The sequence below is a fragment of the Schistocerca cancellata genome, chromosome 1 (genome assembly GCF_023864275.1).
Source record: "Schistocerca cancellata isolate TAMUIC-IGC-003103 chromosome 1, iqSchCanc2.1, whole genome shotgun sequence".
Taxonomy (NCBI): Eukaryota; Metazoa; Arthropoda; class Insecta; order Orthoptera; family Acrididae; genus Schistocerca; species Schistocerca cancellata.
Window position 1 is genome coordinate 565,587,717 of NC_064626.1, and position 288,358 is coordinate 565,876,074.

General features: G+C 44.4%; 1 protein-coding gene and 1 pseudogene across 1 annotated transcript; both read left to right on the forward strand.

Annotated features, from left to right (window-relative positions):
* Positions 1-59,056: 59,056 nt before the first annotated feature.
* Positions 59,057-220,617, forward strand: LOC126191262 (uncharacterized). Its single transcript, XM_049932111.1, has 8 exons — positions 59,057-59,107; positions 69,665-70,042; positions 99,823-100,040; positions 108,555-108,954; positions 126,890-127,138; positions 189,411-189,701; positions 220,243-220,344; positions 220,375-220,617. Exons 1-8 carry the CDS (start codon positions 59,057-59,059, stop codon positions 220,615-220,617), a joined length of 1,932 nt encoding a protein of 643 aa, XP_049788068.1.
* LOC126102873 (5S ribosomal RNA) lies at positions 209,040-209,157 on the forward strand (annotated as a pseudogene).
* Positions 220,618-288,358: the final 67,741 nt, after the last annotated feature.

The window sequence follows — 288,358 nt, forward strand, 5'->3', positions numbered from 1 at the left end:
GGGCGATAGGGGATGAAAGGTTTTATGAATACATGTCGCAATAAAGGCAATTTTGAAGCCAGACCTACGAAAATCGGTATTCGGTTTCTCGCTCAGATGTAAAGAAATACGTGTTTCGGATTTTTTTTGAAATTTAGCCCCTATGGGGCTAAATAGCGGGTGAAAGTTTTTTTGACAATAAATATTTACTAAGCAACTACTAAAGTATTTTTAAAGCTATATCAATGAAAACTGGTATTTGGCTTCTCAGTTAGAAATAAAAAAGTACGTGTTTCAATGTTTATGGAAATTCAATGCCTAAGGGGGTGTTTTATTTTTAAAGCTAAATCCATGAAAATTTGAATTTCGCTTCTTGGTTAGATATTAAAAAATACATGTTTCAATGTTTTTGGAAACTGAGCCCCTTTGGCGATGAAAGAGGGGATGAAAGCTTTTATGGAAATATTTCATTATGGAAGAATTTTTGAAGATACATCTATAAAAATTTGCATTTTTCTTTTCTGTTAGAAGTAAAAAAATACACATTTCACTCTTTTTGGATATTCAACGTCTGCGGGTCTGAAACAAGGGGCTGAAATTTTTCATGAAAACATTTCATAATTCAGCCTTTAAGTGGGTGGAATAGGATGAGACTGATTTATTGACTCATCATCGCCAGTCCAAACCGCTAAGGGTAGAAACTTGAAATTTGGAGAGGGTGTGGATCTTGTACTATAGACATCGTTTAAGAAGGGAATGTTCGAAATTCCACTCCTAAGGGTATGAAGCAGGAGGTGGAAGGCCTTTTTGAAAATATTAAGGCAATTTTGAAAGTAGAACTACGAAAAATGGTATTCGGTTTCTCAGTTAGAAATAAAAAAATAGGTGTTTCAGAAATTTTGGGAATTCAGACACTAAAGGGGTGAAATAGGGCATGCAAATTTTGAAGAAAATCTTCGCTTTGTTGAAAAAAATTAAAGGTAAATCTATGAAACTTGGTTGTTCACTTCTCTCTCGGTTATGAATGAAGTTTCTATGGAAACACCACCACAAGAACGCAAAAGGAATGATTAACAAAAGCCTTGGTCTCCAGGTACCAGAATCGCTTTTTGGTCAGAAATACATTCGGCAAAAACCATGCTTCTATGACATCATTTAACATGAAAAGTTTAGAAGGTGTTGCAGTTTGTGAGCAACATAAAAATTCGATTAAAGAAATTTAAAAAAATCTGTACTGACCATATTGTCTACGCAAGCGGTGCAGCGGGCTCTAAGCTATTGTAAAATAAATGTATGGAGGCAGGATTCCAACCGGTATTACCAGTGTGGCTGCCGTGACCTTAGACGCGACACTGCACTCGCTTGTTCGAAACACGACTAACGTTACAGTTACAGAAGCTACGCATAAAAATTAAAGGCGATTTTCTCCGAAGCTAGGGGCCGTCGCATAAAAAATCTCTATCCTGGTACTGAGGACAGATCCCTCTACAGCATTCCAAAGACTCATCGAAATCTATGATTAACTGGTCTGATCATCTCCTCGTTAGTACTGCCAGTGCGAAGTCGGGGGGGCGGTAGTTATTAATATTTACAATGATAAAAAGTGGTTAGTTTAGACATATATTTCAGATCCTTTTTATAGCTCTAGAAAAACAAATTGTTTTTTAAGCGTCTTTATCCTGCAGATTAATAACTCAGTAACGAGCTATATGAATACAGATATGATGAAGATTCCCAGTGGTGTTTCCAGTAGCAAGAAGAAAGTCTGTTGGTCCTCGAGAAAAGTTTCCTAACGACGGTGAAGCTGAGTGCATCTGAATGCTGATTAACTGGTCACTCTTCCTTTCGTTCTCTGGTAATGGCGTTGTCGTGTGCCAGTGCTTTACAGGTTACGAAAGGTGGTCTACGGAGAATCCAGTGCTTGCGGCCAACGAGTTGTGTCGCCTCGAATCTTCCGTCGTTCACTTTTACTTTGCTCCAGCTCTTCCGTTTGAAAACCGTTCGTTCCATTGGATCCACTTTTATGAACAGCTTTCTCTGCTACCTGTTAGGTAACGCTTTTTTGCGCATCTGCAACTTAGAAGTGGTCATACCCATTACCATTTCCACTTGGGTCAACGCTGCTGTTTGTACAGTTAAGGCACTGTGTTCTTATTCTGACGGAGTAGAGCTTAGGCCTCAGTCCAAGAATTCCACGGTCTTGCTGAACTATTTCTGGTGAAAACTTGAATGGAGCCTGCCATCGATGATGGGCTCATTAGACACGGACTGAGCGAGGTGGCTCGGTGGTAGGATAGTGGCTCACATTCAGGAACACAGCAGGGCAAATTTTCGTGTGGTCAGCCAGATTTCGGTTTTCCCTGAATCGCTCCAGGAGAACGCTAGGATGGATCCTTTGAAAAGGGCATGCTGATTTCCTTCCTCATCCTTTCGTAACCCGACTTTATGCACTGTTGACGTGACACTACTCTTTCTTCCGTATACTTTTGACGCGTCCTCTTTCCCACTCTGTGTCCACCTCTTCCTCCGCTATCTCTCTGTCCACCTCATCTTCCCACCTCTTTCTGTCCGTCACCTCCTCTTTTACTCTCTGTCTGCCCATCTCCTTCTCGCCCTTCTCTCAGTCTATCTCGTCCTTCCCACTCTGTCTCTCCATATCCTCTCTCCTGTTCTTCTCTTTGTGCAACCTGTGGTGTCACCGCCAGACACCACACTTGCTAGGTGGTAGCTATAAATCGGCCGCGGTCCATTAGTACATGTCGGACCCGCGTGTCGCCACTGTCAGTAATTGCAGACCGAGCGCCACCACACGGAAGGTCTAGAGAGACGTACTAGGACTCGTCCCAGTTGTACGACGACTTTGCTAGCGACTACACTGACGAAGCCTTTCTCTCATTTGCCGAGAGATAGTTAGAATAGCCTTCAGCTAAGTCCATGGCTACGACCTAGCAAGGCGCCATTAACCAATTCTAGAGAGAGTCTCACTTGTATCATCAAGAATGCTGTATACAAATGATGGATTAAAGTTAAGTATTCCAGAAGCTACGTACTTTTCTTTATAGCATTCATTACGTATCCTGTTCCAGACCTCACGCCCATCTGCGTGAGCTTAACGCGTGCCTTTCGGCTACTTCCGAGTGGCGTGGCTGTCTTGCTACGCCACAACACAACCCCTATGTCCCCACTCTCTCCGTGTGCTACTCCTTGTGCTCCCACCACTCTGTCCATTTCCTCTTGCCCTCTCTCCCTACCAACTGTTCCTTTCCCACTCTATACTCACCTTGTGCTTCACACTCTCTCTGTACACCTCCTCCTCCCTATCTCTGTTTGTCCCCGTGTCTCATCTCCCTCTGCATCCTCTGCCCTTCTTCATTTTCTCATTGTTGGTCACTCCATTACTTCAAAGTCCAGGCTTCACAAGGATCCCTGCTGACGCCCGCCACAAAGGCCGTGGTATTAGAATGAATTCAGCACCGCAACCGTATGCAGCGGCCACCACATGGTGCAACAAGATCTGTTCAGTGTACTGCGTGGCGGTAAGGCGACTATGGTCAATGACAAGACCCGTATGGCTTTCAACACTGAAGCCTCCCCACAATATCACAGAACCTTGGAAATCTGTCGATTTCAGGGATAACATTTCGCAGGTTTCTGTACACGAAAACGGCCGCCACCTTCCATAGGGTATATGAACTGCTTTGTGACGAAGTTCCCAGTTGACTTGGAAACGGCAGAACTGAAGGCGATCTGCAAGATGTTGTGTCATGCGGGATAATAGAACATGATGTCTGGGTCGCAAGTTCCTTTCTCGTACCCTTTTTATTAAAGTCCGACCCGACACAGAGGTTTCACTGGCGCTTCTGATATCGTATTGCAGTGCTGTGGAGTACAGGTAACGCAGAGATGGTCAGATGTAATGCGTCGGCGACCTTGTCTAACTTTCCTTGTGTACTGACCGGTTACCCTAAAGCGTGTCCGCAACCTGCTGATGAAACGTGGAGAAGCATTGGCATCTGCAGTAACACGACCGCAAGTCCGTCCTCTTTGGATCAAACAGACCGCCCTTGCAACTTGCACTGCATCAGGATGTCGCATTGCAGTGCGTAGTCGAATACAACGTCCACAAATGACAACTGCCATCTGTGTTACTACCGCTATCGCTTGAGCCTTGTCCCGCAGTTATGCAGGGTCAGCCATCGTTAATCGGAGTTGGCATATTAATGTTTAAGGGGTGGCCGGATGCCCTTCCTGCCGCCACCCCGTACCCCCCGGGACATAATAAGTGTACCCCACTGTCTGCATGGAGTGTAATCCATGGAATAGTGCGAAAGTGTTCAGATGTCTGCGAGCTGTCTAACTGAGGCGGAACATGGGGACCAGCCCGATATTCACCTAGCAGGATGTGGAAAACCGCCTAAAAACCACATCCAGGCTAGCCGGCACATCGGCCCTCGTCGTTAATCCTCCGGGCGGATTCGATCCGGGGCTGGCGCGCCTACCCGAGTCCAGGAAGCAGCACGTTAGCGCTCTTGGATACCCTGCCGGGTCAACTTCCATCTGTGTATCTCACTAGAAAAAGCTGGGGCAAATGTATTCACTTCCTTCTGAGGGATCAGCCGACACTGTAATCCATAACACAGATAATAGGGGTAATGATTTTAATTGCTGCCTACATTTTAAGCAAAGATCGTAAACTATGCAATTAAAAAAAACGATTTAACAAAGGGACGTTGATACACATCTTCAAAAAAAATGGTTCAAATGGCTCTGAGCACTATGGGACTTAACATCTGAGGTCATCAGTCCCCTAGAACTTAGAACTACTTAAATCTAACTTACCTAAGGACATCACACACATCCATGTCCGAGGCAGGATTCGAACCTGCGACTGTAGCGGTCTCGCGGTTCCAGACTGGAGCGCCTAGAACCGCTCGGCCATACCGGCCGGCTACATATCTTCTCCTAATTCTTTGGAACAATGAAGTTTCTTGTGCTTGATTACATAGACATTATGTGCAAGTTTTAGTGCTGGAGACGTTCCTCTGTACATTATCATTTTTTTAAATCGATTTTTTCCCTATCATATATTCACGTTTTTGTAAGCGTGCAGTCACTTGTAATTTGCAATCGTTGTATTCATGAGTAGCATTAATGTGTCATCCTCAGCAATGGAGGGATGCGGTATGGAGGGAGTCAGTACACTGCTCTCCCGGCGGATTTCGACTTTTTCCTGTAATAGCTAACGATTGTTCATAAACTGACGAGATAGATTGTGCAGTTCAGTTTTGTAAAGTTTTGTTTGTTGTGATTATGGAAATGAAGCAAGTAAAAATCCCTATTTCACTCTCATACGGTCAAGCAGTGGTTCTCGTTCGGATTAGTCACTTAGATCACTTCTCACAACATTCGCAATGTTAACTTTCACAACCCTTACCACTAATGAATATACTAAAGTCCTGAAAACCACTTCAAGGTCCTCAACACTTAAAATAATTCACTGAAAGCATTCCTGTCCGCTAATTACTATCGTGGCGCACACACACGATAAATGGTTGCCCTCATCAAGGTCCCACGTTGTGCGAAATCCGGGCGAAGTTTCGAACACCCTGGTAATCGACCGCGGTAATCGCTTTCGTTAGCACTAACTGCAATTGTCCCGAATTTTCTAGAATAGTGGTCACCAAATCGTTGATAGCGAGCTACTAGTATCTCGCGGGACATCTTCGGTAGATTGCGGTACCGCTCAGGTCGGCTAACCTTGATTGCTCCAATCAGCTCAAACCGCGGCCGCGCTTACAACTGCTTGTTTTTTTTTTTTTTCGCCTAATTGCCACTGTCAGTCAACAGTACTACGTTGTCACCCCCATAATTGATTGTATACACGTGAGAATTGAAAATAATTTACAACTCGATTCTGCTTTAAGGAAAGAAAAGGTAGGGCAGGTAAATCTAAACTTAATTCTCAACAATCAACGTTTTTAAAACTTTTATACAAGAATAAAGCAATCACTGAGTAGTCATTTAGAGATTCAAACAATATTGCACATAATAAGAAGTTGTACGAGGACGGTGAATTAACCAAATTACACTTATAGAAGCTGCAGTCTCATAATTTGATAGGTTCAAAAATAATCTGTACAGCTTTCTGCAAATACTGTAATGAGAAGGGTTAGGGTTGAGGTTATGGACTCTGACGTTACTACTGAACTTAAGACTGCCTTAGATCGCTGCAGCTATTTTCCCTACTGAAGAATTGACTGATGTAGTTTGATAAAGCACAGTTGACGGTTTTTGATAGAATGGTTCTGATAATGTGGAAATAAGAGAAGAGCTGGTACAGTGATGTAGCAAAGGGAGGGGGGAGGGTCAGAACCCCCTATCACCTAAATGAAGTTAGATATTACCTGATTACTGTGTAGTGAAATTGAAAGATACTTTTATTTTCAATCATATGCCGGGAAAGGGATACGCACTATCGAGAGTCAACAAGGTCATTGATGAATTTAAACTATCGATTTATCGACAGTACTATCGCCTTTCGTACATCCGTACTTCAGCCAAGAGCAACATCCGTACATTGTTGGCCTTACTTGAGCTCGGTTGTTTTGTTAATCAATTCTTACTTGCAGTTGTATTTAATGTCAGTTCTGCCGTTTATTGCTTTTATGGTATGTTGTGCACGGTTGTGATAGTTTTTAATTATGGATAAATATGTAACAATAAAGCAGAAGATTTTGATTCGTCCACTAGCGTTATCGTAAGTTAAAAATACGTACGCGCTACTGCAATGTCCTGATTTCCTGTCTACATCAGCTCAATATTAGCATTGGAGTCGTTATTTGGAGTCTGAGAGAACTTTAGGGTTGCAGTATTTCAGTATGTCACAAATCATCTGAGCAGTAAACATCATTACAAATAAAATTAAATTAAAATCAGTGCATAAAAATACACTTGAATTTGCGTGTTCCGCCGAAATAACGCACTGATCAATAAAAATGTAAGTTAAATGGCGATGGTTGCATTTCTTTAAAAAAACTCTACAAAATTCCATCATTAGTAGCCAAACTGGCAAAATATCGCCCAATCTGGTCTTTCACACGGTACTTAATAATGAAAACCAGTCTCGACACGGAACATTGGGGAGGGATTTCTGGAGAGCGGAAGGGGCGTGTGATGACAGCACATCCTATAGTTCGTTCGTTTTTAAAATATATTTTCAGAGGGTTACTTGAATTCGTCCACAGTTATTAATTTCTCGAATAGACGGTATTTGATTTCAATGTTGGTTTGTGTAAGATTTCGACAATATGCTTACTTCAGCGATATTTACACTGCAAGGCGGCTAGCGATTGCTGTTTTGTTCTATGTCTCTGTGCGTCAAGATGGCTCACTTGTGGAACGGCAATAGAGCATATCTGGAACTTTTACAAGGGCGATGTTCCACTGTGAATAATCTTATTCGTAATAACCTTGGAACAGTGAGTCAGCCGCGCGGTTAGAGGCGCCAAGTCACGGATTGCGAGGCCCCTCCCACTGGAGGTTTGAGTCCTCCCTCGGGCATGGGTGTTCGTGTTGTTCTTAGCATAAGATGGTGTGAGTAGTGTGCAAGTCTAGGGACCGATGACCTCAGCAGTTTAGTCCCTTAGGAATTCACACACGTTTGAACAGTGAGTCCAGCCATCGCAACTCTAACGTTTTTGTAAGTAGATGTCATAAACTACGTTCTATGTTGTACATCTTAGAGGAGTTTATTAACATCAAAGACTGTATAACCATATTATCACGGGTAAATACAAAATCATTTTTGAGGTCGCATACATTAGACGTCTAGCTGTAATCAACGTGTAAATCAATTTACATTCCCAAAACTGTAGCTGATAGTATTTGTGTATTCCGTTTTGTTTTATAAATATATTTGGTTGCTATAGTTTCAAGTTGGTTGTTGAAATAATAATTTAAAAAGAAGTTCTTGATCATTTAAGAAAGCTGAAGAAATTTAATGAAATGACAGTTACTTTAATGAAGGTTGAGACTGAATTGAGGAACTTGTGATGATTTGATGTGCTAAAGACATTCTGATTTGGTTTCAAATAAGTCATAAATTTAATTATAATGTTGTTGTAGGAGAATGATGGCTATTGTCATAGGAGGTTCGAAGCCATTTGACTTTATAAGTTATTCACCCTGCAAGAACCAGGTGGTGGTTATATTCCCAACCCACTGAAACTAATTGCCTACAGGTAACTCCCATAAGATCTACACTTTAACTTTCAATTGTGTGCAAACTTAAGAGGATAACGCAAAATTACAGCCTTCGCCATAGATCTTAAAGTGGGGAATTTGCATAAATATGAATGTGATCGACGCTATCTGAGTGGAATAAATTATTTGCATATGATCTACATCTAAATAGATGCTCCACAAGCCGCCGTACTTGAGAGTACCTTGTACCACTGCTAGTCATTTCCATTCCTGTTCCACTCGTGAATAGAACGAAGGAAAAACGACTATCTATATTCCTCTGTGTGAGACCTAATTTCTCACCGAGCGGGGTGGCGCAGTGGTTCGACACTGGACTCGCATTCGGAAGGACGACGGTTCAATCCCGCGTCCGGCCGTCCTGATTTAGATTTTCCGTGATTTCCCTAAATCGCTCCAGGCAAATGCCGGGATGGTTCCTCTGAAAGGGCACGGCCGACTTCCTTCCCAATCCTTCCCTAATCCGATGAGACCGATGACCACGCTGTCTGGTCTCCTTCCCCAAACCAACCAACCAACCTAATTTCTCGAATATTACTTTCGTGGTTCTTACACGCAATGTATGTTGGCGGCAGTAGAATTGTTCGGCAGTCAGTTTCAAACGCCGGTTGTTTAAATTTTCTCAATCTCAAACATTCGAGCACCATTCAAGAAGAGGTCGCACCAGCGTCTTGTACGTTGTCTCCTTTACAGATGAACCATTTTTTCCTAAAACTGTCCCAATAAACCGAAGTCGACCATTTGCCTTACCTAACACAGTTCTCACATGCTCTTTCCATTTCATATCGCTTTCAACGTTACGCCCAGATATTTAAACGACTTGACTGCGTCAAGCGAGACACTAGTAATACTGTAACTCAACGTTACATTGCTCTTCCTACCCATCCGCATTAACTTACATTTAGAACTAGCTGCCATTCATCACACAAACAAGAAGTTTTACCCAAGTCGTCTTATATCTTCCTATAGTCACTCAGTTTCGACACTGTACCATACACAACAGCATAATCAGCAAACAACCTGTCCGCCAAATCCTTTATGTACACTACTGGCCATTAAAATTGCTACACCACGAAGATGACGTGCTACAGACACGAAATTTAACCGACAGGGATGCAAATGATTAGCTTTTCAGAGCATTCACAAAAGGTTGGCGCCGGTGGCGACACCTACAACATGCTGACATGAAAGTTTCCAACCGATTTCTCATACACAAACAACCGTTGACCGGCGTTGCCTGGTGAAATGTTGTTGTGATGCCTCCTGTAAGGAGGACAAATGCGTACCATCACGTTTCCGACTTTGATAAAGGTCGGATTGTAGCCTATCGCGATAGCGGTTTATCTGTATCGCGACATTGCTGCTCGCGTTGGTCGAGATCCAATGACTGTCAGCAGAATATGGAATCGGTGGGTTCAGGAGGGCAATACGGAACGCCGTGCTGGATCCCAACGGCCTCGTATCACTAGCAGCCGAGATGACAGGCATCTTATTCCGCATGCCTTTAACGGATCGTGCAGCCACGTCTCGATCCCTGAGTCAACAGATGGGGACCTTTGCAAGAGGACAACCATCTGCACGAACAGTTCGACGACGTTTGCAGCAGCGTGGACTATCAGCTCGGAGACCATGGCTGCGGTTACCTTTGACGCTCCATCACAGACAGGAGCGCCTGCGATGGTGTACTCAACGACGAACCTGGGTGCACGAATGGCAAAACATCATTTCTTCGGATGTATCCAGCTTCTGTCTACAGCATCATGATCGTCGCAACCGTGTTTGGCGACATCGCGGTGAACGCACATTGGAAGCGTGTATTCGTCATCGCCATACTGGCGTATCACCCGGCGTGATGATATGGGGTGGCATTGGTTACACGTCTCGGTCACCCCTTGTTCGCATTGACGGCACTTTGAACAGTGGACGTTACATTTCAGATGTGTTACGACCTGTGGCTCTACCCTACGTTCGATCCCTGCGAAACCCTACATTTCAGTAGGATAATGCACGACCGTATGTTGCAGGTCCTATATGGGCCTTTCTGGATACAGAAAATGTTCGACTGTTGCCCTGGCCAGCACATTCTCCAGATCTCTCACCAACTGAAAACGTCTGGTCAATAGTGGCCGAGCAACTGGCTCGTCACAATACGCCAGTCACTACTCTTGATGAACTGTGGTATCGTGTTGAAGCTGCATGGGCAGCTGTACCTGTACACGCCAAGCAAACTCTGTTTGACTCAATGCCCAGGCGTATCAAGGCAGTTATTATGGCCAGAGGCGGTTGTTCTGGGTACTGATTTCTCAGGATCTATGCACCCAAATTGCGTGAAAATGTAATCACATGTCAGTTCTAGTATAATATATTTGTCCAATGAATACCCGTTTATCATCTGCATTTCTTCTTGGTGTAGTAATTTTAAGGGCCAGTAGTGTATATAGTGAACAACAGTGGTCCTATCACACTTCTCTGGAGCACTCCTGACGATATCCTTGTCTCTGACGAACACCCTCCACTGAGGACAACATACTGGATTCTATTACTTAAGAAGTTTTCGAGCCACTCACATATCTGCAGACTTATTCCATATGTTTGTGCCTTCGTTAACGCTCTGCAATGAGGCACCAAGTCAAATGCTTTTCGGATATACGGAAAATGGCATCTGCCTGTTGCCCTTCATCCATAGATCGCTGTGTATCATGTAAGAAAATGGCAAGCTGAGTTTTGCACGCAGTGCTTTCTAAAACCACGCTGATTCGTGGACATAAGCTTCTTATTCTGAAGATTGTTTATTATGTTCGAACCGAGAATATGTTCAAGGATTCTGCAGTAAACAATTTACTGTGACTGAAAGTATCTCTCTGAGTGTTTCAAATGGCTCTGAGTACTATGGGATTTAACTTCTGAGGTCATCAGTCCCCTAGAACTTAGAACTGCTTAACTCTAACTAACCTAAGGACATCACACACATCCATGTCCGAGGCACGATTCGAACCTGCGACCGTAGCGGTCACGCGATTCCAGACTGTAGCGCCTAGAACCGCTCGGCCAACCCGGCCGGAGTATCTCTCTGAACACTAGTTACTTTCATCTAGCTTGATATAACGAAAGTAACAAACAAAAATACTGATTAGTTGTCTACTCAATTTTGTTCACAAATTCATCAGTTAATGACATAAAGTCTACTATGAAAATCGTAACAATTCTTTTTCCAAAGTCAGGTGTAAATTTAAGTGGCTAGCAGTGTTACCTGCCCATCTATGAAATTACTCCTAGCTCATTTCGGAATTTACAATCACAGTACACCGGTAATTCCTGACTGAAACAGTGACTGGAAGTAGGTGTCTATCCCCAAAAGTCCAAACATCCATTCAAATTCGATGTACTTGAGACAGGCGATCGTCCTGGGTTCTGTAAGTGTGAAATCGAATTGAACTATTCTGCTGCTGCTGCAAATCATGTTCACCATGAGATGGCTGTGTTGCGCCATGCTGCACGATTTAGAAGTCCTTGCCCTTTATAAAGACGAGGTCGTCAGCACCTTCTCGCAACAGGAAGATGATGCACCCCCTACCACGATGCAATGAAGTCAATCCATTCTCTATAGTTACCGTTCACTGTTCAATCCGGGCTTCTCCATGGCCAAAGCACAAGATAACACGGATACCTCCATGACCCAACGCCTAGCCCATGTCGACTCTTCCACACCTAAATGCATAGTCAAAGCGGACTCCTGCATGTCTAAACGCAAAGTCGATACGGACTCCTCCAATTTCAAATGCCTAGTCAATGCGGACTCCTCCAGATCCAGACCATAGTCGATGTGGACTCCACCACCTCCAAATGCCCAATAGATGCGACTTCTCCATGTCCAAATGCATAGCCAATGCAGACTCCTCCATGGCCAGATGCCTAGTCGATGTGGGCTCCTCCACATCGAAATGCATAGGCAATGCGGACTGCTCCATGTCCAAATACCTACTAGATGGGGATACCTCCGTGTCCAAACGCCCAGTGCCTTCTCTCGTGGCACTCACTTATGCCCTCGTAATTCCTTGCAATCAAAACCGTGTTAACTGTGAATATCAAAACAGTGTCTGCTGCGAACTGTAAAATTAAGAAGCACTGCTGACCAGTTCCCAGGATTCTCTCCAACTAGAGAATCCCGCCAAAATAGGATATCTCCTTCAGATGGCAATAACAATAAGAACATCTCCCCTACTGCCAAAAAACGTTGACCTCAGAACTGCGCTCCTGACATCATACAATATTGCGCAATCACGATTTAGTATGTCGAAAGGAACTTTGCATCGTAATTCAGAATAACACAGGCACTGCTATGTTATATTTTTCCGCCGACACTAGGCATTTGACTTTCAGGTAAAATGTCTCGCCTGTGCTGGAATATACATAATGGATGTACGAGTACAGGTTCCAGACGCGTGGTGGACGACATACGGGAGGTTGGGTCTGGCCGTGAGTCCTGCACGGAAAGCCAAGTGCTAAGGCGACCGCTAGCGATAAGCGGTAAATCTGGGTGAGTCCGCATCCGACACAACTGGTCGTTGTCGTCATTTCATTCTACAGCTGATGGTTGTCCACATTCGAAATTGCGAATACTTTTAATGTATTTCTTAATGGCTGTAGTCGCCGCGGTGCCTGTTCGTTTGTCCAAAGAAACTTTGCATCATAATTCAGAATACGACAGCACTGCAGTATTCTATTGATTGCAGAATTAGCTGCGGCATTTCAATACATCGTTAAGATTCTTATGTTCTGCAGTAGTGGACCTTACATTAGAAGACTGAACTGTGCTTTGTTACCAAAGAGGCAATACATTATATTAGGATTTTAAATCGTTTGGCAGTTGAGTGAAATTATCATATTGCCAAATAAAGAAATATTTAATTGAGAATATATGTTATAATTTACAAGAAAATATTTTCTTGCCTAATTTTATAGATCAAATACTATTTGTATGAAGGCCTCCCTAAAGCAAATTATCTACAAAAAATAGAAACAGTTAATATGTTACCAGAATTAATGAAAAACATAAGCCTTGTAACCTCCACACAAAATTTAAATAAATAATATGAATAATGTTCACGTTTAGTGTAACATCCCCACAAAATTCATTATCTAGTGTAACCTCAAAACAGATAAATTGCTAAACCTCTCAACAGTAATAATTATAATTATGTCGTTCACATTCAGTGTAACGTCCCAACAAAATAATTTCCGTAACCTGATAATAATACAATGTAACAAACCTCTCAATTAAATTGTCGCTCACTTATAATTTTTCAATAATTGACTGTGAATATAACCTGGTAAATTTTGGACGTCATTCTGAATAAAAAGAGAAAAATTCTTACCTCAATGAAGTCGCCGGATAACGCATATATATCTGCTCTTACAATAAATTTTTTTCTGGCACAGCCCTGTGCAATACTGGCCGATAGATTTGTCATTTATGAAAGGGAAACAACTGATTTTTCTTTTGCAATAATCGGGATGATCATGGATTGGAGAAATTAGTAAATTCTTCAAATTGAAATGAATGGTTTTTAAAATTACTTTATATGAGAAAGATTATTATTATGACATTTTTAAAACATTTACATGGGACTTCAGATAACATTAGTACATATGCGCAAGGCTGTTTTTTACCTTATACAATACTGCTCAGGCTCCGGCATCGCTGCACCGCGACCGGCCCAGCCAACACGATACACCAGACCAGACCAGAGCAGACTGCAGACTAGCAACAACTTACTGCTACAGCTACACAGTTCCTACTGCAGTCAACACTGCTCTCTGGTCAGCGATTCTCTTATACCTTGCATATCGCGTGAGCAATACATCGAAATTACATCTGCTCGGACCTCTTACAGCCTTTTTAAGATTCTCTTTATAAATCAGACCCTATCTTTGGTAAAACCCTGGTTACGTCCATGGCTGGTGAAGATTATGCCACAAACTGGACGCACTACAGGACAGGACATATTTTTAGCAGTTGCAGATCTCATCAGCTCTGAAAAAATTCCTGTAAAGAAGTTAATGGGCCTAGCAACTGCTGGAACTCTAGCAATGGTAGGCGGAGAGAAGAGATTTATAGCCTTGTGTCGTAAAAACAATAAATTTCTGAAATTTCTGCCTTACCATTGTGTAATGCAATAGTAGTTATTGTGTGAAAAGTTTTTGAGGGTGAGCAATGTAATGAAAGATATCATAAAAGCAATGAACAAAAATAGAGTATTTACCATTCAGACATGTTTGTTCAGAGCACCGACTGATAAACTAGATTGTGAGTATGGTGATCTATTGTTTCATACAGAACTTCGTTGTCTTTGTACAGGCAGAGTTTTAGAACGTTTTAAGCAGTTGCTTCCTGCATTAGAAGGGCTTTTGAAAGAACGGCGCGAATCCTTCCGTGAACTACACTACTGGTCATTAAAATTGCTACACCACAAAGATGACGTGCCACAGACGCGAAATTTAACCGACAGGAAGAACATGCTGTGATATGCAAATGATTAGCTTTTCAGAGCATTCACACAAGGTTGCCGCCGGTGGCGACACCTACAACGTGCTGACATGAGGAAAGTTTGCAACCGATTTCTCATACACAAACAGCAGTTGACCGGCGTTGCCTGGTGAAACGTTGTTGTGATGCCTCGTGTAAGGAGGACAAATGCGTACCATCACGTTTCCGACTTTAATAAAGGTCGGATTGTAGCCTATCGCGATTGCGGTTTATCGTATCGCGACATGGCTGCTCGCGTTGATCGAGATCCAGTGACTGTTAGCAGAAGTGGAATCGCTGGGTTCAGGAGGGTAATACGGAGCGCCGTACTGGATCCCAACCTCCTCGTATCAATAGCAGTCGAGATGACAGGCATCTTATCCGCATGGCTGTAACGGATCGTGCAGCCACGTCTCGATCCCCGAGTCAACAGATGGGGACCTGTACAAGACAACAACCATTTGCACGAACAGTTCGGCGACGTTTGCAGCAGCATGGACTATCAGCTCGGAGACCATGGCTGCGGTTACCCTTGACGCTGCATCACAGACAGGAGCGCCTGCGATAGTGTACTCAACGACGAACCTGGATGCACGAATGGCAAAACGTCATTTTTTCGGATGAATCCAGGATCTGTTTACAGCATCATGATGGTAGCATCCGTGTTTGGCGACATCGCGGTGAACGCACATTGGAAGCGTGTATTCGTCATCGCCATACTGGCGTATCACCCGGCGTGATGATATAGGGTGTCATTGGTTACACGTCTCGGTCACCCCTTGTTCGCATTGACGGCACTTTGAACAGTGGACGTTACATTTCAGATGTGTTACGACCTGTGGCTCTACCGTACGTTCGATCCCTGAGAAACCCTACATTTCAGTAGGATAGTGCACGCCGGCCGAAGTGGCCGTGCGGTTAAAGGGGCTGCAGCCTGGAACCGCAAGACCGCTACGGTCGCAGGTTCGAATCCTGCCTCGGGCATGGATGTTTGTGATGTCACTAGGTTAGTTAGGTTTAACTAGTTCTAAGTTCTAGGGGACTAATGACCTCAGCAGTTGAGTCCCATAGTGCTCAGAACCATTTGAACCATTTTTTGATAATGCACGACCGTATGTTGCAGGTCCTATATGGGCCTTTCTGGATACAGAATATGTTCCGCTGCTGCCCTGGCCAGCACATTCTCCAGATCTCTCACCAACTGAAAACGTCTGTTCTATCGTGGCCGAGCAATTGGCTCGTCACAATACGCCAGTCACTACCCCAATTGCGTGAAAATGTAATCACATGTCAGTTCTAATATAATATATTCGTCCAATGAATACCCGTTTATCATCTGCATTTCTTCTTGGTGTAGCAATTTTAATGGCCAGTAGTATAGTAGATCAGATTTGGCTGCAGGATGTTGCTTTTTTCACAGACATCACCGAAAGATTATATATATTGGACTTGCAGCTTCAATCTAGAATTTTGCAGAGCAAGTTCATGTGTTGCTTCATTCTCAAAAAGGTGAAAGTGTGGGGAAAATATTTCATCCAAGGTGAACACAAACACAAGAAACGTGTTCGGTACTGCGAATGTGATTGGATTACAGCTGCACAATGTACAGGTAACAATAAAATTTTGTGTTGGACCAGGACCCGAACCCGTATCTCCTCGTCAGTCCGAGGACGACCCCAAGACCGACCCAGACTTTGATATGCCCCCTTGTGTCCATGTCATGTACTCCCACAACTGTTGGGATCTTCACACAGAGAGAGAGACTTACGGTTACTGCCGCGGCCTTGTCTTGGCATGAAATACTCTTATTGCACGCCTGTGATTTTACTGTGCAGTCGGCAACGTCCTTCAGACATGGATACATCGTAAAAACACACGGACTGCAATGTAGTGAACACAAACACTTTGCCTCTTTTAAACAGGACAAGTAAGACTTTTGAAAGTCTTCTTACAACAGGAAACAATACATTGAAATTCTTTCAGATTTGAGAGGTTAATTCAACAAATACTTCCAACATTTCAAGATTATTTCAGTTGTTCCGCAATTTGCTAAATCAGCCTTTATAGAGATTGATGCTGCAGTTTCTGAGGTATCCCGTCGCTGTATTAACCGCAATGTTGTACTCCACCGACCGCGTACCTCTCGCTTAATATAAAGTGGATATTTGAATGCAGAGTCCTATGTATTCTAGACATGATGAGATTTTGTATTCTTTATTCATATGTGTTATAAATTAATGTATATTCTTCAGATGGCTTCTTCCATTGGTATAAATGACCGTGTTAATCGGTGAGCCTACATCTCAGACGAATATTTCTTCGTAATCAGTTTACATTTTTCTCAGCGGAAAATGGAATTCAATTTCTGTTTATACATATCGGGAACGTTTAGCCTGCCCAGTTGAAAAGGGACTGTCTTTTAAATTTCAAATAAATCGTCGTCGTCCTGTACGAACTGCTATTTCCGTTTCACAAAACAGTTACACATGGCTTCGTTAAATCGCACAGATACTATTTGAGAGCACTGCCACGTAACATCAAAATATATACTTTAAACTATTTTATCTTTAAATTCCAGTTCCTAGCTATGCTTAACTGATAAAAAGCATCATCAATGATGAATGTCCGTTGATGATGGTTTTTATCAATTGAGGAAGTCTGAGAAATCTGCCTGGCGACATTTAGTAACAACTCCCCATACCATATGACACAGCATTTATAATCACCAGAAGATGCACCTTTCAAGTTGCGAAACCGGTTATTTTGGTGTCTAATTGGTGTAAATAAGTACAGTTAAAGCGGACTATTGGAATTTTCATTCAGTGTTGTATTTTAATAGTTTTAACATCTGTATGTATAAACACCTGTTATACTGTATGTACTGGCCAGTCAGTAATGTACATCTATGTCCACTTTATTGTCAAACACACCTCTAAGTTGAAACTATTAGTAAGTAAACTTCACAGATTCTATTTCTGGAAGTAAAGTTTGTATAACCGTATTATTCTGTGATTAATCCCGAATCATCACCAGGACCAAATTTATACTCAAGCAACAAAATGAAACCATTTCGCTATATTGTTCAAAAGTTAGTCACTTTAAAGAAATTAAATTTAAATCAATTTCAATGGTTCAAAATCCAATTTCAAACACTTTTTCTTAAATAGAGAAGACTTCAGTATATATTACGACGTGACATAAGTTTCCAAAAATTACTTGCTCACAAATAACTTTCGAAGTAGAGTTCAGTCAGCAGGAAAAAGTTAGTGTTGAAGTCCTTTCCCTCAGTTATATACGAGGGGGTGGGGGGGTTCAATAAGTAATGCAACACGTTTATTGGCTTCATCCCATACACCATATTATTCCCCACTCTTTTGGCTACAAAAAGTAATCTCCACTCAATGCGACGGCCTTACGCCACCTTAGTGGAAGGGTCTGTGGGCCCCCATGGTACCACTTTACTGTCGACGTTTGAGCCAACGTCTTGCTGCATCAATACCCTTCTCATCGTCCTCGTATTACTTCTCGCGAAGTGCATCCTTTGTTAGACCAAATAGATGGAATTCCAAAGGTGCGAGATCTGGACTGTAGGGTGGACGAGGAAGGACAATTCTATGAAGTTTTTGGGCTCTTCTCGAGTGCCAAAACTTGTGTGAGGCCTTGAATTGTCATGGAGAAGGAAAAGTTCGTTTCCATTTTTGAGGTGACGAACACTATGAAGACGTTTCTTCAGTTTTCTGTTGGTAGCACAATACACTTGAGAGTTGGTCATCGCACCGCGAGGGACGACATCGACGGAATAATTCCGCCTGAGTCCCAGAAGTCCAGCTGAGAAGAGAGGTGTTTGATTTTGATCCGTCGATCACCACGAATGAGAGGGTCCACACGTTCTAACACTGCAGGAGTCACAGTTGTCTTCGGCCGGCCGGCACACTAGAGGTCGGACAGGTTTGCACGAGCTTGTAGCGATGATGAAGTCGCCTTGCCCAACGACTCACCGTGCTTCTGTTCACTGCCAGATCTCCACAGACATTCTGCAAGCATAATATGTCCCACATTTGCAACCGAAATTGACCGAGAAAGAAACTGTTGCATTACTTATTGAACGCCCCTCGTACATCAATCATAATCCTTTCAATGTTTTCCGAAGTAAGTAGAACTGAAATAATTTCTGTCGCACGTTGGTACAGTCACTACGCTTCTCAATCATCATAGATACCACAAATTTAAAACAACATTCTTTTTATTTACAAGACGTTGAAATAACATACAGCGGTCATAATTAGCTCGAAACCTTTTGTTTAGTGATGCATTATCAGGATTATACTCGTATACTGTCGCTATCACTTGGAGTACACAAGGTGTACGTTCTGCGAGTTAGTTGTCTAATTCAATTGCTCTCAGGGGTACAGTGTATAGGGTGAGTATTTTCTTCTGTGTCAATTCTAAAATAATTCTAGATCTTGAAAGAAAAGAAAGTAGCGGTCTGTTAAATACACTACTGGCCATTACAATTGCTACACCAAGAAGAAATGTAGATGATAAATGGGTATTCATTGGACAAATATATTATACTAGAACTGACATGTGATTACATTTTCACGCAATTTGGGTGCATAGATCCTGAGAAATCAGTACCCAAAACAACCACCTCTGGCCGTAATAACGGCCTTGATACGCCTGGGCATTGAGTCAAACAGAGTTTGCTTGGCGTGTACAGGTACAGCTGCCCATGCAGCTTCAACACAATACCACAGTTAATCAAGAGTAGTGACTGGCGTATTGTGACGAGCCAGTTGCTAGGCCACCATTTCCCAGACGTTTTCAATTGGTGAGAGATCTGGAGAATGTGCTGGCCAGGGCAGCATTCGAACATTTTCTGTATCTAGAAAGGCCCGTACAGGACCTGCAACAAGCAGTCGTGCATTATCCTGCTGAAATGTAGGGTTTCGCAGGGATCGAATGAAGAGCAGAGCCACGGGTCGTAACACATCTGAAATGTAACGTCCACTGTGCAAAGTGCCGTCAATGCGAACAAGAGGTGACCGAGACGTGTAACCAATGGCACCCCAAACCATCACGCCGGGTGATACGCCAGTATGGCGATGACAAATAAATGCTTCCAATGTGAGTTCACCGCGATGTCACCAAACACGGATGCGACCATCATGATGCTGTAAACAGAACCTAGATTCATCCGAAAAAATGACGTTTTGCCATTCGTGCACTCAGGTTCGTCGTTGAGTACACCATCGCAGGCGCTCCTGTCTGTGATGGAGCGTCAAGGGTAACCGCAGCCATGGTCTCCGAGCTGATAGTCCATGCTGCTGCAAACGTCGTCGAACTGTTCGTGCAGATGGTTGTTGTCTTGCAAACGTCCCAATCTGTTGACTCAGGGATCGAGACGTTGCTGCACGATCCGCTCCAGCCATGCGGATAAGATGCCTGTCATCTCGACTGCTAGTGATACGAGGCCGTTGGGATCCAGCATGGCGTTCCTTATTACCCTCCTGAACCCACCGATTTCATATTCATTGGATCTCGACCAACGCGAGCAGCCATGTCGCGATACGATAAACCCCAATCGCGATAGGCTACAATCCGACGTTTATCAAACTCGGAAACGTGATGGTACGCATTTCTCCTCCTTACGCGTGGCATCACAACAACGTTTCACCAGGCAACGCCGGTCAACTGCTGTTTGTGTATGAGAAATCGGTTGGAAACTTTCCTCATGTCAGCACGTTCTAGGTGTCGCCACCGGCGCTAACCTAGTGTGAATGCTCTGAAAAGCTAATCATTTGCATATCACAGCATGTTCTTCCTGTCGATTAAATTTCGCGTCTGTAGCACGTCAACTTCGTGGTGTAGGAATTTTAATGGCTAGTAGTATATTTCCTTGAATCATTGATATGAGATACCTTCAGCATTATCATCTTCTAAAGGCTATGTCTTGACCACTGTTTTTTTTACTGTCTTCATTTTTAACAGTTTTGGCATTTTGTAACCTCCAATCGATTTAGAACTTTCTTTTTTGGCCTTATCGAGATTTCTTCTGTCAATATTGTATTAGAAACGTATTGTGAATAAATAAATCCTCATTTTTAGAGCTGCAGTGAGGTTTCTTTTATCATTGATTTCTTTCAGAACATCATTTTAGGTTTTATTTTTGTCCTGATGTTCGTCGTTAGCCTTCTCCAAAGTCCCACTTCCGTCGCTTCTAGGCGATTTCTGTAATTTCCCACGGTGTCCACCTTTCACAACCATGCAGGGGCATCTTCCAGGTGAACGTGTTGACAAATTGCTTTGTTGACAAATTGCTTTTTCTATTCTAGATTGAACTACTTCTTCACTGGCAGTTGCCCTTTTGAATTGCAAGCGTGTTATGCTATTGCAATTGGTTTTTTGTTTTCCATACAGAATCGATTGAGTCCTATAGTTAAGGTAACTAAGTAAAAAACTTTATCAATTCTTTTCTGTTTTGTTTCATAAAATTTTGATAGCATATGTCCGTTTCGTCGTTTCCAGAATTTTTGCAAATTTGAAAAGGTACGAGTATGAAATATACGTATTTTTCACTATCCCTTATTACGGTAATATCTTTCAAAAATACAATGCAATGAATGAGAATTCTGTTCACTTTACATCCTGACGTTTTTCTTCTGAGTTTCATAGCTTTATCGATGAGAAGTTCAAGAAAGTACTGTGATGAATAGGAACGTTACCTATTCCATTTTTTAATTTTAACTTTAAGTTGTTCTGCATTAATCTCTGTCATACTTTCGTCTTTGCGTATCAGACACAAATATTGTTGGAAAGCAATGCATCTTAGTGACTGAAAAGTTTGTTGATAAGTAGTATTGCAAATGGCTCAAATGGCTCTGAGCAGTATGGGACTTAACTTCTGAGGTCATCAGTTGCCTAGAACTTAGAACTAATTAAACCTAACTAACCTGAGCACACCACAAACATCCATGTCCGAGGCAGGATTCGAACCTGCGACCGTAGCAGTCGTGCGGTTCCAGACTGTAGCGCCTAGAACCGCTCGGCCACCCCGGCCGGGAAGTAGTATTGCAGATGAACGAGAAAGTGTGTAGTTTTGAGGTGATTCTTCTTCTTTGGCTCTACTGCCCTTGATTTACCTTGGGATTCTGAACAGTCTGCCTCCGTACATCTCTTTTCTCTGCCTTTCTCTTCCGTCCTGTGATCTCCATCTTCTTATCCAGACATCTTGCTCTTTGTCGGCCCTTGCTTCTTATTTTCATTATTTTGTTATGCATCTTGTAGCCTACTATCCTCTCCATATACCTCTTGAGATGGCGCAATGGTTAGCACACAGGACTCGCATTCGGGAGGACGACGGTTCAAATCCAACGTCTGGCCATCCAGATTTAGGTTTTCCGTGATGTCCCTAAACTGCTCAGGAAAGTGCCGGGATGGTACCTTTGCAAGGACACGGCCTACTTCCTGCCCCATCCTTGACACAATCCCAGCTTATCCAATCTTCGTTCTTCCTTCCATATGTCCTAACGAACGTATTATCTGTGATTTGATACATTTACTTATATATTTCACTTGTACAATTTTCTGCAGTTCATTGTTATAAATTATTGTCTAGTTTTATGCTTTTCTCACAGGCTCATAGATTTTTCGCAGACTTTTCCACTCAAATGCTTTTAGGTTGTTTAGATCTGCATGTATTATTGTCTATTTTTCTGACCATTTGCAACAAGATTTGTATAGGAACTTAATTGTTGTAACTATAGAGTTCTTAAGTAACTAAAAATTTGCAAAGGAGGGTCTATTTACTTCTTGTGTTCTTTCTCTAGTAAACTATCTCATATTATTATCAGTCGTTAAAAGAATAGCTAGACAGTTGAAGCAGGTGACACCAGTAAAACATTTGTCAGGCACTTGAGGTAACGTAGTGTTCTTCTGGCTTTAGAATTGGGCACTTTCATATTGTGATTCACCTGCCGCTACCAAGAGATTTTGTGCCACCCACAATGGGTTCAAAAACCACGCATGAGGTTTTCGTATTCTCTCCTCGCTATGTGCAAACTGTTAGTCCTACAGGAAAAGTGAACTCGAATTTTTTGTCTTAAATTTAATATAATTAAACTTTTACTAGGTTACGTTTCCGCTGGAGGCCGTTGTTTTCGAGTTGCTAAAGAAAAACGCATTTTAAGGTCACTTTTGTATGTTTTTCTTGAATAAAACTGCCGCCTCTAGCGAAAACGTATTCAAGTACAAAATGTAGCTACATCAAATTTTCTACAAAAAGATGTTGTTCATTTTTTCTGTAGAACTAATGGTTTGAGTGTAACAAGCGAGAGACTATGAAAACATTGCACGTGGTTTTGAAGGTGTTGCAGGTTGCGTACAACCCATGTGTCGGGGCACCTTAACCACCCAGCCAGTACACGTTGGTCTTATTTTAATTCACAACGAATATATTCTTTGCTCATTCTGCTACCATAACTTCACATACAGGATGACTCAAACAGAGTACTCTGGTTTCACAACACTTTATCTCCTACACGAATGAGGATAGAAACCTGGAGTAAATTTTAACTTATGTATAGGACAAAGTTTTGCATTTCAAAAGAACCACCCGATTTTACAAGGTTACATCTTTTACATGAAAACATATTCAGCTTTGGGCTACTTTATACAATGCCGTTGGGCACTAAAGATTTCATTTACCTTCCACAAATTTTCAATGTGCCCACCACTGTATGCATGATAAACATCCACACAATAGTCACACTCGTCCCATACTTTTGCGAGAACATCTGGAGCCACTGCATTCGTTGTTGCTGCTACGCGGCGTCGCAGACACTCCAGACTTACGTACCAAGACACCAGTCGACGGTGCAGTCCAACGATGCAATGCAAGACCCGTACATCCCTTTGGCCAGGGAAGCAGTGATGAAAATGAGACCACACAGTTGTAATCGAACTGCACCCGCTAAAACGGAGAACGCAAAACGCTTCTGGTTGCTATTTTACATCTACATTTATATATACTCTTCAAGCTATCGTACGATGCATTGCGGAGGCTACCCTGTATCACTACTAGTCCTTCGCTTTTCTGTTCGGCTCGCAAATGGAGCAGTGGTAAAACGACTAACTATATTCTTCCGTACAAGTCCAAATTACTCTTTTCTTATTTTCGCGGTCCTTATGCGAGTTCTACGTTGGTGCCAGTAGAATCCTTCTGCAGTTATTGTTTCACGAAAACGATGTCTTCTTGGAGAATGAATTTCCACTCTGCAGCAGAGTGTGCGCTGATATGAAACTTCCTGACAGATATAAACTATACGTCGGACCGGGACTCGAACCTGGGATTTCCGTTTGAGTTCACGGAAAGTTTCCGTAATACTTGCATGTTCATCGGATCTAACGGAAACAAGTCTAGCAGCGAGCACCACCTCCCGCCTCCCCCTTTACCGATAACCACATGAACCACCAACTTAAAACGGGCGTGAAATGAAACTGTTGGTTTCGGTGAATCAGTTAAAATTCTAGGAGATGTAGCCTGTGGTGCGTGTTCGGAAGTTTTCCCGGCGAATATGCTGCTTGCAAGACTCTAGGTCATACAGCCGGATTGGCCAAATATCTCACGAAATAAGCATCAAACGAAAAAACTACGAAGAACGAAACTCGTCTATCTTGAATGGGGAAACCAGATGGCGCTATTATTGGCCCGCTAGATTGTGGTGCCATAGGTAAAACGGACATCAACTGCGTTTTTTAAAAATAGGAACCCCCATTTTTATTACATGTTCGTGTAGTACGTAAAGAAATAATAATTATTTAGTTGGACCACTTTTTTCGCATTGTGGTAGATGGCGGTGTAATAGTCACAAACGTATAAGTACGTGGTATCACGTAACATTCCGCCAGTGCGGACGGTATTTGCTTCGTAATACATTACCCGTGTTAAAATGGACCGTTTACCAATTGCGGAGAAGGTCGATATCGTGTGATGTAATGGCTATTGTCATCAAAATGCCCAACGGGCGTGTGCCATGTATGCCGCTCGGTATCCTGGACGACATCATCCAAGTGTCCGGACCCTTTGCCAGATAGTTACATTATTTAAGGAAACAGGAAGTGTTCAGCCACAGGTGAAATGTCAACCACTACCTGCAACAAATGATGATGCCCAAGTAGGTGTTTTAGCTGCTGTCGCGGCTAATCTGCACATCAGTAGCAGACAAATTGCGCGAGAATCGGGAATCTCAGAGAATGCTACATCAACATCGATTGCACCCGTACCATATTTCTATGCACCAGGAATTGCATGGCGACGACTTTGAACTTCGTGTACAGTTCTGCCACTGGGCACAAGAGAAATTACGGGACGATGACAGATTTTTTTCACGCGTTCTATTTAGTGGCGAAGCGTCAGTCACCAACAGCGGTAACGTAAACCGGCATAACATGCACTATTGGGCAACGTAAAATCCACGATGGCTGCGACAAGTAGAACATCAACGACCTTGGCGGGTTAAAGTATGGTGCGGCATTATGGGAGGAAGGATGATTGGCCCCCATTTTATCAATGGGAATCTAAATGGTGCAATGTATGCTGATTTCCTAGGTAATCTTCAACCGATGTTACTACAAGATGTTTCACTGAATGACAGAATGGCGATGTACTTCCAACATGATGGATGTCCGCCACATAGCTCGCGTGCGGCTGAAGCACCGGAACTTTTCGACTCCGTGAATGTAGAAGAGGGTATCAGTGATCATAAGTCAGTGGTTGCATCAATGACTACAAGTGTAATAAGAAATGCCAAGAAAGGAAGGAAAATATATTTGCTTAACAATAGTGATAGGGCACAAATCGCAGAATATCTGAGTGACCACCATCAAACGTTCATTTCTGAGGAAGAGGATGTGGAACAAAAATGGAAAAAATTCAGAAACATCGTCCAGTACGCCTTTGATAAGTTCGTACCGACTAAGGTCCAAAGCGAGGGGAAAGATCCACCGTGGTATAACAATCATGTACGAAAGGTACTACGGAAACAAAGAAAGCTTCATCATAGGTTTAAGAGTAGTCGAATCATAGCTGATAAGGACAAGCTGAACGAAGCGAAAAAGAGCGTAAAGAGAGCAATGAGAGAAGCATTCAACGAATTCGAACATAAAACATTGGCAAACAATCTAAACAAGAACCCTAAAAAGTTTTGGTCATATGTAAAATCGGTAAGCGGATCTAAATCCCCTATTCAGTCACTCGTTGACCACGATGGCACCGAAACAGAGGACGACCGAAGAAAGGCAGAAATACTGAATTCAGTGTTCCGAAACTGTTTCACTGCGGAAAATCGTAACACGGTCCCTGACTTCAGCCGTCGCACGGACGCCAAAATGGAAAATATTGAAATAAACGATATCGGAATTGAAAAACAACTGCTATCACTTAGTAGCGGAAAAGCATCCGGACCAGACGAGATACCCTTAAGATTCTACAGTGATTATGCTAAAGAACTTGCCCCCTTTCTATCAGCAATTTATCGTAGATCGCTGGAAGAACGTAAAGTACCTAGCGACTGGAAGAAAGCGCAGGTCGTTCCCATTTTCAAGAAGGGTCATAAATCAGATGCGAATAATTATAGGCCTATTTCGCTTACGTCAATCTGTTGTAGAATAATGGAACATGTTTTGTGTTCTCGTATTATGACGTTCTTAGATAATACAAATCTCCTTCATCATAACCAACATGGATTCCGCAAACAGAGATCATGTGAAACTCAGCTCGCCCTATTTGCCCAAGAAATTCACAGTGCCGTAGACACTGGCGAGCAGATTGATGCCGTATTCCTGGACTTCAGGGAGGCATTTGATACGGTTCCGCACTTACGTTTAGTGAAAAAAATACGAGCTTACGGAATATCGGACCAGGTTTGTGATTGGATTCAGGATTTCCTAGAAGAAAGAACACAACATGTCATTCTTAACGGTTCAAAATCTGCAGATGTAGAGATAATTTCGGGAGTACCGCAAGGAAGCGTGATAGGACCTTTATTGTTTACAATATACATAAATGACTTAGTTGACAACATCGGTAGCTCCGTGAGGCTATTTGCAGATGACACGGTTGTCTACAAGAAAGTAGCAACATCAGAAGACTCGTACGTACTCCAGGAAGACCTGCAGAGGATTAATGCATGGTGCGACAGCTGGCAGCTTTCCCTAAACGTAGATAAATGTAATATAATGCGCATACATAGGGGCAGAAATCCATTCCAGTACGATTATGCCATAGGTGGTAAATCATTGGAAGCGGTAACGACCGTAAAATACTTAGGAGTTACTATCCGGAGCGATCTGAAGTGGAATGATCACATAAAACAAATAGTGGGAAAAGCAGGCGCCAGGTTGAGATTCATAGGAAGAATTCTAAGAAAATGTGACTCATCGACGAAAGAAGTAGCTTACAAAACGCTTGTTCGTCCGATTCTTGAGTATTGCTCATCAGTATGGGACCCTTACCAGGTTGGATTAATCGAAGAGATAGACATGATCCAACGAAAAGCAGCGCGATTCGTCATGGGGACATTTAGTCAGCGCGAGAGCGTTACGGAGATGCTGAACAAGCTCCAGTGGCGGACACTTCAAGAAAGGCGTTACGCAATACGGAGAGGTTTATTATCGAAATTACGAGAGAGCACATTCCGGGAAGAGATGGGCAACATATTACTACCGCCCACATATATCTCGCGTAATGATCACAACGAAAAGATCCGAGAAATTAGAGCAAATACGGAGACTTACAAGCAGTCGTTCTTCCCACGCACAATTCGTGAATGGAACAGGGAAGGGGGGATCAGATAGTGGTACAATAAGTACCCTCCGCCACACACCGTAAGGTGGCTCGCGGAGTATAGATGTAGATGTAGATGTAGATGTAGAAGCGGTACTGAATAGGATTTTTCAAGACAGGTGGATGGGTCGTCGAAGCACCATACCATGGCCCGCACATTCACCGGATATTACGTCCCCAGTTTCCTTCTGTGGGAAAAATTGAGGGATATTGTTACCGTGAACCATCGACAACGCCTGACAACATGCATCAACGCATTGTCAATGCATGTGTAAACATTACGGAAGGCGAACTACTCGCTGTTGAGAGGAATGTCGTTACACGTATTGCCAAATGCATTGAGGTTGACGGACATCATTTTCAGCATTTATTGCATTAATGTGGTATTTACAGGTAATCACATTGTAACAGCATGCGTTCTCAGAAATGATAAGTTCACAAAGTTCCATGTATCACATTCGAACAACCGAAATAAAATGTTCAAACGTACCTACAGTCTGTATTTTAATTTAAAAAACCTACCTGTTACCAACTGTTCGTCTAAAATTGTGAGCGATATGTTTGTGACTATTACAGCGCCAACTATCACAAAGCGAAAAATTGGCCCAACTACAACATTCTTATTTCTTTACGTACTATACGCACATGTAATAAAAAATGGGGGTTCGTATTTCAAAAAACGCAGTTGATACCCGTTTGACCTATGGCAACGCCATCTAGCGGGCCAACCATAGCGCCATCTGGTTTCCCCCTTCAAGCTAGACGAGTTTCGTTCTTCGTAGTTTTTTCGTTTGACACTTATTTCGTGAGATATTTGTCCCGGCCACGATCAATAGGCCACCCTGTATATATACACTCCTGGAAATTGAAATAAGAACACCGTGAATTCATTGTCCCAGGAAGGGGAAACTTTATTGACACATTCCTGGGGTCAGATACATCACATGATCACACTGACAGAACCACAGGCACATAGACACAGGCAACAGAGCATGCACAATGTCGGCACTAGTACAGTGTATATCCACCTTTCGCAGCAATGCAGGCTGCTATTCTCCCATGGAGACGATCGTAGAGATGCTGGATGTAGTCCTGTGGAACGGCTTGCCATGCCATTTCCACCTGGCGCCTCAGTTGGACCAGCGTTCGTGCTGGACGTGCAGACCGCGTGAGACGACGCTTCATCCAGTCCCAAACATGCTCAATGGGGGACAGATCCGGAGATCTTGCTGGCCAGGGTAGTTGACTTACACCTTCTAGAGCACGATGGGTGGCACGGGATACATGCGGACGTGCATTGTCCTGTTGGAACAGCAAGTTCCCTTGCCGGTCTAGGAATGGTAGAACGATGGGTTCGATGACGGTTTGGATGTACCGTGCACTATTCAGTGTCCCCTCGACGATCACCAGTGGTGTACGGCCAGTGTAGGAGATCGCTCCCCACACCATGATGCCGGGTGTTGGCCCTGTGTGCCTCGGTCGTATGCAGTCCTGATTGTGGCGCTCACCTGCACGGCGCCAAACACGCATACGACCATCATTGGCACCAAGGCAGAAGCGACTCTCATCGCTAAAGACGACACGTCTCCATTCGTCCCTCCATTCACGCCTGTCGCGACACCACTGGAGGCGGGCTGCACGATGTTGGGGCGTGAGCGGAAGACGGCCTAACGGTGTGCGGGACCGTAGCCCAGCTTCATGGAGACGGTTGCGAATGGTCCTCGCCGATACCCCAGGAGCAACAGTGTCCCTAATTTGCTGGGAAGTGGCGGTGCGGTCCCCTACGGCACTGCGTAGGATCCTACGGTCTTGGCGTGCATCCGTGCGTCGCTGCGGTCCGGTCCCAGGTCGACGGGCACGTGCACCTTCCGCCGACCACTGGCGACAACATCGATGTACTGTGGAGACCTCACGCCCCACGTGTTGAGCAATTCGGCGGTACGTCCACCCGGCCTCCCGCATGCCCACTATACGCCCTCGCTTAAAGTCCGTCAACTGCACATACGGTTCACGTCCACGCTGTCGCGGCATGCTACCAGTGTTAAAGACTGCGATGGATCTCCGTATGCCACGGCAAACTGGCTGACACTGACGGCGGCGTTGCACAAATGCTGCGCAGCTAGCGCCATTCGACGGCCAACACCGCGGTTCCTGGTGTGTCCGCTGTGCCGTGCGTGTGATCATTGCTTGTACAGCCCTCTCGCAGTGTCCGGAGCAAGTATGGTGCGTCTGACACACCGGTGTCAATGTGTTCTTTTTTCCATTTCCAGGAGTGTATATACAGGGTTATTACAAATGATTGAAGCGATTTCACAGCTCTACAACAACTTTATTATTTGAGATATTTTCACAATGCTTTGCACACACATACAAAAACTCAAAAAGTCTTTTTAGGCATTCACAAATGTTCTATATGTGCAGCCTTAGTGATTCGGCAGACATCAAGCCGATAATCAACACTCGGCGCAGCATGTCCCCATCAATGAGTTCGAAAGCATCGTTGATGCGAGCTCGCAGTTCTGGCATGTTTCTTGGTAGAGGAGGTTTAAACACTGAATCTTTCACATAACCCCACAGAAAGAAATCGCATTGGGTTAAGTTGGGAGAGCGTGGAGACCATGACATGAATTGCTGATCATGATCTCCACCACGACCGATCCATCGGTTTTCCAATCTCCTGTTTAGGAAATGCCGAACATCATGATGGAAGTGCGGTGGAGCACGATCCTGTTGAAAGATGAAGTCGGTGCTGTCGGTCTCCAGTTGTGGGATGAGCCAATTTTCCATCATGTCCAGATACACGTATCCTGTAACGTTTTTTTCGCAGAAGAAAAACCGTGAGATTGCACAAAACACGTTAACTTTTGGTGAATTGCGAATTTGCTGCACGAATGCGTAAGGATTCTCTACCGCCCAGATTCGCACAATGTGTCTGTTTACTTCACCATTAAGAAAAAATGTTGCTTCATCACTGAAAACAAGTTTCGCACTGAACGCATCCTCTTCCATGAGCTGTTGCAACCGCGCCGAAAATTCAAAGCGTTTGACTTTGTCATCGGGTGTCAGGGCTTGTAGCAGTTGTAAACGGTAAGGCTTCTACTTTAGCCTTTTCCGTAAGATTTTCCAAACCGTCGGCTGTGGTACGTTTAGCTCCCTGCTTGCTTTATTCGTCGACTTCCGCGGGCTACGCGTGAAATTTGCCCGCACGCGTTCAACCGTTTCTTCGCTCACTGCAGGCCGACCCGTTGATTTCCCCTTACAGAGGCATCCAGAAGCTTTAAACTGCGCATACCATCGCCGAATGGAGTTAGCAGTTGGTGGATCTTTGTTGAACTTCGTCCTGAAGTGTCGTTGCACTGTTATGACTGACTGATGTGAGTGCATTTCAAGCACGACATACGCTTTCTCGGCTCTTGTCGCCATTTTGTCTCACTGCGCTCTCGAGCGCTCTGGCGGAAGAAACCTAAAGTGCGGCTTCAGACGAACAAAACTTTATGAGTTTTTTTACGTATCTGTAGTGTGTCGTGACCATATGTCAATGAATGGAGCTACAGTGAATTTATGAAATCGCTTCAATCATTTGTAATAGCCCTATATATATATATATATATATATATATATATATATATATATATATATATATATATATATATATATATATATATATATATATCGTCTCCGCCCCTCCACGGACTCCGTGCGGTGACTGCAGGAAGTGCCGGCGGGCCGCGGTGATGGTCGTAGCTCGCGTTCGGGATTCGAGTGGCGGTCCTCAGTCTGTGCTCCGCCTTCGTCGTGCTCGGTGTTCGGTTTTCGCTGCGTCCGGAGAATTTTCAGTGCCGGAGCCCATGTTTGACTACGTTGAAATGCATTGTCCTTGTTCATGATGTTCTCATGTAGCCGTATTTCATTTTGTGGTTGTTTGAAGGCAACGTTCAGTAACTGTTGCTTTCTTTGGCTGCCAGAGGTCGGTGCATCGTTTTTATTCTGTGCACCTTTTCTCAGTTGTGCAAATGGTTTGTCTGACATATGCATTCCCCCACTAGCATAATATGTAATACACTCCGTATTTCCAGAGTCCCTGGTCGTCTTTTTCGGTCCCTAAGTGGGGTTTGGTCATTACAGGTGGGCGGTACAGACATTTGATATTTTGTCTTCGTAAAATTATATAATTTTTTTCCAGATACGTTGACCTCACATGGAATGTACAGTATCTTTTTCAGTTGGTCTTCATCGCGCGTTGGCTGTAGTGTGGTCTTTTGCTTGAGGGAGATACGAATTTGGCTCTCGCTATAGCCGTTTTTCTGGAACACGTCCCTGAGGTGGTCCAGCTGGCTTTCTTCGTTGAAGATCATACGAGCTCTGTGGACCAGCCTGTTTAGCACTTCTTCCCTTTGTGGCGTGTGATAACAGCTAGAGGTGTGAGATACTCGTTTGTGCGGGTTTCTTCCGATAGACACTGAGGTCTAGTGTTCCGTCCGGTTTTCTCAAAAATTTCAGCTGACCTTGTAAGGCTTCTATGAAATATTTCAATTATGAGAGGAAACTGAATACAATGATTTCAAACACTTTCTCTTCATGTTGCTCGTACTTTAGGTATCGTATTCAGTTGCTGAACAAAACTGTCTGTTGCTTGGCCCTGTGTTGCGATGTGAGCAATGTAGTCAAATAAAACTTTAAACTTCATGAAATGCAAAATCAAAAATAAAGAAAATGAATCTATCTAAATGCCAAGGGTTACTAATTGCGTGCTCAGTGAAAACTGTTTAATTAAAATTCAGTACCGAGGTACGTTATCACCGTGGTGTTATTTGAAGTGCGATATTGACTAACAATACCCGCAAAGAAAAGTTACTGCTTAACTCGTAAGACAATAACTGTTGAAATTACCAGTACCGTTCACTGCAAATGAATGTGCTTGCTTTCACGACACTCGACAATCCTTACTACACACCGTTTGCTGAAGAATGCAAGATGAGATCTTCCCTGGAATAGAAATGACTTACCTCTTGCTCAGCATGCTGTTTCTTGTGTCTGGAGTACTGACGATTTCTAAAGCAAATACAAACCAGCAGATGCAGCAGCTAAAAGTAAATAATGTACTCTAAATGTGTTTTTGCTTGTCAGAAACAATCCATTGCTGCGTATGCCGTAAGATGCAAATGCATACAGGACGGAATGTTTATAACTTTACTATGAATAAGGGTGATGGGTTTTATTTTAAAGAAAATTGTTTCTAAGAAATCAGACTATGATTATTGACAAAAATACTGCACACATAAGAAGACTGTAGCACTTAAAAAATTCTCCCTAATGCTTAAAAAATTCTCTCGTTACGAAGGAACTACAGACATAGCTTTCAAATTGCTTCAAAATCTTCTCCATCAGTATAAAGAACAACAAAGTATTATAAGTAAGTTTTCATCTCCGTAATAAAATGTTCTAGACAGCTTCTCCCACATTTACTGAAAACATATCCTATTCTCAAATAACAATGTCCCGGTGCTGCTCAGCAGACTGACTAGCAAGCCACCCACAGATAAAACTAAAGACAGAGTGGAGGACCTTATTCTCAATTCATGGAGCGTACTCATTCATCTTTGTTCCAGTAAAAGTGTAGATGAAATTTACAGTAGATGAAAACATATGAGAACGTTACAATCGTTTTGCTCCACCTCCAGGTGAACTGAATTTGGTTGTGGATAAAGTTCAAGTGTTCCAAGAAAACGTGAAGCTCAACTTTCTCGCGAGGCCAAATGACGAACTTATCGTAAACATATCTGTGAGATTTTTTTGTATTTGTGGGTGTCCATAGCCTCCAGATGTTTAAAAAACGTAAACAGTAATGTTTTATCTTAATGTGTGGTGTGAAAAGTATTATTTATACATGGCAATGTATCCAGACTATGTAGCGCTGTTCCCCGTTGGTTTCACAGCTGTTTTGCAATGACAAATAGTCGAAATTATCTAATCCCACGATTAAATAAAAAGCTCATTACAGACTACTACGGAGCATGTTTACGTTTATTATACAGGGCGAGTCACGAAGATATGCAAATATTTTAATAAGTAAAACTGAAGAAAAAAGTTCATATAAACATAGGTCCGCAAATGTTTAGTTACGGAGTTACGGCTAACAAAAGATTCTGCCTGAAATTTACCAACTTCGCTAATATCAAGCCATCGCAAAACTGTGCGAGGTTAAAGTAAAGCATGATTTCCATTTATTTTGTTGTTACTGATGTGGTGAATCTAATGAAACATGTCCCAGACGTGTATCTGCAGTAGTTTCCCAGAACATCTAGAAAAGGAAAGATTATAATACAAGTAAAACTGTTTATTTTCCATTAAGAATGTAGAAACGTTTATGTCATTGTTGGCAACTGTTAGTGAGTTGCTTCAGTAGTTTCCTAACCTTTAAACGAGTTAGTTTTCTGTATTGCTCAGTGGAGGAACATAATAACAACAGTTTATTTAAGTGAAACCACATAGTATCTGTTGTAATTTGTAGAATATTTATGTAATAGGGATGCCTTTCAAACTTACGACAGAAGAATACGCAGAGATGGTTTTTATTTATGGTAATGCTACATCTGCAGTTAACGAATATCGTGTAAGTTATCCAGCTCGGAGAATTCCGAATGCACGATCCATTATTGGAGTACTTCGAATGTTACGGGAGACAGGTTCTCTACCTAGCGTTCATAATCAGTTCGAGCGCTCGATACGTGAAGACGATGATGAGAATATTATCGATAGATCTAAGCCGCTGCAGTCATGGACTGTGCGGCTGGTCCCGGCGGAGGTTCGAGTCCTCCCTCGGGCGTGGGTGTGTGTGTTTGTCCTTAGGATAATATAGGTTAAGTAGTGTGTAAGCTTAGGGACTGATGACCTTAGCAGTTAAGTCCCATAAGATTTCACACACATTTGAACATTTTTTGAGGATATTATGGATGCTGTTCAACATAGCCCGGGTATCAATACACGACGTGTCTCTCAACGATTAGGCATCTAAGGTATGACTGTGTCGTTACACTAAACAAAAAGTGCATCGTTCACATCGAGGAGATCCTGCCCTTCGCTTGAAGTTGTGCTACTGGATAAATACTAATAGGCAGTTAAACAAATACATTTTATTTGCTGATGAGACACAGTTTACTCGAGATAGTATAAACAGTTTACATAACGAGCACGTATGGTCGGAAGTAAACCCACATGAAACAGCGCAACGCAATTTCCAGCAGCGATTTAGCTTAAATCTGTGATGTGGTGTAATTGACACACACGTTATTCGATAATTCATTTTCTCAGGACTTCTAACTGGCGAGACGTACTTATAATTCCTTCAAGAAGAAATGCCCCGCTTGCTCCAAGATGTTCCACTTCTTACGCGATTGCAAATGTATTTTCAAAACGACAGCGCGCCTCCACATTTCACCGACGCCGTTACTGCACATGTGAACGAACATTTTCCTCAGAAATGGATTGGTCGTGGTGGTAAACGTCTGTGGCTACCCAGATTGCCCGATTAAACACCAATGGATTTTTGTTCTTGGGGATGGATGAAAGACATAATTTATGAGGACAAAGCCAATACATGTGAGGCATTACTTGCTCGCATTATGAATGCAATAGACGAAATTATGAACAACCCTGTGAAACTGAAACGAGCAACAAAATCTGTTCATATGCCTGCAGCTAAATGCACTGAACTCGGTGGAGACGTTTTTGAACATTTATTCTGAATGTATTGTGAAATTGTGTGTACACTGTACAACTTCCTTAACACAGAGCTTTGTTTTTCCGGTTTAACATAAATTCATGTGTGCTATGTTATTAATAAAAGCGGATTATCTGACACATTCATACAGTTTCTGTTAACGTTATTACTATCATTTTTCCAAAATTAAATTCTCTACAACTTCTGTTGAAAACTTCGTGCAATTGTCTGGAATTAAAAAAAAAGGCAAATTGGGCCAAGTAGTTAACAAATTAAAAATTTAAAAAAATTACTTCTTTGCTTGTCTGGATGTTCCGGAAAACTACTGCAGATACAGGTCTGGACCATGTTTTATTGGATTCAACAGATCAATAAGAACAAAATAAATGGAAATCTTGCTTTACTTTAACCTCGTACAGTTTTGCTATGGCTTCATATTAGCGAAGTTGCTAAGTTTCAGGCAAAATCTTTTAGTAGCCGTAACTCCGTAACTAAATATTTGCAGACCTATGTTTATACACTACTGCCCATTAAAATTGCTACACCACGAAGATATCGTGCTACAGATGCGAAATTTAACCGAGAGAAAGAACATGCTGTGATATGCAAATGATTAGTTTTTCAGAGCAATCACGTAAGGTTGGCGCCGGTGGCGACACCTACAACGTGCTGACGTGAGGAAAGATTCCAACCGATTTCTCATACACAAACAGCAGTTGACCGGCGTTGCCTGGTGAAACGTTGTTGTGGTGCCTCGTGTAAGGAGGAGAAATGTGTACCATCACGTTTCCGACTTTGATAAAGGTCGTATTGTAGCCTATCGCGATTGCGGTTTATCGTATTGCGACATTACTGCTCGCGTTGGTCGAGATCCAATGACTGTTAGCAGAATATGGAATCGGTGGATTCAGGAGGGTAATACGGAACGCCGTGCTGGATCCCAACGGCCTCGTATCAATAGCAGTCGAGATGACAGGCATCTTATCCGCATGGCTGTAACAGATCGTGCAGCCACGTCTCAATCCCTGAGTCAACAGATAGGGACGTTTGCAAGACATCCACCCTCTGCACTAACAGTTCGACGACGTTTCCAGCAGCATGGACTATCAGGTCGGAGACCATGGCTGCGGTTACCCTTGACGGTACATCGCAGACAGGAGCGCCTGCGATGGTGTACTCAACGACGAACCTGAGTGCACGAATGGCAAAACGTCATTTTTTCGGATGAATCTAGGTTCTGTTTACAGCATCATGATGGTCGCATCCGTGTTTGACGACATCGCGGTGAACGCACATTGGAAACGTGTATTCGTCATCGCCATACTGGCGTATCACCCGGCGTGATGGTATGGGGTGCCATTGGTTACACGTCTCGGTCACCTCTTGTTCGCATTGACGGCACTTTGAACAGTGGACGTTACATTTCAGATGTGTTATGACCCGTGGCGCTACCCTTCATTCGATCCCTGCGAAACCCTACATTTCAGTAGGATAATGCACGACCGCATGTTGCAGGTCCTGCACGGGCCTTTCTGGATACAGAAAATGTTCGACTGCTGCCCTGGCCAGCACATTCTCCAGATCTCTCACCAATTGAAAACGTCTGGTCAATGGTGGCCGAGCAACTGGCTCGTCACAATACGCCAGTCACTACTCTTGATGAACTGTGGTATCGTGTTGAAGCTGCATGGGCAGCTGTACCTGTACACGCCATCTAAGCTCTGTTTGACTCAATGCCCAGGCGTATTAAGGCAGTTATTACGGCCAGAAGCGGTTGTTCTGGGTACTGATTTCTCAGGATCTATGCACCCAAATTGCGTGAAATTGTAATCACACGTCAGTTCTAGCATAATATATTTGTCCAATGAATACCCGTTTATCATCCGCATTTCTTCTTGGTGTAGCTATTTTAATGGCCAGTAGTGTATGAACTTCTTTTTTAGTTTTGCTTGTAGAATAACGTGTCTCGTCTTGAGTGTGCGGGATGTCAGTCAGCAGGAATAACCTCATGATGATGACACGTTATGCCGTTGAAAATTCGTTCTACAACGGTCAACGAATCCGGCTGCATGCCCGAGATAGTTTGAAATAGTCTTACGGTATCATATCAATATTTTCTATCTCTTGTCAGAATCGCAGTGTCCCCGAGCTGTTCGGTGGGTGCAGAAGCGGTTCGGTTGCAGGATCTCGCGCCGGCGCACGGGGTACGGCATCGACCCGTACGTGCAGCGGGTGATGGCGGCGCCGCCGCGGCGAACGCTGCTGAGGAACCGCAAGGAGGAGGGCCGCACCGCCGCCATGCTGGGCGCGCTGCCCGAGCTGCTGCACCAGCCCCAGGGGCTCTCCAAGCAGGACCTGCTCACGCTGCTCGACGAGGCGGTGGACAAGCTGCGCCGCTACACGAACGCCGCTGTCTCCAGGGTGTACCTCGTAGAGGGCAACGAGCTGCAGCTGCACAGCCACGTGTACGGCCACACCCACCATCCGCTTACACTAGTAAATATGCATCATCCTCAAGGAGAAGGTTATTTTACTGAAAAGTGACGTGACTGGTGGTTCATCAATGTGAGAGCATGTGAGGTGTGTCAACAAAGTAATGAGACTGATTATTTTACGTAGCAAAATGTTTATTTTTTCAAATAACAATATTGTCACAAAGGAATTACAGACATCGACTGCAAACGGTCAGTGATAGAAATCGATGGGGAAAGTTGAAAATTTGTGCCAGGCTGAGATTCGAACCAACATCTACTCACTAGTCATATGCTCTGACACTGAGCCATCCAGACGTAGTGGGTATTGGAACTGCACGGAATATCGTAGCACACTTCCCATCGCTCCCAAATGCTCAACTTATCCACCTACTACATATGTATTCTCATCACACGCAGCGTTTCGCCAGTGCTCGTAAAGGCTCAAGCCTGGTGTTCAGATGGCTCAGTAACCAGAACATCTTCCAAGTAAGCAGGAGACCCGCGTTCGATTTCCAGTTTGGCATATGTTTTCAACTTAACCCATTGATTTCTATCAACAACCCGCTCACAGTCAATGTCTGGAATTCCTTTGTGTCTTAATTCATCATTGCTGCTGGATCAAAATGGTGTCTAACAGTCACCATGCACACACACACACACACACACACACACACACACACACACACACACACACACACATATATATATATATATATATATATATATATATATATATATGTGTGTGTGTGTGTGTGTGTGTGTGTGTGGTGACTATATATATATAGGGTGTTTCACTAAATGGGTTTGCCTCTGTAAGTTATGAAGTAATAGGCGACAGAAATATTTATTGCGGTAGGTCACCTTAAGAAACGTTACACTGTCTGTGGAGCTATGAACATAGTTTATTGTGTTATTATTCAAAGAGTTACAGCAAAAAGATGCAATTTTTTAAATGGAACAATAGTTGTTTCTATCATGCACTGGAATCAGTAACACCAGCTGTGTGTACATCTATTTAAATTACATTCCTATCACTTTTAGTTTGGGAGCTACAACCCTTCAGAGCTTCAGGGGCAGACACCACGCATGCTGCGCATAACGCAATGTGCCTTCTAAATGTGGTGCGGCCAAGTTGTAACGTCGTCAGTGTCACGGAGCGAGTAGCTTCCTCGATGTGCTGTTAGACTGTCGACTGTCGCCGCACACGGTTCTATACCCGACAGTTCGAGCCATACAAACAAACGGGGCTCAATATACCACAGTTACTGACATCGGATGAAGATGGCATACACGAACAACGAGTATGTTGACATGTTGCTGATGTTCGGCGAGTGCCGACACGATGCCACTGAAGCAGCCATGGCATACGCCGTGAGATATCCTAGACGAAGAGCTCTGGCAGCCATTACGTCCTTAAGTGCCGAACAACGACTTCAGGAAACAGGCAGCTTGGTAATGTGCCGCAGTAACAGACGATGAAGTGCAAGAAGTGAAGAGATGGAGGTGTTTGTTCTAGCTGCAGTACACCACGATCATTATGTCAGCTTACGAGCCATTGCGCAGTCGCTGGTGTCACTCTCATATCTGTGTGGCGTATAGTACACGGCCACAGTTTTCACCCGTACCGCCTGTCACTGACGCAGGAGCTGCATGGGAACGATTTCAATGTGAGAGTTACATTCTGTGAATGGGCCATGCGTAATTTCACGCTGGAGTCTTTACAAGGTGTTCTGTTCTCTGATGAGTCCACGTTCACAAATTATGGTGCAGTGAAACCCCATAACGTGCACTACTGAGCCGCAGACAATCCTCGGTGGGTACAACCTGTCGACCGTCAACGTAGGTGGTGTATTAATGTATGGTGTGGAATCCTTGGGGATGAAATTATCGGTCCACAGTACTTCACAGGTACACTGACAGCTGAGTTATATCTTGCGTTTATAGTCGACAGTTTGGGTGGTCAACTTGAACATGTGTGTCTGCACATGAGAGTTCATATGTGGATGCATCACAATAGTCACCCAGCCCATTCTGTGTGTGCTGTTGTGGAAGAACTAAACAGGTTGGCAGGAAGGTGGTTGGGGCGCCATGGTCCTCATTCATGGTCCGCAAGGTCGCCTGATTTAATACCATTAAATTTCCTTTTGTTGGGATACCTAAAGGATCGTGTTTATGTCACTGAGCCCACATCCCCAGATGATCTAAATCAGCACATCGAGGATGCATGTAGCTCCGTGACACCAGCGATGTTAGAGCGTTCGCAGATCCTTTAGAAGGTGCATTGCATTGTGCATTCAGGAGCATGGGCACACATTTGAACATCTCATTTAAATCAGCTTCCCACCGCCAGAACATCCATCACCCACCACACAGCCATGTATTATGTACAGCGTGTGGCATCTGCCTTGAAACTTTGAAGCGTTGTAGCTCCCAAACTAAAAGTGATAGGAATGTAATTTAAATTGATGTATACACATCTGGTGTTACTGATTCCAGTGCATGATAGAAACAACTATTTTTCCATTTAAAAAATTGTATCTTTTTGCTGTAACTCTTTGGATAATAACACAAGAAACTATTTTCATAGCCCTGCAGACAATGGTGACCTACCGCAATAAATATTTCCGTTGACTATTACTTCGTAACTTACAGAGGCAAACACATTTAGTGAAACACCCTGTATATATACAACAAAGAAAGTTTTGCATCACCCCAGTTCCCAGAACTCCTGTAGAAAGACGTTGACTGTGGATATTGTATCACAGACACAGTCCCTATGACTTTTCAGAGATGTCACTAAACCCGCCCAAAGTTATAAACAACCATTCATGAGTAGCGCCTATTAGACGGAGGGGGTCCGACAGCTGATCAGTTCCAGTCATTCCACCAGGAAGGAGGTACAAGGCTCGTTTTGGCTGTAGTTCAACCATGCCTAGACGGTCAGTACCGCGGTTAGATCGCGTCCGCATTGTTACTTTGTGCCAGGAAGGGCTCTCAGCATGGGAAGTGTCCAGGCGTCTCGAAATGAACCAAAGCGATTTTGTTTGGACGTGGAGAAGATACAGAGAGACAGGAACTGTTGATGACATCCCTCGCTCAGGCCGCCCAAGGTCTACTACTGCAGTGGATGACCACTACCAACGGATTATGGCTCGGAGGAACCCTGACAACAACGCCACCATGTTGAATAATGCTTTTCGTGCAGTCAGAGGACGTTGTGTTACAACTAAAACTGTGCGCATGATGCGCAACTTCACTCCCGACGTCCGTGGCGAGATCCATCTTTGCAACCACGACACCACGCAGCGTTGTGCACATGGGTCCAACAACATGCAGAATGGACCGCTCAAGATTGGCATCACGTTCTCTTCACAGATGAGTGCCGCATATGCCTTCAAAAATGTTTCAAATGGCTCTGAGCACTATGGGACTCAATATCTGAGGTTGAAAGGTCTCTGTTGGATTCCTTTCATGTTAATTTCTTAAATCTGTTGTCATTTACGGCATAAATTCCTCTTCTAAATTTACTGTGGCGTTTCTGACTATCTGGGAGGAGACTGAGTAGTGGAACGTGTTACTTTTACACACAAACAAGAACGATCTGTCACACTACTACACTTTAAAACACAGTTTATATGTAATTCATGTCACACAGTCTCATACGGAACCTACATCAGCTTTCTTTTATATACTGTATATGATAAGATACTGTCATCCCCCTTCCCTTCTGTGTGAGAGGATGAATGAGCAAATGTATTTCTAGTTGCATGCTTGAGGGTAGCAGACAAGCCTGTCTGCTAGAGAACAGTAGGACCAACGTCGGAACAGGTAGCTACGCTTTCTAAAAGCAAAGAGGTTTCTATCCAGTAGTATGGTCCTGTCTGTCCCTTGTCATGTTGGTATAGGGAGCTGCCCCTCTGGCCACTCCCGTTTTATATTTGTGAGCCACCCTCAGGAAGGGACCAGTCAGTCTGTCCGTGGCGAGCGTCTGAAGTGGTAAGATCTCCGGCTAAGCGCGTGTCTGCTAAGTCCGTAGGACAATGGATTTCTTAAGTTCAGCCTAACTGAAAATTTAATCACCTTTATTTCAGGTTTAGCTCTAAAATATCTAATGTTATCTTAAATTGCAGCGCAGTGTAATTCTCGTGTGAAGTTCAGATTATTTACCGGTAGTTGCTTTGTCACTACTTTGTGAGTAAAGTGGAACCACGTGTTGATCAGTAACTCTAACTAGGATCAATCTTAAATGCGAATGCTTGTGTGATTATAACGTCTCGTCTTGACAATATTTTTCAATATAGCAACTTTTCTTTATGTTCAACCCACGTGGGGTGTACTTTGCGAGACCAGTACCACGTGCTTATACAATTATTTGACCCATCAGGTTAATAGTAAGACGATAGTAACCAGTTCGAGGTTTTTCTTTTGTAAATTGCTTTTCGATCTAATTTATTTTAATTATCAAAATTATTGTGGAGTTACACTCTTTGTGTAAACCAAGTTGACCACGTGAAGCATGTGGTGTAATCATCAAAGTAGCCCTCAGCTATTCTTTTCGGGAAGATTTCACAAAGAGTTAATATGAATTTAGTATACCAGTGTGTGGTAATGACATGATGGACAGAATTGTGCTACGAACGTAACTTCTTTGGGTGAAAATTGAATCGTTTGGTAGTGGTTAATTTTCTCTTGCATATGTTTCAACGTTCTTTGTGTGTTGTTTTATGAATGCAGTGTTGTATGCAGTCTCCCAATCTTGGCTCCATATTTGATGTGTTCCGTAAGATTACAATCTCACATTTTCACAATCCTAAATAAGGCACCAGTTTTTTTATGAATCAAATTTAATATGCTGAAATTTCAATGATCAATGTTAAAATAAATTTCCAAATATAAACTGATTTATTTCTTTTTACTTAAATTCTCTTTATATATATATATATATCACCGGTTGTCGTATGACTATCAAAAGATTATAATTAATGTTAGTCTGGTTGGGAATTTGGTAAGCTGGACAAGATACCTGGTGAAACAGTTGCGCAGTAATGCAAGGTTAACTTCCCCAGACAGCTCACAGCTTTTAACCCGCTTTTATTGTCGATCAGCACCGCTTTCATAGCAAATTAAAGCAACAACGTTATAAGGTCATCAGGCCCCTACACTTAGAACTACTTAAACCTAACTAACCTAACGACAACACACAGATTCATGCCCGAGGCAGGATTCGAACCTGCGATCGTAGCAGCAGCACGGTTCCGGACTGAAGCGCCTAGATCCGCTCTGCCACAGCGGCCGGCGCATATGCCTTCAACCAGACAATCGTCGGAGATACGTTTGGAGGCAACCCGGTCAGGCTGAACACTTTAGACACACTGTCCAGCGAGTGCAGCAAGGTGGAGGTACCCTGAAGTTTTGGGGTGGCATTATGTGGTACCGACGACGCCGCTGGTGGTCATGGAAGGCGCCGTAGCGGCTGTACGTGCCTTGATGAACTTGTGGATAGTATGCCACAACGAATACAGTCAAAAATTACGTGGCGAGAGTAGCCATGTGGCATGGGGGGTTGTCATGATGCAGAATCAACTTGTCTGAAGTGTCTGCTCCCACTCGGTTCACCCATTTCCTGAGCCTGTCGAGGACATATCTGTAAAACACTGCGTTGATAGTTCGACCTGGAGGAGCAAATTCTTTGTGCACGGTACACCTACTTTCAAAAACAAATCAGCACTCTTTTGATATTTCATTTGGTCATTCGAGCTTTTTTCGGTCAGAGAGATGTCTCAGGCTGCCACTCCTCACTTTGCTTGTCTCAGGATAGTGCTCAAAAGTCCAGGATTTATCAACTGTGAACACAGGATTCAACCATTCGTGGTGATTGGCAGTCTTCTCAAGAAGATAAATGCACACATTTCTTCGATTGTCACGCTCAGTGGTGAGATTTTCTGGCATCATTTTGGCACAAACCTTTGGCATGTGCAAAACGTCGGTCAGAATTTGATGTGCAGTAAAAGCATTTAACATATCACTTATCATCGATATTGTTAAATGTCGATCTGATCTCACAGGAGCATGTACTCGTTCGACATTTAGTCTATTTTTGATGTTGAAGGTCTCCCTTAGCGAGCCTCATCTTCAACGTCTTCTCGGACCTCCAGAAATGATTTGTGGCAGGGAAAAACATGTGTTCTTGATAAGGAATGTTCCCCATAGGCCAGTTTCAACTTCTTAATGGTCACACTCGCGGATTCCTCAAGTTTAACATAATATTTGATGGCATAACGTTGCTCAAAATTCAGCTTTTCCATTTCCGCAACACACGGCAAAAACGCAACTTCACTCTCGCTCTCAAAAGTTGCGTTATGGCTGTACCGAACTGTAATACGGACTGGGCATCTGGAAGGGAAGAACTGCCTACACAAGTAAAACAACGCACTGTTGCCAAATCGCTCACTATGTTGGCAGTCTCATCACTTTTCTCAGACACCTCGTATGATAAGAAATTCAGACCAAATGAATCACATACGTCATAGTAAAGGGTGCTGAATCAGTCTACCTGCCTTTGGAGGCAGTGCAGTCGCGTAATCTTGCATGCAACCGATAATAAAGGCTCCTAATGGCATCCTGCGATAGACTGTCCCAAGCATCTTGCGCCGTTTGTTGCAATTCGACAGTGTTTCTTAGAGGCCCTGGAGAACGAGTAAGTTCCCCTTCATCGTGTCCCATATGTGCCACACGAGGTGGCACAGTGGGTAGTGAACTGGACTCGCTTGAGAGGACGACGATTCCATCCACGTCTGACCATCCAAATTTAAATTTTCCAGGGTTTCACTAAAACGCTCCAGGCAAATACCAGGATGGTTGCTTTGAACTTCCTCGTCTGTGACACAGTCTGAGCTTGTGCTCAATCTCTAATAACCTTGATGTTCAAGGGGCATCAAACCCTAATCTTCCTTCCTTTTCTAATGTCCCATACGTGTTCAGTTGGCGAGAGATCTGTTGATCCTGCAGGCGAGGCCAGTTGTACACCACAAAGGGAAAGTTGCGTCGCAGTAGCCGTATGTGGTCGAACAATGACCTGCTGAAACAATACACCACCGTTTTGTCAATTAACTGGCAGTAGCGAGGTCATAACAGCCTGTGCAATGTAATGGGCACTTGTTACCTTAACCTGCAGACACACCAAATGTGACGGAGTGTTTCAAATGATTCTCTTTCACCTTGAAGCTTAGGATGATACCTGTGTGTTTTGAGCGAATACACTATGGAATTGGTAGCTCACCACGTCTACACCATACACCTCAACGTCCATCACTCACCTACAGACAGAACCCACTCTCATTACAGAAGACAACAGTTCGCTATTCCACTCTCCAGCCAATTCTTTTATGATTCCAGAGTAGTAACGACAGCAGGAAGCAGTGATAGCCTGGTCAGAAGCACATGTAGTCTAAATCCTACCGCAGGCAAATGGTTACCAATAGCCTGAGACACAACTTGTCCAACATGTGCCCAAATTTCGTCCTTGAATGACGTTTGGTCAGACACCGCTGCCTGCACAGGACATCGATCTTGACGTGTATTTGTAATGCACAAACGTCCATAACCTGAAATGTTCCACAGGCCACTATCGAAAGCAGCAACACACCACTGATACATTGTGTCCAGCATGTGCAGCAATCCGTCGACACGTCCATGCAGCTTCCATTAGGGCCATAACATGACCCTGTTCAAATGTCTGAAGCTTTTCAACAGGACTATATATTTGTACACGCTAGTAGGGCAAGGATGTTCCCTAGAATGAATGTTGCAAACCCTGTTCACTTCTAAACTCACCCTGTTACTCTCTGCAGAGCCAAACAAGAAAGAGAGTGTACAAACAGGCCTCCTCAGAGCTATTTGATCGCCGATGGCTGTGACAAATCTATTACTAATAATGTACTGAAGCGCCAAAGAAACTGGTGTGGTCATGCGTGTCCAAACAGAGAGATATGTGAACAGGCTGAATACGGTGTTGCGGTCAGCAAAGCTTATATAAGACAGCAAGTATCTGGCGCAGTTGTTAGATCGGTTACTGCTGCTCCAGTGGCAGGTTATCAAGATTTAAGTAAGTTTAAACATGGTGTAATAGTCGGTTCACGACCGATGGGATGCAGTACATCTCTAGGTCCACTCTTTCCGATGTGATACTGAAATGGAAACGTAAAGGGACACGTACAGCACAAAAGCGTACAGACCAACTTCGTCCTCGTCTGTTGACTAACAGAGACCGCCGACAGTTGAAGAGGAATTCCAAACTGCATCAGGATCCACTGCAAGTACTAGACGGTTAGGTGGGAGGTGAGAAAACTTGAATTTCACTGTCGAGCGGCTGCTCATAAGCTACACATCACTCAGGGAAATGCCAAATGATCCCTCGTTTGGTGTAAGGAGCGTAAACATTGGACGATTGAACAGTGGAAAAATGTTGTGCGTACTGACGAATCACGGTACACAATGTGGCGATGTCATCTGTCAGCGAATGTAGTGCCACCAGCAAAATTCGGAGGCGGTGGTGTTGTGGTGTGGTCGTGTTTTTCATGGAGGGGGCTTGCACCTCTTGTTGTTTTCCGTGGCACTATCATAGCACAGGCCTACATTGATTTTTTAAGGACCTTCTTGCTTCCCACTGTTGAAGAGCAGTTAGGGGATGGCGATTGCTTCTTGTAACACGACCGAACACCTGTTCATAATGCACGGCCTGTTGCGGAGAAGGGAATGCCAGTGAGCCATACGAGGTATAAAATTAATTATAATCTTACGAAGTAATAATTTCTGTCTCTACAAATACTTAAAAATAATCTTTGAAAAACAAAATAATACTATATTCTATGCTGAAGGTAGTGGACCTATACAGACTCTTTGGTTCATAGGTACTAAACCACTGATAACTGTACTTGTATGAGTACAAAAGACTAAATTATTAAAGACTTTATATCAAGTTGACAAAAACAAGTAAATCAAGCAACAACAGTTACAGAGAAAATTGAAAGAATAAGTGTAGTTCAGCTGTAAGAAAGAAGTAGCTTTCAATACACAGAGAAGTGTCCTAACTTCAATAAGATCTCAGTAAGAATGACTTTACCAGAAATTTAACCTTCTATCACATTCTTAAGAAGTAGAAGATGAACCACAATTGTGTGCATTTCTAGTACACATCAAAAAGCTTTAGATATGAAATATAAACTAATAAAAATCAAAATCAAATTAAAAAGAAAGTGAAGGGTATCAGCAAAATCACGAGTATTAAATAAAACTCATAACAAAGATAAACTTAAAACCAAAGTATAAAAATTAAATATATACCAGCCTGAAGACTCTCAGGTTAATAACACCAACCTAAAATTAAAAGCAGAACTAATAGCAATCTGATCTCAAAAAAATTAAGGAGGTAAAAAATACAGTATACAATTCATATAATATAATCATCAAAATTAAAGCCATAAAAACAGACCTAGTAAAGAAGTAAAAATAAGAAATATGAATATTTGTTTTTGCGATTTAAAAACTAATAACTGCCAGTCATCCAGTAGTCTCAAATTGAGGTAAGAATTTGTAGCTTACACAAAGGTCACTTGTAATAAAGTAGAGCTGCGTTATTAGTGCAAATGAAAGAGATAAACCAAACTCAAAGTAAGCAACTTGTATAGTGGTGCCTGAGGTCCAGTTAGAAAATTAGTCATTAGTAAACATATCAATAATGCTGTATATCACTGTAAACGTACTCTTAACATTGCCAGGAAATGAAACCAGAGAAACAAGTGAGCACTGTTGGTGGGAGTTTAGGTTGAAGAGTTAAGTGGCCGTTGCTGATGTCAACACCAAGTACTGTGGTCGAAAAATATAAGTTGCTGGCCAAGCAAGAGACACAGTGCATACCATTGATATTTGTTCTGTAGTGCAGATATTTTCAGTGCAATATGTACTGTGTAAGAAATCAAATGAAATGCAATTACATAGAAGTAGAACAGTTTACTGGATGAGTCACTAGTTTATTTTCCCATTACACTTATCGATGGTTCACAAAATCGTCTTCAGTTGGAGAATTGTGTTGTCACATCGCTGGTGTTCGTGTCGACCAGACGTCTTTTCACAGCAGCAGACCAAGTGGAAGGCAGGTTATGTTTAGTATTTCTGGGGTGATGAAACTGGTTTCTCAGAATAGGCGCTGCTACTGTTAAAAACATGATTTTGTGAGACTGAAGAATGCTTACAAAGAAATTTGATTCGAAAAGACAGTTACTTGTTGCATGTGGTTTTAACTGTACATTATGTTTACACCGTCACTTCCCACAAAGTTGTTACACATGTCAGAGATATGATTGCTTAGAATGAATACAAAGATGATTGCGCCAGAAACCAGGTGTGCTGTGAACACAAAATCTTGCTTATCATGTGCTCCATGGGTATGCAGATTAAACCGATGCTGAATCCATAAGCTCAGATCACATAAAATAATAGATTGCCCTCATGAAACTAACAGGCTACTTGAAAAATCAATTGCCGCTCACCAGGGGAGACGTTATTTGGCAAGTTCATAAATTTATCAGGGACCTCGCTTATAGCTTATGGAAGGAGGACCCGGGCGTTCCACATGAATAATTTGCTTTAATGGTAAGTGAATGATAGAATTTGATCTGGTAAAACTATATTTATTCAGTGTGTAAAAATTACTCATGACAGATAAGCGTTGAGGTTATAAAACTATTTGAGAAAGAATGTACATAACTAAAATAGAACAATGATAAGAAAATGAATGGTTGCTACTTTCGCCACCGGCCTAGACACATAAAGGTCACGAGTTCCGCTTTCAACTGTGATCGCAAAACTTTAAAATTACACAAATAATGCTATGAGTTCGAATAGAATATACAACAGACCATAACTAGATAGCGAAACAAACGTGAATGGTTACGAGACAAATCCCCTTTGATGCAAGAACTAAATTGCAGAAAATGTTACATACCAGAGCGTGAAGCGCGTAGATCAAGTTAGGAAGACTAAAAATAGAAATCGGGAATGAACTCCTCTTCCCCCACTATATCGCGATTGCCGAAGGTGGGAGTGTGCATTGCAGATGGGAACTTACCATGAATGCCATTGAGGTGGATGCCGACAAACCGGAGTTCGCCGAACAGTGACGACTGCCAACTGTTGCTAGGCTGAGCCCACGTGATGTGATTGCAAATGGCTGATCTCATCATACACCTAATTAGCCGCTGCGGATGCGCGTAAGTTTAAAGAGAAACTTCGAAAACTTGGCAAAGGGCCAAAGTCAAGGAAAAAGACATACGAGTGAAGAGTCAAGAATAGCCTCACGAAGTAGAAGTTCGATTTCGAATATCCATACGAATCCCAAAACGACTCCGAATGCGTCTCTCAATTTTTGGTTGCCTTTGTTCAGACCTGGGAAAGGTCTTCTCTAGCCGATCCTAGAAAAGGCCTAAGTGCTCTTCAAATCAGGGATCTGCAAGTCCGTTTCCTACGTTAAGGACGTATCTGCCAAAGAGATACGAGTGGGAAACGAGTGTCGCCCCATTCCCACGTACAGACTTGTTTGTCAGAAATTCTGGGAACTTCGTTGGGCTTTGCTCAGCGTTCCCAGATGCACGAATGGCTAGTCATTTTCCTTGAGGGAAAATTTCCATAGGCCACATACAGCAGGCGAACGGCAAGTGGACAGCTGAGGAGTCCACCCAAATGTTACTAAGAAGCAAAGTTCTCATCCCTTCCACCAGTGGCTTCCTGTTCTGTTGTAGGGGACACCACTCGTTGTATGCGGAGTCTGAGCCAGGAGGATTTCCCTGAGAAGCTCGCCTTACTGTCCATGAATCCAGAATTCATAACTTGTGAACACATGACTGAACCATTCGTGGTCATTGGCAGTCCTCTCAAGAAGATCAATGCACACGTTTCTCCGATTGCTCTTCTGCTCAGTTGCAAGGTTTTCAAGCACTATTTTGGCTCAGATCTTTTGGACGTGCAAAACTTTGGTCAAAATTTCAAAAATGTTCAAATGTGTGTGAAATCTTATCGGACTTAACTGCTAAGGTCATCAGTCCCTAAGCTTACACACTACTTAACCTAAATTATCCTAAGGACAAACACACACACCGATGCCCGAGGGAGAACTCGAACCTCCGCCGGGACAAGCCGCACAGTCCATGACTACAGCGACTTAGGTAAAATTTGATGTATGGTTAAAGAGTTTAACATGTTGCCCATCACCCTTGTTGGTAAACATGTTTCTGATCTCACAAGAGCACGCACATGTTCTACATTTTCGTCGGTTTTTCAAATGGTTCAAATGGATCTGAGCACTATGGGACTTAACATCTGCGGTCATCAGTCCCCTAGAACTTAGAACTACTTAAACCTAACTAACCTAAGGACATCACACACATCCATGCCCGAGGCAGGATTCGAACCTGCGACCGTAGCGGTCACGCGGCTCCAGACTGAAGCGCCTAGAACCGCACGGCCACACCGGCCGGCTTCGATTTTTCATCTCGGCCTTCCAAAAATAATTTGAGGGACCGATGTGCTCAGCAGTTTGGTCCCATAGGAACTTTTACCACCAATAATAATTTGTGCCAGCTAAAAAAAAAAAAAATGGTTCAAATGGCTCTGAGCACTATGGGGCTTAACTGCTGTGGTCATTTGTCCCCTAGAACTTAGAACTACTTAAACCTTAACTAACCTAAGGACATCATACACATCCATGCCCGAGGCAGGATTCGAACCTGCGACCGTAGCGGTCGCGCGGTTCCGGACTGTAGCGCCTAGAACCACTCGGCCACTTCGGCCGGCTTGTGCCAGCTAGAAACTTGTGCTCTTTATAAGGAATGTTCCCCACAGGCCGGTTTCAACGTTTTAGTGGTCACATCGCCGACTCCTCAAGTTCAACACAAAACCCGATGACATAACGTTGCTCTGGATTCCGCTGCTCCATTTCCGTAACACAGGACACAAACTCAGCTGCACTGATGGCGCTCGGAAAAATCGTGTGACGGCTGTACAGTTCTGAAACTCGGGATGAGCGTCTGGAATGGAAGAGCACACTGGTCTATACACAGCGTTGCCAGATTGCTCGCAGAGTTGTCAGTCTTACATTTGTCGCACACCTCGTACATCCCTGAGCAATCTCAGGTCTTTTGTAGTTGCAGTTCGGGCTCACCGTGTACAGGAGACTGGAGAAACCTACAGTATACCGTTGTGGCGGCGCGCAGGGGTGACGTGGAGCAGCTGACGGAGCCGCGCCTGCCGGTGCTGGTGGGGGACACGATGGCGGGCTACGTGGCGGCCAGCGGCGACCTGGCGCTGCTGGAGGAGGTGGCGAAGGCGCAGCAGGACCGCCGCTACCCGCGCGGCCTGCCGTGGGCGCCGCCCGGCGCGCTGCACTCGGCGTGCGCCGTGCCGCTCTGCGACGACGCCGTCCAGAGGCACTGCCGCGCCGTCGTCGTGCTCGCCCAGACCCCCGACGCCAGGATCCAGCTCGAGTGCGTGCGCTGCGTTCGTATTTACTGCACGACTCTCTCTTTCACTCCGAATTTCTCTTATTTTGCAGCTGTGGCTTTTACGGGGAACACAAGAAATATTGAATTTAATCGATGAAAGGAGAAAATATAAAAATGCAGTAAATGAAGCATGCAAAAAGGAATACAAACGTCTCAAAAATGAGATCGACAGGATAAATGACCTGGGTGACAATCTGAGCAGTTCTCTTAGGTTGTTCGCAGATGATGCTGTAATTTACCGTCTAGTAAGGTCATCCGAAGACCAGTATCAGTTGCAAAGCGATTTAGAAAAGATTGGTGAATGGTGTGGCAGGTGGCAGTTGACGATAAATAACTAAAAGTGTGAGGTGATCCACACGAGTTCCAAAAGAAATCCGTTGGAATTCGATTACTCGATAAATAGTACAATTCTCAAGGCTGTCAATTCAACTAAGTACCTGGGTGTTAAAATTACGAACAATTTCAGTTGGAAAGACCACATTGATAATATTGTGGGGAAGGCGAGCCAAAGGTTGCGTTTCATTGGCAGGACACTTGGAAAATGCAACAAGTCCACTAAAAAGAGACAGCTTACACTACACTCGTTCGTCCTCTGTTAGAATATTGCTGTCGGTGTGGGATCCTTACCAGGTGGGATTGACGGAGGACATCGAAAGGGTGCAAAAATGGGCAGCTCGTTTTGTATTATCGCGTAATAGGGGAGAGAGTGTGGCAGATATGATACGCGAGTTGGGATGGAAGTCATTAAAGCAAAGACGTTTTTCCTCGCGGCGAGATCTATTTACGAAATTTCAGTCACCAACTTTCTCTTCCGAATGCGAAAATATTTTGTTGAGCCCAACCTACACAGGTAGGAATGATCATCAAAATAAAATAAGAGAAATCAGAGCTCGAGCAGAAAGGTTTAGGTGTTCGTTTTTCCCGCGCGCTTTTCGGGATTGGAATGGTAGAGAGATAGTATGATTGTGGTTCGAAGAAGCCTCTGCCAAGCACTTAAATGTGAATTGCAGAGTAATCATGTAGATGTACATGCAGATGTACATGTAGATGAAGTGCAAAATAGCTAAGCCGGGATGGCTACAGGACAAATGTAAGGATGTAGAGGCTTATCTCACCAGGGTAAGATAGATACTGCCTACAGGAAAATTAAAGAGACCTTTGGAGAAAAGAGAACCACTTGTATGAATATCAAGAGCTCAGATGGAAACCCAGTTCTAAGAAAAGAAGGGAAAGCAGAAAGGTGGAAGGAGTATATAGAGGGTCTATACAGGGGCGATGTTCTTGAGGACAATATTATGGAAATGGAAGAGGATGTAGATGAAGATGAAATGGTAGATATAATACTGCGTGAAGAGTTCGACAGAGCAGTGAAAGACCTGAGTCGAAACAAGGCCCTGGGAGTAGACAACATTCCATTAGAACTACTGACGGCCTTGGGAGAGCCAGTCCTGACAAAACTCTACCATCTGGTGAGCACGATGTATGAAACAGGCGAAATACCCTCAGACTTCAAAAAGAATATAATAATTCCAATCCCAAAGAAAGCAGGTGTTGACAGATGTGAAAATTACCGAACTATCAGTTTAATAAGTAGCGGCTGCAAAATACTAATGCGAATTCTTTACAGACAAATGGAAAAACTCGTAGAAGCCGACATCGGGGAAGATCAGTTTGGATTCCGTAGAAATGTTCGAACACGTGAGGCAGTACTGACCCTACGACTTATCTTAGAAAATAGATTAAGGAAAGGCAAACATACGTTTCTAGCACTTGCAGACTTAGAGAAAGCGTTTGACAATGGTGACTGGAATACTCTCTTTCAAATTCTAAAGGTGGCAGGGGTAAAATACCGTGAACGAAAGGCTATTTACAATTTGTACAAAAACCAGATGGCAGTTATAAAAGTCGAGGGACATGAAAGGGAAGCAGTGATTGGGAAGGGAGTGAGACAGGGTTGTAGCCTATCCCCGATGTTATTCAATCTGTATATTGAGCAAGCAGTAAAGGAAATAAAAAAAAACATTTGGAGTAGGAATCAAACTCCATGGAGAAGAAATAAAAACTTTGAGGTTCGCCGATGACATTGTAATTCTGTCAGAGACACCAAAGGACTTGGAAGAGCAGTTGAACGGAATGGACAGTGTCTTGAAACGACGATATAAAATGAACATCAACAAAAGCAAAACGAGGACAATGGAATGTAGTCGAATTAAGTCTGGTGATGCTGAGGGAATTCGATTAGGAAATGAGACACTTAAAGTAGTAAAGGAGTTTTGCTATTTTGGGAGCAAACTAACTGATGATGGTCGAAGTAGAGAGGATATAAAATGTAGACTGGCAATGGGAAGGATAGCGTTTCTGAAGAAGAGAAATTTGTTAACATCGAGTATAGCTTTAAGTGTCAGGAAGTCGTTTCTGAAAGTATTTGTGTGGAGTGTAGCCATGTATGGAAGTGAAACATGGACGATAAATAGTTTGAACAAGAAGAGAATAGAAGCTTTCGAAATGTGGTTCTACAGAAGAATGCTGAAGATTAGATGGGTAGATCACATAACTTACGAGGAGGTATCGAATAGAATTGGAGGGAAGCGAAATTTGTGGCACAACTTGACTAGAAAAAGGGATCGGTTGGTAGGGCATATTCTGAGGCATCAAGGGATCACCAATTTAGTATTGGAGGGCAGCGTGGAGGGTAAAAATCGTAGAGGGAGACCAACAGACGAATACACTAAGCAGATTCTGAAGGATGTAGGCTGCAGTAGGTTCTGGGAAATGAAGAAGCTTGCACAGGATAGAGTAGCATGGAGAGCTGCATCAAACCAGTCTCAGGACCGAAGACCACAACAACAACAGGCTTCCTAGTCGAAAAATTAGCCAACTCCAGGCTACATGACGCAAATACGAGGCTCGTTTGAAAAGTTCTCGGAATCACCACGAGAGGTGAGAGCTAGCGCAACGAGTTGTTCATGTGGTATTCATTGGACTGTTGCCTGTAAACACGTGCTACATCAGAGCTCTTGGAAGAGACCTGTGGTGGTGACGCGGCTCTGTTGTTGTTCCCGTGTAGTGACTTGCGGAGATGGAAACAAATCGAGATTCGAGCAGTGATTAAGTAATTCGTAAAGAAAGGTATAAAAGCAAAGGAGATTCGTGCCAATTTCGAGAATACGCTATGGGACTCTGCTCCTTCAAATTCAACTGTTGCCAAGTGGAGAAATGAATTTAAATTTGGTCGGGAGAGCTTAGATTACGATGAGCGCGGTGGTCGGCCAAGATGTGTCACTACTCCAGAAATCATTGTAAAAGTGCACAAAATGGTCACGAAGAGTCGCCGATTGAAAATGCTTGAAACTGACGAAATAAATCTCGGGTGAACAGCCTGGTATGAGTGTGCATAGGACACAATATTTCGGCAATCGACCACGTTGCCATCATCAGGTACGCTGATGTACTGACTGGTGGTGGGCCAGCGCCATGTATATATAGGACAATACCCCTCCCGCTCCTCCCTCAGGCGCTTCCTATGAGTCGGTGCGGTCCGCGTCCCGCGCGCTCTAGGTACAGCATCCGTTCTCCCGCCGTCTGGGGGCTGCGTCCTAGGTCTTCTCGTTCAGGAGGGTCTGCCGGCGCCGCTCTCGTTATTCTTCCCTCCTCCCCCGAAGCCGGTACACTCTGGGAAATACCCTTTTTCTTCTTGATCCGGGTGATCGCGGGTTCCCACGCCTTGCTAAGGATGTAACCTCTGTCACTATTTAGTTGTGACTCCCATACTCTGATCTCTATGGCTTCTTTGATGACACAGTCCCAGTATTTGGAAGTCTGTGTCAGGACCTCGGTTTGGTCATAATCTATGCTGTGGAGTTCCAACAGGCAATGCTCAGCGATTGCCGACTTACTGGGCTGTTGCAGTCCAGTGTGCCGTTGATGTTCTGGGCATCGGTCCTCAATGGTACGAATGGTCTGCCCTATGTATACACTACCGCATTATCAAGGTATCTGATAAACCCCTGATTTACGTAGACCAAGGTTGTCCTTGGCTCTGAGCACTATGGGACTTAACATCTGAGGTCATCAGTCCCCTAGAACTTAGAACTACTTAAACCTAACTAACCTAAGTACATCACACACATCCATGCCCGAGGCAGGCTTCCAACCTGCGACCGTAGCGGTTGCGCGGTACCAGACTGAAGCGCCTAGAACCGCATGGCCACACCGGCCGGCGGTTGTCCTTGACACTACCAAGAAGGCTCTTGGTTTTGCTTGGAGGACGAAAGATTGTTTTCACTTGGTGTTTACGTAAAATGAGTCAATTTTTTTCGGATAAGGCTCCACAAAACGGAATAATAGCCAAGGCCGCCTCCTCCTGAGGTTCATCCTCTGTTTCCGCCGGTGCTGCAGGTGTGGGATGTAGAGCCTTCCGAATTTGCCCTTCCTTGTAACCGTTCCTCCGAAACACGGTCTTCACATGGTCCAATTCTTGCTGGAGACTGTCCCTGTCGGAGATGGTGTGATCTCTGTGTACAAGAGTTTTGAGCACGCCATTCTTTTGTGCCGGGTGGTGGCAGCTATCCGCACGTAGGTACAAATCGGTGTGCGTCTTCTTCCTATACACGCTGTGGCCCAGAGTGCCGTCAGCTCGTCTTCTAATCAAAACATCTAGGAAAGGGAGCATCCCATCCGTTTCGATCTCCATGATGAACTTAATATTCTCGTGTCTGGAGTTGAGATGTGTGAGGAAGTCTGCCAGTTTATCTCTTGCTTGAAATTGCTCACGCTTGCCAGATGTCACCTGAAAGGGTATATCACACTTTAATTGAAGAATTAGAAATGAAAAAATTATCTTCAATATGGGTTCCGCTACTCTTGATGCACGCCAGTACGCATGTGCCATTGCCATGGCAAAATTACAAGAACTAAGGTATGAATTGTTGCCACACCCGCCTTATTCACCTGGTATGGCTCTGTCAGACTTCCATCTCTTCCCAAAACTGAAAATTTTTCTTGGTGGACGAAGGTTCAACCCAACCGACGAATTGATAGCCGGAGTTGACAACTATTCTGCAGGCCTCGAGGAAACTCATTTTCGAGATGGGATCAAGGCACTGGAACATCATTGGACCAAGTGCATTAACCTACAAGGAGACTATATTGAAAAATAAAAATAGTTTCAGTGATGTAAGTACTTTTTTTATTGCGTTCCGAGAACATTTCTAACCACCCTCGTACACTGTAAAATCGCCCTTTTTCTTCATAATGGCTGCTGTAGCTAAAGACTCATTACATGAACACTCCAAGTGCCCTTATTCGATTTTCCCGAAACTTCTTTCAGTAGAAGAGAGGTCAAAACAGGTAAACACATGTCTAGGCTTGTCCGTAGCTACTCGACCGTTTCTGAGAAAACGACTATCAAAACTATCGAGGTAATTTGTGTACCTTTTAGTGAGTAAACAGTACAACAGAAGTGATAGCACAATGGCGAGCGTCCAGGCTTCACACTTATGCACCCCGCATTCGGAACTCGAGAACTTTTTAACTGTCTATACTTGTCCGTCCCCCCATGAACCATGGACCTTGCCGTTGGTGGGGAGGCTTGCGTGCCTCATCGATACAGATAGCCGTACCGTAGGTGCAACCACAACGGAGGGGTATCTGTTGAGAGGCCAGACAAACGTGTGGTTCCTGAAGAGGGGCAGCAGCCTTTTCAATAGTTTCAAGGGCAACAGTCTGGATGACTGACTGATCTGGCCTTGTAACAATAACCAAAACGGCCTTGCTGTGCTGGTACTGCGAACGGCTGAAAGCAAGGTGAAACTACGGCCGTAATTTTTCCCGAGGGCATGCAGCTTTACTGTATGATTAAATGATGATGGCGTCCTCTTGGGTAAAATATTCCGGAGGTAAAATAGTCCCCCATTCGGATCTCCGGGCGGGGACTACTCAAGAGGATGTCGTTATCAGGAGAAAGAAAACTGGCGTTCTACGGATCGGAGCGTGGAATGTCAGATCCCTTAGTCGGGCAGGTAGGTTAGAAAATTTAAAAAGGGAAATGGATAGGTTAAAGTTAGATATAGTGGGAATTAGTGAAGTTCGGTGGCAGGAGGAACAAGACTTCTGGTCAGGTGACTACAGGGTTATAAACACAAAATCAGATAGGGGTAATGCAGGAGTAGGTTTAATAATGAATAGGAAAATAGGAATGCGGGTAAGCTACTACAAACAGCATAGTGAACGCATTATTGTGGCCAAGATAGATACGAAGCCCACACCTACTACAGTAGTACAAGTTTATATGCCAACTAGCTCTGCAGATGACGAAGAAATTGAAGAAATGTATGATGAAATAAAAGAAATTATTCAGATAGTGAAGGGAGACGAAAATTTAATAGTCATGGGTGACTGGAATTCGAGTGTAGGAAAAGGGAGAGAAGGAAACGTAGTAGGTGAATATGGATTGGGGCTAAGAAATGAAAGAGGAAGCCGCCTGGTAGAATTTTGCACAGAGCACAACTTAATCATAGCTAACACTTGGTTTAAGAATCATGATTGAAGGTTGTATACATGGAAGAACCCTGGAGATACTAAAAGGTATCAGATAGATTATATAATGGTAAGACAGAGATTTAGGAACCAGGTTTTAAATTGTAAGACATTTCCAGGGGCAGATGTGGACTCTGACCACAATCTATTGGTTATGACCTGTAGATTAAAACTGGAGAAACTGCAAAAAAGGTGGGAATTTAAGGAGATGGGACCTGGATAAACTGACTAAACCAGAGGTAGTACAGAGTTTCAGGGAGAGCATAAGGGAACAATTGACAGGAATGGGGGAAAGAAATACAGTAGAAGAAGAATGGGTAGCTTTGAGGGATGAAGTAGTGAAGGCAGCAGAGGATCAAGTAGGTAGAAGATCAGCTTGGATTCCGTGGAAATACTGGAACACGTGAGGCAATACTGACCATACGACTTATCTTAGAAGAAAGATTAAGGAAAGGCAAACCTACGTTTCTAGCATTTGTAGACTTAGAGAAAGCTTTTGACAATGGTGACTGGAATACTCTCTTTCAAATTCTAAAGGTGGCAGGGGTAAAATACAGGGAGCGAAAGGCTATTCATAATTTGTACAGAAACCAGATGGCAGTTGTTAAGAGTCGAGGGACATGAAAGGGAAGCAGTGGTTGGGAAGGGAGTGAGACAGGGTTGTAGTCTCTCCCCGATGTTATTCAATCTGTATATTGAGCAAGCAGTAAAGGAAAGAAGAAAAACATTTGGAGTAGGAATCAAACTGCATGGAGAAGAAATAAAAACTTTGAGGTTCGCCGATGACATTGTAATTCTGTCAGAGACACCAAAGGACTTGGAAGAGCAGTTGAACGGAATGGACAGTGTCTTGAAACGACGATATAAAATGAACATCAACAAAAGCAAAACGAGGATAATGGAACGTAGTCGAATTAAGTCGGGTGATGCTGAAGGAATTAGATTAGGAAATGAGACACTTAAAGTAGTAAAGGAGTTTTGCTATTTGGGGAGCAAAATAACTGATGATGGTCGAAGTAGAGAGGATATAAAATGTAGACTGGCAATGGCAAGGAAAGCGTTTCTGAAGTAGAGAAATTTGTTAACATCGAGTATAGATTTAAGTGTCAGGAAGTCATTTATGAAAGTATTTGTATGGAGTGTAGCCATGTATGGAAGTGAAACATGGACGGTAAATATACACCTGGAAATGGAAAAAAGAACACATTGACACCGGTGTGTCAGACCCACCATACTTGCTCCGGACACTGCGAGAGGGCTGTACAAGCAATGATCACACGCATGGCACAGCGGACACACCAGGAACCGCGGTGTTGGCCGTCGAATGGCGCTAGCTGCGCAGCATTTGTGCACCGCCGCCGTCAGTGTCAGCCAGTTTGCCGTGGCATACGGAGCTCCATCGCAGTCTTTAACACTGGTAGCATGCCGCGACAGCGTGGACGTGAACCGTATGTGCAGTTGACGGACTTTGAGCGAGGGCGTATAGTGGGCATGCTGGAGGCCGGGTGGACGTACCGCCGAATTGCTCAACACGTGGGGCGTGAGGTCTCCACAGTACATCGATGTTGTCGCCAGTGGTCGGCGGAAGGTGCACGTGCCCGTCGACCTGGGACCGGACCGCAGCGACGCACGGATGCACGCCAAGACCGTAGGATCCTACGCAGTGCCGTAGGGGACCGCACCGCCACTTCCCAGCAAATTAGGGACACTGTTGCTCCTGGGGTATCGGCGAGGACCATTCGCAACCGTCTCCATGAAGCTGGGCTACGGTCCCGCACACCGTTAGGCCGTCTTCCGCTCACGCCCCAACATCGTGCAGCCCGCCTCCAGTGGTGTCGCGACAGGCGTGAATGGAGGGACGAATGGAGACGTGTCGTCTTCAGCGATGAGAGTCGCTTCTGCCTTGGTGCCAATGAGGGTCGTATGCGTGTTTGGCGCCGTGCAGGTGAGCGCCACAATCAGGACTGCATACGACCGAGGCACACAGGGCCAACACCCGGCATCATGGTGTGGGGAGCGATCTCCTACACTGGCCGTACACCACTGGTGATCGTCGAGGGGACACTGAATAGTGCACGGTACATCCAAACCGTCATCGAACCCATCGTTCTACCATTCCTAGACCGGCAAGGGAACTTGCTGTTCCAACAGGACAATGCACGTCCGCATGTATCCCGTGCCACCCAACGTACTCTAGAAGGTCAACTACCCTGGCCAGCAAGATCTCCGGATCTGTCCCCCATTGAGTATGTTTGGGACTGGATGAAGCGTCGTCTCACGCGGTCTGCACGTCCAGCACGAACGCTGGTCCAACTGAGGCGCCAGGTGGAAATGGCATGGCAAGCCGTTCCACAGCCTACATCCAGCATCTCTACGATCGTCTCCATGGGAGAATAGCAGCCTGCATTGCTGCGAAAGGTGGATATACACTGTACTAGTGCCGACATTGTGCATGCTCTGTTGCCTGTGTCTATGTGCCTGTGGTTCTGTCAGTGTGATCATGTGATGTATCTGACCCCAGGAATGTGTCAATAAAGTTTCCCCTTCCTGGGACAATGAATTCACGGTGTTCTTATTTCAATTTCCAGGAGTGTAGTTTGGATAAGAAGAGAATAGAAGCTTTCGAAATGTGGTGCTACAGAAGAATGCTGAAGATTAGATGGGTAGATCACATAACTAATGAGGAAGTATTGAATAGGATTGGGGAGAAGAGAAGTTTGTGGCACAACTTGACCAGAAGAAGGGATCGGTTGGTAGGACATGTCCTGAGGCATCAAGGGATCACCAATTTAGTATTGGAGGGCAGCGTGGAGGGTAAAAATCGTAGGAGGGGACCAAGAGATGAATACACTAAGCAGATTCAGTAGGATGTAGGTTGCAGTAGGTACTGGGAGATGAAGAAGCTTGCACAGGATAGAGTAGCATGGAGAGCTGCATCAAACCGGTCTCAGGACTGAAGACCAAAACAACACAACAACAACATACTTGTCCGTAGAATATAACAAGACGAATGTTTTCCAATGAAATAACGTTGTCTTTATTTATCTGCTAACTGTATGTCTGTGTTTCGAATGGTTCTACGATCGGTATCATCCAAGGGAATACACCAAATCTTCCTGAAAAATAAACATAAGAATAAAATACAAGAATTGAAATTGTAAGAATTATGAATAAAATATTCGTATAAGAAAATGAGAAAAAACTGTAGCCTTCGAAAATACCATACTTACATATCTTATACAATAAATGGATGACACTTATTGTGAAACCCAGTCGCACTTTTACAACTGATAAAACACTTTCATGTAGTAACCTTCTACTGATATAGGTAGGTAAATGAACAAAATTAAATAAATAAAAAGCAATACAGTTTTTAACACGGGACGTAAATGTAAGAAACTGTGAGGATAGCCACTATGCCACTAGGTGGGCTGACCTGGTCGCGTGCTAAAAAGTATATAAATTACGTCGAAAACTTTGATGGTCGTTTTCTCAGAAATGGTCGAGTATCTACGAATAACCTGAGACACGAGTTCACCTATTTTGGCTCTTCCACGAACGGAAGATTCTGGGAAATCGGATTTTGGTTCTTGCCGTGTTATCCTCGTCAGACAACGTCAATATAGTTGTGCCGCGACGTATTCTGGGATAATGAAATGCCAAGCGTCTATTCAACGGAAGGACATCACAGGTGGTGGAGGGCGGGGGGTGCCGTAATCTTGCTGATCAGGTATTATGGAGTAAGAAGATACATTAAGACTACAAGAGCACTCATTCAATACGCCATTGCTGTAGAATATGTCTGACACCGCTTCTGGAAGCTGAAGTCGCGACATCTTATAGCACAGGCAGGGAGTCCAGAGAAGCTAACAAGATGAAAAAACCAGGCTGTTTGAATTCACGGCTTCCTAACAGTGGTGGCCAAGCTCAACTTGTTATGGCTTTTGGGCTAAAGTGCTGCCAAGATGAAAATACACTACTGGCCATTAAAATTGCTACACCAAGAAGAAATGCAGATGATAAACGGGTATTCATTGGACAAATATGTTATACTAGAACTGACATGTGATTACATTATCGAATCCTGCCTCGAGCATGGATGTGTGTGATGTCCTTAGGTTAGTTAGGTTTGAATAGTTCTATGTTCTAGGGGACTGATGACCTCAGATGTTAAATCCCATAGTGCTCAGAGCCATTTGAGCCATTTGATTACATGAAGAGTAGAGCCACGGGTCGGAACACATCTGAAATGTAACGTCTACTGTTCAAAGTGCCGTCAATGCGAACAAGAGGTGACCGAGACGTGTAACCAATGGCACCCTATATCATCACGCCGGGTGATACGTCCGTATGGCAATGACTAATACACGCTTCCAATGTGCATTCACCGCGATGTCGCCAAACACGGATGCGACCATCGTGATGCTGTAAACAGAACCTGGATTCATCCGAAAAATTGACGTTTTGCCATTCCTGCACCCAGGTTCGTCGTTGAGTACACAGTCGCAGGCGCTCCTGTCTGTGATGCAGCGTCAAGGGTATCCGCAGCCACGGTCTCCGAGCTGGTAGTCCATGCTGCTGCAAACGTCGTCGAACTGTTCGTGCAGATGGTTGCTGTCTTGCAAACGTCCCCATCTGTTGACTCAGGGATCGAGACGTGGCTGCACGATCCGTTACAGCCATGCGAATAAGATGCCTGTCATCTCGACTGCTAGTGATACGAGGCAGTTGGAATCCAGCACGGCGTTCCGTATTACCCTCCTGAACCCACCGACTCCATATTCTGCTAACAGTCATTGGATGTCGACCAACGCGGGCAGCAATGTCACGATACGATAAACCGCAATCGCGATACGCTACAATCCGACCTTTATCAGAGTCGGAAACGTGATGGTACGCATTTCTCTTCCTTACACGAGGCATCACAACAACGTTTCACCAGGCAACGCCGGTCAACTGCTGTTTGTGTATGAGAAATCGGTTGGAAACTTTCCTCATGTCAGCACGTTGTAGGTGTCGCCACCGGCGCCAACGTTGTGTGTATGCTCTGAAAAGCTAATCATTTGCATATCACAGCATGTTCTTCCTGTCGGTTAAATTTCGCGTCTGTAGCACGTCATCTTCGTGGTGTAGCAATTTTAATGGCCAGTAGTGTACTTGCCGTCCTGGCACACACATTAAATCAGGCCCTTTCCCTCAGATGTTCTCAGCTAGTATTTAGGCATGTACGTGATGCCAAACAACACAATCTACACCAGCCACTAACTTTGAGACAGAGACCACTTATAGAACATCACGATGCAGTCAGCCACCTACTCTGGACTTTGAATACAGAAGCTATAGGTGTCCGCCAGAGCGGAGGACTGTATGTGCACCACTTGGCGTCTTCGCTCCTCCAGATCACTCGCTGGGTGACTGTTTCTTGTGGGCGACCACCTCCCTAGTGTGCCACATGTCCGAGTGTGGGCTGATAGGTGCTCTTCACGTGCAGCGTGCACCCATTATCATCTTTCCACAATCTCGCTAACGTCAGCAGCCGTTGGTACTTTCACACACTGCTCCCAGGCAGTTAGTCACGAACATCAGCACTAGCACACCCGCGACCAGTATTTCATCAGGGGGAGGGGTGGGGGTGGGGGTGGGGGGTGGGGGGGAGTGAGCAACAGCTTGCACTCCAGCGTCGATCTTACCTTTGCACCTAACATGAATAAAGGATTATTACATTTATAGATGTTTCACTAGAATTCCACTACACGTTTCCAGTCACCACTACCTCTCACAACACAAATCCCAACATAGGAAGTGGCTCCCCATCATGACCTACTGACAGCTGATTCCGCTGACACTGTCGGGGTCAACTTCCAGCCACAACAATAGTTTTTCGCTACAACAACCAGTGGTACCACATACTCACAGCAAGCAGCGAGGACACCCTCAATGGGCCCAAGACACATTCTCTTACACCAAGTCCCGTCATGCGGCGTGATCGAATGGTCTCTAAATCACGATAAACCTGCCCAAACAGTGACAACTAGCCAGTGTTCTATTCAGTCTATACGTTTACGACATAGGCACCAGCTGCTCTGTTATTGACGAATTCGCCGGAAGCTGAGACGTCTTTGGAGTTTCAATCTGGCTGGATTTCTCATAGCAGTTCAATGAACGTAGGTTTTATACACGGATCTGCAATATGTCATCGAATGCATTCTCTACTTAACTGCAGCCAGCCAGAAGTTCCTGTTTTGCACCAAACTGTCAACCCGTGCCAAACCAAGTGCTCGTAAAATTAGGAATGTATGCATACAGAACTGTTAACAAGGTTGTTGGTATTTGTAAGATGGGAATGTTCACAGCATACTCATCATTAAGCTATAGAAGAAAGGGTCACACTTTGTCTACTAGGATGATGAAATAAACACAAAGGGTCATGTTCATGGTAACCTGAATGAATGGGTCCAAGTCGTGGCAAGAAAAACATCAGCCTTAATTATACTCTCCACTCACTGTGGGTTAAATGTCTCTTTGGACCATCCATGCATCCAACGTCCTGAATCATTTGAAGAGGCGAAATTGCGACTCATTGGACTACACTATACTCCTTTTTCATTCGGCTACGTTTTTTTTTTCGCACTGAAGGCGTACAGTTTCGTGTGACACGAGTATTGGTCTTTTGTGAGATACCTGACTCCAATTGTGCACCGCACGCAGGTGCCTTCTCAGCGTATGGCCAGAAAGTGGTTTAGCTGCGTCTCTATACGCTGAGGGCAGCTATTCCTTTTGTGTTTGAAACTTTTTTTCATTAACAATGTGCGAGAGTGATCCTTGGTACCTGTCAATAAGGATCCTGTTTTTACGCTGTTTTACGTGGCAGTAGAGGGTACATCATTCTTTGTAGACACGCTGGACTGTTCGCATTGATGCACCAACGTGCTAGGCAGATTGATTCATGGTGTGGTCATGAGCATGACGAAACGCGTCCGACACCGTGTCACGTCTCCATGTCGTCCCACCTTATTGCGAGGGCTCAAGGAAACCAACTGGCAGATACACACCATTTCATTTTTAGCTATTACGTCTGCGTTGGGGGGTGGTATAATTTTTTGGTACCATTTATGCACTATCTACAGCACTCCGAACCTACCAGTTTACTCTTTTAAGGGAGTTACTGACGTTTCATCCAGTGGGCCTATTACTCAGCCATCAGTTGAGTAGCTCATAACTGTAAAATACTAACACAAGTTATTTACTGGTAATACTGCGAAGTGAATAATAAAATGTAATCTCTTTGTTTATTTTACAGTCATATCCACCCATAGTAAATCATATATTATCGTACTTATAATGGTCACTAAATGTGTATCAAGAATGTACACAGGTGTGCAAAACTTAAGGACTAAAGTAACTTCCGCATAACATCTCACCATCAAGTAATATAGCTTGATGAAACTTGGACCATACAAAGAAAGAACTGCTGCAGCGTAATACGGAAGGTAACCGAAAGAAATATGCAATGAGATGAGCAGAAATGACAATAAATGATAATTTTATTCAAAAACAATGATTACACAGAAGTCACGGTAATCTCCGGTAGTCCCCTGTACTTCGCAAAGGGGAGGACGTTATTTTTAATAGGGCGTGTGATCATCATGGACACAATGAATGTTCTGCAGCGTGTTCACATGCTGTCCACAGGGTTGGTGTGGAATTCTTGTGGTAGGCGTTCCATTGCTTCAACAGCGTGGTTGATAGCTGCTGGATATATGTAGGTGCTGTATGTCTCCCCAACGCATCCCATTCAAGTTCGACACTATTCAAGTTGGAGGGGACGGGCGGACCAATCATTCACCGAATATCCTCTCGTTCCAAGAGCTCCTCCACCAGCGCATTTCGATGTGGTCGCCATTGCCATTCATAAAAAAGAATTCAGGGCAAAATGCACTCATGAATGACGCCGATGGGGAAGGAGTACAGTGTCAGAATCACGCTGACCAGATAGTATGCTGAGTTCATAAATTTGGAAGTCAGTTTGCCCATCTAACACTACGCATCCCCTCACTATGACAGCTACACCACAAAAACGATCATGTTCGACAATGTTCCCTGGTGCATTACATGTTCCCAACTCTCAGCATATGAGTGACTACTCATCTTGAATCTGCTCTCATTGTAGAAGATCTCGTGACCCCATTCCTCGTTAGTCCAGTCCCTACAGGGTGGTCCATTGATCGTGACCGGGCCAAATATCTCACGAAATAAGCCTCAAACGAAAAAACTACAAAGAACGAAACTTGTCTAACTTGAAGGGAGAAACCAGATGGCGCTATGGTTGGCCCGCTAGATGGCGCTGCCATAGGTCAAACGGATATCAACTGCGTTTTTAAAAATAGGAACCCCCATTTTTTATTGCATATTCGTGTAGTACGAAAGAAATATGAATGTTTTAGTTGGATCACTTTATTCGATTTGCGATAGATGGTGCTGTAATAGTCACAAACGTATAAGTACGTGGTATCACGTAACACTCCGCCAGTGCAGACGGTATTTGCTTTGTGATACATTACCCGTGTTAAAATGGACCGTTTACCAATCGCGGAAAAGTTCGATATCTTGTTGATGTATGGCTATTGTGATCAAAATGCCCAACGGGCGTGTGCTGTGTATGCTGCTCGGTATCCTGGACGACATCATCCAAGTGTCAGGACCGTTAGCCGGATAGTTATGTTATTTAAGGAAACAGGAAGTGTTCAGCCACATGTGAAACGTCAACCACGACCTGCAACAAATGATGATGCCCAAGTGGGTGTTTTAGCTGCTGTTGCGGCTAATCCACACATCAGTAGCAGACAAATTGCACGAGAATCGGGAATCTCAAAAACATCGGTGTTGAGAATACTACATCGACATCGATTGCACCCATACCATATTTCTATGCACCAGGAATTGCATGGTGACCACTTTGAACGTCGTGTACAGTTCTGCCACTGGGCACAAGAGAAATTACGGTACGATGACAGATTTTTTGCACGCGTTCTATTTAGCGACTAAGCGTCATTCACCAACAGCGGTAACGTAAACCTGCATAATATGCACTATTGGGCAACGGAAAATCCACGATGGATGCGACAAGTGGAACATCAGCGACCATGGCGGGTTAATGTATGGTCTGGCATTATGGCAGGAAGGATAATTGGCCACCATTTTATCGATGACAATCTAAATGGTGCAATGTATGCTGATTTCCTACGTAATGATCTACCGATGTTACTACAAGATGTTTCACTGTATGACAGAACGGCGATGTACTTCCAACATGATGAATGTCCGGCACATAGCTCGCGTGCGGTTGAAGGGGTATTGAACAGCATATTTCATGGCAGGTGGATTGGTCGTCGAAGCAACATACCATGGCCCGCACGTACATCGGATCTGACGTCCCCGGGTTTCTTTTTGTGGGGAAAATTGAAGGATATTTGCTATCGTGATCCACCGACAACGCCTGACAACATGCGTCAGCGCATTGTCAATTCATGTGCGAACATTACGGAAGGGGAACTACTTGTTGTTGAGAGGAATGTATTTCCAAATGCACTGAAGTTGACGGACATCATTTTGAGCATTTATTGCATTAATGTGGTATTTACAGGTAATCACGCTGTAACAGCATGCTTTCTCAGAAATGATAAGTTCACAAATGTAATGTATCACATTCGAACAACCGAAATAAAATGTTCAAACGTGCCTACGTTCTGTATTTTAATTTAAAAAACCTACCTGTTACCAACTGTTCGTCAAAAATTGTGAGCCATATGTTTGTGAATATTACAGCACGATCTATCACAAATCGAAAAAAGTGGTCCAACTAAAACATTCATATTTCTTTACGTACTACATGAATATGTAATAAAAAATGGGGGTTCCTATTTTAAAAAACCCAGTTGGTATCCGTTTGACCTATGGCAGCGCCATCTGGCGGGCCAACCATAGCGCCATCTGGTTTCCCTCTTCAAGTTAGACGAGTTTGGTTCTTTGTAGTTTTTTCGTTTGACGCTTACTTCGTGAGATATTTGGCCCGGTCACGATCAATGGACCACCCTGTATACTCTTGGCACCATCGTGTATGTTGCTGCTGACACGTCAATGGAACACAGCGTAGTGGTCGTCTGGAAAAGAGACCACCCCAATGCAGTCGCTGTACCATTGGGATGCGTGAGAATGTGTGCTTCACAGTCCTATTAAATGTGGTTGTAATTTCGCCTGGTGTCTGACATGGTTTCCCTCTTGTCTGTTGAACAACGTACTGGTCATCTGCTGTTGTAGTTGACGACCTCCACTCCTTTGGGCAGCAGTCCTGTGGTTAAAAATGCTCCACATGCTCATAAAACGATGCTGTGAGCAATATCAGCTCATGGGCAATGCTTGTCACATTTTGTTCCTCTCCCAGTCTCCTTATGATTCTTTCGCATGTGAAGTCAGCTAAATGTTGTCTGTGTGCCGTGGTGTAATGAAGAATGCTACCACAGAGCAGCACAACTGCTCGTGGGTTGACACACAAGCATGTGCGCACGCACGAGCGCTCGCTGGCGCGCACACACACATGCACACACACACACACACACACACACACACACACACACACAGTTTTCCTGTTTCTTCAAGTGCCTCGTGTAGTGGGGCCCACCATTTGGCACTATGGTGATGGTGACCTCATGTCAGGTGATTCCCAACTCTCTGGAACGTCTGGGAGGTCTCTGCTCCCACACTTTCATTCATTTTGACTGAGTACTTAATATGTTATGCTGTTTTCCTCCTTGAGTGTTCGTTTATGCTGCCACCTCGCCACTTGCCGGCATGGCACTGCATTGACGAATCAAACCCACTACGTCTTACCGGTCCATTAAACTTGCGCCATCATTGCTCGCCCCATAACTCGCTGCGATTGTCACCAGGGGGCGATATCAAACTGATTTGTGATTCGTGACGTGACCGTTGCCTTATGTCTTGAAACGTGAGCCTTGCTTGGCTGCTTCAAAGTCATTCCAGCAATGCCACATTTGACTCTGCTCGATATGTGAGGAGCTGGTGGGCAGCGAGCACCAGGCTTCAGCGTAAATCCAACAACACTAGCCGTTGTCAGCGAGGTGCGATGTGCCAGCAGCGAGCTGCGAGGTGCCAGCAACGAGCATGCAGAATAAACGTTTTGCAGAGCAGTGTACAATAATGTGACTCACAAAAAATAACCGCTTGCTGAACATATCACGCAGTAGAATGAGATTTTCACTCTTCGGCGAGTGTGCGCTGATATGAAACTTCATGGCAGATTAAAACTGTGTGCCGGTCCGAGACTTGAACTCGGGACCTTTGCGTTTCGCGGGCAAGTGCACTACCAACTGAGCTACCCAAGCACGACTCACACCCGGTCCACACAGCATTACTTCTGCCAGTATCTCGTCTCCTACCTTCCAAACTTTACAGAAGCTGTCCTGCAAACCCTGCAGAACTAGCACTCCTGAAAGAAAGGATATGGCGGAGACATGGCTTAGCCACAGCCTGAGGGATGTTTCCAGAATGAGATTTTCGCTCTGGAGCGGAGTGTGTGTTGATATGAAACTTATGGCCGATTAAAACTGTGTCGACGGGCCGTGAGTCGTGCTTGGGTAGCTCAGTTGGTAGAGCACTTGCCCGGGAAAGGGGAAGGTCCCGAGTACAAGTCTCGGTCCGGCACACAGTTTTAATCTGCCAGGAAGTTTCATATCACACATTGATTTCACGCAGGTGGCTTCACTTAGCCCAAAACGAGGAAGACAGTTTGCTCCTGGGACACGTTTGCCTGGTGGCGACAGGTGGCGGGACGTGACGGCGGCGGTGTGCTTGATGAGCTGCCTGGGCAGCGTCGTGGGGATGTGCGGTGCGCGCACCGTGGCGCAGGCCATCGCCGACCAGCAGGACGACCTGTTCGAGCTGGTGCTGCGCTTCTTCGCCAAGAAGGTGACCGTTCCCGCCGCGCTGGCGCGCCTGCTGCGCCTCCTCAAGCGCGAGTTGGGCGCCTCGCGTGGCATGATCTTCCTACTCGACGACGAGGACCCCAGCAAGGCGCACCTTTTCCGTGAGCCGCTGCAGCCCGGCCCGGATCTCATCAAGCGCGACACTAAGGTACTGTGCTGAACCGCCAGATTTCCTCTGCCGAAAGGGCGAGGGGCACGGTGGACGGAACATGTCCTGTGCGCATGCGCAGTGGGAGTAGCCGAGTTCCGACACCAGCCGTCTAGTTGTTAGCGAAGTGAGTGTGTCAATGTTGGCAGCTGTAGTGCCGACGTCAGCTGACATGCCCATGTGCTGCTACGATTTCACCTGTAGCCTCTCACCGGCGAGCTGGCGAGCGCCTGTCACTCGTTATGAAGACAATTTTATCTGACAAAGCTGCTTAAAACTTTATTGTGATGCAACTATTAGGAGGTTACAATTAACGTGCAGCTACTCACTGAGATCCAGTGTCAGATACACTACTGGCCATTAAAATAGCTACACCAAGAAGAAATGCTTATGGTAAACTGGTATTCGTTGGACAAATATATTATACTACAACTGACATGTGATTACAATGTCACGCAATTTGGGTGCATAGATCCTGAGAAATAAGTACCCAGAACAACCACCTCTGGCCGTAATAACGGCCTTGATACGCCTGGGCATTGAGTTAAACAGAGCTAGGATGGCGTGTACAGGTACAGCTGCCCATGCAGCTTCAACACGATACCACAGTACATCAAGAGTAGTGACTGGCGTATTGTGACGAGCCAGTTGCTCGCCCAACATTGACCAGACGTTTTAAATTGGTGAAATATCTGGAGAATGTGCTGACCAGGGCAGCAGTCGAACATTTTCTGTATCCAGATAGGCTAGTACAGGACATGCACCACGTGTTCGTGCATTATCCTGCTGAAATGTAGGGTTTCGCAGGGATCGAATGAAGGTTAGAGCCACGGGTCGTAACACATCTGAAATGTAACATCCACTGTTCAAAGTGCCGTCAATGCGAACAGGAGGTGACCGAGACGTGTAACCAATGGCACCCCATACCATCACGTCTGGTGATACGCCAGTATGGAAATGACGAATACACGCGTTCACCACGATGTCGCCAAACACGGATGCGACCATCACGATTCTGTAAACAGAACTTGAAATCACCCGAAAAAATGACGTTTTGCCATTCCTGCACCCAGGTTCCTCATTGAGTACACAGTCGCAGGCCCTCCTGTCTGTGATGCAGCGTCAAGGGTAACCGCAGCCATGGTCTCCGAGCTGATGGTCCATGCTGCTGCAAACGTCGTCGAACTGTTCGTGCATATGATTGTTGTCTTGCAAACGTCCCCATCTGTTGACTCAGGGATCGAGACGTGGCTGCACGATCCGTTACAGCCATTCGAATAAGATGCCTGTCATCTCGACTGCTAGTGATACGAGGCAGTTGGAATCCAGTACGGCGTTCCGTATTACCCTCCTGAACCCACCGATTCCATATTCTGCCAACAGTCGTTGGATCTCGACCAACTCGAGCAGCAATGTCGCGATACGATAAACTGCAATCGCAATAGGCTACAATCCTACCTTTATCAAAGTCGGAAACGTGATGGCACGCATTTCTCCTCCTTACACGAGGCATCACAACAACGTTTCACCAGGCAACGCTGGTCAGCTGCTGTTTGTGTATGAGAAATCGGTTGGAAACTTTGCTCATGTCAGCACGTTGTAGGTGTCGCCACCGGCGCCAACCTTGTGTGAATGCTCTGAAAAGCTAATCATTTGCATATCACAGCATCTTCTTCCTGTCGGTTAAATTTCGCGTATGTAGCTTGTCATCTTCGTGGTGTAGCAATTTTAATGGCCAGTAGTGTAGTTACCGTATTACAGCAAAACTTGGTAGATATTCTCATGCGTTAATGCAGAAGTGATTTATGCTGGAAGAAAACTGGTTCCAATTTTGGTCACCTGGTGTAAATTTGTCGCTCTCAATGTAACATATACGTATAGAAATGTTTCCATATGTTATGGATTAGGTTGATTGGTTGACTTGGAGGAGGGGACCAAACAGTGAGGTCCTCGGCCCCATCGGATTAGGGAAAAATGGTGAAGAAAGTCGGCCGTGGCCTTTCAAAGGAACCATCCCTGCATTCGCCTGAAGCGTTTTAGGAAAACCATGGGAAACCTAAATCACGATGGCTGGACGCAGGTTTGTACCGTCGTCCTCCCGAATGCAAGTTCGATGTGCTACCCATGACGCCCTCTCGCTCGTTAATGGATTAGGATTGGGACGTGGGCAGAAAAGATGAAACACGTGAGGAACCGATAATGTTGTTATTATCAACTGTCGCTTACACATTTCGTTCACTATGGGCACCGGAGACATCGGCGAGATGCTGTACAACGCGAGATTTTCACCTGGTGGCCAAAATTGGATCTAATTTTTTCCTGTTTGAATCGGTTATGCTTTAGTGCATTGGAATATGTACCAAGGTTTGCTGCCATATGATAGTGACAGCCCACACTGCACCTCTGTGAGTAGCTGTACTTTAATGACAACCAACCACTACACTACTAGTCATTAAAAATGTTACACCACAAGGGGTAACAAATAATGAAATTTGAATGATTTTGTGTCAACAGTGTAGTAGGAAGGTTACGCGATTAAATTAGTAGATCACTTGGGGCTACACCGTGTGCAACATTTAGAAACAGGTCTGCCATTGTGACATATCTGGCTATAGAAACCATCATAGTCTACCCCAAGCTTCAGTTCATGGTTTGGTTGAGATTGCTTTGGCTAATTAGGGGTTCCTCGTGTGACGTAGGAAGTGGAGTGAGAGGTGCACAACAGTTGGTACAGTGGGTACCTATTCCATGGGAAACTGCACCAGTTTTGTAGGAGTATAATCTATTTGGCTGCCACCACAAAAACCAGTGTGCCATTCCTCTAATTTTATTTATCAATATTTTATAAAGCATAGCTCAAATCTGTCTACCAAGTTAAAATCCCTTTCAATAATAAGCTATCGTCCAGTCACTTCAGACTGCATTTTACTCGGTCCAATCACATTAATGTGAGCACCGCCTATCTTCGGCTTCAACGTGCAATACTCATTCACAGATGACAGATGGCAGCACTAGCAGTGGAGGGTACATAAAGCGTGTTGAGGGAATATGGAAAACAGAGCAGTCGTTTCATTGCGGAAACGGAGCGAATTATCTGACGTCCAAAAGCTCTTGATCGTTGTCTTTCAGGCCAAGGGTGGAAGCATTTCCGAAATGGATAAGACTGTAAACTGTTCGCTTGCCGCCTTGCTTAAAGCAGACTGTGCATCGAAAAATGTCGCTATCCAAAACCGTCACCGACGCAACTGTGGACGACAATGGATGAAAGGAAATGAGTATTGCTCATCAGTGTGGGATCCGTACCAGATCGGGTTGACGGAGGAGATAGAGAAGATCCAAAGAAGAGCAGCGCGTTTCGTCACAGGGTTATTTGGTAAGCGTGATAGCGTTAAGGAGATGTTTAGCAAATTCAAGTGGCAGACTCTGCAAGAGAGGCGCTCTGCATCGCAGTGTAGCTTGCTGTCCAGGTTTCGAGAGGGTGCGTTTCTGGATGAGGTATCGAATGTATTCCTTCCCTCTGCTTATACCTCCTGAGGAGATCACGAATGTAAAATTAGAGAGATTCGAGCGCGCACGGAGGCTTTCCGGCAGTTGTTCTTCCCGCGAACCGTACGCGACTGGAACAGAAAAGGGAGGTAATGACAGTGGCACGTAAAGTGCCTTCCGCCACACACCGTTGGGTGGCTTGCGGAGTATAAATGTAGATGTAGATATAAATGTAGAAATGAAATGAGCGTTAGGCGTCATTGGCCGGGAGGCCCCTGACGGGGCAGGTCCGGCCGACTTGGTGCAGGTCTTATTACATTCGACGCCACATTGGGCGACCTGCGCGTCGGATGGGGATGAAATGATGATGAAGACAACACAACACCCACTCCCTGAGCGGAGAAAATCCCCGTCGCAGCCGGGAATCGAACACGGGTCCCTTAGGACGGCAGTCCGTCACGCTGACAATTTTTTTTTGTTCCTTGTTAATCGTTGTGTTTGGTCGCTGCGGACGTCACATGACATCCGTTCAAGTTCGTTTGTTGATCCTTCCACTCAGTTTTTTTATTACAGAGGCCAACTGGTTCTCTGACCGAACACGCTGAGCTACCGTGCCGGCATTTTTTTCGACGATTACCACTTGTTTTATTTTTTATTTTTTTATTCATTTTGTATATTGAGCAAGCAGTAAAGGAAACAAAAGAAAAATTCGGAGTAGGTATTAAAATCCATGGAGAAGAAATAAAAACTTTGAGGTTCGCCGATGACATTGTAATTCTGTCAGAGACAGCAAAGGACTTGGAAGAACAGTTGAACGGAATGGATGGTGTCTTGAAGGGAGGATATAAGATGAACATCAACAAAAGAAGAACGAGGATAATGGAATGTAGTCGAATTAAGTCGGGTGATGTTGAGGGTATTAGATTAGGAAATGAGGCGCTTAAAGTAGTAAAGGAGTTTTGCTATTTGGGGAGCAAAATAACTGATGATGGTCGAAGTAGAGAGGATATAAAATGTAGACTGGCAATGGGAAGGAGAGCGTTTCTGAAGAAGAGAAATTTGTTAACATCGAGTATAGATTTAAGTGTCAGGAAGTCGTTTCTGAAAGTATTTGTATGGAGTGTAGCCATGTATGGAAGTGAAACATGGACGAAAAATAGTTTGGACAAGAAGAGAATAGAAGCTTTCGAAATGTGGTGCTACAGAAGAGTGCTGAAGATTAGATGGGTAGATCACATAACTTATGAGGAGGTATCGAATAGAATTGGAGGGAAGCGAAATTTGTGGCACAACTTGACTAGAAAAAGGGATCGGTGGGTAGGGAATATTCTGAGGCATCAAGGGATCACCAATTTAGTATTGGAGGGCAGCATGGAGGGTAAAAATCGTAGAGGGAGACCAACAGATGAATACACTAAGCAGATTCAGAAGGATGTAGGCTGCAGTAGATTCTGGGAAATGAAGAAGCTTGCACAGGATAGAGTAGCATGGAGAGCTGCATCAAACCAGTCTCGGGACTGAAGACCACAACAACAACATTCATTTTGTTCGCTTTCGTTCGATGCATCTGCTCGGGGATGACGTCGTAAGACACCCGTTTAAGTTCGTCCTTGATCGATTAACTCAGTTTCTTTTATTACAGAGGGCAGGTAACCCTCTGACCGAACACGCTGAACTGCCGTGCCGGCACCACTCAGCTATCGGGGCGGACAAATGGAATGGATGAATGATGGCTGCAGAAATGTGCACGGGCGAATAGACCTGCAACTGTTCAGCAAGAAACTGCCCAGATGAGCCAAAAGGCTACCAATATTCATCCCCTCGACAACTTTTACACAAATGTTGCTGCGTGTGATCCTCGACAGCAGGCACCTGGTTTCTGCACCCGTGCTGACTGTTGTCCATCAGCGACGAAGGCTAGAATTTGCCCGCCAGTACCGCAAACTAGATGTCCACTGAGTGGCGACAGGTGGCTTTTCCAGATGAACCACGTTTCTTGACAGACGGTCATCGGCGAGTACGGAGTGAAACGTCTGAAAACTAAAAAAAATCTGGAGGAGGTGGCGTTACTGTCTTAGGAATGTTCTTGTGTCATTCCCTGGGTAATCTTGTTATTCTGGAAGGCACAATGGACCGACACAAGTATGAATGTATCCTTGGGGACCATATCCACCCCAACATACAGTTAGTTTTTCCGCAGCACGACGGCATCTTCGAATAGGGCAATACAAAACGTGACACAGCTCGCTTTGCACGTGCGGGTTCGAAGAGCACCAGAATGACTTTACCGTACTCACCTGGGTACCAAACCCACCGCAATTTAGAGCCAATAGAGAATCTGTGGAGCCATCTCGATCGCGTTGTGCGCGCCATGCATCATCAACCGAGAGATCCAGCGCAATTGGCCGAGGAAGTAGAGTAGCCTTTACTCCACATCGCTGTCGGTACGTTTCAGAGCGTCTATGACTCTCTTTCTGCGCGTGTCGCGTTGGTTCAAATGGATCTGAGCACTATGGGATTTAACATCTGAGGTCATCAGTCCCCTAGAGAACTTAGAACTACTTAAACGTAACTAACCTAAGGACATCACACAACACCCAGTCATCACGAGGCAGAGAAAATCCCTGACCCCGCCGGGAATCGAACCCGGGAACCCGGGCGCGGGAAGCGAGAACGTGTAGCGGTGCAAACGATGGTTATTCAGGCTTTTTGTAAGTAATCACATTAATGTGAGTGGACAGTGTAATAACGGATTTAATTAACATTAGAATAACGATATTGAGACAAAGAGCTTCGTGCATCTTCAGCTCCCGCCAGAGAAAGACGACCCCAGCGTAGTAATTCGTACTGACTACCTCAGTCTGATGCAGGAGCTTGAGAGTGGCAACCGGGTGGGGCACAATGACTGTACAGTTTAATTTGCGCTACTGGCTACACGATGACCACCTGCACTGTGACCGTATAGAACATCTTAAAGAATCGCGTCTATGTGTGCGAGGCAGAGAATGTCAGAAAACGAAATGTACACAGGGTGTTACAAAAAGGTACGGCCAAACTTTCAGGAAACATTCCTCACACACAACGAAAGAAAATATGTTATGTGGACATGTGTCCAGAAACGCTTACTTTCCATGTTAGACCTCATTTTATTACTTCTCTTCAAATCACATTAATCATGGAATGGAAAAACACAGCAACAGAACGTACTAGCGTGACTTCAAACACTTTGTCACAGGAAATGTTATCCCTGACGCGCTGATGCAGCCCTGGGGAATGGCGTATTGTATCACAGCCGTGCACAATACGAGCACGAAGAGTCTCTACATTTGGTACCGGGGTTGCGTAGACAAGAGCTTTCAAATGCCCCCATAAATGAAAGTCAAGAGGGTTGAGGTCAGGAGAGCGTGGAGGCCATGGAATTGGTCCGCCTCTACCAATCCATCGGTCACCGAATCTGTTGTTGAGAAGCGTACGAACACTTCGACTGAAATGTGCAGGAGCTCCATAGTGCATGAACCACATGTTGTGTCGTACTTGTAAAGGCACATGTTCTAGCAACACAGGTAGAGTATCCCGTATGAAATCATGATAACGTGCTCCATTGAGCATCCAAACTAAAATGAGCTCTAACATGGAAATTAAGCGTTTCGGGACACTTGTCCACATAACATCTTTTCTTTATTTGTGTGTGAGGAATGTTTCCTGAAAGTTTGGCCGTACCTTTTTGTAACACCCTGTATATTGTTTTTATGAACTTAATTCCTACAATGCATCTAATGTACAAAGGCTCATCTAGTGTTTTAAAAATGAAGTGTGATAGTATCACATTGTGGGTATAAGTTTCTAAGGTATTCTGGTAGCAGTCTGAGGTTTTGTCTGCTGTGTGATTCGTGTGGTGATTTAAGACAAACCTCTGGCGTACCTAATTTAAATTTGACTGGTTATTTCGTCGTATTCGGGGCCTTAGCTATCTCAGTAGTTTCTTAAAACCTTACGTAAAAAACAGCAGACTCGCCACCTGAGTGCTGCAGCTGCGCAGGGACAATGACAGCTTTAGGACACATCAGGTGAGTGAATCATTAAAGAATCTTAGCGTTCTGCCTCGATGCGACAGGGCACATACAGGCCCCGCGCATATCCTGGATTTCCACTACAAATGGAATAGTTCATATTACCTGCGGTATCACAGAACAGGAGCAGGGAACGTATGAGTGAATGAATGAACGAGTGTGATGGGCTCGGGTTGCTCTGGACACTGACTGTACCCGTCACATTCGGGAGCTAGAAGTGATCCAGTAATTCCGACAGCCTCTTATTTCATTTCTCTTGATTTCATTTCATGTAACTGCCGTACCATCTTTGGAGGTGCAATGCCTTAACGTGGCTGGTCATCTAATCGGACTGAACTTGGATGACGGATGAGGGTATGCTACTACTAGTGGTTGATGAATGGTGGCCTGCCTGTCTCTTGTCAGCATCTCACTAGATGTTTGAATAAGACATCTACAGAACGAGAGGATCAGGACAACTCTCAAACACCCTTTGGATCAAGGCAGGTCAGGACAGCCCAGGCAACATGCTCTCTTGCGTTATGCAATGGGATACCATAGGCATAGGGTAAGGACAGGCATCGGTTAAACGTGAAGTTTGGCTTGGATACAGAGATCTTTGAGCAGTAAGCTAGCCGCGCGGGATCAGCCGAGCGGTCGAGGCGCTGCAGTCATGGACTGTGTGGCTGGTCCCAGCGGAGGTTCGAGTCCTCCCTCGGGCACGGGTGTGTGTGTTTGTCCTTAGGATAATTTAGGTTAAGTAGTGTGTAAGCTTAGGGACTGATGACCTTAGCAGTTAAGTCCCATAAGACTTCACACTCATTTGAACATTTTTTGCAGTAAGCTACTGGCCCTTTTTATCAAGCATTTATCTCGGCAAACACACATTGTTAATTTTTTCTTTGCATACAGTGGTACCAGAACAGCCGTCCCACTGGACATTAATAAATTCAAAACACACCCTGGAACAGGGTAACGGGTATAGGACCTTAAACAATAAATAAATAGTTGTACGCAACCTTTAAAACAAATTTTAGAGAGGGACACCAGGTTTTTGACAGCTGTCGAAATTCTTAACTATTAAGAATTAACAGTTAAGAATTTCGACAGCTGGCATAATTTATTTGTTAAAAAAACTCAACACTTCAGGCGTGCAATCAAAAGGCTCTTAGACAGATTAAATAAAGTTGAATAATTTAAATAGCATGTCAAGCGGCACTGAGTTATTTGTAATCAAAGCACCAGTTTTAAATTAACACGCCGCTCAACAGGAAACTTAGAACAATAGTACAAAGTCCACGGCCAAGCTTTGCTTTACACTATTTTTGTAAGTCCTGCCAGTTATAAGATTAAGGTTCAAATGGCTCTGAGCACCATCGGACTGAACGTCTGAGGTCACCAGTCCCCTAGACTTAGAACTACTTAAACCTTACTAACCTAAGGACATCACTCACATCCATGCCCGAGGCAGGATTCGAACCTACGACCGTAGCAGCAGCGCGGTTCCGGACCGAACCGCCTAGAACCGCTCGGCCACAACGACCGGCATCAGATTAAGTATCGCCTCAAAGTTCATGTAATTAACTGCATTAATACGGAATACAATACACAGAATGATAACTATAGTTGTAAATACAACCTATTGCTGACTTGACACCCATCACGGTGTTTACCCCAGTTGTACAAACAGTCATTCAGGGGCACAGGCTCAGGAAACTGGCATCTGCTCTGCCACGTCTGGACGAAGTACAACTTCCGACAACCACTTGTGTCGTCTGCTGATATGTCACAATTATTATAGCCCTTCTACAAAAGAGCGAGAGGCACAATCAATCCACACATACCACAGCATGTTAATTACCCGAGGATTAGCACTACCACCCCTCCAAGCCGAGCAAATAGCTCCAACTGACGGTATGAATAATTGAGAGTTAAACAAATCATGACCACATTGGTCAACAGCACAACAAGGTGAAATACAGTTTAACGCTGAAAAGCGCAACCTGCAACATAAGTATTTGCCGAGTGTAATTTGAAAGACCGTGCTTTATTCAAAGGTTCAAAATAACGGCCTGTCGTTCATCGCTGATACCCAGCCGAGTGACTTGAAGAAAATGAACTTATTGTAGTGTCCAGCAAGCTACTTCTGTCGTTCAGGCGTTGGGGAAGAGAGCGAATCAGTCAGCTTCTATCAACCCTTCAGCAAGAAACGTTATAAATCCTCTGCATCTTCTGCAAGAGCTTGTCTGTGTGAGACGATTAGTTTCACTCAGCAGATTCTTGTCATATAGTGAACACAGTACCACTAAATTTTGATTCTAAACGATATTCAGAAGGCTGATTTTGTACAACCTGTTACTGTTCACTTCTTTACTCGTTGCATATACACTCCAGGAAATGGAAAAAAGAACACATTGACACCGGTGTGTCAGACCCACCATACTTGCTCCGGACACTGCGAGAGGGCTGTACAAGCAATGATCACACGCACGGCACAGCGGACACACCAGGAACCGCGGTGTTGGCCGTCGAATGGCGCTAGCTCCGCAGCATTTGTGCACCGCCGCCGTCAGTGTCAGCCAGTTTGCCGTGGCATACGGAGCTCCATCGCAGTCTTTAACACCGGTAGCATGCCGCGACAGCGTGGACGTGAACCGTATGTGCAGTTGACGGACTTTGAGCGAGGGCGTATAGTGGGCATGCGGGAGGCCGGGTGGACGTACCGCCGAATTGCTCAACACGTGGGGCGTGAGGTCTCCACAGTACATCGATGTTGTCGCCAGTGGTCGGCGGAAGGTGCACGTGCCCGTCGACCTGGGACCGGACCGCAGCGACGCACGGATGCACGCCAAGACCGTAGGATCCTACGCAGTGCCGTAGGGGACTGCACCGCCACTTCCCAGCAAATTAGGGACACTGTTGCTCCTGGGGTATCGGCGAGGACCATTCGCAACCGTCTCCATGAAGCTGGGCTACGGTCCCGCACACCGTTAGGCCGTCTTCCGCTCACGCCCCAACATCGTGCAGCTCGCCTCCAGTGGTGTCGCGACAGGCGTGAATGGAGGGACGAATGGAGACGTGTCGTCTTCAGCGATGAGAGTCGCTTCTGCCTTGGTGCCAATGATGGTCGTATGCGTGTTTGGCGCCGTGCAGGTGAGCGCCACAATCAGGACTGCATACGACCGAGGCACACAGGGCCAACACCCGGCATCATGGTGTGGGGAGCGATCTCCTACACTGGCCGTACACCACTGGTGATCGTCGAGGGGACACTGAATAGTGCACGGTACATCAAAACCGTCATCGAACCCATCGTTCTACCATTCCTAGACCGGCAAGGGAACTTGCTGTTCCAACAGGACAATGCACGTCCGCATGTATCCCGTGCCACCCAACGTGCTCTAGAAGGTGTAAGTCAACTACCCTGGCCAGCAAGATCTCCGGATCTGTCCCCCCATTGAGCATGTTTGGGACTGGATGAAGCGTCGTCTCACGCGGTCTGCACGTCCAGCACGAACGCTGGTCCAACTGAGGCGCCAGGTGGAAATGGCATGGCAAGCCGTTCCACAGGACTACATCCAGCATCTCTACGATCGTCTCCATGGGAGAATAGCAGCCTGCATTGCTGCGAAAGGTGGATATACACTGTACTAGTGCCGACATTGTGCATGCTCTGTTGCCTGTGTCTATGTGCCTGTGGTTCTGTCAGTGTGATCATGTGATGTATCTGACCCCAGGAATGTGTTAATAAAGTTTCCCCTTCCTGGGACAATGAATTCACGGTGTTCTTATTTCAATTTCCAGGAGTGTATTTTAGAGTTTATATTGATGAGTACCACAGGAGTATTACTAGATGTGCAGGGGCACAGGTGAAATGTCTGATGTAGTTTGATGCCATCAAAGGTAGATGAGAGTCTATCTGATTGATTAGCCCAAGAGTACTTCGCCTAGCTACAAAGTAGGTATTTGCTCCCTTGATATGAAATACGGAGACAAGTGAGTCAAGGTTACACAACGACGTTGCGGCATAGTTGGATATTTATATTTATCTATATGCTGGTCAGTTTACTGGACGTAGCAGAAGCATCTTGTGGTTTGAGTTCGAATTTGGATTCTGTTTGTGTTGTTGCAGGTAATGGAAGTAATGGGTCGATGGCGGCTGGACATTAAGGGATTGCACAGAAAATGTAGATTGTACTGTGATTGCTATGCATGGTGCCCGGGTTTTCTAATGTAAGCTTGGAGTGGGCTTGGCACAGGACAGCAAATACCATTTTAATCTCTTCTAGTCCTTAAGTGAGGCTACCTCTCACCATATCCATTGCGTTTCAGTAAGACCACAGATACTCACCTGGTAGCTTACAATGGTGATCACGTCACAGGATTCAGTCAGTATTGTGTTTGATTGCGGCACATTCATGGTTCCCAAGCTAAGAGCTAGACAACTCGTTTTCACACGAGTCTTTCTTTTAGTCTAGTACTATAAACAATGGGAAAGTTTGAGTGACCACCGTTGAATATCATCATAGTCCCTTGTATGTTTTGGGAAATGGGCATCTTCACTTAGTTACCCTTATAATTACGACGGGACGAACTTCAATAAGAAATCTTTTAACCTCTAGGTTTGATGCTCTCCAATGGAGGGGACGACTGATGAAGGAAAACAGCTATTACGGGGCAGGCTTTGCGACACCTAAAACCACATCTGTATCAGTGTTGTCCTCGTATCGGCGGGCTCTGTCAGAATGACTATATTTTCCCTAGCTGCTCATCAAACATACGTGCCGTTTCTTAGTTCTCACAAAAGGTTAGATTGTGGTCTGAGTAGGTCATTGGTAAGCAGTCACACCCAGTGTCCTAAAAGTACCATGCTGTGTGGCTTATTCTCCCAATGGAGTTTCATCTGATGAAATGACGTTAATAATAACAAACTGCATTCAATGGAAGATAATATAAATTTTCGCTATATGAAGAGAGGAGAGGTATTTTAACATAGTATTCGCCTTTTACGTTCCAAAAGCACAGGGACAAATAGCAGGTCTCATAAATTCATCAGACGTCCTCTCTGTGGAATACGTGTTGTGGAGACATCAGCAATGCGTCAACTTCGTTATTGTGTGAAGCGCCTGGCGACTGTTCTGTGGCAGTTGAATTGCATAGCTGCCCCAATTTCTGTAAGGGTGTTTGTATCATGCAGTGACTTAAAATCACTTGTTCTCAGATTTAAATTGAGAAAAAGTGCACTTGTAAGATATCAGCCCCACCAATCGATTCCGCGTGATAATTTGGGCCGTAATTATGATACTATGCAATTATGACCTGAGTATAACTCATAACTTCGTTATTGTGTGAAGCGCCTGGCGACTTTTCTGTGGCAGTTGAATTGCGTAGCTGCCCCAATTTCTGTAAGGGTGTTTGTATCATGCAGTGACTTAAAATCACTTGTTCTCAGATTTAAATGGAGAAAAAAGTGCACTTGTAAGATATCAGCCCCACCAATCGATTCCGCATGATAATTTGGGCCGTAATTCTGATACTATGCAATTATGACCTGAGTATACAGATTTTAAACTTCCACGCGCACTTCTTCTTTTTCACTCGCTCCGCCGCTTAATGCTCGAGCTCGAAGTGCTTTTGCAGTGGAGTGACAACCAGAGCTCTCCTCATGACGGGATCTTAAAGGAGAGGGAAGAGAGGGAGTTGGGAGGAGGGGGAAGGGTGGATGGAGTTGGACACGTCTGCTCATGTGTATTGAAATATTGTTCGAGAACAGGTATTATTGGTTCAAATGGCTCTGAGCACTATGGAACTTAAGTTCTGGGGTCATCAGTCCCCTAGAACTTTATTCAATCCATTACATTATACATGATAACCCACTACCTAACTACATTAGTGGGTCCTAATAATGATACAGATAAGATGCAGCTATCTAATTCTACACTACAGGTAACTAACCTACGGACATCACACACATCCATGTCCGAGGCAGGATTCGAACCTGCGACCGTAGCGGTCGCGCGGTTCCAGACTGTAGCGCCTAGAACCGCTCGGCCACACCGGCCGGCAACCGGTATTATTCTCCGCAAAAAATAGGCAAGTAATATGAGTAGTTAATATGTCAAACTCACATACATATACGTTCAATATAATTTTAACAATATTCTTGTACGATATGCCACAAAATCGAAATGAATAAACCTAAGAAAACTGAAAAACTATTATGAAATAAAATTCATGATTTTTGATTCACTATTCAGTCTTGCCAAACTCTTTGAGTACTAGTGCAACTCCTGGAAATGTACTTCACATTAACAGTATCAGCATTAAACCCAAAGAAACAACGCATAACAGCGAGGTTAATAATTAAATTACGCTATGCTACTTCTTCAGTGACACAATCATTCTTTCCATTCATTTACAGTGCTTCTGTCAATCGGAATATAAAAATGTTCAAAGCGTAGAGGTCTCGGGCAACGTGTACAGACTAGAAACCATGCCCTTTGACACAATGAACAAGGTATGTTATCAACAAACAATCGCGAAAGTTTAAAAGCTGTACATTCAGAAGCTCATAACTGCGTTCCGTCAGAATTATGACCCAAATTTTCCAGCGGGATTGATTTACTGGGGCTGACATCGTGCAACTATGTTCTTTTCTCCTTAGAATATGAGGTCATGTTGGTGATATTACTTATTGGAACAGGTTCAAGATGGTTCAAATGGCTCAGTGCACTATGGGACTTAACTTGTAAGGTCATCAGTCCCCTAGAACTTAGAACTACTAAAACCTAACTAACCTAAGGACATCACACACATCCGTGCCCGAGGCAGGATTCGAACCTGCGATCGTAGCGGTCGCCGGTTCCAGACTGTAGTGCCTAGAACCGCTCGGCCACCCCGGCCGGCATTAAAATAGGAATAAATGGAATTGTTGCAAGAGAACTAATGCTAAAATTGAGAACAGTTAATCCTTCATCTCCAATTTCATTTACGTTTGTGGATTACATCAAGGCTTAATCACAACATATACTTAAAATGCTATTTTAAATGCGACACTACAACAAATTTAGACCACATTCCCAATGAATACGATGGGCCAACATGAAGAAAATACAGTTTGCAGATTTGAAGCAATAAATGAATTTATTGACCTACACGTAGTCTAGAAACGTGACTGCCTAGTGTTCACGGACGTAGAAAGAACGGACAAGATAAAGGTAACAAAGCATATAGAGGGTGCTTCACATTTCTTTTTTGAAGAGTTTATCTTTAGAACCAGTTGGTTACGTCAGGATGTAAACAGGTTAAGGTGGAACTGGAGAACCATTGAACCTCTGGAGTGAGGGGTATGAAGGGCAGAGAGCTAAAAAATCTGTCTTATTAGCGTAATGAAGAAGGTGAACAGGACGTAGTGGTTTAGGCACACCGTAAACGGCAGAGATATAAAGGACAGAAGGTCACCTTGGAGCACACCTGCAGTAAGATGCAGTGTATGGGATTCGGGATTGGGATTCGGGATGGGTAAGAGATGCGTAGGATGAGCGATTAGGTAGAAGACATGAAGTAAGCTTGGTTCAGTGACTTGCAAATGCATACTTCTGGAGTTTGAAAGGGAGACCACAACCCCGTAGATGCTCATAGGATTTCTTGACATCAAGGAACAAAATGTTGTAGATGTATAGGTTTTAAACCGTTGGGGAAGGAGACGGCTGAGGTACAGAAGATGGTCGTCAGAGAAGCAGTTGGGACACATGGCATACTACTTAATAGAAAGGTGATGGTGCTGGTCCAGATATTTGTGGTACAATACCTTGTGAAGAAAGTACACAGATGAGTGAAAAGATTATGAGCACTACCCATCGTGAAGTTGGATGCTGCCTGCTGGCATCATAGGTACATGATATAGTGAGGAAACTGTACAGCATATCCCAGAAATACTGCGACACACTTCGAGGTGTTGCAGAGGACGCCTTGTCGAACAACTAGAGGTTAGAAAACTGTGCCTGTCAACGTTGTATGATAATAAAACATTCTCTGGTTTCAAGCCGCGTCAAGTAGTTTACTGCCCACGAGCTTTCGGCAGAGATCTCCTCTGCCATTGTCAATTGGATGACTGTCGTGTGGTTGTCATTGCCGCGCTTATATAGCCGCGCCGTCGCTTGTGACGTCACTGGTGCTCGGTCCCGCACCACATATGGTAATGTTTTTGCCCCGCGACCGCCGGGCCTGTTTCAACTCCTCAACTCCGAATCCCATGCTGTACTCAGCTGCAATCCACCGTCTCTATTGAAGGTGTTGTCGAAAATTCTAATCTACGGCCTAGTTTATCACTCTATCCCAGAAGCCATTAGTCCGTTTAATAATAGACACCTCATCGAATACAATTCGGCGTCCGTTTTCCAGAGCATATTCTGCTACAGCTGACTTTTCCGGGATAACGCAGACGATAACACCTTTTATGTTCTATGCGGCGCTGTTCAATAGTGCGAACAGTCTGGCCGACATAGAACTGCCCACATCCACACGGTATCTTGTAAATTCCTGGCGTTCTGAGGCCTACATCGTCTTTCACAGATTTCATTAGTTGCCGGATCTTTGCCGGAGGCCTGAAGATTGTGTCTATTTTATGCCTCTTCACAGTCTGATATTCGTGTGAGTGTGTCGACATCTCGCCTACAGACAGCGTGTTTATTTTGCTTGTTTCCGTGTACGAGTGGACGTTGTTGATTCGTGAGGTTTTCGCTTGTGACCCCGTTGCTTCTTGCGTGTTGTTTGAAGGGCCTTGCTCGGTCGTCAGTCGTTGTTCGTGTCTGTCCTTTCCCGTTCGTCCATTTTGTTTGTTCGTGGGCGGCTCCCATTCGTTCCTGCCGGGCTTTCGTTCTCGGCAACGCCGCGACCGGAACGGTCGAGCTTACAACATTTTGGCGATGAAGTAAACGGTTTGTTAGAATGGAGGCTAAGTTGGTCTGTCTTTTGGAGAAACAGCAGCAGCTCATGCAGCAGCAGCAGCTCCAGTTAGACATCTTACAGCAGTCGCTGCGGCGGTTGCTAACGGACAAAATTGATGCAAGGGACGCACTGCCACAACAGCTTCCGAGTCCTCAGGTGTCCAATGCTTTCCCACGTCCGCCGTCGTTCCCCCCATTTAATGACGCTAAAGAAGACTGGGAAACATACTTACATCAGCTGAAACAACATTTCACGGCTTATCCAGTCACGGGTGACTCCTTGCAGCGGTTGATGTTTTTGTCTCGGGCCTCCCCAGACACGTTCTTTCTTGGCACCGTTGTCCGATCCTGTGGCTCTCTCTTTCCAGGTGATATGTCTTTTACTGACAAACTATTATTCCCACCGCTACCACGTGGTCACCTCTCAGCTAAAGTTCCACCAGTACCATAAACAGCCTGGTCAATCATATCGTTCCTGGGTCACGGACTTGCAGGGTCTCAGCCGTTGATGCGATTTTACGTGCACCAATCAGCAGTGTAAGGCTTCGTATGCGGACTCCCTGATCCGGTATGTGGTGGTTCAGCTGGCTCCCGATCCTGAGGTCCGTACTGCGGCGATGAAACTCCATAACCCCTCCTGGGAAGAGATTCTCCGCATTGCCCACTCCTTTGAAATTGCTCAGGCAGCTAACGAGCGTCTTAATGGCGCGGCCGCAAGTGGCGGCGATCGATGCGTCTTGGAGGGTTCCACCCTCGCGACATCGAGTGGCCCAGCCGACAGAGGCCAGCGCCGTCGGGACTCGTCTTTGTCCGACGTCTCTATGGCATCGGCGCCTCCAGTCGCCCTTCATCACTGGTCGCACGGCCCACTTCCATCTTGTCCACAGTGCTTTACCGCACATTCTCGAGCTGACTGTCCCCACTGCTGGAAAACGTGCACGCTGTATAACAAGGAGGGCCACATCCGATCGGTTTGCCGTAGTCGCTCGACTCGCCTCACTCCTGCCCCTCCTGGGCCTGAAGATATCGTACATCTCTGCAGTCGGTCGTCCCACAGGATTACCCATCAGCGCGGAAGCTTTTCCTCACACTCCACCTTTTCACTGGGGATGTCAGTTTTCAGGTCGACACTGGGGCCACCGTCATCCTGATTAATATGGTGACATATACCCACCTGGGCTCTCCTGAGTTGTCACCTCCCTCTCGCCGTTTGGTCGCCTACGGAGACGGTTCCATTCCCCTTCGTGTACAGTTCGTCGTCCAGGCGACGTACAAACGTGTTTCCTGGCTTCTTACCCTATTCATCGTCGATCATCCGCCGGCTTTGAATATTTTTGGTCTGGATGTGTTTCAACTGTTTGGCTTTTTAATTTCCGATGAAGTTAAGATCGTTTCCATGCCTGTTCCTTTTCAGGACTTGGACGATGTTTGCTCCGTTTTTGCGTCGTTGTTTGCAGCAGTCCTCGGATGCGCTTCAGATTTTCAGGCGCACATCACACTTCGACTGTGTGCGCAGCCTCGCTTTTTCTAGGCCCAACCCCTTCTGGTGGCCTTACGGCTGGCAGTGAAGCAGGAACTTGATCGGCTCCAGGCTGCTGGTATTCTGGAGCCTGTGACATACAGTGCCTGGGCGACACCATTGGTGGTCATACAGAAACCCAATAGGTCCCTTCGGCTGTGTGGGGACTTCGGCGCTACTGTTAAGCTCAGTCCCTCGTTGACACTTGCCCCAGTCCCCGACAGGAAGACCTTCTCGTCAAGATTTCCGGGGCAGAGTACTTTTCAAAGATCGACCTGGCTGAGGCATACCATCAGTTACCCTTGGATGCTGATTCCCAGAAAATCTTAGTTATCAATACACCTTAAGGATTGTACAAGTGCAAGCGCCTTCCATTTGGTGTCTCTTTGGTGCTGGCCATTTTCCAGCAGTTCCTGGAGCAGCTTATGCAGCCTATCCTCGCCTGCATGAATTATCTGGATGTCATCTTGGTCACTGGGCGTTCCCGCCAGGAACTTTGCAAAACCTCAGCGTCTTATTTCACGCTCTGCAATCTGCAGGTTTATGCTGTCGGCTACACAAGTGTTGTTTATTTCAAGCGGAAGCGGAATACTTACGCCACTGGCTTAGCAAATATGGTCTTCGCCCTTCGGGCCATAATGTCACGGCCATTGAGGTCCTTACTCGCTCCAAGGTCTTATCTGAACTCTAGGTGTTTTTGGACATGGTTACTTATTACTTAAAGTTCTTACCCCAGGCTGTCTCCATTGCTCAAGCCTCAATCTCTTGCATTGCAAAGGGGTACCTTTTGACTGGACTCCTGCCTGTGACCAGGCTTTTCTCTGTTTAAAGGCGGTGCTGAAGTCCACCCCTTGCCCTACTCCCTTCTCTCCAGACTGCCCCTTGCTTGTGGTGGCTGATGCGTTGGCATACGACATTAGGACCATCATTGCACATCAGAATGACGATGGCTCAGAACAGCCCATCGCTTATGCATCTAAGACGTTGACCCCAGCAGAACGGAACTAATCTCAGATTGAAAAGGAGACCCTGGCGATCGTGTTCGACGTCCAAAAATTTCACACCTATCTCTCTGGGGAAAAGTTCACCCTTCTGACGGACCATAAACCCTTAGTTACGCTCCACCTCTCCAGCGCTGGGCGTTATTTTTACGAAATTACGGTTACACCATCCGGTATAAGCCCACCACCCACCATGCTAAGGCGGACACTTTGTCACGTCTCCCAGCAGGCCCCGATCCTGCGTGTGACCAACACTGCTTTCACAATGATTCCGCCTGCCAGGTTGCTCTGGACAGTCTGCCTCTTATGGCTGCTCACGTTGCCACAGCTACACGCCACAACCCTATCTTGCAGCAGGTTCTCCACTATGTGATCCACGGATGGCCCTCCTATGTTACTCATTGGATGCGGACCGACTTCAGCCCCTAGCGTCACCTGTACCACAGGCTCTCCGTGATGTCCTTCTGTTGTCCATGGAGTCAGATGCCCATCGGGTGGTCATCCCTCCAGATGTGCGGCATCAAGTGCTCAGTTCGTTACACAGTGAGCACTGGGGTATGTCCTGCAGGAAAGTTTTTGCTCGCCAGCACATGTATTGGCCCAGCATCGATGGCAATATTGACCTCCTGCTCCATGGGTGCACTGTGTGTGTGCATCACCAGGCAAGCCCCCTTAGTCGTTCGCACCCTGTCCTGTGCCTCGCCAGCCCTTGTATCTCATCCATCTTGATTTTGCGGGCCCTATTATGGAGTCCATGTGATTACTTACCGTTGATGCCTACTCCAAATTCCCATATGTCATCCTCATGGCATCCGCCACCATGGAGGCCATTCTCACAGCCCTGGCCTAGGTTCTCGCCTTTGAGGGCCTGCCTCACACATTGGTCTCCAATAATGGCCCCCAATTCATGGCATCCTCCTTCCACGGCTTCTGTCAGGCCAACGGTAACAAACATATCCGTAGCCTGTCTTTCCACCCTTCCTCCAATGGCATGGCAGAGAGGCTTCACCACACATTAAAACAACAGTTGATGAAGGCGGTCGAAATGTCTCCAACCACGTCGGCCCCCACCCTGTTTCTGAACACCTATTGCACCATGCTAATTATGGATGTAAACTGGTGGAGCTCCTCCACTGGCGACAGCTGCAGACCCTGCTCCATTTGCTTATGTCGTCCCCCTCCCACCCCCACTCCCAGCCCTCTGAGCATTACGCCCCTGGCGCGGCCTTGTGGGCCCGCATGTATGGGAGCTAGGCAGTTTAGACTCCCGCCACAGTCGTCATGGCCCATGGGCGGTGTGTGACGTCGGTGCAAAAAAATGGTTCAAATGGCTCTGAGCACTATGGGACTTAACTTCTAAGGTCATCAGTCCCCTAGAACTTAGAACTACTTAATCCTAATTAACCTAAGGACATCACACACATCCAGGATTCGAATCTGCGACTGTAGTGGTCGCCCGGTTTCAGACTGTAGCGCCTAGAACCGCTCGGCCACCCCGGCCGGCTGACGTCTTTGCAGACGTCTAAAGGGTTGGCGCACCGCCGTCATAACCAGCTCCACCCCCATACCGCCGCAGGTCTCCCACCGCTGCCTCCTCCTCCGCTACCTCCTTCAGGTACAGACATGGTCCTCGAGTCGCCGCCACTGCTCCTGGTTGCTGCATCCCCACGGGCCGGCCGCCGGTCCCCCCCACCCCCCAGGTGAATCGGTGGCTCCCTCCACCGTCCCTGGCCTCTGGGTCGGCCATCATGTATACATTGGACGTCCGTTTCTCCCCGCCAACGGCGGTTGGCAAGCCCGGGTCTTCTCCCATCTGCCGACCACCGCGGCACTGTCCTGGACGTTTCCGCCCCTACGCGCAAGTTTCAGGAGGGAGGGATCTGGTACTGAGCACTGCGGGTTTAGAATCCACGCCAGACGGCATGGACCTCGACTACCACTATAGAGGTCCCTGCAGCCGTCGCGCCATAAGCCGTGGCTGCGCGCGCTCCTGACCTGCGTATAATGTGAGGGCGCCACGGTGGAGCACGTGGTCCCAGCGGCCAATAGCGACGTACCCTATCATGTATTTAAACGGCTGCCTCTCGTTCAGCGAGGCAGTCTGATATTTGCGTGAGTCTATTGACATCTCGCCTACAGACAGTGTATTTACTTTGCTTGTTTCCGCGTACAAGTGGTTGTCGTTGATTCGTGAGGTTTTCGCTTGTGACTCCGTTGCTTCTTGCGTGTTGTTGTTCGAAGGGTCTTGCTCGGTCGTCAGTCCTTTCCCGTTCGTACATTTTGTTTGTTCGCGGACTGCTCCTGTTCGGTCCCGCCGCACTGTCGTTATCGTCAACCCCGCGACCGTTCCGGGCACGATTACATTGTAGTAAGTTTCAGGAGAGAAATAAACTGTGAATGGAAACCCGTGCCTGAAAGCATCAGGCACCAAGGCAACAGAGCAGCGCATTCGTAGGACTCAAGTACTTTCAATACAGCAGCTAGCTCCATCTTTTCCACTGGCGATCGTGGCAATCAGTCGCATTCACCGAATAACAAACAACATTGCAAGACGTTCCAACCATGGTCCATCATTGTATAAAGTCACGTTTGCTGCCAAATGGGTGGCCTGGTGGCAGACGCTGGCCCCTATAACTTCAAAGCTCTTTAGCGTCATTGGATTACGTTTCGGGACACAGGTTCCTATCCTCTCTACAACCGCTCAAACTTACCCATAGTGTAAGTGACCCTATGCCGAACTATTGTAACCTCCCCACAGAAATATTTAAAAAGAACCAAGTGTAACCTCCCCACAAAAATAATAATAAAATGAATTTTAAATATTGTAACCTCTGAACAAAATTTTGTTCCCATTCATAAACTCTGTGCAGAAATGCATTCACATTTAATGTACCCACAAAATTCTTTTCTCATTTAATGTTAAGTTCGAAACAGAAAAATTCCTAAACCACAAAATAAAAAAATTCAGTAACGTGGTAAATTTTATGACGACAGCAGCGCTGCGCCTCGGCCCTGTATTCTGAATAAAAAAAGCGAAAATTCTTACCTCAATAAAAACTGTGAATATATCTGCTACCACATAAAAAATTTTCGGCACAGCTCCGTGCAATGCTGGCCTATGCTTTGTGATTCATGAAAGGAAAGATAATCCACTGAATAAAATCTTCAAATTGAAATGAACGCTTTTTTTAAAAAAAATTACTTTATATTATAAAAATTAGTATTGGGGCATTTTTTTAAAGAAATTGGATAACAGTTAACATACATTACTAGATGGGCGCAAGGCTGCTTCTTTACCTTCTACAATAATATTCATCCTCCAGAGTCCCGACCAGAGCAGACTGCGGACACGCGCCGACTACCGCCGACTACTGCCGACTCACACAGACTACTGCCGACTACAGAAGACTAACGCAGACTACTGCATACTAATGCCGACTAGCGACAAGCAACAACTAACTACATACTGCTCTCTGGTCAGAGACTCTCCTATGCCTTGCCTATTGCAGGCAGCGCATATAGCGCATACCTCTTACACTATGACAGATATGACGAAAGATTGCAATGTTTTGCAGCGTCTAGTGTTTTGGAGCACGCCGATTAGCGCACTTGAGTAACAACAGGCTCAACAGTAGATGACAGCCTACATGTTCCTCCTGGTGTCCTTACATCATTGCAATTATGATTGCACTGGGCATGGGATCACCTGTATTGGACTATGGATCACCAGAAACGTGTTGCCTGGTAGGGTCAATCATGTTTCTCGTTTCACTAGGTCAACACCCATGTCTTGATACGCCGTCTTGCAGGTGCACACTTTCTCGTACCATGGGCTGTCCCACCGACGCAGCCCGCTGGGGACAGTATTATGCTTTGGGTATTACCTTAGAGCGCGTATCAATGGGATCTATACTAGTAATCGAAGGCAGGATGACTGTTTACGATTTCGTAAATACTGTTGCATGCTACCTGCATCTCTTCTTGTGCGAAGTCGTCCCCGACGACTATGGCGTTTTTTTTTTTTTTTTTTTTAATTTCTTTATTCCATAAAACATATAATTATACAAAGTAGCCCACTGCCTTACATGATTAGTGGGCCGAAAGTACTTATACATTTATATAGGTTGCAGCTATTCTACGTGTGATTAGTAACTAGTTAATGGCAAACTATGTGAATACTACAATGGGCAAATTAAGTGTTAAGTATGTTAAATGAGTACCAATTAGTAACCTAACTAATTAACTGTAAACTAGTCACTATGCCTGCAGCTTACAAATGTGTCAGCTGGAAATATAAACCTACTGTAGGCCTTGCTCATTGAGCTAACCCCAATGAGCGTGCCCCTGACACTGGGCAGGCCATGGAGTTGGTCGCTGCAGGTTCCTAAGGTTAGTATCTATATCTAGGTCCTACAACTAACTTATCCTAAGGTCAAGTTGGGTGCGTTTGTCTAGTCCGTGAGATTTCTCCCCACTCCCCCTATCCCGAGTCGCGGCGGATTCCAGACTACGAGGTCGGCCTTTCCGCGCCCAGGCGGTTTGGGAATAGGGTGCTTGACGTTATCGGTATTTAATTGGGTCTCGGATGAATGCTAATTTGGTTCTCGCAGGTAGTCCTTTAAGACTTTCTGTGATACCGCGTTAGCCAGGTTGTTAATAGTCTGAAACGTGTCTTGTTGTCTCAGCAGTCTGTACGTGTCTGTATGAGGTAGTTGGTCTCGTAGGTCTGAGGCCACATCATTGAAAAGGGGGCACTCGTAGACTACATGGTCAGGAGTACCCTCCGGAGCACCACAGTCACACGCAGGTATCGCCTTTATCCCAAATCGACATAGGTATGTCGAGTAGGGTCCATGTCCAGTGAGAAAGTGAATCAGTCCCCTAGTTGGTTCAAAATATGGCATTTTCATTCTTTCCCTAACATCTGGTAATAACTCATAAGTTCTACGCCCTGTTTCCTCACCTTCCCATGACTGTTGCCACAGCTGATCCCCTCTTAGCCTAATCTCAATTTTGTTTTCTGTTCTGCTTCCTAAAATTTCCTCTATTTTCTGCAAGTTCCCCTTTTTTGCCCAGTACCACGCGGCTTGCTCACGAATTTTAATATCTAATGGGCAGAGCCCCATTATTACTAACAGGGCTCCTCCCGATGTGGTCCTGTATGCCCCCATAGATCTCATGATCATATTCCTCTGCACTCTTCTCACTGTCATGGCGGGCACCACCCTCGTGAGCCTGTGTGCCCAGATTCCCGAACCGTAACCCACTATGGAGGTGAGTATACTATTATGATATAATCTGATGAGGTGAGGTGGAAGATGGAAACGTTTATGTCCGATGGAGATGAGGTTGTTGAGTACTTGTAAGGCTCTTTGGGTTACAGTTTCAATGTGCCTTCCAAATGACCACCTTTCATCAATGATGATGCCTAAGTATTGGGTCTCACGTCGCCTGAGGACTGGTGAGCCCTCTATTCTGACTGTTGGATTGCGAACAAGTTGTCCCTTGAGGAGGAGATATGTGGATTTGGCTGGTGAAATCGTCATTTTTGTGTTCCGGCACCAAAGTTGCAGTGTCTCTATTGTTCGTTCGATCTTAGGCTCTAAGTCTTCTCGGCTCCGGCCGCCGACCAGTAGGAGGAGGTCGTCCGCGTAGGCTATCACCTCTAGCACTTCATCACTTTGCTGTAATTTGTCTAGTAATGGTTCCATGTGGATGTCCCAAAACAGGGGACCTAGCACGGAGCCCTGGGGACATCCCTTTGTGATTGTTTTCCTAACCCTTGTGCTAGGAGATGACAGCCAGACCTCCCGATCCTCACAATAGCTCCTCAGACACCCATATAGCGGCCCTGGGCACTCCTTCTCCCGTAAACAGGAGAAGAGCGAAGGCCACCACAGGTTGTCGAAGGCGCCACTTATGTCCACCATGATGCCGACAACGTACTTGTACGGGGTAGAGCCACAGACCTCGGCCGCCAGGGCAATTGCATCGGATGCCGATCGCCCAGGCCTAAAGCCGAACTGCCTGCTGCTCATCCCGCACAGCACTCGGTGTGCAGCCAGTCTGTTAGCCAGCAGTCTCTCTAGAACCTTCCCAAGCAGATCAAGCAGGCAGATTGGTCGGTAGGATTTTGTTTCTACCGGGTCTTTATCCGCTCCTTTCTTTATGATTACTACGTTTGCCCTCTTCCAGATTCTGGGGAACTTTTGCTGTCTGAGACACTCATTGTATAGATGAGTCAGAGGGGCTACTATCTGGGGGGCCAGAAACTGCACCACCTCCGCCACAATGCCGTCTGGCCCGGGAGCTTTCCCTATCTTCAGGGATTTTATGTGGGCAGCTACCTCCTCTTCAGAGAAGGGGTAGACTGCCGTATCGTTTCCATATTCATTGCTGTTATAATTCTCTCGCAGCTGCTGTTGTTCTATTGTCTCTCCATCCGCTGTGTCGTCAGGCAGCAGGGACTGGAGAAGGACCTCAGCAGTTTCCTGCCAAGACTCCGTCATCCCGTCCCCCCGCCTGACGGTTGAGAGCTCCATCGGAGAGCGGATTTTTTCCCGGAAAAGCTTATAGGGGACTCCCCAGGGGTCTAGAGTGAGTTGGTTTAGAACAAATTGTTCCCAACTTTTAGTTCTTACTTCACGTAAATGCTTGTGAAAAGTATCTTTCGCTTCCCGGTATAGCTGCAGCCATCGCTGTCTTTCCAGCCAGACGACACTGCGCTGGTAGTGCCTCCTGAGCCTTCTAACAGACCGGCGCATCTCCTCCAGTTCAGCTGACCATGGTGACTGAGAGGCCGCCACGGCCTTTCTCCTAGTAGGTACAGCAGCCTTAACCGCTCGAGTTAATGCTGTCATCAGTTCCTCAGCTCTGTTGTCAACGTCAATGTCCATGTGTCCGTCACCTTCTGGTAATGCAGGAATGTCGCATTCCCTAGCAAGTTTCTCCCAGTCGGCTCTTTTATAGTTATATTGCACCTTCCACCCCATGGCCCAGCGGCTCTCCTCGTCTCCCACTCTAAAAGTGATTAGATTGTGGTCACTTGTGGTGGCGTTTTGTACCACTTCCCACTGATGTATTAAATGCGCGGTATTTGGCGTAGCCAAGGTCACGTCAATGTTAGTGCCTTGGCCTCCTCCCGCCACGTAGGTCGGAGGGTTGCCAGGCATGTTTAACACCACCAGCTGCAAGGCCATAATGGCCTCTTCTGCCTTTTCTCCATTTGGGTCCTTGGTGCCACTGTACCATAGGGGGGATTTTGCGTTTATGTCCGCAGTTATAATCACTTTTCGCCCCCGCAACGCCGTGACAACTGTGGTGAGATGTGCTAGATGTCTTTCAATGTCATCACCATATTGGAAGTACATGTTAATGAGAATAATGGTTCCAGATGGAGACTGCAGCTCCACGACGTTGCAGTGGCTGGTAGTGAACTGTGTTAGAACTATGGCTCTTAGTAATTTGTTTGTTATAACTATTGCCGATCTTGGGTCTTCTCCTTTGCTTATGACTTGCCAAGTTGCAGCTGTGAAAGCTAATTTTCCGTTTAGGGAGTACGGCTCTTGCAGACAGACCAGATCCAGTCTCCTCTCCTCCACTTCCTTACGTAGCTCCTGCATCACAAGTCTGCTGTTATGGGCGTTTAGTTGGCCAATGGTGATTTTCGTCATTTAGTTTTTAAGGAAAGTAAGTATGAACTCTGTCGTGAGGCCAAGTCTTGTTCCAGTCGAATGTGATGCGTCCATTAGCCAAAACTGCTTGTTCATAGATGTCATTCAGGTCAAATTTTTCGCCACGTCTTTCGAAGACTTTCTTAAGTAAGTTCCGCAGGGCTCCGAAGTCGGTGGGGAGATTCACTGACTTGAGTTGGATCCTGTCTACAGCCTCCATTACCGAGAAGGTGACTGTCCTACCATTTTCATGTCCCACCCGGACCACGTGTCTTAAGGCAGTGGTCAGGGTAGTCGGCTGCTCCAGTCTTGCAAGTTGCATGGTATATTCCAGGTTTGGATAGACTCTGACTGGGTCGATGGGTGGCAACCTCACAACAGGATTAGTTGTGGCTGGTTCACTAGAACTAGTTATCTTGTTTTCCTGAATTGGTTCGTTTATGCTTTTGTTCTCCTTTGTTGAGATTGCCACAGTCTCTACTACAGGATGCCATTGCCATTGATCTTTGGTCGGCCTTGTCTCCCGGCTTTGGGAGGAGGGAGACTTAACTGCGAGAGGCACCGTTTGAGTTCCTCTATCAGTTGTAGTAGAATATGTTTGAGTACACACATCCTTTGTATTAATTTTGGGGTCAGTAAGTGACTTCAGGAACAACTTAAAAGCACTTGCCCTTATGGCATCCCTCCTCCTTTTGCTCGGGGATTTTCTTTTGGGCATCCTGTTCACTTTGACCTGTTCAGCCATAATGTATCCTTGAAATTAGTCTCTGTTCTAGGAGTCTGTAAGTGGGGCAGTTTCGCCCAGTGGCGCCACAAGGTTTCTTGCCCCTTCTCTTACAAGGGATGCAGACTGCTGCAGCCCTGCAGTCCTTCCGTACGTGTCCGTCCTCACCACATTTTGAGCAAGCCGACCCCCTGGTACAGTGCCTCAGAACGTGGTCGAGATCTCCGCAGTTGTGGCAACGCGGTACCACAAGATAATCTCGTGCATTTACAGCATGGAAGCCTATGTATAGTTTGCCCATTGTAGTAATTTTCCTCCACATTTGAGCGGAGACCTCAGCGACGTGGTGAACCACATCACGGTCCCGAGGCCCCGTTTTGAATCTCAGCTTAAAGTTTTCTTTGAAATCGTCCTCTGACATTTCCTCAAAGTTTTGTGCTCTTATGGTGCTGTGTATCTCCTCATTGGTCATGACTGTTGGTACATCGTACAAGATGACCATCGGGTTTCTTTTCCTCGGTGGCTCACATTTGACCACCGAGTTTAGTTTAGGGTTGTTTAGTAATTTTACTTTGTCTTATGGCGTTTCCCTGAACATTAATTATCCGTGTTAGGAGACGAGAATCTTGCTACTGTAGTTTAAGGAGCATGATAGAGGACTCACGGTGATGTCGCGGCCGACAAGTTCGCCTCGTGTTACCCTGCTGGAACACGTCTGGGACGCTACTGGGCGCCAGCTCGACGCTCACAGATCAGTGGCTTGCGTGATAGCTGCGTAGACATTCGGTGCCACATACCTCTCGAAACATACCGAGGACGGTGTAAGCCAAGCAGAACGGCTGCCGTACAGTGTTCCAAAGGTGGTCAGGAAGCTACGCTACTGGCGATTAAAATTGTTACACCACGAAGATGACGTCCTCCAGACGCGAAATTTAACCCACAGGAAGAAGATGCTGTGATATGCAAATGATTAGCTTTTCAGAGCATTCGCACAAGGTTGGCGCCGGTGGCGACACCTACAAGGTGCTGACATGAGGAAAGTTTCCAATCGATTTCTCATACGCAAACAGCAGTTGACCGGCGTTGCCTGGTGAAACGTTGTTGTGATGCCTCGTGTAAGGAGGAAAAATGCGTACCATCACGTTTCCGACTTTGATAAAGGTAGGATTGTAGCCTATTGCGATTGCGGTTTATCGTATCGCGACTTTGATGCTCGCGTTGGTCGAGATCCACTGACTGTTAGCAGAATATGGAATCGGTGGGTTCAGAAGGGTAATATGGAACGCCGTGCTGGATCCCAACGGCCTCGTATCACTAGCAGTCGAGATGACAGGCATCTTATCCGCATGGCTGTAACGGACCGTGCAGCCACTTCTCGATCCCTGAGTCAAGAGATGCGGCCGTTTGCAAGACAACAACCATCTGCACGAACAGTTCGACGACGTTTGCAGCAGCATGGACTATCAGCTCGGAGACCAGGGCGGCGGTTACCCTTGACGCTGCATCACAGACAGGAGCGCCTGCGATGGTGTACTCAACGACGAACCTGGGTGCACGAATGGCAAAACGTCATTTATTCAGATGAATCCCGGTTCTGTTTACAGCATCATGATGGTCGCATCCGTGTTTGGCGACATCGCGGTGAACGCACATTGGAAGCGTGTATTCGTCAACGCCGTACTGGCCTATCACCCGGCGTGATGGTATGGGGTGCCATTGGTTACACGTCTTGCTCACCTCCTGTTCGCATTGACGGCACTTTGAACAGTGGACGTTACATTTCATATGTGTTACGACCCGTGGCTCTAACCTTCGATCCCTGCGAAACCCTACATTTCAGCAGGATAATGCACGACCGCATGTTGCAGGTCCTGTACGGGCCTTTTTGGATACAGAAAATGTTCGACTGCTGCCCTGGCCAGCATATTCTCCAGATCTCTCACCAATTGACAACGTCTAGTCAATGGTGGCCGAGCAACTGGCTCGTCACAATACGCCAGTCACTACTCTTGATGGACTGTGGTATCGTGTTGAAGCTGCACGTGCAGCTGTACCTGTACACGCCATCCAAGCTCTGTTTGACTCAATGCCCAGGCGTATCAAGGTCGTTATTACGGCCAGAGGTGGTTGTTCTGTGTACTGATTTCTCAGGATCTATGCACCCAAAATGCGTGAAAATGTAATCACGTGTCAGTTCTAGTATAATATATTTGTCCAATGAATACCCGTTTATCATCGGCATTTCTTCTTGGTGTAGCTATTTTAATGTCCGATAGTGTATTTACCAGGTTCCGCAGTGTTTGCGGATGTAGAACAGTGTGTTAGGCCATGTCCTTTGTGACCGGGAGGAAGGGAGGAGGTGAGGAGTGTGGTGGGGCAGGTATCACTGCCGGAGGAGGCGGGCGCGGTGCTGGAGGCTGCCCAGCGCGTGGAGCCGGTGGTGCTGGGCCCCAATCAGCTGCGCGACTCCCGCCAGCTGTCGCGCCACCTGCTGCTGAGGGGCCGCATCCGCGCCGGCGCGCTCTGCCTGCCCCTCTCCGCGCAGCCCGGACACAACGCCTTCGCCGTCGTGCTGCTCGGCGACAAGCTCGTCTCCAGGCAAGTTCCTCTTCCTTCCAACTACTAGCAGTCCTCATTTCAAAGCCTACTCTAATGAACCTCTCCCTGACACCACAAGTAAAGCCAATCTTTTCTCGTGCTGCTGCTCAGATGCATTCAGCACTTCTGTTAATCCCAACTTCGACCTTGTACATGTATATAAGCAGATGGTTAAACTGAGATCTACCAATAGTTTATTGTTTAGTTTACAAAAGGCTGCTCTCTCCAACAGATTCTCAACTACAGAATTCCTTTCGGTATACTCAGTTTGTGGTTGCTGGCTATCCAGTGTTGATGCTTTAAGGTCCCATTATTAAAACCGGAAAACTGCAGAGACCGATTCTTGACTTTAAATGGAGGAAAACAGGTCCCATGAACGTGTGTCCAGAAATGAACGGCGTACGTATAGTGACAACAGATCGACCTGGAATACAGGAAAAAATTGCATCTCATCCATCTCACAACAGATTTTCAAAGTGGCCTCCGTGGGGATAGTAGCGGTTGTCATGCAAGGTACAAATATTCGTACTTTGGGTTACACCATGTTGGCAGGCCACTTGCCTGGAGCTTGAACTAGGGTTCGTCCGAATATCCTGTAGAACATGGTTCTCCAATTGTGGTGTACACACAGACTGCCGCCTCCCTGCACGTTCGTCTGTCTGAAAGGGCTCATCATTACTCGCCGGCCGGAGTGGCCATGCGGTTCTAGGCGCTACAGTCTGGAGCCGAACGACCGCTGTGCTGTGTCCAATCTTGCAATTTGAACAATATCCATTCTCTCACAATTCGGCTCTGAATTGAACTTTTGGGAACGGGCGCTGATAACCTCGCTGTTGTGCGCCCTAAAACACTAATAATCATCATCATCATCATCGAATCCTGCCTCGGGCATGGATGTGTGTGATGTCCTTAGGTTAGTTAGGTTTAATTACTTCTAAGTTCTAGGCGACTGATGACCTCAGAAGTTAAGTCGCATAGTGCTCAGAGCCATTTCTCATCATTACACGAACGCCCAAAAGGGGTTTGTAATGTTGTGGAATATGGTTGGTGTCTGTGAGGGTACTTACTTTGGCATAGCCGTGCTGCCTCTCCACTCTCAGCTTGTTCCTGACATGAATACCGGACCATTCTGCTGCTTATAGTGTGCTGTGTCAATCACACAGCCTGCAACATATAAGGAATACAGGGCTCATGCTCAGAGCAACTGTCATTCGTCGGTGCCATCTACTGTGGTAACAATACATTTACAGGCACATGTTCATAGGACCTTTTTCCCTCTACTTCCAGTCAGGGAACCTCCCTGCAGTTTGCCGGTTTTATTAATGTTCTCTGGATGTATGTCTGTGTTCGTATGTATGTTCCACATCTACAATTAAACCAATAGACAGATTTTTACCAAACTTGGTACACATACTACTCAGTAAAGATGTACTGTGGGGTAAAACCCACTAGCTCTAAGTGGGGTGAGGGGGGCATACGAGGTGGTCAGAGAGGAGGAGGAGGAGATGGACTGAGAGTCAGGTAGGAGGAAGAGAAGAAAAAGATAGATGAGGAGGAGAAGATGGACAGAGACAAGAGGTATAGGGAGATGAACAGAGAGAGGGAGGATGAGGAGTGGGACTGAGAGTCGGGGGGATGGGATGGACAAAGAGGGGGAGGAGATGTATAGAGAAGGGAGAGGAGGAGAGGGAAAGAAAGAGATGGAGGATGGTCATAAAATATCGATCAGTTTTAATAAATTATGGTTGCAGTTATAAAATACACATGTATGTTTATTATGTTTCTATTTATACATTGTCATCGCACTTCAACATGGCCTCTGTCCATTTCAAAATTTTTCTTTCATTGTTCAAGTGAATATCTGAATACATACTGAAGCATATCTTGTGAAATGACCGACGCTGCATCCCGGATTCGAGCTCTTAGATCCAGGACATCCCATACCTTTGTTTCGTAGACCTTGATTTTATGTACCCCCACGTGAAGAATCCAAGCGTGTAAATTCTGGCGATAACGATGGCCACAGTGTCGCTGAACCTCTACCTATCCGTTTGTCGGCAAATTTTCAAATTAAGTACTCCCCTACCTTGAGAACAAAATGAGAGCTTGTTCCACTCTGTTGGAACGCAACAGTGTCGGCAATGTCTTTTTTCCGAAACTGTGGTTCCAGGAATTACTCCAGTGTATCAAGAGGAAGTACGAGTATATCCTATAAGTGTCTCCTCTGCAAAAATGAAGGAATCATTAACTGTAAGCTTTTTGAATCCAAGCCACATATTCACTTTTGGTGCTACGGTGAAAAATGTGTGTTTGCAGTGACATGCTTCAGCTGCTGTCTGCGCCTGGTCCGTTTTCACCGAGTCGGATCTGTCAGTTACCTGTTATAAATCTTGCTGATGAACCGTCGCCTTCAGAAACTGTTCCTGTGGTCCATCTACTCCTCCCACCACCGCGTACGAACTTGCTTTTCATCTGGACTTCGATCGTCGCTGGGTGATGGCTGAAATGCTGCATCACGACGGCTACTTCGTGCTACTAAATAAACTCCGGACTCTCATTTGCACGTCTATCGATTTAAAATCTTCAGGTCTCACAATGACAGTTCCCAATGATTGTAACTCAAAATACACACATAAAAAAAGTTTTGCATCACCCCAGTTCCCAGAACTCCTGAAGATAGACGCTGACTGTGGATACTGTATCACAGACACAATCCTTTTGACTGTTGAGAGATATCACTAAACCCCCCCCCCCCCCCCCCAAAGATGTAAACAACCATTCATGAGCAGCGCCTATTAGACCGAGGGGGTCCGACAGCCGATCAGTTCCAGTCATTCCACCAGGAAGGAGGTACACGGCTCGTGTTGTCTGTACTTCAACCATGCCTAGATGATCAATACCGCGGTTCGTTCGCGTCCCCGTTGTTATTTGGTGCCAGGAAGAGCTCTTAACAAGGGAAGTGTTCAGGCGTCTCGGAGTGAACCAAAGCAATGTTGATCGGACATGGAGGATATACAGAGAGACCGGAACTGTCGATGACATCCCTCGCTCAGGCCGCCCAAGAGCTACTACTGCAGTGGATGACCGCTACCTACAGATTATGGCTCGGAGGAGTCCTGACAGCAACGCCACCATGTTGAATAATGCTTCTCGTGCATGCAGCCACAGGACGTCGTGTTACGACTCAAACTGTGCGCAATAGGCTGCATGATGTGCAACTTCACTCCCGACGTCCATTGCGAGGTCCATCTTTGCAACCACGACCCCAAGCAGCGCGGTATATACGAGCCCGACAACATGCCGAATGGACCGCCCAGGACTGGCATCATTTTCTCTTCACCAATGAGTGTCACATACGCCTTCAACCAGACAATCATCGTAGACGTGTTTGGAGGCAAACCGGTCAGGCTGAACGCCTTAGACACACTGTCCAGCGAGTGCAGCAAGGTGATGCAGTGATTAAGGCTACATGAATGGGCCTTCAGCTCCGAAAGACCATACTGATGAAGTTTCATTGAATGGTTCACATACTGACACTTGTTGATGGCCCAGCACTGAAATCTGCAGCAATCTGTAATAGGGTTGCACTTCTGTCACGCTGAACGATTCTCTTCAGTCGTAGTTGGTTCTGTTCCTGCAGGATCTTTTTCCAGCTGTAGCGATGTCGGAGATATGTTGTTTTACTGGATTCCTGATTTCACGTACGCTCGTGAAATGGCCGTACGGGAGAATCCCCACTTCATGTCTACCTCAGGTATGCCGTGTTCCATCGCTCGTGTACCGACTATAACACCATGTCCAAATTCACTTAAATCTTATAACTTGCCATTGTAACAGCAGTAAGCGATCTGAGAACTGCGCCAAACACTTGCTGTCTTATATAGACGTCGCTGCGCCGTGTTCTGGCTGTTCACATATCTCTGTATTTGAATAGGCATGCCTATAACAGTCTTTTTGGCGCTTCAATGTATTCCAACAAAGTGCATGACCTGTACATGCCAGTTTAAACATGCTCTCGAAGATTAACCAATAATTAAAATCAGTGACACCATAATGGAATTAAAAAAAAATTTTTTTTTGATAACTTAAAAAATACCAAACTGTCTCAGCCCTTAAAGCTTTCTGTAACTTTACAGTTAATTTTTAATGACAGTTAGATAAAAGATTTCTGTAACGCATATTTCCAAAGCCATCAACAGACAATCTTGGCATTAAGGTAAGTAGACACAAATAACCTTAACAAAAGATCTAAATCTGGATAACTGGAGCAATACAGAAATTTTCTTCAAAAATGAAAAAAATATTTACATGACACAAGGTGATGTTATGTTAAAACGTTAATTACTAAAAATCAGGACTTTTAAAACACCTTCAGACACAGGGAAAATATGTAAAGTATTGTATGCAAGACACTGCCCTAGGACTATACTAAGACTCACTAGCAATCAGATGGAAAAAAGCATGAATAACTAAATTTAAGGATCATACCAACCGAAAACATGTCATCTTCATTTACGGGCAGGTGTTAAAAGAATAATCGTTAGGCGCTAAAGAGAAAGGCTGACAAAACTCAACTTAATCTGTAGAGAGCCGACATAAGCAAACTTGAGCACCGTGATGCAGCGCCGCCCCAGATACCAGCAGCTACCACAAACACTGCGGTGTTACACCAACAGACCTTCCGCTCGCGCCAAATACGCTACAATCACGCAACAGCCTGAACTTCGGGAACACAATTAGCAATAGCTGTCAACAAGAATACCACAGTCTGAGTACAAATCTCTTCTAATGTCACGCGCCAAAAGCCTCCTTTTAGAAGCTAATGCTAAGAAGCCAGAAAATTATACAGTCAGCTACGCATCTAGAAATACCATTACATGTTTTAATATAACAAGGACTGTAAAACAAGAAAATTTTACAATACCACTCGCCAAGACCAAAGCTAACTCGAACCAGAAAAAATGAGGTAAAAATTAGGTGAACAGCAGCACGGGGTTAGCCGAGCGGTCTGTGGCGCTGCAGTCATGGACTGTGTGACTAATCCCGGCGGAGGTTCGAGTCCTCCCTCGGGCATGGGTGTGTGAGACCCGGAAAACAGTCGTTCATGCAGTCAGTGTCTTAAAGGATGCATAAGCCTCATCTCTTTAATTACTGTATTTAACACAACCACCAAAGAATACATCAAGTCTTAAGCTTGCACAATATGATCTAAAACAATTCAAACACATGTTAACAATGGCCTCTAAAATTACAAAATTTCACTTTAAGAAAAAGTCTATCTCTATAAAATAATAAATGAGATGCATCAAATTTTAAAACCTTCCCCAAGTACTAATTAATATTCTAATTTTACGCCATTTTGGCCCATAAGACCTCATAATTCCCAAAATCATATAAGGCAAACTAAATGTATACCAACACACTCTGAATAAACGGTATGGTAACTGTTCCATCAAATAAAACTGCAACAATTTTCAGAGAGCCATGCAAGGCAGGATCCGAGTGAGCAGACAAGCAAATAATACCGATCGTTTCTCAAGAAATGTTGTGCAGTCCAAACACTTAAAATTTTAGTCAACAAACAGACGGCCAAATCCGGAGTTACGGCAATCCAATAAATCGGGGACGATTCCTAACAACAGTAACGGCGACGATTCCTTGAAGACACACAGGGCGCGCTCGGGAAGAAGCTTGGAGGGGGGGGGGGGGGAGAACTACTGCGCGTGCGCGGCCAGAGAAAGCCGGCAAACAAAGTCTGCGTTGCCGAACTGCAGGGAAGGGGGGGGGGGGGGGGGGAGAATGACACTGCTGCCACACTGTGCATAACTGTGCTAGAATGTGCCCACATCTGCGAGAAGATAATTGGACTGTTATTCTTTGTTGAGGAAAGATTCACAGGAATTATGTACCTGGATATGTTACAGATTTTTTGCTTTTCCCTAGCTGTAGATCTGCAACGAAACGTCTGGTTTCAACAAGATGGTGCTCCACCTCGCTGGATCTTTGGAAGACTATGAATCGAGCATTTTCTGAACGCCGGATTGGACATGGACCACTGAATTGGCCTCCATGTTCTCCTGACATCACATAAAACCTAGACTATGGAGCAATGAGGGAAAGTCATTTGGTCGCACGAGTCTCGTTCCGTATTGTTCTCAACTTCTGGCCCTGTTTACATCCCAAGAGTGAAAGATGGCAGGAGTTCAGTAATGACTTAGGCAGCCATACAGTGGTACTTGATGGCCGCCCTGGTTACTCTGGAAGGCTGAGCAACTACCAAGGATTCTGTAACCATTGTGGCTGATCAGGTCCATCCCAAGGTACGGTGTTTATACCCAACAGTGATGTTGTGTTCCAAGGTAACAGGACCCCTCTTCACACAGCTGGCAACGTCAAGGGTTGGTTTCGTGAGCACGAACTGCCCTGGCCATCACAGTCATCAGATCTCAGTATTATGAAGCCGTTGTCGTCTAGTTTGGAGACAGGGGTGCGCGATTGCTATCCACCTCTACAATCGTTAGCTGAACTTACCACTATTTTGCATGAAGAATGGTAGAAGATTCCCTTGAAAACCGTACAAGATCTGTATTTATCTATTCCGTGATGGCTGCAAGCTGTTTTGAAAGCCAACGGTTTTCCTACAGAATATTAGGTGTAGTAGTTTGTTTTGATATTTTTGTCCACTTCCCGTATGTCCACTTCCTGTATGTCATCTATAGTTAGCGCCAAGTGAGATGCGGGTCCCGCAACGAATTTCTGACGTCACACTTGTCGCCTTGCCCGATGTACACTACTGGCCATTAAAATTGCTACACCAAGAAGAAATGCCGATGATAAACGGGTATTCATTGGACAAATATATTATACTAGAACTGACATGAGATTACATTTTCACGCAATTCTGGTGCATAGACCCTGAGAAATCAGTACCCAGAACAACCACCTCTGGCCATAATAATGGCCTTGATACGCCTGGGCATTGAGTCAAACGGAGCTTGAATGGCGTGTACAGGTACAGCTGCCCATCCAGCTTCAACACGATACCACAGTTCATCAAAAGTAGTGACTAGCGTATTGTGACGAGCCATTTTCTCAGCCACCATTCACCAGACGTTTTCAGTTGGTGAGAGATCTGGAGAATGTGCTGGCCACGGCAGCAGTCGAACATTTTTTGTATCCAGAAATTCCAGTACAGGACCTGCAACATGCTGTCGTGCATTATCCTGCTGAAATGTAGGGTTTCGCAGGGATCGAAGGTTAGAGCCACGGGTCGTAACACATCTGAAATGTAACGTCCACTGTTCAAAGTGCCGTCAATGCAAACAAGAGGTGACCGAGACGTGTAATCAATGGCATCTCATACCATCACGCCGGGTGCTACGCCAGTATGGCGATGACGAATACACGCTTCCAATGTGCGTTCACCGCGATGTCGCCAAACACGGATGCGACCATTATGATGCTGTAAACAGAACCTGGATTCATCCGAAAAAATGACGTTTTGCCATTCGTGCACCCAGGTTCGTCGTTGAGTACACCATCGCAGACGCTCCTGTCTGTGATGCAGCGTCAAGGGTATCCGAAGCCACGGTCTCCGAGCTGGTAGTCTATGCTGCTGCAAACGTCGTCGAAGTGATTGTGCAGATGGTTGCTGTCTTGCAAACGTCCCCATCTGTTGCCTCAGGAATCGAGACGTGGCTGCACGATCCGTTACAGCAATGCGGATAAGATGTCTGTCATCTCGACTGCTAGTGATACGAGGCCGTTGGGATCCAGCACGGCGTTCCGTATGACCCTCCTGAACCCACCGATTTCATATTCTGCCAACAGTCACTGGTTCTCGACCAACGCGAGCAACAATGTCGCGATACGATAAACCGCAATCGCGATAGGCTACAATCCGGCCTTTATCAAAGTCGGAACGCCTCCTTACACGAGGCATCACAACAACGTTTCACCAGGCCACGCCGGTCAACTGCTGTTTCTGTATGAGTAATCGCTTGCAAACTTTCCTCATGTTAGAACGTTGTAGGTGTCGCCACCGGCGCCAACCTTGTGTGAATGCTCTGAAAAGCTAATCATTTGCATATCACAGCATCTTGTTCGTGTCGGCTAAATTTCGCATCTGTAGCACGTCATCTTCGTGGTGTAGAAATTTTAATGGCCAGCAGTGTGCATTGTGAGCGCTCGGTTGCATCTGGGGCAGACGGGAAATCAGGAAGTCAGTGAAAAGATGTCCAATAAAGTGTTTGACTTCGTCATGTCTTACCGAGAGCGTGAGTCCATTTAAAGGGGCAGCTATTAAGTATCAAAGTGGTCTCAAATAATAACTCGCATCCCGTTAGAGACAGTCGCTGCAAGTCGTAAGACCTGTAGTGTCAAGTGCTGTGACAGGGCCCGCATGTCCCGTTGCTCCAGCAATAGCACTATGATGGCGCTTACGCAACACCAGTGGTCGGTTTGGCCAGCCGCCGCTTTGCTCTGTTCACGGTGGTGTAGCGCGGTGTGTCGCAGGTCGGAGAAGAGCGAGAGGGGCGCGGAGCTGGACTCCGAGGGCTTCAAAGCGGAGGCCGCGCGTCGCTGGCTGGAGCAGAGCGGCTGCGCGGCGCTGCTGTCGCTGGTGGGCGGCCTGGCGCGGCGCGAGCTGGGAGCCGCGCGGCCGCTGCGGCCCAAGAGCCAGGTGCTGCGCGGCACGCTGAGCCACGCGCTGCGCCCGCACCCCGCCACGCTGCGCGCGCACGCGCACACGCGCCCGCTGCCGCAGGCCTTCCGCGAGTTCGGCTGGGCGCCGCCGCCGCTCGAAGACTTCCAGCACGTCGACGGTGTCCACCTCGTGCTCGCCGCCGCCGAGGACCTGCTCGGCGGCGAGGACGAGATCGGCGAGCGCTCCGTCTGGATAGAGCTCGTCTACACGGTCAGTCGTAAGACTCGGGAACTTCATTTTTGACGACTACAACTCCACATACGCTGCATAGGATCTACACTGAAGCGCCAAAGAAACTGGTATAGGCATGCGTATTCAAATACGGAGGTACGTAAACAGGCAGAATACGGTGCTGCGGTCGTCAACGCCTATAAAACAAGCGTCTGGCGCAGTTGTGTCTGCTACAATGGCAGGTTATCAACATTTAAGTGAGTCTGAACGTGGTGTTATAGTCGGCGGACGAGCGACGGGACACAGCATCTCCGAGGTAGCGATGGAGTGGTCATTTTCCGGTACGACCATTTCACGAGTGTACCGCGAATATAAGGAATCCGGTAAAACATCAAATCTCCGACATCGCTTCGGCTTGAAAAAGGTCCTTCAACAATAGGACCAACAACGACTGAAGAGAATCGTTCAACGTGACAGAAGTGCAACCCGTCCGCAAAGTGCTGTGTATTTTAGTGCTGGGTCATCAACAAGTGTCAACGTGCAAACCATTCGCCGAATCATCATCCATGTGGGCTTTCGGAGCTGAAGGCCCACTCGTGTACCCTTGAGTGCACGACACAAAGCTTTACGCCTCGTCTGAGCCCGTCAACACCGACATTGGACTGTTAATGACTGGAAACATGTTGCCTGGTCGGACGAGTCTCGTTTCAGATTGTGTGTTTGTGTATGTGTTGGGGCTTATGGACGCTCAACGTCGAGGTCATCAGCGCCCTGACACACATTAAAAGGAACGAATGTGGACAGACCTAATAAAACTGAAGCACACACGCAAAGAAAGCAGGAAAATAAGGAAAATGCTACATAAGAAAGTAAAACGTAAGGAAAGGGAAAACGTAGCAACAAGAATGTCACAGGAAATTGTCATTGGCTGGCCACTTACATAAAATGTGGGCGAGCTTGTCACACAGTGAGCAAACTAATATCCTCTCGCTAAAATCTTTGTAAAACATTTGACTTAGCACAGAACTTTAAAACTTTAACCACATTCGTCCGAGTGTTGCCTAAAAGAGATGGCAGGTCCGCTGGCAAGTCAGCCGCGGCCCGCTGGTCAGAAAATAAAACGCAATCCAATAAAACGTGGCGCACAGTGACCTGGACGCCACAAGCACCACACATTGGAGGGGCCTCTCGCCGGAGCAGGAAGCCATGCGTCATAGGGCTGTGGCCTAACCGAATCCGAGTGAGGAGAACCTCGTCACGTCGTTCGTTTCAGATTGTATCGAGTGGATCAACGTGTATAGGTATGGAGACAACCACATGAATCCGTGGACCCTGCCTGTGAGCAGGGGACTGTTCAAGTTGGTGGAGGCTCTGCAGTGATGTGTAACGTGTGCAGTTGGAGTGATATGGGACCTGTGATACGTCTAGATACGACTCTGATAGGTGACACGTCTGATCACGAGTATCCGTTCATGTCCATTGTGCATTCCGTCGGACCTCGGCAGTTCGAGCAGGAAATGGGTCATCCAACACAGAATTGCTACATAGTTGTTCCAGGAACACTCTTCTGAGTTTAAACAGCTCCAAGCTCCCCAGGCATGAAAATTATTGAGCGTATCTGGGATGCCTTGCAACGTGCTATTCAGAAGAGATCTCCACCCCGTCGTACTCTTACGGATTTATGGGCAGCCCTGCAGGAGTCATGGTGTCAGTTGTCTCCAGCTCTACTTCATACATTAGTCGAGTCCGTGCCAGGACGTGTTGCTGAAGTTCTGCGTGATCGCAGGGGCCCTCACTATATTAAGCAGGTATGCCAGTTTCTTTGACTCTTCAGAGTATTTGTACCTTTAAAATTCTATTACTCCGGACCGATATCGATCCGCATATCCGTCTTCAGTATGTAGTGAGTTTCCTATCACGTGCCCTACCTTATTCTAGATGATTGGTCTCTATGCCACTAACGGCCCACATGAACCTGGATGTATTAAGTTCATGTCATTAATCCAGGTCAGATACCACACCAAAGGGACCTTGTCTTACTCGTAAATGCCCTCCTAATCTTTATACTGCTAGCCAATAAGCCCTCTAATTCTGTAGTTATCTGACTTCGCAGTATCAGGGTAGAGGGAGTCCATAACTGCTGCGATTGCTAACATTCGGAACTTCCACAGAACCTGTGTTCCAAGGAGTTAATTGACTGTCACTTCCATACAAAGAACAAAGATTTTAAATAATAAATATTAACTACAATCCAACCAACACACCAGTAAATACGCTTCAGGAGAGTCCAACTACTAACCACAAGTCAAGAAATTCTGTAACCCACATGGTACGTATTATTCTTTTTATCATAGATATTGCGCCGTCGAGTCCCTGGCTATTGTAAATAACTATTATTTTCATTAAAGTTCACGTCAGGTAATCAGCCCTGTACAGCCATGTACAGCACAAAGCACCATACAAGAAGTCCTGGTAATTTAACTACATATTCACGAATAAAAAAATCAAACCTGGCAGGCGCTATAGACGATCTCTTACAAGCCGTTAACTGAACTTAACAACTTGTCAGGTACAGATGCAGAGGGTGAGCGGGGCGGGGCAGGGGGGGGTCTCTGTCATGGTGATAATAACATACCGCCTCTCACCCCCCCCCCCCCAAATACACTCCTGGAAATTGAAATAAGAACACCGTGAATTCATTGTCCCAGGAAGGGGAAACTTTATTGACACATTCCTGGGGTCAGATACATCACATGATCACACTGACAGAACCACAGGCACATAGACACAGGCAACAGAGCATGCACAATGTCGGCACTAGTACAGTGTATATCCACCTTTCGCAGCAATGCAGGCTGCTATTCTCCCATGGAGACGATCGTAGAGATGCTGGATGTAGTCCTGTGGAACGGCTTGCCATGCCATTTCCACCTGGCGCCTCAGTTGGACCAGCGTTCGTGCTGGACGTGCAGACCGCGTGAGACGACGCTTCATCCAGTCCCAAACATGCTCAATGGGGGACAGATCCGGAGATCTTGCTGGCCAGGGTAGTTGACTTACACCTTCTAGAGCACGTTGGGTGGCACGGGATACATGCGGACGTGCATTGTCCTGTTGGAACAGCAAGTTCCCTTGCCGGTCTAGGAATGGTAGAACGATGGGTTCGATGACGGTTTGGATGTACCGTGCACTATTCAGTGTCCCCTCGACGATCACCAGTGGTGTACGGCCAGTGTAGGAGATCGCTCCCCACACCATGATGCCGGTTGTTGGCCCTATGTGCCTCGGTCGTATGCAGTCCTGATTGTGGCGCTCACCTGCACGGCGCCAAACACGCATACGACCATCATTGGCACCAAGGCAGAAGCGACTCTCATCGCTGAAGACGACACGTCTCCATTCGTCCCTCCATTCACGCCTGTCGCGACACCACTGGAGGCGGGCTGCACGATGTTGGGGCGTGAGCGGAAGACGGCCTAACGGTGTGCGGGACCGTAGCCCAGCTTCATGGAGACGGTTGCGAATGGTCCTCGCCGATACCCCAGGAGCAACAGTGTCCCTAATTTGCTGGGAAGTGGCGGTGCGGTCCCCTACGGCACTGCGTAGGATCCTACGGTCTTGGCGTGCATCCGTGCGTCGCTGCGGTCCGGTCCCAGGTCGACGGCACGTGCACCTTCCGCCGACCACTGGCGACAACATCGATGTACTGTGGAGACCTCACGCCCCACGTGTTGAGCAATTCGGCGGTACGTCCACCCGGCCTCCCACATGCCCACTATACGCCCTCGCTCAAAGTCCATCCACTGCACATACGGTTCACGTCCACGCTGTCGCTGCATGCTACCAGTGTTAAAGACTGCGATGGAACTCCGTATGCCACGGCAAACTGGCTGACACTGACGGCGGCGGTGCACAAATGCTGCACAGCTAGCGCCATTCGACGGCCAACACCGCGGTTCCTGGTGTATCCGCTGTGCCGTGCGTGTGATCATTGCTTGTACAGCCCTCTCGCAGTGTCCGGAGCAAGTATGGTGGGTCTGACACACCGGTGTCAATGTGTTCTTTTTTCCATTTCCAGGAGTGTAATTTGTAGGAGCGTTTCTATTTTTAAAGATATCACAACTAGCTTTTGGAGAATAAAGTAGCATGAAAACACAAGCACCTCGAAAATGACAAGGCACTCTAGAACTTACAAGCTACATTTAACACAGGATACCTCCTACCTGATGTCAATAACAATTCCAATACGCTTTGTGTGTCCTCAGGGACCAACGGCAAACCATAGGAGGGTGGATAAAAGTGGGTTTTCGTTATTGATCAGATATGGAGTGAGTACAAGCCTAATGTTGAGGGCTGCTTACCTTAGAAATCAAGGCGCTGCTGTTATGTCACTACTTTATTGGCTTTCTTACTTTCCTCTGTAGTTATGCAAATATGACGAGTCTAAGAAGAGTGGCACTGCGTTCCTTTCCTACATGGCGATCAATGTGAAAGGCAAGTTGTAACTTAGTATGGAAGTTGAGTGCACAATCTTGCTGTTGTAATTAGGACTGCCAGTGTGTAGACACCGATTGTCAGGACCAGATCGCCTCTAACGAGGCTGTCTTTTGACACCCTGTGCAGCGTGCAAAACAAAAATTAAGTGATGAACTGTATACAGTTGCAAACGTGCTCCACTACAGGAAGAGTGACGTCTGGAAAAATTTAGATGCTACAGGCCACACTTCAAACAAAAACATACAAAGTTCGTCCATTTCAAAGAAATGGGTGTATTATTGTTTATTCCATCTGTAAGGGATCCGTAATCCCATGAACATAGATATTAGTATCCGATGCCCAGATCGATAGCAGAGGAGTCGATTGTCGAGCGCTGCATGAAGCAGTGAGACTAGTGTCGAGTAAGAAGTGGTACTGGAGAGAGACGGGCAAGAATGGTGGTCGAGTGAGTAGTAAACGGCAAATTCGCCAGAGTATGACAAATGGGCGCGTCTCCCTGATCGTCATGGTGTTGACCCTCACCAATATCGATTCGCGAGTGATATGAAACCAAAAGTGACAAGTGCCGAATTACGTGTTTCGCCTCAACCGCGTCGGCCAGCAACAATCATGGATTGCAGTGAGGATTGTTGCGAATGTTAACCATCATCATCGCGTGTGACGAAGTACTTAAAATAAGCAACCAATAAAAGATATAACCGTAATTAAACGTGTAAGGCGAAGGTAGCAGCTGCCTCAGAATTAGTGTGTTGGTGGAAATACATATCAGTTTGTACATGGTCTTTTAATAATAGACAAACTTTCAATCATTAACTATTCCGTCTCAGAACAGCCGCACTCGGTTGAAATGCCCCCAAAACCACAGTAGAAGAACCGATAGCCTTTCATCCATTGCGCACACGGTCATATATAATCATAATACTTAACTGTTTGGCGGCTTCGGTAAATCACGCAAAACCCAATAAAGCGCAAAACTGGGGGTGTTCCATCTTGGTTCCCGTGCCAAGGACAGTGCAATCTTCGGATCCGATCAATGGTTTATTAAGCACCATTTTTGGTTTCAGTGGAAAGACATTGGCATTTATCGGACGATTTTAGTGCAAGAATAATTCGATATTGTCGTCACCATGGCTAAAATTAGAGTATTTCGACTGGAAACAGTGTAATATAACGTATTTATGGTGAAATTAGAAATTGCAGGAATGAAGCACATTATTTAGACAATACAGAGCAAAAGTGACTGAGATACGGTAAACAATTTGTTTTTACGAGTTTAAGTGACAAGAGCAGTGTTAATAAACGATATATTGATGTATGGACACGAAAACCTGCGTGAATTACTGCAAAATTCCTACTCTAAGGAAAGGCGCGTTCGTACATAATCGCGAGTGATCCAGCCAAGATTCCTTTACGAAAATATCAGGAGCATGTTTTCAAGTGACTACGTATCCGAAATTATCTTTTGAACGTATCAATCGCTTAATTTGATGTGGATCCATAAACTGTTACCGCATTTACGAGTGTTGACTGTGGCATAATTCCTGGATGTCGTCACCCAGACTCTGTGAGCGGCTACCAAAGCACCTGCGGCAGTAAAGAAGGTCCACACACCGCGACACCCAGGATTTGGATAGCGGAGGTGTACACTGACCAGTGACTATTGCGGAGCCAAGTGGCTTAAATGAAACAACGACGACGCGGAGTTCGACATCTAGTGGCGAACCCTCGAAGTATACGACGTCTGCGCCACCTACCCGCCGATCAACGAAATACGTGACAGCAGCTCCATCCCGTCGCCAACCACCGAACTACGGCATTGCGTCAGCGCGATGCGTCGCGGACGTAAGCAGTGTACACGGCACCACACTACCTACAACGACGCTTCCCCTGACAGCCACCGCGCCGCAGGAGCCAACGCCAACACGACTAGTAGCGCGACTTCAAACGTCAAAACATCGCGACTTCGACGAGCGTCGAGGTGTGAGTGAGGACGATTTGCTGGCGCGACACTAATTAGCATTGCACTATCTTCAGAGCGCAGAAGGAGCTTCAAATTAAGTTTGTCAACTGCAGAAAATATAAAAACAAAACTTTTTAAAATTTCTTTGAGAATTTGCTCTGAAGCATGGTATGCTAGAATGCGTGTGTTTTCATGCTGTACAGCACATGATAGTGTCTCATTTGCATTATTTACTGTAAATTACATGTTTATATGTCTTTTAGGTTGTGTGTATGTTTGTATAAATGCAGCCATTGATGTTTGATCTGGGTAGGCTTCTGTAATTTAGGGTGTTCAATGGAGAGGTCTGTTTTGTCAACCTGGATTAACCTAATACAGTGAAGTATTGTTTATTTTTTAGCTAATTAGCGAGTGTTTCGATCACTAGGAGATTATTTTATTTTTCTTGTCAGTGCATAGTGCATAGTTAAGAATGGATCTCGAATTGAAAGAAACGGTTGTGGAGGAGGTAGTTAGAAAAATGGAGATAGGGCAGGAGGACAAGGATGAGTCAGGAATTGGTAGTAGCAGAATGTCAATGGATAGCCCATTGGGTCACTCAACTGGTTGCCCTGAGACACTGGTAAAACCAATTAGAAAGGAACTGAGTCTAGAGGATCGAGAATTGCAGTCAATAATATTTAAGATGCTCCAAGGAATCAACAAGCGTTTAGAAGAGATATCCAAAGGAAATCATGAAATCAAGAAACGAAATAAACAAATCATCAAGCGTTTAGAAGAGATATCCAGAGGAAACGATGAAATCAAGAAAGGAAATAAAGAAATCGACAAGCATGTAGAAGAGATGTCTAAAGGAAATGAAGAAATCAAGAAAGAAAACAAAGAAATGCTAGTTAAGCATCATATAGAACCAACTGCTAACTCAAGATATAGACCGGCCGAACGATCAATGAAGGTATGTAGGACATACTGCCACAGGAAGCACAGGTCATGGAAGGAGTACCCGGGGGAATTTGAACGTATCAGGAATCATCTCCCACATGACTCGATGGGATTTGCCCCATGTGAGATCATACTTAACAGAGAACCTGATAGAGTGTTTCATGAGCTATTAGATTATTCACTTGGAAATGACATAATATGGGAGAAGAAATTAGAGTTAGTGGAACTGAGTATGAAATTGAAAGCAGAGAGGAGACAGGAGAGACATGATTAATTGGTAAAGCCAATAACTTATCGAGTTGTGGACCTGGTGCTAGTAAAAGTGCATGCCAAATCGAAGAAAATTATTTCTGAGATAGGGCCATAAATTTAACCATGTTTATAAAGGGCCATATAGGATCACAAGAACTGATCACCCAAACACAGTTGAATTTGAATATGTGCAAACAAAAAGAGCTCATGGTAAGGAAGATGTTGAGAATATAAAAAGATACTATCCACATAAGGAGAAGGGTAACCCAGATGATGGAATAGAGTCAGAGTAGGTGTAGAGGGCCAGCAACTCTTTTGCTGGTATACCAAGTGGCGACTGGTACACTCCCAGCTGGGTCAGACTTTATTTCTTATTTCAATTTTCACTCCTCTACCATCTTTCTCTGTCATTAGGTTAACAACTTAGTGTATAGTAGTTAGAATAGGTAGTGGTCATCCAAATAATTCAGGAACCATGTATCAAATTTATGGTTGACTTATGTTAAGGACAAGCAGTTAGTTATTGTTGATGTAGAGTGTGAGATGTCAGAGAATCAATAAGTTAAAAATCAGCTTAGTGTCAGCACATTACAAGATTAGTAGTACCAGAAGTAATAAAATGAGAACCAGATCAGCAAGCCAATGTTTATAAAATGTGGTGGGAAGCTAATTGGTCAAACAAGAGTTTGTGCAATCTTAGAGAGTTGTTTTATGAGGCATGAAAAGGTCAAGCAATTTTAAGAGAAGCAAAGTAATGTATCAGCTTGTAAGAAAGAAAGGACATAAAGAAACAAATACATGATGAGATACTTGTTCGAATAAATGATGTGAAATATGATATACGGAGAGGCCAAGGAGCCTGGAGTAGTATTTTTATGTAACTGTTGCAGCGAATATGGAGGGCTGATGTAGGTTGAAGATATATATATATATATATATATATATATATATATATATATATATTTGCAGTGGAAGTTGCTGTTAAGTTGAGGGAGTTACGTGTAATGAGGTGTATTGAATATGAGATGATCGAAGTATGTTATTTAGCACACAAGCAAAATCTGTTTGTAGGTATTTGTAGGTATACATGTTGATCTAAAGTATGCTGATAAACAAGAAAGTGTAACTCATGAGTAATGATTAATTCATGTATCCAGTTAGCTATGAGAGTCAATTTTGATTATACTTAGGTCGAGCTTTAGAAGCAGAATTATGGCACTGTGTAATGAATAATAAATATCCATATAGCAGATCTGAATTATGGTCAATATAACAGGAAATAATGTACCTCTCATCTGAGCATTAGTGATAACAATTCACATGTGGTAGTATAAATGTTTGGCAAAATGAAATGATCAGTAATTTAAAATTTTTCATTGGGTGAACACATTAATTATAGTGATGCAAATAGTTATGTAAGACATATTTAGTGCCATAATGGAGCATTTAAGATTGTTGAATCAGTCTGTAGAGGTATGAGGAATTGTAAAATAATTGCATAAGTCAAGATGTAAATGCTATATTTTGTTCTCATATTCAATTTTGCTTGTGTTAAAGATTCAAACGAATAAGTTGTGAATTTTTCCTTAACTTTCATGTGTATTGAAAAAGTGAGTTATAAGTTACAGTGATAGTAGTATGGACGGCAAGAACCCCACTGAAAGGAGGGCATACCAAAGGGGTAGCTGGAATTCAACTAGTTTGTTTACTTGTATTTGCTGTAGCAAGTTATAAAAGCTTAACCAGTAACAAATATGTAGTTAACAGCTCATACAAACCTTTGAAAGAGATGATTTTTGGTAACTGAATGTAAGACAAAGTTTGTAAAAATATTTACCATGCTATGTTAATTAAGTAATCGATGTTTGTGTAGGGGCATTTTGCTACCAGAGTCAGTAGCGTATTATTTGTGATATGATGTAACTTTCAGTATGTGAACCAGAACTTATGTTCCTCATTTTCATTTAAATGCTATGTGATAATTTTTTCCCATTATTCTTTTTCGCTTGTGGCTACAAAGAAGGTTTTTAGGGCGGGGATGTAAGGGATCCGTGATCCCATGAACATAGATATTAGTATCCGATGCCCAGTCGATAGCAGAGGAGTCGATTGTCGAGCGCTGTATGAGGCAGTGAGATGGGCAAGAATGGTGTTCGAGTGAGTAGTAAACGGCAAATTCACTGGAGTATGACAAAAGATTGGCTCTGAGCACTATGCGACTTAACGTCTGAGGTCATCAGTCGCCTAGAACTTAGAACTAATTAAACCTAACTAAGCTAAGGACATCGCACACATCCATGCCCGAGGCAGGATTTGAACCTGCGACCGTAGCGGTCGCTCGGTTCCAGACTGTAGCGCCTAGAACCGCACGGCCACTCCGGCCGGCGTATGACAAAAGAGCGTGTCTCCCTGATCGTTGTGGGGTTGACCCTCACCAATACCGATTTACGAGTGATATGAGACCAAAAGTGACAAGTGCCGAATTACATGTTTCGCGTCAACCGCATCAGCCAACAACAACCATGGATTGCAGTGAGGATTGTTGTGAATGTTAACCATCGTCATTGTGTGTGACGAAGTACTTAAAATCAGCAACCAATAAAAGATATAACCGTAATTAAACGTGTAGGGCGAAGGTAGCAACTGCCTCAAAATTTGTGTGTTAGTGGAAATAATTAACTGTCTGGCGGCTTCGGTAAATCATGCAAAACCCAATAAGGGACAAAACGGGGGGGTGTTTCACATCTCCATGATGAGAAAACATTTGTGTTGTGTCAAACTAAAATAAGGTACATAGCAACTTCACCATTATGTACCTGAGCCCCAAAGAACGCTATTTCTGTGTTATTTTAGTCATGGCAACATGCAGTTATGGCTAATGGTGAGTTCCTAGCTCATAATTCATTTCTGTAACTTTTTGAAAGACTGTTGTAAATTTATTTTAATAATTAATCACCGTTTAGAGAATAAACCTCATCTTCATGTCGTGTTTCCTTGTACTGTAGTCACAGATTCCGTAATGTGTCGAAAGAGTGTATTTAACAGTGTAATTGTTAGATGTTCTCTGAGTGATATGCAAGCTTCATACCTAATATAGTTACTTATGTGCATACACTGTCCAAAAAAGTTGTCCCCCAAGAAAGACAACGTCCATTTTGATCCAATGATAGCATATGCACCGTTGGGCATAGCAGAAGCATTGATAATGGTTTCAACGTCGTCTGCCAACAGATAGCGTAGTGGCATAGCTACCAGAGTGCTATCTGCGTTTACACTTTAATAGGGAACGCTTACAGCCAGAAGGCTCATTGTGGTTCAGACTTGTGGAGCAAGCAGGCAACTATGCCATGAAGATGCACTTGTGCTTCCTACAGCCAACTGAGAGAGTTTGAAAGGTATAAAATTGTGGCCTTCTGAATAGCGGAATGGTGCTTTTGAAGAATTGTCACACAAGTTGGACGTACTCTGCCATTTGTGGAAAGATACTCATATCAGTGGTCACGTGAACTTTCTCACACCTGTAGACGAGGTTTTGGATGTCCACGCAACACAAGATTCCACCAGGATTGTCGTACTGTAAGGGCAGCAGTGGCAGATCATACAGCTACAACAACACATATAAGGCGACTTATGAGACAAGATGTGTCAACACGAACTGTTGCGATCCAGTTATTAGTAGTGGAACTACAGGCATGCACACCTTATTTATTTATTTGTGTTTACATATCAAGTTCTCTAGGACCAAATTGAGGAGCAAATCTCCAAGGTCATGGAACGTGTCAGTACCTGAAATTACAACATAAAAGTAATAACAGATAAAATAAATATTCATGAACCGGAAAAAAGTCAGTCCATAAATTTAAGTAAACGCTATCAGCAATACAATAAGAATCAGCTTAATTTTTCAAGGAACTCCTCGACAGAATAGAAGGAGTGACCCATGATGAAACTCTTCAGTTTCGATTTGAAAGCGCGTGGATAAGTGCTAAGATTTTTGAATTCGATTGGCAGCTTATTGAAAATGGATGCAGCAGTATACTGCACACCTTTTTGCACAAGAGTTAAGGAAGTCCGATTCAAATGCAGGTTCGATTTCTGCCGAGTATTAACCGAGTGAAAGCTGCTTATTCTTGGGAATAAACTAATATTGGTAACAAGAAACGACAATAAGGAATATATATATTGAGAGGCCAATGTCAAAATACCCAGTTCGTGAACAGAGGTCGACAAGGGGTTTGTGAACTCACACCACTTATTGCCTGTTTCTGAGCCAAAAATATCCTTGTAGAATGGGAAGAATTACCCCAAAATATAATACTATACGACATAAGTGAATGAAAATAAGCAAAGTAGACTAATTTTCGTGTCGAAGTATCACTCACTTTTGATACTGTTCAAATAGTCTTTGAACAAGATCCTGAACGTGGGCTTTCCACGACAGCTTACTATCTATCTGAACACCTAGAAATTTGAAATGTTCAGTTTCACTAATCATATGCCCGTTCTGTGAAATTAAAACGTCAGGTTTTGTTGAATTGTGTGTTAGAAACTGTAAAAACTGAGTCTTACTGTGATTTAACGCTAGTTTATTTTCTACAAGCCATGAACTGAGGTCATGTACTGCACTTTTTGAAACCGAGTCAATGTTGCACACAACATCCTTTACTACCAAGCTAGTGTCATCAGCAAACAGAAATATTTTAGAGTTACCCGTAATACTAGAGGGCATATCATTTATATAAATAAGGAACAGGAGTGGCCCCAACACTGATCCCTGGGGCCCCCCTCCACTTGACAGTACCCCACTCAGATCCCACAACCATTATCAACATTGTAAATAATGACCTTTTGCTGCCTGTTGCTAAAGTAAGAGGTGAACCAATTGTGAGCTACTGTCCGTATTCCGTAATGATCGAACTTCTGGAGCAATATTTTGTGATCAACACAATCAAGTGCCTTAGTTAAATCAAAAAATACGCCAAGCGTTCGAACCTTTCACGTGTCAGGGGCTGTCAGTCGTCACAGTGTGCGCTTCTGGGGGTCCGAAAATCCACTTGCACCTAGGGAATACATGCGCGACTGTCCGAAAGTTAATGTGTGGTGTCGTTTGATGATAAATAGCATTGTTGGGCCGTTTTTCTTTTAGGAGCCGACTGTGGATGGAGCCATCTACCTGGACATGTTGGAACAATTTGCCGTGCCACAGATAGCAGACCTGCAGCCAAATGTGATGTTTCAACAACTCGGTGCACCACCCCATTGGAGCCTTGATGACTGAAAATTTTTAAATAACACATTCCCGCAACGATGGATTGGCCGTGGAGGTCCAATTCCTTGACCGCCACGTTCGCCCGACATAACCCCCCCCCCCCCCTCGATTTTTTCTTGGGGGTTATATGAAAGACCGGGTATACGCTACACCAGTAAAGGACCTGCAAGACTTGAAACAGCGCATAAGAATTGTCATCAACTCTGTCACAGAAAAGATACTCCGCAACACACGACACGATATCGATTATAGACTTGATATTCTTCGCCCTACCCGTGGCGCCCATGTTCAAGTGTACTGAACCGTCCACCTGTGTATGAAAACTTGACGAGTTGCTGTATGATTTCCCTGTATTTGTTCGTCAATAAATTGTGTTTCCTCTCAGATGTTATGAGTTCAAATGTTGAGGTCTCATTGTGGACACCCTGTATTTTGCCACTTGGTACACGCACGAAGAACGAGCATTGCAGTTACTTTCTGATATTATAATGCTTGCAAGCAAGAGGGGAAGATAACGCAAATATCAAAATATTATTGTGATAAATGATGTGTCCATTAAACGTGTATTTATCGTGCGTGCAGTTCTTATTGTAAGTCATTCATTATGACGATTCGCCGGGTTTCTTTCGCTACGAGTATGACTGAATCGCCTGGCTTCTGAGCTCTTGCACTCAAACCCCGAATTTCTCGCAATCTCACTCCGGAGCAGCGGTCAAGCTCACGAACGCTTGCTGACCGCCTCTATAGTCCGTTCAAAATTAAGATTGGCAGCTACGAAGGAAGTAGTGGGGTGAGGCTCACAACAGAGACACGGCACGTATTCAGCCCTTCCTACGAGACCTGTAGCCGCAGCGTCCAACCACAGTTGGCAGCCTTGCTCCCACCACGACACTTCCCGCTTCTGCAGTTGTCACGCTGCTCGATGTCTCGCGGGATCGTTCTCTGTGCACCGGGATTTTATTCGTTTTCATTTGTTACAGTTTCGAGTTTAATATTTTGCCTGTTACTATTGTTTGCTGACTGATACTGAAAAAAGTCAAAAGAAAGTTCGACACATGTTATTCAGTGAACTGCTCCACGTCGTTCTCTTACTGTACGAGACCAGTCGAGTCGAAGCGGTTCTGCGCTTTACATACCTACACTATCAACAATTGTTCTTGATAATATTCCCACCCAGTATTGTGTTGTTAACTAGACGCCTAACACCGAACATACGGGCTACAATTATTAGGCTACCACCTTGCTATCCCATTTCAGCGAAGTAGAATTTATATAGACTCAGATTAAAAGGTTACGTGGCCATCAATAACAAAAAACATGTTACGCTGCCTGCAGTCGAGGCACACAGCAACGAAAATGCTAACACGGTCACTTCTAAAGACTAGAAGAAAGACGTCCGTCACGGTAATTTCCAAGAATGATTGCCTGTCGAATGCGTGGGCTCCTAACGATATATATCGAACGTGCGACTCGATGTCGACCACACGGCTCTGGTGGCGCGAGTTATAGATATTGACTGGAGCAACGACAAAATACGAAAGTTTATTGAGTTATAGTTAATAACAAATGAAAGTACGAATAGTAATTTTACTTACTTTATTCGTCAGCCACGTCTTATTCGTGCACTATTGCTCGTGTCGTGTAAGCTGCCAGCACAATTCTTTTTCCCAAAACCTGAGTACAGTCTTGCTATGTCAGTAAGATATAGCAGGAGAGTATCAGTAATGTCAATTTTTCCAGGCAACCTCAAGTTGTAGAAATATACATAAAGGAAGAGATATAACTTTCCACGCTATATAAATGAGGAATTAGATTTCATCATCTGAGCCTCTCGACACTCGAAACTGCAACGCTTTCGCTTTTTGCTATTCACACCGGAAACGATAAAATATGCCCCCCTGTCAACTCACTTCACGTTTACCATAATTTGCGCCACCAGGGTCGTGTGGTCGACATCGAGTCGCACGTTCGATATATACCTTTAGGAGCCCACGCGTTCGATAGGCAATCATTCTTGGAAATTACCTCAGTCACACGTAGGTGTTATGGAAAAAGTCTGGCAGGAAGAGGATATTTTTAAAAAATCTATGTTGGAAAGGATCACGTCATTAAATAACGGCGGTGCCTGTGTCACTTTAAGCATCTGTAATACGGCGAGAGCTATGCCAGAAGAGTCTTTCCACTTTCTTCACAGAAAGATGCGCGGGCAAATTCAGCTGAATATTTAGTGGGTAATTTCCAAGAATGGAGAGCTGCATCAAACCAGCAGGACTGAAGACCACAACAACAACAACAATTTCCAAGAATGTTTGCCTACGAATCCGCGGGCCCCAAACGATAGATATCGAACGTGCAATTCTAAATCAATCACGCGACTGTGGTGGCGGGCGTTATGAGCATATTTATAGTGGTCACTACAGCAACGACAAAAGAAGAGCGTTACTAAAATGGTTGTAATTACAAAGGAAACGTCTTACCTCACTCGTCGTCGACGTTGTTGTCATGAGAAAGCCCATTTGATGTGTATGCTACGGGAAGCATTCCCTTTTTGCCATAACCTGGCTAGACTCTGCCAATGTCACACAAAAATATGGGTAGTGTGTCACATTTCCAACAAAAATTCAAACAATTTTCTGCATTGCATAAGCATGGAATTAGACTCTTCCACGTGAGGCAATAGGCCGAAGAAATGTCTACAATACCAGGCATCCCAGTCACTACCGTCATAAATCGTTTGGGTTTTCCTAGCATCTCACAAATAATGTATCATAACGCCCGCCATCAAAGTCGCGTAATCGATTTAGAATCGCACGTCTATCGTCTGGAGCCCGCGGCTTCGATAGGTTAACATTCTTGGAAATTACCGTTTGGTGTAAGAAGTTTAAGTAACTGCATAGCAAAATTTAATTTTCGTAAATTTAGACCACTAATAATGAGACCGAATGTAGTTCCTCTCAAGAAGTCAGTCTTAATCTCACTGAGGTATCTGTTTCACTGTTAGCAATATAATTGTTACAATGCTGAGGTAGTGCATTTAGTATCACTATTCTATTTTCTTCCAAACCGATAAGTTTCCTCAACTCGACTAACGCATGATTTTCTGTTATGTTACAAATAAGCAGGAAGTTTAATCAGAAAACTCAATAACGGTTCCATTGTAAACTTAGCACTTGTTCCTCGCAGTGAAATTAAACGAGCGTCAGATTTAACTCAAATTATCTGGTTGTAGAGATCTTTGACAGAGTTCCTGTTTGGAGAAAACAGAAGTATGGTGTGGTCCGCATAATGTGGTCACTCAGATACAATAAAAACAAGTTTCCCGCGTCTCGAAATATGGGCAACGTCGTCAAGAAATGCATATTACTAATTAAAGGTTCGCATATCGTTATAGAGATTTGTTGCCTCAAAAAAATTATCCATATCTCGCAGCTTCGAACGTGACTGTATTCAATACACTGGAAGTACGAATTAACAAAGGCCTTCAGTTACAACTTTTCGTGTTTCATTTAGTTCACAATGCATTTCGGACCCTGTGGGTCCAATATTACTTGTAATTTGTCTTAATACATTTTTTCCTTGAATGAGGTGAAATGGATATTTCTGTCATGAAAAGGTTTGGTGTTAAGTTATGAATTTCGTAAGAAAACGCGGAAAATATGTACGAAATAGTAGAAAAGGTGAACGGTGTAAACTTACCACATAATCCAAGAAAAGCGTTTTTACTGTTTTAGTACCAACATACATTCTTTTCTCCATCGTTTTCGTACACATCACTTCATCCAAGAGGCACATTTTCATACACATGTTTGTAAACACTTGACAGCTGCTTTTGTACATGGTGCGATCAAAGATGAATTTATTCGTAGTGCTAAAGATATAATTATTAAACAATTGACATATACGGGAAACAACTTTAGAATAGGTCTGTAAAATTACTGAAATAACTGTGGCTTGGCGCGCGGGATTAGCCGAGCGGTCTGAGGCGCTGCAGTCATGGACTGTGCGGCTGATCCCGGTGGAGGTTCGAGTCCTCCCTCAGGGATGGGTGTGTGTGTTTGTCTTTAGGATAATTTAGGTTAAGTAGTGTGTAAGCTTAGGGACTGATGACCTTCGCAGTTAAGTCCCATAAGATTTCAGACACATTTGAACATAAATGTGGCTTGCGAAATCCGTTTGTTCATACACATGTTAAATAAACCTAAGCATCTGTGAAGTGTTTACAAACATGTGTATGAAAACGTGCCTCTTGAATGAAGTGATGTCTACGAAAGCGATGGAGAAAAGAATGCATGTTGGTACTGGAACGTTAAGAACGCTTTTCTTGGATTATGTGGTAAGTTTACACCGTTCACCTTTTCTACTATTTCGTACATATTTTCCGCGTTCGACTTACGGAATGCATAACCTAACACCAAACCTTTTCATGACAGGAATATCCATTTCACCTCATTCAGGTGAAAAAAATAAACCATGGTTCAATTGGGTCTGAGCACTATGGGACTTAACATCGGAGGTCATCAGTCCCCTAGAACTTAGAACTACTTAAACCTAACTAACCTAAAGACATCACACACATCCATGCCCGAGGCAGGATTCGAACCTGCGACCGTAGCAGCAGCGCGGTTCCAGACTGTAGCGCCTAGAACTACTCTGCCACCCCGGCCGGGAATAAAGCATGGTTCAACACAAATTACACCTAACGATGGACACACAGAGTCCGAAATGCATCGTGCATTTAATAAAACGCGAAAAGTTGTGACTGAAGGTGTTTGTTAACTCTTAGTCTCAGTGTGAAAAAATATATGAAATAAAATTTAAAAAATCATAGTGCAGCGCTTGCGGAAGACAGTGATGCCAGTTCTACCTCTGTATATAGAATAGTTTGCGAGTTTGAACGAGTTGAATGAAATGTAAGATTATGCGTGTGTTCTGTGCGGGACGTGGCAACTCTGCTCCGCGCCCCCATGTTTTCCTGCCCAAATGTCAAACCTAAATTGATTTTGAACAGCCAGTGGTTAGGGCGCTCCTGGGTGACCGCAACTGTGCCCGCACAGGTGGCGATGTGCTACCGCGACGTGCCCTACCACAACTTCCGGCTGGCGCTGTCGATCCTGCAGTGCGTGTACGCCATCCTGCGGCGCAACGAGGTGTTCTTCACGGACGTGGAGCTGCAGGCGATGTTCCTGGCGGCGCTGTGCGTGCACCTGGACCACCGCGGCCTCACCGAGCAGTTCCTGCGGGACAGCGACCATCCGCTCTCCCACATCTACCCGCCTCCCATCGTACACAACCACCACTTCGAGGTGAGTGGGCCTGCACTAATCTGCACCACGTGCGTACCTGCGATATGTGAGCGCCAACGTTCAAGTCGAGCAAGGAATGAGATACAGTAGACTTTCGATATTTCGAGCCTCGAGGTTTTCCATAAATCCGAGCTCGTAAAGAATTAAAAAAGCCACTTTACAGTGCATCGATCCTCTATCCGTTTCCCCCACCGGCTCACAGCACACCCCCTGTCGAACCACTCATTCCTCTCACTTGTGTTGGTGCCAATGGCACCACGAATACGCTTCTTCCGTTTTAATACTTGCCACAGGCAAACGTTTTCGTTGAAAGTGCTGCTTTAAATTCTTAACTGTCGGTATGGCACAGCCTTGTTTCGTTCTCGTTGTCTGTTACTATTTGTATATCCTACCTATAAATAAATGAGTACTGTAACAAAGGAAAAGAAATACGTGATTCTCAATGTTAAGTAACGAGCACTGAAACAATTTGAGGAAGGAGAAGCAATAAAAAAAGTTACTATTGATGACTGGCGGAGAAACAGTTACACTATTGGCCATTAAAATTGCTACACCACGAAGATGACGTGCTACAGACGCGAAATATAACCGACAGGAAGAAGATGCTGTGATATGCAAATGATTAGCTTTTCAGAGCATTCACACAAGGTTGGCACCGGTGGCGACACCTATAACGTGCTGACATGAGGAACGTTTCCAACCGATTTCTCATACACAAATAGCAGTTGACCGGTGTTGCCTGGTGAAATATTGTTGTGATGCCTCGTGTAAGGAGAATTGTAGCCTATCGCGATTGCGGTTTATTGTATCGCGACATTGCTGCTCGCGTTGGTCGAGATCCAATGACTGTTAGCAGACTATGGAATCGGTGGGTTCAGGAGGGTAATACGGAACGCCGTGCTGGATGCAAACGGCCTCGTATCACTAGCAGTCGAGATATCAGGCATCTTATCCGCATGGCTGTAACGGATCGTGCAGCCACGTCTCGATCCCTGAGTCAACAGATGGGGACGTTTGCAAGACAACAACCATCTGCACGAACAGTTCGACGACGTTTGCAGCTGCATGGACTATCAGCTCGGAGACCACGGCTGCGGTTACCCTTGACGCTGCAGCAGGCAGGAGCGCCTGCGATGGTGTACTCAACGACGAACCTGGCTGCACGAATGGCAAAACGTCATTTTTTCGAATGAATCCAGGTTCTGTTAATAGCATCATGATGGTCACATCTGTGTTTGGAGACATTGCGGTGAACGCACATTGGAAACGTGTATTCGTCATCGTCATACTGGCGTATCACCCGGCGTGATGGTATGGGGTGCCATTGGTTACACGTCTCGGTTACCTCTTGTTCGCATTGACGGCACTTTGAACAGTGGACGTTACATTTCAGATGTGTTACTACCCGTGGCTCTACCCTTCATTCGATCGCTGCGAAACCCTACGTTTCAGCAGGATAATGCACGACCCCATGTTGCAGGTCTTGTACGTGCCTTTCTGGATACAGAAAATGTTTGACTGCTGCCCTGGCCAGCACAGTCTCCAGATCTCTCACCAACTGAAAACGTTTGGTCAATGGCGGCGGAGCAACTGGCTCGTCACAATACGCCAGTCACTACCCTTGATGAACTGTGGTATCGTGTTGAAGCTGCATGGGCAGCTGTACCTGTACTCGCCATCCAAGCTCCGTTTAACTCAATGCCCAGGCGTATGAAGGCCGTTATTACAGCCAGAGGTGGTTGTTCTGGGTACTGATTTGATGATGATGTTTGGTTTGTGGGGCGCTCAACTGCGTGGTTATCAGCGCCCGTACAATTACCCAATCTTTTGCTCAGTCCAATTTCGCCACTTTCCTGGATGATGATGAAATGATGAGGACAACACAAACACCCAGTCATCTCGAGGCAGGTGAAAATCCCTGACCCCGCCGGGAATCGAACCCGGGACCCCGTGCTCGGGAAGCGAGAACGCTACCGCGAGACCACGAGCGGCGGACAAGGGTACTGATTTCTCATAATCTATGCAACCAAATCGCGTGAAAATGTAATCAAATGTCAGTTCTAGTATAATATATTTGTCCAATGAATACCCGTTTATCATCTGCATTTCTTCTTGGTGTAGCAATTTTAATGGCCGGTAGTGCAATTTGGAACCATTATCATGAAAGTAATGCTATTGGGGATCTCTTGACAGAAAAACTGTAAAGAAGTTGGATTTTGAAAAAGCAAAGTGAGACGTTGCTGATGTGATTTATTCTTTTCCATATTATTTCTTTTTCGCACATAAATTTCAATAATTCGACATGGTCCCACTACCGGCACTCCACATTATAGAGACTATATTGTAACAAGCCTTGTGAAATTAAAAAATTCTTTACTGTGCACCAAAAGCAAAGCATTAAAACAAAATAGATTCACTGTGTTCGTTTTGGCTTAGTTTGTTGGCACATCTGCGAAAGCAAATTCTGTTCCTAGATAACATTAATGTCGTGTTGCTTTGCCTCGTGCGTTGTAGCACGCTTGAAACTCGACGATGACAGGTAGTAACCAGATTTTCTGTACACGCTCCCAGACTGACTCAGACTTCTACTGTTGCTTTTTTATCCTATTATTTGCGGACTCTGCAGCCAGAAGTAATCGCTCGGAATGATAGAAGGAAACATCAGAGACAATGCAAGCTTAAATCAGACCTGGTGTCGTGCTCAGATAGTCTATTGTGCATATATTTTCAGACCAATACAGGTACAAGCATAAGTCAGAAAAATAAATCATACGAAATGCAAACGCTCTGCTGTAATTCAAAAATAGTAACCTCAGAAATAGTATCGGTGAGGTTCGGGTTCCTCAGTGTAGAACAACTATTCTGGAGCATAAAAAAAGAAAAAGAATAGAATACCATAGTCCCATTTAAAGAAACAAAGTTAGTTGAAGTCTGTGTGTGGATGATCCATTAAGTTGCGAAAAGGCAATGACCTCTGTTTCAGCCTCACTACTCATCTAGGTCAGAAGCCTATTACAAATATCTACAACGAGTCTACAGCAATTTGAGAGAGAAAAAGGTTGGGCTATACAGCCTATAACTTACATGCAGGTGTTGACTAATTGCTGAAACCCTGATACAAATTGCTCAAAAAAGATTTGTGCCACCAGTGTTGTGGTATCACTTACAGATACCACCCACGGGCTCATACAGTTATCAACGGAATTGCACGTTTCCATCTCACGCCGATAGCGGTCATGCGGGATATGGTGGACATAATGGTGTGAGCCCACTTAGCCACGCCTCCAGCAGTCTGGGCTATGAACGCACTCTAGCAAAAATTTTGCCGCTACTTGCTCTTGGAGGAATTATATACAGGATGGTCCATTGATCGTGACTGGGCCAAATATCTCACGAAATAAGCGTCAAACGAAAAAACTACAAAGAACGAAACTTGTCTAGCTTGAAGGGGGAAGCCAGATGGCGCTATGGTTGGCCCGCTAGATGGCGCTACCATAGGTCAAACGGATATCAACTGCGTTTTTTAAATAGGAACCCCCATTTTTTATTACATATTCGTGTAGTATGTAAAGAAATATGAATCTTTTAGTTGGACCACTTTTTTCGCTTTGTGATAGATGGCGCTGTAATAGTCACAAACATATGGCTCACAATTCTAGACGAACAGTTGGTAACAGGTGGGTTTTTTAAATTAAAATACACAGCGTAGGTACGTTTGAACATTTTATTTCGATTGTCACTATGTGATACATGTAGGCGCCTACCTTTGTGTACTTATCCTTTCTGAGAACGCATGCTGTTACAGCGAGATTACCTGAAATACCACATTAATGCAATGCCGGCCGCGGTGGTCTAGCGGTTCTGGCGCTGCAGTCCGGAATCGCGGGACTGCTACGGTCGCAGGTTCGAATCCTGCCTCGGGCATGGGTGTGTGTGATGTCCTTAGGTTAGTTAGGTTTAAGTAGTTCTAAGTTCTAGGGGACTTATGACCTATGATGTTGAGTCCCATAGTGCTCAGAGCCATTTGAACCATTTTGAACATTAATGCAATAAATGCTCAAAATGATGTCCGTCAACCTCAATACGTTTGGCAATACGTGTAACGACATTCCTCTCAACAGCGAGTAGTTCGCCTTCCGTAATGTTCGCACATGCATTTACAATGTGCTGACGCATGTTGTCAGGCGTTGTCGGTGGATCACGATAGCAAATATCCTTCAACTTTCCCCACAGAAAGAAATACGGGGACGTCAGATCCGGTAAACGTGCGGGCCATGGTATGGTTCTTCGACGACCAATCCACCTGTCATGAAATATGCTATTCAATACCGCTTCAACCACACGCGAGCTATGTGCCGGACATCCATCATATTGGAAGTACATCGCCATTCTGTCATGCAGTGAAACATCTTGTAGTAACATCGGTAGAACATTACGTAGTAAATCAGCATACATTGCACCATTTAGATTTCCATCGATAAAATGAGGGCCAATTATCCTTCCTCCTATAATGCCGCACCATACTTTAACCCGCCAAGGTCGCTGACGTTCCACTTGTCGCAGCCGTCGTGGATTTTCCGTTGCCCAATAGTGCATATTATGCCGGTTTACGTTACCGCTGTTGGTGAATGACGCTTCGTCGCTAAATAGAACACGTGCAAAAAATCTGTCATCGTCCCGTAATTTCTCTTGTGCCCATTGGCAGAACTGCACACGACGTTCAAAGTTGTCGCCATGCAATTCCTGGATTCATAGAAATATGGTACGGGTGCAATCGATGTTGATGTAGCATTCTCAACAGCGCCGTTTTTGAGATTCCCGATTCTCGCGCAATTTGTCTGATACTGATGTGCGGATTAGCCGCGACAGCAGCTAAAACACCTACTTGGACATCATCATTTGTTGCAGGTCGTGGTTAACGATTCACATGTGACTGAACACTTCCTGTTTCCTTAAATAACGTAACTATCCGGCGAACGGCCCGGGCACTTGAATGATGTCGTCCAGGATACCGAGCAGCACACGCCAGTAGGGCATCAATAGCTGTACATCAACACGATATCGACCTTTTCCGCAACTGGTAAACGGTCCATTTTAACACGGGTAATGTATCACGAAGCAAATACCATCCGCACTGGCGGAATGTTGCGTGATACCACGTACCTATACGTTTGCAACTATTACAGCGCCATCTATCATAAAGCGAAAAAAGTGATCCAACTAAAACATTCATATTTCTTTACGTACTGCACGAATATGTAATAAAAAATGGGGGTTCCTATTTAAAAAAACGCAGTTGATATCCGTTTGACCTATGGCAGCGCCATTTAGCGGGCCAACCATAGCGCCATCTGGTTTCCCCCTTCAAGCTAGACGAGTTTCGTTCTTTGTAGTTCTTTCGTTTGATGCTTATTTCTTGAGATATTTGACCCGGTTGCTATCAATGGACGACCCTATATATATATATATATATATATATATATATATATATATATATATATATATTCTCAATGTTAAGTAACGAGCACTGAAACAATTTGAGGAAGGAGAAGCAATAAAAATGTTACTATTGATGACTGGCGGAGAAACAGTTACACTATTGGCCATTAAAATTGCTACACTTAAAATGCCTCTGAGCACTATGGGACTTACCATCTATGGTCATCAGTCTCCTAGAACTTAGAACTACTTAAACCTAACTAACCTAAGGACAGCACACAACACCCAGTCATCACGAGGCAGAGAAAATCCCTGACCCCGCCGGGAATCGAACCCGGGAACCCGGGCTTGGGAAGCGAGAACGCTACCGCACGACCACGAGATGCGGGCAAAATTGCTACACCACGAAGATGACGTGCTACAGACGCGAAATATAACCGACAGGAAGAAGATGCTGTGATATGCAAATGATTAGCTTTTCAGAGCATTCACACAAGGTTGGCACCGGTGGCGACACCTATAACGTGCTGACATGAGGAACGTTTCCAACCGATTTCTCATACACAAATAGCAGTTGACCGGTGTTGCCTGGTGAAATATTGTTGTGATGCCTCGTGTAAGGAGAATTGTAGCCTATCGCGATTGCGGTTTATTGTATCGCGACATTGCTGCTCGCGTTGGTCGAGATCCAATGACTGTTAGCAGACTATGGAATCGGTGGGTTCAGGAGGATAATAGGGAACGCCGTGCTGGATGCAAACGGCCTCGTATCACTAGCAGTCGAGATGACAGGCGTCTTATCCGCATGGCTGTAACGGATCGTGCAGCCACGTCTCGATCCCTGAGTCAACAGATGGGGACGTTTGCAAGACGACAACCATCTGCACGAACAGTTCGACGACGTTTGCAGCTGCATGGACTATCAGCTCGGAGACCACGGCTGCGGTTACCCTTGACGCTGCAGCAGGCAGGAGCGCCTGCGATGGTGTACTCAACGACGAACCTGGCTGCACGAATGGCAAAACGTCATTTTTTCGAATGAATCCAGGTTCTGTTAATAGCATCATGATGGTATATATATATAATTAACAATATTAGTTGGGATATTGTATGCATTTATATTGCCTAAAGAACTGAAATCAAAGTTTAATAAGAAGAGTGAATACTGGACAGACGATATCAGTAAGCAATAATTCCTTCTAGGTTGAGATACTCCCTTTTTTATTTTTACTTCTTGTGTTGGAAACGGTCTCAGGAAAACACCAGTACTGTTTAAGGCACTGCGCTACTCTTCATGTGTTACGCACGTCTTCGGTGAGCGTCTCCTCGTTCCGTGGCCGAGGTGTAACTGTAACTGCAAGCTGCGTCGATGCTGGGCTGTAGTGGTACTGCGTTTCCTGCCTCGTCTGCTGCTGTGATCTTGGCTGCACGAACATATTCAGTAAGGAACGCTCGCAGTCACACCTTCCGCTGCACTAGTTGCATTTGCCAGCATTTCGTTATTCACGTTGACGCTCCTGTACTGATGCCGTGCAGGATGAGAGGTATTTTATAACTGCTGTACACTGGCAAATTTGTCTTTTTCATGCTGAAAATGGTGTTGTTGTTCAACATTCGTTACTGCTTATAATTTCGTATAGTGATTGGTTCCTCTCTGTTCGTTCTCTAATTCCTTAAATGCATTACAGTAACGGATAACGTGGATGGTTATTCCCGTATGACTACATTGACAGACGTCATTGCCTTTCCTGTTCAACCCGCACAGGTGAACTGGATCTGGGCCGTGTCCCTTTAGGTACTGTATCGTGCCCTAATTGGGGTTTACACGGTCTAGCACTAGGCTCTCTCCAATGCAAGGCAGTAGTTGGTAAACTCTTCGACGCATTTCATAGTTGGCCCAGTCGTTTCCTCATGTACCCACTTTCCAGTTCAGGAGATGGGCCTTGATTATTGGACTTTCATCTGATCCCCTTTACGTAACAAGTAGAAGACTGCACAACGTCTTAAAGTAATGTCTGCTGGATAGATTCCGAGGATCACCTGTACAGCGTCGATTAGAGTAATGCCAAAGATTCCTGTGAGTCTGTGGTGCACACCCCTCTACGCACATCACAGGATTTGCCTGTTCCGCGTGCACCGAAGTCTGTGCTCTGAGACACTTGCTGTGTAGACAGTGATGGACGTGAAAATGACATCATGATAGGTTCTCACTGCATGCAGCTGTGGCTTTTAGTTTGCAGTTGAGTCGCGGAAATTTTGTGCATTACACTGCTTGCTCTGTTTACGCTTGTCTGAATATGTTGTGTGATGTTACAGTTTTCGTCCAATTGGATCCCAAGGTATCACTTGACTGTTTGTCTAGTGTTAAAAATGATTTCTATATAACTCTAGGATTTCCACGTAATGAACGTTGACCTTTAAGGAGTATGTGTGTGGTTTTGTGTCAGGCAGTGACTAGGTTATTGTTTACACACCATCACTGCGTCCGGGATAGGACCCTATTTGCAACATGCTCCAGTTGAGCTCTTGAGTTTCACGACACCACAGCACAGACATTATCGGCATTCGCGAGCATCCCGTCAATTTGGTGGTCTTCTTCCATCTCGTCTTCTGCCAACTGGCATAAGAGTGGTTCCTTGCCAAATCCCAAAATAGTGGCCCACAAATCGACTTCTGTGGGCACCCTTTGATAGTTCTTGTGTTGGCTGACCATTCCACACCTCCATCCCTACAGTAATCTATGAAACTGTAGCAAACACACTGGGGAACTCAGGTTACCCATCCATATAAACAAAGCGCGCCGCCGTTGTTGTGATGGGGACCGGAACAGTCGCGGGGTTGAAGTAACGGGAAACGCGGCGGGACCCTCGGAGCGGCCCGTGAACAACAACACACCGGAGAGAACGGACACGACCAACGAAGGACCTTACGACGACAACAACAAGAACGAGATAACAGAGTCAAGAAAAGCTAACTAGACAACCACGTCCACTCGTAAACAAAAGATGAAAGTAAATACGCTGTCTAAGGCGAGGCGAAATGTCAAGAGACGTACGCAATGTTAGACTGACTGACTGAGCTTATGTACTCTGTCAGGGACGCCGCTATTTTCCGTTGCAACCACGTGTTCCTCTGTGGCGCCCTCACGCTAAAAGCGGACCAGGAGGTGCGCGCCGCCACAGCTTACGGCGCGATGGTGCAGAGGCCTCTAGGGGTCTTTGACGTCCATGACGTCTGGCGGGGATTCAAATTCTGCAGCGCGCGGTACCAGAGCTGTAAATTATCAAATGTTCCCGCAGTGTCAATTAATATTGCTATTGCGTATTTTGTGTTACAAGTCTCTACTGTTTCGACCACCTTGTTAAATGCATCTTCGATACATTTCCCTTATCTAAAACAAAACTGGCACTGATTCAGGTCCGTGAAGCCTGTGCGAGAGTAACCTGTCATAGAGGAGCCTTTCCTGAAGCTTTGCAAGTGAGTTAATGAAACAGACTGGACCATTGGTTTTAACCTGTCATAGAGGAGCCTTTCCTGAAGCTTTACAAGTGAGTTAATGAAACAGACTGGACCATTGGTTTTAGGATTGGCCGGACGTGTACCCTGCACTTTTTATTATAAGAACTTTCGCTAATTTCCAGCTAGCAGGCGCTCTACCCATTTTTAAGGAATCATTTGATACTCTGGTTGGGAATGGAACAATTTGTACTGTTATTAGTCTGAGAACTTCGGCATGAATACTATTTGGCACTAGAGCTTTCCCGTTTTTCCGATTTCTTTATGATTGCGGGTATTTCTTCTTCAGCGAACGATCTAGTTATTAAAGAACTGTTATATTTATTGTTCAGCACAAATCTAAGTCATGCGGTAGCAGCCACCAATCAGGTAAACTACTGACTGTCTCCACCCATGGGCCATTCACCCATCTTCGGTTTTAATTGTGGATAAAATGACTGTTTTTTTTATTTTCTTTGTCGAAATTTTATATGGTTCATGCTACACATCGGCTTTGATCTGGTTTCTCGGGCAGCTTTACCTGTTTGTACTGATTAAGCAATTATTGGTATGGACACTTAAGTTTTTTGATGGATGCAGTGGGAGACCTACGACAGTCCTTTCTAGCTCGCCTTGTACATCATCTAATATACGTCAGCTCGGATGACCACGATAAAAGGTTTTCGGAATATCGACGATGGTTGTGTTGCAAAGTTTATATTGTGCATATGCTGATCGTCTACTCCACGACTGTACTTGCCCCATTCTTGAGGCAAGCGTCCCTCTCTTTGGATCACAAAGTTCGAACAAGGTAATCTTAGTGTAGATTTCCTCCGTCGTCCCTTCATATATCACGAATTGCCCCGTCAGCCAGCGTATCTGCTTTTTAGTTTCCTGGAAAGCGCCTGATTCAAACAAGGTTTTCTTCGTAATAAGGGGTTGAGTAAGTAAAATATTGGTCGCATCTTCAGTTACAGAATTTGCGACAATACATCGTTAGTGAAGAGTAATGGTGGACCGTAGGCGCCGAACGCAGAACAGCATTGTCATTGCCACAAAGAACCTGGAAGTTAAAGCGACAGCATTGACGTCAGATTACAATTAGCGCCTCGCGATATCTGTTTTGGTCGTGGCGTGTCGCACAGTGTGAACTTCAGCTTCGAGATGGCTATGTCCGAAGATCTGTGTAACGGCAACAACACGGTACCTCGACGTGAACCGCAGTGAGGCACTGGAACGTTGAAAAGCAGTGAAAGAGACTACAGCGTGAGCAGTCAAGCCCTTGTTTTTCATACAAAGTCCAGTCAGTGTAAGGCGGAAACTGTAATGAGGTTAGTCTCAGAACTTACAGCTTGCAACCGACGAACAGGAATTTTAGACCCTTAGTTTCATAATATACAATGGACTCTTACTTTCATAGGTCAAATTAAGACCAGCGATTATTAACATGGGAGGACAGTTCGATAAATCTGTTAAAAACCACAGAAAATTTTTAAAAAAATTGTTCTATTCCTTTTAAATGCCAAGAGACTTATTGACCATACGCGCGCTCCACAAGCCTCACAATGCCTTTCTGTCTACTGCATTGATTGTTAAATCGGTGTTGCTATTCATCCTAGCTACGTCATCACGGGACTTTCACTAGTATCTGCTCCTGGATTTTCCTTTTCCCCGCATTACAGCTATTTTTCTAGATAATGCTACATTAGACAGTCTATCCTCCGACGTCCTTGCTATGTGACCAGCCCAGATTAATTTTCTCTTCTTTACCACTGTGACCTCAATTGCGGTGTTTGCACAACTTCCATAGTTTGGAATTTCTACTCCGCCTTTCTCTGCTGTCTACATCGATTACAAGCCACAAAGTCTCTCTAGTATTTTTCTTACAAATTTTACTATATTTTTTTCTAAATTTTAAAGCTTTATATCCATATAATAATATCTACATTGTAGTAGTGTATTCGGGAGACAGTTTCTCCCACAAACACACGTCATAACTAATCTGATTAATTATTCTGATTAATTATGAGGACACTTCAATTTCTATTTTTTATTTACTGACTGTAGGTGTATGGTTTCATATATTGACTTTTGACGTTTTTCTTTTATTTATATTCGGGAGGACGACGGTTCAATCCCGTCTCCGGCCATCCTGATTTAGGTTTTCCGTGATTTCCCTAAATCGTTTCAGGCAAATGCCGGGATGGTTCCTTTGAAAGGGCACGGCCGATTTCCTTCCCAGTCCTTCCCCGACCCGAGCTTGCGCTCCGTCTCTAATGACCTCGTTGTCGACGGGACGTTAAACACTAACCACCACCACCATTTTTAATTATTTTGGGATACACAAAAATTTATTTGTTAATGTGATCTACATTGAGCTCAATTTGGCCCAACGAAGCATCATGTGACAGGAAACGTAAGGCGGTCTCAAACCTAAAGAATATTTTGGGTAGAAAACTATTCAGAAGGCCGCCCGCACGTCTAGCCGTGCGGTCTAACGCGTTGCTTCCCGAGCGGGAAGGCTGCTGGTCCCTGGCACATCCGCCCGGCGGATTAGTGTCCAGGTCTGGTATGCTGGCCAGCCTGTGGGTGGTTTTTAAGGTGGTTTTACATCTGCCTCGGCGAATGCTCGCTGGTTCCCCTTATTCGGCTTCAGTTACATTATGTCGGCGATTGCTGCGTCTGCACTGTCCAACACTGTCTCCACGTGCGCGTACACCATAATTACTCTACCACGGAAACATTGGGGTTACACTCGTCTGGTGTGAGACCTTCCCGAGGATGGGGGGAGAGGGGGCAGGGAGGGGGGGTTGCACTGGAGGCCGAACCGCACAATAACCCTAGATTGTGTGGTGTGGGGCGGCGGTGGGGTGAGTGGACTGCTGTCGCCTGTTGTTGGGTTGTGGACCACTGGGGCTACGGCAGTGACGAAGCCTGTCCGTCGTTTCTAGGTCCCCAGTTCAGTACATACATACATTCATTCAGAAGGCCGCCTCGTGCAATATTGTTATCCCAATAGCCGAGGTATAAACAGAAAGATTACAGAATGAGATTTTCACTCTGCAGCGGAGTGTGCGCTGATATGAAACTTCCTGGCGGATTAAAATTGTGTGCCCAACCGAGACTCGAACTCGAGACCTTTGCCTTTCGCGGGCAAGTGCTCTACCATCTGAGCTACCGAAGCACAACTCACGCCCGGTCCTCACAGCTTTACTTCTGCCAGTATCTCGTCTCCTCCCTTCCAAACTTTATAGAAACTCTCCTGCGAAACTTGCAGAACTAGCACTCCTGAAAGAAAGGATACTGCGGAGACATGGCGTAGCCACAGCCTGGGGGATGTTTCCAGAATGAGATTTTCACTCTGCAGCGGAGGAGTGCTAGTTCTGCAAGTTTCGCAGGAGAGCTTCTGTAAAGTTTGGAAGGTAGGAGACGAGATACTGGCAGAAGTAAAGCTGTGAGGACCGGACGTGAGTCGTGCTTCGGTAGCTCAGATGGTAGAGCACTTGCCCGCGAAAGGCAAAGGTCCCGAGTTCGAGTCTCGGTCGGGCACACAGTTTTAATCTGCCAGGAAGTTTCAGGAAGATTACAGTCTAGAGACAATTCCTCATTTAAAATCAGGTGTTTGTCGAGGGAAAAATTACATACTCTCACAAAAAGTAGAGAGAGTACTTCTACTTGAACGATCAACCATTTTGCTACGGTAAAAGCGTCTTTTGGGTCTCACAAAGCATCATAATTATTCGTGTTTTTAACTGTGTGCTAAAAAGTTAGAAAGGATCGGACTTTCGGTACGCAACATTATTGGACCATTTGCATTGTGAGCTGAAACAGAAATGAACCTGGAAATTAAGACTCTCGCATCAAGACAACTTGCGTGATTTTAGCTGTGGCGATGATATAAGCGTTCTTCCTTGTTTTCGAAATTGTTCAATATCCACACTATTCCTTGGCATGCCAGCGCCTAGGGATCAATGACTGGCTGTCTCTGTACAAGAAGATTTTTAAGTGCTCAGCAGAGATGCAAAGATGCGCGGGTGGCATAGTAGGTGTTACCGACTTGGGGGGCGGGGGGGAGGGAGCTCTCCCCCTTCCCCGTGATCACTCCACAGTAGGGCTGGAAAATCATAAACACCCCTCACTGCTTCGGATCAGGTTCAAATTTCGTCGAATTGTTTTGAACAATCCCTACTGGTTCCACACTCTACCAGAGAAAAATTTGCGATGTCGCCCTGCTCTCCAGAGGGGTGCGACCACGTTCAGTGGGTTTGCACGCTCACGATGTCCCCAGAGAAGGGGTCAGTCGTCCGGGAGGGGTCAGCAAGGTGAAAGTTCTCAAGAAGATCATCCTGTTGCTCATATCACTGCGAACTGTCGTTTTCGATCGCGAAATGTGTGGGAATCAACGCCCCAAGGGAATGGGTGATATCTTCGGCGCCTTTATGCCACCCCCGAGGGCTTTTCGTGTTTATACTGAGCGGCGGTATGATTGAAATGTTTTCTCGGTCACCCATAACAAAACCACGTGATGTGAACGCTGAGAGTCGCGGTTATGACCTTCATCAAATAGTTCAAATGGCTGTAAGCACTATGGGACTTAACATCTGAGGTCATCAGTCCCCTATACTTAGAACTTCTTAAACCTAACTAACCGAAGCACATCACACACATCCATGCCCGGGGCAGGATTCGAACCTGCGACCGTATCAGCAGCGCGGTTCCGGACTGAAGCGCCTAGAACCGCTCGGCCACAACGGCCGGCTTGACCTTCATCGCAGAGGTGTCGGAAGAGGGGATGAAATGTGGGTAAGAGAGAGTGTGACGGCCTTCCTATCGTACGACACGTCCACGATAGTGGTGGGCAGAATTTTGGTGGAATTTGGTGCCAATACGACCTCATTAATCCGCGTTACATCTTACGTAAACTTCCGAACTGTGGCCTTTCTTTCGCAAGTGTTGTCACATTGGTGTCTGAAGCATCGCCGAGCCCGAGGGTGACGTCCAGGGCGCCATGTTTTCGCAACATTATTGAGGAAGGTTGTAGGTACCTATGTGCCAAATTTCGAACTTCTGCGTCTCAGTGAGAGACAATTATGGGGTTTCGAAAAAGAGACCCCTTAATTCTGTTGATCGTTATATTTATAAAGAAAAAGTAAAAAAGAGTCACTGTGCCACTCAAACTTTAGTTTCACATTTTACCGCTCTACAAACACTGAGAGCGCAGAAACTGACAAGAGAAGTATGTTTTGAATGATATTTTCTTATTTTACATTTTATATTATGTTTTGTTTGCATCCACCCCCACCTTTCCCCTCCTCTTTGCTGACACTGGTGGTTACGGACCCCAGTTAACTTTACTTTTGGAGACATGCAACGCGTTTATAGAGAATTATGTTTCTATATTTCTACGCTCTTAGGTTCTGTTGTTGCAATCTTTTAAGCGGACGTTTCACGTTTTTAATCCTAAAGTACTTTTCGAATTGCATAAATAAGCTGTATAAAAATGGTGTTTAACTTTACAAATTACAGCTTAAACTCGATGCGATTCCGTAAAGTACAGGCCGGTGGTATATAGGCGCAGAGATGACGCCCGATAGCGTCCCAGATCCAGGTGTGTTCCGTCGGGTTCAGTTCAGGCGAATACAGCGGGCAAGATATCAACGTGAGTTCACTATCACGCTCCTCAAACCACTGTAGCAGGATTCTGTGTGTGTGACGTGGACTGTTATCCTGTTCGGAGAGCCATCTTTCTCGGGTAGACACTACGGATGAAACGATACGGGTGATCCGCAATAATATTCACGTCGTTCGCAACTGGGGTGCTGTCTTCGAAGAGTACCACAGAACCCTTGGAAGCCCAGGTGACTGTCCCCTATAGCATTGCTTGGATGACGTCGTATATGGACACAACCATTGAACTGGCGTAAGAAGAAACATGATTCATCCGTCCAGGATGATGTTGGACTTACATGTTCAGTCTCGTAGCTATGACATCGACAAGCAGCGGCAAAAGGGGCTGGGGCGGTTCGTGGATTACACCGAAAATTTGACACTCCATAAATTCTCGGTGCCCTTGAAACGATATGCCTAGTCGCCCAATCCCTGTGAAACATGCGATGCGCAGAGAATCCCGTCGTAATGGAAACTTCGAAATATACCTCTCGGTTTGACGGTGCGGTGGAATGATGCAGCATGCTTAGATAACTTCTGAATATCTCGGTGGAAGGTGTCCCAAACGGATAGCGTACACAGTTCTCTATTCACATAGGGGCATTCGTAGATACTCATTGCTGGCATGCGAAGCGTAATAACTATTCCTCCATTTTATTCATCGCGAGAAACAGTGTGTCCATCTGCGTCAGAGAATTCCTGTCGTAATCTTTGTATAATCGCTTAAACGACATCACCTTCAAATACCAAGGACAGCGCTATAAGCTTTTATTTGTCACGCTAAACACGCTTCAGACCAAAGTTCACTTTCAAAATCCGCATTGTTCAAGAAAAATGAAAATACAATATCGGAAGAAAGAGAGTGAAAACATTTACATTGATTTGGTTTGCTACAGAATAACATTTGCTGTTGCCAGTCGCTGTTTTCCTTTCGTTATTTTCTGCACGACTCTTTGAGGAAGTTCGCGATGTGAGAGCTTTTACATTATTCCGGTGCCTTTACTGTAATACAAACACGCGCGACTTTGTTATTAGAGATATGTTTTCCTCTACAGATAGTGTTGGATTTGGAAATAACTTTCTCCGTGACCTACAGAGAAAAATCCATTATTATTTACAAAACTGCGCAATTTATAATATGGTAAGGGCATCAGAATAATGAAACTGTTTACACATTGCGATCATCACGCTTAAAAATTACGTAAATACACGAAAAACGCGCTTGATAATGTGAGTTACTTCCCGAAAGGCGCCATACAGAAAATAAATGCAGCAAAATCATACCTGAAGGCAGTAGTTATTATTTTACAACGAGCAAAAGCATTGTTTTCACATGTGCAACCTTTCACTAGCCATTTCCCACGGACGAAATAAAACGTGCATAGGTAGAAACAAAACACAATGGCAGAAGAAAAGATACGATTACTGCCATTAGAGGTTTTGTATGTACTTATGCAAGCAATTCGATAGTGTGTTTTCTTTTCTATCGGTTAGAACGACTGCTGAAAATACACCTACTTCCGGCATATGTTCACTGTTAGAGCCAAAATTTTGTAGCGCAGCCGCAGGTACCTCAAGGTGGTGTCGTTTTATATAGTTTCTGTTGGCTGAAGGGCGAGGGTACTACAAACCCTAAGAAGAAAGTAGAAAGACTGAGACGAAGGCTCCTCGGTGTTTGGGTTTGCGAGACGCGTCGTAAAGCGAAAGCCCCGGGCTACAGCCTCAGTATTTATAGAATGGCTCGTTAGCGACCGCCGTGGCGCGTAATTAACGCTGCGGAGATGCCGCTATCCGCGTCAGCTAGCCGCCAAGTGTCTACAACGATGTGTGGCTTCGCATCAAACCGGCGGCATGTGTGTAAACTAACAGCGAATGCAATTCTCCCATTGGTCACACATAACTGCGGACCTGTGTCGTTGTGCTGGAAACCTACTACGGTTCCTATGAATCATGGAAAAGACATAACGGTAGTTAAAAAATATGCAAATCAAGAACTATAGAAGTTAACCAAATGTATAAGAAGTCAAATGAAAACGAGACAAAGTGGAAAAAATTAGTAAACTGTTTATTATTTCAAAAGTATTCGTCGTAATTGTTAGTACATGTATCCCACTGTGAGGCAGATAGTCAGTGCGTAAATGGAAAATTTTTTGCGCTTTCTTACTGAGCGATGATTGCACCAAAGCGTCCACCTCTTGATACGAAATAAATTGACGCCCACGAGTGTCTTTCTTCAGCGATCCAAAAATATCTGAAGTCTCATCGACTGTACGGAGGATGCGTAAAGGCTTCTCAGCGGAACTTCTGCAGCGTGCGCGAAATGAACTTGGCAACATGTGGGTCCACCTACACATCCTCCGTACAGTCCCGATCTCTCCCCGCGCGATTTTTAAATTTTTGGAACACTGAGAAAGACATTCGTGGTCGTCGATTTGCGTCGGACAAAGAGGTGCACGCATGGGTGCAGTCATGGTTCCGTGAAGGCATTGATCGTCTTGTCACTGATAAATGTATTAACAGCTATGGCGAAGACTTGTGAAATAATAAACAGTTTACTTACATTTGTCTCTCCGACACCTCTGCATTTCATTATAGAATTCATGACACTACTTAAACACAGCATGGTAAACAGCGCCAAACAATTTACGATGGAACTTTTCACATCTTCATCTACATCTAAATGAGTACTCTGCAAATCACACTTTAGTGCCTGGCAGAGGGTTCATCGAATCACCTTCACAATAATTCTCTATTATTCCAGTCTCGAAAAGCGTGCGAAAAAACGAACACATGTATCTTCCCGTGCAATCTCTGTTTTCCCTTATTTTATTACGATGATCGTTTCTCCCTATGCAGGTCGTCGTCAACAAAATGTTTTCACATTCGGAGGAGAAAGTTGGTGGTTGAAATTTCGTGAGAAGGTACTTCCTTTATTTTAAACGCCTTTGTTTTAATGATATCCACCCCAAATCCTGTATCATGTCTGTGACAGTGTCTCCCTTATTTCTCGATGATACAAAACGTACTGACGTTCTTTGAACTTTCTCGATGCAATCCTTTAATCATATCTGGTAAGGATTCAACACTGCGCCGCAGTTCTCCAAAAGAGCACGGAGAAGCGTCTCTTTAGTACATCTGTTACATTTTCTAAGTGTTCTGACAATAAAACACAGTCTTTGATTTGTCTTCCCCACCACGTTTTCTATGTTTTCTTTCCAATTTAAGTTGTTCGAAATAGTAATTCCTTGTTATTTAGTTGAATTTACGGCTTTTCGATTTGACTGATTCATCCGAGTTTAAGGACTGCTTTTAGCACTCATGTGGATGACCCAATACTTTTCATTATTTAGGATCAATTGACAATTTTCGCACCGTACGTATATCATTTCTAAATAGTTTTGCAATTTGTTTTGATCTTCTGATGACTTTACTAGACGATAAACGACAGCGGCCGCGCGGATTAGCCGAGCGGTCCCAGCGCTGCAGTCATGGACTGTGCGGCTGGTCCCGGCGAAGGTTCGAGTCCTCCCTCGGAGATGGGTGTGTGTTTGTCCTTACGATAATTTAGGTTAAGTAGTGTGTAAGCTTAGGGACTGATGACCTTAGCAGTTAAGTCCCATAAGATTTTCACACATATTTGAACATTTCAAACGACAGCGTCCTCTGCAAACAATCTAAGACGCCTGCTCAGACTGTCTCTTAAATCGTTTATATAGATAAGGAACTGCAGAGGGCCTATAACACTACCTTGGGGAGCGCCAGAAATCACTTCTGTTTTACTTGATGACTTTCTGTCAGTTGATATGTACAATAGCGGCAAGTCAGAAAGATGTACTGAAATGAACTTTCGCTCTGCAACAAACAGTGCGCTGTTATAAAACTTCCTGACGTGTTAAAACCGCGTGCCGCAACGTGATACGAGCCCTTTCGCTGGCAATAGTCTTACCGAACGAGAGAATACAGGCACGACAAGTTCCCACCACAGCTTCATTTTTGCCACCGCCTCTCCACTTAAACAATACAGAAGTTCTCCGGTTTACCTTGATAAATTGGCACTTCTGCGAGAAGGGTATAATGTGAAATAGCTTACCCACACCCTAGCGTTTGTCTCCTGAATGAACCCTTCAGAAGCGTGAAGCTGGATCGCGGGAGGTGACTGGATAGCTCATCCAGTAAAAGCATTGCCCAGGAAATGGATGCCTCAGTTTGGAAAAGCACAGATAACGGACTTTGATAACTCAGAGAAGTAATTAAGAGTATGCAGTAAAGTATTATGCTGAGAACGATGGTGTTTATGACATTCATAGAAACTTCACACATTTTTCTTACAGAACTGGTCTTAGCGCGCCAAAGATCTGTGTAGAATAACGGAGAGCATCAAGAAGCCTCCCGAAAACGCCCCAAACATACTGAGTGGTATTCAGTTCGAAAGACTGGACTGGCCGCTTCACGTGTCGAATTATTTACTGTTGAGGTATTCGCCTAAGAACGTTTTCCTGCGTAGTAGAACGTCGTCTTCTTGTGTTGCCGCAGGGATTACACAAGAATCGAGAATCTCAGAATGTCTTTTTCCATAGAACTGCAGAATGACACCTGGCAGCTACTACCAACCTCCATGGACACCCATCGCCTCGTTAGAGTGAAGTCCCTCACAAATTGACGGTACACGTCTACCTAAACGTTCAAGTGGCTCTGAGCACTATGGGACTTAAACATCTGAGGTCATCAGTCCCCTAGACTACTTCAGCCTGACTAACCTAATGACATCACAAACATCCATGCCCGAGGCAGGATTCGAACCTGCGACCGCAGCAGCAGCGCGGTTCCGGACTGAAGCGCCCAGAACCACTCGGCCTCAACGGTCGGCGTCTATCTATACGACGCAAGCTACATTTGATATTTGTGAGTAGGCCGGCCCTCCGTTGATCTGTAGTCTAGCGCACAGCTTTTAGCAGTCTGTTTAATAGACTGTTGCACTTTCTAAGCGTTCTACCAATAAATCATAGTTTTTGGTTTGCTTTATTCACAACATTATCTATGTGATCGTTCCAGTTTAAATTGTTCGTAATTATAATCCACAGGCGGCTAGTTGAACCGACAACGTTTGTTTTTCTGCGATTTATCGCGTAGCAGAAATTTAAAGGATTCCCTTTAGTACTTATGTGAATGACTTCACAGTTTTGTTGTTTAGAATCAGCTGCCACTTCTCGCAACATACACATATCTTGTCTAAACCGTTTTGCAGTTGCACTTGATCATCTGATGGCTTTACTAGACGTTAAATGACAGCATCATCTGCAGACAATCTAACAGACCTGCTCCCATTGTCTCCTAAATCGTTTATATAGATTTGGGACAGCAAAGGGCCTGTAACACTTCCTTAGGGAACGCCAGATATCACTTTCTGTATTACTCGATGACTTTCCGTTATTTACTACGAACTATGACCTTTCTGGCCGAAAATCATGGATCTAGTCGCACAACCGAGCGGATGCTCCACAGGCACGCAGTTTGGTTAGAAGACGCTTGTGAGGAATGGTATCAGAAGCCTACTGGAAATCCGGAAATATGGAATCAATCTGAGATCCCCTGTCGAATATCCAACAGCATATCGTAACTGGAAAAGAGCAATGAGTATGACAGTGTTCTTGGCGTGCACGAGTCGGCGCTGGCAATCGTACTTTAGCCGCAGTTCGACCTTGATAACGTCACCGGATCACGACCTCGGCAGGTGGGGCAATTTGAGAAATTATCCTCCGCAACTGCTCGCTGACGATGGCTCGAACGTGAATGCCGCAGCAAACCTCTTACTATGTTGCATCTACTCCGGTGCCGGTATTCTACAACCAAGCAGAATTAGATAACTACATGAATGGAAAATAGAGCGTTGTGTTTGTACAATAACCAAATTATGGATGTGGCTGCATACCCGATCAGCAGCACATATTTCACCATTTCGGAAATTTAAATTATTTTTGGTGTGTATAGCACGAACTGCAGATCACACTGCTCAGCCATAACATTATGGCCACCTACCTAACAGCTGGTTTGTCCACCTTTGGTTCGGATAATAGCGGCGAGGCATCGTCGCATAGCAGCAGTGAGGCCTTGCTCGGTCGGTGAAGGGAAGTGGCACCGCATCTGTACATACAAGTCACCTAATTCCCATAAATTCCGGGGATGGGGCGATGAGCTCTGACGCCACGATCAACCGCATTCCAGATATGTTTGAACGGATTCAGACCCGGCGAGTTAGGAGACCAACACACAAATTGGAACTCGTCACTGTGTTCGTCGGACCACTCCATCACACTCCTGGCCTTGTGACATGGCCTATTATCTTGCTGAAAAATCCCACTGGCGTCGGGAAACATGATCGTCATGAAGGGGTTTACATGGCCTGAAACCAGTGTACAATACTCCTTGGCCGTCATACTGCCTTGCACGAGCTCCACTGGACTCATGGATGCCCAAGTGAATGTTCCCCAGAGCATAATGGAGCCACCACCGGCTTGCCTCCATCCCGCAGTACAGGTGTGAAGGTGTTGTTCTCCTGGAAGACAACTGATTCACGCCCTACCACTCTCTTGATGAAGAAGGTATCGGAATTAATCAGACCATGCAATACTCTGCCACTGCGCCAACGTCCAGTACCGATGGTCACACTCCCATTTCAGTTGTAGTTGCTGATGTCATGGTGTTAACATTGGCACATGCATCGGTAGTTGGCTACACACACCCGTCGCTTGGAGGGTTCGGTGCACTGTGTATTCAGACAGACTTGCACTTCGCCCAGCATTAAAGTTTGATGTTAGTTCCTCCACAGCTCGTCGCCTGTTCTGCTTTACCAGTCTGCGAGATGTGTAATGGGTGTGGCCGCCGCCCACCCCCATGACATCTGGATGTGGTTTCACCTTGATTTCACCGCGTGTTGCAGACACTCACCACAGCACTCCTCGAACACCCGACAAGTCGTGCAGTTTCCGAAATGCTTGTGTTGAGCCTCCAGGCCACCACAATCTGCCCTCGGTCAAACTCAGGTAGACAGTGCGCCTCCACCATTCTACACACGGACAGCACGTTCACTGCACTACATGCACCGTGCCTCTGTCTAACTAGCTGTCATTCCGCGACTGGTGACGCTGCTATCACCTGGATGGGTTTATATCGATGGTCAGTGGTCACAATATTCAGTCTGGTCAGCGTATCGTCATGATCATAATCATCATTTAAGACTGATTATGCCTTTCAGCGTCAGTCTGGAGCATAGTCCCCCTTATAAAATTCCTCCATGATCCCCTATTCAGTGCTAACATTGGTGCCTCTTCTGATGTTAAGCCTATTACTTCAAAATCATTCTTAACAGAATCCAGGTACCTTCTTCTTGGTCTACCCCGACTCCTCCTACCCTCTACTGCTGAACCCATGAGTCTCTTGGGTAACCTTGCTTCTCCCATGCGTGTAACATGACCCCACCATCTGAGCCTGTTCGCCCTCACTGCTACATCTATAGAGTTCATTCCCAGTTTTTCTTTGATTTCCTCATTGTGCACATCCTCCTGCCATTGTTCCCATCTACTACTACCTGCAATCATCCTAGGTACTTTCATATCCCTAACCTCAACCTTGTTGATAAGGTAACCTGAATCCATCCAGCTTTTGCTCCCATACAACAAAGTTGGTCAAAAGATTGAACGGTGCACAGATAACTTAGTCTTGGTACTGACTTCCTTCTTGCAGAAGAGAGTAGATCGTAGCTGAGCGCTCACTGCATTAGCTTTGCTACACCTCGCTTCCAGTTCTTTCACTATGTTGCCATCCTGTGAGAATATGCATCCTAAGTACTTGAAACTGTTCACCTGTTCTAACTTTGTTCCTCTTATTTGGCACTCAATCCGTTTATATCTCTTTCCCACTGACATTACTTTTGTTTTGGAGATGCTAATCTTCATACCATAGTCCTTACATTTCTGATCTAGCTCTGATATATTACTTTGCAAACTTTCAATAGAATCTGCCATCACAACTAAGTCATCCGCATATGCGAGACTGCTTATTTTGTGTTCACCTATCTTAATCTCACCCTGTCAGTCTATTGTTTTCATCATATGATCCATAAATAATAACAACAGTGGACACAGGTTGCAGCTTTATCTTCCCCTGAAACTACTCTGAACCATGGACTCAATTTACCGTCAACTCTAACTGCTGCCTGACTATCTATGTAAAGACCTTTAATTGCTTGTAAAAGTTTGCCTCCTATTCCATAATCACGTAGAACAGATAATAACTTCCTCCTAGGAACCCGGTCATATGCCTTTTCTAGATCTATAAAACATAGATACAATTTCCTATTCCACTCGTAACACTTCTCCATTATTTGCCGTAAGCTAAAGATCTGGTCCTGACAACCTCTAAGAGGCATAAATCGACACCGATTTTCATCCAATTTGTCCTCAACTAATACTCGCACTTTCCTTTCAACAACACCTGAGAAGATTTTACCCACAACGCTGATCAAAGAGATACCTCTGTAGTTGTTACAATATTTTCTGTTTCCATGTTTAAAGATTGGTGTGATTACTGCTTTTGTCCAGTCTGATGGAACCTGTCCCGACTCCCACGCCATTTCAGTTATCCTGTGTAGCCATTTAAGACCTAACATTCCACTGTATTTGATGAGTTCCGACTTAATTTCATCCACCCCAGCCGCTTTATTGCACTGCAATCTATTGACCATTTTCTCCACTTCCTCCAATGTGATCCTATTTCCATCATCATTCCTGTCCCATTGTACATCGAAATCTGAAACATTAGTGATCGTATTTTCACCTACATTGAGCAACTCTTCAAAATATTCCCTCCATCTACCCAAGGCATCAACAGGATTCACCAGCAGTTTTCCTGACCTGTCCAAAATACTTGTCATTTCCTTCTTACCTCCCTTTCGAAGACTGCTAATAACACTCCAGAATGGTTTTCCAGCAGCTTGACCCAAGGTCTCCAACCTGTTTCCAAAGTCTTCCCAAGATTTCTTCTTGGATGCTGTAATTATCTGTTTGGCTTTGTTTCTTTCTTCAACATAACTTTCTCTGTCTACCTGAGTTCTAGTATGTAGCCATTTTTGATATGCCTTCTTTTTCCTTTTACAGGCTGCCTTGACTGTGTCATTCCACAAAGCTGTTTGCTTCATCCTACCTTTACACACTACTGTTCCAAGACATTCTTTGGTCACTTCTAGTACTTGTGTCCCTGTACCTTATCCATTCCTTTTCCAGTGACTGTAATTGACTCCATTAAACTAACTGGTACCTTTCTGAGATCACTGTTATGTACTTGTGTCTGATTTCCTTATCCTGAAGTTTCTCCACTCTTATCCTCCTACACATGGACCTGACCTCCTGCACTTTCGGCCTCACAATACCAATATCACTGCAGATTAAATAGTGATTAGTGTCATCAAAGAATCCCCTGAATACACGTGTGTCCCTCACAGCCTTCCTGAATTCCTGATCTGTTATTATATAGTCAATGACAGATCTGGTTCCCCTGCCTTCCCAAGTATACAGGTGAATGTTCTTATGTTTAAAAAAGGAGTTTGTGATTACTAAGCCCATACTGGCACAGAAATCCAAGAGTTGTTTCCCGTACCTGTTGGCCTCCATATCCTCTCCAAATTTACCCATAACCTTTTCATACCCTTCTGTTCGATTTCCAATCCTGGCGTTAAAATCACCCATGAGCAGAACACTGTCCTTGTCCTTTACTCTAACAACTACATCACTGAGTGCCTCATAAAAACTATCCATCTTATCTTGATCTGTCCCTTCACAATGCGAATATACTGACACAATCCTAATTTTCTTGCTAGACACTGTCAAATCTATCCACATCAGTCGTTCGTTCACATACCTTATTGCAGCTACGCTGGGTTCCATTTCTTTCCTGATGTAAAGCCCTACACCCCATTGTGCTATTCTTGCTTTGACTCCTGAAGGGTAGACCTTGTATTCTCCCACTTCCTCTTCTTTCTCACCCCTTACCCGAATGTCACTAACAGCTAAAACGTCCAGCCCCATTTTACTTGCAGCCTCTGCCAGCTCTACCTTCTTCCCAGAGTAGCCCCCATTGATATTAATAGCTCCCCATCTCATTACCATTTGTTTGCCAAGTCGTATCTTAGGAGTCCCTGGTTTGTCAGTTGGAGGTGGGACTCCGTCACCTCCAAAGGTCCGAGGCATTTTGCTCTGATTGTTGCCAGCATCATATTTAAAGTACCAGGGAAGCAGGTTGCTAGCCTTACTTGCCCCGAGTCCCATTGGGTTTTACCCCTAACGGCTGAGGGACTAACCGGTGGATTTGGTAGTCTTTGCCGTATGAGCACAAAGGTGACCACGACTCATAATATGTCCGAGATGCCCAGCCTTATTCCAAAGTAACTGGTATCCCAACTGTCAGGACCACTTACTTGGCCACTCATACGTTGCCCGTGGTTCATGAACTAGGACATGATACCAGGAACCCACACCATGAACCACTGGTCAGCGTATAACAAGGATTATTGCGAATGGGGCTTCTGGCGTGGAGTTTCAAGCATTGTATAGTTAAGGTTTCATTGGCATCCCGAAATACACAACCCATTTCTTCCTGCAACCAAGTCTTCCAGTGGTTGTAAAGGATATCGCTGTAACACGTGCAGAATGTGTGCAGTTGGATAATAAGTGCAGAGCCCTAGAGGCAAAAGGAAGCATCTTAACATGTTACAGAGCCTCTACAGCACGGCACACCTAGGCACAGTTTCGTACAGATTGTTGGCTTTAGTCACTTTCACAGAATCCTAGGATGTTGGCTGTAGAATTTCTTTGACGTGCTACTGTGCTGTCTCCTTTTATTTTTGTTAATTTGTTTCAACTACATACTTTCTCCGAATGTAACCAACACCATTTGCTTCCATCTACACTTTATTATTATTTACTATTATTTAATTAACATGCTTCATTCATTGTGATACTGCGTATTTGAAGGTTAGCCTGCACTAATACAATGAAAGATATCGAGGCTGGTATTTATCTCTGTCACATTGTGAACGGTCATTCTCGATGCCTAGAACTATTAATTGACGTTTCGTCCCAATTTGCAAGGGACATGTTCAGTGATGGAACACTGGCAACACACAGTGTTATCTGTAGAATCTTATAGTGAACAAAGATAAAGAATCTCATGTGGATACATCAGGTACAGTTTAAATGGAAACTGAACAGTGGGGACGTACATGTTCTTTGAAATACAACGTAATTACTCTGACAGTGACGGTATGAGATATGTTTAGCAGTCTGTTAGCCTTATATATGTAACCAGGTTTTTCCTATGTATAATTTCTTAATTCCACTTACGTAAATTATTGGTCCCCTGAGACTGTGTCTCTTTTTCGTTAAATTAATACACGCAAATATCAGTTGGTCAGTAGATTGGTCTCTCCCATTGTATGTGCACAGTACAGTAGGTAACCTACTGTACACCATTTATAATAGACTCCCAGTTTTTCGAACCGTGTCAACATGGCTGTAAAGGTCAGGGTTTGTGGTAGCTTAACCGTTCATCGTTAATGAATCGTACAAAAATACGATTTTGTGTTTCACTCATTCTTCATTCGTTACTATTCAGTCCCCCATTTGCTGTTGATCTATTTTCTTCGCTTTTTATTGCACTTACCACAGTAATAGGGTTGCTCTCTTAGCTAAATTATCAGTGCATTGAGTGCGTATCATCGCTGTGTGAGCTATGATCTTCCGAAATCTATATGCATTTTCGCATTGTTTTTTTTTCTATCAAGAACTTACGATCCGTCAGATTTTTAAGGAATCAAACGCCATACCGCTGTCAGTGTAGACTTTAGCAATTCTTTTAATATTCATTAGATATACCACTGACTCAAGTGCATTTGGATTGGTAAGCTGTTCACCTTGTTTATTTGAGCAATCATTGCCCATTTTGAATTGTAATTGTAGCGTAAGTGTGTTATTGAGACAAACAGCCGCCTGGTTTCATTCCATCTGTATAAAGTTCACCAGAGTAGCCCTTATCTTCTTCCTTCGAAGTCATTCTTAAAAAGAGTGCTGCGTGATACCAAACTCTGTATCTTAGTGCGACGTCTGTGGACTGTTTGGCAATTTTATATTTCACTTTATTGTAATGTTTGGCCGTTTCTTGTGTTAATGGGATATAAGAAAGGATGTGGAAGATATGTAACGCAAATTGTACTGATAATTCTAATCAGAAAATGGGAATGAACTCCGGTAGACAGGAAGAGAGTCGTTTGTAACATTAATTTATGGTCAGACAGGTAAGGTAGTTTACAGTTGACAGGAGCGATAGTTCTGAGGCATTATCTCATGGTCTGGAAGACAGAGATGATTCAAATTATGTGGGAAAGGATATGGAGTGATGGAAATGGAGTGATGGTGAGATATGCCGATGTAGACACATCAGACTAAGTTTCCCAACGAAGAAGAATATGGTGGTGTCTTGGGACTCAAGTTTATGGAGGCATTATACAATTGAAGGTGTTCTAACTCTACGAACTGGTACAGCAGATGAGTGGAAGATAGGTTAGAAATAGGAAAGTGTGGTGCAATGCAAGTGGCTCATGGATTTTAGAGCAGCTTTAAAACTTGGGAGGAGTGCTAAAACGTTGGAGGAGGCTACATTTTCATACGAGAAACTGGAATGAGTGAGACTCTAGTAAGTTTTGATGATGGTCCTGAGATTCATTCACCATGTTCAACTAGTTATTAATTTTAGTCTATTGCGATCTTTCTTTTAGATGCGAATACTAAACTGGTTTTTCATGAAGTGTTAGTTCGATATATAAGGTGTATCAAAAAGAATAATCCGATTTTAAAAAATCATAACTACTACGTCATTTGAGACATGTACGTGAACAACGTACTGTTGGAAAGAGAAAACACTCGTTTTACATGGTTCCTGCTACGTGCAGCAGTATGTGCCTGCCAGTACCAGTAAAAATGATGTCGGGACAACAGAAAGCGGCTTGCGTTCTACGTTTTGTTCAGTGCGGGTCAGCAATAACTGTTCGGCGTGACTTTCGTACTAAGTATGGTGTGGATCCTCCTATAGCGCAGAGCAGTAGACGATAGCATGAACAATTCCGAGAAACAGATTGTTTGTGTAAAGGCAAATCGACGCCCCCGAGTGTCTGACAGAGACGTCGAACGCATCCGCCATAGTTTCGTGAAGAGTCCGCAGAAATCCGTTCGCCGTGCAGTTCGGCAGCTCTACATGCCCCCGATGTCCGTCTGGCGTGTGTTGCGTCGACGTTTACACATGAAACCATACAAAGTTCAGTTACTGCAAGCCCTTCGTGAAGGTGACAAACAACAACGTGTGTAGTTCTGTAATTTAGTTCTTGGCAACATGAAGGATGACAGTTTTCTTCCACGCTTAGTGTTTAGAGATGAGACAGAATTCCATTAAAATGGAAAGGTGAACTACCATATAATGTGAGAATATGGGGTACGGAACAAAGTTGTACAAAGTTGTACAAAATGAGAAAGACTCTCCAAAATTTAAAGTGTTTTGTGCAGTTTCACGGGAAAAGGTGTATGGTCCATTTTTCTTTGCCAAGAACGCTATTATAGGAAGCACATATCTCGAAATGCTTGAGAACTTTGTTTTCCCACAGTTGGAAACTGGTTCGAACGAGGTCATTTACCAACAGGTCGGGCACCGCCACACTGGCATCTGGAAGTGCGGGAATTTTTAAACCAAAGGGTTACTGAACTATGGATGGGTCGCACTGAACCAAATGATTCAGCCTTACATTATTGGCCTCCAGTGTCACCGGAGCTGACTATACGTGATTATTTCTTGTGGGAGTTTATAAAACACTGTGTGCCTCCGTTACAAACAACAACGAAGGAACTGGGACATCGCATAACAGCAGCTGTGGAAGCTGTAACTCAAGACATGTTGTTCGCACCATTTGAATACCGCATCGATATATGCCGTGCATCTCGGAGGGGGGGCTACTGAACACCTATGAAAAGGTATGAAAACAAACTTTTTGAGTTTCCCGTTCATCAAATGGCTGGTTCAAATGGCTCTGAGAACTGTGGGACTTAACTTCTGAGGTCATCAGTCCCCTAGAACTTAGAACTACTTAAACCTAACTAACCTAAGGACATCACACACACCCATGCCCGGGGCAGGATTCGAACCTGCGACCGTAGCGGTCGCGCGGCTCCAGACTGTAGCGCCTAGAACCGCTCGGCCACCCCGGCCGGCCCGTTCATCAAAAAACAAAATTGAGTGTATATGTTCAGTAGTCTCAGAAATATAGACGTACCAAAACGAATGATTCTTTTTGATGCACTCTGTATTTTACAGTTTGAGTTACGTGGATTGGATCACTGTAGGAAGTATAAGAGGCAGTCGTAGAAAACGAAACAGATGGAAAAACAGTAAGTAAGGACTGTTTATTGTCTCAACAGTAATAGTAATAATTGTTAATACATTTATTCAAGTGTGAGACAAGACGGTTAGCGCCTTCGTGAAAAAGTGTTTACGGGTGCCTACGGAACCATGAATGAAGCCAGAAATGCGCCTCTTCGTCAGAAACAAATCGAAGGCCACGAATGTCTTTCTTCAGGGCTCCAAAAGTATAGAAATCGCTTGGGAAGAGGTGCGGTCTGTATGGAGAATGTGTAAGGGCTTCCCAGCGAAACTTCTGCGCCGTGTTCGACAACACGTGGGCCCTTCGATTTCTTGTGGACGAAGAGGTGCACGTCTGTGTCCAATCATTGTTCCATGGGGGACCACAAACATTTTTACTCGAATGCATTGACGGTCATGTCCCAGAATGGGATTAATGTATTAACAGTTATGGCGATTACTTTTGACACAGTAAACAGGTATTCAACTAAATACCTAGGTAATGCAATTACGAACAACTTAAATTGGAAAGAACACATAGAAAATGTTGCGGGGATGGCTAACCAAAGGCTGCGTTTTATTGGCAGGACACTTGGAAAATGTAACAGACCTACTAAGGAGACTGCCTACACTACGCTTGTCTGTCCTGATTTAGAATACTGCTGCGCGGTGTGGGGTCCTTACCAGATAGGACTGGCGGAGTACATCGAAAAGGTTCAAAGAAAGGCAGCACGTTTTGTATCATCGCGAAATATGGGAGAGAGTGTCACAGAAATGATACACGATTTGGGCTGGAAATCATTAAAAGAAAGGCGTTTTCCGTTGCGACGGAATCTTCTCACGAAATTCCAATCACCAACTTTCTCCTCCGAATGCGAAAATATTTTGTTGACACCGACCTACATAGGGAGGAACGATCACCACGATAAAATAAGGGAAATCAGAGCTCGTACGGAGAGACATAGGTGTTCATTCTTTCCGCGCGCTATACGAGATTGGAATAATAGAGAATTGTGAAGGTGATTCGATGAACACTCTGCCAGGCACTTAAATGTGATTTGCAGAGTATCCATGTAGATGTAGATACTTACTTTTTCCATCTGTCTCGCTTTTATTTGACTTCTCCTTATCGAATACTCTGTCGAAGACCGAGTGCACGAATACTTCTTCATCTTAGAAATGTTGGCTAGGTTCTGGTGGGATTTATTGACACTTCCGACGGGTTGTGGTGGAAGAATTTTTATGGGCAGTGACGAAACCGTGAAGGCTAGTGATATTTGGGATTACGCTGTGCTTGGCGGACGCGGGGATGTAAAGTAGTTGCTATGGCACAGCCTAATAGCGGAGGATTAAAGCAGCGGTAGTCGGCAAAGCGAGTTGCTCACAGGCAGGCTAGCGACACGCGGCACGGGGCTCGGGACACACCAAGGACGGCAGTTGCCTCCGGCGGCGCGCCAGGTGGCTCTGAGCTGCAGAGCGCTCGTACCCTCCGTCCTTCACCCGGCGCGGGCCGTCAACAGATTCACTCCCATCCGCGCGTCACAAGAAGTCGCAGCAACTTTTAAGGAGAGAGAGCTGCCGCCGATGCTCCAGCTTTATCAACCAACATTTGCTGACTTAACCCTTCGACCATAGATACTAGTAGACTGGCCTTGCTGTGCAGAAGCTATGGGGCTGGTGTGGCTCCAACATAAACCACGTGACTGTTGGCAAAACGTGGCGGAATTTCAAATCAGCGGTATGCCATCCTATGTCTGTATCGTATTTTACCCGCATTTCTCAATTGACTGCCAAACGCTTCCAACAAAAATTACTTTTTTATTTGCGAAAAATTATGTCAGAACTACATTTGAGCTGCATTTGTTCACAGTACCATTTATACAATCTAACAAATACATCGAACGCCCTTCTGGTGGGCAGCGGGACGAAATTACTATAAACTATCAATTAAAGTAAAATGTCGTTAAAATTCTTTTAAACAATAAGAGTGGCTCGTGCCAAAACTTTAAATATTGGATTCGCCGCGTTTTGAGCTCTAGTCACTTATAAAAGAAAATGGGATATGGAAATTATATCAACTATAGGTGCCAAAATTGTCGACTTTAGGAGCAGGTCCATTTTAGAGTATCAATTTTAGGTGCACTTCAAAGGTCAGTTCCTACTATTTTTACAAAAGTTTCAACTATCAGTTTAAAAAAAATGATATTCTAGATGAAAGGTGAGACTTTGAAGTTTCAGAAAATAATTTTGAAGCCTACATTTATTTAATAGTACACTCCTGGAAATGGAAAAAAGAACACATTGACACCGGTGTGTCAGACCCACCATACTTGCTCCGGACACTGCGAGAGTGCTGTACAAGCAATGATCACACGCACGGCACAGCGGACACACCAGGAACCGCGGTGTTGGCCGTCGAATGGCGCTAGCTGCGCAGCATTTGTGCACCGCCGCCGTCAGTGTCAGCCAGTTTGCCGTGGCATACGGAGCTCCATCGCAGTCTTTAACACTGGTAGCATGCCGCGACAGCGTGGACGTGAACCGTATGTGCAGTTGACGGACTTTGAGCGAGGGCGTATAGTGGGCATGCGGGAGGCCGGGTGGACGTACCGCCGAATTGCTCAACACGTGGGGCGTGAGGTCTCCACAGTACATCGATGTTGTCGCCAGAGGTCGGCGGAAGGTGCACGTGCCCGTCGACCTGGGACCGGACCGCAGCGACGCACGGATGCACGCCAAGACCGTAGGATCCTACGCAGTGCCGTAGGGGACCGCACCGCCACTTCCCAGCAAATTAGGGACACTGTTGCTCCTGGGGTATCGGCGAGGACCATTCGCAACCGTCTCCATGTAGCTGGGCTACGGTCCCGCACACCGTTACGCCGTCTTCCGCTCACGCCCCAGCATCGTGCAGCCCGCCTCCAGTGGTGTCGCGACAGGCGTGAATGGAGGGACGAATGGAGACGTGTCGTCTTCAGCGATGAGAGTCGCTTCTGCCTTGGTGCCAATGATGGTCGTATGCGTGTTTGGCGCCGTGCAGGTGAGCGCCACAATCAGGACTGCATACGACCGAGGCACACAGGGCCAACACCCGGCATCATGGTGTGGGGAGCGATCTCCTACACTGGCCGTACACCACTGGTGATCGTCGAGGGGACACTGAATAGTGCACGGTACATCCAAACCGTCATCGAACCCATCGTTCTACCATTCCTAGACCGGCAAGGGAACTTGCTGTTCCAACAGGACAATGCACGTCCGCATGTATCCCGTGCCACCCAACGTGCTCTAGAAGGTCAACTACCCTGGCCAGCAAGATCTCCGGATCTGTCCCCCATTGAGCATGTTTGGGACTGGATGAAGCGTCGTCTCACGCGGTCTGCACGTCCAGCACGAACGCTGGTCCAACTGAGGCGCCAGGTGGAAATGGCATGGCAAGCCGTTCCACAGGACTACATCCAGCATCTCTACGATCGTCTCCATGGGAGAATAGCAGCCTGCATTGCTGCGAAAGGTGGATATACACTGTACTAGTGCCGACATTGTGCATGCTCTGTTGCCTGTGTCTATGTGCCTGTGGTTCTGTCAGTGTGATCATGTGATGTATCTGACCCCAGGAATGTGTCAATAAAGTTTCCCCTTCCTGGGACAATGAATTCACGGTGTTCTTATTTCAATTTCCAGGAGTGTATTAGAAGGTAGAAAAAAATTCTCTTCATGTGTCGACTATAGGTCCTCTTACCTTATTATAATCTCACTTGTATATACAAAAAGGCGCGTATGTGCAGATGGCTTAAAGTTTTTCCGTTTCAGGGCCTGTATCCAAAGCTGCCTTCGGTTTTCATCCTTAGGGAACCTATGAGTAGGAACGAGAAACAGTTATACTTACTTCTGTAACCGAATTATCACAGATACTTTCCAAAATGTAATATGAGTCTGACTTTACAGGCATCACTTTCAACACTTTAATTTACGTGATACTCTATTTCAAATGTAAAAAAAATATAAAAGTCACTTCAACAGATTTCAATAAACGCATCTGCACTATCATTGAAACACATGTGAAATGTAATGCCATTTCCCCCTACAAAATGCCGAGTACAGCCACAAGCGCAACACGAAACAACCATGTTATGCCAACAATCACGTTACTTTAGCCCAGAGATGTTGGAGCCACGAAAATGACGTCAGGGCCAGTCTATTATATTTATGGTCGAAGACTTAACCCCACTAATTCGGGCTGGCCATAGTGGCCGAGCGGTTCTAGGCGCTTCAGTCTGGAACCGCGCGACCGCTGCGGTCGCAGGTTCGAATCCTGCCTTGGGCATGGATGTGTGTGATGTCCTTAGGTTAGTTAGGTTTAAGTAGTTCTAAGTTCTAGGGGACTGATGACCTCAGATGTTAAGTCCCATAGTGCTCAGAGCCATTTGAACCATTTGTCCCGAAAAGGACAAGCATAAGGGTTCAGACATAGAGCCTATTTATGACAAGTAAGAGGCTGTGAGTTCAGATCTCATCAGGTGCTTCGAAATTATTATTTTTAAATTTTTATTTTTAAATCCTTATCGAATTGGCTTATTCGTTATTTTTATTCAGTTAATTGTATTTATTTTAATTCTTCATATTTTGAAATGTCTGTGAAATCTTATGGGACTTAACTGCGAAGGTCATCAGTCCCTAAGCTTACACACTACCTACCTAAGCTTAAATTATCCTAAGGACAACCACACACACCCAAACCCGAAGGAGGACTCGAACCTCCGCCGGTCCCAGCCGCATAGTCCATGACTGCAGCGCCCAAGACCGCTCGGCTAATCCCGCGCGGCATATTTTATTTCTAATGCTTTGCCACGTCACTTTCGTCATCGTATTAACCTCTTTATTTGCCCACCATCTTATTGATGGATCCAAAATTTCCAGTCCACTCCTCCCCCTGTGAGTTACGAAATACCACCAGCAAATGATAGTGGCCGAGAGCGTTTGTCAGTAAGAGAAAGTGGGTATCATAATTTACAGATTACCCTGCTACGAAGGATAGTACGATGGTCGCCAATTGGTTTTGCTTTGTTGATTTATAAAGTATTTCAGCATTTGTGCATCTTGTTTCGTCAAAGGAAGATAAAATGTATTTCTCCTCAGATAAATAAAGAAAAGACTTCACGGTCCATTTCTGAGTGATACTCCCAAGTTTTAGTTTTTGGATCATATGTCAGAAGTACACCCTTAATGGAAACCCTTGTCTCCACCTGCACGCATAACAATTAAATGTTGACCGTCACTTCTGTTCGACAATACTCTTCGTGCATTGCCTCTTATCCAATATTTATTTGTGGTGTACTGTGTGTGAACCCACGTTTCAGCTAAGAAAACCAGTGCCCGATTTGATTCTGACGCTTCATTCTTTCGAAAACTCTTATACACACACATAAAAAAGGTTTTGCATCACCCCGGTACCCAGAACTCCTGAAGATAGACGTTGACTGTGGATATTGTATCACAGACACAGTCCCTTTGACTGTTCAGAGATGTCACTAAACCCTCCCAAAGATGTAAACAACCATACATGAGCAGCGGCTATTACACAGAGGGGGTCCGACAGCCGATCACCTCCAGTCATTCTACCAGTTAGGAGGTACACGGCTCGTATTCTCTGTAGTTCAACCATGCCTAGACGGTCAATACCGTCGCTCGATCGCGTCCACGTTGTTACTTTGTGCCAGGAAGGGCTTTCAACAAGGGAAGTGTCCAGGCGTCTCGGAGTGAACAAAAGCAATGTTGTTCGGACATGAAGGAGATACAGAGAGACAGGAACTGTCGATTCTATGCCTCACTCAGGCCGCCCAAGGGCTACTACTTCAGTGGATGACTGCTACCTACGGAATATGGAGGAATACTGACAGCAACGCCATCATGTTGAATAATGCTTTTCGTGTAGCCACAGGACGTCGTGTTACGACTCAAACTGTGCCCAATAGGCTGCATGATGCGCAACTTCACTCCCGACGACCGACACTGGACTCGCATTCGGGAGGACGACGGTTCAATCTCGCGTCCGGCCATCCTGATTTAGGTTTTCCGTGATTTCCCTAAATCACTCCAGGCAAATGCCGGGATGATTCCTCTGAAAGGGCACGGCCGACTTCCTTCCCTAATCCGATGAGCCCGATGACCACGCTGTCTGGTCTCCTTTCCCAAACAACCAACCAACCAACCATCCCGACGACCATGACGAGGTCCATCTTTGCAACCACGACACCATGCAGCGCGGTACAGATGGGCCCATTAACATGCCGAATGGATCGCTCAGGACTGGCAACACGTTCTTTTCACCGATAAGTGTCGCATATGCCTTCCACCAGACGATCGTCGGAGATGTGTTTGGAGGCAACGCGGTCAGGCTGAACGCCTTAGACACACTGTCCAGCGAGTGCAGCAAGGTAGACGTTTCCTGACGTTTTGGGGTGGCATATGTGATGCCTACGTACGCCGCTGGAAGGCGCCGTAACGGCTGTGCGGTACGTGAATGCCATCCTTTGACCGACGGTGCAACCGTATCAGCAGCATATTGGCGAGGCATTCGTCTTCATGGACGACAATTCGCGTCCCCATCTACATCTACATCTACATCCATACTCCGCAAACCACCTGGCGGTGCGTAGCGGAGGGTACTTTGAGTACCTCTATCGGGTCTCCCTTCTATTCCAGTCTCGTATTGTTCGTGTAAAGAAGCATTGTCGGTATGCCTCTGTGTGGACTCTAATCTCTCTGATTTTATCATCATGGTCTCTTCCCGAGATATACGTAGGAGGGAGCAATATACTGTTTGACTCCTCTGTGAAGGTATGTTCTCGAAACTTCAACAAAAGCCCGTACCGAGCTACTAAGCGTGTCTCCTGCAGAGTCTTCCACTGGAGTTTATCTATCATCTCCGTAACGCTTTCGCGATTACTAAATGATCCTGTAACGAAGCGCGCTGCTCTCCGTTGTATCTTCTCTATCTCTTCTATCAACCCTATCTGGCACGGATCCCACACGGCTGAGCAGTATTCAAGCAGTGGGCGAACAACCGTACGGTAACCTACTTCCTTTGTTTTCTGATTGTATTTCCTTAGGATTCTTCCAATGAATCTCAGTCTGGCATCTGCTTTACCGACGATCAACTTTATATGATCATTCCATTTTAAATCACTTCTAATCCGTACTCCCAGATAATTTATGGAATTAACTGCTTCCAGTTGCCGACCTGCTATATTGTAGATAAATGATAAGGGATCTTTCTTTCTATGTATTCGCAGCACATTACACTTGTCTACATTGAGATTCAATTGCCATTCGCTGCACCATGCGTCAATTCGCTGCAGATCCTCCTGCATTTCAATACAATTTTCCATTGTTACAACCTCTCGATATACCACAGCATCATCCACAAAAAGCCTCAGTGAACTTCCGATGTTATCCACCAGGTCATTTATATATATTGCGAATAGCAACGGTCCCACGACACTCCCCTGCGGCACACCTGAAATCACTCTTACTTCGGAAGACTTCTCTCCATTGAGAATGACATGCTGCGTTCTGTTATCTAGGAACTCTCCAATCCAATCACACAATTGGTCTGATAGTCCATATGCTCTTACTTTGTTCATTAAACGACTGTGGGGAACTGTATCGAATGCCTTGCGGAAGTCAAGAAACACGGCATCTACTTGTGAACCCGTGTCTGTGGCCCTCTCAGTCTCGTGAACTAACAGCGCGAGCTGGGTTTCACACGACCTTCTTTTTCGAAACCTATGCTGATTCCTATAGAGTAGATTTCTAGTCTCCAGAAAAGTCATTATACTCGAACATAATACGTGTTCCAAAATTCTACAACTGATAGACGTTAGTGATGTAGGTCTATAGTTCTGCACATCTGTTCGACGTCCCTTCTTGAAAACGGGGATGACCTGTGCCCTTATCCAATCCTTTGGAACGCTACGCTCTTCTAGAGACCTACGGTACACCGCTGCAAGAAGGGGGGCAAGTTCCTTCGCGTACTCTGTGTAAAATCGAACTGGTATCCCATCAGGTCCAGCTGCCTTTCCTCTTTTGAGCGATTTTAATTGTTTCTCTATCGCTCTGTCGTCTATTTAGATATCTACCATTTTGTCATCTGTGCGACAATCTAGAGAAGGAACTACAGTGCAGTCTTCCTCTGTGAAATAGCTTTGGAAAAAGACATTTAGTATTTCGGCCTTTAGTCTGTCATCCTCTGTTTCGGTACCATTTTGGTCACAGAGTGTCTGGACATTTTGTTTTTGATCCACCTACCGCTTTGACATAAGACCAAAATTTCTTAGGATTTTCTGCCAAGTCAGTACATAGAACTTTACTTTCGAATTCATTGAACGCCTCTCGTATAGCCCTCCTCACACTAAAATTCGCTTCGCGTAATTTTTGTTTGTCTACAAGGCTTTGGCTATGTTTACGTTTGCTGTGAAGTTCCCTTTGCTTCCGCAGCAGTTTTCTAACTCGGTTGTTGTACCACGGTGGCTCTTTTCCCTCTCTTACGATCTTGCTTGACACATACTCATCTAACGCATAGTGTACGACGATTTTGAACTTTGTCCACTGATCCTCAACACTATCTGTACTTGAGACAAAACTTTTGTGTTGAGCCGTCAGGTACTCTGAAATCTGCTTTTTGTCACTTTTGCTAAACAGAAAAATCTTCCTACCTTTTTTAATATTTATATTTACGGCTGAAATCATCGATGCAGTAACCGCTTTATGATCGCTGATTCCCTGTTCTGCGTTAACTGTTTCAAATAGTTCGGGTCTGTTTGTCACCGGAAGGTCTAATATGTTATCGCCACGAGTCGGTTCTCTGTTTAACTGCTCAAGGTAGTTTTCAGATAAAGCACTTAAAAAATTTTCACTGGATTCTTTGTCCCTGCCACCCGTTATGAACGTTTGAGTCTCCCAGTCTATTACCGGCAAATTAAAATCTCCACCCAGAACTATAACATGGTGGGGAAATCTACTCGAAATATTTTCCAAATTATCCTTCAGGTTCTCAACCACAACAGCTGCTGAGCCAGGGGGCCTATAGAGACATCCAATTACCATGTCTGAGCCTGCTTTAACCGTGACCTTCACCCAAATTATTTCACATTTCGGATCTCCATCAATTTCCTTCGCTACTATTTCACTTCTTATCGCTATAAACACGCCTCCCCCTTCACTGTCCAGCCTGTCTCTGCGCTATACATTCCAATCTGAGTTTAGAATTTCATTACTGTTTACATCTGGTTTCAGCCAACTTTCTGTCCCTAGTACTATGTGGGAATTGTGACCGTTTATTAATGACAGCAGTTCTGGGACCTTTCTATAGACGCTCCTGCAGTTTACTATTACCACATTAATATTGTTATTCCCTGTTGCATTTTGCCTACTTCTAATTTGCCGCGTCTCAGGAGGCGTCTTGTCGGGCCTAGGAAGGGAATTCTCTAACCTAAAAAACCCACATGTGCACTCCACACGTACTCCGCTACCCTTGTAGCCGCTTCCGGCGTGTAGTGCACGCCTCACCTATTCAGGGGGACCCTACATTTCTCCACCCGATAGCGGAGGTCGAGAAATTTGCACCCCAGATCTCCGCAGAATCGTCTGAGCCTCTGGTTTAAGCCTTCCACTCGGCTCCAAACCAGAGGACCGCAATCGGTTCTGGGAACGATACTATACATAGTTGGCTCAGATTCCACCACGCGAGCGAGGCTTTCCGCCTTCACCAACTCCACCATCCTCCTGTACGAACTGACTGGTTCAACAGGCTCTGAGCACGATGGGACTTAACTTCTGAGGTCATCAGTCCCCTAGAACTTAGAACTACTTAAACCTAACTAACCTAAGGACATCACACACATCCATGCCCGAGGCAGGATTCGAACCTGCGACCGTAGCGGTCGCGCGGTTCCAGACTGTAGCGCCTAGAACCACTCGGCCACACTGGCCGGCTGTACGAACTGAGGGTGACCTCTGAACCCAGACGGCAGGAGTCATTGGTGCTGACATGAGCAACAATTTGCAGTCGGCTGCATCCAGTGCTCTCTATCGCCGCCAGCAGGGCCTCCTCCACATCTCGGATGAGACCCCCCCGGCAAGCAGAGAGAGTCAACACTGGCCTTCTTCCCCGACCTTTCCGCTATTTCCCTAAGGGGCTCCATCACCCGCCTAACGTTGGAGCTCCCAATAATTAATAACCCCCCCCCCCCCCCCCGTGTGTCTGCTCGGACCTTGCTGAAGGAGCGGCCACATGTCCACTCTCAGGCAGAGCGGGCAATGCCACACGGCCAGCCTCCACATTGACCCTCCGCCTCGTGCGCCGCGAACGCCGCTGAACCCGCCACTCCCCTTGAGGAGAGGGTGGCCCAACCGCGCCCGGTACCTGCGAAGATGTCTCGACAGCAGGGACAGTGGATGAAGCATGTAACACCTGGAGTGTACCATGCGACGCATCAGATTCCCCACTGCCGCTACACTCCGAGGCAGCAGCCTGAAGACGGCTGACCGCAGCCATCAACACGCCCAGCTGTTCGCGAACAGTGGCCAGCTCCTCCTGCGTCCATACACAGCAGTCACACATCCTATCCATCCTAAGAAATCAATTTGCTGTAGAGAGTTAATCAACTTTTAACTAGACTGCTAATTCACTAAAGGCGGCTAATAGTTGACTAAACTGTGGTTACTAGACACTTCTTGTAGAAAACAATGAAAATAGCACTACCTGTCTCTGAGCTGTATTGGAAACAAACACTAGCACTACTGGCACTATGGCTGACTAAAGGGACTCTCTCTGACTGTATTCAAAACAAACACGAAATTTATGGAACAATATTACTAGCACTCGACAAGTAAAGCTTGCTACAAGCAAAAACACACGGAAGAAGAAGTGACAAGTAAGGAAATACAGTTAATACTTAAATTAACGTAGCTAGCTGCACAGCAGACTTGACACAGACGGCAGTTACGACGACACTGCACACATCGTGCACATCTTGTAAATGTCTTCATTCGGGATAACATCGCTCGACTAGAGTGGCTAGCATTTTCTCCAGACATGAACCCTATCGCACATGCCTGGGATAGATTGAAAAGGGCTGTTTATGGACGACTTGATCCACCAACCATTCTGAGGGATCTACGCCGAATCGCCGTTGAGGAGTGGGACAATCTGGACCAGCACTACCTTGATGAACTTGTGGACAGTATGCAACGACGAATACAGGCATTCATCAATGCAAGAGGACGGTCTACGAGATATTAGAGTTACCGGTGTGTACAGCAATCTGGACCAGCACCTCTGAAGATCTCGTTGTATGGTGGTACAACATGCAATGTGTGGTTTTCATGGGTAATAAAAAGGGCGGAAATGATGTTTATGTTGATCTCTGTTCCAATTTTCTGTACATGTTCCGGAACTCTCGGAACAGAGTTGATGCGAAACTTTTTTTGATGTCTGTAGTGTGTCCTCTTGGCAACTATGTCGTCTCATTCGCGCTTAACAACACGTTCATTTCGGCACTTTTTTAATTTAAATCCCATATACAGAATAGTTTTTATGTCAGTTTCCCTGCTAGGCTTGAAGTTCAGTTCTGCCCGACAAAAACTGTGTAGTTTTCACAAAGTTGGTACCTCTCTAAGTTGTTCGTAATAGCGTAGAAATTGCTCCCTGATAATACATTAGTGCACGTCGTCCGTGGGATGCTTATTGTGACGAGCTTGCTTCTCCTTCTTTGGTGTAGAAACCTGAATTCCACTCTGCTCGGCTTCGTGTTCCTCCTTCATCGAGTTGCCCAACTTTAATATTTTGACTGCACCTTCTATTGTCTTTTCCAACGGCATGATAAATCCCTTCTCTTTCTCATTTTCAACAAATTTAATCACGTTAACCGAAAGCAGTCGCGCCTGCCCACGAAGATATTTTCTGCACCCATATTCTGCTCTTGCGCTGTGACATAACAACACGCACTACTTTAATCGGAGTGTGACTGTACCTATTTACGTGACCAAATTAGTTCCTTCTACTGCGCATTACCACTTCACCTTGCCGGGTAAAAAATATTCTTCAGTCTCTCTGTGGTTCATTTTCGATTGTACCTTGTCTTATTCTAAGCCCTCTCTGTCTATGTCCTTGAAGGCCATGCAGTCTCCCTTGCTTTGCCTTCCGCATCTGTTTGTCTTGCTGCCATCATATAAAATCTGCCCGTCTCTTCTCTCACTCTGAACCTCCGAACATCCTACACTATCCACAAATGCGACTCCAACAGCCGAGTTGTTTCCCCTTTAATTTCCAATCCAGGTACACCGCCACGTCTATAGCGAAGCACTGCACCAAACATACTCCAAAACTTTCTCTATATCCTCTCCTAACGACACTTCTACGGACTCCTGCTTTCAGACAATAAACTCACTCCGCAATGTATCCAGTCAACTATGTTTTTTCACACCACTTATCATTACTTCCCCGTCCGCTCTAACCTCTCTACTTTTCCCTACCCATCACCTATTCACATTATGGCCTGGCCTACATCCTAATCCTTTTTCTGTTTTCTTACCATCCAACGCAGCATCTATTCTCGTATCCAGAGCTACAATGCAACAGACCCACATGCTTATATCAGCATCTAGAACCCACACAAAACCTGACATTTCCCTTCCATAAATATTTCTCCCCAGTGCAGGCCCCTCAACTTTTAGTAGAAATGCAGTGCTTCATTTAAAAATTAAAATTTATCTTCTTACTATTTTCTTACCTGTTGCTGTGTGTCTTAATTATAAACAAAAGGTCAGGAATCTGATTTTATATACATTACAAAAGTAAATTCATCTTTTTATTAGTTTTAAGAAGACATGTACCTTATATTGTTTACTCTTTGTACATAATGCCTGACAAAAAAGTGAAGCAGCCAGAGGTGTAGGAGGAAACAAAACGAAGTTTCATGGGTTGAGAGGGTATGTGATGTTATTTAAATAATTACGAAATCGAGTCAAATAACAAAGGACTTGGTAGTATGAGCCCACTTATCACTGTCGCATAGCACGCTCTCTGGCCTGGGTACATGCAGTGATCAACACCGCTCGACGTTTCGGCATTTCACCTGCCTGCCATCTTCAGGAGAACGCTGCTGCTTCTGAATCCCGCTGGAAACTGATGCAGACGCTGCAAATCGTCGTCATATATAGGCGTACGTACCACACACAGGGCATGCTCCGCCCACCACAGTTGCTGCACCCGAGACTGGACTGATGGCGCCGCCCCCACTAGAACACGCGCCAGCGATGTATCGCAATCAAAGACCATCTTAAAACATTCCGACCAGTCGAACTAAAGAACGTTGTGTTTTAATGTGAGATAGTACATGGTTCCACGTTCTGCTAAGAGGAAAAACCTTGTCTTTATTAATTAAACTGTCTGCCAACCTAATTTCAGTTTCCTCTTTACAAACACTGTTCCAAAACCAGAAGTACTGGCAACCATCAGTGTCTCGTCCAATTTTATCCAGTGTCCCTTCTTTAAACCATGTTCCGCTAATGCCGATTTTTCAAGCTGTTGTAGCCTCGATGGCGGCGATGTTCCACGCGCCTGTCCTGACCTGTACGAATCCAACGACGTATGTAAGCCTTCCCGCACTGGCACGGAATTTTGTTTTATCCAGGCTTCCGAGGTTCCAAATCATATTTGACGGAGCCGTGTAATGCCTTAATCTTGGAAGGTGGACAGAACACACTCTTAATGTTAAAGCTCCTTAGAATTCTTCCAATGTTAAGGGATATGCCTCCAGCATAAAAAACAAAGGCCACAATTCTATGCTCCTCTTCAGGCATCTCTAGGGATGGTCCAAGCGCCATAGCTCTAAGAAGCTTCTTCTCAGAGTATCCGTTTTCCTGAAATGGAGCCGTCAGATGTGCAAGTTCCCGAGTTAAACTGTCCGCCTCAGAAATAGAGGTTCTGCGTACCAGAGTCCTAAGGACAGCATTGTGTTGGTTCTGTGGGTGACAACTTTTAGCATTCAGATATCAATCGGAATGAGTCGGCTTTCGGTAAGCACTATGTCGCGGAGTACCATCACGTTTTTTGTAAACCGTAACGTCCAAAAATGGAAGCCACCCTTCACTTTTGACCTCCATGGGAAATTTAATTCTGGGATGAAAACAGTTGAAGTAGTCCAGAAATCGTTTAAGTGCATCATGTCCATCAGGCCAGATAAAATGGTATTGTCAACGTATCTCCGTAAGCACGTAGGTTGCAAAGCTGAAGTCCTCATTGCCCTATCCTGGAACTCCTCCACGAATAATATGGCACCTACAGGGGACAAACGACTATGCACAGCTGTGTGACACTCTGTTCAAAATTGTTGCCATTACATGAAAAATACGTGAACGGCAGTATATAACGACGAAGCTTCACCAACTCCTCCTCTAGTTTTTCTCTAATTAAACTCAAGGATTCTTCCATAAGGATTCGGGTGAATGGAGGTACCACATCAAAACTCACACAAAGATTTCAGCTGTCGAAAATAAAATCCACCGAATGGCAGATACGGTGTTTGCTCTAGTCAACATACGAGCTAAGAACAGATGTTAAGTACTTCGCCAGATTTTGAGTTTCATTCACAAACGCCGCGTGAGAAGAATGGTTATCGGTAAATTTCCCTACGACATGAAATTTCCCTGAATTTTTCTACGTGATCATTTCGCGAGACGTATGGCGGGCAAAGGAAAATGTTGCCTTACTCTTCCCGGAATGCAAACGTCTTCGTGATGCACAACGCCTGTGTTGTAACGTCTGCCACTGGAGTTTCTGGAGAATCTCCTTAATACTCTCGCGCCGAGTAAAACACGCCGTGACGAAACGCGTCTCTTTTCATTGACTCTTCCCTATACCTCGTATTAATGATTATTAGTGTTTTAGGGCGCACAACAACGAGGTTATCAGCGCCCACCTCGTATTAACCCAATATGGTAGGGTCCCAGGTTGATGAACAATACTCAAGAATGCCGGCCGAAGTGGCCGCGCGGTTCTGGCGCTGCAGTCTGGAACCGCGAGACCGCTGCGGTCGCAGGTTCGAATCCTGCCTCGGGCATGGATGTGTGTGATGTCCTTAGGTTAGTTAGGTTTAACTAGTTCTAAGTTCTAGGGGACTAATGACCTCAGCAGTTGAGTCCCATAGTGCTCAGAGCCAATACTCAAGAATAAATCGAACGAGTGTTTTGCAATCTACTTCTTTCGTGAATGACTTACATTTCCTTAAGTATCTTTCAATCTGTCACGCATCTGCGTTTCCTAGTATTTGTTCTTCCACTTTGTCTCTCCCGATAGTAGATCGTAGGTATTTTATGCTAGTTAATCCTCATCTATTTATTCGCAATACTTCACGTTTATTTACGTTCAGGGCCAACAGTCAGTCTCCCTCTGCACGTCGTCTTGCACTTCGCTAGTGATCTGGTGTTGCAACATTCTTGTAAACAACAGCATCGTCCGCGAATAGCTTCGCAGAGGCTCCAAAGTTATTCACTAGCTCATTAACACAAGTTGTAAATACACGCTAAGACAAAAAAAGCGGCGTCGCAAAGGAATTATCTGAATCGGACGGAAATCGTTAGATGTAATGTACATGTACAATAAACAAATGATTAGAATTTCTGAAAAATTGACGATTTATTCAAGAGAAAAACTGCACAAATTGAACAAGTTAAAACGCGTTGGTCCATCTGTGGCCCGTATGCAAGCAATTATTCGGCTTGGCATTAATCGATAGAGCTGTTGGGTCCTCTTGATGGGTATCGTACCAAATTCTGCCCAACTGGCGCATTAGCTCGTCAACCGAGCCGGTTGGAGGGCTCCGTCCATACTGCTGCAAACGTTCTCAATTGGGGAGAGATGGAGCGAACTTGTTGGCCAAGGTAGGATTTGGCAAGCACGAAGAAAAGCAGCTGAAACTCTGGGCATTATCTTGCTAAAATGTAAGCTCATGGTGGCTTGCCATGACCGGCAACGAAACACGGAATCGAATATCGTCATCGTAGCGCTGTGCTTTAAGAGTGCTACGGATGACAACCAAATGGGTCCTGCTATGAAATAAAACTGCACCACAGACCGTCACTCCCAGTTGTTGGGCCGTATGACGGGCGACAACGAGGTTGGCACCCCACCACTGCCCGGGCCCCTCCAGATGCAACTTCGTTGGTAATAGGGGCTCCGTTCGAAGCGGAGCTCATCACTGAAGACAATTCTACTGCAGTCAATGAGATTCCATACCTTAGATGTATCAGGAGAAACCCCGGACAGTGGTGGGATACCAACCTGACTGTCGGCCACAATAATACGACCCGAGAACCAGGCTAGAGGGTCTGGAGTCATTTCATAACAGGACCTCTTTGACTGCCATCTGCAGCACCCTTACAGCGCGGCGGTACGTCGACGATATTGTACGTTCCGTTTTGTTGCTCTTCATGGTAAGTCCTAGGCTTATATTTCAGCAAGATAATTCCCGCCCGTACACGGGGAGAGTTCCTACTGCTTGGCCTCGCGCTTGCCAAATGCCGGCCGAAGTGGCCGAGCGGTTCTAGGCGCTTCAGTCTGGAACTGCGCGACCGCTACGGTCGCAGGTTCGAATCCTGCCTCGGGCATGGATGTGTGTGTGATGTCCTTAGGTTAGTTAGGTTTAAGTTGTTTTAAGTCTAGGGGACTGATGACAGCTGTTAATTCCCATAGTGCTCAGAGCCATTTGAACCATTTGAGCTTGTCAAATCCTACTTTGGCCAGCAAGGTCGCCGGATCTCTCCCCAGTTGAGAACGTTTTGAACATTTTGGGCGGGACCCTCCAACCATGTCCGAATTTTGACGATGAAACGCGCCAGTTTGACATAATTTGGCTCGATATCCCTTAGGAGGACATTCATCAATTCTACAAATCCATGCCGAGCCCATAACTGCTTGCATAAGGGCCAGATGTGAACCACCGCCTTACTATCTTTCTCAAATAGTGAAGCTCTTTCTTTCTCTTGGATAAATCATACAATTTTTCTGAAACTGTAATTATTGCCTGTACATGTACGTCACATCCGCCGATTTTCGTCCCATTCGGGTAATTCCTTTGTGCTGCGTCATTTTCTTTTCGTTAGCGTACTCCTGAAATTGTCGTCATTTACTATGATTTTTTCGATTTTTTCTTTTAAGAACGACATGCAGAGTTCTATTTGCAAGGAAGTTCAGTATTTAAACTGGTCCGATACTTCGTAAGCTCGTGAATGTCAGTGCGTCCGAGTATCGTAAGATATCAAAGGTGAATATAACTACCTTTGTTACAAGTGTCCCTTGCTTCCTAAATCCGTACTCCATTTTCGATAGGTGCTGTGGGAGGGAACATTATTACATTTAAAGTCTAACTACATATTATCTTTTTGTAGTAATTTAGGATTTTCTGTGCGAGAAACATTCGGGAAAAATGCAACTCAGAGGTCAATTTCCGTATTTAATATTTTTTTCAGTTGTTGATGAACATGATTGCTTTTTGTTCAACAAATACATAATGCATTGAAAGTTACATTGAAGTAACCAGTTTCAAAATCATTCAATAAATTTTCGTAAATTGTCGACGTAAGAAGATACTGTATGACCAATTAGTGATGATCCTCAGGCTAAATGACGGATGTCTGTAAAAATGGCTCTGAGGTAGTGCTTTTGAAATTTGAAATAATTTGGAAGATTTGAGATGAAGTAGTGCAAAATACGACTTGTGAACCTGGCATTATTAGGGAAGCAGCAGCAGTCAGTAACGTTTGTGTTAGACGTGACAGAACTAGCGTCCGTAACTGAAACAAAACTACCCGCCACCATCCATGTTCAGAGAACTCGGCAGTTCCAGGAACCAGCATAATGTGCTAACCTGCACGCCGTCCTACGCACAGACTGTCTCGGAACGAACCGCAGATGCTCACGGCAGAGAATTCATAACAGAGTGGTATCTCTCGTTCTGCAGACAGCACGTCTTGGCAGGTATCCTTTCCCAGTTATAAAGCGAAATATAAACGAAGAAATGCAGGTGCTTAAGTACTCCCCCCCCCCCCACACCCAAACGCACAAAAACATTATGACAAATGCCCATCGCGAGATTCTATGTTTACTGGCGAAATTGTGGCCACGTGATACGTGACGCAGTAAGGTAACCGGAGCAGAGAGGAATGGGGAATCATTCTAACGACAATACGGGCCGCGAATGGGGAAATCCAGTGACGTAAGCGACTTCGACAAAGGGCAGACTGTTATGGCACGGGTCCTGGGAACGAGTACTTATGAAACGGCGAACATTGGCGGATATTCGCGTGCTACTTCTGCGAGTGTCTATGTGATGTAGGTGCAGGACGGTGAGCTACGAGTAGGCTAAAAGATGTTGGACGTCCGTGCCTCACTGCAGAACGTGAATATCGGAGGCTTTCCCCACTCTGTAAGACAAGATAGGTGCGGATCTGTAACAGATCTGAGGATAGAACGCAGACAGCAGTGTTTCAGAGCACCGTTCAGCGTACGCTATTGAAGACGGGGCTTCACAGCAGACGACCCCTATGTGTTCCAATGTTGACCCAATGACATCGTCCATTACGACTGCTGTAGGCACGTTGTCATAAAGACTGGACGTATATAAGTGGAAATTTGTCGCCTAGTAGAGTCAAGCCTGTTAATTGTTACACCTTGTCGATTATGACGACAACCATTTGATCATTGTTTTAATAAGGGAATTTTAAGGGAGACTAAGTCGTAATATATTCCAGCACCATCACTACTCGTACATCACATTTTCCTGGAGGGGGGGTGAGAATGTAGATATAAACATAAAAAAATCAGCTTGCTTTGCTACTTTTATTCTATTATGTCTTACGGTATTATATTTTGGGGTAACTCCACAAACCGGAAGTTTTTAAGGTACAAAAGCGTGTAATAAGAATCATTGTAGTATAGTACGGTCTATTGTAGCACAGTATAGTAGGTTCGGTTACGGAAACGAGACCACACAAACATTTCGTGTTGACTGTCTTCTGTTTTCGATTGCTGCCAACTTAAGCAATCTATCAGTACTGAGTCTTTTTGAAGCGTTTCGAAATATTATTGTGTTGTGTGAGTCAGTTTACAAATAAATAATATAACGGGTGTGTTTACAGTGGAACTTCAAATGGCTCTGAGCACTATGGGACTTAACTTCTAAGGTCATCAGTCTCCTAGAACTTAGAACTACTTAAACCTAACTAACCTAAGGACATCACACACACCCATGCCCGAGGCAGGATTCGAACCTGCGACCGTAGCGGTCGCGCGGTTCCAGACTGAACCGCCTAGAACCGCTCGGCCACCCCGGCCGGCACAGATGAACTTCTCTGCAATTCGCTTTCGCGAGTCTGTGTTACTTCCTTGCCTTTATACCACAGCTGTCGATCGGTACGAAAGGAACGCATCCGTGGGTTGCCAATAAGTAAAAATTCTCGCCTCACAGTTTCTCTTGAGGCGTTGTCATTCCATCTCCGCTCCTCGCATTCCCTTGAGTCAAACCTATCATTCCGTGGAAGAAAAAAAAATTAAAAAAAGACTGTCGACAGTAGTATAGATTATCATACGACAGCTTTTAGAGGCTGTCGGCCAAAGAATTCGAACTATGGGTAGTAGTTCACGGGATTAATATTTTTAACTGTGTTCAATGCCGAAATACACGGGACAAACAGGCGGTCAGCAAGGGAGCCGGGAAGATTACAAAATTTGCTATAATAAGGGAGATCCCGCGAAATACGGGAGAGTTGGTCACCCTATTGTCGATCATCCTGTGCGGAAACGCCATCGTCGAGATGAATGGCTGTTCATAAAATGCACTGCGCCAAACCACCGGTCCGCAGTTTATGAAAACTGAGTGATCCGTGAGTAGACATCTGACGGAACATGCTCTCGAAAACATACTGAATATTTGTCGAACCCGCGCCATGCAGAATCACTGCTGCATTGTTTGTTACAGTTGGCCCAACGAAGTATTAGTTAAGGAGGTGATCATTTTCTTGTAGCTTTAGCACGCTAAAACAAAGTCCTTTGATACAGCAGGAATTCTGTCTCAAGTTAAGAAATGACACGTGGGTAGAGTAAAAATAACATCGCATATTACATGAGTTTACGACTTGATAGTCCTTGACATCGAATTTGTAGATACGTAGATCACCCGTGTATTTCATTACAAAGGAAAATCACTTAAAAACTGCGATCAGGCCAAAAAAAAGTCGCGTCATGTAAATCTAGTGCGCCTTATTGCATCAACGGGCAGCTCTCCCGGACGCCCGGCGACGTTCAAGGTTCTGATCGAACTGTTTTGCAGTGCGTTTCCTAGACCTTATAAAATGCTAAAAAAACAACTTTTTTTACCATGTGGAAATCCACAGTACTTATGTGTCGTCTTATGACAATCGGGATGGTGATATTTATTAAGATGACTAGTCGCATTAAACTTCCAACGTGTCTTGCAAGTACGGACATGGTTTTATATATGGAGACGGAAGAGGCGAGCGGAAGTTTGTACTAAGACCGGGAATCGAACCGAGGTCTCCTGATTACTACGGAGATGCGGCAGCCAATAAGCCACCCGGGCGCAGCAGTCGACACAATCGCACAGGTCACTCTGGCATCTCTGTATGAGACCAGTAAAGTCCCTGAAATTGTGTAATTTCATTTGTGTAAGTACCTGTATCTTTCACGCTGGATCCGCTATTTACGTTCGATGCTGAGGAGCTATTCCAGAGCATGGAGAGCCTCGGCAATTCTATTCATGTGTATGTCACGAAAGTAGGGGACCTGGGTTCGATTCCGCGCGTTGATACAAATTTTCACTCGCCACTTCAGTCTATAGATATAAAAACTCTGTAGTTTTCTGTATATCCAAAAGTATTCGGTCCATTAGTCTAATGAAGTAAGACTTTTATTGCTGTTTTATTTAAATCAGCATTTGATCTGTGCACACACCCTGCATTGCATCTTTCGTGTTTGGCACTATTGCTTTTAAGGGAAAGCTCACGCACTTCCTTGTACTAGCCCCATAACTTTTCCCCAGAATACACCCAAATGGCCAGTTTCTCTCTGCCAGAGAGTAGAGCATGTGGTCTCGTCCTCTCAGTTATTTCTCTTTTCATTTCTCAGTTACGCCGCATACATTATTTTATCTTTTCATCAATGGTTGTAACTTGGGAGCTGCCACTGTTTCCTCAATTTATGTGATAGTTACTTCCAAATATTTCACGCTACAGCAAATGTAAGACCAATTAAACAAGCTTGTCGAAATGAATGCATTTTAAAACATGTAGAATGCCATGTTAACATGTATGAGAGGTCCCGACAGCACCAAATTGTTCTGGACGAATAAATAAGTAAATTCACTCTGATACAGCGTCTGCTCTTCATGGTTCCCTTAGTCAAGATCGCATGTCGTGGCACCCCAAACAAACACACTGGCCGTTGTGCTACTGTGGATTGCATGCAGGACGATAGACTGCGTGTGACTGTCTGCACAGGTTTCCCAACCTGGGGTACTTTAAATCTGAAAGCGTAAAATTAAATTTTCTGAGTGGTAATAAGAAATGTAGTTCGATTGCGCTTTAGTGACGACTGTACATTACTTCTTAAAAAGTACTCTTCATTATCATTACTCAGGCAAAATCTACTATTTATTAGACCACGATCTTGATCATCGTCGTCATAAGCAACCATACATATCTACTTCTTTATAAAGGCCTCCCTTTACTTTCAGCACGCTCTGTAGTCTGCTCTGATATGTATCGGTATTCATCCTGTACATTTCCTACTGTAACCTACTCACCTCCCATTAGGTCTCAGGTCGCTCCAATATCCTTTCTTCGATCCATGTATCATCCACTCTCTTAGTTACATGTCTCGGCCACAAGTACTATATTTATCTTTCAGTCATAATTAAGGACGAAAGTAACTTTCGCGTGCCCGCCCGGTTGGCCGTGCGGTCTAACGCACGGCTTTCCGGGCGGGAAGGAGCGCCGGTCCCCGGCACGAATCCGTCCGGCGAACTTGTGTCGAGGTTCGGTGAGCCGGCCAGTCTGTGGATGGTTTTTAGGCGGTTTTCCATATGCCTCGTCAAATGCGGGCTGGTTTCCCTTATTCCGCCTCAGCTACACTATCTCGGCGATTGCCCCGCAAACAAGTTCTCCACGTACGCGTACACCACCATTACTCTACCACGCAAACATAGGGGTTACACTCGTCTGGTGTGGGACGTTCCCTGGGGGGTCCACCGGGGGCCGAACCGCACAATAACGCTGGGTTCGGTGTGGGGCGGCGGAGGGGTGAAGTGGACTGCGGTAGTCGTCGTGGGGCTGTGAACCACTGCGGCTGCGGCGGGGACGGAGCCTCTTCGTCGTTTCTAGGTCCCCAGTTAACATAACATAACATAACATAACTTTCGCGTGGTGGATCACTGCGAAGTAACATAGCTCAATGAAACTTGGAACACATATAAGGAGAACTGCTACAGTACAGTACAGAAGATAACTGAAAGAAATAAGCAGTGAGACGATCAAGAATTACAGTTTTATACAAAGATAAAAATTATACTGAAGTAGTGATTTGTGATGGATCCCTGGTCTTTACAAAAAGCGAGACATGGGTCTTAGTAAGGTGTTTGATCGCCACGGACGGCAGTGCATTCTCTACAACATGCTGCGATACTGGCCACCAGGTTGTTAAGGAGTTTTCGTGAAACGGCGTTCCATTCCTCCACCAGCGCGTTTGACAACTGCTGGAGGGTCTTCGGTTCAAGTGGACGTGCATCAGTACGCCTCACCAACGTAACCGACACGTGATCGATGGGATTCAAGTCGGGGGAATTGGCAAGCCTGATCATTCGTCGAATATCCTGTCGTTCCAAGGGCTGCGCAAACGGCGCAGTTCGATGAGGTCACACATTGTCATCCATAAAAATTAAGTCAGGCTCGAATGCACCCATGAAGATACGCGCTTGGGGAAAGAGTACAGTGTCAGAATAATGTTGACCGGCGAGTAAGTCAGTTTCAAACATTTGGACGTTAGTACGCCCATGCAGCATCATTCCTCCGCACTCCATAACACTTGGACCACCAAAACGATCATTTTCCACAACGTTCCTGTGTGCATTACTTGTTCCCACCTCTCGCCATATGAGGGTATGTCCACAATCACCACTCAACGGTGCCGCCGATGTGCGGGTGCCAACGGAACTCAACATATCGCTCGTAGGACATAGGGACCACCCCCATGTGGTCGCCGTTCAGCGTGGAGCATGAGACTGGATGCCTTGTAGTCGCGTTAAATGTGGTTGGAAGTGCACCCGCTGTTGGACGTGGTTCCCTTCTTGTATGTTGCTCAGTGCAGCGGTCATCTGCTGCTCTAGTCTTCCTCCCTTTCGGACAACAGCGCCGGTGATTCGGAACGCTCTCCACGCACCTAAGAAAAATGCTGTGAGCAATACCAGACTCCTTTACTACACTCGTCACACTTCGTCCGTCCTGCAGTTTCCAGATGATTCTTCCTTGTGTGAACTCATCCAAATTTTGTGTCCAGTCCACGCTGTAAATAAAGTCAGCACCATGGTGCGCTGCAATTGCACACTGATTCGCTCACACTGTCTATTCCCAATTCTTCAATTGCCTGGTGTTGCAGGGCCAGCCTCATCTGGCTTTATAGTCATCCTGCCCTCACGCCACATGACGTCCAGCTTTCTGTACACGACCGGCAGACCACTGGTAAGATGCTCTCGCACTTTCACTCACTTCTACCGACTTGTTAATATTTTATATTACTATATCTATCTCATACTTAGGTTTTTCAGAGCAGTGTACGCTATGTAATCAAAAGTATCCGGACACCTGGCTGAAAATGACTTACAAGTTCGCGTCACCCTCCGTCGGTAATGCTGGAATTCAGTACGGTGTTGGCCCACCCTTAGCCTTGATGACAGCTTCCTCTCTCGCAGGCATACGTTCAGCCAGGTGCTGGAAGGTTTCTTGGGGAATGGCAGCCCATTCTTCACGCATTGCTGCACTGTGGAGGGGTATCGATGTCGGTCGGTGAGGCCTGGCACGAAGTCGACGTTCCAAAACATCCCAAAGGAGATCTATAGGATTCAGGTCAGGACTCTGCGCAGCCCAGTCCATTACAGGGATGTTATTGTTGTGTAACCACTCCGCCACAGGCCTTGCATTATGAACAGGTGCTCGGTCGTGTTGAAAGATGCAATCGCCATCCCAGGATTCCTCTTCAACAGTGGGAAGCAAGAAGGTTCTTCAAACATCAGTGTAGGACTGTGCTGTGTTGGTGTCCCGCAAAAAAATAAGGGATGCAAGCCCTCTCCATGAAAAACACGGCCACACCATAACACCACCACCGACAAATTTTACTGATGGCACCATACACGCTGGCAGATGATGTTCACCGGGCATTCGCCATACCCACACCCTGCCATCGGATCGCCACACCATGATTCGTCACTCCACACTTTTTTCTACTGTGAATCATCCAGTATTTACGCTCCTTACACCAAGCGAGGCGTCGTAAGGCATTTACCGGCGTGATGTGTGACTTATGAGCAGCCGCTCGACCATGAAATCCAAGTTTTCTCACTTCACACCTAACTGTCATAGTACTTGCAGTGATCCTGATGAAGTTTGGAATTTCTATGTGATAGTCTGGGTAGATGTCTGCCTATTGCACATTACGACTCTCTTCAACCGTCGGCCGTCTCTGTCAGTCAACAGACGAGGTCGGCCTGTTCGCTATTGTGCTGTACGTGTCCCTTCACGTTTCCACTTCACTGTCACATCGGAAACCGTGGACCTAGGGATGTGAAGGGCGTGGAAATCTCCCGTACAGACGTATGACACAAGTGACACCCAATCACCTGACCATGTTCGAAGTCCGTTGAGCTCCGCGGAACGCCCCATTCTACTCTTGGTTCAAATGGCTCTGAACACTATGCGACTTAACTTCTGAGGTCATCAGTCGCCTAGAACATAGAACTAATTAAACCTAACTAACCTAAGGACATCACACACATCCATGTCCGAGGCAGGATTCGAACCTGCGACCGTAGCGGTCTCTCGGCTCCAGATTGTAGCGCCTAGAACCGCACGGCCACTCCGGCCGGCCATTCTACTCTCTCGCGGTGTCTAATGACTACTAAGTTCACAGATATGGAATATCTGGTAGTATGTGGTAGCACAAGGCAAGTAATATGAAAAATGTATGTTTTTGTGGGTGTCCGGATACTTTTGATCACATTGTGTATATGTTTTCCTGTCCCTGCTAGTTATTCTCACCATGCACCTCTCCATTCCTTCCTAATCAAGCTTCAATTTTGGGACGATTTCTATTAAATACCATGGCTCACTATCATACGTAGGAACTGATAATTCACGTTGTTTGTATACTTACAGTTTCATACATATTGAAAGTTTGGTTTTATTAACTTATTTAATTTACAAAGAGCACTTCAAACCATTTTTATATTTCTGTTTATTTCTTTTGCTGTGCATCCAGTCATATTGCTTATCGTATGCAATCAGTAGTGAAATCTACTATAAAGCTATATTCCCTATTTGGTACATCAAGAAGTAAATGCGTAGGATCGAAAATAATTTTCAGTGGCCGACCAGCGTGGCCACGCGGTTCTAGGCGCTACAGTCCGGAACCGCGCGACTACTACGGTCGCAGGTTCGAATCTTGCCTTGGGTATGGATGTGTGTGATGTTCTTAGGTTAGTTAGGTTTAAGTAGTTCTAAGTTCTAGGCGACTGATGACCTCAGATGTTAAGTCCCATAGTGCTCAGAGCCATTTGAGCCATTTTTTTTAATTTGAATCTTAAGCTGCCGAATTTCGAGCCGAAGTAAAATTTCTTGGACTCCACTAAGATAAAGTCCTGATATCAGGTTTTGATAAATCGGAACTGACGCTATTTGGGGAACCTTGAGTGACAAATATCTACACTGCCGGAAATGTAAAAAGGTAATGAATCACCAGTCTGATACTTATCAAATTTTGTGTAGCAGTTCACGACATAACCGGTATTAAATGATTAACATTTCACTCCATTCGGTAGCGATGAGGGGACTTCAAAAAGTAAGTTACTCATTACCATGACAGGCCAAGCAATTTTCATTGAATGCCGCTCTACACTTCAAAGTGACACAGATACATGACACTACATTCAACATAGTCACCAAACGGTCTGAACATTCTACCAATTGTTCAGCTCCTCTACGGCAGAAAACCGCTCGTTGGTCACAGAGGAATTTGAGAACCGCTCTTTGAACGTCCCCGTCAGTGAAAAATCTCTTTTGCACTAGATGTTCTTTCAGCTTGCCGGAAATATATAAATCACGTAATGCAAGATCTGGACTTCCCCATGAGAATCATGCACGTCTATGCGGTCTCAGTGAAATTGGTGGCACCATTTCACTGCGACAGGACCTGCCATTTCATTTGGACCACACGATACCATTAGAATTTGACGGCGAACTCGTGTCCAATTCAAATGTTTTGCCGACAAGAATCGGACTGTCGCGCGTACTTCAGCTTTGGAGTAGGTTTCTGGTTGCAGCATCATTTCACCACCACACTGTGATACACCTTTCACCACCACTGTGATACACCTTTCACCACCACACTGTGATACACCCTTCATCCGTACCGCAGCAGATCTGTGTCTGCAGGAAACCCGGAAAATACACTTTCTCCTGAAGATGCGTCACTGTTGTAGCACAGTGGTTTCACCATGGCATGACAAGTGTACTTTCTTTCTTAAGTTCCTATGCACATTAGCATGAAGTATGAGCCCCGCGGGCAGAAATATGTTCTTATATTTGTTGTGGCACATGATTATCTCGAGAAATTTCTTGCCATGATCGAAATACGTGATGCGTCAGTACATGAAGATTGCTACCTGCAAACTGATACGAAAGTTTACGTCTTCCCATCACGTCTCAAAGGCAACGGCCTTGCCGCAGCGGAGACACCAGTTCCCGTGAGATCACCGAAGTTAAGCGCTTTCGGTCATGACCGGCACTTGGATGGATGACAGTCCGGGCCGCCATGCGCTGTTGCCATTTTTCGGGGTGCACTCAGCCTCGTGATGCCAATTGAGGAGCTACTCGATCGAATAGTAGCGGCTCCGGACAAAGAAAACCATCATAACGACCGGGAGAGTGGTGTGCTGACCACACGACCCTCCTATCCACATCCTTACTGAGGAGGACACGGCGGTCGGATGGTCCCGATGGGTCACTTGTGGCCTGAAGACGGAGTGCTCATCGCGTCTCAGACATGCTCCTTGGGTGACAAATCAGGAGACTGTAGTGGTCAATCAAAGATCTGCGTTTTTCTCAAAGCGTTTGTGGAGTGAACTGCCGTGTGGAGTTTGGCACTATTCTGCTGGGATATACCATTTGGTACCCTGGTCATGAAAGGTGCCACAATAAGGTTACCGTTCCTGCAGCATACTGGCGAGCATTCAGTCTCACTCCAGGAATTACCAGATCAGTCTTTCTGTCATGTCCAATACCTTCTGTCACCAGGACCCTAAGATTTGGAGAGATACGTGCCTTGAGAACTGTTATTCCTGTAACATTTCGCTGGAGCGTCTATAGACATGCTGTCATCGAGATGACTGTCACTAGCTGAAGGGGGGATAGTCATTCAACACCTCAGAACGCCCCTCGATGCCACAGCTGACTCAGGCTCTACAAGAAACGAGAGGCTGTTTTCTGTCGCATGGTGTCAGCAGTAAACGGCGCACGTCATCTCAAGAGCTCAATCCTGCTTCCAGTAATCTACGTCCGACGGTTCGTGGTCACTCACTGCCTGTAGTCTCTGCTCGGATTTCAGCCGTTTTGATCCGTCATGCGTCAAAGACAGTCGAAAAGTTGTACGATCTACTCGTGGTGTCGTTCTGGAAAGTCTCTGCACTCACTGCACTAGAGAGAGCTGCCTGTGAAAGCTCCTCTGCCTCTCTTGCAAATAATTCTAACTCTCTCTGAGAATCCGGAAGGCGACGATAAGCCGCACGTTTACGACCTGTGAATATGCTTTGTTGCGATCTCCACTTGAAAAATTCCTGTAACGACAGACATAACCAGTAACCAACATATAGTCACACCATCAGCTTTTGACGGCGCACATTTATCCGTGCTAGGTTGATTTATTTAGTTCTGTTCAACAGGCTGTTTTTAAACTATCTTCTAAACTTTAGAGGAGGCTAGGAGGGAGGCATGTCTTGTGCCGATTGGGCTCGCCCAATCAAGAGTAATATAACAGCAGCAGACAGGGCTGCTTTGCGTTCATTTACAGTTGATCCGGGTATTGTCATTTGATCACGGACAAAAACAGTGCTCCAGTTGTTCTGCACAAGCAGTGTTATGTCCAAAAGATGCAGTGTTCACTATCTGATCCAGTATAGAGCAAGATCGGTGCTGACCTCGCATAATGTGTTGGGAGAAGGACTAATAACCTCCTGAAGAAAAGTTCCTTGTCGCAGGAGACTATCAGGAGTCTTAATACTTATTGTTGTGTTCCCCCTAAGTTATGTGTCCTTCCGAAGATTCACAAAGAAGGAGTTCCTCATCGTCCGATTGTAAGTACACTACTGGCCATTAAAATTGCTACACCACGAAGATGATGCGCTACCGACACGAAATTTAACCGACAGGAAGAAGATGCGGTGATATGCAAATGATTAGCTTTTCAGAGCATTCACACAAGGTTCGCCCGGTGGCGACATCTACAACGTGCTGACATGAGGGAAGTTTCCAACCGATTTCTCATACACAAACAGCAGTTGACCGGCGTTGCATTGTGAAATGTTGTTGTGATGCTCCTGTAAGGATGAGAAATGCGTAACATCTCGTTTCCGATTTTGATAAAGGTCGGATTGTAGCCTATCGCGATTGCGGTTTACCGTATCGCGACACTGCTGCTCGCGTTGGTCGAGATCCAATGACTGTTAGCAGAATATGGAATCGGTGGGTTCAGGAGGGTAATACGGAACGCCGTGCTGGATCCCAACGGCCTCGTATCACTAGCAGTCGAGATGACAGGCATCTTATCCGCATGGCTGTAACGGATCGTGCAGCTACGTCTCGATCCCTGAGTCAACAGATGGGGACGTTTGCAAGACAGCAACCATCTGCACGAACAGCTCGACGACGTTTGCAGCAGCATGGACTAACAGCTCGGAGACTGTGGCTGCGGATACCCTTGATGCTGCATCACAGACAGGAGCGTCTGCGATGGTGTACTCAATGACGAACCTGGGTGCACGAATGGCAAAACGTCATTTTTTCGGGTGAATGCAGGTTTCTGTTTACAGCATCTACATCTACATCTACATCTATACTCCGCGAGCCACCTTACGGTGTGTGGCGGAGGGTACTTATTGTACCACTATCTGATCCCCCCTTCCCTGTTCCATTCACGAATTGTGCGTGGGAAGAACGACTGCTTGTAAGTCTCCGTATTTGCTCTAATTTCTCGGATCTTTTCGTTGTGATCATTACGCGAGATATATGTGGGCGGTAGTAATATGTTGCCCATCTCTTCCCGGAATGTGCTCTCTCGTAATTTCGATAATAAACCTCTCCGTATTGCGTAACGCCTTTCTTGAAGTGTCCGCCACTGGAGCTTGTTCAGCATCTCCGTAACGCTCTCGCGCTGACTAAATGTCCCCATGACGAATCGCGCTGCTTTTCGCTGGATCATGTCTATCTCTTCTATTAATCCAACCTGGTAAGGGTCACATACTGATGAGCAATACTCAAGAATCGGACGAACAAGCGTTTTGTAAGCTACTTCTTTCGTCGATGAGTCACATTTTCTTAGAATTCTTCCTATGAATCTCAACCTGGCGCCTGCTTTTCCCACTATTTGTTTTATGTGATCATTCCACTTCAGATCGCTCCGGATAGTAACTCCTAAGTATTTTACGGTCATTACCGCTTCCAATGATTTACCACCTATGGCATAATCGTACTGGAAAGGATTTCTGCCCCTATGTATGCGCATTATATTACATTTATCTACGTTTAGGGAAAGCTGCCAGCTGTCGCACCATGCATTAATCCTCTGCAGGTCTTCCTGGAGTACGTACGAGTCTTCTGATGTTGCTACTTTCTTGTAGACAACCGTGTCATCTGCAAATAGCCTCACGGAGCTACCGATGTTGTCAACTAAGTCATTTATGTATATTGTAAACAATAAAGGTCCTATCACGCTTCCTTGCGGTACTCCCGAAATTACCTCTACATCTGCAGATTTTGAACCGTTAAGAATGACATGTTGTGTTCTTTCTTCTAGGAAATCCTGAATCCAATCACAAACCTGGTCCGATATTCCGTAAGCTCGTATTTTTTTCACTAAACGTAAGTGCGGAACCGTATCAAATGCCTTCCTGAAGTCCAGCAATACGGCATCAATCTGCTCGCCAGTGTCTACGGCACTGTGAATTTCTTGGGCAAATAGGGCGAGCTGAGTTTCACATGATCTCTGTTTGCGGAATCCATGTTGGTTATGATGAAGGAGATTTGTATTATCTAAGAACGTCATAATACGAGAACACAAAACATGTTCCATTATTCTACAACAGATTGACGTAAGCGAAATAGGCCTATAATTATTCGCATCTGATTTATGACCCTTCTTGAAAATGGGAACGACCTGCGCTTTCTTCCAGTCGCTAGGTACTTTACGTTCTTCCAGCGATCTACGACAAATTGCTGATAGAAAGGGGGCAAGTTCTTTAGCATAATCACTGTAGAATCTTAAGGGTATCTCGTCTGGTCCGGATGCTTTTCCGCTACTAAGTGATAGCAGTTGTTTTTCAATTCCGATATCGTTTATTTCAATATTTTCCATTTTGGCGTCCGTGCGACGGCTGAAGTCAGGGACCGTGTTACGATTTTCCGCAGTGAAACAGTTTCGGAACACTGAATTCAGTATTTCTGCCTTTCTTCGGTCGTCCTCTGTTTCGGTGTCATCGTGGTCAACGAGTGACTGAATAGGGGATTTAGATCCGCTTACCGATTTTACATATGACCAAAACTTTTTAGGGTTCTTGTTTAGATTGTTTGCCAATGTTTTATGTTCGAATTCGTTGAATGCTTCTCTCATTGCTCTCTTTACGCTCTTTTTCGCTTCGTTCAGCTTTTCCTTATCAGCTATGATTCGACTACTCTTAAACCTATGATGAAGCTTTCTTTGTTTCCGTAGTACCTTTCGTACATGATTGTTATACCACGGTGGATCTTTCCCCTCGCTTTGGACCTTAGTCGGTACGAACTTATCTAAGGCGTACTGGACGATGTTTCTGAATTTTTTCCATTTTTGTTCCACATCCTCTTCCTCAGAAATGAACGTTTGATGGTGGTCACTCAGATATTCTGCGATTTGTGCCCTATCACTCTTGTTAAGCAAATATATTTTCCTTCCTTTCTTGGCATTTCTTATTACACTTGTAGTCATTGATGCAACCACTGACTTATGATCACTGATACCCTCTTCTACATTCACGGAGTCGAAAAGTTCCGGTCTATTTGTTGCTATGAGGTCTAAAACGTTAGCTTCACGAGTTGGTTCTCTAACTATCTGCTCGAAGTAATTCTCGGACAAGGCAGTCAGGATAATGTCACAAGAGTCTCTGTCCCTGGCTCCAGTTCTGATTGTGTGACTATCCCATTCTATACCTGGTAGATTGAAGTCTCCCCCTATTACAATAGTATGATCACGAAACTTCTTCACGACGTTCTGCAGGTTCTCTCTGAGGCGCTCAACTACTACGGTTGCTGATGCAGGTGGTCTATAGAAGCATCCGACTATCATATCTGACCCGCCTTTGATACTTAGCTTAACCCAGATTATTTCACATTCGCATTCGCTAATAACTTCACTGGATATTATTGAATTCTTTACTGCTATAAATACTCCTCCACCATTGGCGTTTATCCTATCCTTGCGGTATATATTCCATTCTGTGTCTAGGATTTCGTTACTGTTCACTTCCGGTTTTAACCAACTTTCCGTTCCTAATACTATATGCGCACTATTTCCTTCAATAAGAGATACTAATTCAGGAACCTTGCCCTGGATACTCCTGCAGTTTACCAATATTACGTTAACTTTTCCTGTTTTTGGTCTCTGAGGACGGACGTTCTTTATCAACGATGATAATGTCCTCTCTGGTAAGCCGTCAGGTATTTTATCGTTTCGCCCAAGGGGGGGTCCCTCTAACCTAAAAAACCCTCGTGTGCACGCCACACGTGCATCATGATGGTCGCATCCGTGTTTGGCGACATCGCGGTGAACGCACATTGGAAGCGTGTATTCGTCATCGCCATACTGGCGTAGCACCCGGCGTGATGGTATGGGATGCCATTGATTACACGTCTCGGTCACCTCTTGTTCGCATTGACGGCACTTTGAACAGTGGACGTTAGATTTCAGATGTGTTACGACCCGTGGCTCTACTCTTCATTCGATCCCTGCGAAACCCTACATTTCAGCAGGATAATGCACGACCGCATGTTGCAGGTCCTGTACGGGCCTTTCTGGATGCAGAAAATGTTCGACTGCTGCCCTGGCCAGCACATTCTACAGATCCCTCACCAATTGAAAACGTCTGGTCAATGGTGGGCGAGCAACTGGTTCATCACAGTACGCCAGTCACTACTCTTGATGAACTGTGGTATCGTGTTGAAGCTGCATGAGCTGCATGGGCAGCTGTGCCTGTACACGCCATCCAAGCTCTGTTTGACTCAATGCCCAGGCATGTCAAGGCAGTTATTACGGCCAGAGGTGGTTGTTCTGGTTACTGATTTCTCAGGATCTATGCACCGAAATTGCGTGAAATTGTAATCACACGTCAGTTCTAGTATAATATATTTGTCCAATGAATACCCGTTTATCATCTGCATTTCTTCTTGGTGTAGCAATTTTAATGGCCAGTAGTGTAAGTGCCGCGAATTCCGTAGCTGTGTGTGTGTGTGCGCGTGTGTGTGTGTGAGTGTGTGTTTGTGTGTGTGTGTGTGTGTGGGCCGGTGGGGGAATGTGTGTGCTGGCTGGAGCCTCTAGTTGTGGGGAGGACAGTACTAGATAGACTCTTGCCCCTGGCAGGTGCTGAAGATAATCGTGGAGCCGCTGGCGGTGTTCCCCCACACGGACCGGCAGCAGCTGCTGGCCGAGGTGCGCTGCTTGCTGCTGTCCACGGAGCTGACTGCCTACTTCCGCACGCGGCGGCGCCTGCTGCGGCTGCTCAAGAGCAACGACTTCTTCTGGAACCAGCCGCCGCACCGCCGCCTCGTCAAGGACGCGCTCATGGCCGCCGCCGTCCACAGCGCCCTCTGCAGGAACTACCCGGACAACTCGCGCGCCGCCGACCTGCTCGCCGAGGAATGGTTCCAGCAGGTCTCTCCCTCCCTCCCTCTCTCTCTCTCTCTGTCTCTCTCTCTCTCTTTCTCTCCCTCTGTCTCCTACCCGCTGCTATAGCGTAGTTTCCTACTCACAACAGCCATTCGCCTAGGCGTGTCCTGCTAAGTGCAACCTACGATTGCTCTACGACGTTTAAAAAATTTTTGTTCCTGTCATCAGTCTTTTGACCAGTTTCACGCTGTTCGGCGAAAATTCCTGTTATACGGCAATCTCTACACCTCACAAGGGAACACTACCGACTGCTCGTTCTCTTCGAATTTCTCCAGAATTAAAGATTTGAAAGGTCAATGCCCAGACATCAGTATCTTTAGGCTGTTCGATGTATTTAAAAATGGAAAAAGGTATCCCGCTTTGTTTATAACTATTTTAAATCGTGTTTTTCAACTTTTATTTGAATTCTACTAATCATCGAAGGGAAATATTGATGGATAAATACTGATCTGTAATTTTTAGATAAAAATAACACCTTTTTTAATCAGTAATGGCATGAAAATGACAGTATTCACAGTAAACTAAAATTTTCTACAAAAATGCTTAATATTAAAAAGAAATTAAATATTTTTATATTCATAGACAATGAACAGTTTGTATACAGAGTGGTCCATTGATAGTGAACGGGCCAAATATCTCACGAAATAAGCATCAAACGAAAAAACTACAAAGAACGAAACTCGTCTAGCTTGAAGGGGGAAACCAGATGGCGCTATGGTTGGCCCACTAGATGGCGCTGCCATAGGTCAAACGGATATCAACTGCGTTTTTTAAATAGGAACCCCCATTTTTTATTACATATTCGTGTACTACGTAAAGAAATATGAATGTTTTAGTTGGACCACTTTTTTGGCTTTCTGATAGACGGCGCTGTAATAGTTACAAACATATGGCTCACAATTTTAGACGAACAGTTGGTAACAGGTAGGTTTTTTAAAATTAAAATACAGAACGTAGGTACGCTTGAACATTTTATTTCGGTTGTTCCAATGTGATACATGTACCTTTGTGAACTTATCATCTCTGAGAACGCATGCTGTTACAGCGTGATTACCTGTAAATGCCACATTAATGCAATAAATGCTCAAAATGATGTCCGTCAACCTCAATGATGCATTTGGCAATACGTGTAACAACATCCCTCTCAATAGCGAGTAGTTCGCCTTCCGTAATGTTCGCACATGCATTGACAATGCGCTGACGCATGTTGTCAGGCGTTGTCGGTGGATCGCTATAGTAAATATCCTTCAACTTTCCCCTCAGAAAGAAATCCGGGGACATCAGATCCGGTGAACGTGCGGGCCTTGGTATGGTGCTTCGACGACCAATCCACCTGTCATGAAATATGCTATTTAATACCGCTTCAACGGCACGCAAGCTATGTGCCGGACATCCATCATGTTGGAAGAACATCGTTATTCTGTCATACAGTGAAACATCTTGTAGTAACATCGGTAGAACATTACGTAGGAAATCAACATACATTGCACCATTTAGATTGCCATCGATGACCAATTATCCTTCTTCCCATGATGCTGCACCATACATTAACCCGCCAAGGTCGCTGATGTTCCACTTGTCGCAGCCATCGTGAATTTTCCGTTGGCCAATAGTGCATATTATGCCGGATTACGTTACCGCTGTTGGTGAATGACGCTTCGTCGCTAAATAGAACGAGTGCAAAAAATCTGTCATCGTACCGTAATTTCTCTTGTGCCCCCTGGCAGAACTGTACACGACGTTCAAAGTCGTCGCCATGCAATTCGTGGTGCATAGAAATATGGTGCGGGTGCAATCGATGTTGATGTAGCATTCTCAACACGGACGTTTTTGAGATTCCCGATTCTCGCGCAATTTGTCTGCTACTAATGTGCGGAACAACCGCGACATCAGCTAAAACACCTACTTGGGCATCATCGTTTGTTGCAGGTCGTGGTTGACGTTTCACATGTGGCTGAACACTTCCTGTTTCCTTAAATAACGTTACTACCCGGAGAACGGTCCGGACACTTGGATGATGTCGTCCAGGATACCGAGCAGCATACATAGCACACGCCCGTTGGGCATTTTGATCACAATAGCCACACAGCAACACGATATCGACCTTTCCCGGAATTGGTAAACGGTCGATTTTTTCACGGGTAATGTATCACGAAGCAAATACTGTCCGCACTGGCGTAATGTTACGTGATACTACGTACTCATACATTTGTGACTATTACAGCGCCATCTATCACAAAGTGAAAAAAGTGGTCCAGCTAAAATATTTATATTTCTTTACGTACGCATATGTAATAAAAATGGGGGTTCCTATTTAAAAAACGCAGTTGATATCCGTTTGACCTATGGCAGCGACATGTAGCAGGCCAACCATAGCGCCATCTGGTTTCCCCCTTCAAGCTAGACAAGTTTCGTTCTTTGTAGTTTTTTCGTTTGAGGCTTATTTCGTGAGATATTTGGCCCGGTCACTATCAATGGACCACCATGTATATAGGGTGTTTAATAAAAGTGTCACATATTCCTACAGAAGATGCGTATTGCTAATTACTAAAGGCAGAGTTACTGTATTATATGTCCGGAAGTCGATACCTGTTGACATATGAGCTGTTTTACTTATGACGAGTAATATTACAGATGAGACTGAATTCACAACAGATGACATAGTAAATTACCACAATATACGTGTTTAGGTAGACGCAAATCTTTGACCAATCACGGAGGGGAGGTTTCAGAAATTCTTCATTATCCATGTATGGCCAGGAATTGTCGGTGGCAGGCTCATAGCGTCATATACTTAACTGATGCTATGCATCGCCAATTTATGCGCGATGACTTATAAGCGCTAAAGGAGAACGTTACCCCTGCAGAAAAACGAATATTGTTTATGCACGAGGCACCATCCCGTCTCTACGGATCGTGCGACAGTACCTCACCGTAAAGTTTCATGCGCCATGGATCGATGGAGGGGGTTCCGTATCTTTGCCGACATGTTCACTATCCGTTGGATTTCTGGGTATGGAAAAATTTAAAGGTATTGGTGTATGCCTGACCCGTAGACAATGTGCAGACGTTACAGCAGCGTGCGACCAGTGCGTATGACGCAATTTGAATGGAGTTAAGTGTGTTTGAGAGAGTGCGGGATTCACTGTGAAGAAGGGCTAAAGGATGTGTCGGGATGCTTGGTAACCACGTGGAGCAATGGCTATAGTGCCTATTCTGGACTGTTCCTACGCCGTATTGGATCAGTAACAGATAGGACACCGAAAAAATGCAAGAAGGGCAGCTCGTTTTGAATTATCCCGAAACAGGAGAGAGCGTGTAACGGATATGACATGCGAGTTGCAATGGCAATCATTAAAACACATGCGTTTTTCGTTGCGGCGCCGGCCAGTGTGACCGATCCGTTCTAGGAACTTCAGGCCGGAACCGCGCGACCGCTACGGTCGCAGGTTCGAATCCTGCCTCGGTGTGTGATGTCCTTAGTTTAGTTAGGTTAAAGTAGTTCAAGGTTCTAGGGGACTGATGGCCTCAGATGTTAAGTCCCATAGTGCTAAGAGCCATTTGAACTTTCTTTGGCGCAGTGGTTAGCACACTGGACTGGACTCGCATTCGGGAGGACGACGGTTCAATCCCGTCTCCAGCCATCCTGATTTAGGTTTTCCGTGATTTCCCTAAATCGTTTCAGGCAAATGCCGGGATGGTTCCTTTGAAAGGGCACGGCCGATTTCCTTCCCAATCCTTCCATAACCCGAGCTTGCGCTCCGTCTCTAATGACCTCGTTGTCGACGGGACGTTAAACATTAACCACCACCACCACCAACTTTCTTTCTTTCTTTTTTTTTTTTTTTCGTTGCGGCGAGATCCTCTCACGATCTTTCAATCACCATCTTTCTCCACCGAATGCGAAAATATTTTGTTAGTGTCCACCCACATACGGAGAAATGATCATCGTAATAAAATAAGAGAAATCAAAGCTCACACGGAAAGATGTAAGTATTCGTTTTCCATGCCGACTGTTCGAGAGATAACGGCGGAGAAATAGTCTGAAGATGGTTCTATGGGATAACAATAATCAATACAACACGCGTAGTTCATAGCTCGTCGTTTTCGCGAGTATATTTGGTGAATATAGATTTATGTTGATGCGGATATTAGTGGGTATCTCTGCCTTCTTCTTCAGTACTAATTACATCCAACAAAGGAAAGTTTTGCATCACTTCGGTTCCGAGAGTTCCGGAAACTGTACAGAAAATTGGTGCAGAGATCAACATAAACATCATTTCCGTCCCTTTTACTGCTCATGAAAACCACACATTGCATGTTGTACAACCATACAGCGAGATCTTCAAAGGTATTGGTCCAGATTGCTGTACACACTGGTACCTCCAATACCCAGTAGTACGTCCTCTTGCATTGATGCATGCCTGTATTCGTCGTGACATACTATCCACAAGTTCATCAAGACACTGTTGGTCCTCAACGGCGATTTGGCGTAGATCCCTCAGAGTGGTTGGTGGGTCACGTCGTCCATAAACAGCCCTTCTCAATCTATCCCAGGCGTGTTCTATAGGGTTCATGTCCGGAGAACATGCTGGCCACACTAGTCGAGCGATGTCGTCACCCTGAAGATGCACGATGAGCGCGCGAATTGTCGTCCATGAAGACGAACGCCTCACCAATATGCTACCGATATGGTTGCCGTTACGGCGCCTTCCATCACCACCAGGGATGTACGTCGACCCCGCACAATGCCACCCGAAAACATCAGGGAACCTCCACCTTACTGCACTCGCTGGACTGTGTGTCTAAGGCGTTCAGCGTGACCGGGCTGCCTCCAAACACGTCTCTGACGATTGTCTGGTTGATGCCACATGCGACACTCATCGGTGAAGAGACCGTGATGCCAGTCATGAGCGGTCCATTCGGCTTGTTAATGGGCCCATCTGTACCGCGCTGCATGGTGTCGAGGTTGCAAAGATGGACCTTGCCATGGACGTCGGGAGTGAAGTTGCGCATCATGCAGCCTATTGGGCACAGTTTGAGTCGTAACACGACGTTTTGTGGCTGCACGAAAAGCATTATTCAACATGATGGCGTTGCTGTCAGTGTTCCTCCATATTCCGTAGGTAGCAGTCATCCTCTGAAGTAGTAGCCCTTGGGCGGCCTGAGTGAGGCATAGAATCGACAGTTCCTGTCTCTCTGTATCTTCTTCATGTCCGAACAACTTCGCTTTGGTTCACTTCGAGGCGCCTGGACACTTCCCTTGTTGAGAGACCTTCCTGGCACAAAGTAACAACGTGGACGCGATCGAGCGACGGTATTGACCGTCTAGGCATGGCTGAACTACAGACAACACGAGCCGTGTACCTCCTTCCTGGTGAATGACTGGAAGTGATCGGCTGGCGGACCGCCTCCATGTAATAGGCGCTGCTCATGCGTGGTTGTTTACATCTTTGGGCGGGTTTAGTGACATCTCTGAAGAGTCAAAGGGACTGTGTCTATGATACAGCATCCACAGTCAATGTCTATCTTCAGGAGTTCTGGGAACTGGAGTGATGCAAAACTTTTTTGATGTGTGTATTTCGTAATTAAAAGTCAAAGCAGAGTGTCAGTATTACTTTTGCATCTACTTACACTCATCAGCCAAAACATTATGACCACTGCCCACCGCGACGTTGGATGCCGCCTGGTGGAGTTGCAGGGACGTGACGCGGTAACAAAGGTATGTAAGCGGAGCAGACACGGACGGGGATCAACCTAGCGAAGATATAGGCTACAAATGGGGAAATCCATTGATATAAGCGACTGTGACAAAGGGCAGATTATTATTAGGCAGAGCCTGTGAACGAGTATCTTGGAAACGGCGAAGCTAGTCAGATGTTCACATGCCACTGTCTTGATCATCTACGGAAAGAAACAGGAGGACAGTGAAACTACCACTAGCGCCAAATGGTTGGACGTACGTGGGGTTCGGAGGCTTGTCTGCTCTCTAAAGTGTAGGGTGGCGCACGAAATGTGTTACGCATTGTTTCTTACACAATTTACGACGCACATTAGATATCCCGCTGGGATCTCTACGGCAGTACCAGCAGAGCTTGGAAAAACAAATGAGTTTCGAAATGACGTGTAATTCACGATACTACCGCTAGGAGACTAATAAGCAGCAGTGCCTGACAATGGAAGATTGACGACACAGCAGCGATCGGCAACTGTGTTACTTTTTCAGGAAACGAGAATCCTTGTTGTGACTCAGAGGCGTTTTCGACAACAGTTTAACACACGATGGGTTCCTTGCAAGAAGACCATCCATAGGTCGTACGATAAATTTGTACACGAAGGAACAGTACTGGAAGCGAAGCGACATCGGCCTAAGCCTGTTTGTTCGCCGGAGAATATTGAAGCGGTACGAGTTGATGTACAGAGAAGTCCCGGGAAATCGTGTATAAAGGCAGCAGTGCAACTGGGAATATCCAGACGCTCCGTTCAACACATTCTTGAAAGTGACCTCCATATGTACCCACACAAGATGACCTGTGCACAGAAGCTCACTAAAGAACACAAGTGGGCGGAGGATAGGGAAGAAACTCTCAACAACGTTTGGTTTTCAGACGAGGCGCATTTTCATTTAGACAGTGTGGTTATCAAACAAAATGTACGCTTTTGGGCCACTGAAAACCCACAAGTGCTTCATGAACGACAACGTTATTCTCCGAGGATTACAGTGTGGGCAGCAATTTCCAGTCACGGACTTATTGGACCCTTTTTCTTTGAAGAAACTGTGAACAGCGAGCATTGTTTGAGCATGCTTCGCAATAGCTTCATTCCACAGCTTCTTGCTGCTGCCTTGCCCTTCAACACGCAGTGGTTCATGCAAGATGGAGCAAGGCCACATACCGCAAACACTGTTTGGAGTTTTCACACGAGCATTTCGACATGCGGATCATTTCACTCAGGTTTCGAGGTCGCTTCAATGACGGACAAAATTGGCCCCCCAATAGTCCAGACGTCAATCCATTTGACTTTTTTCTTTGTGGGTACTGTTGTAACTGCGACCAGGACGGTCGCGGGGTAGCACTGACGGAAGGCGTGGCGGGACCCGCGGAGAGGTCCGCGAACAAAAACACAACGGAAAAGGACGGGCACGACCAACGTAGGACAGAATGAAGACGACAAGACCGAACAACAGAGTCACAAGGAAACAAACTCGTACTACCACTCGTACAAAATGGCGACACCAGAAACGAGTGATACGAGTGCGATTTCGAGAGCTTCTCTTGCGCCTAATCCCTCTCCACAGGACGAGGAGGGACAGCCAGAGGAGGATTACTCAGTTATGAAGAGGCATGCTAAAATTACGCTGCTCCTGGAGCAAAGCATAAAAAATGGGAAAATAAGCCAGGCAGCAATCTCTCAAAGAATGAATTGGCTGCATGTGCAATTGCCCACGCAAAACTGGAAGGTCGCGTAGAGGAGCTAGAGAAAGAGAACACCCGATTGAGACAATAACAACCGAGCAAGACCTGGGCGGCTGTGGCTGCACAAGCTCCCACCGAACAGAGCAACACGAAAAAGACCATAGACAGGGTGACCAAGAAACAAGAAACGGCAGTCTTTCTCAGGACCTTGCCTGGACAAGATACAAGCGTTAAAAGAATCCAGGAACTCCTAACCATCAAGATCCGCTCCCCAACGATGTTATCAACGATCAGGCACGGGGACGGGATGACGGAATCCTGGCAGGAAACTGCCGAGGTCCTCCTCCGGTCCCTGTTGCCTGACGATGATAGGAATGATGACACTGAAGAACAGCGACAATTACGGAATGAAGACCTTGTTAGGTATGACAATGATGAAGCGGTCCTCCCCTTTTCTAAGGAGGAGGTTGCTGCTCTTATCAAGTCCCTAAAGAAAGGAAAAGCCCTCGGGCCAGACGGCATTATGGCGGAGGTGGTGCAGTTCCTAGCCCCACAGCTAGTTGCGCCGCTCACACATCTCTTCAACGAATACCTCAGGCAGAGCAGATTTCCGAAAATATGGAAAGCCGCAAATGTGGTGATCATTAAGAAAGGCCCCGAGAAGGACCCTGCTGAGGCCAAATCATACAGGCCCATCTGTCTGCTGGATAGCTTTGGCAAACTTCTCGAAAAATTATTAGCTGACAGACTGACTGCACACCGCATGCTGCATGGGATGAGCAACAGGTAATTTGGTTTCAGGCCTGGGCGATCGGCATCTGATGCAATCGCCTTGACGGCCGAGGTCTGCGGCTCAGCCCCGTGTAAGTATGTTGTTCGCATCATGGTGGATATCAGTGGTGCCTTTGACAACCTGTGGTGGCCTTCGCTTTTCTCCTGCCTTCGGGAGAAAGAGTGCCCAGGGCTACTATATGGCTGTCTGAGGAGCTATTGTGAAGATCGGGAGGTACGGCTCTCATCCCCTAGCGGGAAAGTCGGGAAAACTATCACCAAGGGTGGCCCCCAGGGCTCCGTGTTGGGTCCCCTTTTCTGGGACATCCACATGGAGCCTCTTCTGGACAGCCTGCAACAGAGCGAAGAGGTGCTAGAGGTGATAGCCTACGCTGATGACCTCCTCCTGCTGGTCGGCGGCCGAAGTCGCGAGGACATAGAACCTAAGATAGAGAGAGCAATAGACAAACTACAACTATGGTGCCGCAACACCAAGATGACTATCTCACCAACCAAGTCGACTTATCTATTACTCAAAGGACAGCTAATGAGAAATCCGACCATGAGAATTGACGGTACGCCAGTTCTTCGGAGACGAGAAACGCGCTACTTGGGAATCATCATCGATGAAAGGTGGAACTTCGCACGGCACATTGAAACCGTAACCCAGAAAGCACTACAACTACTAAATAACCTGATTTCCATCGGACATAAAAGATTTCACCTTCCGCCTCATCTAATTAAGCTTTATCGTAATACAGGGTTATTACAAATGATTGAAGCGATTTCACAGCTCTACAATAACTTTATTATTTGAGATATTTTCACAATGCTTTGCATACACACACAAAAACTCAAAAAGTTTTTTTAGGCATTCACAAATGTTCGATATGTGCCCCTTTAGTGATTCGGCAGACATCAAGCCGATATTCAAGTTCCTCCCACAGTCGGCGCAGCATGTCCCCATCAATGAGTTCGAAAGCATCGTTGATGCGAGCTCGCAGTTCTGGCACGTTTCTTGGTAGAGGAGGTTTAAACACTGAATCTTTCACATAACCCCACAGAAAGAAATCGCATGGGGTTAAGTCGGGAGAGCGTGAAGGCCATGACATGAATTGCTGATCATGATCTCCACCACGACCGATCCATCGGTTTTCCAATCTCCTGTTTAAGAAATGCCGAACATCATGATGGAAGTGCGGTGGAGCACCATCCTGTTGAAAGATGAAGTCGGCGCTGTCGGTCTCCAGTTGTGGCATGAGCCAATTTTCCAGCATGCCCAGATACACGTGTCCTGTAACGTTTTTTTCGCAGAAGAAAAAGGGGCCATAAACTTTAAACCGTGAGATTGCACAAAACACGTTAACTTTTGGTGAGTTGCGAATTTGCTGCACGAATGCGTGAGGATTCTCTACCGCCCGGATTCGCACATTGTGTCTGTTCACTTCACCATTAAGAAAAAATGTTGCTTCATCACTGAAAACAAGTTTCGCACTGAACGCATCCTCTTCCATTAGCGGTTGCAACCGCGCCGAAAATTCAAAGCGTTTCACTTTGTCATCGGGTGTCAGGGCTTGTAGCAATTGTAAACGGTAAGGCTTCTGCTTTAGCCTTTTCCGTAAGATTTTCCAAACCGTCGGCTGTGGTACGTTTAGCTCCCTGCTTGCTTTATTCGTCGACTTCCGCGGGCTACGCGTGAAACTTACCCGCACGCGTTCAACCGTTTCTTCGCTCACTGCAGGCCGATCCGTTGATTTCCCCTTACAGAGGAATCCAGAAGCTTTAAACTGCGCATACCATCGCCGAATGGAGTTAGCAGTTGGTAGATCTTTGTTGAATTTCGTCCTGAAGTGTCGTTGCACTGTTATGACTGACTGATGTGAGTGCATTTCAAGCACGACATACGCTTTCTCGGCTCCTGTCGCCATTTTGTCTCACTGCGCTCTCGAGCGCTTTGGCGGCAGAAACCTGAAGTGCGGCTTCAGCCGAACAAAACTTTATGACTTTTTCTACGTATCTGTAGTGTGTCGTGACCATATGTCAATGAATGGAGCTACAGTGAATTTATGAAATTGCTTCAATCATTTGTAATAGCCCTGTAGTATACTGACGTCAATAGTGGGTTACGGCTCGGGAGTCTGGGCTCACAGGCTCACGAGGGTGGTGCCCGCCGTGACGGTGAGAAGAGTACAAAAGAACGTGTTACTAAGATCTGTGGGAGCATACAGAACATCTCCGGGGGGAGCCCTGTTAATCATAATGGGGCTTTGTACCCTGGATATAAAGATAAGGGAACAGGCCGCATGGTACTGGGCCAAGAAAGATAATATCACAAAAGTAGAGGAAATCATGGGAGCACCAGTTAGGGAAAAGGGGGAGATAAGGGGAAGGGGTGAAGATCTATGGCAGGAGTTATGGGAGTCAGATGAAGCTAGTAGAAGGACCTTTCAGTTCCTACCAGACGTAAAGGAAAGAATGAAAATGAGATATTTTGAGCCAACTCGGGGATTGTTCCACTTTCTCACTGGTCATGGCCCCTATCCGACTTATCTATGTCGGTTTGGGAAAAGGGCGACGCCCGCGTGTGACTGTGGCGCATCGGAGGGTACTTCTGACCATGTGGTTTACGAGTGCCCCCTTTTCGATGATGTAGCAGACGCACTAAGACAACAACTACCAAATACAAACACCTATGACCTACTAAGACAAGAGGAGACCTTTCAGAGACTAAACACGCTAGCCAACGAGGTATCACAAAAAGTATTAACAACTTTTCTGAGAGACCTTCGTGACTAGATAGCTAGAAATCACCGATCGCGACCACCACCCCAATCCCGTACCGCCTGTTCGTGGATAGGTCGACTTTATAGTTGGAATCCGCCACGTGCAGGACTAGGGGGACTGGGGTGATTCTCATCACAAACTGAGACAACGCACCAACTATGACGTAGAATAGGTAGTAAACTTAGTTAAATAGAATAGGACAGTAAGTTAGGAACCTGCAGCGATAATTAGCTTCTTGACTGCCCTGTGCCAAGGGCATGCTCATAGGGATTAGCTCTATGAGCCAGGCACCCGAGTAGGTTTATTTTAACGCTGGCACAACTGTAACGCTGCAGGCAGTCAATACTAACCACTCGTAGATATTAGAAATTACGCTAACACTAGTAAAATTACAAGTAGTCTGCCCAGTAATAAATACAGTACTGTCTATAGTATAGTAAAATGTAGAAGCTGCTATTATAACAGTAAGAAAATTAAGACCCACTAATCATTAAGGTGATGGGTCATTTTGTATAATTATTTAACAAAAAAAAAAAACTCGTACACGAACCAGGAAGAAAGCAGTCTAGCGCAAGCGAGGTGTAAACCGACGTAAGCGAGATTAGACTGACTGGCTGAGCTTTTTTTTTTTTTTTCCTTTATTGAATTTCAATTCCCCCCGAAGGGGGCGGGCTGGCAGCAGCTTAGTATGCCGCTCTTCAGCCTACAGACTTTATTATCTGGCTGAGCGAGTGGTTGGCGCTTAAGTACGCTCTCGGGGGCGCCGCTATTGGCCGCTGGGACCACGTGTTCCACTGTGGCGCCCCCACACTAAAGCGGGCAAGGAGGCGCGCGCCGCCGGGCAAGGAGGCGCGCGCCGCCATAGCTTACGATGCAGAGACCTCTATGGGTCTTCGACGTTCATGACATCTGGCGCGGATTCAAATTCCGCAGCGCGTGGCACCAGAGGTACCCTAAAGCAAAAAAATTTGCCGAAACGTCCACGTGATTTAACGGAGCTCAGAGGACTTATTCTTCAAGCTTGCAGTGAAATTACGGAAGACATGTGCCATAGGGTAATCACTAACTTCAGTGATCGTATGAAGGAAGTTAGGAAACGAAATGGTGGACATATTGAGCATGTGCTGAGTTAGAACAAATCTCCATGGACGGCTCTTCATTGTAGTATATGTTCCTTTCAGATTGTATTGACAATAAAGTTTATATTCAAAAACAAAATGGTAACACATTTCGTGCGCCACCCTGTAGGATAGATGGAGATCTGCGGCATCTCTGCCGAAGCAGCACAGTGCTAGTGCACACACAAGTGTTTCGGAGCACACCGTTCTCGTACATTGTTGAACATGGAGTTCCGCAGCAGACCACTCCTACGTGTTCACATGTTGAGCCAACGAGATTGTCAGTTACCATTGCAATGGACAATGGACATTCAAGATTCGACCGCTGATCAATGGAAACGTGTCGCCTCTTCAGGTGAATCACATTTTTGCCACAGTAGGCCGATGATCGTCTCCACAAACGACTTCATCGACGGCTCGAAACGTGCAGCGCGTCACGGACACAGGCTGGTGTGAGCAGTATTACGCAATGGGAGACATGAGACCTGTGGTAGTAATCGAAGGCAGCTGACAACTGCACCCCTTCATGCTTGATGTCTTTCTCGACGGCGATGTCACCTTCAGCACTATAAATTGTCCGTGACTCGGAGCCAGAACAGTGCTACAGTGGTTTGAAGAGCATTATAGTGGACTCAGGTTGATGTCTCGACAAACGAATTCATCTGATGTAAAACCTAAAGAACCCATCTGGGTCGCTATCGGCCGCCATTACCGCGTACGCAGATCAGCGGCCCGTTATTTACGCGAATTACCTGGCCTATACATGGACATCTAATGCCACATACCTCTACAAAACTACAAATAAACTGTCGGATCCCCGATACGCAGGATCAGTTATGTATTTCTTGTAAAATACGGGCAAACAAGCTATTAAGCAAGTGGTAATAATGTTTTGTCTCATCAGTGTACGTTACGTACCATCGACAATAACTACTGTTACAATACTAAGTTAATATTGTAACCCAGTGTGGACGGAGAGTCGCTTTATTGTATTCAGTGCAGTGCCCTGTAGGGGTAGACCCGCTCTAGTCATCAGCAAGGGCTGAAGATAGCGACATGACGATCTTCTTGATTTACCTCGCAATTACACGGGCATTTTCCTCCATCTTACCAGCAGTTTCCTTATGTCTGAGTCATTCCTGTCTCATTTTCGTAACAGAGGTCGCTTACGCAGTTGCCAGAAGCTGACACAAAGTGACGTGAATGATGTTTAGGACACTCCTTCCATTGGATCCATTACTCTCTCATTTGTGAATCACATAGGACATAAAATTCGATACAAAACCGGTGAATCTATGAACGTTTGTCTTAAACATAGCTACAAGTACACAATTCAACGCTCTTTACACTGATAAATGTTACACTTTAAAACGAATTAACATTGTAATCAATTAAGGAACATTCGATAGACCAACTACAGTGCTCTGCAAAACGTATGGACGAGCTAAATAAAATAATATGACATAATAACTATTCGGTGTTAATGAATGTTAGTGCAGGAACCAAAGGTCTTCCTGTCGTGTATAGAAAGTTGCACGTCACTTGTCGGGACGTCCCGCGTGACTACACCGAGGTGACTGAAGTCGTGGGATACTTCCCAACATCGTGTCGGACCTCCTTTTGCCTGCAGTAGTGCAGCAACTCGACTTGGCAAGTCGTTGGAGATCCATTGCAGAAATATTGAGCCCTGCTGCCTCTATAGCCGTTCATAATTGCGAAAGTGTTTGCCGGTGCAGGTTTCTGTGCACGAACTGAGCTTAGAAACGTTCGATGGGATTCATTTCTGAAAACCTGAGGGCCAAACCATTGGCTCGAATTGTCCAGAATGTTCTTCAAACCAATCATGAACAGGTTTGGCCTTATGACACGGCGCATTATCATCCAGAAAAATTCCATCTTTGTTTGGGAATTGAAGTCCATGGATGGCTGAAAATGGTCTCCAAGTAGCCGAACATAACCACTTCCGTCAATGATCGATTGGTAAGGTCTTATGGGAGCAAACTACTTAGGTCATCGGTCCCTAAGACTACACACTACTTAATCTAACTTACGCTGTGGACAACACACACACACACATCCATGCCCGAGGGAGGACTCGAACCTCCGACGGGGCAGCCGCAAGGAATGTGAAAATGCGCCTGAGACCGCGCGGCTACCCCGCGCGGTGATTCAGTTGGACCAGAGGACCCAGTCCATTCCATGTAAACTTAGCCCACACGTTTATGAAGCCAGCACCAGCTTGTAAAGTGCCTTGACAACTTGGGTCTATGGCTATGTGGTGTCTGCGCCAGACTCGTACCCTGCCATCGGCTGCCGGCCGGGGTGGCCGAGCGTTTCTAGGCGCTACAGCCTGGAACCGCACAACCGCTACGGTCGCAGGTTCGAATCCTGCCTCGGGCATGGATGTGTGTGATGTCCTTAGGTTAGTTAGGTTTAAGTAGTTCTAAGTTCTAGGGGACTGATGAAACATTTTTTTTTATTTTTTTTATTTTATTTTTTGCCATCGGCTTTTACCGCCGAAATCGGAACTCATCTGACAAGATAGCGGTTTTTCGTTCGTCTAGGGTCAACAGATATGATCCCGAGTCCAGGGAAGGCGGTACAGGTGATGTCGTGCTGTTAACAAAGGCACTCGCGTCAGTCGTCTATTTCTATAGCCCAAAGCCAAATTTTGTCGCATTGTCCTAATGGCTATGTTCGTCGTACGTTCCACATTGATTTCTGCTGTTATTTCACGTAGTGTTGCTTGTCTGTTACCAGTGACAAATAAGCAATACTGCTCTGGGCAGTTAAATGAAAGACGTCGGAGACTGCGTTGTTCGTGGTCAAAGGTAACGCCTGAAATCTGCTATTCTTGGGACGCTCTTGACGCTGTGGATCGCGGAATACCGAATTCCCTATTTCCGAAATGGAATGTCCCATGCGCCTATCTCCAACTACCATTCCACGCTCAACGTCTGTTAATCCTCGTTGTGCATCCATAATCACGTCGGAAACTGTTTCACATGAATCATCTGAGTACAAATAACAGCTATGCCAACGCACGGCGCTTTTATGCCTTTTGCTCGCGATACAGCCGCCATCTGTACATGCGCATATTGCTATCCCACGACTATTGTCACCTAAGCATATAACGCCGAATGGGGGCTGTCTCCGCTACACTAAAGTCTGTCGAAGGGACAGGAGAAAACAATTTGTGTCAATCAACGAACAGTTACGACGCACTTCGTGGTGCTCTTCGCTACAGCTTGTCCCGGAACTAAAGTCTGGATAAAAAAAAATGGCTCTGAGCACTATGGGACTCAACATCTTAGGTCATAAGTCCCCTAGAACTTAGAACTACTTAAACCTAACTAACCTAAGGACATCACACACACCCATGCCCGAGGCAGGATTCGAACCTGCGACCGTAGCAGTCCCGCGGTTCCGGACTGCAGCGCCAGAACCGCTAGACCACCGCGGCCGGCTAAAGTCTGGATAACTTCACACTGAGAGAATCATCGGGAAATTGGAACAACGACAAGTGTAACGACTGTAGCGCAGAAGTTTGGTATTGTTAACAGCGTTGTTTCACGTTCATAGGGGGCGTTCCGAATCATAGGAGCTGCTACCCGAAGGAGAGTATTTGTTCGACCACGATAAACTACAGCAGCAAATGAACGCTACATTGTGCAACCTGCAACACAGAATCCTCGTGAGACGGCGGTGCAGTTGTAGCTGCAATTAACAGGACTGTAAGGGACGTAGCCTAATATTACACTCCATTGTGGCACGTCGACTGCATTGGGTCACTTCTATGCCCGATAACCAGTACGTTGCGTTCCGTTCCATACATCGACGACACCGTTTACGACGATGCCAAAAGCATAGGGCCTGAACCAACGAGATGTGTGGTCGCCTGCTCTTTTCGGATGAGACCAGATTGAGTCTGAGCAGTGATAATAGTGATTCTGGTCGTGCTCTCGTGTGGCGAGAAGTGAGAATACATAATTCATCCAGGAACATTGTGGAACATGTTTGTTTTGGGGGTCCACATGTTACGTTGTGTCAAGACATAGTATTGCGTGGGTGTACAGACCTCCAAGTCTTTGAACACGGTACACTGTCCGGTCAAGTTACTGTGACGTTGTACTCCTTCGTCATGTGCGTTTTTTGAGGTGTTCATTCGGCCCTGACTTTTTATGGATGACAATGCGCGACCGCGTCGAATATAGCTCCATATTCAGCAATTATATAAAACCGCTCGTTCACAGAAAGATCCTCACCTAAAGACTGGAAAATTGTTCAAGTATCACCAATATCCAAAAAGGGAAGTAGGAGTAATCCATTGAATTACAGGCTCATATCACTAATGTCGACTTGCAGTAGGATTTTGGAACATATACTGTATTTGAACATTATGAAGTACCTCGAAGAAAACCGTTTAAAAACATGTAGTCAGCACGGATTCAGAAAATATCGTTCTTGCGAAACACAGATGGTTCAAATGGCTCTGAGCACTATGGGACTTAACATCTGAGGCCATCAGTCCCCTAGAACTTAGAACTACTTAAACCTAACCAACCTAAGGACATCACACATATCCATGCCCGAGACAGGATTCGAACCTGCGACCGTAGCGGTCGCGCGGTTCAGGACTGAAGCGACTAGAACCGCTCTGCCACAGTGGCCGGCTGCGAAACACAACTAGCTCTTCATACTCATGAAGTAATGAGTGCTGTCGACATGGGATGTCACATTGACCCCATATTTTTAAATTTCCAGAAGGCTTTCGACACCGTTCCTCATAAGCGTCTTCTAACCAAACTGCGTCCCTATGGAATATCGCTTCAGTTGTGCGACTAGGTTCGTGATTTCCTGTCAGAAAGGTCACAGTTCGTAGTAATAGACGGAAAGTCATCGAGTAAAAATGAAGTAATATCAGACGTTCCCCAAGGAAGTGTTATAGGCCCTCTATTGTTCCTGATCTATGTTAACGACATACGAGATAATCTTAATAGCCGTCTTAGATTGTTTGCAGAGGATGCTGTCATTTACCGTCGTGTAAAGTCATCAGATGACCAAAACGAATTGCAAAATGATTTAGATAAAATATCTGTGTGGTGCGAAAAGTGGCAGTTGACCGTGAATAAAGAAAAGTGTGAAGTTATTCACATGAGTACTAAAAGAAATACGCTAAATTTCGATTACGCGGTAAGTCACACACATCTGAAGGCTATAAATTCACCTAAATACTTAGGGATTACAATTACAAATACCCTAAATTGGAACAATCACATAGATAAATTTGTGGGTAGAGCCACCCAAAGACTGCGATTCATTGGCAGAACACTTAGAAGGTGCAGCAGGTCTACTAAAGAGACTGCTTAAGCCACGCTTGTCCGCCCTATTCTGGAGTACTGCAGTGCGGTGTGGGATCTGCATCAGATGGGACCGACGGATGACATCGAAAAAGTACAAAGAAGGGCGGCTCGTTTTGTATTATCGCGAAGTAGGGGAGATAGTGCCACAGACATGATACGTGAATTGGAGTGGCAATTATTAAAGTGATGACTGGGTGTTGTGTGATGTCCTTAGGTTAGTTAGGTTTAAGTAGTTCTAAGTCTAGGGGACTGATGGCCATAGATGTTAAGTCCCATGGTGCTCAGAGCCAATTATTAAAACAATGGCGTTTTTCGTTGCGACGGGATCTTCTCATGGAATTTCAGTCACCAGTTTTATCCTCCCATTGCGAAAACATTCTGTTGGCACCCACCTACATAGGGAGAAATGATCATCACGATAAAATAAGAGAAATCGGGGCTCGCACAGAAAAATTTAAGTGCTTGACGGTGGTTCATTGAACCCTCTGATAGGCACTTTATCGTGAATAGCAGAGCAATCTCGTAGATGTAGATGTAATGCGTTTCGGCGACAGCCAACACCAAAATCTGTCAGATATATAGAAAAAATGAAAGTAATTTCTACAAAAATCACAAAAATACATGTACGGAAAAAATCGTGACATAACCAGATTTAGAGCTCGATGCACTGTACATCGTCAGTTCAAATGTATATTTTTACTGTACCATGGCCAATTATGGTTAGTGAGACAGCCTGTATGAAATAACAATCTGTGGATGTTAGGTGCCGTTAAAGTAATTGGACTTGTCACCTTAAAATTCAGATTAACATCTACAACTTGAGTATATAGTGATTTTATAAAATTATCTAAAAACAATAAAATGGAACTGTCACTCTAAAATTAAAATTAACGTCTACAAATTAAGCACACAGTCAATTCAAGAAAAATAATCTATAAAGATAGATAAGGAATTGGTCAACCAACTTCCACATAAATCAGACAGTCATTTCGTAAAAAGTGATCTATAAAATTCAGTTTAAATCTTTCCGTACACATAATCCTAGATATTCTGAGACTGTGAGTGTTTCCGGTGATTGTTCTGCGATCGTGTGATCATACGATAAAGGGTGTTCCTGCTTATTTATGCTCAATACATAACACTTGTTTGTGTTGAGGGTCAGTTTCTACTCCCTGCACCAAGCATCGATCCTCTGCTTGATTTCCTGCATTCCGCTACTATTTTCTTGCTTTGCGATTTCTCTGTATGCAACAGCATCATCAGCGAGAAACCTCATGGAACTTCCTACGTTATATGCAAGGTCATTTACATGTGGATGCAGTGAAAAGTAATGACCCTATAAGACTTCCTTGGAGATGTAGTTTTAATATACAGCTTTTGGGTAATTCCGATGAGAAACGTGTTTAGAAGAAGAAAATGAGCTATTGGTCGACGGAATCCTGATAGGTACCGATTCCACCATTACTCCGTTGTCCATTGCACAGGAGCTACAGCAAGAACTGCATACTGTCTAGCGTAGGACATCCTATCACATTTTACTTCATCGAATAGTCTCTATAGTGTTCTGTTTGTAGCTCCCACATCGACAAAGGCTCAACGAAAGCGCTGACTAGCCACCCATAAATGTGTAACAGCTCACACCAAAGGGATTTGGCACCGGGCTGTCCAACAGTGCAAATCTCATACGCCGTGGTTTTTTTAGTTCTGAGAATAAGCTGAAGGAGATCGTCACGATAAGTAAATTTAAGACTCGGTTACATGACCACCAACGAAACAATACACCTACTGCAGTTAACACCGTCTCCGAATTGCGATGACTGTACAGCTGAAAAGGACATCCTGGATGTTTTCGTGAATAGTGTAAAGTATAACGCCAACGGCCTTGCCGCAGTGGTAACACCGGTTCCCGTCAGATCACCGAAGTTAAGCGCTGTCGGGCAGGGCTAGCACTTGGATGGGTGACCATCCGGTCTGCCGAGCGCTGTTGGCAAGCGAGGTGCACCCAGCCCTTGTGAGGCAAACTGAGGAGCTACTTGATTGACGAATAGCGGCTGCGGTCTCGTAAACTGACATACGGCCGGGAGAGCGGTGTGCTGACCACATGCCCCTACATATCCGCATCCAGTGACGCCTATTGGCTGAGGATGACACGCCGGCCGGTCAGTACCGTTGGGCCTTCATGGCCTGTTCGGAAGGAGTTTGGTTTAGTTTTAGTGTAAAGTATAACAAACAAGGGTCAAAACGACGAAGAACTCAATCTGTTTATTACTCCTCACCCCGATGAACTCTGTCCGCCGCTCGTGGTCTCGCGGTAGCGTTCTCGCTTCCCGAGCACGGGGTCCCGGGTTCGATTCCCGGCGGGGTCAGGGATTTTCACCTGCCTCGAGATGACTGGGTGTTTGCGTTGTCCTCATCATTTCATCATCATCCAGGAAAGTGGCGAAATTGGACTGAGCAAAGATTGGGTAATTGTACGGGCGCTGATAACCACGCAGTTGAGCGCCCCACAAACCAAACATCATCATCATCACCCCGATGAACTCAGAGTTCTTTGAACACTCAGTTCTGTAATTGTATTTATAAGTTCATCAGACTTTATAAAAGGGATCTTTAATGGTAATTTAAGTTTCTATTTGTTACCTGTTCTTTACTTTAACTGATCATGGTCAACGCCTTTTCAATGGCATTACATTTGTGATAGCAAAATGTACAAATATTAACTGTAAAAATTTCGATATGTCCATGTCCTTTCAATGAAGTAACTACAATTTATTCTTGTCTCATGTTTTCTTAGTTTTGCACTCGGTAGTATGGGCAGTTCCCCGACGTCATTTAAAACACAATGAATACAAACAGCTCTTGAGCCCAATTCGCACGACCAGCGGATAAAGAGTCGGCTGCTTCTTGAGAGGCCCGTTTAAATGAGAAATAACGCCCTTGAACATTCCCAGCGGCCGTGAGGCCAGATTTATCCGGTGAGGGTATGACGAAAGAAGCGACCGCGCCGAGGTTTCCTTCGCATCGGCCTTGTCCAGAAGCCCTGTTCCCTTGACGTATTACATGTCACAGCAGTGAAGGTGCGACGGCGGAATGCGTTGACGCCACCTCTCGTCGACAGCGACATATCTGGACGCCAGCGTACGTGTGTTATCTCTGGCCGCCCCGTACTTACCTGCTGCGTTGGCAGGCACCTAGTGTTTCGCCAGTAGTCGCAGCACGTGGGCGACTGCTAGGCAGTTAACTGAGCAGCGAGTCCTCGCACAGATGCTAACTCGTAGGCGGTGGTATCTTTTTTGACAAGCTGTAAACACTGTTTTTCACCTCTGTTGGAAAATAATAATACGGCACCTCCGTTAACTACCACTTTATTATCTTCTTCGTGCTTCAACGTGCGTGCACTCAACACATGTCTTTCGAGCATGGCGGTAAAATTATTTACGAATACTATGCGGTGTACGTAAAGCTCCGCTATCATTTCAAAAAATCATAACATGGTGCCCGCCTGCTTAGCTGGGTGGTACGTGCTCGCCTCCCATGCAAGCGGCCTAGGTTCGATTCCCGGCCGGGTTGGAGAATCCGCTCTTGGAGTGGGTGTTGTGTTGTCCTCATCATCATTTCATCCTCATCACCGGCGCGCAAGTGGCCCAATGTGGTGTCGACTGGAATGACTTGCACTTGGCGGACGAACTTCCCCGAATGGGGCCGGCCAGAGTGGCCGAGCGGTTCTAGGTGCTTCAGTCTGGAAGCGCTCTACCGCTACGCTCGCAGGTTCGAATTCTGCCTCGGACATTGATGTGTGTGATGTCCTTAGCTTACAAGGGGAGGCCACGACGTTTGGAACGCGGATTAAATATAGAGGTCATCACCTTCATATAGTTGTATGGAAGCGTTCCTTAATGCTACAGGCTCGTCCTATTTCCATATGCTCCGATGCCCTCAACATGTTTTTATTTTAATTTAATTTTCTAAATTTTTTTCACCAAGAAGAAAAAACGCTTTTGTCAGCGTTGATCACGCTGATTGCCCAGCAGTGTGCTTGCCGGATCGCATTGTACTGAAGACACTGCAGTGTGAAGCTGTGGTCACTTTAAGCAGAAGGCTCCCTGTTTCCCAAACAGCAGACTTTTGATAAGGCCATCTGGAGCACCCTCCAGAGGGGCAGCGTGGTGCTGCTAAATTTCCCTTTTGTGCTAAGGGGCGCTGCCTCAAGGTAGGCTTCATGCAACGAATGACTGCGGAGGGTAATGGGGGGCCTGGTGTGACCAATGACGGCAGGGGGGTGGCAGTGGGGCCTCAGGAAAACAACAAAGCATTTTGCGGAGCAGCTGGCCATTTGAAGAAGCCTGTCCCCCCCCCCTCCTCTGTAGGCGGATGGTGGGAGGGAGAGGGGGAGGGAAGGCATGAGGAGGAGGGCCTCGATTATCTGCAGCTTGTGGATGCCTATCGATTAGAATGTACATTCAGCTGCCACCCCCCTGCAGTCTTTCCGGATGACAACTTTCCGCAGTACATCTGTTGCATTATGACCCAGTCAAAAAAAGATTATGAGTGCTGGTTTTTTCACACAACAATTTTTAAGCATAGTTAGAACTGTGATGCATTTTTTCCGTCAGTTGTGGTATTGTGTGTTGGCTTCGGTTACCTGGGCTGCAGAGTGATTTTTGAGTAGACATCTGTAGTGAACTCTGACGTCAAACAATGATAGATACTTTCCTCAGCTGTGTGCTTACAGGTAAAACACTTTTTAAACTCTCTGTCCAACAGCAGCATCTTGTCATTTGAACATATTTCCAGAAAGAAGAATAAAGACAGTTCTTCCAGTAATTTTCGGGTTTGGTGCCGGATCCCATCAACATTCTGCCATGATATCTTGGCCCAATGATGTCCGGCCATCCTCTGGTGAGCAGACGAAGTACTGAAGAGAGATACCTGATGCAGTCATGGTATTTATAGCGAATTCCACGCATGTAAATCGTACTGGCGGTTTACGGCGCATGTGTAGGAGGTGACATGAGCAAGGCAACCAAGTAGTGTGGCCGCCCTCAGTGATGAAGCAAGAACCAACTAATCGCTGAGTATCGACTGAGCATGTCGATTCCGTTTTGACCGCATAATTTTAATGGTTGGATTTCAATTTTTATCCAGCTGAAAGCCATTATGACGATTCATTAAATTATCAGCAAGATGTATTTCCACGGATTCTTTAATTTCAGACACCCAGATGTTGGAAACCCATGCTAAAATTTTGGTATTGTTGTATTTCATTGAATGTCCCATGGAAATGCAATGCTCTGCCAATGCTGATTTTGAAGGTTGCCGTAGACAGGTGTGTATTTCGTGTTCTACACAGCGTTCCTGGACAGTTCGTATCGTCTGACCTATATATGCAGAGCCACGCTCACAGGGAATTTTATAAACACCTGCCTTCCTCAATTGTAAATCGTCTTTAACGGCTCCAACTAAAGCCCTGCTCTTTGCTGGTGGACAGAAGATGACATTAATACTATTCTTCCTAAGCAATCTGCACATTTTAGAAGACATGTTCCTGGCATATGGAAGGAACGCAGTTGATTTAGAGTTGTCATCAGTCTCCTCAGAGCGTTGCTACTTCTTATTACAAGGGTCACTCCAAAAGAAATGCACACCATTTTTGTAAAAATACAGTTTTCATTCTGCATGTGTGAAAGTTTTACAGTGTGTAGATACATCCTTCATGCTTGTTTTCAAACTTAGTTCAACCTGTTCCCGTGAGTGGCGCCGTCACAGCATATCTTCAAGATGGCTGCTGCACTTGACGTTCGTCGGAAGCAACGTGCTGTCATAGAATTCCTGTGCTGTGAAAACGAGACAGTGGGAAACATCCACAAGAGGTTGAAAAAGGTGTATGGAGATGCTGCTGTCGATGAAAGCGGACACGGCAATATTGAGGATTGTCCTCGCAACGGCAGGCCTCGTACTACACACATTCCAGGCAGTGTGCAGAGAGTTAACGAATTGGTGACTGCTAACAGACGCATCACAGTGAACCAATTGTCACACTACGTTGGGATAGGGGAAGGAAATGTTTGCAGAATACTGAAAGTGTTGGTGTTAAAAAAGATATCCGTATTTGATGCGAAGTATAGTCATTCTCTTTAAAAACCTTCTTCAGACGCACTAATTCTTCGTGAAGGCTATCAGCAGCCGATACTACATGCACCCGATGAATTAAAGTACTAAGAACAACGGCGGTTTGTTGCAGGGTGACGGCAGCTGGACGCCTGAAGATATAATCTGTATGCGTCGGTTTTCTGTACACCAAATGTCCCAAAGGCCCATCATTCTTACGGCGTACTGACATATCTAGAAAGGGTAAAGTCCCATCTTTCTCAGTCTCCACAGTAAACTTGATGTTCTCATCTAAAGAGTTTAAATGACAAAGGAATTTTTCCAGTTCTTGGCTGCCATGAGGCCATACAACAGAAGTATCATCTATGTAACGCCAGAAAACCGTAGGATTTAAGATGGCAGACTCAAGAGATTTCTCTTCAAAGTCTTCCATAAAAAGATTGGCCACCACAGGGACAAGGGACTTCCCATGGCGACACCGTCAGTTTGTTAAAAAAATTCGTTACTAAACAAAAAATAAGTTGAGGAGAGAGTACGTTCAAACAAGACCGTCAAATCATCACTGAACAAGTTACCAATAAGATGTAGCGAGTCAAATAAAGGCACTTTGGTAAAAAGTGAGACCATAGCGCGAATTCGCTATAAATTCGATGACTGCATCAGGTCTCTTCAGTACTTCGTCTACCCACCTGCGAATGGCCAGACGTCTCTGGGCCGAAATATCGTGGCAGAATGTTGATGGGATCCGGCTGCAAACCCGAAAATTACTGGAAGAAGAAATACGCTGGGAAATTTTCAGAAGTCACGGTAAAGAGACACCCCTGCCTTTTTTTCCCTGCAGCTTGTAGGTGAAGAATAAAATTTGCGTGTATCTGTTACCAGTTTTGACTGGTATTGCGAATTCTTTTCGCAACAGGGTAGCACGAGTTGCATGGTATCGTCAGTTTTTGAGCTGTATTGCGATTTTAGACCGTCCTTGTGTAGCACTATGCATGTAGTTGTGTAATTAGGCCTAATCTTTATGGTTAATTACGTAATTAGGACCTATCTTTAATTCAGATTCCTGACCAAAATAAAGTACACTAACCTAACCTTCCTCTCCTGCATATCGACAGTTTCCATGTGTTGGGGGTGCACATGGGCTTTCCATCCAGAAGAGTCAGGGTTCGAATCCCTGAAAGGGCACCGCCATTTTTAATTTCCCATCAATTCCATGCACCTCTGGTGTTATAACTGTGTTATCGTGGATGCACTTGGGCTTTCCATCTAGGAGGACCAGGGTTCAAGTCCCAGAAATGGTACCACCAATTTTAATTTCCTACCAATTTCTACGTGGGGGGAGGTGGGGGGACGTCAGCACAGCCCTGGGCCAAAGAAATTCCCGCCAAAATTCGAAATTCCCGCCAAAATTCGAAATTCCCACCAAAATTCGAAATTTCTGCCAAAATTAGAAATGCCCGCCAATAGGATAGGCTGGGGGAAGGGGGAGGGGAGGGGGGGCTGGGGCCCATGTGCAGGCTGAGATAAAGACATGACATTCATCTCGAGGTGGGGGTTGGTGTGGTTGGGGTCGTGGGTGGGCATGGTCGGAGGCGAGGGTGGGCATAGTCGGGGGCGGGGTGGTATTAATTGATCAATTTAATTAATTTGTGTATCAATTTTATATCAAAAGTCTCCTGATGCACCCATCTCCCTAATACTAACATATAAACTTGTACTACTGTGATGGATGTTGGCATTCACTATGCTGTTTGTGGTAGCTTATCTTCATTCATGCTTTCTTGTTGAGTGTTTGACCTACTCCTGCATTATCCGTACCTCCTTTTGTATTTGTAACTCTGGACTCAGCTGACCAGAAGTCCTGTTCTTCCTGCCACCGCACTTCTCTAACACTCTCTACACGTAACTTCAACCTATCCATTTCTCACTTCATGGAAACGACAGCAAAAATCAAACATTATTCATCTGGAATATTAATGTATTTAGCCACTTCTCTACATAGTCTCACTAGAAATCAGAAGTTTTTTCCTAGCGTGGTACCAACTTCGGAATACCCTGCTTGCAGCATACATTCGCTTGTGCTTGCCACCAGTTCTGGTCTGCAGCTCGTTGCCTGGGCCAGCATGCTGTCCTCATAGCCAGAGGTTCATTTGAGCAAAGAGATGAAAATCAGAAGGAGCTAAGTCCGGGCGGTATGGTGGGTTATCAGACAGATACCATCAAATACGCTGCAGCAGCGTCCTTGTTGCAGCTGCAGTGTGTAGCAGAGCGTACTCATGAAGAAGAGCGATGCCTGATGAGAACATTTCTCTTCGCTACTCAACCAGTGGCGTTTACTCGTAGCAGAAGAGAAGCAGGTTGTTAAAAGTTAAAAGTTAATACACAGCGCGATGAGGTATTAGTCATGTAGATTCCAATCATAGGTAAGACAGCATTGCTTACAAGGCAGACAAGGAAAGAATTATCCAAATCTTAGCAAGTCGATAGCATATTCACATTAGACTTAAAGGCGATAGGACCTATGTCATCTGGGAGCTACAAAAGGGCCTGTCCCGAATTAAAAGATAGAGAAGAAGCTCAGTTTCAATTGCAGTCATTGAGTTTATCACTCATCTATAGTATGTTGTCCGGCAGTGGAGTTCAGTTACAGCCAAAAGAAAATTCTCTGTCCTATGGACTTAGACAAAGTTCAGAGCATGTGCAGACATCGGTCTCTTCTGTATCAAGCCATAACAGTTACAGGATACTGTCGTCCGCCGACAGACATCGATAAAAGCGGCGAGACGTTGACATATGCTGACCAGGTACTGACTGAGTTTCTTTGTTATGTGCTGTAGCATTTTATGTGTGAACAGTGAATCCTGTACTATTCCGTTTGGCAATCAGAACAAGCTGTGACTCATAGCATTTGTCATTGTTGATTAGACTAGATGGTAAGAACTGAACGTGTCCCAGGCTTGTGTGATTTCGTACTGCATAAATATTATGTATTGTCCATACAACTTAAATACAGTAATTAATATCCGCTAAACTGATCCCAGAATTCCGAGCTAACGCTCTTCAGTCTACCTTCAGATTTCCTATTGACATACCTATCGGGAAAAAAAAAAAAAAAACGAATTAGCGCCTCTCACTTTTGCCTGTTATCCGACAGCGTGGTAAGAACCCCTCGCCTTTCCGAGGCCTTCATTTCAATAAAGAGTCGTATGAAGGTTTGTTCACTAGGCGCGGGAACAAGGCAGGTACAATTTTCTATGTATTAAAGTGAGTAAAAGCATAATGACTCTGGGATACAAGAGTGGGTTGCCCGCTTATTCACATACACACACCCTGCAAATATTATGCCTCCTGATGGGCTACAGAAGGGACACGCTGGAATAGTGCATCAAACTGGTTGCTGTGGCCTGGTAGGTTGTGTTTATTTGCATAGTCTTGCGAAGTCATCTGAAATTCGCACCCGACTTTTGGAGAATGTACATTTTGTTCAGAAATCTTGATAGATATGCTATAGTTCTAGAGTTCTCTGTAAAATATTTGAACTGCTCTGCAGAATTTTGCGGAAAAGAAAGTTGTCTGAATTCTGATAGATTTTATGTTTTTATGGGTGTTATGGTTAGTTGTAGTAACTTGGGGTTACGAGGACACTTTTGATATCAAATAGATATGCAAATTAATTAAACTGACCAATTAATCACCCCCGCCCCCACCAACCCCCCCGAATGACAAACGTGTTTTGCTCAGCCTGCACGTGTGTCCCAACCAAATCCCCCTGCCCCCCCTCCTCCAGCCCTCCCCCTCCCCCAACTTGCCCTATTGGTGGAAATTTTAAGTTTTGGTGGGAATTTCAAATTTTGGTGGGAATTTCGAATTTTAGCGGGAATTTCCTTGTCCCAGGGCTGCGCTGACATCCCACCCCAACCCCCACCCGGGAAATGACGGGAAATTAAAATTGGCGATGGCCTTTCTGGCAATCAAATCCTGGTGCTCCTTGATGGAATGCCCAACTGAACACCTCCCCCCCCCTCCCAAACACAATTATACCGTCAGAAGCTCTTGGAATTGACGGGAAATTAAAACTGGTGGTGCCCGTTCTGGGACTTGAAACCTGATCCTGCTGGAGTGCACCACCTAACAAATGGAAACTATCCAGATGTGGGAGAGGAAGATTAGGTTAGTGCACTTTACTTATTTTGGTCGGGAAACTGACGCAAAGATCGATCCTAATTACATAATTAATCACGAAGGTAAGGCCTAATTACACAACCGTATGCATAGAGCTACACAAGGATGGCATAAAATCGCAATACCACAACTGATGGGAAAAAAATGCGTCACACATTTAATTACACTTCGAAACTGTTACCAGCACTCGTAATAAACAGATCCTAATGCAGCACATGTACTCAGGAAATCGTCGTCCTGAAAGGCTGCAAAGGGGTCGCTGGTTGAACATGCGTTTTACTCTATAGGCGTCCATAAACTGCCGAAAATCGAGGCCCTCTTCATCCCTTCCTCCACTCCTCCCTCCCACCATCCACCTATGGTGGGGACACAGGCTTCTTAAAACGGCCAGCTGCTCCACCGAGTGTCTCGTAGTTTCTCCGCACCCTTGCTGCCCGCCCTTTTTCTGCCATCCTCTGCGGTAGCTGGCCTCCTTTGCTTTCCACCATCTGGCCGCTACCTTGGGACGATGCTCCCACGAAAACACAGTAAAGTGCAACTTCTTCATCTAAAATATAGCAACAGAGCCCCCATGCACCACCCCCTAAGCAGAGACGGGTTGTGTCCTGCAATCATTGCTGCCCCCTGTGCATCACTCGCGATATGCGGCATGCCTTCAGGAGGCGATCCTAGACAACAAAAAAGGAAAATTAAGTAGCAATTAAGTAGCATAACCCCACTCATCCGGAGAACGCCCCATATGGCCATTTCAAAAGTCAGCTGCGAGCGAAACAGGAAACCCTGCCGCCTAAAGCTACTGCGTCCTCATGCCGGCAGCCCTCAGAATCGTGATAAATGACTGTTATCCCGACCTAGAGAGAGCCGTGGCCTGTTAGAGAATTCGCCCGCACAGCCCATTGTTCTGTGCCGGAGTATATAACATCAACTCGACTCCTATAATAAAGAAAATATTAAGAAACAAAAACACATTCGTGACCATAATAAATGTCCTCTTTTTCACGAGAATAGGAAAGTTTTTTCTCAGCAGGATAACACCAGTTGTATGGTATCGTCAGTTTTTGAGTTGTATTGCGATTTTATGCCATCCTTGTGTAGCACTATGCATATGGTTGTGTAATTAGGCCCAATCTTTGTGATTAATTAACAGTTATTTGAAAAAAAATGTCATTAGGGTTTTCGGTAGAACTCTTGGAGGGTTATTCAAAACCGTGATCATAATTTTTTTCGCAAATTGATAATTAACTCCTTTTACAAGATTTAATTATCCCCGACTACTTCCGTTTTCTTCGCGAAATTCTGCAGAACTATTCAAATTCTGCACAGAGAACTCTAGAAGTATAGCACAAGGTGTCCATAAACTAAGTATCGATATAGAAGAAAACTAAACTTTAGGGGTAAGATGTACATGCTAGTGCGTTGCAGGAACATCACGGAAAAGGAAGGATTGGCTTCATGGCACCGTTGAATGTGTGTTCAGTCGTTAAAGGTACCTGAACAAGCGTGATGTTAAGTGTGCAGGACAAGGAAGACGTTGTGACGTAGATGTCGCAGATTTGGTGAAATCTGGACGAGATTTAATCGCCTTCCATAAACATGGATCTACTGATAGGGCAATCAAGCAATTAGTGAACAAGTTTAAGCGCACTGGTACCTTAAGAACGAGCATGAACAAGGCCATCCATCAATCTCTGCTCGCCGAATTGAAGACATTAGAACATCTACTGAACGCCGTCCAAATTTGGTGCGACGATTATCTGTGGCACTGGACATTCCATACTCGCAGGACCAAAAGTGGTGCAACACAACCTGGAAACAACGTCGTATCACCTGCAGGCTCTCGACCAATGATGTTGTTGTGGTCTTCAGTCCTGAGACTGGTTTGATGCAGCTCTCCATGCTACTCTATCCTGCGCAAGCTTCTTCATCTCCTAGTACCTACTGCAACCTACATCCTCCTGAATCTGCTTGGTGTATTCATCTCTTGGTCTCCCTCTACGATTTTTACCCTCCACGCTGCCCCCCAATGCTAAATTTGTGATGCCTTGATGCCTCAACACATGTCCTACCAACTGATCCCTTCTTCTAGTCAAGTTGTGCCACAAACTTCTCTTCTCCCCAGTCCTATTCAATACTTCCTCATTAGTTATGTGATCTACCCATCTAAACTTCAGCATTCTTCTGTAGCACCACATTTCGAAAGCTTCTATTCTCTTCTTGTCTAAACTATTTATCGTCCATGTTTCACTTCCCTACATGGCTACACTCCATACAAATACTTTCAGAAACGACTTCCTGACACTTAAATCTATACTCGATGTTAACAAATTTCTCTTCTTCAGAAACGCTTTCCTTGCCATTGCCAGTCTACATTTTACATCCTCTCTACTTCAACCATCATCAGTTATTTTGCTCCCCAAATAGCAAAACTCCTTTACTACCTTGAGTGTCTCATTTCCTAATCTAATTCCCTCAGCATCACCCGACTTAATTCGACTACATTCCATTATCCTCGTTTTGCTTTTGTTGATGTTCATCTTATATCCTCCAAGGATACAGTTATTATTTTAACAAAATCGATACTTAATTTCTGGACATCCTGCATACGGATCGAGAACTCCGAACAAAACGTTTGCTCGATACTCGGCTGCCAAATTCTACAGACCGGTCGTGAGCCAGGCGAGCTACCCTCTGTACAGTAATGGCCAGGTCTGCCGGCTGAGCTGGAAGCTGCTTCGTGCGCGGCGCGCCCACTGTCGCTACGGAAGGCTGGTGGCGGCGGTTGCAGGGCGACCTGGAGCGCGAGCTGGGCCTGACGCCGCTGGCTGTGATGGACCGCGAGCAGGCAGACTCGCGCGGCGGCGTGTCGGCGCAGGACGCGCTGGCGCTGGTGGAGGCGCTGTGCGCGCCCTCGGCGGAGCTGCTGACGCTGGCGCTGACCAACACGCGGCCCATGCTGCGGCTGGCGCTCGCCACGGCGCGCTACTGGCGAGGCGTCAGCGAGGGCCGTCGCCGCCGCTCCACCGACACCGGCAGGACCTCCGTGGAGCGCGAAAGGGCCCGGCGCTCCACCGCCGCGGGCGCCGCCGCCTGCTCCACGTCCGGGTGCGTCTCCAGCAGGGACCCCCACAGCCCCGTCAGGATCCGCGACGCCTTCTGGTAGACTGTACCTGCTCTTCCCGAGAGTAAAGCTGTCTCTCACCTGCAATCGCATTACTTTCTTGTTTACGTTTGCCCTCTTGTGAGGCCGACCGGAGTGGCCGAGCGGTTCTAGGTGCTTCAGTTTGGAACCGCGCGACCGCTACGGTCGCAGGTTCGAATCCTGCCTCGGGCATGGATGTGTGTGATGTCCTTAGGTTAGTTAGGTTTAAGTAGTTCTCAGTTCTAGGGGACTGATGACCTCAGATGTTAAGTCCCATAGTGCTCAGAGCCATTTGAACCATTTGAACCTCTTGTGAGACCTTATGGCCGGCCGCGTTGGCCGAGCGGTTCTAGGCGCTTTAGTCCGGAACCGCGCGACTGCTACGGTCGCAGGTTCGAATCCTGCCTCGGGCATTGATGTGTGTGATGTCCTTAGACTGCTTTGGTTCAAGTAGTTCTAAGTCTAGGGGACTGATGACCTCAGATCTTAAGTCCCATAGGGCTCAGAGCCATTTGAACCATTTTACTCTGCCTGCCCCCCCCCCCCCCCCAGCCCCGCCAAAAAACGAAAATGCAACACCCTCTAGGCTTTTATTCATTGACACCAGGGTATAATACGAGGGCAACCCCAAAAGTAAGGTCTCCTATTTTTTTATAAGTACATAGACCTTTTTATTTCTACAACGGTTTACATCAGTTTACAGCTTGAACATTTAGCTATTTTCGACATAATCACCATTTCTGTCGATGCATTTTTGCAGACGCTGTGGCAGTTTTTGTATGCCGACGTCGCCGGAGCTGAATCGCTTTCCGGCCTAATGTTCAAATGGCTCTGAGCACTACAGGACTTATCTCAGGTCATCAGTCCCCTAGAACTTACAAGGGAACCTCCCCATCGCAACCCCGGTTCAATCGCGCGTTTGGCAATCCTGATTTACGTTTTCCGTGGTTTCCCTAAATCGCTCCAGGCAAATGCCGGGATGGTTCCTTTCAAAGGGCACGGCCGACTTCCTTCCCCGTCCTTCCCTAATCCGATGAGACCGATGACCTCGCTGTCTGGTCTCCTTCCCCCAAAAAAACAACAGCAGCAACATCGCACCCCCCTCAGATTTAGTTATAAGTTGGCACAGAGGATAGGCCTTGAAAAACTGAACACAGATCGATCGAGAAAACAGGAAGAAGTTGTGTTGAACTATGAAATAATAAGCAAAATATACAAAGTGAGTAGTCCATGCGCAAGATATGCAACATCAAGGACAGAATGAGCTCAAGAGCGCTATGGTCCCGTGGTTAGCGTGAGCAACTCCGGAACGAGAGGTCCTTGGTTCAAGTCTTCCCTCGAGTGAAAAGTTCAATTTCCTTATTTTCGCAAAGTTATGATCCGTCCGTTCGTTCATTGGCGTCTCTGTTCACTGTAATAAGTTTAGTGTCTTTGTTTTGCGACCGCACCGCAAAACCGTGCGATTAATAGACGAAAGGACGTGCCTCTCCAATGGGAACCGAAAACATTTGATCGCAAGGTCATAGGTCAACCGATTCCTCCACAGGAACACACGTCTGATATATTCTATACGACACTGGTGACGGCATGTGCGTCACATGACAGGAATATGTTGTCGACCCACCTAACTTGTACACTTGGCGAATGGGTAAAAAAGATTCTTCTACCCAGCTCGATTTAGGTTTTCTTGTGGATGTGATAATCACTCCCAAAAAAGTGATGAAAACATAAAAGTTTGTCACATAAACTGCAACAAATGAATGCAACAGTTTCACAGCCGCACAGTTTTCCCTGTGCTCTGGTCAAAACATATGTTTTTAACGTCCACATACTACGGCGCAGTTACCTCGCATCGGACGGACGGACGGACAGATAATAATTGTCTGAAAATAAAAAATTAAACTTTTCACTCGAGGGAAGATTTGAACCAAGAACCTCCTGTTCCGCTGCTGCTCACGCTAACCACGGGACCACGGCGCTCCTGGGCGCACAGTATCCTTGATGTTGCCTGTCTTGCGCATGGACTACTCAGTTTGTATATTTTGCTTATTTTTTTCATAGTTCCACACAACTTCTTCCTGTTTTCTCGATTGATCTTTGTTCGGTTTTTCAAGGCCTATTCACTGTGCCAACTTATAACTAGATCTGAGGGGGGTGCGATGGGGAGGTTCCCTTGTTAGAACTATTTTAACCTAACTAACTGAGAACATCACACACATCCATGTCCGAGGCAAGATTCGAACCTGCGACCGTAGCAGTCGCGCGGTTCCGGTCTGAAGCGCCTAGAACCACTCGGCCACCGCGGCCGGCAGCCAAATGTTCTTTTAACCTAGGGAACAGGTGATAGTCACGGGGCGCCAAGTCAGGACTATAGGGTGGGTGGTGATTACGTTCCACTGAAACTGTTGCAGGAGAGCAACATTATGCCGAGCGATGTGTGGGCGAGCGTAGTCACGGAGATTCTCCCCCTTGCTCAACATTCCTCTTCTCCTTTTCTGAATTACCCGTTTGAGTTTTTTCAGAGCCTCACAGTACCTGTCAGGGTTAATTGTGGTATCAGTGGGCATAAAGTCAAACAACAATACCCCTTTCCGACCGCAAACACCGGTTGTCATGACTTTACCGGCAGACTGCAAACTGTCTACACCACTTACCAACATTTTTGACATCCATCCACGACTCACCATACACTTCCGTCAATTGGCGATGGATTTCAATCGGCGTAGAGCCCTTTGCGTTCAAAAACCGAATAACTGCGCGCAATTGGCACTTGGCGGTAACATCCAACGGGAGCTCCATTCTCAACTGCTGCCAAGCCAAGACTGCGCGCCTCAGCGCGGCGTGCGCAAGTTTACACACAGCGCGTGGAACACTCTTCGTAACAGTGTGACCAACTGCCAATCAAACAGAGTTCTGTACTTATAAAAAAAATAGGAGACCTTACTTTCGGGATTACCCTCGTATGTGCTTACTCAGGAGCTGTCGCATTAGTAGAGGTAGGGGTGTAAATGTGGAAACCCAGTTTGTTTTTGCTGTATAAAAGAAATATTTACTTCTCTATCAGCTTCAAAAATTAGCCAAAGCTAATTCATAATGTTCTAGCAGTTAATGTAATATTATGAAACACAAAAACTAAATATGTTAAAAATTAAAAAAGCATTTTCTCCTTGCACAACAACTCATTAATTTTTCAAGAAGTGCTGGTAATGTGGAAACGCCTTAAATTTGTGGAAAACTGACTACTTCAAACGAAAACTATTAAAAATTTTAGGAACTATTTTTTATATTAAATTGAAATTACACAAAAATATTTTTAAAAGCAAGTGTAATAGAAAAATGTTTCATAAGCGAAGTTCACTTGCAAAAATCGCATATTTAAATATCTCCTTCATTTCTGGCACACAAAGAGTGTCTCCACTCCTCACACACTACATACTTAATCCACAATTCTCCCCGAACGTCTTTGGAAAATGCGCCTCCACAAAAAATACAAATGGCATCTTCTTCAGTAGGTTTTTCTTCCCCAACTGGGAGATCCAAATCTGACTCACCTGAAGAGACAGTTGGTACATTGGGCTCTTCATCTGAATTCTCAGGTAACTTAAGGAGTATTTACTGTACTCAGCTCCCAAAATATCAAAAAACTTGTCTACAGCTTCTTTGTTGAACCCGTTTGCTCTCAAGAATGAGGTCCCCATAGGTTTGTGGATTGTGAGTTTATTTCTGTGTCGTCTAAGAAAAAGATCAAACAAAGCTCTACCTGCAGCATTTGAAGTAAAAGGATGATTAATATTATTTCTTTCCGCTAGCTGATATGCCTTTGTCTTGACATCTAATCTGGTAAGGCCATAGAAGAGATTACCCATTTCAATGAGATACTGTACCAACTGTTTCTCAGTAGCATCAGGTAGTACAGGCTTACGTCCAAGTCTCCAAGAAACACATTCTTCAGGTGACATATCACTATGCACAAATCTTTGAAGTGTCGTCTGAGCTACACTGAAAGCTTTTAGTGCTCTTCTTAACGCCATCTGCCGGCCAAGTGGCCGAGCGGTTCTAGGCGCTACAGTCTGGAACCGCGCGACCGCTACGGTCGCAGGTTCGAATCCTGCCTCGGGCATGTATGTGTGTGATGTCCTTAGGTTAGTTAGGTTTAAGTAGTTCTAAGTTCAAGGGGACTGATGACCTCAGAAGTTAAGTCCCATGGTGCTCAGAGTCATTTGAACAATTTAACGCCATCTGCTTTTCCCTTAAGGCTATTATAGCCTTAATCATGTTTCCAGCATCCGACTTCTTCACAATAGCTCTTGGTCTCCGATCAGTTAGCTTTCGTGGCATCTAGAAACAGACGCAAAACGTATTGGAAGTAATGTATTTGATGTTGGTATTGTGGAAACGTTACCACAATGCCATCGTATGTATGCTTCCACATTATCTACACAATGGCCATTTTAAATTTCGGTAGATTACATTAAGCAACTATCCATTTAAGGTTGATAAACGACTGCTAAAACCTTCTATGCACCTCCCTTTATAAGCTATCAGACGTAAAGAAAACATAACTACAAAGTATGTAGATAAATGTAATACCAAAACTTACCTCGAAAAAGGTTTAGAAAATGCGCGAACATAAACTGCATCATTGTCACGGCGTCTGTTGCTCAACTGACTGCTAACCCTCTACCGTGACAAATAGGAACTATTGCAACAATTTCTGGCTGCCCCGCTGCAGTGCAGCACTCTGCAGGCCATATACTAGACGTTTCCACATTACCCACACGCTTCCACATTTACACCCCTACCTCTATTCATTTGTCACGGTCATTGGGTACCAGAAGGCGCTCAGGTGGCCTGCCTGTGCAGCCTCTGTTTTGACTCTGCAGGCATTAACTGTGCTCAGTTTAGAGGTGTACAGTGTTTGGACATTCATTGTACGGTACAACCATGTACCACTAACGAGTACATCCTAAACAGCTTCAGCAATTTGAATGGGGTCGTATTGTGGGCCTATGGGAAGCTGAATTGACATATCGGTAGATTGCTGCACGTGTCGAGCACAATGCATCGGTGGTGTGTCACATTCGCATTTTCTTTTAACAGAATTTCATTATTTTAAGTTTTCGTTGCCTCCAGTAAATTAAAAGAGCACTCGGAATTCTTACCACAACATCTCCATAGCACTGCACGTTCTAGAACACTTCGCACTGAAAATGAAATACGTTATCGCGATAATTAAAAATCATATAGAATCTAACCCTGCCTTAATATTACTTTAAGTAGATAATTCAAATTAGAGAACGAAAGACTGCACAATCCTGTGCAGATGGGTAAGCAGTTGTGCACGAGACCGTCCTGCTACCTGAGGACGAAGTTTCCCGAGTTCGAGTAAGAGTTTAACTATTTGCGGTAGAACGCTTGGGGAGCTATCCAGAACTGTGATCAGAACTATTGAACGGATTTATACCTTTATGTAATGGAAATGAGACCCTCATTACTGCAATTATCACATAAACTATTATCTGCAAAAAAGTCATGAGGGTTTTCGGTAGGACTCTTGGGGAGCCATTCCATATGGTGATCGTAAGTTATGTATGCCCATATAGTACAGACACCAACCAAGAGAGATGCATTGTGCGAGCAGTGGTGGCCGTCTAAATACCATCGAGGGACGAAATCAGGGCACACGTTGCACCTGCCACTTGATCAGGGACCTTTGGGACCTTCTGCTCACCGCAGGATGACGATCACGTGTGCCTCTGGCCAGGCAACCACTGGCGCCTCGACACTGCGAAGTCTGGTTATTCTGGGTCGTCAGTCAAAGAGCTGACTGGAGAGTGGAATGGCGCTCTGTTGAGAATAGTTTGTGTTTATATGCGACTGATGGATGTCCAAGAGTATGGCGTAGACCTGGTGAGCTTCCTGTTCCAGAATGCATTTGTCCACGACACACACGTCCGAACCAGGCTTCATGGTTTGGAGGGCCATAGTTACAACTCGTGGTCACATTTGGTGTTTCTGCACTTCATGGTAAACAGTGTGAAGTACTCATTGGCCGCTACATTGCACAGGCTCTTATGTTCGTGCTACTGCTGTTTCTTCGACAGGAAGGTGATGTGCTTTTTTGGCATGACAATGCACGTCCACATATGGCTACTGCGAGACAGCATCCTGTTTGTGTTGTTCAACAACTGCCTCGGCCAGTAACATCACCAGATCTCTCGCCAATAGAACAGATACGGCACGAGATGAAGCAGGCACTTCCTCTAGGTCCTGTAAGAACTATTGCCAAATAACAACAGAAGGCACAAGATGCTTGTGACACCCGCGGAATGCCATTCGACATCTTTATGATCGTCTTCATTTGAGAATACACGCCTTGAATTGCCGCTAGATGCACTATACTGTGTACTGATGCGACTGTTTGGACAACTTTTTTTTTTTTACTTTGACATGTGAATTTCTTTTGATCTGAATTTGCTATCATATACTGCTACAATGATGAGTAACCTGTTACGTCACTTGTAAATAAACTGACCTTGTCCTTGAGGATGCGCCGCGGGGTCTGGGGCGCCTTTCAACGGTTCGCGGGGCTCCCCCGCCGGAGGTTCGAGTCCTCCCTCGGGCATGGGTGTGTGTGTTGTCTTTAGCGTAAGTTAGTTTAAGTTAGATTAAGTAGTGTGTAAGCCTAGGGACCAATGACCTCAGCAGTTTGGTCCCATAGGAACTTACCACCACACCTTGAGGATGTGGAATTTTACCAGGCAACGAATATAAAAAAACTGGGAAACTAACTTTGTAGCGAAATGCAGGAAGATTTGCAGATGATCAACGCTCGTTGTAGGGATCGAGAGTTGACACTCAACACACAGTTCTGTACCCTCGTTTAGTGAACAAAATACGAGCTTACCATGTAGCGGATCAGATTTGTGACTCCATACCGGTCTTTCTTGCAGATAGATCACACCATATCTTTCTTATTGGAACAAAATCGACAGATGTAAAGGTAATTCCAGGAGTACTCCAAGGAATCGTGGCCAGACTGTTGGGACGCGCAAAGAACGCAGGTTCCTGCATAGCGGATGGCAGTGTCAGGTGGCTTGAAGCAACACAAGAACACGTGTTATTTAAAGGGACAGCACTCAGTCACAGATGGGTCGCAGTACTGACCGCAGAGGCCACGCCCTGCGTGCCCAGCCGGAATGGTTCAAATGGCTCTGAGCACTATGGGACTTAACTTCTGAGGTCATCAGTCCCCTAGAACTTACAACTACTTAAACCTAACTAACCTAAGGACATCACACACATCCATGCCCGAGGCAGGATTCGAACCTACGACCGTAGCGGTCGCTCGGTTCCAGACTGTAGCGCCTAGAACCGCTCGGCCACCCGGGCCGGCTGCCCAGCCGGAATAAACGGTTGTTTATTCCGGGGCAGTTGACACACTACAGCGACAAAATAGAGATGACCACTCGTCTGATAGTCCACAGTTTTTCTCACACGATTTTATAACAAACTCAGTTTTTTTAAGCTCAGGAGGAATTCTCTATCTGTCTCCAATCTCGAGAAAACAGTTTTATGTAGTGGACTCATTTCCCCACACAAACAAATTCGATACAGCGAAAAATTAGTTGTTCACAAAATTGATCATTGTTCATAAATGATCCCAGATAATCAAATGGGTATTTGGCAGTTGACAGCACACAGCAGAAGAGTATTTAGAGATGTGATTAATATATGAACTTTCGCATACATCACAATAGAAGTAACGCTAGATTTTGTTCAACGGAATAATGTTTTTAAGCGTTATCGATAGCTGGTCAAAGGGGAAATTGTGTGGATGTGCAACAGAATAAATGAACAGATTGACAACAATGAACTATTTCGTAAGCTATTGACCTACCTTGTTCTCTGTTGCCTGCTTAATAATAGACTAAAAGGGGGGCTGGGTTGGGTTGTTTGGGGTAGGAGACCAGACAGCGAGGTCATCGGTCTCATCGGATTAGGGAAGGACAGGGAAGGAATTCGGCCGTGCCCTTTCAAAGGAACCGTCCCGGCATTTGCCTGGAGCGATTTAGAGAAATCACGGAAAACCTAAATCAGGATGGTCGTACGCGGGATTGAACCGTCGTCCTCCCGAATGCAAGTCCAGTGTGCTATCCACTGCACCACTCTCTCGGTATAGACTAAGATATAGGATTCTGTCACAGATGCAACCGTATTAATGTGTCAGTGAAGTTAAGTTTTCAGAACGTATTTTTCACTCTGCAGCGGAATGTGCACTGATATATAACTTCCTGGCAGATTAAAACTGTGTGCTGGATCGTGATCCGAACGCGGTACCTTTGCCTTTTACGGGCAAGTCTGGAAGGTAGGAGATGAGATACTGGCGGAAGTAAAGCTGTGAGAAAGGCTCCTGAGTCGTACTTGGGTAGCTCGGTTGGAAGAGCATTTGCATGCAAGAGACGTCTCCTGCAAGAGACACGTTGTGCATAATGGAGAGGTTTACTATTGAGATTCCGAGATATTACGTTCCAGGAAGGTCGAGCAACATATTACTCACATAAGTCTCGAGAAATGACCGCAACGAGAAAACCTGAGAAATTAGAACTAATATCATGGCGTACAGACAATCATTCCTCCCACGCGTGATTCACCGATAAAACAGGGAATGGGAAAAAATATAGTTTTATCGTAAGTACCGTCTGCCACACACTGCTAGGTGACACACATAATATAGACATAAATGTAGATTTCGATGAACAACTGTAACGTACTGAGCATACGTAAGATGAAAAACTCGTTATCGTATCATTACACGATTGCAAAACACTCACAGTCTCAGTAAAATCCATTAATATCTGGGAGTATGAGTACGGAACAGTTTCAAGTGGCATGGTCACATGAAACGGATATCAGGAAAGTCAGTTGCCACACTGGGACTCATTGGAAGAATCCTCAGGGAGTGTAGATCAACCACGAAGGTGGTTCAACCAACAGTTGACTATTGCTGGTTTTAGTGGGACTCGTAATAGATAGGACTGATAAAAGAAATACAGAACATCGGAAGAAGAACAGCACGTTTGATAACAGGTTCGTTTAGTAAGAGCGAAAGCTTCACACAGTAGCTCATTCAACTTCAGTGGCACACGAACAAGAAATGCGCCATTCATCACCGTGTGGACTGCTATTGAAATTCTGAGGCCATACCTTCCTAGGAGAGTTAACGAACATTTTGCTTGATCCTACGTAAATCTTCCGATGAAGGAAAAATTAGACAGATTCGAGCACACACGGAGACTTACCAATAGTCGTCCTGCTCGACTTTCGTGAGAAGTACAGGGTACGCGATGGGGGAAATGGTACTGGTGGAACATTTACCCACTGTCACAAACCATAAGGTAGCTTTCGAAGTCCAGATGTCGATGTAGAAGTTATGTAAAATGCTTAAAAATCAAACTGTTGTACCATTCACATGGTTTTGTTTGTTGCAGATTGGAAACGTGTTCCTCAGTACTTCTTTGGCCTTAGGAATTAGCTTTCATTTTCACATTCCCAAAAAGAGGATAAGTATTTTGTGAGAAAATATACAATAAATAAACAGTTTGCACTGAAGATCGTCAAAAAACGTAGACATACAGGATGATCACTTTTCTCCTTGCCCATAGTAAGAGTTGTTTTAATTTAAATACAATTATATAGATTCGCGAAAGCTCGTATTCTCTCCAACAAGTATAAAAATTATTGAAAAAAATGAGTGCAATTCGAGCCCACGCACACAGAGAGTTGACTCAAATCTGAACGTAGGCCTTATACCTTATTCACAGTTAGGTAGGTGCTTATATATCAGGAAAGAACCAAAATCACTAATTCATCAATGTCTCAGAAACTGTTAGATTACTCTCTTGGTATGTACAAATAAAATTTCTGTGCTTTTCGAGGGTTCTAACATTTCCAACTGGCCCGGAACGGATCATGCTCATGACGTTTGGGCTAGATGCTTTTGAAAACGGAGTAATAGTGGCCCAAAATGTTTCACGGAGATACTTTGGACAGGCCCAACTGATATGTTGAGGTCGTCTAAATCGATTGTTCGTGGGTCTGTCAAACCAGGCCTTTTTTTAACTGTCGTAAGTGGACATTCTATCCTCTCGAAGGCAAGTGTTTTTCATTCATTTGAAGAGATAAACCAAGTGTAATGAAATGTAGTCGAATTAAACCAGGTGATGCTGAAGAAATCAGATTAGGAAATGAGACACTCAAAAACAGCAGAAGAGTTTTACTGTTTGAGAAGGCCAAAGTGTAGAGGATATAAAACGCAGACTGGCAATAATAAGAAAGTCATCTGAAAAAGAGGAACCTGATAACATCTAATATACAGTTAAGTGTTAGGAAGTCTTTTCTTAAGGTATTCGTCTGAAATGTAACCTTGTATAGAACTGAAACGTGGAGGGTAATCAGACAAGAAGAGAACTGAAGTTTCTGATCAATATGGCCACAAAAGAATGCTGAAGGTTAGGAAGGTACATCGAGTAACTATTGAGGAGGTACTGAATCGAATTGGGGAAAAAAGGAGTTTGTAGCACAATTTGACTTAATGAAAATATTGTTTCATGGGGCACATCCGAGGCATCAAGGAATCATCAATTTGGCAATGGTGGGGAAAGCATGGAAGGGTAAAAACTATAGACGGAGAGCTAGGCATGAATATAGTCAACAACTTCAAATGGATGTAGGTTGCTACAGTTATTCGGGGATGAAGAGGCTTGTACAAGATCGACTATCGTGGAGTGCTCGATTAAACGAGTCTTCGGACTGAAGACCACAACAAGAGCAAAGAAACAGAACTTCTATTTCATTAGGCTGCAGCCACCGAAACGATAACATGAACGAGTTCTACGCACAGAAGATACTCTGGAGATGGTTTGTATGTGATGCATTCGGGCACGTGTAGCTCTCAATGCAGGTGGGACTATCTGCAGGGGAAATGCCTACATGTATTCTGGACTACAGAAGAGTGGGACATCATTCACTTCGTGGATGAAACCTGATTTAGATCTCGAAGTGGCTACATACGTGTACGATTCCTGAGAAACTGGAATCCGTTATTAGATATCAAACACAAAGAAAGAAATGGAGTAAAGGCTTCGTCCTGGCTTTTCATACGTTTCTCTGGAGTTGTAAGGCAAAGCCCGAGATGTCCCCTCAGGCCTAATCATTCGGCAATCCCTTTGGTCTATTTCCAGCTCATCGAAATCTAGCTGAATCTGGAAATGAGCGTTCCTCTGTACCCGTGAATGGTTAGTAGGATCTTAAGAGGCTTGAACTGTGTGCAGTGTCTCATTCATATTAAAACATACTGCTGTAAATTATTTACTACGAACGTGAGTTCTTGTATGTCGTTACGCCCAGGGCTTACCTATGAACTTTTTTTCCTGCAAAGCATGCAAAAGATCAGAATATTCTATTAATCCATAGACACGACTTTTCCACGAACAGCAAATGTATTTTAAAAGAGAATCAGAAGCATATTATAATTCCACTTACACTAGATCTTAATCCAAGCCCTACAGTCTGTTCGGCAAGAGAAAATCTTTGACACTGGATGTGGATTTAGGTTATGTTTCTATGATTTCGAGACTGTTCTCACGGCATTTCGCAGTTAAAAGCTGGCAACAACTCTGCCGGTTGTCAGGGATCTTCTCTTATTCTATAAATTATGGGTTGACAGAATACGTTACTCCAATGTTCTTCAAAGCTACACGCTTGTGTCAGAAGACAATAGGAAATACCACAATGCCCTGCAGAGGTCAGGCACCTCCACAGAAACATATTCTCGTTGTCAGTGATGGGTGAGTTCCAAAGGGGCGGTGGCATTAGTCTGCGGACAGCTGATGAGCTGCACGTTTCGTTTGCTAAAAGAAGCCTTCTGAGTCGTTCATGTGGTAATTTTCGTATTCAGTACTCTAGCCAGCGACTCCTGACGTGTCAAATTATTGGCCGTACTGGCAGAACCTGTTAATACAATCATTTGCAGACTCGCTAGCCATAGCTTAGTTCTGCTTCTGAACTTACAACATCTGTTGAAATTCACTTTCCCTACCCCGCTATGGCCGCATTCAACGGAGCCCCCACCACTAGCATTGTCCCCTCCTCTACCATGCCATCTGCATAAGTACAGTATAAGGCCGGCCTGGGTGGCTGAGCGGTTCTAGGCGCTACAGTCTGTAACAGCGCGACCGCTACGGTCGCAGGTTCGAATCCTTCCTCGGGCATGGATGTGTGTGATGTAGTTAGGTTTAAGTAGTTACAAGTCTAGGGGACTTATGACCTCAGAAGTTAAGTCCCATAGTGCTCAGAGCCATTTGAACCACTTTTTGAAGTACAGTAGAAATTATTTTGTACGCGCTCTACAACATTTTTTGGATTGTTCCACGATTTTGTGTTCTCACCGCACACACTGCGACAGACAGTGTGTACACATTTTTGAATAATTTAGTCCCATCGGGCCAAGTAGGCATGATATGACACACACATAGTACTAAATTATAACGGTGATTTCTGTTAGAAACATTATGACATTTCTGATATGTCACAGAAAAGTTTTCAATTTTCACCAACTTTCTAGGCAGCAAAATTTGTGGTTTTCTTGGTCGTTTTTTTCATAAAGTCACACATACTTCGCTACTTCCACCTCAGTATGAAATCATAAGTCATTAACATGCATATGTTTAACACGGCAGTAAACTCATGTACATCATAGACTTACGCAGTCTAGTCTGTCATGCTGTCTTGTGAGTCTGGGTATTATTCATACGTCATAGCAACGATTGGTTCAAATGGCTCTGAGCACTATGGGACTTAACATCTTAAGATCTGACCTCATCAGTCCCCTAGTACTTAGAACTACTTAACCCTTACTAACCTAAGGACATCACACACATCCATGCCCGAGGCAGGATTCGAACCTGCGACCGTAGCGGTCGCGCGGTTCCGGACTGAAGTGCCTGGAGCAACGACAAACATCACTGACTTAGCAGAGGGGGGAAGGAAAGAAGATGAGGATTTAGCTTCCTATCAATGTCGAAGTTACCATGGATGGAGAATAAGCTCAGTTTGAGGAAGTAAGGGGAACGAAGTAGTCTGTGTCCTTTTTAAACGAAAAAAATTCAATATTTGCTGTAGCTGTTTTAAGAAATCCCTGGAAAACCGAAATCATGATAGCTGGACAGAGATCTGAATCACCATACTCCCGAATGCGAGTCCAGCATCCTACTACTGCACCACGTTTTATGGTAGCTCAGCAGAGAGTTCATGAGAATGTGAAATGAAAATTGTTTGAACTGATTCTGTTTATTTAATCTCCAGCAAGTCCAATGGATCCAAGTCAGAATCATCCCTGTTCTCATCAATGGGCGTTGGGTATAGTGAGAAAATTTCTTTTCGCTGTCATGATGATACTTGTCAGTCCACTGCTGGGCCGGCCGGAGTGGCCGAGTGGTTCTAGGCGCTACAGCCTGGAATCGCGCGACCGCTACGGTCGCAGGTTCGAATGCTGCCTCGGGCATGTATGTGTATGATGTCCTTAGGTTAGTTAGGTTTAAGTAGTTCTAAGTTCTAGGGGACTGATGACCTCAGAAGTTAAGTCCCATAGTGCTTAGAGCCATTTGAACCATTTGGAGTTAGTTATTTTGTAAACAACATTATCGTTTGCCACCATTTTGCACACGCTTTCTCACTGAGGTATGAGAACTGTGTGGACTAGTACAGAGAAGAGAGAAGTATGTTTTCAGGAGAGAACATTTCGATTGCAGATTCTGTAGAGGAGGCATCGTCTGGAGATCTAGAGGGAGACACTGGTGATTTACTTCAGCCACAGCAGTAGAGAAATAGTGTTCTCACAATTAGCAGCTGATGTGTTGCAGACTGCAGTAGATCACAGCGCTCGGAACTCTTCACATCTCTGAATACAGAATATGTGAAAAAACTGCAGCATAGGTGAGCAGAGTATGGGACTTGACAAGGCATGTTATTAGCACCAAGTAGGTTCTACGGATCTCATACTTTTCTCGTGTGATACTCATTTTTGACTGATAGAGTGATTTTATCTGCGTGTTGTGGTTTTATGATTCTTCTGATGTAATCAGGCTGTCAGTGAGCATCCATGCAGATTCGTTTTTCCGTAACTTTCTTGTAAGATCTCAGTTTTGTCTCATTCATATTATCTGGTCTCTGAAAGTGGTAAAGTAGATCTGTTCCATGTTAACAGTCGGCAGTTTTCGTGTTCCTTGCATTTTTCAAGATCGAATCAATGCTGTGATTATACGTTGTTCTTGTATATGTTTGTACAGTAATTTATAACGAGTAGGAGTTTACGTGGACCGGTGTTCTGTTTCATAGTTAGATGATTTGTTATTACATTTTGTTAAGAGCAACACTTCTGTCCCATGTTTGCCAGGACACCCATTCTGTTGTTATCTGTCGTGTTACAGGTTTATTAAAGCATATGATCCCATGGGAAAGTCCGACTATTAGGCAGTCCAACCGATTCGGATCATTCTGACATCCGCAGGAGTATGTCAAAAACTCAGCTGACCCTATACAGTGTGTGAGGTCGTAGTTGAAAAGGTCTTTTTGTTGCCTGCTCCAACCTGTTTTGAGCTGTTCAGTGTATTTTTCGTCTTTGTGTTGTTACCAATACATATGGAACGACACCTAGGGAACTGATAAAACGTTTAAGTGGTGCAGCGTTGTTGGGTGGGAGACACTGAGGGGCACCATGGCACGCAAACTGTGTCGAACATAGCTTATTCCTGTTGTAGGTCCAACACAATCAACATACATCATCAGTAGTACTATATGTAATTACTGCAAACAGGTTCGCAGGTATCTGAGGACGTAGTTGCAAAGTCTGATGATAAGAAACTTTGTGCCATCAATTCATCTCCTTTTGTCTGTCAAACGTTGGCGACGATCTTTTTCATCTACTGACAGGTTTCGAACCGCATACCGTCAGGTGAATGGTGGCTTTAGTAGCATATCTCCTTCTAGTTCTAATATGCATCGCCATTGTTGTCAGTGTGATTGAAAGAGGGAGCTTATATCGTTATTTTTTTTTAGTAAAAACGTTTTTGTTTTTGAGTCGTCAGATGTAAGATAAGTCACTTATGTTATTCTTATTAGTTCACTTGTATGGAGAGTAACAATTTTTTACAATATCAATGTTTAAACTATGTCTTTTGGACTAAAAATGTAGTTCAATGTTATTCATTTCAGTTTGATAGTTTCGTCGGTGGATCACTAATGCCGACATGACGTCCGCTTGGGAAAGTTGACCACACTACCCATCAGCAAAAGTGGCCACGTTGTCCACCCCAGTGAGAGTTAGTTATTTGCAAAAAACACGCATTATACAACAGATAAAATTGATTTCTAAACCCTTTTCACATACAAAACTATCATGCTCCATTCTATCACTTTGTGATAATTTTTAATTAATTTAGCTATATCTTATTTAAAAACGGCTCTGTTCCATTATATTTGAACTAACACAAAAGTCCGATTGAAAACGGTCTGCTGAAAACCGGTTGGAATGGCCGCGTGGTTTGAGGCGCCATGTCACGGATTGCGCGACCCCTTCCGCCGGATGTTCGAGTGGGTGTGCGTGTTGTTCTTAGCATAAGTTAGTTTAAGTAGTCTCTAAGTCTAGGGACCGATGACCTCAGTAGTTTGGTCCCTTAGGAATTCACACACATTTCAACATTTCTTATTACGGTAGATGATAGTTGTTAAAAATATTTTTTCAACCATGTCAAAATACTTTTGCTCCGCCAGTGCCCTCATTACAAAAAAAAATACGCTCTATTATGTTGCGCACAAGGGCTACCTGGTCACTATTCTGCAGAACATTTAATATATGAAATAAATTACTGATTTTCATGTTTCATATTTGCTTTTAATTAATCCAATTCCTATGTTTGTCAAAATACTTTTGAGCGCTAGTGTAGTTCCAATATATTATTTTCTTTTTCATTTAAAAATATTTTGTGTGATACCTTACAATACATAGATTGAAAATGTGTAAGTGGTAGGCTACTATCAGTAACCATGATATGGATTTGGTGAAAACTGAATTTCTCTTAGAGTAACCACTTTGACCCCCCTCATCTCATGTGGCCTCAGGTGTCGCCCTACTGTGGGGTGGCGGGTGGAATAATTGTTATATAAATGTTCCTATTATTTATTGCTGTTCTTTGCCATTCTCAACACTGGCTCTCTAACTACAATATTGGCAACCAGAAAGTGATTAGCAAAACGTGATGCCTGTAATTAGAATTCCTTGGCCCACTTCATCTGAGAAATACATTTATAGCTACAGCTTATAGCTCTGAGGAATTAGGAGATTGTCTGGGATTCATAATCAAAAACCATTTTCTCTCAAATGTTCACTATATTCTGAAAGTCACAGACCAAAAAGAATCCACTCAATCCAGCTACCAGAGCAGTTCAGAGTCTAATGCGCTGATGCAACTATAATTGTTAAAATTAAATGTTTAAGTGAATTCTCGCCATAATTTGATGATAATGTTCATCAAACGCCACGCTAAATAATGGTAGAATGCCTGTCCCGCGGCAGCACGTGAAAATACGACATACGCAAACTGAAGATAGATAATGAAAGTCATCCCAGAATTAACACTTCACTCGAAAACGATTTCATGGTTACGCGTATCCCGAGTAACTTATTAAGGCATCAGAGGCTGTTTATAGCAATGATACCGACGCGACACGACTCCCAGCACAGGTGGTGCGCTAATCAGCGTCTGGAGAGAACTGGGGCCTTTTTTTCTCGCGCAGCATTCTTATATACAAAGCCGCGGTGTGGACGGCTAAGGGAACGCCTGATCAAATCCGCTCTCCCGACTAGCCGCTGGGCTAGTAATGCACCACTTCAAGTTATCGAATAAATCATTGCTTCCTTTGCTGATGGCTGATGAAGCTCTCAATTTAAATGTGCAATCAGCACACAGGTAAGTAATCATAATAAAAGTCTGACGTGGGTAAGTCAAATATTTTGAGCGAGAGAATTAATTTAATTACACTACACGCAGTAGACGAGCTCTGAACTTGCCCTTTGGAGATACGCTATCGCTATAGTTTTATAGTTATTCAGTGGAAACTTCTTACATCTTTATGATTATAGCGGATCTCCCTTCTACTTAAATTTAAACATCCTAGCCTTATTTATTCGCCTACTTAATCTATATTGCTTCCTTAATTTTTAAGACAAAAACCGGAAAATCATGAATTTCAACTAAAATTTTAATTTTTGAGATCCAGAATACTGTTTCTACTAAATTATTATTCAAAAGGAATCTAAATAAAAATTTTTAAGTTTCTAGCTCTTTTCTGTTGCGCCAATGATTTTTACAGAATAACGTCCAAATTTCGAAAATGGTTAAAGTTATTGAACTGATATTCAACCCATATTGATTTAGTATTACTCGTGACATGCTAGAAACGTTTCAGGTTATTTACTTGATTTTTAAAGTATTGCGCAACATTTATGACGTCAGAGCTGGTTACAGCGGACTGGCTGGCACACAACGGAAAGACTGATATGAATTTCATACGGCGTGAGTAGGCTGCTTCCCTATACTACAATGTCAATATTAGCTCCTAAGCAGTAAAGTTTTCCGACCACTGGCGTCAACCTTGCACTATTGACACAAAGAGTTTGAATTTTTCTCAAAATTTCATGATCAATTCTTTATCAGATTGTTTGTGGCGAATTAGATTATAGAAAAATGCGTGCCAGGTGGCTTCCTCGACTTTTGACTGATGAACACAAAATCTGACTCCAGGTACAACGATGGCGAGGAGTTTCTTAAGTGCTTAAGTACTGCTGACGAGACTGGGTTTCGAATAAAAGTCCAGAAACAAATCGCTAGTCGGTAGAATTGCGTCATTCACGATCCCCAACAAGTCAAAAAAGAAATCAGATAAATGCTAACCACCAAAAAATTTACGACCTCTGTGTTTTGGGATCGAAAGGCCGTCCTACTCATCGACCTTACGCACAGACGAGAGACCATGAATGCAGCGGACTGCTATCAGACCCTTCATCGTTCAAGTCCAACGCCGTGCATTGTTGTCCAGCGGCGCTGTGCTTCTTCGCGATATCACTCGCCAGCATTCTTCAGTTAAAGTGCGACGTTTTTGTACATCCGTCTTATAAACTGGTCTTAGTTCCAGGTAAACCCCAACTTTTTCCCAAATTAAAGGATTTTTTGGGCATAAAACACTAAGAAAACGACAACGAACTGAAAGAGAACGTTAGTCACTTCAAAAAATTGGCTCCAACGAAATACGCAGATGGCAGAGGAAAGCTTGTCGAGCGCTATGCAAATTGTTTGAGTCTGAATGGCAAATACACTACTGGCCATTAAAATTGCTACACCAAGAAGAAATGCAGATGATAAACGGGTATTCATTGGACAAATATATTATACTAGAACTGTCACGTGATTATATGTTCACGCAATTTGGGTGCATAGATCCTGAGAAATCAGTGCCCAGAACAACCACCTCTGGCCGTAACAACGGCCTTGATACGTCTTGGCATTGAGTCAAACAGAGCTTGGATGGCGTGTACAGGTACAGCTGCCCATGCAGTTTCAACACGATACCACAGTTCATCAAGAGTAGTGACTGGCGTATTGTGACGAGCCAGTTGCTCGGCCACAATTGACCAGACGTTTGCAGTTGGTGACAGATCTGGAGAATGTGCTGGCCAGGCAGCAGTCGAACATTTTCTGTATCCAGAAAGGCCCGTACAGGACCTACAACATGCTGTCATGCATTATCCTGCTAAAACGTTGGATTTCGCAGGGATCGAATGAAGGATAGAGCCACGGGTCGTAACACATCTTATATGTAACGTCCACTGTTCAAAGTGTCGTCAATGCGAACAAGAGGTGACCGAGATGTGTAACCAACGGCACCCCATACCATCAAGCCGGGCGACACGCCAGTATGGCGATGACTAATACACGCTTCCAATGTGCGTTCACCGCGATGGCGCCAAACGGGGGTGCGACCATCATGATGCTGTAAACAGAATGGGGATTCATCCGAAAAAATGACGTTTTCTCATTCGTCCACCCAGGTTCGTCGTTGAGTACACCATCGCGGGGGCTTCGGTCTGCGATGCAGCGTCAAAGGTAACCGCAGCCGTGGTCTCCGAGCTGATAGTACATGCTGCTACAAACTACGTCGAACTGTTCGTGCAGACGGTTGTTGTATTGCAAACATCCCCATCTGTACGATCCGTTACAGCCATGCGGATAACATGCCTGTCATCTTCACTGCTAGTGATACGAGGCAGTTGGAATCCAGCACAGCGTTCCGTATTACCCTCCTGAACCCACCGATTACATATTCTGCTAAGTCTTTGGATCTCGACCAACGTGAGCAGCAATGTCGCGATACGATAAACCGCAATCGCGATAGGCTATAATCCGACCTTTATCAAAGTCGGAAACGAGATGGTACACATTTCTCCACCTTACACGAGGCATCACAACAACGTTTCACCAGGCAACGGCGGTCAACTGCTGTTTGTGTATGAGAAATCGGTTGGAAACTTTCCTCATGTCAGCATGTTGTAGGTGTCGCCACCGGCGCCAACCTTGTGTGAATGCTCTGAAAAGCTAATCATTTGCATATCACAGCATCTTCTTCCTGTCAGTTAAATTTCGCATCTGCAACATGTCATCTTCGTGGTGTAGCAATTTTAATGGCCAGTAGTGTACGTAAAAAGTAACTAAGACACCAAATTATGTTATAAAATAAGTTTTCCGCTATCTTGAATGAAAAAGTCTAGAGAAACAAACTTTTTTTTTTTTTTCTCAAATGACCCTCGTTTTTCGGAACAGGCATTCGTGAAAGTGTGAGACCTCAGTTTCTCCCGGTGGATACAATGTTCAAAGTTCAAATAATGTATTGGATTGCAACCAAGTGACGTAGTCAACAACCGTCTATATTTTGAGAGGTGACTACTTTGTCATTTTCAAGCGCTGCGAAAGTGAATTTTAAACCTCCGTTTGCAGAGCAATTCCGGAAAGAGAACACACACACACGCACACACACACACAGACACACACACACACACACAATACACACACACTGTAAACAATAGCGCCACCGCACAACCAAAGATGACCAATGCTAGAAGTTATCGTTAGTGAAATTACTAAACAACGGGAGCGTTAGCATTAACTCTGACCCTCTGTTTTTTGACACAGGAAAGGGAAGGTTTCCACGCAGGATTCAAGCAAAAACCTCCATCTCTAGTTGCGAGTGTACTTGCTAATTTAATTTCAACAGCTTGCTTAATAACACTACCCCAACAACTGGAAGTGGGTGGACAATCTGCGTGTTGCATTCCATAGGGTCACCGGTGCCAAGTCAATATTCTGCAACAGACGTATTGCTCGGCTGTTGTAAACGTGTGTACTGCTTTTGCTCAGTACACTCGTCCTCCACAGTCCTGATAGTCTGATCAATATATAACGGGCAACAGCTGCAAGGAATATGGTAAACATTCGCCTTACGCAAACCAAGATCATTCTTTACGGAACCTAAAAGGATGCTGATCTTAAATGGTGATCGAAAAACACATTTGACATCACATTTCCGCAAAATACGACGAATCCTGTTCGATGTGCTCCTTGTGTACGGAAAAAAGGCGTAGATCTTCGCGCCGTCGCGCGGGGTAGCCACACGGTCTCGGGCGTCTTGTCACGGTCCGCGTGGCTCCCACCGTCGGAAGACCTAGTCTTCCCTCGGGCATGGGTGTGCGTGTTGTTCATAGCGTAAGTTAGTTTAAGTTAGATTAACTAGTGTGTAAGCTTAGGAACCGATGACCCAAGCAGTTTGGTCCCATAAGATCTTACCACAAATTTACAATTTTTTACCTTCGCGCCAACTCGGTAATATCATCACTCACTCGCTACACAGTTGGTCTTTCACTTTTAACATTGTGACGAAAGGTGACTTCGAGTTGGGCTAACTCAGCTGATAAACTTTCAGGGTCCGAGGTGACAAGGGCCCTGTGAACCAAGGTACGAATTACCCTTCACGTTGATGGCTCAAATGGCTCTGATCATTATGAGACTTAACTTCTGAGGTCATCAGTCCCCTAGAACTTAGAATTACTTAAACCTAACTAACCTAAGGACATCACACACATCCATGCCCGATGCAGGATTCGAATCTGCGACCGTAGCGGTCTCGCGGTTCCAGACTGTAGCGCCTAGAACCGCTCGGCCACTCCGGCCGGCCCTTCATGTTGAGCCGAATGATAGTAACTAACAGCCTGCCAATAGAAATCAGTTTGAGTAGGCTTCCTATAAACAGCATGTCCCAACATACCATCATACATTATGCGATCAAAAGCATCCGGACACCTGGCTGAAAATGACTTACAAGTTAGTGGTTTCCTCCATCGGTAATGCCTTGATGACAGCTTCCACTCTCGCAGGCATATGTTCAATCAGGTTGTGGAAGGTTTTTTGGGGAATGGCAGCCCATTCTTCACGGAGTGCTGCACTGCGGTGCCTGGCACGAAGTCGGTATTCAAAAAACATCCCAAAGATGTTCTACAGGATTCAGGTCAGGACTCTGTGCAGGCCAGTTCATTACAGGTATATTAATGTCGTGTAACCACTCCACCACAGGCTGTGCATTATGAAGAGGTGCTCGATCTTGTTGAAAGATGTAATCGCCATCCCCGAATTGCTCTTTAACAAGTGGGAAGCAAGAAGGTGCTTAAAACATCATTGTAGGCTTGTGCTGTGATAGTGCCACGAAAAACAACAAGGGGTGCAAGCCCACTCCATGAAAAACACGACCACACCATAACAGCACCGCCTCCGAATTTTACTGTTGGCAATACACAGGCTGCCAGATGACGTTCACCGGTCATTCGCCATTCCCACACCCTGCCATCGGATCGTCACATTTTGTACCGTGATTTGTCACTCCACACAACGTTTTTCCACTGTTGAGTCGTCCAATGTTCACGCTCCTTACACCAAACGAGGAGTTCCGCGGAGTGCCCCATTCTTCTCTCTCATGATGTCTAATGACTACTGAGGTCGCTGATATGGAGTACCTGGCAGTAGGTGGCAGCACACTGCACCTAATATGAAAGTCGTACGTTTTGGGGGGTGTCCGGATACTTTTCATCACATAGTATATATTGGTCAGACTGTCAGGAGGTTCTTGCTTCAGGCCTGCGTGGAATTCTTCTCTTTCCTTTGTCAAAAAGCATAGGGACAGAGTTAATGCTACCGCTCCCCTTTTTTGATAATTTTCGCTATCGATAACTTTTGGCGTCGATCATCTTTGCGTGAATGGTGTCGCTAAGGTTTACAGTGTGTTTGTGTGTGTGTGTGTGTGTGTGTGTGTGTTTGTGTGTCAGTTAGCGTCAGTACTTCACCTAAGCTTTGTTTGCTCTCCCTCTCTCCTTCTCTCTCTCTCTCTCTCTCTCTCTCTCTCTCTCTAACATTTTATTTAAAACTTGAAAAGAGCGGCAAATTTTACGTTTAAAATGATACAGTATTCCGGTTTATGGCAAGGTTCAATCAAGGTCAAATAAGCAAATATATGTTTAGTTCTAGTAGGGACTAACTCGGAATAAAGGATGGGTACAGCATAACATAATGTTAGATGCAGATTCACGTATCACTGCCAATAACCATGGTTTTATAGTTAATTATCGAAGGTCATTCGAAGGTTTAGTTTTCTTTCGTGGAAACCCCCATTTGTGACGTCAGATTTGGAAAGAGCAGATAGAGATTTGAAGTTTAAGTTTTAATTAATGTGTTTATTGGCAAAAATAAATACATCACAGCATGTAAATGTTACTGTGTCATTTGGAAGACAGAAGAAATGTAAATAAAACGTGTATCATTGATTTAATAGTCGCTGAATGAGTCCACTCGCCTCTCATTCCTCAGATTGCCCCTTCCAGTTTGTATGTAACATTGTATTTTGCTGTATCCCTCCTTTATTCTGAATTAATCCCTACTAGAATTAAAAACTTATTTGCTTATTTGGCCTTCGTTGAACTAGCCATGACCTTGAGCGATGTTTTATTTTATACGTAAAATTTGCCACTCTTTTCAAATCTTGAATCAATATTAGTGTTCCCATTTTAAAAAATTGTTTTAACCTCCATATCACCTTGATAATTGCTTTTAAGGTCACGGCTATTAGTAGCAATACATGACCGTCTTTGCCACTTACAGCTTTTATCTAAACCATTTTGCTATATCTCATCTCTATCCCAAGTTATTCTCCATTGTTGATTAAAATAGTTCACCCTGTATAATGAAAGCGCTCTGTACCACTTGGAGAAAGCTTAAGTGTTACTTTATGTCAAATGAAACATATCTGTAATGCTTTTTAATTACTTTTTGTGACTGTTCTTCTTCAATACACGATCTGATATCACTTCCCTCTTCAAAATCGCTCAAAAATGTGTTACGCTCAGTGGGTCGCTGGGTCACCGTTAACTTCAGAAGTAGAAATTCTTCAAGTTATATGTAGTTTCAGTGTTTATTTCTGGTTTATCTGATTTAGTTTGTTGCGTTTTCAGTTCACTGGATGAAAAATTTCTCAAATGAATCCATTTTTCTGTATATCTACATCTGTAGGTTCGAAGAAATTTCCTGCTTTACATATTACTTCTCTGTTTCAGATGTACGGCCAATACAAATTTCAATTCGCTCTCATCTGAATTTTTATTAGGTGTAAGCACAGTTACATAGATTTGAGAAACATACGTGATAGTCTTTCGGAAATATCGCAACCAACTTATATGTTTCATAATATCGAAGAAAACTGGATTTTGCTTACTGATCAGCATAATGCACAGACAAATTTTCATCAAGTGGTAACCGAAACTCATGGTACACATATACAGTTTGTACAACTGGAAAACTAATGACTAATATTAAAATTTCAGTCATTTACATCTAACAACGTAAAAATATGAGAAGGTTGATATTATGAAGACCTCTGTTGTAAACAATGATAAGGAACAAGCTGTTTACTTTGAGAAATTGCAGAGTAAGGTTTCAATAGAATATGATAAATAAGATATAAGCACGTTCATCGTGAGTTTTTTTATTCAGGTAAGTCATTGTTTTCATATATTTCTAGAGGAATGACATTTTTTTAAAATCTAAATTCCATCCAAAATTTTATTCTTAAAAATACGTCAATAGGTACTTAACATCGCATACTTGCAAACTGAGAGCACTTAGCGTGAGCTACCATTGACTTACCATTGTTTATTTGCTGTTCGCGTTAATCAAACGTTACTGTGAAACATCTCAAAATACAACTTAGAAGGTCCGAATTGTTTCCATTACCATATTTTGAAATAATAGAGTATAACAACCTCAAAAAATTGTTTATGACGTTCAGGATGGCTCTTAACATTTCTGCCTTAACAACAGTAAGGGACACAACATTGTTTACTTAATTAAGGAATTATTCACATTTATCTTATCAGCAATAGCGTTTGAAGCGCATTTCCGTTCAGGAACTTGTTCAGGATCTTTATCTGAGCCGCAGTTATCCTCATCATAATCGGGTTAGTACAAATCGTCCTGATAAGAATTTATCTGGCACGAAAATTTCATACATTGCTGCTAACAGCCATCTACTTCTACATCTACATCCATACTCCGCAAGCCACCTGACGGTGTGTGGCGGAGGGTACCTTGAGTACCTCTATCGGTTCTCCCTTCTATTCCAGTCCCGTATTGTTCGTGGAAAGAAGGATTGTAGGTATGCCTCTGTGTGGGCTCTAATCTCTCTGATTTTATCCTCATGGTCTCTTCGTGAGATATACGTAGGAGGGAGCAATATACTGCTTGACTCTTCGGTGAAGGTATGTTCTCGAAACTTTGACAAAAGCCCGTACCGAGCTATGATTTGGCACTTATCACTGTTTACATGTACACATCCTCATAAAGTTGGCATTAGTGATAATCTGACATTAGAGGTAGAGCTGTCATTTCTTGGTTTATCATGAAACCAGGAACTAATATGAATAAAGAACATCATGTACTATGTTTCACATGCGATAACTCTTCCTCATCGAATGTCCCTTTCCAGTGTTTACAGACGAGGTCTTCATAATGAAAGCGTAAGATACTGATTTTTTTCTAATTTCTGTAACTAGATCAGTCCAATCTGATACAAATTCCGACCATATGCTTTTCCATAGTATTTTTTTTAATCAGCATCAGAAAATGGGTTTATTGATTTGAAATAAAGTGCAGCTTGTTTTCCACACATAAAATTTAAAAAAATTGTGTAACATTGGTGACAATTCCAGCCATTTTAAGAGCTTTAACAAAAAAACTGATCTCTCACATTGATTGTTAAAATGTGTCTTGAAACGTTCTAAGCTCTATTTATCCTGACAGGGTCGAGTAAGTGAAACGTTACGACCTTTTGAGATTAACGAAGTGCTTATACAGAACTTTTAGAGATACAATTGAGAGGTTGAGTGACGTGAAAATACCGTAGTATAAAGTTGTTCCTTATAGGAAGAACTTGTGCAGTGAAGTGTGTGACCCTGTCCGAATGCAGATATATTGAATTAAATAAGAATATGTAATTCCATTTGTTGAAATAATCAGCTGTGAGGGTCTAAGCTGTTCATACAATCCAACCATAGTCCTATAACATAAACCCATATTAATACTGTGTACAATGATTGTATCTCGCGCTCAAGATGACCCAAGCGCAGTGGAATTAGCAATCGAATGTGATTTATAAAAGCTTCATGTAGCTACAGGCTTATCAATCTGCACAAATGAGCTCAATTTAATAGCTGAAAGATTACACATACAAATATGTTAAATACATCTGTCTTATGCTGCCTTTCAGGACAGGGGTAGACATTATCAAAGAAAGATGGCTAGTTCGATTAGCAACTACTCGTAGTTGGACTTCTACTCAGTCATCAACAGGAAATGGGCCCATTGTTGTATGTGATTACTCCGTAGGCGTAGGTGGCATTAACACATTCAATCTCTACATCTTATTACAGATGTGGCACTGATGGTGTACACGGCTATGAACACAATCACTACAATACTCCAATCATGTGAGCATATTCAAGAAAGATCACAATAAAATTCCAACTTCTGGAAAGGATTCTACAAAGCAACTCGTATTCTTCAGTAACCAAATCAACACAAGGAAAATACAATGATTCAAACGAAGCATATATAAAGACATTGGAAAACTGTCAAACGTTGACACATGAAAAGTTGGACTGTGTTCTGAAAAATATGGCTTGTAACGATTCTTATTATCTCACACTTATTTGAAGCTATCTATTTAGCAGTCTGTAACAGATTGATCAGACGCAATTACTCACGTGCACAGTCTACTCAAGTCAGACTACGAAATTGAAAAATATTGTAATGATAAGCAAAGTTTCAATAAAGATGAAACACATCTCCACATAATTATAGATATAAAACCCATTGACTATATCTTCCGATGTGAACAAATCGAAAACTCATCGTTGTTAAACTACATTACAGTCACAAAAATGAGGTGCCGTTGCAAATTACTGCAACCTGCTTTGCTGGAATCTTTGTAACGGGAACCTTTTTGAAAATGCTACCTTTGCATTCGAATCATCAATCCAACTGCCACACCGTAACGAAAAAAATTTTGCCCACCTGTATGATGGCTCAGGGATAACACACCATAGCAGGAGAGCCAAAGACTCGTTTGCGCTGTTTGATGGCGCCTGCCAAATTCGGCGAGTGCGACTAACATCTGTGGAGTTATGAACTGAGGCATGCTGAAATAGTAGCCACATTTAAACCTGAACAATTGCGTATGGACGATTCATTCTAATATATGCACTCGTGAACATGCGCTGAAGCGCTAAAGAAATTAGTATAGGTATGCGTATTCAAATACAGAGATACATAAACAGGCAGAATAGGGCGCTGCGGCCACCAACGCCTATATAAGACAAGTATTGTAACTTTCTTTAAAAAATATAAAAAATTAACTTTACGATTATGCTGAATGAAGTCTTAACTGTGGAATGAATGCAGAACTCTAATTCTCGTTTGGCGTGTTGTAACTGCAAGCGGTGTGCTTCCTTTGTGTCATTGTTAGCAAAACTTGACGCGAAATGATTCGGCAATGCAGCTCCCGATACCAGTAAAGGAATATAGTCACGAGAAAATACATTCAGCCCCTTAAGCACTGAATCCTAAGGCCCTGTTCACATAACAAATAAATTAAATTGTCTTACCTCTAAAGCAGAAATGGAGTAACAAGACATATTCTGGTCTCTCATTAAAAAAAAATTATGCTAACTACAGGTTCAGCAGTGTGCAATGCTGGCCATAATACTTGAAATTCTTTTGGCTGATAAGCGAGAACATTTAAGAAAATTCAACTTCTTTAAAAAATATATGACCTGGATTGCGAGGCGGTACTGATTATGGTGAACTACTAACACACAGTCTTTTTCTTAGCTAAATTATATTGCAAGTTAAGTTTGGCTTTTCAAATCATCTGACAGTTGAAGTTACATTATTCACAATTGTTTTACAAACAATGAGATTTAAGCAGTATCATCTAACTTCATTAATCTAGCATAAATGCAATTCATCAAATTACACATACCTCTGTTAACAAATCTTAAAAGCATTACAAAAATGAAATATCTAACTAGCCTTTTGATCAAAACCGTTTAATTCTGGGGTTACTCAACAATTACAAATTATCAGCCAACTCCTCTATACTAACGCGCTGACAAGAACAGAAATCATAATTATTTAATATTTTTACCGTATTTCCATGAAGACTTCTGCTTCATTGTTCAACAATATTGACATACCTACCTTAATCTAACTCTTGGTGGCTCCACACAGCACACCACAATAACTGCCTACTCTATCGTCTTTCCCTCACAGACAGCTACCTACGACTCTGCGCCCAGCGCTCTCTTACTCCAGCGAAGCAGTACAGTATCTTTGGCTATGGGGTCGCGCGCAGTCAGCGATCCACATTATCGAGCCTAACAGAGACATTCATTGCTTACAGTACACTAGTTTCATTTTAATTTATTAATATTCTTATCTTGTTCTGGTGCCACATCTGAGTGTGCCCTTGTATACTCTTTTTAGTGTCTGGCGCAGTTGTGAGATCGGTTACTGCTGCTATAATGGCAGGTTATCAAGATTTAAATGAGTTTGAGCGTGGTGTTACAGTAGGCGCACGAGCGATGGGACAGAGCATCTCCGAGGTAGCGGTGCAGTGGGAATTTTCCCGTACGACCATTTCACGAGTGTACCGTGAATATCGGGAACCTGGTAAAACATCAAATCTCTGACATCGCTGCGGCCGGAAGAAGATCCTACAAGAACGGGACGAACGGTGACTGAAGAGAATCGTTCAACGTGGCAGAAGTGCAACCCTTCCGCAGATTACTGCAGATTTCAGTGCTGGACCATCAACAAATGTCAGTGTGCGAACCATTCAACGGAACATCATCGATATGGCCTTCTGGAGCCGAATGCCCACTCTTGCACCCTTGATGATTGCACGACACAAAGCTTTGCGCCTCGCCTGGGCCCGCCACACCGACATAGGACTGTTGATGACTGAAGACATGTTGCTTGGCTGGACGAGTCTCGTTGCAAACCGTATCGAGCAGATGAATGTGTACGGGTCTAGAGACAACCTCAGGAATCCATGGACCATGCACGTCAGCAAGGGACTGTTCAAGCTGGTGGAGGCTCTGTAATGATGATGGGTGTGTGCAATTGGAGTGTTATGGGACCCCTCACACATCTAGATACGACTCTGACAGGTGACACGTACATAAGCATACTGTCTGAACACCTGCATCCATTCATATCCATTCTGCATTCCGACGGACTTGGGCAATTCCAGCAGGACAATGAGACACCCCACACCTCCAGAATTGCTACAGAGTGGCTCCAGCAACACTCTTCTGAGTTTAAACACTTCCGCTGGCCACGAAACTCTCTAGACATGATCATTATCGAGCATACCTAGGATACCTCGGGTCATGCCGTTCAGAAGAGATCTCCACCCCCTCGTACTCTTACGGATTTATGGGCAGCCCTGCAGGAGTCATGGTGATAGTTCCCTCCAGCACTACTTTCGACATTAGCCAAGTCCATGCCACGTCATGTTGCGGCACTTCTGCGTGCTCACGGTGGTCATAGTCGATATTGGGCAGGTTTACCAATTTCTTTGGTTCGTCAGTCTATGACCATGTATTTACTAGCGCCTCAATAGTATAACAGTTTGGTTGCAGTTTAGTCATAAGACAGGATTTATGTCTTTGTCGAGCTGCACTACTTTTCTGTCGAGCAACTACCGCACCTTCATAGTGTCCTATCGGCTTTTTATTTGCATCTGTATACCAATAGAAACTGACCCCATGGACAAAGTGAACAAAAAGACCAGCGTTCTGAACAGCTGCGTTCCAAAGCGCCAGTACCACCTAGACGCTATGGACTCCCCAAGTTCACAAGAATGGTGTTCCTCTTCGACCTATCGTTAGCAATGTCGGCGCTGCCACCTATCCCACTGCAAAATACCTAAAAAAGATGGTGGCAACAGATGTGGGCAAATTTGTGCACCACATTCGGAACTCAGAAGACTTCCTACAATAGCTGAGGCAACTACATATTTTGGACTCTGACATAATGGTCAACTTCGATGTTGTGTCTCTCTTCACACGAGTACCACTGAATGACTCACTCGATCGTATTGCAGAGAGGTTCGATGGAGCTCTCCTCGACTTATTCAGGCATGTACTAACCTCAACGTAATTCTTATAGAGGGGTCAATTTTATGATGGAACGGAAGGGGTGGCAATGAGCAGCCCTCTATCGTCAGTGGTTGCCAACGTATTCATGGAAATATTTGAAGATGAGGCCCTTACATTAGCCATATATTAATCCAAGTGCTTTTTTAGACATTTGGATGATACTTTTGTCATTTGGCCCCATGGCAGAGCGAAGCTAAAAGATTTTCTGGAACTTCTGAATTCACGCCACCTAAATATAACAATCACAATGGAACTGGAGAAGGATGGACAACTCCCATTCCTGGAGGTATTAGTCAAGAGGGAGGCTGATGGCACATTTGGGCACAGTGTGTACCGAAAACCGACAAACACTGACTTATGCCTGCAAGCCAACAGCTGCCACCATCCAGCACAGAAGAAAGGAGTACTCAAAACTCTAGTCCACAGAGCATGTCCTCTGTCAGACCCCAACAGTATGGCGATGGAAACTGAATACTTTCAGAACCAGAAGAGGCAAAGAGGGTGGCATACTTGAAATATGCTGGACCGATCTCTGCTAAGATCAGCAGAATTCTCATGAAAAATGACACCAAGAACGCAGTTTGCCCATCCACTAAGATTGGGACAATGTTGAGGAATGGAAAGGATGGCCTGGGGTTATGGAAGCCAGGCATTTATAACGTACCACGCGAGAGTGGGATGTCATACATCGGCCAGATCACCAGGACTGTGGACATAAACTGTAAAGAACACCAGAGGCACACCAGACTCAGACAGGCAACCAAATCAGCCACAGCAGAACACTGTCTAGAGCTCAGTCACTAGATCAATTACAAGGACACCAAGATTGTCCCGCAGACCTCTAGATATTAGGCAGTGTCATAAAAGAGTCCATCGAGGTCAAGATCATGGAGAATCTCATCAACCGTAACACTGGATACCAGCTCAGCACAGCCTGGCATCCAGCTCTTGAACTTCTGAAAATTCCACGCAAAACACTTCGAGACTTCACTAGAAAGAGGAGTGGGTACCGGGAAGCAGCCACGAGACAGAGCACCAGACACTACAGATTTGCCCTGACACTCTTGAGATGACGACCACGACCCTAGAGGACGTCCAAGTCGGGCGCGTACATCGGTCGGAACATCAACGATCAGAAGGAAACGCTGGACCCGCGCCCGACGTTGTGCGGACCGATTACGGAGCGCCCAGCAAGAGACAGAAGTGGAAACCGGGGAAACAGCAATGAGACGGATCACCAGACATTACAGACCAGTTTGACAGACCTCAGATGATGACCACGATCCCAGAGTACGGCCGCAGCGGGCGCGGACGACAGTCGGAACTCCGACCAGAGGGGGCCATGGGAGCCGGGCCTGGCGGGCGCGGACCGCTAACGAAACACTCGACGCGGCGCGGACCAGTTATGAAGCGCCCAGAAATAAACAGAAAAGGAGAACGAGGAAACAGCCAGGATACAGAGCACCAGACACTACAGATGACGACCGTGACCACAGAGAGCGTCCGAACCGGGAGCGGACGACAGTCGGAACACCAGCGAGCAGAGAGGGCCATGGGAGCCACGTCTGGCGGGCGCCGACCGAAGAGGGAACATCCGATGCGGTGCGGACCGACTAGGAAGCGCCCGACACCTTACAGGCATAAATACTGGACTCGATCCGCCCAAGGACCATTCTCGGGTAGCACCTAAAGAAGATAGCGAGTTACGCGTCGAAATATCGTGTGAGAACGACGTGAACATCCGGTAGAAGTCTTGTTTTTTCAAAACGTCATATTTCGACTCGATAAACACAATCAAAAGGCAAAAACGAAACCTTGCAAAAGATTACACTGGAAGTAGTGTAGTTTCTTCTCAATGTCATGAACCAGTTGACCCTTATCGTAATTTTAGACACTTTTAATGCGTTTAGGCATTCTCTTTACTAAATTTTCTAGATAAGCCTGTATGATATTGTCCCATTTGTCCACAGCGCCCTCTCTGATGCCTGTAAGGCCTGTAGTGGGGCAGGACGATTGAAAACCATTCGTTTTAGCATGACCCATGAATTTTGGAAGCAGTTGAGATCTGGACAACATGAAGACCATTCCATCCGACTGATCCTATACTCTACTACGAAAGTGTTCACAAGACTGTGACGATGGGGGCGTGCGTCGTTGTTCATCAGCGCCCGATTCCCGCTCCAATATGTTCACCAAACGGATCCACATTGCGTGCAAGAATGTCGCCCCGATACTTCACTCCAGTCATCTTGCCATGTAATGGCACAAGGGGTGTCCTGCAGCAATGCATGCAGCCACCCCAAAACATGAATGAACAGCCTTGCTAAAGATGGTGGACTATGATACATTTAGAGTGTAAAAGTTGTCCTCGTTGCCTCCGCCTGCGAATATTAGAATTGTGAGAATGGAGACATATTGTTTCATCAGAAAAGAGCGTTGTGTCCCCCCGCTGCAGAGTCCACACACAATGGTTTCGTGCCCATGCAACACGAGCCCCTCTCCGAACCCGCTTCGGAGGAGGATCCCTGAGAGGTCTTCTGGCACGAAATCCCTGCTATCGTTTGTGTTGACACTTGCACTCCCGTACCTGTTTGTAACTGCCGCCGTAGACATGTAACATTGTGATGAGGATTTCTGCTTGCTGTTACACGCAGATATCGGTCCACCACATCTGTTATATTTCTTCTGTGGCTACTTTCCTTACGATCCTCAACTGATCCTGTCGCTAGAAACTTGTTCCATATTCTAGAGACATCACTTTGATTCACAGTGACCTTCGCTGCGACGTCCATCTGTCTGAGTCCCTGCTCAATTAGACTGACCATACGGAGCCTCTGATAGTAAGTTAGTGTTGTCCAAGCCATCCTGAGGCAAAACAACTCTAGTAATGACATACAGCACAAGTACTGTAATGTTTACAGGTGACACGGTTGCCATTGACTACATATACTATCGCCTAGCGGTAGAAACATCTACTGTTTCTGCTAGAACTACATTACAAACAAACGAGTGTATTGCTATAGTAAAGTATTTCTGGAGCCCAACATTCGGTATTAAAGTTTCGGCAATATCCAACATTTGACCGCTGTAGTTCTTTCGAGGTCTGGCCTGGCCTTGCTAATATTGGCTTTAGGGCGGATATTTGTCGACTAGAAGTGGTGGTTAGTGTTTAACGTCCCGTCGACAACGAGGTCATTAGAGACGGAGCGCAAACTCGGGTTAGGGAAGGATTGGGAAGGAAATCGGCCGTGCCCTTTCAAAGGAACCATCCCGGCATTTGCCTGAAACGATTTAGGGAAATCACGGAAAACCTAAATCAGGATGGCCGGAGACGGGATTGAACCGTCGTCCTCCCGAATGCGAGTCCAGTGTTGTCGACTAGAAATGAACTGACAGATGTTCTGTAAGGTTGGTAATGTTTTATGGTGTCTGCATAGCACAGTGTGTTTCAAAAATGATATCTGATTTCACAAGACTATATCTTCTACATGAATTAAACGACAGAAATTTGGGGTGAATTTCAACTTATGCGTCGAAACCAGATTTGATCTTGGCTCTAGGTGTCAGTTGCCGGTTGGGGTCTCCTTGGTGCAGGTTGCTCGATCGCTTGCTCATTACCCGCTGTATGTCGAGTCAAGGTGGCGATAAATGAGCAGCAAAAGACGTTTTGCGTTTCCGTTTCAACAGATGTACTAGCACCTTCAAGAGACTGGTTATTTATGTACTCGGAAATCCATAGATCGCCCTTGAATATTCGTTCAGGATGTAGTGCGCATTCAACAGATTTTTTGCACAAAATCAACAGAAATCTATTCGTCGCACCAGCCGAGAGTCAGCAGTTAGGTCTGTCTTGCGGTGACGTTTTTGTTTCAAATAATGCAGAGTTCATTTGCTATGAAGCCTTCATGACGTTGATAACAGTACATAAAGCTTTTTCATCCGTTTTGAGCGTGGAGGCGAAAGATAACAGTTTCCATCATTTGGATTTGCAGCTCCTTGTGTTTTCCGTGCTTGCAGTTAAAATTACTGGATGTAAGGTCCGCCAGTTATGCAAAATACCGTTTTTCCCAAGTTCCCAAACATGTTTCAGCACGTCTGTGATATCATCAGTGGGTTTCTGTTTTATTTACTCTGTAATGTGAACATTTTTACTAAATGATTACAAAATTACGGGAATATTTAGTTCAAACAACAGTTTCATCTCACGTGTAGTATTCACTGATGAGGCTAAGCTCTGTTTAATTGTAAAAGTAGGAAGCACACACTAGCCACACACCATAGTTAAGCACGGGAAAAACTCTCTTGACCTTAATGTGTTTCGCATAGTTTACCAATGCATGACTTAGGACACTTCTTTTTGTGCAGAAGACGTACCTGGCCATGATTTACTTATCTGGATATGATGAAGATCTGGCGAGTTCGAGAACAAGAGAGTTGGGAGACTCATCTCACTGGTACTTGCATGTAAAACCATTTCATAAAAATGAGGTGCCTCAACGATGGATCAGTCGTGATGGGCGTGCAGGTCTCGCATTACACCATTTACCTCCAAAGTCACCTGATCTCATATTATTTGACTTTCTTTTGTAGGGGTCATTTAAAGCCTCCATCAATATGTCGCCCCTTCCAACGCCTTTGACCTGTGTCTCCATGTACTATCGGCACGGAATGCAGTAACTCCACACAGGCAAATTATAAGATCAGTTTGACTATCGTCTGCGTGTCTCTTGCGTCCGGTGGGAGGCACATATTTGTGAAAAGTAAATAGGAACTTTGATCCTAGATGTAACCCTGAAAAGTACCCCAAAGTTGTGTGTGCATTCATGTAAAAAATACTATATACCCTTATAAAATCGGATGGTTCTTTTGAAATAAAAACCTTACGCGTAAGTTAAAATATAGCTCATGTTACTATCTTCATTCATGTAGAAAATAATATATTCTTCTGAAATCGGATGAGTCTTTTGGAAACACTCTGTGTAATCGCTTCCTTTCTTATTTATGGCTACCGTATATCTAAGGCAAAACGTACGAAGAGCAACACCGGTGCAAAAACGTACCTGTGAGAATAAGGAGCTCAACGGTTTTTCAACCGACACTTACATCCACCCTATCGCCAACTTATCTGTGTACTGTAGTGGCACGTCCAGCTGTATTTGGCACCTGCGGCGGTCGTCACGTACGGAGACAACACAAACATAGAACTCTTCCAGTAACTCATCTAGAAATATATACTATCTGCCTTCTTGGCTGACGTCATTGAAAAAAAAAAGAAATGGTAGTATCTAACTTTGAGGACGTCTGTACGAAGCAAGGATCCAAGATTAGACTTCATCGCCTCGTCAACATATAATTAAATAGTGACGGGGGAATAATTTCTTTGGGTGCGTTTGTGGCAGGAAATCGATCATGATTCAAGATTACCATCATTTTTTATCACTGTCGTTACCTTACGATCTACAGGCTTACTGTTCCCATCATAATGCGGAGTCGATAAAGCGTGTACGAGTTCCTTCGTTCAGTGCATCAGTCAAAAAGTGTTTGTGCTATGTATATAAAGGAAAAAACGCTACAAGTTACAGAATAAAATTAAGCTGCATCGCTCGAAATGCAGTTGAAAAATACTTTGTGCTGAGAGGTATAAATGTATTACTCCACTTCAAGTTGGGTGAAAGTTCAAAACGAGTACTGGTATAAATGTAAAAAGTGGCTGGTTGCTGTATTTCTTCGAGTAATCTCATCTGTCAATTTTTTAAGCCTCCTGAGTGATCCGCAAATAAATATTTTGCATCCTACTATATGTTCAATAGGTAAGTAATAAAGTGGTTCTAAACATATTTCTGTGTTGCAGATCTTCTATCGTTAAGATGAAAATAACTTTCTGGAGCACAAGGTATTCAAAATGTTAACCAATTTGTGATTCCCTTATCATTTTTTTGTGATTCTGTCTCCACACTTGTACCGCGGTGAAGTTGCTTTTTGATACCCTGCTCAGACCAAGATGTTCTATTTGGAGATTTGCGTGCACATTTCACTCTACACGTCATGTTACCACAAGTGTACTTTTTAGATGCCTGTGTTTTCTGCCAACTACTGCGGGACATTTCCCGTCGTATTTTGTTTCTGTTGTGGTGGATGTATGCAGTTTAGTTTTCGTTTGTTTGTTGTCTAGGTGCGGATGTGACTGTGAGTGATGACGAAACACACTGGAAGAGGGAGATGTATTTACGTTTGAGAAAACATTACTATTTACTTTTATTGTAATTTATTTATATGAGTTTTCTTTCTGTAGGATAGGAAGTGACGGTGGTGAGAAGAATGGATGAGCTAAATTTATCTCTTTTGTATCACAGTTTGTTATTGGTTTATGTATTAACATGATCAATTAATTGCTGTTTGTATTCACTGCAAGGACTGTTTGTACAAGGACATTTTCATTTAATATTGGCAACTTTCTGTAAGAGTTGTTCGTTCTACTAACAGTCATTTCTTGTTCCATGCTTTATTTGATACTGAGCGAAGGTTTAATAATTTCGAAACTTCCATATTTCTATATGTTAGTTGTACACTGTTTTGAAATTTTTACATTCATTCAGGTACACTGATTTGCAGCCTTGACAAACTAATCGGTATACACCTGCTCCTTGGTATTGGTTTTCCTGTAGATGTGTGTGAGGGAGATTAGAGCGTGTTTCTTTTCCGTGTGCTATGTATATGCCTTTTTTGTTCTATAAATAATTTTGTATTTTACTTTGTATATGCGTCTTATTGAGTAATATTTATTTTTTCTCTTCTTATTATTGTTTCCGTTCTGTTTGCTTCTGTGTACTATTGTCACTGTGTCGATGGAGGAGTTTGTGGTCCTTTTACCATCTTCTTGTTCTCTTTTTTTCTTCAGTTTTGTCTTGATCTTGTTGATTTTTTGAACACTGCGGGTGTTAAATTCATTGTTTTTTATCTGTGTTGTGTTCTACAAGAGAAGAAAATACGTTTCATAGCGGTAATGATGTGAACCTGGGACCACACAAAATCATAAATGGAACCAAAAACTGTTAAAGTTTTTACTAACTTGTGTGTCAAAAACTTGTCTTTAAGCTGAAAATTTATACCTACTTCTCCATGTGCATACATACTAACAATGTGAGGTGCATGGCGGAAGGCACTTAGCACGGTACCACATGTTAAGGTTTCTTCCCTTCCAGGAAGAGCAGGGAGAATGACTGCTTAAATCCCTCTGTGCATTCTGTAATTAGTGTAACTTTGTCTTCACGATCCCTACAGGTGAGCTACTTAGGTAGCTGAAGAATATTTCTGGAATTCTCAATGTTGATTCTTGGAACTTAATAAGTAGAGTTTCACATGATAATTGCCGCTTAACTTCAAAGATCTTCCAATTCACTTTCACAACATCTCCGTGACGGACGCTCTCCCGTGAGCCAAACAAACATGTCACAACTCGAGCCACCGTTCTTTGCGTACGGTCAGCATACCTTGTCAGTCCTAACTGGTACGGTTCCACACACTTGTGGAGTATTCTGGGATGGAACGCCCGAGTGGTTTGTAAGCAATCTCCTTTGTAGAAAGATTACATTTCTCCAGTATCTTGCCAACAAACTGAAGCCTGTCACCTCCCCTATCTACGACTGAGTCTATGTCACAATTTCAGTGCACATCCCTACAAAGTACAAAACCCACGTATTTGTATGAGTTGTGACTCACTGATGTTATAGTTCAAATGGTTCAAATGGCTCTGAGCACTATGGGACTTAACTTCTAAGGTCATCAGAACTTAGAACTACTTAATCCTAACTAACCTAAGGACATCACACATATCCATGCCCGAGGCAGGAGTCGAACCTGCCACCGTAGCGATCGCGCGGTTCCAGACTGAAGCGTCTAGAACCGCTCGGTCACAGCGGCCGGCCCACAGCAGCCGGCGATTTTATAGTCATAGGATACTACTTCTTTTACTTTTTGTGAAGCGCACAATTTCAGATTTTTGAGCATTTAAAACAAGTTGCCAGTCTTTGACCGCTTTGAAATCTTATCTAGATCCGACTGGGTATGTGTGCAGCATTTTTCAGGTAGTACTTCAGTGTAGATAATGGTACCTGCATCATCTGCAAAAATTCTGAGGTAACCATTGATATTGTGTGCAATGTCATTGCCACACAGAATGAACAATAAGCGTCCCAGCCACCGTTTCTGGGACACATCTGAAGTTACTCCTGCTTCTGCCGATTCCTCTTCATCCAAGATAGCATGCTGCCTCTTCCCCGATAAGAAATGTTAAATCCAGTCAGTATATTAGCAGCAAAAAGTAATATAGAGATATGTTAACTATTTCACCACATATCTCTTATACCAACAGGCAACAGGGTGCTTCAAATACACTGAAAAGCCAAAGAAACTGGTACATCTGTTTAATATCGTGTCAGGCCCCCCCGAGCACGCGGAAGTGCCGCAACACGAGGTGGCATGGATTCGTCTGAAGTGGTGCTGGATGGAACTGACGCCATGAAGCCTGCATGGCTGTCCATAAAGCCGTAAGAGTACAAGGGAGTGGAGATTTCTTCTGAACAGCACGTTGCAAGGCATTCCAGATATGCTCAATAATGTTCATATCTGCCGAGTTTCGTGGACAGCGTAAGTGTCTGACTCAGAAACGTTTTACTGGAGCCACTCGGTAGCAATTCTGCACGTGTGGCGTGTCGCATTGTCCTGCTGGAATTGCCCAAGTCCGTCGGAATGCACAATGGACATGAATGGATGCAGGTGATCAGACAGGACGCTTACGTACTTATCACCTGTCAGAGTCGTATCTAGACGTATCAGGGGTCCCATATCACTCCAGCTGCACACGTACCACACCACTACAGAGCCTCCACCAGCTTGAACAGTCCCCTGCTGACATCCAGGGTCCATGGATATGTAAGGTTGTCTCCATACCCGTACATGTACATCCGCTCGATAAAATTTGAAACAAGGTTCGTCCGACAAGGCAACATCTTTCTAGTGACCAACAGTCTAATGTTGGTGTTCACGGGCCCAGGCGAGGCGTAAAGCTTTGTGTCGCGCAGTCATCAAGGGTACACGAGTGGGCCTTGGGCTCCGAAAGCCCATATTGATGATGTTTCGTTGAATGGTTCGCACGCTGACACTTGTTGATGGTTCAAATGGCTCTAACCACTATGGGACTTCACATCTGAGGTCATCAGTCCCTTAGACTTAGAACTACGTAAACCTAACTAACCTAAGGACATCACACACATCCATGCCCTAGGCACGATTCGAACTAGCGACCGTAGCAGCCGCATGGTTCCGGACTGAAGCGCCTAGAACCACTCGGCCACAGCGGCCGGCACTTGTTGATGGCCCAGCATTGAAATCTGCAGTAATTTGCAGAAGGATTGCACTTCTGTCACACTGAACGATTCTTTTCAGTCGTCGTTGATCTAGCTCTTGCAGGATCTTTTTCCGGCCGCAGCTATATCGGAGATTTGATGTTTTACCAGATTCCTGATATTCGCGGTGCACTCGTGAAACGGTCGTACGGGAAAATGCAAACTACAGCACTGTCTCGGAGAGCTGGATCCGATCGCTCGTGCGCCGACTATAACACCACGTTCAAACTTATTTAAATCGTGATAACTTGCCATTTTAGCAGCAGTAACCGATCTAACAACTGCGCCAGACTCTTGTCTAAAATAGCCGTTGCCGACCTCAGCGCCGTATACTGCCTGTTTACCTATCTCTTTATTTGAATACGCATGCCGGTCGTGGTGGCCGAGCGGTTCTAGGCGCTTCAGTCCGGAACCGCGCCACTGCTACGGTCGCAGGTTCGAATCCTGCCTCGGGCATGGATGTGTGTGATGTCGTTAGGTTTAAGTAGTTCTAAGTTCTAGGGGACTGATGGCCTCCGATGTTAAGTCCCATAGTGCTCAGAGCCATTTGAACCATTTGAATACGCATGCCTATATCAGTTTCTTTGGCGCTTCTGTGTATAACAATCGCGAGTCACTTATTGGGATTGTACTCTACATACAGAGTTTTATCTACGTGCAGAGACAATCCTTACGTGGCCTAAGAAGATGCTAACGATCAAGTAGCGACTAAGAAACGGCAGAAGTCATGGATGTATGAAGTTCCTGACAGAAGATGCTATAACAGAAATTATATACAGGCTGTTTATAAATGAATATCGGAGTTTTAACGCTTTATAATATTTATTATATTAAACTTACAGTTATAAATGATATGTCACATGAAGGAGCAACTCAAACAGTTTTACCAAGAACCTTATAAATGTTCAACATGAGCACAATTTGTCACACGGCACACATCAAGTCTATAGCCGAGTTCTTCCCAAACGTTGATAAGTGTGTCTTCAGTGACTGTAACAACAGCTGCTTCAATCCGGTTTCTTAATTCAGGGGGGGTCTGCTGGTAGCGGAGGCACGTACACACGATCCTTGATGAAGCCCCAAAGGAAAAAATCGCATAACGTTAGGTCGGGTGAAGGTGGAGGACATGCAAAGCAAGCCCAGTCATTGAGCCCCTTGCGGCCTATCCAGCGCTTGCTTACAGTGAAGTTCAACCAATCGCGTACTTCGCTATGCCAGTGAACCTTTATAAGGTTCTTGGTAAAAATGAGTTGGTCGTTCATTTGTCATATCATTTATAACTGTAAGTTTAATGTAATAAATATTATGAAGCGTTAAAACCCCGATATTCAATTATAAACACCCTGAATTTGTCTCTGATATAAAAACTGCTATGTTCCTCACCACAGTGCGGAAGGCCGAAAATACACATGCATTTCTTTTTATATTTTTATTCTCTTAGAGAAACACTGATGTCCAGCTGAAAATCTCCTTGTTGTGTTATATTTCAAGTAGAGTTTCCTTACTGCTGGAACATATTGGTTGCATTTGTCAGCTCCTATATCACCAAACTGTTGACTTTATGAAAAAAGTAAAACAGAGTGATTAAGAGTGGTTCTCTCTGTAGGAGCACTTCCGTCCCTGTGCGCGGGCCGTTTGTATGTGAGACACACGCAGCATCTGCCGCTAGCATCGATTCAGCTGAAGCGCGCAACCACAAGTGGAGAGGTCGCATCCTTGTCGAATGAAAAAACCTGCAGCAGGAGTGGTATTCATAAGCGGGCGTGCGGTGAGCAGCTGTGCGGAAAAGGCGTTCCCAGCGTGAGGCAGACTCGAAACGAGTACTGCAACCGGTCCTGAAATATGGCGGTCACACGTTGCTAGTAACCGACCTCGGAGAAGATCAGTTTGGCTTGCGGAGAAATAATGCAATACGTGATCCAATACTGACACTGCGACTTATCATAAAAGACGTATTAAAGGAAGGCAAACGTACATCTACAGCATTTGTAGATTTAGAGAAAGCTTTTGATAATGCTGACTAGAATGCGCTTGTTGAATTCTGAAGGTAGCAGGTATTAAATACAGGGAGCGAAAGGCTGCTTACAACTTGTACAGAAACAAGACGGCAGTTATAAGAGTCGAAGGACAAGGTACAGAAGCAGTGGTTGAGAAGGGAGTGAGACAGGGTTGTAACAACTCCCCGATGTTATTCAATCTGTACATTGAGCAAGCAATGTAGGAATCCAAGGCTAAATTTGGAAAGGAACTAAAGTTCATCGGGAAGAAACAAAAACTTTTAGGTTTTCCGATGACACTGTAATTCTGCCAGAGACAACAAAAGACATAGAACAGCAGGTGAACGGAATATAGAATCGCGAAAAGAGGGTGGAAGAATAACATCAATAAAAGTAAAACAGGAGTAAAGGAATGTAGTCCAATTAAATCAGGCAACGGTGACGGAACTAAATTAGAAAATAGACACTATAAGTAGTATCTAAAACTTACTATCTGGACAGCAAAATAACTGATAATGGTTGAATTACAAGAAAACCATTTCTGATAGTGAAAAATTTGTTAACATCTAATATAAATTTAATTTTTAGTAAATCTTGTTCTGGAAGTGTTTGTCTGGAGTGTAGTCTTCTACAGGAAGTAAAACCTGTACGAAAATTAGCTCAACCAAAAACAAAATATAAGCTTTTCAAATGTAATGTTACTCGAAAATGTTGAAGCTTCGGTGATTAGGACTTTACTAAAAGAAAGGTTAAGTTGAGAGCACACATCTTGAACCTTAAAGCAACAGTTAATTTGGTAATGGAAGAGTGTCAGAGAAGTATAAACTGTTGGCGCTGATCAAGGTTTCAAGGCAGTAATTGGTCCCAACCCATATAGGTTTCAATAGCAACGAAGTGAAAAAGTTACTTGCACAATATAGATTAGCATTGGAGAACTGAATCAAACCAGTTTGCGGACTGAAGACCACAACAACAAGTTTTCAGAATCACCAGTATCAAAAAATTAAGTGTAGCCGAGGAAAAAATGAAAAGAGTAAAAGGCGGCAGTCGGTGAAAATTACCTCCAAAATATTCCAATAAAATGTATCTGTGCCATCAGTATAGGAAAGGAGTAGGCACCGGGAACAAGATTTCGTGATTTGAGTTGGGAGGATTCATATTTCCGTAATGGTGAAATAATTTTGAGAGTTTATGACAAAAGGTTCTGGTTACGTTTGCTACTAGTCAATATTCATTACGTATTCCTCCCATCACCACACTCATACTGAACTGACAGGTCTGTGAGTACACTCTTGGTCCCTGATTCGAAAGTAACAGTGAACTTTGCAACATTGCCTCATGCATGAAAATAAAGACAAACGGTTCCTCTTAGAGCCCCACCCAGCAAAATCCTCGAGCCACCCACGCACCTATGCTGAACAATCTAAACACGTGCTTGTACAGAGACTTGAAAACTCAATTAGCTCAGAGGTCCGTTACTGCTTTAGACCCTGCTTGAGGTATATGGAATCTGAGGGTGTCGAAGGGGTTGCCTCCCTTTAGGCGCAAGAGCGGCAGCAGAGTGCCAATCAGTTAACTGGATGTCGAAGTCTCTGTGCAACCACATTTTTAAACTGTTTAACGAAGGTGCACAGGTGACACCGAGGGTACTGATAAACGAGGGTGGGAGATCTTAGAGGAACTATTTGCCATTATATTCACATGTATGTCAATGTTGTACCCCACTGTGACCACTCCACATGAGGGTGCGATCCAGGAAGGCTGAAAAAACATAAGCACCCTTTGCTGTTTCGGATCACGTTCAAATATTTCGTCGAATAGTTTTGAACGGTCCCTAGTAGTTCCACCTTGTATACCAGAGAAAACATTGTGGTCGCACTACATACCGAAGGAGACAAATCACGTTCAGAGAGGCTGCAGCCCCATGATGCCCTCAGAGAAGGGGCATGTCATCCAGGGGATGTCAGCAGTGTCAAACGTTGTCAAAAACGTCATCCTGTTCTTCAGTTCACTGCGAACTGTCGTTTTCGACCACTATATGTCTTGGAGGCAATTCCTCAAGTGAAGGAGTGGTTTTATTGAAGCCCTAAATCCCTCTTCCCCCCTTCCCCCTTGGGGCCTTTACACGTCGTTTCTGAGCGGCTATGTGTCTGAAAAGTTTCCTTGGCCACCCATAACATAACCACGTGATTTCAAGGCTGGGCGTCGTGATTCTGACATCCATCACAGAAGCTTCAAAAGAAGGGGAGAAACATAAGTAAGAGGAAGAATGACGACGTTCTCATCGTGTGACGTCCACACTGGCATTGGGCAGAATTGTGATGAAATTTGGCACCAATGTGACATCGTTAACCAGTCTTATACCTCATATGAACTACTGCTCTCTGGACCCCTTTCTTCTCCTTTTTTCCATGTTTTGGACGTATCTACACTTGCTGTTTGAAGCGTCGCCGAGAAATTAATTACAGAGGAAGGTTGTAGGTACCTTTGAGCTAAATTTCAAACTAATGCGGCGGAATGGGAGACAATTGCGGACTTTCAAAAAGTGATCCTTTAATTGCGTTGCGCAGCGTTGTAGCTACTGTTCCTCAAGACAGGGTTATAACCCCTCTGCTGTTTTTTTTCACATGTAAGCTATTTAAGAAACAATCTGAACATCCTGCTTAGACTATTTGTAGACGATGCTGCCGTTTAGTAAAATTATTAAAAAATCTAAACGAATTACAAAATGATTTAGATAAGATACCTGAATAGTGCAAGAAATAGCAGCTGACGCTGAAAAACAAAAAGTGTGAGGACCTTCACATGAGTATTAATAAAAATTCCGTTAAGTTTCGGTTACATAATTAGTTACACAAACTGTGACATTGTCAGTGCAAATTAAATAACTTGAGGTTACAGTTATGAATAGCCGTCACGTACATAATGTTATGGGAAAGGTGAAGAATGCGTTTTATTCTCAGAACATTTAGAAGATGCAACAGATGTACGAAGGAGACTGCCTACATTACGGTTCCCCATCCTCTTCTGCCCAACGTGGGATCCTTGATAGACAAGATTTCTGCGAGATCTTTTCATGAAATTACAATCACGAACTTCGTTGACTGTAATCTGTGTAGGAGAAAATGGCCATCGCGATAAAATAAGAGAAATTACACACCAAAATGGAGGATGTAGGTGTTCATTATTGTCACGTGCTATTCTGTAGTGGAAGGTAGAGAAATAATCAGAAAGTGGTATCGTGAGACATCTGCCAAAACTTAAGTGTGAACCGCAGAGTAATCATTTAGATGTAGATGTAGATCTAAGAGATGTTTATACGTCATCAATAGTATGAGTTCCAATCACAGACGTCATTATTCGTGTGTGTTCCATTGACATACGTCATCAGCAATGTGTATTCCGGTCTCAGGAGCGCTGAGATTGACCCATTTATTAGGAGACAACAGTACTGAGATTGGACAGCAGTGTTAGATGCCAATGCTCTTCACAGACGAATGAATCTGCTGGTTGATTATTGTGCCACATTCGCCAAACGGGAAACTGTAATGAGAAACAATGTGATCTTCCAGCGCTCTGACGTGGAATTCTCCGCATTGTATGCATTTGTGTGGCAGTCCGGAGCGGTATGCTTTCAGCGCCACTTTACTTAACATTATTCTCAGAATTCTTGTGTGATAATGCGTAAAAAGTTTAAAATCGTTCAGTAGAATATAGTTGTTGTTGTTGTGGTCATCAGTCCAGAGACTGGTTTGATGCAGCTCTCCATGCTACTCTATCTTGTGCAAGCTTCTTCATCTCCCAGTACCTACTGCAGCCTACATCCTTCTGAATCTGCTTAGTGTATTCATCTCTTGGTCTCCCTCTACGATTTTTACCCTCTACGCTGCCCTTCAATACTAAATTGGTGATCCCTCGATGTCTCAGAACATGTCCTACCAACCTATCCCTTCTTCTAGTCAAGTTGTGCCACAAGCTCCTCTTCTCCCCAATTCTATTCAATACCTCCTCATTAGTTATGTGATCTACCCATCTAATCTTCAGCATTCTTCTGTAATACCACATTTCCAAAGCTTCTATTCTCTTCTTGTCTAAACTACTTATTGTACGTTTTACTTCCATACATGGCTATACTCCACACAAATACTTTCAGAACCGACTTCCTGTCATTTAAATCTATACTCGATGTTAACAAATTTTTCTTCTTCAGTAGCGCTTTCCTTGCCATTGCCAGTCTACATTTTATATCCTCACTACTTCGACCATCATCAGTTATTTTGCTGGTATAAATGTTGAAAACCCCGCACTTTATAATTTTTATTTATCAGTTTCTCTTTCATTAAAAATTATCATTGTACTTTAAGATGCTGAGAACAATGTTTACAAAGCAAATGAAAAATAATTTACGAGATGTCTTTTTAATAGAGACACATGAACATAATGTCAACCTACTCATCGAGCAGAGAGACCAAAAGAACGATTGGGAAAAACACGCAACTAAGAAAGTGTGACAGTGCGAAATATTCACACACAAATATAAGCTAGTCTAGGCCAAAGTAAACAAAGACTCTGCGATAGAGCTAACATACGACTCGCTTCAGAGTCTGTGAGGTCACGGCAGGAAAGCAAGACTCCAAAGGTACTGCCCAATGTACACAACACCCACACCGCTTATGATGGAGTCGGAGATCACTCTGATTCTCGACAGCGAACAAGTTCTCGTTCTGCATACAACAGTCTGGTGATAATACCGGATTCCTTCATTTTCTAAGAGGCACGTGGTCCCGAAAACGTACCTAGTCTGTGCTGAATTCAAAGTACGAGGTGTGACAGGAAGCTCCACCAGGGGTGGATGGAGGTACTCCACCTCCATCAGATCTCATTAGCAAACTGGTCCCTTGGGTGACAGGTTTTTCGGACCAGGGTGCAAATTATAAGGTGAGTGGTGCACAGGTAGTGGGAGGGACTGCGGGTGCCGCTCATGCTGGGAGCGATGGTTGCTGGGTCCTTCCTGTCTGTCCTAAGGGCTCCTGTGCGCCTGATCTGTGGTACTCATTGATCAATTTGATGCAGGTGTTGCTGATTTGCGTGGCACGGGAGTTACTACTGACCCACCGTATTTATATAAGGTTATTGTCCCTTATGTCTGTCCTCAGGTCCGGTCAAATGTGCATGTCCAGTCAGTGGAACCTTACTGATACTGTGGCATGGCTTGTGGACCAAGGGCATGCGACACAGGGCACGAGAGGTCGAAAGGGCCCCTTGACCGCTGTATGTGCAGTGCCTCTGCCAAGCCGTGCTCACCGATTGGAGTTGCTTGGTAAGGTGCCAAAAAACTGGACAAGGCATCCTCTGTAGATACTGTTGAGCCAGTTTTCTTTAAGTATGACTTGAACGTCCTGATGAACCACTCAACCTCTGTGATATTCATGTCGGGTCTCCAGCCAACATATCATCATCTGAACACAATACTTCGGCGGTCCACCTAGCAGCCATCTTCAGGTGAGAAAGCCGTCGCACTAACTCGCCGGCTAGTTAATGCGACGGCTTTCTCACCTGAAGATGGCGGCCAGGTGGGTCGCCGAAATATTGTGTCCAGATGGTGATATGTTCCGGCTGGAGACCCGGCATGTATATTACAAATTACTATGCTGGCTCTGTTTTGATGTCAGACAGAAGGACGTGGTGATCAGGTGCTGAATTCCATTTTGGTGGCAGAATGCCTTAAAATTCTTGACGCAAACTGGCGACCATTCCCTGATAGCAGGGTGTGCGGCGATCGTTCGATAGCTACAGTGGTAGCTAAGATACGAATTATAGTGTATGAGGTCGTGGAGGACAACCGAACAAAATAGAGGACAATTAGACAAGGCGTCTATCAACAACAGTCACATGTTTCCCACGAAGTGACCGATGAGGTCCACGTGCATCTGGTCCTTATGGATGATCTAGCATGTGATATGGAGAAAATTTCTGTGGCAAGTGCACCTGGTTGTGGGCACACAATGAATAGGCATGCAGCATATCCTCAATGGTTGAATCAATTGCTGGTGACCAGAAATGTCCCTAGGCCAGCACTTTCATGTGGGACATCCCTAAATGCAGTGCATGTAATAACTGCAAAAGCATTGCCGCAGCAACGGTAGAATAACAAAGTGACGATTCTGATCTACTGTACCCAGCAGGAGGGTCCCTTCTGTAATGTTGAGCCTGTTGTGAAGATTGAAATACATTAGGAGTGCCAGATATAACCCTGCGGGATCACCCTTGCTGTACTGCCTGATCTATTTTGCGCAAGATTGTATCAGTAGCATCTGCCGTGACTCTCACATCGTCAAAGGAAATTCGCTGAGGACATCCTGAAGGTTCTGGTCCAGCACAAAACGGACTGCTTCCTGTCTGTCGAAGTTTATGTCGGGACCCATCGGTAACTGAGACAAGGGGCCCACGTTTCCATGCTGTGAGGTGGTCCTGTTGAGAATGTCACAGGAATAATTTCTTAGAAACAAGACCCAATGCTGTAAACATTGTGCCATTCTATGTAGGAACTTGGTCTGGGGACCAAATGGCGAAATGATCAGCCGATGATCTGTAAGGAGGTTGAACTTAGTGCCATACGAAAAACGTAGAACGTTTTCACTCCATATATATTCGCAATGGTATAGAACGCCGCCTTCGACCACACAAACTTCACTTCTTTCCTGTGAAGCTGTTTCCTCGTTCAACGTACAGGAGTCCGGTGAGGATACCAGAATTGGTAAAGACGTTCTGTATTTTGTAGCTTTCCCTCCCCCTCCCCATACTCATTTGATTCAATACATCATTATAATTCGATCTACGGATCTAATTTTCAGCGTTGTTCCGTAGCATCACAATTAAAAGGCTTCTGTTCTCATCTTGCGTCAACTGTTTGCAGTTCGTGTTTCACTTATGTGCAAAAAGCATACACAACACAATTACCTTCGAAAAAATACTTGCTACCACTTAAATTTATACATGCCAGTTGTTTCACTTTTTCGGAAATGCTTACCTTGCTATTTCCAGTCTACGTTTTCCGCATATCCTCTCTACTTCGTCCATAGCCAGTCATTTTCAGTAAAACTCATATAACATCCGTAGTGTCTCATTTCCTTATCTAATCCCCTAGAATCGCCTCATTTAATTCGGCTACATTCCATTGGCCTTGTTCTTCTTTTTTTGATATTCATCTTAAAACTTCTTTTCAAGACATTGCCCATCCAATTCAACAAATTCTTAAAGACCTTTGTTACCGGTACCTCTAAAAGAATTTTATTTCTTCTCCACAAAAATTTTATTCTGATTCCAAATTTCTTCTAGGTTCCGTTTATTACTTGCTCAATGTGTCGACTGAAAAACATCAGGGATAAGCTACGTCCATGTTCACTCCCTTTTCATGTTGATTCCTGCAAATGAAGTCTGATTGTTGCACAAGTTGCAGACAGTCTTTCGCTCACTGTGATTTATCGCTGCTACCTGCAAATTTCAAACTGTGTATTCTGGTCAACATTGTCAAACGCTTTTTGCAAACCTACAAATTCTGTAAATGTAGGTTTGTCCTATTCCAGTCTCAATGCTTGCTTAAGGATACAGGTTTTTTTTATGACTTTATTAAATTCTATAGTCTTCTATATATATATTATAGGGTTTCAAATGAAAAATGACCTATATGTACCAAATTTTAAAGCTATGGTCATGTGTGCCAACATGCCCCCTTTATTTCTTTCACAGAAACCAGTATTATTTCGAAAAGAACTGTGAAATTTCTATTTCCAGCGATTATACATATGATACATTGTATATGTTGGTAACAGTGCAGGTTTCTAGTGTCTGTAAATGATTATCTTTGCTTGTATTTACTTTTGTTTCGCTGAAGCAGTTTGTTCATGTGGTACTGAATGTTTGTTGTCGAAGTCCTTCATATGTTTGTGGAAGTTCATATCCTTTAGAGTGCAATAAATACTAACTATGCCACTCATCAGGAAATTTAATAAAAGCTAATTCCGTGGTAACCAGTTCACAAACAAAGCAAGCCACACTGGTTGAAAGTAACCTATGTATCAGTTCTTCAAGGAAGAAACTCCCACATGGCACACCTCCTGGTGATTTAAATTTTTGTGTTAACAATGATGCTGTTTGCAGTGGATTTTTTGTTGTTGGTGTGGGCTTCTTATCTTCTTTCATAAAGGAAGTGGCGAAATGTAAACAATGTGATGGTGTAGGCTGTCTCGAAATAACTGAACAACAAAGTAGCAGGAAGGGTTTAGCGTCAAAATTATATGTTTTGTGTAGATCCTGCAATAAATCTATCTCGAAAATGACTTCGAACATTGTGCATAGCTCATATTATGTGAATTTGAAGTTAGTGTATGCAATGCGTGCAATAGGAAAAGGAAAAAAGGCTGCTCAAACGTTTTGTGGTTTGATGGACCTTCCACCTCCTCCTCCCAGTAGGTTCAGCAAGTACATAAAAATATTTTTAGGTTCCTTGACGGTTGTGTCTAAAGCATCTATGAAACGTGCAGTAGAAGAAACTGTAAATATTAGTGGAACCAGGGACTTTGCTGTTGCACTTGATGGGATATGGGGACGTTGAGGACATAGTTCCTTGAATGGTGTTGTAAGTCCTACTTCTCTGGAGAATGGAAAAGTTGTTGGTGTTGAGTACTTATCTAAACACTGCCACACCTGCCATGGTAACACTGAAGGACGTACTGAACATCAGTGTTCTAAGAGTTATGATGGTTACAGTGGAGGTATGGAGTGTGATGGACCTCTAAAAATATTTCAAAGGTCGGTGTCCGTTTATAACGTTAGATATACGAAAGACCTAGGCGACATGTACTCTAAAGCTTTCAATAAATTTAATGAGTTCAATGATTATGGTGATTCCTTGGTAAAAAAACTGGAGTGTTTTGGATGAATTCTAGATTGAGGAAGCTACGAAGAGAAATAAAAGGAAAGTTACTATCTGATGGAAAATCTCTGTCTGGCCGAGGTAGATTGGCAGAAACTGAAATAGACCGTCTTCAGAGTTATTATGGACAGGCCATTAGACGAACTGCACCTCTGAATGATGTTACAGCAATGAGAAAAGCTGTATGGGCCACCCACTTTCATAAGTTGTCCACAGATGACCACCCCGTTCACGCACTTTGCCCTAAAGGAGCAGATTCTTGGTGTGGTTACCAAAAAGCAAAAGAAAGTGGTCAAATATACCATCATAAGCTTTCTCTTCTTAGGCCTATTATGAATGAAATAAAACAAATTTTTAGAGACCTGAGTGACCCTGTTTTGCTAAGTAAATGTCTTCATGGGGGCACTCAGAATACAAATGAAAGTTTCAAACATTGCATATGCAAAAGGTTACCAAAGAATGTTTTTGTAGGAATAAATATATTAAAAGTTGGTGTACTAGATGCAGTGATATGTTTCAATGATGGAGTGATAGGAAGGTAGAAAGTCCTGAGAAATTTAGGCATAAAATGTGGCTCTAATATGGAAGATCAATTGCTTGTGTGTGACGGACAATGGTTGCATGAAGCTGAAAGATTCGCTCTTCAGGTTACCAAAGAAGCAAGAAGTGCTAAAAGGAATGCCAAGAGGAAGCTTGAAGATGAAGAAATGCTGCAGGATGAAGACGGTGCTTCAGGAATGTTCTGAGGCACAGTTTAATCGGACTCATGTCTTCATTCGCAATTTCCCTCAAGTTGTATTTTTCAGAATTCAGGTACAAATATTTCCTAAGGTTTATAAAGCATTGCTTCATTTTTTTCTGTAACTTCCAATAGTCCATACTTACGCTGTAGACCTAAGCTTTATTGCAGAATCAACTAAATTATAGAAAAAATAAAATTTTTATTAGGACCAAATAATGAAAATTAAAATGTAAGATGCGATATATTTGTATCCGTGTAATATACATAATAGGTAAAATTAAATAGGTCTAGTACATCAAGCATCGTGTCATGCATATCTGGTAAAAATTTGGTCTCCTTCAAATGAATAACATTCGATTAAATGGTACCTCAATTAGACGAAGCATTTTGGGAAAAAAATTGCATCAGATTCGTTGTATTTGTTTTAATAACTCTAAGCGGGTTCAAAAATATTCAAAATACTTCTAACTTGTTTAGAAAGTGTGCTGCATTACCTGATAGCAACAAAAAATCTGTAAAACATATATTATAAACAGTGCCTGAAAGAACTAGATGTTGATTTTTACATAATATTGAGCCGGAAAAGTACCCTGTGTCCTTAAAAGGGGAGTAAATGAAATTCATTACATGATTGGAAGTAAACAAAAAAGTAGATGACTCTCTTTATTCATTGTAACGCAAGATGCCATTTTATGGGACCACACTGACGAAACACGAGAGCGCTGCTCTTATGACGTGGTACAGAGTGAATGCGCTCGCTAGCCTACCCTATCGCGCCCAGTAGTAAATACTTCCGCGGAAGGTGAAGCACTCGATCTACTTACCTCACCTAACCATATCTAGACACCGCTGGAACAGCACCACGTCGCAAAAGGAGCTCCCTCCCGATTCGTCGTGTGTTACACTAAAATTCCACCTGGAAATACAATAAATAAAGAGCATCGGCTTCCTCCCTCTTCATTCCCGACATCTAATCGTATGACGAATTTTATTACGCTCCTTGTCGTTGTTGTGGTCTTCAGCCCTGAGACTGGTTTGATGCAGCTCTCCATGCTACTCTATCCCGTGCAAGCTTCTTCATCCCCCAGTACCTACTGCAACCTACATCCTTCAGTATCTGTTTAGTGTATTCATCTCTCGGTCTCCCTCTACGATTTTTACCCTCCACGCTGCTCTCCAATACCAAATTGGTGTTCCCTTGATGCCTCAGAAAATGTCCTACCAACCGATCCCTTCTTCTGGTCAAGTTGTGCCACAAACTTCTCTCCTCCCCAATCCTACTCAATACCTCCTCATTAGTTATATGATCTACCCATCTAATCTTCAGCATTCTTCTGTAGCACCACATTTCAAAAGCTTCTATTCTCTTCTTGTCCAAACTAGTTATCGTCCATGTTTCACTTCCGTATATGGCTACACTCCGTACAAATACTTTCAGAAACGACTTCCTGACACTTAAATCTATACTCGATGCTAATAAAATTCTCTTCTTCAGAAATGCTTCCCTCGCCATTGCCAGTCTACATTTTATATCCTCTCTACTTCGGCCATCATCAGTTATTTTGGTCCCCAAATAGCAAAACTCCTTTACTACTTTAAGTGTCTCATTTCCTAATGTAATTCCTTCAGCATCATCCGACTTAATTCGACTACATTCCATTATCCTCGTTTTGCTTTTGTTGATGTTCATCTTATATCCTCCCTTCAAGACACTATCCATTCCGTTCAACTGCTCTTCCAAGTCCTATGCTGTCTCTGACAGAATTACAATGTCACCGGCGAACCTCAAAGTTTTTATTTCTTCTCCATGGATTTTAATACCTACTCCGAACTTTTCTTTTGGTTCCTTTACCGCTTGCTCAATAAACAGATTGAATAACATCGGGGAGAGGCTACAACCCTGTATCACTCCCTTCCCAACTGCTGCTTCCCGTCAATGTCCTTGGACTCTTATAACTGCCATCTGGTTTCTGTACAAATTGTAAATAGCCTTTCGCTCCCTGTATTTTACCCCTGCCACCTTCAGAATTTGAAAGAGAGTATTCCAGTCAACATTATCAAAAGCTTTCTCTAAGTCTGCAAATGCTAGAAACGTAGGTTTGCCTTTCTTTAATCTAGCTTCTAAGATAAGTCGTAGGGTCAGTATTGCCTCACGTGTTCCAATATTTCTACGGAATCCAAACTGATCTTTCCCGAGGTCGGCTTCTACCAGTTTTTCCATTCGTCTGTAAAGAATTCGCTCCTTAATAGGGACAAAAGTGAGGACGGTGAAGGTAGTAAATATTGCAACGCACCAGTAGTATTACAAATCCTGATGAACTCCAGATCATGTAGTGACCGAAATGTTGGTACATTTTACAGCACGATATGGTTTATAAGCAACAGAATTTTTCTGATTTAAAAATGTGTCCAAATTCAGTCTCCAGAGAGCTTTGCTTTGGACTAAATTTGGACTTTTTTTGTTAGTAACGACAGCGGTAACTCCAAGAAAACGAATATGTCTAGTTTTGACTTCCTGATGCAGTTCCACGTGGTGAATGCCTCGGTTGGGTCACCAGTTCTGTTGCACATTTTGTAAAAGAAAATAATCCACCAAACAGCTAAATTTTGTATCTCGAGCTTTATTTGGACGATGCGCTGGCGGTGGGAGGAGGGATGGAGAGGAAGAGTCAACGACAATGGGAACCATTACAGAGTGAGACACCCAGTGGTCCCGACGACTCATTGCTATATGAAGCAAATGGTGTCAAGAGGATTTTATACAACCTTTACACGAATGAAATTCAACCACGGTTGTTTTGAAAAACAGTTATATCTTCTGGGTCTGATCGACAACCTCCTTGGTACTTGTGGAGAAGAATGTCGTGAAACCAATAACATCAGGAATTTCCGAAAAGAAAAATAGAACAGATCTGATACTAAGTCAGTTGAGTGCTGTGGGATACAAGGACTCCCACTGTTACCTCTCTTTTGGAACAACGGACGTTGGGGTGGGTAAGTTCATGTTAAACAATCTTAGTGAAATAGGAGTGTCCATATTATCGGCCTCGGTAAAACCTAGATCCTCAAAGTATAGCTAGTTGTGTGTGTGTGTGTGTGTGTGTGTGTGTGTGTGTGTGTGCGTGCGTGCGTGTGTGTGCCAGAGGAGGGCGACAACATAAGACGATATACGAGATCGGCAACTCCGAGGCAGCAGAGCCCGAACGAAGAATCGCATTGCCTGGAGGGTTAACCCGTTATCCAATACGTCAGAAGACAACTCGGGCACTTTAAGTGTAGTGCATCTGTACGACTTTTTGGTTGAAAATAACACTCCATGTTTTGTAACTGAATTTATTTTAAATTTTGTACATAGATAAGTGTTGTATGTATGTACACCAATTTTATAAAAATTATGGCTCATTTACTACGAATGGTTTTAACTGTTGTACATAGACAACAGTCAAAATTGACAGTTGTTACTAACATGAATAAAATGTGGTTGGCTGTATGGCCACGAAGCCAAACCCAATAAATAATAATAAAAAAGAACTTTATTTGCAGATCGATGTCGGAAAGTTTATTTACATTCTCAATGCTGTGTGATGCGCCAGTATGACCCCACAGCACACTCAAGAGAGCCACTGCTAAAAGCAGTTGACGCGTTGTGCAGACAGTCAGAGAGCACAAATCAAAGATATGAAACAGTACATTTCTTGCATAATTCCAGCTACATCGAGATGGACGCTGGGTTTAAAACTTCCATAACAATATCTATACATCTCCGTGGTAACGGATCAGCTCACATCGAGGTTACACAGATGTTTCATCTCGTGATTAAAAACATTAATCGGGGACCAAGGTGTGGCAATCACAAATGTAGAGTGAAATGTACTGTGAAGGCCGAATACCTTTTAAGGTCATAGAACTGAATGAATTTTATAGTAATTTATGAATGATCTGCTTCAGAAGCTATTAATGAACACCAATAAAAGTTTACATAAATTTTGTTACCAATGACAGTGGGGATAAAAACAAGGTATAAGCGGATTATAGAATTTTATAATTTGTACTACCACACTAAAATTTTTGAAGAAATTTCTACTGTGTAAATCTGTTTGGTTATATTTCCTTTTTGCTATAAGATATGATTAAATTTCCGGCTCTTCGAATGTATGCATACTAGGTCCCTTCTCTACTTCGTCTAAAATTTTCAAGTTGATATTTATATTTTTTGTGTTATGGCCTTCAGCATCTAATTTCTCGTTGAAAGTAGAGGTGTCAGTGTCGTCAAAACATATTTATTCATTATGTCAGGTTTGAAAGGAATCTGCCCATTATAGACGCTATCACAGTCCGTACGTTATGATTTATAAGTTCCTGATTGTGATGGACGGGAAGAGTTTATATAGTACGAATACGTTTGTTCCTCATGTTGCCCAAAACATGCAGACCAATATTTATGTCGAATTTGCAAAATAATTTCGCAGTTCGAAGTGAGGAATTCCTGCATAAGGAAAACTACCATATTTAGTATACATATTACATGTCTTAGCAACATAATTTCATTATATATACTGTTATATTTCGATTCGATTTTGTGATTACTTGGTCGACAGTTTGAGAACTATATCGGTTACTAATGTCAGTTAGCATTAGAATCTTAAATTCACGTTGGACTACTTCAGAAAGGACTGTAATTCGTGTAAACGTGCAAGCTACTATAGAAAAACGCTTGTTTATGGGCTTCTGCATGACATGATTTCTTAGAGGTAATGACATCTGTCATTGCAAGTTTTCAGAATGTTGAGAAATCATGCTTTCCTTGATGATTAGTGATAGTGATATCTAGGAAATAGTAAATAAAATTGTTGGGCGCAATTCATTAAAAGCGGCGAAATTTTCTTCTATTTCTCTGGTGCTGCACATATCAGCAATAACGAAATATGGAATCACAATGAAGATGTTGATTATATAATCTGTTTGCAGAGATATCGATAAATATGTCGGTGATTAATCCAGAAACGCTGTATCTCATGACAACGCCATCAGCTTGTACAAAAAAAATTGTACTTAAAGCAGAAGTAATTACAAGTCAGTGTCAAATCGAGTAGTATTATAAAGTTATAAATTTTATCAATAGATATTTTCCATTATGAATCAAATCCTGTTCCATCGTTCGATAGTTTCTTTAATAGGAACGTTTATACATAGATTTACATTCTCAAGAGAAGACCTCCTTCTTGCATTGGAGATGATAATATTTTTTTCTAAATTTCTTTAAGAGTAGATAGAAATAACTGATTGTATGATGCTCATTAAATATGTAATTCTTGCTCAACATGTCATTGAGCTTGAAATTCAATTTACATGAGAGCTTGTTAAACTGTGAATATTTGGCAGTGCTCTGACTTTGGGGACTTTCGGTTCATGATTGATAGTCGCTGCCCTTCTTTTTCAGTAAGAAGAAGATGGTATTTTTTGAGAGTTATTTTTGGTATTTTCAAAGTGATCTACATTTTATTTATTAATTGCAACAATAAACAATAAATTAACAAATAATCAAGCAACATTGTCATCATTGAAGATAATGGTATCACTCTTGCATATATGAACAAAATTCAGTATATTGAGAAAACACTCATCTTTTTCAGTGAGTGCAACATTATTGAACTATTATCCAAAATAACAAATAAATTGCAGATGAAAACATATTGTCGCCGTTCCACTTTTGAGAGCTCAAATATGAACTCTGTTGAAGACCTTTACTTATCTTCTTATTCTGACGCCTTCATTTAAGTTTCGAGATTGTTTTGAGATAAATCATTACTTTAAATTCTCTGGGGCCTCTACGTAAACATTAAAAACTACATGGAAAGGGATTGTTCTCACTATGTTTCGATGGAAAAAAACACAGAGTAACATTCCTTGAAGTCACTGCCTCCATTTCCGCAGTTAGAACGCCAGGAACATTTTAAATGATTATTTTGCATGAAGCAACACGGCAAGGACTTCCTGCATACTTTAGCAATGTTACCATCTAAGGAAGAGACAAATATTTTAAGTATTTTCAAAATTACGTTTCACATTTCGTGATTGCCTTGGTTGTGTAAAATGCATAATGATGTAATTACAGTATAGTGTATATTAATATGGCACCCTTGCATAGGGACTGATGACCTTAGCAGTTAAGTCCCATAAGATATCACACACATTTTTCCCACACACACACACACACACACACACACACACACACACACACACCCTTGCAAGTGGTACCCGGGACATTAACAGGAACGTCGCAAAAACAAACATTGCTGGCTGGGGAGGAATCACTTCAGACGAACATATGGACATTTACATCTCTACTAAGTGAGGCAGTGTAGTAATGAGACTCAAAATAGGGTTTAAAATCCTCTTCTCGAAATACAAGTTAAAGTTTTCTGTGGTTATGATGAACCGAGCGAGTGCCGAGGTGGTTTCTTTGTAAAGGACTTCTCTACCCATCTTTGGCAAGTCTGAAGTTGCGCTCTGTCTGTGAATATATCGTCGACGAGCCGGTAAAGCCACGTTTTCCTTCCTTTTGCCACATGTTCGTTAGTAGGTGTAGAAATACAGTTATTGCGTTGGCCGCAGAAAGGAGGTACTATTGGAAACACATGTGTCACCCTTGAGATATGCATTTGGATGAGAGTTCCTCTGAATGGAGGCAAAGTGCAACTCTATCGATTGCTCTGAGGGATGAATTTCTCACAGGTAAAGATATCCCCGGGTGGAGTAGCCATCAGTGCCTCCAGGTAAGAAAGGGCTCCCTAAAGAGCAGTAGAGGGCACCTTTTACAACCCGCGAGTCACATTGGCATCCACCTTGTGATCCACACGTGTTTACATCTTAGTATTTCTGACATGTTTAATAAAGATATGTTAAAATTGAACTATTTTCTATTTTGTTTTGTTAGTAATATTGCTATAAATTAGCTTAATATGAAACTTTTGCAGCAATTTAGTTAAATGAACAAAGTGAATGCTTTTAATGTACAGTTTTATTTATGAAGAAAATAATTAACAACGGAAGTCGTTGGCTTTTATAACTACACAGAAGTGGTGATAATTTACATATACAAGTCAGTATTATTGCAGTTTAAGAAAAAAAATAAAAGGAGGTTACATAAAAGGTTGGTGAGTAACTTTGTTCACATTTTGCACTAAATGGCTCAGTAATTGCATGATTTTAGAAATAGTATTCCTATCTAGCATTACCTAAGTACAGTGCGCCTAAGAACAGGTAATGTCTCTTATTTTCTGCTTGTTAGGAGCTTTTCATCATCATATTATTGGTTTGCAGTGACTATTTCATCTGTCTGTACCGATGTAATCATTGCTCTTTACAACGTTTCAAATATTGTACAGTAATAATAAGTTTTGATCTGATGATGGCAGTAGCCGAAACGCCGAAATAAAGAAATATGTTAAGCGATCTGGACGGTTTTACATACGAACTATTCACAATGATCGCAGACTCATACGAACAATTTATTTCATTTGTTAATAATTACTACACTAATGTTCAGTGATGTAATTTCGACTTATTTCCCCAGTTCTTCCTGCATGAAAATTAGGTAACTGCGACCCGTTAGGGGAGTAGCAAGAATATATGGCCAAATCAGACCATCACCGACAGAATCACCCATACACTAAGGTCGCAAGTGGGCTGAAATCCACAAAAAATTGCAGCAAAAGGACTTAATTTAAATACGGCTGTTCGCACTGTTATTACCAGCTTCCATTGTGAAATCCGTTTATATTGTAGGCGACTTGCCTACAGCAAATAATTGCATAGCTGTCCGCTATAATTAGTTAACGAAACAATATTTATTCGTAAAAACTCACAATGAGAAGGAACTAAAAAAACAACAGAGAAGTAACAAAAACTAGGAGACTCTATAGTCTTACGGCAAAGATAAAAATCAACTCATGACCAAAAAAAAAAAAAACTCTCGCGCACTTTTGATATCACTTTGCACCAGACATGAAAAATATCACTGCCACGCAGCCCCCCCCCCCCCCCTTAAAGTGCGGAGCCCCAGGGATATCTTGGTACTTGAATTTTATTCGACGTCCAGTTCTGGTGTGCGTCGGTTGTCTCGGGGGAGGTGACATTGTTGTTTGCGGTGGTGATTCAACTGTCTCAGACGATGTACTGAGCGGTGTTTCGGTATGCTCTGCGTCCATCATGTGTTGATGCCCAGGCGTGGTGTCAGAGGTCGGAGAGGGTAAAACCCATGCTGGCTTGACACGTTCAATCGATACCTTCGTCGGAATACCATTGCACATTATGTCCACGGTATGCTTATTTCTACTCAGCACCTGAAATGGGCCGTATATGTTGGTTGTAAAGGCGATTTGACTGAGTCTGTTCGCAACATTACGTGAGAGCAATTGTATAAGTCTTTGTGTACAAACACCTTACGGTTACCATGGCGAGAAGGTGGCGGGCAACGTATATTTGTGCAGTGACGTTTTAGCTGCTGCACCAAGTGTGTGAGGCCCTCTGATCCAGGTTGTGAGGTTGGTACTAAATAATCTGCAGGAATCCGTAGCGGCTCGCTATAAACCATCTCGTCAACTGATGCACCAATATCGGGTTTGTGAGCTGTCCGCAGGCCTAACAACACTAATGGTAATGTTTCCGTCCATCTCTCTTGATGACACATCAATGCTGCTTTGAGTGTTCTGTGCCATCGTTCGACCATACCATTACTGGCGGGGTGAAAGGTAGTCGTGTGGTGGCGTTGGAAACCGCACATTTGGGATAGCTCGAGGAAAAACGTAGATTCGAACTGACGTCCTTGGTCAGTTGTGACATTAAGGGGGCATCCAAAACGGGCAATCCACGTACACAGAAACGTCTTAGCAGTAGTTTCTGCTGAAATATCGACTATTGGAGTTGCTTCTGCCCATCTTGTGCACCTATCTATGGCCGTAAACAAATATCTGTAACCCTCTGACTGTGGGAGAGGTCCAACCAGATCCACGTGAACGTGTGCGAATCTAGCAGAGGTACCTTGAAAATCTCCAATATCAGCACGCACATGTCGTCCTACTTTACTTTGTTGACAAGGAATGCAGGAACGTACCCAAAGGCGCGCGTCTCTTTTCATAGAAGGCCACACATAGCTGTCTGTCAGCAGCTTGATTGTAGCGTTGGCTCTCGGGTGCGATAGTGTGTGGACACTGTCGAATGCTGTCTTGCGCAATTCATTTCTGAAATGAATGGTCTTGGTCTGCCTTGAGAAAAGTCGCACCACAGCTTCCGCCTGGAGTTAGGCACCAGAATTTGCTCGAACTTCAGACCTGTAGAAGGGTCGTTTAACAGCTGTCGTAGCTCTGCATCCTTGGTCTGTTCCACTGCAAGTTTATCATAGTCTATAATTTCTGAAATCCCGCAAATACGTGTAAAATAGTCAGCCACTAAATTTTCTGCGCCTCTTAAATGGCGTATATCTGTCGTGAACTGACTTATGAACTCAATATAACGGAACTGTCTTGGTGAGCACTTATCACTGGTGTTTTTAAAAGCCGATGTTATGGGTTTGTGGTCTGTAAACACAGTCACTGGTCTAGCCTCTATTTGCGGGCGGAAGTATCGAATTGCTTCATAGATCGCGAACAATTCTCTGTCATACGCGCTCCACTTCTGTTGTGCAGTCTGTAACTTTTTAGAGAAAAACCGTAGTGGTTGCCATTGCCCTTCTACACGCTGGTACAGCGCCGCCCCTATGGCTGACAGGCTCCCGTCTACAACAATAGCTAGCCGTGCGTAGTGAACTGGGTGAGCGAGCAACACTGCTTTGCTGAGGCTTGCTTGAAGGTCATTAAATGCCTTGTCCATTTCTTGTGTCCACTTAATTATTCGTCGACCTTTGGCGTCGCGTCCGTTGAGTGCATCAGTGAGTGGTGCTTGCACCGTAGCCGTTGCTGGCAGGTGACGTCTATAAAAATTTATTACTCCCATGTATCGTCGTAGCTCTTGGTAGTTTGTCGGTTTCGGAGGGGCATGTATCGCCGCGATCTTCTCTGGCAGAGGCAATATACCTTCTGATGACACAGTATGGCAGAGGAAAGTAACTTGGATCTTGTGCATGACGCATTTATTTTCGTTTAAAACGACTCCGTAGTCAGATAGACGTTTGCGAAGTTGACACAGATGCACCGGAGAGAAAAACCAAGATGTCATCAAGATAAGCAAAGCAAAATGTTAATCCCTTTATCACCTGCCGGCCGCTGTGGTCTAGCGGTTCTAGGCGCTCAGTCCGGAACCGCGTGACTGCTACGGTCGCAGGTTCGAATCCTGCCTCGGGCATGGATGTGTGTGATGTCCTTAGGTTAGTTAGGTTTAATTAGTTCTAAGTTCTAGGGGACTGATGACCACAGATGTTAAGTCCCATAGTGCTCAGAGCCATTTCTTTATCACCTCGTCGATAAAACGCTGCCAAGTCTGTGCTGCGTTCTTAAGGCCAAAAGGCATAAATAAAAACTCGAATAATCCAAATCGCGTAATCACTGCTGTCTTCTGAACATCTTTTGGAGCCACCGGTATCTGGTTGTATGCTTTCTTGCAATCGAGGACGCTAAAAATTTTCGCGCCGGCCAAAGCACATGTGAAGTCCTGTATATTAGGTACTGGGTATCTATCTGGAATGGTTCTTGAGTTTAATGCTCGGTAATACCCACACGGTATCCATGATCCATCTTTCTTACGTACTAAGTGTAGGGGTGAAGACCACGGACTGTTTGACTGGCGAATTGTTCCCGCCCGTAACATTTCCTCGAATATCGCCTTTGTTTCTGTCAATCTCTCTGGTGCGATTCTACGTGCTCGTCGTGAAACTGGTTGTCCTGACGTGGTACGAATATAGTGAACCGTACTATGTTCATCTTCTTTTGTCTGTCTGTCAGAACATCTCCGATTCTTCTCTTCGTCATGTAGCTCTTCGGCTACAGAGTTGCCAATCGCCTGTAGCTTCTCACAAGTTGTATGCCCTTTAGTGCTTGATACTGCACTGTTGTCTGTCAGATTTAACAAACGTTTTCCTTCTAAGTCGACCGCCAACTCGAAATTTGCCAGAAAATCAGCGCCCAAAATAGGTTCTGATATACCAGCTATCACAAAAGACCAGGTAAATTGTTTGGAAAAACCCACATCAACCTTGCACACTTTACATCCGTACGTGTTAATCACCGAGTTATTCACTGCCTTCAAACGTGGCTGTATGTCTTTTTCGTTGTGTGGCGCATGGCTGACAGGAAGCGAACTAATGTCTGACCCGGTATCCACCAAAAACTTGCACCCGCCAGTACGTCTGATACATACAATCTTTTCGAATCAGGAGGCAAATGTATTGACGATTGCTGTCGCTGACATGAAAACACTGCACTGTTTCTGTACATACCTTGGTTGTCTGAGTAGGAGCATGGTGATGTACAGTCATGCTCCAAAGTATCTGAACGACCTGAATTGCATTTCACCAGATTCGCATTCAACCCACATAACGCAGCTGTCTAGCAGGTCCTCTAATCGCTCCTGGGTATAGTCGTTTGACTACTGAAAATGGTCCCAAGAAGTCCTCACTAGAAAACACTGCTCTGTATCGCAATAACTCAAGATGTAAAGTAATACCACGATGCTACAAATATCAGGGAACACCTTATCACAGATAATACTGTCCTTAAGGCTTGTAAGCTCACATTTATTACAATAAGTGACATACCTGAAATGTTACCACTCTCATTATAACATCAGATAGGTAATGCACGTAGTAAGTTCGTCGAACACATGTTTTCCTCTTCGAAGTAACATACCGTACTTATTATTTAACACAAAATGAGATTAAAAATTTCAGTTATTCACGAGCAGCTAGTTGAGGATATGTATGAACTTCAAATGACACGACGAACCGTCTCGTTCTGCATATGGATTCAAACCCAGGTCATGCTGACTAAGCAAAGATTTCATTACTGACGGAAACTAACAGTCATTCCTGATTAGGCGTACAGAGAGTGATATACTTCGATTTTAGACAGTATCAGTTAGCAAATACCAACATTAAATTACGTAACGAAAGCATTTTTAACGGACGCGAATTCCTACCCAGCACCTATTGTCCCTGTTAACGAACTACGAGAGATGTTAAATATTGCTTCTTAACAAGTAACGTACTTGAATTGCCGTGAGGCAAAGCTTTGTGTTGGACAGGGATTCGAACCCAGAACCTAATCGGATAGATATCGACGCACAATCAACTGTGACATTTCGGATTTTTTCGGCAGTAGCTAGATGTTTTAACTGAAATGACGAGACGAAACATTAATTTTTTTTCCTTCCCAGGACTCCAACCCGGCACCTATCGCTGTTATATTCTAGAGAAAACGGACATTAAATATGGGTTTGTTGCACCAGCAGCGACATGTGAGCATGTTTGAACTAGAAATAATATGACGAAGAGTTCAGTGCTGACTAGGAATAGAGCTCCACACATATCGTTGTTGACTACAAACAAAGAGACGTCAGCTACAGAATTTTTCTCCAGCTTGGACTAACATCTTGAACTTACAGTGATCTCGTAAATAGTTCTGTGTCTCACTGGGAGTCAAAAACGTCACATATCGTTAGTGCTGACAACGAATGAAAATACATTAAAAATCAAAATTATTATCCACCAGCAGATAGGTATTCTCATGCTAGAGCTTGATAATACATAATGAAATCTTTAGTGCCAGGCCAGGATTCGAACCAATTCGCGCGCAATATGTGGAGATGTTGAGGAATCTGCAGTTTTGAACAAACAACAAATTGTAGCCGAGCTGTGTTGTCACGAAGGGATCAAATTCCGCGTTAAGGACGGTCTGATTTGCATTCCCAGTTCAGAACCAATTTTATCGACATTCAGAAGCTCAGATGAAAGATGGAATAAGTGTCCTGTGAGCCTACATAGCGTTTGTTTCGTCACTAGAAATAAATAAATAGTATAAGGGAGGTTACTGGTGATAGAGTTTCTATATGTCACCACTCCAGACTTCATTGTGGTTCAACCTAACGTCTACTTGGTACAGAAGGAATATCATTTTTAATGTTAATTTCAGACCACAATGCCATTATATCTTCTTCACTTGGTGTAGCCAGAAGAGAATGGAATCTGTCTCTCCCTATCTAAAATCATTGACAGGAGTTGGAATCGAACCCAGACCACAGATATACAAACATACGATCCTTTTTTTTTTTTTTTTTTTTTTTTAATCTCATTTTGTTCGGTATCGTTCGTTGCATCTGCTCAGGGCGGACATCGTAAGACATCCATTTAAGTTCGTTGTTGATCAATTAACTCAGTTTGTTTATTACAGAGGGCAGCTAACCCTCTGACCGAACACGCTGAGCTACTGTGCCGGCACCAGTCCAACAGACCACCAAACCCACTTCTCTCCAGCTCATTTTTCTATCGTAACGCCGTTGCGGCACACTGGTTGAGAATTCTGACACACAGGCTCCCTGTAGTAATTTGCAGCATGTTCAGTAAATTCATTTACTTGGTTGACCGAATCACCATGAACTAGCTGCTGCGGCTACCCAGTGCATACATTCGACTTTATTTTGTAATCACCGAAATAAAATCACATAACTGCCACCTACACAGAACTGCCAACAGTGTAGGATGCAGAAATTGAAATAGAAAGTGTTTCTTTCCACTTCAGCTACTCTATTGCGCTATCTCTTTGTTGAAAACGTCGTGCAGTGCAAATGTAGTATTTCATAAATAAAGTTTTGTATTCCTAGAAACCCAAAATTTGCTTGTCAGCGACGGGAAGAGGAGTTTATCTGTTGTGCAGCATTGTAAGTTTTTCATCATTGCACTATGAGCCGAAAGTTTCCTTATCGATGTTTGATCTGACTGCTTGTAGCTCTTTCACAGAAGGAGTAAAAACGGCACAGCCACAGACTGGAACTGCGAACCGTAATAGACTCTTTTTCAGAGGTCAGCACGTTACCACAGAGCCGGCGAAGATGTACGTGTCTTAGCTTCCTCTTACGAGATCAATAGTGCCTAGAACTCGTAAACCGCTGTTTAAAGGACGAGATTAGTCGCGATTCCACGTGCAACGACTTTCCTGGGCTGAAAATCGTAAATTTACAATTTTTTTAACACCTCACGCGATAATAACTCAGATTATTCAATGGAAATGACAGGTAGAATCAAGTGAACTTTGAGGCTTAATTGCGTGCACGCCAGGAAAGTAACTCGTCGATCACAGAGCTGCCAAACATACCCTGCCTTGTTGCCAAATCTCAGTTACAGTACCAGCAGGAAGAAGACGAACCGATGTGATCCTACAGCGGGCTGGGAAGTGACCATAGCTGGTGTCTCCAAGTCGCGGCTGCTACGGCCTGGAATACGTAATGCGTCTGATTCGCATTTCTGTAACTAGGTTTAGGGACTGGAGCGTAGTTACTAATAATACTCAGAACTGACTGCAAACTAAGCATCATAAATCAGTAACTCTCATGGTTGTTTTTATATTTCTTTCGTAAGTGTACTCAAAACTAAGAAACTCATTCACAGACGTTTTCGTGTCTCGCCGATAGTCGAGCACAACAAACAAATAAAAATAAAAAAGAATGTGTGTGTGTGTGTGGATGTGATAGAGAGAGAGAGAGAGAGAGATAAAAATAAAAAAGAATGAGAGAGAGAGAGAGAGAGAGAGAGAGAGAGAGAGAGAGAGTAAAACTTTGTTGTAAAGAAATTAAATCATGGTATGTAAAGAAATCTTTCATTAAATTGACACGTTTATCAAAACTAGACATGATTGTCTCAATGGGAATTCCGCGATCGTTCATTAAACAAAATATGGCGTTTCAGTCTTCGATCACTATTCTTTATTTTCAATTACCAGTGAGACTGTCATAAGTGACTTATGACAGTGAACCGTGTGTTCTGTATGGACAAGGTACTCTGTAACTACAACATATGATCTGAAGATGGGCAGCTAGCCAGAAACCGGTAATTGAAAATAAAGAATAGCGATCGAAGACTGAAACGCCATATTTTATTTAACATGACACGTTCCACATCATTACGAAATATCGTATTCATGATCTATGAAACAAGAATTGATCTAATCTAATCTAATCATATCATATTGATGACTAGCCATGAAGAGTCATGAATTACCGAAACGTTTGCCAATACCAGTAACCAAATCTAAACTTGAAAATAAAAGACGACAATTTTTGTAATAAACCGGGACTCCTATCAAGACCTTTCGTCCCTGTCAACTAACCACGAAAGATGTCTGATATACCTCCATTCTGAAGTAACAAAGTGTGCATACATTTAAAGATGAAGCGCATGATGTGAAGTTCTGTGACGGAGATACGAACCCAACACGTTATCGGATTGTTAACTAAGTAAAATCAAACGTTACGTATCGGTTTTTCTTACCAGCTGCTAGGTGTTTGAATCTAAAATAAGGATACAAACTTCCGTGTTGTGATATTCGCTATTTTTGACTTAATTAGGACAGCAAGTACGAGTGGTTGATGCTTTCGGCCAGAGGGCAAATACTTGTTTTTGATGTTTAGTGGGGCGTCGCGTGGCGACGGTGGGGTTTTCTGGGGAATGTAATTCGTCGTCTTTGGGCGGCAGTGTAAACGGAGGGATACGGATGGATATGCGATCCTTCACTATTTTGTTCGCTGGAGAACAAATGAAGCCTTGAGCGCTAAAAAGACTTTTACTGTTTTTCTCGAGTGAGACGGACGCAGATTTGTGGCAGTCTGATCTAATTTTTACTAAATGTATAAAAGCGTGTTATATCTAAGTTTTGAGTGAAGTGTAGGAAGAAGAACTGTTGTAACTTATCGTGACGAAGCACGAGCGACTCAAGAGGACAATGGCTATATAAAAGAGCGCTCAATGGACGTGATACGGACATAAGAATCTACCGTCATTGTAGTATTAAGCTTAGGGTACGATATATGTTTTAGTTATAATAAATATTTGTTCTGGGAATACTGAATCATTTAGCAGTGCTCATTTCTATTATCTCCTCAGTATTATTTTCATTCTAATTATGCATTTTGCTAATATTACAGACACCAAGATCAGCAGTCCAATGTGCGTGTTACATTGATAAAAAGAAAACTGTTTTATCGTCTTCTTGCATCAGCTTTAATATTGAATTTCCCTTTTCTGTGATGTTACAGTTGTTTTTGCGCCCTTAAGAACTTTCTGGTCCCTTAGGAAATTGTTTTGTCATAACAATAACTTCACAACCGGGTATGATCGTATCTACGATCATGAAGTAATTAGAAAGACGATAACGCAACTTCTTAATCAATAGCACGCTAGTTGTGACTGCCTCAAGCCACGCGAAACTGCAAGTAAAAACTATTCACATCTCATAATGCAATATTTTATGACAATGGTCAATCCATGATTCTTACGCCAATTGTGATTGATAAAACAGTTAGTTAAATCTCAATTTCCAATTTTCCATTGAATAACAACATCACTTTTATTTTGTAACATCACAGTGTCTAAGCGACAATCGAACTGCACACCTACCGTGCATCCACGAATATAGCTTAAATATCAGTTGCTTACTCACCAACGGTATGATGTGTGCGTGTTTAACCAGAAATAACGACACCTACTGCGATTGTTGGCAACACATGAAGAGACATTAAAAATGCACGTTAATTTTCACTAGCAGGACGCTGTGCACG

Coding starts and splice junctions, on each gene's coding strand:
- LOC126191262 (XM_049932111.1), top strand. CDS start 59,057: ATGGACGGTAAATATACACCTGGAAATGGAAAAAAGAACACATTGACA. Junction 70,043..99,822: donor TCATCAAGCGCGACACTAAG/GTACTGTGCTGA, acceptor GTGGTGGGGCAG/GTATCACTGCCGGAGGAGGC. Junction 127,139..189,410: donor TACACAACCACCACTTCGAG/GTGAGTGGGCCT, acceptor TGCCCCTGGCAG/GTGCTGAAGATAATCGTGGA.